This window comes from Puntigrus tetrazona, chromosome 15 (genome assembly GCF_018831695.1).
Source record: "Puntigrus tetrazona isolate hp1 chromosome 15, ASM1883169v1, whole genome shotgun sequence".
Classification (NCBI taxonomy): Eukaryota; Metazoa; Chordata; class Actinopteri; order Cypriniformes; family Cyprinidae; genus Puntigrus; species Puntigrus tetrazona.
The window spans coordinates 6,255,327-6,508,067 of NC_056713.1; the positions used below are offsets into that span (position 1 = coordinate 6,255,327).

At 38.4% G+C, this 252,741-nt stretch overlaps 14 protein-coding genes, 1 long non-coding RNA gene and 3 pseudogenes across 26 annotated transcripts in view; 13 read left to right on the plus strand and 5 right to left on the minus strand.

The window, feature by feature from the left end:
- Positions 1-229, minus strand: part of LOC122359410 (ATP-binding cassette sub-family G member 1-like) — a 12,635-nt gene extending 12,406 nt beyond the window's left edge. Inside the window, exon 1 of the mRNA XM_043259705.1 lies at positions 212-229. Coding sequence (XP_043115640.1) covers positions 212-229 — 18 coding nt within the window. The remainder of the gene's footprint in view (positions 1-211) is intronic.
- A 63-nt stretch (positions 230-292) lies between these two features.
- LOC122359411 lies at positions 293-6,924 on the plus strand (annotated as a pseudogene).
- Positions 6,925-22,111: 15,187 nt separating this feature from the next.
- LOC122359412 (P2Y purinoceptor 14-like) lies at positions 22,112-22,690 on the plus strand. Its single transcript, XM_043259706.1, has one exon. The coding sequence runs from the start codon at positions 22,112-22,114 to the stop codon at positions 22,688-22,690; it is 579 nt and encodes a 192-aa protein (XP_043115641.1).
- Positions 22,691-34,726: 12,036 nt separating this feature from the next.
- Positions 34,727-41,356, plus strand: LOC122358350 (interferon-induced GTP-binding protein Mx-like). 2 transcript variants are annotated; one of them, XM_043258138.1, is made up of 7 exons: positions 34,727-34,856; positions 35,146-35,195; positions 36,226-36,434; positions 36,589-36,723; positions 36,821-36,975; positions 40,037-40,089; positions 40,298-41,356. In XM_043258138.1, the coding sequence occupies exons 2-6, from the start codon at positions 35,149-35,151 to the stop codon at positions 40,046-40,048; spliced, it is 558 nt and encodes a 185-aa protein (XP_043114073.1). In that variant the 5' UTR covers positions 34,727-34,856; positions 35,146-35,148; the 3' UTR covers positions 40,049-40,089; positions 40,298-41,356. The 2 variants fall into 2 exon arrangements, with proteins under 2 accessions (XP_043114073.1, XP_043114072.1); XM_043258137.1 differs by having other exon boundaries at positions 34,728-34,860.
- Positions 41,357-42,181: 825 nt separating this feature from the next.
- On the plus strand, positions 42,182-51,196 carry LOC122358349 (interferon-induced GTP-binding protein Mx-like). The gene is given in 15 exon segments (XM_043258136.1): positions 42,182-42,211; positions 42,497-42,546; positions 43,531-43,739; positions 43,894-43,956; positions 43,959-44,027; positions 44,125-44,279; positions 46,650-46,788; positions 46,918-47,116; positions 47,201-47,279; positions 47,824-47,946; positions 48,030-48,162; positions 48,252-48,410; positions 48,544-48,620; positions 49,772-50,032; positions 50,737-51,196. Coding segments are annotated over 14 exon segments (1,938 nt in total). The 5' UTR covers positions 42,182-42,211; positions 42,497-42,499; the 3' UTR covers positions 50,962-51,196.
- Positions 51,197-52,595: 1,399 nt separating this feature from the next.
- On the plus strand, positions 52,596-57,051 carry LOC122359309 (annotated as a pseudogene).
- A 3,353-nt stretch (positions 57,052-60,404) lies between these two features.
- Positions 60,405-63,563, plus strand: LOC122358539 (P2Y purinoceptor 14-like). Its single transcript, XM_043258380.1, has 3 exons — positions 60,405-60,505; positions 61,356-61,753; positions 62,227-63,563. Exons 1-3 carry the CDS (start codon positions 60,494-60,496, stop codon positions 62,831-62,833), a joined length of 1,017 nt encoding a protein of 338 aa, XP_043114315.1. The 5' UTR covers positions 60,405-60,493; the 3' UTR covers positions 62,834-63,563.
- Positions 63,564-66,949: 3,386 nt separating this feature from the next.
- LOC122358465 (P2Y purinoceptor 14-like) lies at positions 66,950-72,832 on the plus strand. 2 transcript variants are annotated; one of them, XM_043258269.1, is made up of 4 exons: positions 66,950-67,110; positions 68,138-68,222; positions 70,677-71,110; positions 71,888-72,832. In XM_043258269.1, exons 3-4 carry the CDS (start codon positions 70,677-70,679, stop codon positions 72,582-72,584), a joined length of 1,131 nt encoding a protein of 376 aa, XP_043114204.1. In that variant the 5' UTR covers positions 66,950-67,110; positions 68,138-68,222; the 3' UTR covers positions 72,585-72,832. The 2 variants fall into 2 exon arrangements, with proteins under 2 accessions (XP_043114204.1, XP_043114205.1); XM_043258270.1 differs by lacking the exon at positions 68,138-68,222.
- Positions 72,833-73,198: 366 nt separating this feature from the next.
- Positions 73,199-77,355, plus strand: gpr171 (G protein-coupled receptor 171). The gene is given in 3 exon segments (XM_043258198.1): positions 73,199-73,647; positions 75,214-75,694; positions 75,697-77,355. Coding segments are annotated over 2 exon segments (948 nt in total). The 5' UTR covers positions 73,199-73,647; positions 75,214-75,492; the 3' UTR covers positions 76,443-77,355.
- Positions 77,356-77,721: 366 nt separating this feature from the next.
- Positions 77,722-83,460, plus strand: clrn1 (clarin 1). Its single transcript, XM_043258199.1, has 3 exons — positions 77,722-78,160; positions 79,225-79,404; positions 82,242-83,460. The coding sequence occupies exons 1-3, from the start codon at positions 77,908-77,910 to the stop codon at positions 82,505-82,507; spliced, it is 699 nt and encodes a 232-aa protein (XP_043114134.1). The 5' UTR covers positions 77,722-77,907; the 3' UTR covers positions 82,508-83,460.
- Positions 83,461-84,055: 595 nt separating this feature from the next.
- On the plus strand, positions 84,056-94,034 carry mindy4b (MINDY family member 4B). 5 transcript variants are annotated; one of them, XM_043259203.1, is made up of 12 exons: positions 84,056-84,201; positions 85,376-85,470; positions 85,550-85,577; positions 87,858-88,028; positions 88,352-88,474; positions 91,305-91,399; positions 91,643-91,808; positions 91,900-91,965; positions 92,100-92,170; positions 92,428-92,500; positions 92,589-92,765; positions 92,995-94,034. In XM_043259203.1, the coding sequence occupies exons 2-12, from the start codon at positions 85,376-85,378 to the stop codon at positions 93,415-93,417; spliced, it is 1,488 nt and encodes a 495-aa protein (XP_043115138.1). In that variant the 5' UTR covers positions 84,056-84,201; the 3' UTR covers positions 93,418-94,034. The 5 variants fall into 5 exon arrangements, with proteins under 5 accessions (XP_043115138.1, XP_043115140.1, XP_043115137.1 ...); XM_043259204.1 differs by lacking the exon at positions 84,056-84,201 and having other exon boundaries at positions 85,124-85,470; positions 85,550-86,615; positions 92,995-93,175; positions 93,275-94,034; XM_043259206.1 differs by lacking the exon at positions 84,056-84,201 and having other exon boundaries at positions 85,125-85,470; positions 92,995-93,175; positions 93,275-94,034.
- Positions 94,035-94,159: 125 nt separating this feature from the next.
- zmp:0000001236 (mastermind-like protein 2) lies at positions 94,160-138,894 on the minus strand. Of its 3 annotated transcripts, none has more exons than XM_043259200.1 (6): positions 138,627-138,894; positions 137,131-137,559; positions 105,807-107,066; positions 97,119-97,286; positions 96,864-96,972; positions 94,160-95,806 (listed from the first exon to the last, which is right to left on the minus strand). In XM_043259200.1, the coding sequence occupies exons 2-6, from the start codon at positions 137,530-137,532 to the stop codon at positions 94,983-94,985; spliced, it is 2,763 nt and encodes a 920-aa protein (XP_043115135.1). In that variant the 5' UTR covers positions 137,533-137,559; positions 138,627-138,894; the 3' UTR covers positions 94,160-94,982. The 3 variants fall into 3 exon arrangements, with proteins under 3 accessions (XP_043115135.1, XP_043115133.1, XP_043115136.1); XM_043259198.1 differs by having other exon boundaries at positions 138,569-138,894; XM_043259201.1 differs by lacking the exon at positions 138,627-138,894 and adding an exon at positions 138,397-138,553.
- Positions 138,895-142,462: 3,568 nt separating this feature from the next.
- On the minus strand, positions 142,463-157,369 carry LOC122358910 (cyclin-dependent kinase-like 1). 4 transcript variants are annotated; one of them, XM_043258881.1, is made up of 11 exons: positions 157,232-157,338; positions 156,417-156,602; positions 156,131-156,325; positions 155,913-156,034; positions 154,653-154,725; positions 151,427-151,517; positions 150,753-150,953; positions 150,202-150,284; positions 150,042-150,098; positions 145,731-145,883; positions 142,463-143,610 (listed from the first exon to the last, which is right to left on the minus strand). In XM_043258881.1, the coding sequence occupies exons 3-11, from the start codon at positions 156,296-156,298 to the stop codon at positions 143,509-143,511; spliced, it is 1,050 nt and encodes a 349-aa protein (XP_043114816.1). In that variant the 5' UTR covers positions 156,299-156,325; positions 156,417-156,602; positions 157,232-157,338; the 3' UTR covers positions 142,463-143,508. The 4 variants fall into 4 exon arrangements, with proteins under 4 accessions (XP_043114816.1, XP_043114819.1, XP_043114817.1 ...); XM_043258884.1 differs by lacking the exon at positions 156,417-156,602 and having other exon boundaries at positions 155,913-156,031; positions 157,232-157,369; XM_043258882.1 differs by lacking the exon at positions 156,417-156,602 and having other exon boundaries at positions 150,753-150,950; positions 157,232-157,369.
- Positions 157,370-157,443: 74 nt separating this feature from the next.
- Positions 157,444-174,428, plus strand: tgfb1a (transforming growth factor, beta 1a). Its single transcript, XM_043258879.1, has 8 exons — positions 157,444-157,580; positions 159,608-161,489; positions 168,156-168,419; positions 170,465-170,551; positions 170,652-170,799; positions 170,953-171,103; positions 172,630-172,740; positions 172,906-174,428. Exons 2-8 carry the CDS (start codon positions 161,165-161,167, stop codon positions 172,951-172,953), a joined length of 1,134 nt encoding a protein of 377 aa, XP_043114814.1. The 5' UTR covers positions 157,444-157,580; positions 159,608-161,164; the 3' UTR covers positions 172,954-174,428.
- A 30,329-nt stretch (positions 174,429-204,757) lies between these two features.
- Positions 204,758-213,934, plus strand: ppp5c (protein phosphatase 5, catalytic subunit). Its single transcript, XM_043259587.1, has 13 exons — positions 204,758-204,898; positions 206,313-206,554; positions 207,693-207,840; positions 208,308-208,429; positions 209,041-209,115; positions 209,224-209,316; positions 209,438-209,543; positions 209,621-209,763; positions 209,849-209,936; positions 210,537-210,577; positions 210,667-210,845; positions 211,238-211,319; positions 212,621-213,934. The coding sequence occupies exons 1-13, from the start codon at positions 204,808-204,810 to the stop codon at positions 212,681-212,683; spliced, it is 1,473 nt and encodes a 490-aa protein (XP_043115522.1). The 5' UTR covers positions 204,758-204,807; the 3' UTR covers positions 212,684-213,934.
- Positions 213,935-215,595: 1,661 nt separating this feature from the next.
- Positions 215,596-230,348, plus strand: si:ch211-235m3.5 (BICD family-like cargo adapter 1). The gene is given in 10 exon segments (XM_043258417.1): positions 215,596-215,958; positions 217,343-217,558; positions 223,156-223,272; positions 224,796-224,942; positions 225,322-225,501; positions 226,592-226,741; positions 228,113-228,183; positions 228,770-228,890; positions 229,127-229,243; positions 229,780-230,348. Coding segments are annotated over 10 exon segments (1,554 nt in total). The 5' UTR covers positions 215,596-215,706; the 3' UTR covers positions 229,963-230,348.
- Positions 230,349-230,485: 137 nt separating this feature from the next.
- On the minus strand, positions 230,486-231,640 carry LOC122358561. The gene is made up of 3 exons (XR_006252629.1): positions 231,559-231,640; positions 231,269-231,328; positions 230,486-231,150 (listed from the first exon to the last, which is right to left on the minus strand). It is a non-coding gene; the product is annotated as an uncharacterized LOC122358561 (long non-coding RNA).
- An 835-nt stretch (positions 231,641-232,475) lies between these two features.
- LOC122359414 lies at positions 232,476-244,071 on the minus strand (annotated as a pseudogene).
- Between the last annotated feature and the right edge of the window lie 8,670 nt (positions 244,072-252,741).

Here is a 252,741-nt window from a genome sequence, read left to right on the forward strand (position 1 = left end):
ACACTTTATTCATTTCCATTGTAAGGTGTTTTGTTACACATGCTACTATATGACAACCCTAAGCTGTAAGGACGCACAAAGTGAAACTGTGTATACATAATGAAATGTATTTATAGGATAATTAGTTAGAAGAAAATGTATTGCAAAAATTATGCATTTTAGTATTTTTCTCATGCATTCAGAGTTGAATGCTACCGAATGCAGCAATTACCTGAAATGCGATCGCCATAATCATTTATCAGGAAGCAGCGGTCACAACATTTAATATCAAAGCTAAATATATAGTATCCGTATGTGCAGCTTTGTCGCACAGGGAACAGGCATGAAGGGGGAGATCCTGGATCAACGGCAGCCCAGAGATCTGCGATCTTTCAGGAAAGTGTCCTGCTACATCAGCGCAGGATGATATACGCCGCCGACCACCGCACAGGAAGCCATGATGGTGCGCTTCGGCTTGCATTGATGTCACGCAGCAGTTTGCGCAAGCTCTTTCGCTGAAAATGACTGGTAGAATAGCATTAAGAGGCCGCATGTGAACAAACGCTTTTAAAAAATACTTGTTCAATTATTTCCGCAGTCCGAGGAGTTGCAAGTTACCAGTAAACTGCCGGAATGATGCTGGTGGATTCGAGTAGAAGCCTTTTAGAGATTTTATTAAATTTCCATACATTTTAATCAAATGTGTGAATGGTGCTTTACCAGTATAAAGACAGAACATCATTGTGTATATATCTATAGTATATACAGATATATATATATATATATATGTAAGGTATATATATATTTACTGGTATTACTGTGTGAAAGGGCTAATGCAAATGATGTACTTTACAGCCTTTCGTGCATATAGCCTCCATGTAAGCTTTATATTTAGCCGCCAAGAAATAAGCACAGTGTAAATATAACATGCACAATCAGAAAGCATGCAATCATCTCTCACTGCTAGTTTCACAGGAATACATCTCATGTAATTGCATTTGTTGTCGTTGTGCTGTCGAGTTCATGCAAATCCCTCTGTTAGCTTTAGTCGTAGCGCTAATGCTCATCATGATCTAAATCGCTCGCCTCTCCTGCTCAGGTATCAGCTAATCTTAAACTCCAGGAAAAGGATGAAGGCAGACGGAAAATGGTAAGTGAGAGGCGGTGAACTTTTACGACTGGTTTTGTATGAGTGGCCCTAATCTTTGGGACCTTTGGTAAATGTCAGCTATGGGTGCCATAAACATTACTTCACCTGCATGCTAATTATTGAAATTAAAGTAAACGAGTACATTGCCGCTCAAACATTTTGGGGTTAATGCATCATGCATTATGCTGATCTAAAATGACAATAATGGCTAGCAAGGTCTTCTGAACTTATAAATACTGAAAAGATCTAACGAGAAACGAAAGCGCAGATGTGTGATGCATAAAACATTTGTATGCTGCCAATTTCATTGCACCGAATAATCGCACGCCAATAAATGTGGTAGATGAAAACTATCGATTATTTAAATAACATGCCCCTAAAAATGTTTGAATGGTAGTGCACGCTCTGTACTTATTCCACTGCATAATGATACATCTGTGCTAAGTTTCTCGTAGGGTTCACAAATCCTGACCGCTTCCTCGGTTTGTTAGAATGTGCCAAAAACACGCACATCCAACCTATCCGGGGTCAGAGGAACATGCTTGGCCATCTTTCTGAGCTGGTCAACAACCCACCCGCCATGTTCTTCGATGAGCCCACGAGGTGAGCCTCCTCAGGACTTACGGTCGCCGTCAGAAACCGCTAGTCAGTTTTACAATCAGAATCGCTATTCACTAATTTCACAGCGCACGTGGAACACAATGAGATGCATGGCTTTGAGGTGCATTGTAAGTGACATTACTGATCCAAATATATCTTACCCGAGAGGTTTCTCCGTTATGTCCTTGTAATGTGTGCATGCAGTTTAATAGCATATTCACTTACAGGACAGTTGGGATACTGTTGGAGAGTTGAGACCTGGTCTCTACGGGCTCTATTATGCTCTTCATTCCTCTCTGGGATTAGTGGCTAAGAACAAAACGACTCTGGAGAGCGTGCGAACTAAATTCATTTTGGCATAAAACGATACTTTTCGTAAATCGCATTTATAACGATTTACACGCTTATCCAAGGATAAACAGATTCTCCTTTCGTGGAAGTCGAAGCCACGTGGTTTTTGGCCTGGCTTCTTGTAGGTTGCATAAGAGCAGTACCGTTATCGCTAATATGATGTCACAGAGTTAAATAGGACACGTTCATGCCTCAGAGGAGTGCTTTCTACCGAGCCGCCCAATCAGAAGCTTGTGTGCGGTATGCGCAGTGATGACACAGCCCCATCCTGTCCCTTATAGATTTTTTTTGCTTTGGTACCGTTTTCATAAACAGCTGTTACATTCACAGTAATTGCCTTTCATCGAACTTTTCATTCGCATTTCTTATCATTCAGTTTATTTCATTTGTCTGTTGACTGTTGATTACTAATGCCTGAAGAAGGTAACGTAGAGATGCCACGCCCCAATTGTTCAGATGATATGTCGTAATGTGATCGACTGAAAGGGAAGAGAGATGGGACATAATGTGGTGGACTACAGTTGACCACAGCTCCATCATGACCGCCACGGTCTGTGTTTCTCTCTGAAGTGGTCTGGACAGCTCGTCCTGCTTCCAGGTGGTGTCTCTGATGAAGGCTCTAGCTCAGGCGGAGGACAGTCATATGCACAATTCACCAGCCCAGCGCTAAAGTGTTTGAACTCTTCGATAAGGTGATCACAATTTCACGCGTATACTTGACTAGTTTTGTGAAACGCTGTCTCTACACGCCCTTCTCTGTGTCGTTTTTCCAGCTGTATGTCCTCAGTCAAGGCCAGTGTATTTACAGAGGAAGAGTATCGAGCTTAATCCCGTACCTTAGAGAACTGGGACTCAACTGTCCCACCTATCACAACCCCGCAGACTTCAGTAAGAAATAACACTCTCACACATCTTTCAAAGAAAATTCAAAGACTTGTAAATCACTTAAATTATTATTAGTAGTATTATTTGCTGTTTGCTTATATATATATACTGTGATATAGTACTATATATATAGTACTGTGAAATTTGGTGTGATATCCAGGCTGGATTTTCTGTACCATTACTCCAGTCTTCAGTGTCACATGGTCTTTCAGAAATCATTCTAATACGCTGATGTGCTGCTCAAGAAGCATTGCTTATTTATTATCGACATTTCTCACAACTGCAAAACACGATATATACACTATACACAAATAAATAATATAGTGAGAATAATAGAGAGAGTGAAACTAATCCATTCTACATTTTTCAGTGCAGGTGTCTTTTTGAGTGTTTTTATTGATTTCTGCAGTAATGGAGGTGGCCTCTGGTGAATACGGGGACCAGACGGCTCGGCTGGTGAAGGCCGTTCAGGAGTGCAAGTGTGAGAAAGACTACAAAAGCGAATGAACGGTAACGGGATTCATAATCCCTTCCTGTGGCACAGACCTTCCGATGAGGTATGTACTGTATGTAGCCTTTGTATAACGTGAAGTGTACCTTTAGGGGTACAGCAGCTTGTCACTGGGGCAATAACTTCAAAGAGTTATTAATACACATTACTACTGTACTAATATGCACCGCTTAGGCACGAAGATTCAGCGACAAGCCGCTTGTACCCCAGTTTCTTTTTTTTACCATCAATAAATGCAATAATTGCACCTGCTTCTTTAGGACTCCTCATCGTCAGAGGGTTGCCACAGTTTTTCTGCCAGCTGCCTGACGCAGTTTTGCATCCTTTTCAGGAGGACTTTTCTCAGCATCATGAGAGATTCGGTAAGCAGCATTGCCACCCTGTGGGGAAGTTCAGAACACACAAATCAACAATAACAGACATATAGTAATATAACTCTTTTGGTATGAATTGTGATATATATATATATATATATATATATATATATATATATATATATATATATATATATATATATATATATATATATATATATATATATACTATATATGGTATAAAACAAAGTATATATATATATATACTTGCATGTATGTGTGAGTATTTATATTGCATATATTAGTACATATATTATGTAAACAAAGAGTTATAATATGTATCGATAATATATATTAATATATTGATACTAATATATATTATTGTTCCACCATGGTGAGTAAAAAAATATAAATATAAAAATATAAAAACATAAATGGAACACATATTGTTATTGGAAATACCACACATTGTGTGCATGAATATATAAAATAATAATAATAATAATAATAATAATATATTAAACTTGATAATATATTAGAAAATGCACAAATATCCACTCAAATTTTTGTTTGAATGAAAATAAATTCTTCCCGTTAGCTTCCTAAATTCATATTATTTTCACATTCAGTAATTAAAAATGTAAATTAACCCAAAATTTCTCTCACCCCCTGCCGACATAGGTGTATATGACTTTCTTCTTTCAGACAAACACAGTTTGAATTTATTTTATTTTTTTTTATATTTCTGGTTACAAAAACCCATCAATCTGCTTCAGAGGACATGTGTTAACCCCCGAAGTTTTATGATGGATATATATATGATTTATGGAGCTTCAAAATCATGGCCACTATTACCAAGCTTGAACGAGCCAGGATACCTTTTTAAAAAAAACTCAGTGTTTGTCTGAAAGAAGAAAGCCATATAAAACGATGTGGTAATTTTCGTTTTCGGGTGAACTATTCCTTTAAGCTGCAATTTAGAAAGTGAAAACCGAAGAAACAAAGGTTCGAGTTGAACATGATTGTTCTTCTCTTAGGTGTTGACTCATTTGCGCATCATGTCTCATCTCGGATTGGGATTCTGATCGGTCTTTTATACCTGGGCATTGGCAACGAGGCCAAGAAGGTTCTTAGCAATTCGGGTTCCTGTTCTTCTCGATGTTGTTCCTCATGTTCGCGGCTTTGATGCCCACCGTCCTCACATGTGAGCCTGTACAGTTTGTGTAAAATGGTCCATTATATTCTGCACGACTCACGCTAGCGTGTTATTAACATGATATCCTTGCTCCTCCGTTCTGATCGTCATCACAGTTCCTCTTGAGATGGGCGTCTTTCTGAGAGAACATCTAAACTACTGGTACAGCCTAAAGGCTTACTACTTGGCCAAAACCATGGCAGACGTCCCGTTTCAGGTAGGTTTTCCTCCTGAAAAGTCGCATGCTTGGTGGTTGTGCTCAACAAGATTGAGAAGATTTATAGCAGGTTTAAAAATAGAACAAAAAAAAAAACAGAAAAGGGAAACCCTACTAAGGTTATTGCATATGCAAGTTATTTGAGATTTGGTCAAATCACTGTTCGGCCGATTTAGACAAATCCTGCTCTTGGGCGGAAATCACAAATGTCCTCTAATGTCTCTACCTGAAGAATTAAGATAATTTATTAAGTAATGCATTCCAAGGTCCCAACATTGAATGTTGTGGACTGATATCCAGATCTGTCTTCTCTGTGAAACAGGATGAATCTGTGCAATCTTTTCTTCCTCACAGATCGTGTTCCCAGTGGCCTACTGCAGTATAGTGTACTGGATGACCTCTCAACCTTCAGATGCAGTTCGCTTCATACTTTTCCTGGCTTTAGGGACACTCACGTCATTGGTTGCACAGTCACTGGGACTGTTGATAGGAGCGGCATCCACTTCATTACAAGTATACACCTGACTCAGTGGTTCTTTCGTATGCGTGATGTTATGTAGACAATTAGCCTCATTATCAATACACGCATTACAGTGTTTTTGCCTAATGTTGTTGTAATGATGCAATATCGTGTGTCTTTGACAGGTAGCAACTTTTATCGGCCCTGTGACGGCCATCCCGGTGCTGCTGTTTTCAGGTTTCTTTGTCAGTTTTGACACCATTCCAAAATACCTCCAGTGGATATCATATATTTCCTACGTCAGGTAAAGTTAACCTCAGGAAATATTCATTAATAGCTTATACTTGAGCTGTGATAGACACTGCATGCACCAAATAAATAATATTCAATATTACGTGTACAATTATCTAATTCATTATGTCTTTCTGGTAGAGACTACCTCGCTTCACAAACGCCGCTGCAACAATTGTTTTGTAGACTGTAATGGATTATATGATAACTAAAAACTGCTAACTTTTTGTCTTAGATCAATATCCTCGCCATAATTATTTTCAGTGGTTAAATTTTGATGACTGCACCATCTAGCTTGAACGTGCCGCAACCTAGCAACTTTAACCTAATTATTTACGTTTGTGGTAAGAAGCCGTGTAATAGGGGAAGGGCTTTATTCTGCAGTACATTATCCCTTACATGTTATTTTTCAATTGCTTCAGGAAATTCATTCATCTCTATCAAAACTTGCAAACCTTCATTTTTGGCCTACGGTTCCTTTTCAGACTATGCAGCTACACTAATTTGCGCTGCACTTGGTATATGGTGTTGGTCGATATATGAGATGTTGCTTCAGAGTTCTTTAAATTGAGCATTGTTCGTAAATCACGTGCAGAAAGTCTTAGAAATACACTAAATATCTGACAATATAAAACCTGTGCATTTCATCAATCAGAATCAAGGATTCCAGAGACCTGTATGATACAACAAAACTGGATACCAGTATAGCTTAAGCGTTCTTCTTCTAAATCCTTTCAGATACGGCTTTGAAGGAGTCATTCTGTCCATCTACGGGCTTGACCGCGAGGACCTGCACTGCGACAAAGACGAAACATGCCACTTCCAGAAGTCAGAAGCCATTTTGAAGGAGCTGGACGTTGAGGACGCAAAGCTCTACCTGGACTTCATTGTGCTGGGCATCTTCTTTGTGTCTCTCAAGGTCTGATCGCCTACTTCTGCCCCTGCGATACAAGATCAGTGCTGAGAGGTAGACTTGTGAAAGACCCGATGGACCGTCGAGACTTTCCTGCCCCGGGAGGCTAGGCTGAGAAAGCCAAAGCAGAGAGGGCTCTGTTCCCTCCACACCGGACCGTAACCTTTTGCGTGCTTTTATAAGAAAACAAAAGAGCTTAGAACGCCACAGTTTTGGGGCTCAACTAAAATCGTGGTAACGGATAGAGAGAGAAAGACATGGCCACGCTGAAGAAAACTCATAGAAACTGATGAAAGACTTTCACGGGAAAAGTAGTTTGCGCAGTTGTATTGGAGAGCCGGCCCTTGTGAAAAGAAGTGTGTTTCATTATGCACCAGTGTACATTTAAAAAGCCTGTGTTTGCAGATAAAAGGCTATATTATTAATTAAACTAAATACTACTTAAGAGAGCACATTTAAGTACACTTTTAAAAGTGCATTTGTAATAATGTCAAATCGACTCAAACTGTAGTGTGCTATTTGATGTCGCATTCAAAAAAACCTATTTTAAATGTGCTAAACATGACAAGCATAAACATGAAAATGTTGAGTGTATTTTATTTCGCCATAAATGCTTTTGAGTACATTTAGCATTAGACTTTAACCATATTTCATTTACAGCAGAAGTACATAAAATGGTGTACTTAAGCTAGAAAATGAAGAGTCCTTTTTTTCGATCCACGTATTACAAATGTACACAAATGCAGTTTGATTTAACTGCAGTTAAAATGTTTGAAAACGGTGCAGTATATTCTTTTAAATTAAATAATTTTTTCAATGAGTACTGTTTTTTAAAAATAAGCTAAAGCGTGCTTCTTTTCACGAGGGTGCCCAGGTTGAGCACATAAATGTAGATGCATTTGTTCGTATTTATGGTCCGATGTAAAGGACAATAATTAATTGCTGGTCTACCTGACATTCCTTCTACATTACCGCAAAAAGCTCTCATTCTGTTGGTAATGGCTGCTGCTCTTGTAGTGGAATGAGAACCTATGAAAGACCTATGCGTTCGAGATGTAACTGGGTTTCAAGCCCATCAGTGGAACATATAAAACCGTAGTAGCACGACATTAACAGAACACTCCAAAGAGAACTAAAAGTCTGGATGACTGGATCTGATGAATGAAAATGCTTTAAAATCTAATTGTAAATTGCCACGTGTGTAAAAAAGAGTTTCTTGAACCCTTTCTGCCATTGGTTGAGCAAACAGATGTTGTAAAAAGAAAGTGGCTTGCTGGGTGATTTGGCATGCGGTGACATTTAATTCATTCTGACATTTTGGGAGCATACTTAAAAAAACTGAACATTTATTTTAGGATTTAAAAGTACATGCATCAGCACAATATAGCATGTTTGGAAAATTGGTCAATAGAGTTGAATGACTTTTGCCTGTGTTTATGGGGCTACCTTATGCACAATACGTCCAATAAACCATCTTCGTATGCAATAAGAATTCTGCCAGCTTTTGCACAATGCATGGCTTTTATTCGTTCGTTCAAATGTCAGTCGTTGTATTTCATCACCGTAAAATTCCTCCATTCAGAAATGCATTTTTTTTTTTGGTTTACGATTTTGTGTTTACTCTTCTTTATGCCTTTGATTCTCCTGAATTATTGATTCGAAGGTCATGTAAGTAATCATAGAGGATCTCACACACCCCCATGTGGCTTTTTATCAACCAAACAATGTTTTATTCACATTAAAGGGTCGTTGATTATTGCTTTATTTCTTGACATCTATGCACAGATTTCATGCTTTCCGGTTATGGGACAATCGAAGAAAATAACTTTAATTGCAAAGTCAATGCAAAAGTAAAAATGGAGACAAAAATAAAAAAAAAGAATGTTATTTATTATCTGTGTTCTTTGTATTAATGTCCACGTTGCATACGCTTAGTGACCTTCGATCTTTGAAACATTGCAGGCACAATGTGAATGCTGAGCTTTAACTCAAGTGTTATGACCGTCATAATCATACCAAACCTTTGCTGTGGACCTTGATGTGAAAATCCATGCAATCTTGCTAGATATATTACCACTGTTCCGTTGATATTTCTGTGTAGAACGTAGGGCATACTTTTAGTTTATTTTTAAAAATATGTTAATGGTATACTGTTTTTATTATTTAGTTTGCTTCTTTGAATCTTGCACTTACAATATGAAATTTAGAAGTTGCTATAGACGTTTGATGCTTTAAATTTGCCACATTTGAAATGGTCTTCTATGATATGTTTCTGCTACAGAAATTGTTACATTTTAGATATAATAATAAAGAGGTATTGTTTTCAAAATGCTTGTACTTCTTGCCTGCCAAGAACCAGATTTTTTTGTCCTGATATGAAAAACTTCATTTTTTTGCAAATCTGTGATACTAATTCCTTTAGACTTAACCTCGGCTTTTGATATAGTCGACCACAACATTGTTAATTGATTGGGTAATTTGTCTTTGCTGGCTGTTAAAATTCCCTGTGGAGTGCAACAGGGCTCTATTCTCGCACACATTCTTTTTTTCTACGCGTTTACTTCCTTTGGGCTCTATTTTAAGAAAGCATGATATATCATTTCCCTGCTATTCAGATGACTATTCAAATTAATTTACCTCTGAAACAAAATAAACATAATGCTCTGGAATCTCTTTATGCATACCTGGATGAAGTAAAACACAGTTCTCTCGAACATTTTTATATCTGAATGAATCAAAAACCAAGTTGTACTGGAAAATCAGGTAGCAGAAATATCGATCTGGACTGCTCCTTTTACTTCTTCCTGTATTCAGAATCTGTAAGTGTTTTTTTGGGATCAGTCTTAAACAAATATATGGAGTTATTAGTTCCTGTTTCTTTCAGCTACGTCTTCTCTACGAAATATTTTTGTTTCTATGAAAGATTGCTCGCTTGGACTACTGCAACTCGTTTTATTTGGCTTTTCTAAATATTCCATAACTCCAGTAACCAATTAGTACAAAATGCAGATGCTAAATTGCTTAAAGGACGACGTAAATTTGATCATGTTATTTTGAAATATTTGCATCGGTTACCTGTGCATCTTAGAATTGAGTTCTTCTTGTTTTTAAATTCATAAATAATCTGGCACGAAGCCTATCAGGTAAATTTGTCTTGCAGTAAAATGACAGTGACAATATTCAAAACACACAATATTCAAAAAACATAACACAACCGATAAACAAATGTATGACACGCGATACTTTATCTAAGGCCTGTGGAGCCTGCAGTTCTTGAGTTGTCTGCCATTTCTCTGAGCGTTACACTGTCTGATATTGAGGTGAATTTGCTGGGATGTCCATCCCAGGCAGGTTTGGTGTCTGATTTGAATGTCTTTCACTTGTGGATAAATCAAACGTGATATACAGTAGATGCTCAAAACTCCGCCAGCTTATTTAACACAGTTTGAACAGCAGGAACAAAGCTGTATTCATATTGCTTTGTTTGACCTCTGTCTAGTTGAAAGTGGTTGAAAGGTAGTCATCATTGAAACTGTCTGGTATACAATGATGTTGGATCCAACTGTGACTCATCCACCAATCGACCAGATCATTTAACTGGTTTAGGGAATTTCATGGTTTTAAGGATGTTTAACCAAACCATACGACTAAAGGAAAAGACAAAACTGATAAAAGCATGATAAAACATGATCATTAATGTTCGGTCAGTATGAAAGTGTAATAATTTCCTGAAACAATAGAAGCGCTGGTGACATTTTTACACACAGCTGCACAATTAGCTTACATTTTACATTAAGAATAGTTTTAATGCATTTTTAAGACTGCACATACTGGCCTTTGATTAAAGTAGCTTTGTTCATTCGAGTCAATGGAGCATATCTTTAGTCTTTGATATATTAAGCTATGGGTATGATTTTTCACACCAGCGAATGAAGTCATTAACAACTGGGCCATGGTTGAAATTATCCTCTTGAAGCAGACTAACAATAACAATAATCATCTGCATATTTTATGATGGTTTTGTCATAGTTGCTCTGACACATATTTCCGTAAAGAAACAATTTGACTGTGGCATCCTTCACTTCTCTATGAGGCCTGTTGCAAATTGCATGGGATCCAGGGATCGATTAGAACGACTGGCCTAAAATCAATGATAGTTTTAAGATGACTGCATTTTAGTTCCCTTCAAAAGCTACTCTCGATGCTGCACTCGATAATGCTAATGAGAACGCCTTTGTTCGACAGGTTGTTGAAGCATGTGTGTCAAACACGACAAAGTTTGGCTCCTATAACCTCGGTTAGGTGACGTCACTTCATTGCACGCACCTGAAGGCTATAAATAAACATGAAACGGAAACATCCTCAGGTCTGTTGTCTTCAATGACCGCATTGTGTGTGTCGAGAGAGAAAGCAAAAGAAAAAAAGAAAAGAAAAAGCAGCAGAAAGCTAAACGTTCTTTTAAAAAAAAGAAAGAAAAAGAAACGTTATGGTAGATGATAGACGGTGCTTACAGCCTTGTGAGCGACAGCTTACCGATGGTGAACTGAACGCGCTCCGGCGCTTCTTGTGATCAGGCGTAGGAGTCCGCTTCTCTTGCTTCTGCTGAGATGGAGAGTGCCGGCAGAATGCACCTTCGCCACTAAGTTTTTTCTCAGTTCGGTCTGCTCCTGCCACGTTTCAGGATGCCGAACATCAAACATCCCCCCATCTAGTGAAGTGTCAAAACTCATGCCACTTTGCATGGAAGTTACTGCCAAATATATCTCCTTGGGTACTAAGGACTGTTAGTGAGAGGCTACAGAATTAAATTCACGAATCGTTTTCCGCGTTTCAACGCGTTTCAGAGAAACCGGAGCGAGCACATCTGTAGACACAACAATTGCAGACTCTGTTTGACAAAGGGGCCATAGAACGTCTTCCCCTGCCAGACAGAGAGTCAGGCTATTACAGTTGATACTTCTTGGTTCCAAAGAAGGACGGGGGGTTGTGTCCAGTTCTAGATCTACGAGGGTTGAACCGCTATATCAGAACATACAAGTTCAAGATGTTGACAATCAAGATGATTGTTTCTCAAATCCAGCCAGAGGACTGGTTTATGACAATTGATCTGAAGGATGCATATTTTCATATAGAAATATTTAAAGAGAAGCTTACCAGTACCGGTTCTAGCTTTGTCACTCTACATATACGAAATGCATGTATGCAGCTCTGGCTCCACTGCGACTACAGGGCATTCGCATGATTCTCAATTACATGGACGACTGGCTAATTCTAGCTCAGTCTCAAGAGCTAGCGCTTCGAGATCGGGATGTCGTCCTAGCTCATCTCAAATCTCTGGGGCTGAGACTCAATGCCAGAGGACAACTTATCTAGGGGTTGTAGGGCATTTGGTCACGATGCTGCACAACTGTCTCTGGCTGGGGGGGCGGCTGCTACTAGACAAACCTTGTCACACTGGGTGAGGAATGCTATTGTCCTAGCCTACGAGACGCATGGTCAAACTTCGCCTCTAGGAATCAGGGCCCATTCAACCAGGGGGTTGATCTTCAAGGTGCATCTTCAATGGCTTTAGCAAGAGGTGCACCCTCGCAGCAAGTGTGCAATGTGGCAGGATGGTCTTCTCCGCACACATTTGTTAGGTTTTATAGTCTGGATGTCCATGCTACTCCGGGCTCTCATGTCCTTGAGTCAACATCCCAAGGTCATGTCTGAGACCTCTTTGATGTTGGTGCACACACACTACACAACACTTGAGGTCCAGGCACTTCCAGTACAGCGGCGTTGGTATTCTCATTCCTATTAGCACTATTGAGTGCAGAGTCAAGAGTAGCTTTTGATAGGGAACATCTCGGGTTACTTGACTGTAACACTGTTCCCTGAAAAAGCGGAACGAGACGCTGCGCCTTAATGCCGCACTGGATGCATGACCAGACGTCCTTTCAGACAAAAGATTAACCTGAGGATGTTTCCGTTTAATGCTTATTTATAACCTCCAGGTTCGTGGAATGAAGTGACGTTACCTAACCAAGGTTATAGGAGCCAAACTTGGTTGTGTTTGACACACATGCTTCAACAACTGGTCGAACAAAAGACGTTCTTATTAGCACTATTGAGTGCAGCATTTTGTTCCCGCTTTTTACAGGGTTACAACCATTGCATCTTTCCAGAGATTAGGTACATGTTGTTAAAAATGACTTGTTATAAATAGCATTACTTTTGCACATAACTTAAGTAACCAGCAATAAATAATATCATTTCGAGGGGTTTTGTTCACCTTTACTGAATTAAAAGCCTTTTCAACATGTGGAAGATCAATGTTGAATTATCCATAAGGTTAAGGCGCATTTCCTGAATTTCTTTGCTAAAATTATCAAAATGACAATCAAAACTATTTAAAGCACTTGCAAATTCAAAATCGGAGCGAAAATCATTCAATATAACATTAGTACTGCTGTTTAAATTATTATGAAGGCCTACTCTACGTTCATACTAGCCCAGGCAGAACCAAAAGTATTTGCTACCATCTTGTTCTCCAGTTTTACTTTATAATATTGTTTAGTTTTCAGAACTTTCAAACTATGTTGTAACTAAATACATATTAGAGGCTGCTCCTAATTTGTTTTTATTTTGTAAACAGGACTTTATGGATTTAGTAACCCTGGGTTTGTTAGTAGGATATATTTTAAAAGGCAATATATGAACATGTTATATCCACCAGTGAGCCAGATCATTACCACAGGACTAGTTAAAATCTCCCAATCAATCAATACAATTATAACATTCCTGCAAACAGGACATCAAAATGGTACTGGAGGCAGAGACAGAATCCGCTTTTGGATTAATTTACACTGTTGTTATGAAAAGTTAAGAAACACAATTCTTGGTGTACCAGAAATAGTCCCTTTGCCACAGTTAATAATGCATTAATAATGCATGTATTAATCTCAGTGGTCATTGTCTCTAAGCACTAATAATTTTAATTGTTTTTGCTTTTGTATAAGCAGTTGATCACTGCATTTTGTTGACCCTTGCACAACATTTTAATTCAAAAATGTTGTCATTTTTGAATCTGTCAGATTTAATGATAGATGAATGACACTAATGTACAAGCCACACTGTAAAAAATGACTGATTTCAACAGAAAAAAAAATGAAAATGCTACAGTAAAAACCTGTTAAATGGTTAACAGTAAATTCCTATAAATTTTACAGAAATAAAGTTTCCCTGCATTGCATTTTTGGTTCATCACATGACTTTCTCATCACCCCTTGCATTTGGTGGTTATCAGTGTATCTCAAAGGTACAAAGCAGATTTCAGTACTTTAATAGGTTGGTATATTACCATTATATCAGTATCAGTGGTGCCTGCAGGAAAGGTTTAAATACCACCAGTCTAGTTCATCAACATCTTTCCTGTCTGAAGTCTGAATCAGGACTAAGAATCGTCTAATCTTCTTCATCTTGCAGCATCTCTACAAACATTGATATCATGTGGATGATATATGGATATAAAAGGTTTCAGCCTCACAGAAATGATACATACTTGTATATAATATATTATTTTTACTTTTATTATAGTGACCTAGCTAACATTTAGTTATGGCAACAACATGCTATTTAATATTATTAGACATGTTTCTTTGTCTCACTAGTAATAGATTTCAAGGTAACCTTAGCCTTATATTGGTAACAAGTCCTTCCACAGTATATCAAATATTTTCTGTGGTCATAAAGTATAAAACAAGACTAAATGCTTTAATTATACAAAAATGTGTCAGGTAAAATAGTTTTTGGCAGTGAACATATTTTGATTTGACCATGAAAATATTTGATTATGTTTAAGTTTTGAGTTTGAGTTACTTTGAAGGACGTAATTTAGAAAAAATTTGAGCATGAGTTTTTCATAAACCCTCAAAATATTTTGTTTTAAGGACAAGCATGGATTCAACTACCACCGACTCTGTTTATATATTTTGGTCATATTTTGTAATATATATTTTAAATTATTTAAAATATACAAACTGATTTTGCGTAGCAGTTTGAGTTTAAAAAGAGCCCACTTTCTTGATGTAAAGGTTATCTTTAGTCTGAAAATTAATTATTAATGTGACCTGTACGGGCAAAATGAGTCTGAATGTGCACAGGCTAATTAAATGTTGATTTTGGTCTAATTGAGGTTATCTCAAAAAATGATTCCATTAAGACCTCATTAATTAGGCATCTGAAAATATATTTATTTGAATATTTATTACATTTTTGCTGACTGACATCTAAAGCGATTGCGTTTAGCTTTACAGAGGGGAATATAAGCCCTGTAATAATGCATGTTCTGTCAATGCATAACTGAGGTTTTTGCATTGTTGCATTTCCCATGCAAATCAAGCCAGCAAATATTCAAATTTAACTTTCTGTAGCTCCTCAAACATCAACATGCAGTTGATTTCATTTGTTCATTTTGCTTTTATGCACACAACAAAAGCTGGACCAATTGTTGGATCAAAGGCTTACAAGTGGATATAAAGTAAGTTTTATATGAAAAACCAATTAATTGATGCAATACTAAATATTCACAATTATTAAAAAAATAAAAATAGAGTGAAATGTATATAACTGATATAATAGTGATATGCTATTAAAGAACAAACAAAAATTTTTTACAGAAATTTTTACTGGATGACAGATTTTTGGGGAAATAATTTAGTGGGGTGATTTTGTTTGAAAATGTGCATGACTATGACAAATAATATTAACAAATATATTAAAAAGCTAAATAATTCATTTTCACTCTGTTTTTTATTTATCCATTTATTTTAGGGATGAAACAAAACAAAAATCTTCTGGATAATTCATAATTCATTTTTTATGTGACCAATACATCATGAATTAAATTTCAGCATTTACTGATGCATTATTAAAACAGCAAATTGTGTTAACATTAGGAAATGCACTGTGAATGTGAATGAACTAACAATGAATAACTAAATCTATCATGTTTAAAATATATTGTAATAATCAGATAAATTGGAAATTAAAATTAAAAATGGAGTAAAACTAGAACACCAATATTTACATGTGTCTTGATTCTTTAATGCTAAACAGTTTTGACTATTTATGTGCAAAATATGCTTTGCTGGTTGCCTAGTGAAGCTCAACACTATATTTATTTAATCCCATTGTGATTAAAAACAATGTCCTTCCATAAAAAATCTGTTAATTTCTAGACATTAACCACATCTGATGTGTAATGAATGCTCCCTTTCAATTTCAAGGTCACTGTCTTATAACAAGAATAGAATGGCATGAATGAATTGTATTCCAAAGCAAAGTATAAAAAAAAAACATTACAATTGCACACCCACACACCTTTTAAAATATATATTATTACATTTACATTTTTATTGAAAGAAAATAAATTTAGTTTTTAAAGATTTTAATAACTACAAATCTTCTGCAGTTATGCTAATTTAGAAGGAAACATAAAAAGAAAACTATTTTTTTTATTACTGGTCTACAGAACATTTAAAAAAAAAAGTTAAAAAGGGCTCATCAAAAAAACATGGTGGCTAGTAAACACTGAATCAATAGGTGAATTCAACTTGAAGCAGCGCCGCGCAGAATGATCAGTGTGTGACATTAAATTACCACAAGAGCGATAAGAGAGCAGATAGAGCTTTATGCTTTTGAATTGCTCTTGGTGTACATGGATGTACTGTACTGATCATTCTGCGCAGTACTGCTTCAAGTCGAACTGACCTAATTGTTGATTTGTCAATGTTAACTGACAAATCAGAATCACTTTTGCATCAGCAATTAATGTTGAATTTTTTTTTGACAAACCACCATTATTGTGATAAGTGTTTAGTTGGGCTTTTGCTTCTTTTTACTTTACTGTTGTATAGGTTAAAAAGTAAAGGTCCTAGCACTGAGCCTTGAGGAACTCCATATTTCACTTTTGAGCGATATGATACCTCCTCATTTAGAGCTACAAACTGATAGCGCTCAGATAGATATGATTTAAACCATTTTAAAGTGCTTCCTCTAATGCCAACATAGTTTTCTAGTCTATCCAAGAGAATGTTGTGATCGATAGTATCGAATGCTGCGCAAAGATCTAATAGCCCTGATAACGAGATAAAACCACGATCAGATGATAGAAGCAGGTCATTAGTAACTCTAATGAGAGCAGTCTCAGTACTATGGTTTGGTATAAATCCTGATTGGAAATCCTCGCAGACACCAGTTGTGAGGATACTACCTTTTCTAGTATCTTTGATAGAGATTGGTCTGTAATTTACTAAGTCTTTGGGATCAAGATGTGGTTTCTTAATAAGAGGCTTAACTACAGCCAGTTTGAAGGTTTTCAGCAACCAGGCTAAAATTCTGGATGAATCGCCTATAGAAGTTGGCGAACCCCAGGAACCGCTGCAGTACCTTCCGAGAGTCAGGGGTTGGCCACTTGGCTACGGCCCTTACCTTGGCAGGATCAGCTTTAATCCCCTCCGCTGAAATAACATTCCCCAAGAAAGTGCACCTGCAATGAGGGAAAAAAGATGAGGATATCTTCAAGGTATACAAAGACATATCTGTTTACCATGTCTCTCAACACATCATTGATCAGGGCCTGATAGACAGCTGAGGTATTGGTAAGCCCAAAGGGTAAGACCCAGTATTTAAGGAGTGTTAAAGGCTGTCTTACACTCATCCTCCTCTTGGATATGGACCAAATGATAGGCGTCTAGTTTAGTAAAGACCTTGGCACCCTGTAACAACTCAAAGGCAGATGACTTCAGAGTTAGAGGATACCTGTTTCTAATGGTGATGTCATTTAGACCTCAATAATCGATGCAAGGATGCAGGGAGACATTCTTCTTAATGACGAAGAACCCAGCACCAGCAGGAGAGGAAGAGGGTTGAATGAGGCTGGCATTTAAGGACTCCTTTATATACTTGTCCACGGCCTCTGTTTCAGGACCAGACAGGGAGTACATATGCCTCCTAGATGGAGAAGTGCCTGGAAGGAGATTGATGGCACAGTTGGCTCAACACCAGATGACTCGAGCCAGTCGATCTTGCTTCTCTTTGCCAGTAAGACGACGGCGTCCCATCTGCATGGGTTCCGGGTCCACTGTAGGAGGTGAGGAGGTGAGTCCAGGAGGAGCGAGCAGTCCACTGCTGACGGTGGTGTAGACGCCCCTCCAGGCGCAGTGCCAGTTCCACTAAGGAGTCAAGATCACGAGGCTGCTAATGGGTAACAATGTCATATTGGATCTCATCATCCAGCCCCTCCAAAAACCTAGCCCGCAAAGCAGTTTCATTCCAGCTTCAATGGGTGGAATGCTGGCCAAGGAGAATGCCCTGTTGTGTCCTGACTTGGTCTTCTGCTGAATCCATCTTGGTCTGACCGTTTTGTCAGGAATGAAGAAGGATTCAGTTGCAGTTTGAACTCAAGTCTCTAAACAAAAACTTGACTGGGGCAGAAGGCCGAAAGACGTAATTACAGGCAGAAAAAAAAAATGACAGGACCAAGAGAACAGTCAATAAACGAGCCTGCAATCACTCCACTAGGCAGAGAGGGGAATCAGCACTCATAGGGCCTGTATCCAGTGCTGTTGCAACATCACGTTTTTTTCTCCACGTTACTTTCTTAGGATAGAATTTGGTCTGCATAGTATTTTCTTATTGGATGAAGTGAACACTTTTCAACAACAAGGTTCACCAGCCTTTGCGTTTTCCAGTGTTTTTAAGCAGAAGAAAAGGGTTCACTTCGTCCAGAGTATCACCACTCCCTATACAAAGAGTATGCAATCTGTGTAGGGCACCAAATCTCAGGGGGGCACATTCCAAGTTGCTTGAAAACAACTTTTTATCCTACCTATCAGATTTTCCTATCAGAGCTCACAGAGCAAGCATACGCTGATATTGCATAATTTTTGTCATGCTGATCAACACGCCTATATTTTTTTACTACTCATGCTTGGATTTCTACATGTAAAGTAAGTTTTATTATACTTACCACACTCTCACCTCATGTTTGCAGCTGAATACAAATGATCATAATTGATGAACAAACAAGGATATATCAAGAAAAAATACATCAGTGCAATCCAGAAGCTCATGCATCACATTCAGGTTACTAAATTCATAACCCTGTGACGTTAGTAACACGTTTTAACGTTGATAATTTCACCACCAACAACAACGCATCTGATTTAATACATTTTAAGTCATGGAAACTAAAATATTATATAAAAACAACAAGGCAATATATGTGTCACGATACTGTGTGTTCTTCCCCCATGTGTCCTCCTTGTCCTTATTTGGTCTTTCCTGTTCCTGTCCTCATTATGTGTTAGTTAGTTTCCACCCATGTCAGTTCACCTGTTTTAGTTCTTACAGATTGTTTTCTCATGTTTAAAAACCTGTTCTGTTTAGTCCTCATTGTCCTTTCTTAAAGTATGTTATGTGTTCTCCAACGTATATGTACGTCGTGTTCATTAAACCCGATATGTTTTTGTATCCCTATTCGCTTTCTGTTCCTTAAACACATTATTTTACAATACGGTATATGGTTTAAATATGGTTTAATTGAATAACATTGTTAAAATATGTAATGTAATACAAAATTAACAATTTACATTATTACAAATGCCTACAAAGGCTCTTAGAATAGAGACTAGTGCCAGAACTTCACCACAACATTGAAGTGACTAGCTGAAAGAGAAGGTCTTGGCTATGTACAGTAAATCTTGTTCTTTGATACCAAAACTCTGAACTGCCACTGAATGAGTTTAGAGGCTTTCTCGACCTATTTATACATGGATGTCCCGTGCATGACCAGTTATACCACTGGCCATTTTGATGTCAATGATTTTAGAGTTGTCTTGGCTCCTAAGATCTACCCCTAGTGTTGGACATTCAACAAAACAAAACATATTAATTAAATTATGGCCAAATATTTCTGGGCTTTTTATTTGTTTGTATTCTTTAAAATATCATGTTTTTTATGTATTTGTTATTTTTTTTTTAATATATAGATGGCGTCTCCAGTGACTGCAAGCAACTTCACGGCTTTCTCTATTTTCACCATGAAATCAGGCATGAATAACACAGAACAAGCTCTTTGTGAACTCCCAGCGAATAAGGTTTTCATATTTGCATATTCGCTGCTGTTTCTCGTCAGTCTGGTGCTGAACTGCATCATGATGCGGGTGTATTTCTGTTCAAATCAGAACATTCAGTCTAGTGTCACAGTCTACATGAAGAACTTGGTCGCAGCTGACTTCTTCTTATGCATTAGTTTACCTTTGCGCATTGCTGCCTACGCCAATAATTCAAGCATAATGACCAATATTCACTGCAGCTTTGGAGCAACGGCATTCTTTTTAAACACATATGCAAGTGTTCTCTTCATGGACTTTATCGCTGCAAACAGGTATGCAACTCGTGTTTGTCATTAATTAATTTCTCAGCATTTTTCTTTTCCAGAAGCATTATTTGCAGTGGTGAAAACTGTACTAAGACATTGTACTTAAGTAAAAGCATTGCTACTTAACTTAAATTTACAGTTAAATACCATAATTTAATTAATTCTTATAATGTTAATACACCGACCTATTAAAGTATTGAAATCTGTTTTGTAGCTTTGAAATACAAGGCTAACAACATTAGATGTAACACACAACTCTAATAGACATAACTGATAAGAAAAACTAAGAAGAGAAGAGATCAGCTTCAAGCAAAGAGACACATCTCTGATGCAATAAAGCCACTCCTCCAGTTCGTATTGCTAAAAAATTAAAGGACACTAGTATCTTCTAAAAATCTATTTTTTTTTTAATAATAATTATATATCCTTAATTCATTACACAAGCCAGCTTAGTTTAACAGTAATTAAACATTTATTTTAAATGGAAATAAAAAATATAGATAATATCTAAATGTGTTTAAATTTGAGTTTAGATTTGTAAGTGTTTTACCTATAGTAGACTTTCTCTTTCATCTTGCTGTGAACATTTGTTTAAATTGTTCATATTCTTCAGTCTTTTCATCTTTGGTTATGAAATGACTTTGCCTTAGTGATGAACTGCTGTTGTTATTGAGAACAGAGGATAAGATTTTGATGTTTTATTGGTTAAAATGATGCCGTTATCATGGTTTAGTGCTAGCTTTAGTTATCGCAGTAGCAATACATGTTCTGTTGTAAAGCAGAGAGATTGATACTGGAAATTTTTAGCGGTGAGATACTAAACATGAGCTCGTCCTGTTTATATCCAGGCTGGTGATAGCTTTTTTGTAGTAGCTGTTGTTTCGTATGTATGTGTTTACATATAAAAATAACTCTTTAGTGCTTTTAGACACACGCAGACGTCAAGAATATGAATAATGTCAGCATATGAATCTCAACAATGACAATCTACAAAATGCTTCATACTGCAATGCATGACTAACACGGTAGTAAAAACTCCCATCATGCACTGCAGAATAATAAAGAAGTATTGTCACCACTGTTGAGGATCATATGATGAATCATGTCCAACAGCCAAATAGAGAATGTTAATTCTTCATAAAAAACATCTCAAATCAGACTATTTCCATCGAACACTTTTCTCTAGACATGCATAGTGAGAAGAGAACAATCGAATATTGTACAGAACACTGCAGAAATATTTGCATGAACATACTGTAGGAGCATTTAGACAGATCAGAGATTATCCCGTCCCCTTCTTTACAAAAATAATTGTACTCCTCTAGGTCTTCAGGGGCTCAGATGTCAGGAATAAATGGTGATTGTTATATTATAGAAAATAATGGATTAATTAATGAAATGGATTAATTTCCATAATTAAATAATGGAAGAATAACGGGTTGCTTATTCATGTACAAATAAGTACAAAAAAATTACAAATAAAATGTCAAACAGTCATCACCTGATTAAATTGTACCAATATAGAATTGCGACTTCACAAGTGTAGCCTATAATTTAGGAGAAAATTACAAATGGCATGAAATTCGAAAGCTAACAATTGAAATGTCAGTCAATAAAGGTCCCTGCTGATCAGATTTGTATTTTAATAATGAGGTCCGAGTTTAAGAATAGCTATGCTAGATCTCTGTCTCTCTATTCCTCAAAAAAGAATAATTATCAATTGAGAATTTGTTATTGTAATAATAATAATATGAGCTGCAAGATGATGCATTTGTTATTTCTGTATTGTTTTTTCAGGTACCTAAAGATTGTACGGCCAATGGAAACTAACGCTCTGCAGATGGTTCATACTGCCCGCTATATTTCTGCTGCAACTTGGCTGTGCTTGTTATCCTTCTCCTCCATCTACTTGATCCTCTTTCTACAGAACTTTTGGGATCAAATGCCTGATGCGTTTACCTGTGAATCAAGGCAAAATATCCCACTCAGTGTGACCTACAAAAGTTTCCACTGTATGACCTTTGTGAGCTTCATCGCTGTCCTCATATCTCTGATTCTGCTATACTGGAAGACTCATCAAAAGCTCAGAGAAGTTCAGATCTCTTCCCAGGTCAGCTTCGGAAGCCGAACATTCAAGAAGTCTAAGCACAACATGTTAGTGCTGGTGGTCATTTTCTGCGTGTGCTTCGTTCCCTATCAACTGGTGAAACTGCCATACATATTCACCAAACCCTTGGTGCATGACTGTACAGCAGCCCAGCCGTTCTACATCCTGAAGGAGCTCACCATCCTACTCACAGCACTAAACGTCTCCTTGGATCCACTTATTTACTTTTTCTTTTGCAAGACCTTCAGATCCCAGTTTAATTTTAAAGGTCATCTACCTGTCTGTAAATGAGGATTGGATGTTTTTTGTATTATTTGTAATGTGCTTCTTTGTTGTTTTGCAGTTGTCAGAGAATGAATACCTTTGGCAAAAGAAAATAGGTGTAAAACAAGTGAGTTTGCAGTGAATTTTCTGTTTCACAATTAATCAAATAAAAAAAAAAAACCACCTTGGCATATTTATATTGCGGTGCGTCTGACTTATTTGCATAGGTAAAACAACAACAACAAATTAGAATTCTAATATTAATTATTGGCAGATTTACTATACTTACTATACTATTTATATTTTTATTATAAAATATATGTTCTATATATAATATATATAAGAGCAGAGAGATCGGATATGTAACGAAGGGTCAAAGACAGTTGGATCCATATGCGACAAGGTTTATTCGTGGTCAGGCAGGCAGGGTCAAACAGGAGCAATTGGTACAATACAAGGGAGATCCAAAAGATGTAAACGATAACAGGGAAAAGGTCGGTAGGCAGGGAGAGAACAATCAAAGAACAAACACAATCTAAGTCAGCAACAGGCAATCAAACACAGGAATAAACGCTCAGAATTGCAGCCGAAACAAACAAGACTTCGCATTGAATGTCTGTGTGGCAGTCCATTATATAGGGCGTGGTAATGGGCAACACCTGGCAGGGCTAATCAGCCCAAGTCCTTGACGATCAGTACTCGGGTGAGAGCTCCCTCCGGTGGTGGTTGGAGAGAGCCACAGAGGTGCTGTTTGTGACAGAGCCCCCTCCCTGCGAGCGGCTCCGGAAGCGAGGGCGGTTCAACGCCGAGGTATTCCACGGGGTCTGGGGGCAGGTTTGTCAGGATGGTCGTGATGAAAGGTAGCAGTGAGTGCTGGATCGAGAATGTCTCGAGCAGGTATCCAAGACCTCTCCTCAGGTCCATAGCCCTCCCAGTCAATGAGATACTGCAGCTCCCTGCTTCGGCGCCGTGAATCCAGGATTTCCTGAACCTGGTAGGCCTCCTCGCCGTCGATGATTAAGGGAGGGGTGTCGTTCGCAGCGACCTCATCCTGGTCCCTCTCTCCTCCCGGACCACCGGCGGGTTTGAGCAGCGAGACGTGGAAAGTAGAAGCAATGCGGTAATTAGCAGGTAGATCGAGATGGTAAGAAACTAGTGTAACTTCATTAATGATTTTGAAGGGACCCACGTACCTTGGACTTAGTTTCTTGCAGGGCAGCCGGAGGCGGAGGTCCCGGGTTGATAGCCAAACTCAATCGCCAGGTGAGTATTCCGGTCCATCTCGGCGACGACGGTCCGCTTGTTCTTGAAACCTTTGGACGAGTGGGAAGAGTTTTGCTGGCTGCCCATGGCGTTGAGACAAAACAGCGCCAATACCCACATTTCATGCATCAACCTCTACTATAAACTCCAGGTTGGGATCTGGGTGATGAAGTATTGGGGCGGACGTGAACCTTTCCTTAAGCAGATCGAATGCTTGGATGCTGGCGGGTGACCATGATAGGGGATGTGATCTCCTCTTGACCAGAGAGGTGAGTGGAGCGGCTATGATACTGAAATTGCGAATAAACCTCCGATAAAAATTTGAGAAACCCAGAAACCATTGTAATTCCTTGACTGTGGTAGGGCGAGGCCACTCCACGACTGCTTTGACCTTGTGCTTGTCCATCGTTACCCCCTCTGGACTAATGATATACCCCAGGTAAGCCACTTGAGTCTTGTGGAATTCGCATTTCTGAAGTTTAGCGTATAGTTGGTTGTCAATGAGGCATTGCAGAACAGTCCTGACGTGATTGACATGAGCATTGAAGTTATCTGAGTACACAAGAATGTCGTCCATGTAAACGATGAAGAATTGGTTTAACATGTCTCTGAACACCTCATTCACAGACGGACTGTTTGCGAGCCCGAACGGCATAACGAGATATTCATAGTGCTGGGTGTTGTGGAGAAAGCCGTCTTCCATTCATCTCTCTCTCTGATACAGATCAGGTTATAAGCGTTTCAGAGGTCTAACTTCGTGAAAAACTTGGCCCTGCGGAGTTGTTCCAGGGATGCTGGTACGAGTTGCAGCGGGTTGCGGTATTTAACAGTGACCTCATTCAGACTGCGATAATCAATGCAGGGCCGAAGGCTTCCATCCTTCTTCTTAACGAAGAAAAACCCGGCAGATGCTGGTGATGTAGAGGGGCGGATGAATCCCTTGGCCAGTTCCTCCTCGATGTAGGATTTCATAGCCTCCGATTCTGGTTGGGAGAGACACGACCACGTTGAGGAATGCATCCAGGCATGAGATCAATGGCGCAATCATACGGACGATGAGGTGGTAGTTGGGTTGCACCTCTCTCACTGAATGCAATGGCTAAATCTTGATATTCAGCAGGAAGTTCGGGTAAATCGGGGACTTTTTCTTCAGAGGGAGGTGGTTTGGAAGGGGATAGATGCAAGGGGGTGTTTAGGCAGCGCTCGTGGCAGTTTGATGACCAATGTGTTATTTGATGATCGGCCCAGGATATGGTGGGGTTGTGAGTCTCAAGCCAGGGTAATCCAAGGATGATGCAATGTTTGGGAGAGTGAATCACAAAGAAGCGGATTGATTCCGAATGGAGAGGGCTTGCTTGAAGAATTAGGGGTTGAGTGACAATTGACACATTTCCTGGTCCGAGTGGACGCCCATCTAGCGCCGCCACTGCCACATGGGTTTCGCAAGAAACGAGAGAGATTCCGTTAGATTGAGCAAACGTTGTATCAATAAAATTGCCTGCGGCTCCTGAATCAATGAAGGCTAAGGCAGTAATCCATGTCCCCTCCACTTTTAGTTGAACATTGATCTCGAAAGAGTCAGAATGAATTTGGGGTCTCACCGAAGAAGCTTGATGGCGCTGAGGACATGTGGGGCAAGAAATTCGTGTCCGGCTTGACCACAGTAAATAGTTACAAAGAATAGATAAGTATCGTGATGAATTAAATGTGCAGTATGCTGGACAGTAGATTAGCCTAGATAAACTATCCATTTTCGGAAAGCTGATCTTGTCTAGATGTGATTAAACTCACAGTAACACATGTCCCACCTTCCTCTAGTCAAAGTCAAGGACAGTTCCTGAAGTTCCTGAATTTCAGGCCTTGCCCTATTTGCCAAGTCAAGAACCAGGCCATCAGGAATTGTCGCAGCACCTGCTATGCAAGCCTTAGCAAGAATAAAAAGATGGAGGCCAATCTTTTTATGAGACCAAAAGTTTTCTTCCAAATAAATGGTTTACAAAAAAACTAAGAATTTGCACCAATGACAGCCTATTCATATTTTTTTTACTTCAACACTGGGAGGCTGTGTAGAAATATTTATTTTCCAAATGTTATTTTTTCTGACTTTTATCAGATAGGACAGTTAAGAGTGACAGTGAGTGGGAGAGAGGGTTGGGGTGCGATGTGGAAATTACCATTGATCAGGACTCGAACTGGCTTCAGTTAGATCTGCTTATGATACGTTTGATATATATTTCATTAACATGGCTTGTCTAAAATACCCTCAATTGACTTAGAAAAGATCGCTTTGTTTAAGAGAATTAATTTTTTTTGTAAAGTGAATTAATGTAAAAAAAAAGTTAATTCTGAAAGCAGTTGTCTTTTGACAACTTTGTGTTTTTTGAAAAACAAACTAAATATATGGGTGCCCTTCATATGGTGAATTTAGTATAAAGATCATCTTAAATGAAAAACACAATTTCCATTGTTTATTTCTATTATTTTGTTCTCCCTACTAAGTAACAGAAAATAATTACAGAAAATAATATAAGAAAAACATTTAAATGCATTGTATTTTAAATCAGTATGTGTATTTTTATGTAAGTACTTCGGAGTATACTCTGTTTTACAGAAATTTGTCTTGTGCATCACAGTGAAACCACATCTTGTAGATAGTATATGTATTTTTTATTGTAATTCTATTTTTCCCCATTAACAAAATAACCTAATGTGTTGATGTCTTCAAGTTTTTGCTCAACTATCGTTGTTTCTGTTTCAGTCAGATGTCTCGGGATGAGGTTTGCTAGTCACACCACACATCGGTGCCTCAGACTCTAATACTCTTAGTTCTCTTTTTATTTCAACATAAAACATAATGATATTTTTATTAACCCAACAGCCTCCTATTTGGTTGTTAACTGAAACATTAAAGAAATTTCATTTAATTAGTTAATTTAAGTTTATTTAAATTAAATATATATCTTTACACTATTAAGTTTAAACTTATTTTTCTTTATGTCACCTAAAAAGGGGCTTGAGAACTCAAGTGACTTCAACTCGAAAGAAAAATTCACCCGAAAATGGAAATTCTGTCATTAGTTGCTTACCCTCATGTCATTCCACACCTGTATGACCTTTGTTCATCTTCAGAACACAAATTCTGATATTTTAATGAAATCCGAGAGCTTTGACCCTGCCATAGTCAGCAAGGGTCCTACCATAATCAAAGTCCAGAATTGTACAAATGACATCAGTAAAATAGTTATGTAAAAAGTGACATCAGTAGTACAACTGTAATTTTACAAAGCTACAAGAATACTTTTGGTGCACAAAAGAAAACAAAAATTACGACTTAACAATTCAGGTCATTGAGCGGCTGAGCTGACTAGCAATGCATTGATTCTAAGAGAGATTTCACTTTCTTTGGACATGACTTTCACAAATATACATGACTTGTCCTGAATGACAGACACGGGTAATCACTCGCGATCAGTTGATCACTCACTCATTCGCTGTCTGTTCAGGCTTAAGTGCAAATCTAATGAGCATCTGTAAAAAAATCAACATGGTACACATTGTTTTCATTACTAATATTCAGTCAACAGTCTAAGCAGACTTCCCTCTCCCCAGACACTTCCTTCAGCTCTTCCGGGGAACACCGAGGCACTCCCAGGCCAGCCGAGAGACATAGTCCTTCCAGCGTGTCTTAGATCCCCGGGGCCTCCTCCCAGTGGGACATGCCTCCATTAGGAGGCTTCCGGGAGGCATCCGGAACAGATGCCCGAGCCACCTCAGCTGGCCTCTCTCGATGTGGAGGAGCAGCGGGTCTACTCCAAGCTCCTCCCCAACGACTGAGCTCCTCACCCTATCTCTAAGGGAGCGCCCAGTCACCCTATGGAGGAAACTCATTTCAGCCGCTTGTATCCAGGACCCAAAGCTCATGACCATAGGTGGGTCATGGGAGCCAGAGTGCCTGATAAATTTGCAAATTTAAAATTGCTGGCTAATGCTAAATATATGAGATTGTTATTAGTTGGCACTAATGATGTTCGACTTCACCACTCGAAAAGTAAAATGTCAGACAATACATATCAGGACCTACTCATTATCAAAATCATACCCTAGTTTGAATACTGTCACATGGAATTAATGTTAACGGTTTCGCAGCAAATTGGAGATATATCAGAGCATTTTCAAGTCTTGTGTGCACTCCATATAGCTAAAACTCTGCACCTTGTTACAAGTATGGTAGAACCATCACTTCCACCACAAAAGACTGCTTTGTAAGTTATCCTCCTGATTTATCTGAATGTTGCTCAACGTAATCCGGTGACCAAAGTCTTGGCAACTGGAAAAATGAAAGTTGTGTATACTTGTATAATTTTGAGATGTTGCCAGTAGAAACTGCGACGTCATGACCAGTGTTGGGAGTAATGTAATAATATTATACTTACAATCTCAGTAAAGTGCGTTAAAACAACACATTTTAACCCAGATTTACTTGTAAATATTAAGACGAATTTCTAGCCCTAACTGGTTTTAAAATGTAATTTTAGCAGCCCCTGATAAGGGTCACAGACATACCTGAATGGTTGAAGAATACGCTACAGTGCTTATTCAGAAATGTGGACGGAGCACCTGAAACGCATTTATATATTCAGTCGACTGAAAAACTAGGCTACCATCTTCAAATTAATGCTGTTGAACAGAATTTACAGAGCAAACAACTAGCTAAAATAAGCTAACCTCATCAGCAAGGCTAAAATAGAAGCATTGTTCAGTCTGTCAGATGCGTATGAAAAATACTGCATGTATTTTGTTTTTAGAACTATCCCTTGCTGGTAGAAAAATTTATATAATGGTGTGATTATTTAAATTTCCCAGATAGCACACGTACGTCTGCAAGATGTCTGTTAAAGATCTCTTGATCTGGAAAACATCTGTTGTTATTTTGTTATTTTGAGATTACCTTTATCAATTAATTGGCACATAATGTGATTTAGATTGAAAAAAAAAAACACTTAACAGTAAAAAGTAAAAAAAATTACATTATGCTGTAGATTTGAAGACCTACACAGTATACCATACTATACCATGTTAGCTTTCATACTAGATTTATTATAAGTGTCTGACAGAAGAATTTGCTTTTCTGAGGTGATGTATAAAACAAAATTATTGAACTCTGGAGTAAGGTAACTGTTAGTCTATTGATCTACCATGGCACCTGGGAACATCAGCTGCTGCATAGGAGAGGCGATTCTGTAATTACTCTCTGTTTTGGAAAAGTCTTTTAGCTGTGGAACAACTGCAAAATGTAAAGCACATCTTCCTGGTTGGAATTGCTTTCATAAATCTAATAGCCGTACACTTTATAGTTAACAAAAATTGGTTACCCAATTTTGTGTTCGTCAGCAGGCCCACACATAGTCCACAATTATGTGCTAAAAAGCTCTCTGATTACTGATATGGGAGACAGTAGAGCAGGTGGAATTACCTGATTTGGCTTTCCGACTAGTTGGCAATTATAACAAGCATGCCAGTACTTTACCACATCCCTTTTCAGTTTTGACCAGAAGAAATGCCTTAAGATTCTAATGTAAGTTTTTGTAACTCCTAGGTGACCAGTCAGCTGATGATCATGTGCAAGACATAAGATATGTTGAAGATAAGGAGACGGAACAAAAACTTGCTATACAGCATTTCGCACAAAATCATTATCCGTATTTGAACAACATTTTCTCATCAATAAATAATTGACAAACATATGCACAGTTCATGTCCTTAGCCACATCAGATACCAGAATCAAAAGAAGTAAAAAGAGACTTGTTCTCTTGGGCAGTATCAATTCTTTCTTTCACAATTTTAACATATCTGTATCAAACACAATTATTGTGGGACTCGCTGTGTTAACCACTTTTTGCTTTTCTGATGATATAACAGTATCCATGATTTTCTCAACAGCAAGAAGAGGAGAATATGTCAAAGACAGCAAGAAGTGAGACAGCTCAACCACATCACCCAACTTGCACAAATGGGCACAAGTAACAATGCATACCTTTTCTCCTGCCAGGTAATTACCAAAAATAAAATCAATGACAGTTCCCAGGGGTGCCTCTGTGTCTACTGTATAAGCCTCTGGAATGAGTTCATAAGCTCAGAGAATGACAGATTTCATGCACTCGGATTTCAAACTTCCCAAAGACAAAGTTGGACAGGGGTTGGACAATGAAACTGTAAACTCCTGACAATAATTCATTAGTATATTATAGGGCCTCCTTTTGCTGCCAATACAGCATTAGTTCGTCTTGGGAATAACAGATACCAAGTCCTGCACAGTGACCAGAGGGATTCTTCTAGCAGAATAGTGGCCAGGTCACTAAGTGATGCTGGTGGAGGAAAACCTTTCCAGACTCGCTCCTCCAAAACACCCCAAAGTGGCTCAATAATATTTAGATCTGGTGACTGTGCAGGCCATAGGAGATGTTCAATTTCACTTTCATGTTCATCAAACCACTCGTCACCAGTCTTGCTGTGTGCATCGGTGCATTATTATCCTGATATACTGCATAGCCTTCACTTTCCACATCATCCTCCAGAATGGTTTGTTAGTCCTTGGCAGTGACGTGCCCATCTAGCACAAGTATGGGACTAGGGAATGCCATAATACTGTAGCACAAACCATCACTGATCCACCCCCATGCTTCATTCTGGGCACGCAACAGTCTGGGAGGTACGCTTCTTTGGGGCTTCTCCACAATGCTGCTGGCACCATTGAAACCAATGTTTGGCAGCTGTGGTTTTATTTTTTTTGGTTACAATCCAGGTTAGCACCTGGACACCCCTTTCAGACCGCTTCCTCTTGCATCCACAGTTACTCCTGTTGATGTGGTTGGTCCTTCTTGGTGGTATGCTGACCCTGGAAACCGTGGCTCTCGATACATCACAAAGATTTGTTGTCTGGGTCACAGATGTTCCAGCAAGACTTGCACCAACAATCTGTCCTCTTTTGAACTCTAATATGTCCCACATAATGTTGTGTGCATTGCAAACTTTTAAACAAAACTGTGCTATTACTCTGATAATTCACTCTCTTACTGGTGGAATGTGCAATCAATGAAGATTGGCCACTCAAATTTAGCCATTAAACCTCCAACACTAAATTGGCCAGTGTTTCATTTTCACTGTCTAACCCCTGTAGATCAAAGTGCCTTGCCAAACAACTTGCAACGCAGAGGTAATGAGCAAGCTTCCCTAGGCTATGAAGGGAAGCAGCAATTCAGTGCATGAATTCCTTTTCCAACAATGTATTTTACATTTGATCTGATACATCTTTAACTCTGTCATCACTGGTGTACTTGTCTTTGTGGTTTTTTTTTTTTTTGTGGTTTGTTTGTGGTTTTGTGGTCTTTTGAAATCAGTTTATTTTAGTATTTTATATTAATACTATATATTACAGTATGTTTGCATTTACTGAAATACATGATTTGAGCACTTTTTGCACCAAAAGTTTCCTGCCTATCATTGCCTGACTTAGTGTAAAATTGTTGTATATATATTCTTGTAGTGCAAGTTTGTCCTCTTATCAGTTTGTGTTCAACTAACTCCCCAGGAATTTTTTGTTTTCCCTGAAACCAGATAAACTAATGTGTTTTATGTTTTTGCTTGGTTTTTGTTTCAATCACATGTGTCTGATGTGTGGTATGCCTAGCAAACTGAATCCAGTACTCTGGGGTGCTCTTACCAGGGTGCTCTTACTTCTTGTTTTCTTTCTCATGTCTATATAAAACATGTAATAAAATTTTTCTTCAGAACCACAACATCCTCATCTTGGTGGTTAACTGAAATATTAAGGAAACTTAACTTCATGAAAATATTTTCCAATATAATCTTTCCACTATTAAAGGAATAGTTCACCCAGAACTTAAAATTAGCCTATATATTACGCACCCCCAAGCCATCCTAGGTTTACATGACTTTTTTTTTTTTCTTTCAGACAAAACATAAAGATTTCTTTCTTTTTGGCCCCTGTCTGTAAAATTTGATGTACAAATATAAAACCTGTGCAAAAAGGAAAAATAAATAAAATGATCGGTGAAAATAAAAAAAAGATATTTAATGAATACCTGAAATAATAAATGATCAAATAAATTTTTTTCAAAAATTAAGCAAAGAATCACTCAGGCATAAATGAAGAAATATTGTAAATTAATACGGGTCATTTTAGACCTATGTTGTGCATAAGAGGGTTAGTTATGCAAACATTTTATTCAAAAAGTAAAAAAGAAAAACTAAAAATAAGAATTTGTGATGACCAAGTTATTTGACGAATTCCAGGAATTCTGGATTATTAAATTAATTTATTGAAAAGATATAGAAAAAAATAAACTCAGTTGGGACCCATATAGTACATCACAGGGTTAAATACATTTCTGTAGAACTGAACAAAAGTACTTATATTTTCCTGAGTAATATTTTATTACAGTATGTGTGCATTTACTGAAATACATGATTTGAGCACTGTGCCAACTGTGTCAACATATTTCAAAGATATTTTCCTGTCCATCTCACTAAAAAGCAGATCTTGCAGCCATTGCTTGACTTTACATCTTTTATTATTTTCTTTTTGAAGTGAAAAATTGTTTATTAATCTTGTGTCCAAGTAAATACTGCACTGCAAGTCCTCTTATCAGTTTATATTCAACTAACAGTAATTTCTTGATTTCCCAGAAACGGAATAAACTAATGTGCATATTTCCTTTTTATGTTTATGCTTTGTTTCTGTTTCAGTCAGATGTCTGATGTGTGGTATGCTTAGTAAATCCAGTACTCCAAATTCTAAGGTACTCTTAGATCTTGTTTTATTTTCTCGTCAACCTCAGCATCCTCATTTTGGTGGTTAACTGAAATATAAAAGAAACTTAATCTTACATGTGTGTCGTGTTTGTAGATGATCGTTCTCTGCTTTCAAATCATACATTAGATATGAATCGCGAACTATCACAAGGGCTGAGCAAAACCAATTTATAATGTAACTGTTGTTCCTCGAAGGAACGAGATGCCGCGTCAATGACGCTTGGGGAATGCCCTTCAATCTGCAATCGGACCTGTAAGATGGTGAGACGCCAAAGACGGGGGACGTCATGGGGCAGGAAGCATAAGAGCGCATGGAATTCAGCCGACTTCAGCCATGAAGCGGACGCGGGCAGGATGCCGCAAGTGTGGCCTTGAAATGCAGCGTCACTTTCATTCAAGAAACCATGGTTACATTCATAGCCTGGAGATGTTCCTCTCCAGGAACTCAAGCCACGTTGATGACACTTTGGGGAATGAGTCCATGCCCCCAGACTTGCCAGTCCCAGCCCAGAGTGTTTAGTCTAGGGCAGGAAGACAGAGGAGCCAGGAGTGGCCCGTAGAAACGGGTGAGCAGCGCGTGGTGGGGTGGGCCACCTCCTGCATAGAGACGCCCAATAGCAGGGCCTTGGAGGCCGCCATACCAAGGATTGAGTGGGCCCTGACACCTAGCCTCTGCGGGAAACCAGAGCACTCATAGCCTTTTAAAATGGCATCCACTATCCACCTGTTTAACATCTGCTTGGCTGCTGGAAAACCCTTACTAGAGCCAAAGCAGAAGAGCAGCTAGTTGCTCTTCCTCCACAGGATAGCTCTGTGGACATACGCGTCCAGTGTTTCGCACTCGCGACCATTGGGACCTTCAGCCTTCAGCCTTAGAGTTGGCCACAACCCTCAGGTCAGATGTCATCTTTGAAGTCCTCGACTTTCAGAGCCGTGAATCTCGGTCTCACTGCTGGGGAGTGCAAGAAACGATGATTAGTTTTTGCACCTATCTGTATGAGGAGCTAGTATCCGGGCTCCCAAACAGTACTGCCATTTCATGATGACAAAACAATGATGTAAAGTCCTAGAGGTTATGTCACTTGAATGTACCATTATTTTACAAAGGCTACAGGATTGACATGAAATAAAGGGACCCCAGTAAAATTATTTGTGACCCTGAACCACAAAACCAGTCTTACATCACTGGGGTATATTTGTTTTAGTTGTTTAATCAAAAAATAAATGTTATTGGGCAAAATAAATTAACATAATAATATTACTTACTGTTATTATTAACTAATGATCATGTTCCATGAAGATATTTTGTAACTTTCCTACCATAATTATATTAAAACTTAATAACATATAAAAACTATTTATTATGTTTAATTACACATTTGAAAGCATTTTAGTTAAATGCATAGTAATTGATGTGCGACTGGCAAAGAGGTGAAGGAGGAATTTATATAAACATTTGGAACAGTTAAAAAGGAGAAAATGGCTGAATTTTACAAAATTATCAACTTAGATTGCTTGCTCCTTTTATTATCTATTATCTATTATTGTTCTCGTTTTAATGTGTGTGTGTGTGTGTATGTATAAATTTTCTTGGTGTACATACCGTTGATAAAAGTTGTCTGTTGAATTAACAGTAGCGTTAAATATGATTATGCTTTGACTGTGTTTTTCTTACTGCTACACATTCAGTGGTGTTTGTGCTCTTTTAATGTTGTGTCTATTGCAGTTATTTTTAGAGTAATATTATTTTACGTGTAAAGGTCCACAGATTCACTATTAAGATTTCACTACTTCAAACCAAAGGGATGTGTATACTACAATTTTTTTTAACTATATTTGTATTGAATTATATAAAATATGAATTATATGCAACTGGCAAAGGAGAAGGAAGTTATTTGTCGCTGTTAAGGAGGGGAAATAGTGGAAATTTAGCCATGTGATAACTTTTTTTTTTTTTTTGGTAAAAACTGTTAGCTTAGGTTTGCAACCAATCAGTGAACACTACTTAGATTTCCTGTTTTAGGGATATATAATATGCTGTAATGGTTTTTTGGGACATTTAAAAAGGAACTGAGATTTGAAGGATAAGCACCTAACGTAGGTAAAAATCTGACTTGTCCAATTCTTTTATTGTTGTTGTTTTAATTCTAATTTTGGTTTACTACTAAAACTTATCAGTTGAATGAACAGTATATCTAAAAAAAATAATGCAATCAAATGGAGGCATTTATTAGTTTTTTTTTATGATAAAGTATTCATGGCTATTGGTTGCACATTATTTTGCATGATTATGCTGTTTCTTACAGCTAGACATGTAGTGATGTTGTTAACTATTGCAGTTAACCATTTTTAATGTAATCTAATTTCAATGTACTTTTTTTTTTAGACAATGGATGAGGAGAGAAAATTTGACCATGATTTCCAGGGCGACGAGAGGTACATAATTGATATAATTTCAACTTGATTTGTATGTATATATGTACTCTTGTCTCAAATGTCTTTACAACTAAAATCACTATGAGAAATAAAATAAAGATCATACATTTCAATTTTATATATATATATATATATATATATATATATATATATATATATATATATATATATATATATATATATATTACATTAAATCTAAAAATCTTGTTCATTTTAAAATCGCATTTTACACACACAGACTTTTAAAAGTTTAATATTTATATAAAAAAAACAAGAAGAGAAACAATCAAAAGTAGCTGCATATAAAAAGAATGTATAGTTTAAAAATGAAGCATTAAACAATTGTTGGGTATAACTTTTAGGATCAAATTAGATGTTTGGTACATTTTATATTGCATAAAAATATTACAGAAAAACAGTATTCGTTATTATTCAAACAGTATACATTAATTGCTTCTTTACAAACTATTCTGGTATGGCAATACACATAAACTATAACATTAACTCTACTATCATAACATTTATTAGAAGTGTGAAAGAATGAGCATTTGTATGTAAACTCCATTTCTACTAAACCAATTTCTAAAAAAATAAATATGCTCCTAATTTATTCTCTACCACGTTGTTACAAACCTATACAAACTTTGCTCATTTTGCTCAGTGAAGCAGTCATAGACGTGCTGTATTGTGTGTAAAACACAGCTGCTAACCAATAAGAATCAAGGAATGGAACTAACCATTTTTTAATATAAGCACTTTTTTTCTTCCATGAAATCTCAAAATTCTCCTGGACACAAACATTAAATGATGAACTTTACACTTTAAATCTTTTCTTACCTGAGAAAATTGCAGCTTCTCAAAATGGTGTTGTTCGATGTTAACCTGACATGCATGCTCTCTTTCACATCCCAGAGTGCACTTGACTAAACTGTTCCAGTGAAGTACTGTTTTTTGGCACTGTAAAACCTCCAACTGATGATATAAATAATTTTACTGTTTATTTTCTTCTTTTGATGTTTGAATTATAAAGGTCGTTTTTAGATTCACAAATGCATGGAGCATTTCACAGTCATTTCATTGAGTCTGTTCGGCCTTTGATTGAGTTGATCGACTCTCTGAGGTTGATCGGCCTTGATGAAGATATTGGTTTACCATCCATTGCAGTGGTGGGAGATCAGAGTTCTGGAAAGAGCTCTGTTTTGGAGGCACTTTCTGGAGTAGCTCTACCTCGAGGAAGTGGTATGAGGTTTTCTTTACTTTCAGTGCCTATTTGTATATATACTCAACAAAAAAGGGAAACATTTCTTTGTCAATGCATCTAATTTAATTGAGGAAATAAACAAGATTTGAGAACTCCTCCTTGACAATAACTTCTTAATAACTTTTCTTTAAGGTATTGTTACCCGCTGTCCTCTAGAGCTGAAATTGCAGAAGCTCAAAAATGGACCATGGTCAGGGGTCATTTGTTATAATGGTCACAGAGAGACCTTTAATGACCCATTAAAAGTGGATAAGCTTGTTAGAGAAGGTGAGAATCAAAAGAAATCATAAAATGTTTAATTTAAATAAAATAAATTAAATCCAATCACAGTGGAAAAAACTACATTTTATCTACTTTTTAACAGCTCAAAACAAGCTTGCTGGAAATACGGTTGGAATCTGTGATGAACTCATCACTTTAGAGATTTCATCTCCTGATGTTTGTGACCTCACTTTGATTGATCTACCTGGTATAACCCGTGTACCTGTGCAAGATCAACCTGAAGACATTGGAGATCAGGTGAGTGCAAACTGAGACAGTTTTACTTGTTTTTTAATAAGACAATAGCTTGCCCAACTAAAATATGTAAAACAAAATTCAGGATATGGTGCATCCTTGGGAATAATTACTTAAACTGCTTTCAAAATATGAAAAAAAAACAATGCAGGCTGATTTGAGCCTACAGTGACAGTATAATTTGAACAACATGGTTAAACAACACATTCTCACTCCAAGTCATCAGTTATTGCTGCTTGGTCAGGAGCATTTGGTGTCACTTTTTGATGTGAAGGTCATCCGTTGTTTTCATTTGTTTGTCTTAATTTAATGATTTGCATATACAATTAATATTTTCATTGGAGAACCTAACCCCACCTCTACCCACTTCTGAACAATATAAAACACACACAGGCAAATATAAGTGCAGTCACAGGCATTTATTGCAAAACCTGACCATAAGCTGTATAAAAGCAGTACAAACAAGTCATGTTCCATTCGATGGCGACCCCCCCAGAGAGGCAGATCAGTGACTCGAGCTGAGATTGGGCATGTGGCCTATGCTACACAACCCATTTTTATGGCTCATCTGGACAAACTGACTCAGTTATGCAATTTAGTTTGATGTGGCCTTTGGACAATCCTGCACCTGCGTGTTTTGAACAGGGCTCTTCACAAGTTCCTGTTAGAAATGTTTTACCAAATGGGTTTAGCCCCAGGATTGGTTTGCAGCGGTCAACCTAAAGGATGAATACTTCCATGTCTCGATTCTTCCTCGACACAGACTGTTTCTTTGGTTTGCGATCAAGAGTTGAGCTTGGCAGTACAAAGTACCCCCCTCCGGGCTTTCCCTGCGCCCCCATGTTTTCACAAAGGTCACAGAATGCACCCTTGCCCCACTACGGGAGGTGGGCATCAAGATCCTCAACTATCCAGACAACTCGCTCATCATGGCCCGCTATCGAGAACAGTTGTGCAATCACAGGGACCTGGTTCTCTGGCACCTCAGCCAGTTTGGTCTTCAGGTCAACTGTGAAAAGAGCAAGCTCTTCCTTGTGCAGTGAATCTCTTTTCCTGTGTGGAGTTGATGGTGTGTCTTTTAGAGAAGTGCACTCAGTCACTGCTGAACTGCCTGAGTTCCCTCAGAGGCAGGATGGTTGTCCCACTGAAACATTTTCAGAGGTTCCTGGGACATAAGGCATCCGCAGCCACTGTCGCACCACTTGGATTGCTCCATATGAGACCACTTCAACACTGACTTCACTCCCGAGTCTCGAGACGGTTATGGTACCGGTACCGTACCTTCAGCTCATGGTCTATCCACTGAGGTGAAGTCTGTTCGCTGATTGGTGTTCCTTTCGCAGAGAGGATCCCCAAATATTTTTCGACTAGAGTAGTGCTTCTTTCCAGAAAGCACAATCTCGTCATGAGGAGTGCCAGGAGGTGAAATCCCAATAGGTCACCCGTAGTGCCTTCCTGAGACCTCTCTGTTCTTCTGGCTGGCTTTCAAAGGGATTCTTTTGAGCCACCTGAGTCAGTTGAGCTTAGGTTCCTGTCTGCTAAGGCAGTGCTCCTTACCTCACTCACCTCCATCAAGATGATCGGGGAAAATGGGTGCCTTGTGTTGGTTTCAGCCTACTCTCACAGTGTTCTGGGACCCTGGCCTAGATATATGACTAAGCTTCAGAAGCTCTGAGTAGCTCTTTGTCTGTTTCGGAGGTCAGCAGAAAGGAAGGCTGTCTCTAAGCAGAGGATGGCTCAACAGATAGTGGATGCCATCGCCTGGGGATACCATTCTCAAGGTGAGCCACGCCCCCTGGAAGTGAGAGCTCACTCCACTCAGAGTTTTGCTTCTTCTCATGCGTTGGCACACAGAAAGGTGAACCCTGGTCGGGCATTCACCAGTACCCCCAGCAGTAAGACTAAGCGAATCAGTCTGACACCAGGCCCAGTGTTGGTGTTATCTTGCCCAGTTTCCATTCAGCCTCTGCACTTGACTAGGTGTCCATATGGTTGATTCCCTGTGAGTGATACCATGTGTGTATTATGTATTATTACCCATATGTGATGAGTGCAATCAGGTATCAACATAAAAGGGTCCTCTAACCAAGCCGCAATATGTGACAAATGAGAAGTGAGAATGTGTTAAACTCTGCCAGAAAGTTAGTTATCAATCATTCAATAGCCCTCAGGTTGAGTAAAATGGATAATATTTCATTTCATCATCAAATATTTGTGGTCACATCAACAGCTTTGTTTATGGTCCCCAACCCCCACCCTACCCTATTATCTGCAAAATTTCATTTGTTTATAATATTTTAAACATATTACACTTTAAAAATATTTTTAAATAAAACCTGTGCAAAAGGAAAAATAAATAAAATGATCGGTGAAAATAAAAAAAAGATATTTAATGAATACCTGAAATAATAAATGATCAAATAAATTTTTTTCAAAAATTAAGCAAAGAATCACTCAGGCATAAATGAAGAAATATTGTAAATTAATACGGGTCATTTTAGACCTATGTTGTGCATAAGAGGGTTAGTTATGCAAACATTTTATTCAAAAAGTAAAAAAGAAAAACTAAAAATAAGAATTTGTGATGACCAAGTTATTTGACGAATTCCAGGAATTCTGGATTATTAAATTAATTTATTGAAAAGATATAGAAAAAAATAAACTCAGTTGGGACCCATATAGTACATCACAGGGTTAAATACATTTCTGTAGAACTGAACAAAAGTACTTATATTTTCCTGAGTAATATTTTATTACAGTATGTGTGCATTTACTGAAATACATGATTTGAGCACTGTGCCAACTGTGTCAACATATTTCAAAGATATTTTCCTGTCCATCTCACTAAAAAGCAGATCTTGCAGCCATTGCTTGACTTTACATCTTTTATTATTTTCTTTTTGAAGTGAAAAATTGTTTATTAATCTTGTGTCCAAGTAAATACTGCACTGCAAGTCCTCTTATCAGTTTATATTCAACTAACAGTAATTTCTTGATTTCCCAGAAACGGAATAAACTAATGTGCATATTTCCTTTTTATGTTTATGCTTTGTTTCTGTTTCAGTCAGATGTCTGATGTGTGGTATGCTTAGTAAATCCAGTACTCCAAATTCTAAGGTACTCTTAGATCTTGTTTTATTTTCTCGTCAACCTCAGCATCCTCATTTTGGTGGTTAACTGAAATATAAAAGAAACTTAATCTTACATGTGTGTCGTGTTTGTAGATGATCGTTCTCTGCTTTCAAATCATACATTAGATATGAATCGCGAACTATCACAAGGGCTGAGCAAAACCAATTTATAATGTAACTGTTGTTCCTCGAAGGAACGAGATGCCGCGTCAATGACGCTTGGGGAATGCCCTTCAATCTGCAATCGGACCTGTAAGATGGTGAGACGCCAAAGACGGGGGACGTCATGGGGCAGGAAGCATAAGAGCGCATGGAATTCAGCCGACTTCAGCCATGAAGCGGGGACGGGCAGGGATGCCGCAAGTGTGGCCTTGAAATGCAGCGTCACTTTCATTCAAGAAACCATGGTTACATTCATAGCCTGGAGATGTTCCTCTCCAGGAACTCAAGCCACGTTGATGACACTTTGGGGAATGAGTCCATGCCCCCAGACTTGCCAGTCCCAGCCCAGAGTGTTTAGTCTAGGGCAGGAAGACAGAGGAGCCAGGAGTGGCCCGTAGAAACGGGTGAACGCGTGGTGGGGTGGGCCACCTCCTGCATAGAGACGCCCAATAGCAGGGCCTTGGAGGCCGCCATACCAAGGATTGAGTGGGCCCTGACACCTAGCCTCTGCGGGAAACCAGAGCACTCATAGCCTTTTAAAATGGCATCCACTATCCACCTGTTTAACATCTGCTTGGCTGCTGGAAAACCCTTACTAGGGGAGCCAAAGCAGAAGAGCAGCTAGTTGCTCTTCCTCCACAGGATAGCTCTGTGGACATACGCGTCCAGTGTTTCGCACTCGCGACCATTGGGACCTTCAGCCTTCAGCCTTAGAGTTGGCCACAACCCTCAGGTCAGATGTCATCTTTGAAGTCCTCGACTTTCAGAGCCGTGAATCTCGGTCTCACTGCGGGGGAGTGCAAGAAACGATGATTAGTTTTTGCACCTATCTGTATGAGGAGCTAGTATGCGGGCTCCCAAACAGTACTGCCATTTCATGATGACAAAACAATGATGTAAAGTCCTAGAGGTTATGTCACTTGAATGTACCATTATTTTACAAAGGCTACAGGATTGACATGAAATAAAGGGACCCCAGTAAAATTATTTGTGACCCTGAACCACAAAACCAGTCTTACATCACTGGGGTATATTTGTTTTAGTTGTTTAATCAAAAAATAAATGTTATTGGGCAAAATAAATTAACATAATAATATTACTTACTGTTATTATTAACTAATGATCATGTTCCATGAAGATATTTTGTAACTTTCCTACCATAATTATATTAAAACTTAATAACATATAAAAACTATTTATTATGTTTAATTACACATTTGAAAGCATTTTAGTTAAATGCATAGTAATTGATGTGCGACTGGCAAAGAGGTGAAGGAGGAATTTATATAAACATTTGGAACAGTTAAAAAGGAGAAAATGGCTGAATTTTACAAAAATTATCAACTTAGATTGCTTGCTCCTTTTATTATCTATTATCTATTATTGTTCTCGTTTTAATGTGTGTGTGTGTGTGTATGTATAAATTTTCTTGGTGTACATACCGTTGATAAAAGTTGTCTGTTGAATTAACAGTAGCGTTAAATATGATTATGCTTTGACTGTGTTTTTTCTTACTGCTACACATTCAGTGGTGTTTGTGCTCTTTTAATGTTGTGTCTATTGCAGTTATTTTTAGAGTAATATTATTTTACGTGTAAAGGTCCACAGATTCACTATTAAGATTTCACTACTTCAAACCAAAGGGATGTGTATACTACAATTTTTTTTAACTATATTTGTATTGAATTATATAAAATATGAATTATATGCAACTGGCAAAGGAGAAGGAAGTTATTTGTCGCTGTTAAGGAGGGGGAAATAGTGGAAATTTAGCCATGTGATAACTTTTTTTTTTTTTTTTTTTGGTAAAAAACTGTTAGCTTAGGTTTGCAACCAATCAGTGAACACTACTTAGATTTCCTGTTTAGGGATATATAATATGCTGTAATGGTTTTTTGGGACATTTAAAAAGGAACTGAGATTTGAAGGATAAGCACCTAACGTAGGTAAAAATCTGACTTGTCCAATTCTTTTATTGTTGTTGTTTTAATTCTAATTTTGGTTTACTACTAAAACTTATCAGTTGAATGAACAGTATATCTAAAAAAAATAATGCAATCAAATGGAGGCATTTATTAGTTTTTTTTTATGATAAAGTATTCATGGCTATTGGTTGCACATTATTTTGCATGATTATGCTGTTTCTTACAGCTAGACATGTAGTGATGTTGTTAACTATTGCAGTTAACCATTTTTAATGTAATCTAATTTCAATGTACTTTTTTTTTTAGACAATGGATGAGGAGAGAAAATTTGACCATGATTTCCAGGGCGACGAGAGGTACATAATTGATATAATTTCAACTTGATTTGTATGTATATATGTACTCTTGTCTCAAATGTCTTTACAACTAAAATCACTATGAGAAATAAAATAAAGATCATACATTTCAATATTATATATATATATATATATATATATTACATTAAATCTAAAAATCTTGTTCATTTTAAAATCACATTTACACACACAGACTTTTAAAGGTTTAATATTTATATAAAAAAACAAGAAGAGAAACAATCAAAAGTAGCTGCATATAAAAAGAATGTATAGTTTAAAAATGAAGCATTAAACAATTGTTGGGTATAACTTTTAGGATCAAATTAGATGTTTGGTACATTTTATATTGCATAAAAATATTACAGAAAAACAGTATTCGTTATTATTCAAACAGTATACATTAATTGCTTCTTTACAAACTATTCTGGTATGGCAATACACATAAACTACAACATTAACTCTACTATCATAACATTTATTAGAAGTGTGAAAGAATGAGCATTTGTATGTAAACTCCATTTCTACTAAACCAATTTCTAAAAAAATAAATATGCTCCTAATTTATTCTCTACCACGTTGTTACAAACCTATACAAACTTTGCTCATTTTGCTCAGTGAAGCAGTCATAGACGTGCTGTATTGTGTGTAAAACACAGCTGCTAACCAATAAGAATCATGGAATGGAACTAACCATTTTTTAATATAAGCACTTTTTTTCTTCCATGAAATCTCAAAATTCTCCTGGACACAAACATTAAATGATGAACTTTACACTTTAAATCTTTTCTTACCTGAGAAAATTGCAGCTTCTCGAAATGGTGTTGTTCGATGTTAACCTGACATGCATGCTCTTTTTCACATCCCAGAGTGCACTTGACTAAACTGTTCCAGTGAAGTACTGTTTTTTGGCCCTGTAAAACCTCCAACTGCTGATATAAATAATTTCACTGTTTATTTTTTTCTTTTGATGTTTGAATTATAAAGGTCGTTTTTTGATTCACAAATGCATGGAGCATTTCACAGTCATTTCATTGAGTCTGTTCGGCCTTTGATTGAGTTGATCGACTCTCTGAGGTTGATCGGCCTTGATGAAGATATTGGTTTACCATCCATTGCAGTGGTGGGAGATCAGAGTTCTGGAAAGAGCTCTGTTTTGGAGGCACTTTCTGGAGTAGCTCTACCTCGAGGAAGTGGTATGAGGTTTTCTTTACTTTCAGTGCCTATTTGTATATATACTCAACAAAAAAGGGAAACATTTCTTTGTCAATGCATCTAATTTAATTGAGGAAATAAACAAGATTTGAGAACTCCTCCTTGACAATAACTTCTTAATAACTTTTCTTTAAGGTATTGTTACCCGCTGTCCTCTAGAGCTGAAATTGCAGAAGCTCAAAAATGGACCATGGTCAGGGTCATTTGTTATAATGGTCACAGAGAGACCTTTAATGACCCATTAAAAGTGGATAAGCTTGTTAGAGAAGGTGAGAATCAAAAGAAATCATAAAATGTTTAATTTAAATAAAATAAATTAAATCCAATCACAGTGGAAAAAACTACATTTTATCTACTTTTTAACAGCTCAAAACAAGCTTGCTGGAAATACGGTTGGAATCTGTGATGAACTCATCACTTTAGAGATTTCATCTCCTGATGTTTGTGACCTCACTTTGATTGATCTACCTGGTATAACCCGTGTACCTGTGCAAGATCAACCTGAAGACATTGGAGATCAGGTGAGTGTAAACTGAGACAGTTTTACTTGTTTTTTAATAAGACAATAGCTTGCCCAACTAAAATATGTAAAACAAAATTCAGGATATGGTGCATCCTTGGGAATAATTACTTAAACTGCTTTCAAAATATGAAAAAAAACAATGCAGGCTGATTTGAGCCTACAGTGACAGTATAATTTGAACAACATGGTTAAACAACACATTCTCACTCCAAGTCATCAGTTATTGCTGCTTGGTCAGGACCTTTTGGTGTCACTTTTTGATGTGAAGGTCATCCGTTGTTTTCATTTGTTTGTCTTAATTTAATGATTTGCATATACAATTAATATTTTCATTGGAGAACCTAACCCCACCTCTACCCACTTCTGAACAATATAAAACACACACAGGCAAATATAAGTGCAGTCACAGGCATTTATTGCAAAACCTGAAGCTGTATAAAAGCAGTACAAACAAGTCATGTTCCATTCGATGGCTTAACCCCAGAGAGGCAGATCAGTGACTCGAGCTGAGATTGGGCATGTGGCCTATGCTACACAACCCATTTTTATGGCTCATCTGGACAAACTGACTCAGTTATGCAATTTAGTTTGATGTGGCCTTTGGACAATCCTGCACCTGCGTGTTTTGAACAGGGCTCTTCACAAGTTCCTGTTAGAAATGTTTTACCAAATGGGTAGCCCCAGGATTGGTTTGCAGCGGTCAACCTAAAGGATGAATACTTCCATGTCTCGATTCTTCCTCGACACAGACTGTTTCTTTGGTTTGCGATCAAGAGTTGAGCTTGGCAGTACAAAGTACCCCCCTCCGGGCTTTCCCTGCGCCCCCACGTTTTCACAAAGGTCACAGAATGCACCCTTGCCCCACTACGGGAGGTGGGCATCAAGATCCTCAACTATCCAGACAACTCGCTCATCATGGCCCGGTATCGAGAACAGTTGTGCAATCACAGGGACCTGGTTCTCCGGCACCTCAGCCAGTTTGGTCTTCAGGTCAACTGTGAAAAGAGCAAGCTCTTCCTTGTGCAGTGAATCTCTTTTCCTGTGTGGAGTTGATGGCGTGTCTTTTAGAGAACTGCACTCAGTCACTGCTGAACTGCCTGAGTTCCCTCAGAGGCAGGATGGTTGTCCCACTGAAACATTTTCAGAGGTTCCTGGGACATAAGGCATCCGCAGCCACTGTCGCACCACTTGGATTGCTCCATATGAGACCACTTCAACACTGACTTCACTGGTCGGGCGGGTATTCACCTTCAGCTCATGGTCTATCCACTGAGGTGAAGTCTGTTCGCTGATTGGTGTTCCTTTCGCAGAGAGGATCCCCAAATATTTTTCGACTAGAGTAGTGCTTCTTTCCAGAAAGCACAATCTCGTCATGAGGAGTGTTAGTGCCTTCCTGAGACCTCTCTGTTCTTCTGGTTGGCTTTCAAAGGGATTCTTTTGAGCCAGTTGAGCTTAGGTTCCTGTCTGCTAAGCCAGTGCTCCTTACCTCACTCACCTCCATCAAGATGATCGGGGAAAATGGGTGCCTTGCGTTGGTGTCAGCCTACTCTCACAGTGTTCTGGGACCCCGGCCTAGATATATGACTAAGCTTCAGAAGCTCTGAGTAGCTCTTTGTCTGTTTCGGAGGTCAGCAGAAAGGAAGGCTGTCTCTAAGCAGAGGATGGCTCAACAGATAGTGGATGCCATCGCCTGGGGATACCATTCTCAAGGTGAGCCACGCCCCCTGGAAGTGAGAGCTCACTCCACTCAGAGTTTTGCTTCTTCTCATGCGTTGGCACACAGAAAGGTGAACCCTGGTCGGGCATTTACCAGTACCCCCAGCAGTAAGACTAAGCGAATCAGTCTGACACCAGGCCCAGTGTTGGTGTTAGCTTGCCCGGTTTCTGTTCAGCCTCTGCACTTGACTAGGTGTCCATATGGTTGATTCCCTGCGAGTGATACCATGTGTGTATTATGTATTATTACCCATATGTGATGAGTGCAATCAGGTATCAACATAAAAGGGTCCTCTAACCAAGCCGCAATATGTGACAAATGAGAAGTGAGAATGTGTTAAACTCTGCCAGAAAGTTAGTTATCAATCATTCAATAGCCCTCAGGTTGAGTAAAATGGATAATATTTCATCTCATCATCAAATATTTGTGGTCACATCAACAGCTTTGTTTATGGTCCCCAACCCCCACTTCAAATAGCTTCAAATTTGTAAAAATCCTAGATCAGAGTCTGTTTACTATCCAACCATTTTCTGATGGATACAGTCCTGCACAACATATTTTATAGATATCCTTCATCACAAAAGTTAAATGGATTTCATGTTGACTTGATGATTCTGTTCTTCCTAACCATAAGACACTTTATCATTTCAGATCAAATCCTTGATACTGAATTATGTTGCAAAAAGTGAAACCATTATTTTAGTCGTTGTACCCTGCAATATTGACATAGCAACGACAGAAGCACTAAGAATGGCACAAAAAGTAGACCCAGAAGGACTCCGAACTCTAGGTTTGGCAGCACATTTCTTTATATTTATAACATATTTCTTCACACTGTATGCCATGTTGCATTATGATTTTTGCTTTTTTTAACATTTATCTTTCTATCCCTTTTTTGTTATTCAAATATGTGGATTAGCAATTCTCACAAAACCAGATTTAATTGACAGAGGAGCTGAGATTGATGTTTTGAACATTGTCCAGGGCAAAGTCATTCCTCTCAGCAAGGGCTACATTATTGTGCGATGTCGTGGTCAGAGTGACATCAATGACAGAACTCCTTTTGATAAAGCCATGGAGGCTGAACTGACATTCTTTAGGAATCACCATTATTTCAGGTACTTAATTACAATATTTTTATTGTAACCATAACATGCATGAACTATATATATGTATATATAATTTATTTATTGTCTTCATAGTTCACTACTGGATGAGGGTAAAGCTTCTATTCAATGCCTGGCTGCCAAGCTAACCAAAGAACTGGCCGATCACATCAAGGCAAGCAGCAAATGATAACAGGGATCAGTAACACTTTATTTTGATGGTTTCCCTTAGATGATCTGTTGATTAACTACTTTCTATAGTAGTTTGTCTCCCTAGGATGGTCAGTGGCACAGTACTAAAAGAGCATAGGATATAGTTATACTAACCATAAGCAGGTTATGATAAATAAATTAATTATTGGAGAAACAGTCAGTAGGAAGAATCAATTTCATAATTGTACCATCCACCCAGAAAATAATGGGTTTTAGCCAGGGAAAGCCACAAACATTGGGTTAGCAGGTGTGTCAGTGAATAACAGCAGAAACATTTCTTGATGCAGGTCTACTTCAACACAGCAGATGCACAGATCCAATAGAAATTGAAGTTAAATTGCTTGGATGCAGCTACTTTGCATCTCATACCAAAAAAGTATGATAAAAAAGGACCGTAAATACAACTAAAATGTAAATGTCATAAACGCCGAATGCCGTTTTAGTAAATGAAATTGGAGACATTCACATTCTCTTAATCTAAACTATGTATTTTTTTGTGAATACAGAAATCACTTCCATCCTTGACTGAGCAAATTCAGAATAGGCTACTCAGTGTGCAACGAGACCTTAAAAACTTTGAGCAGGGTCCACCTCTGGAAGAAGAGAGGATGGGACCTTTTCTAAGTGAGGTAAGAGCTCTGAAAATTCAACGCAATTAATATTATCTATTCAGAAACCTTTAAAAAAAGTGTTTTGTTTTGTTTTTATACAGATTATATTGGAGTTCAGTGATCAAATAAGTGAACTGAGTAGAACAGGACATTCAAAAGACAAAAACATTTACACAAGCCTACGTCCTGTATTTAAGAAATGGGACAACCACCTAAGAAGCACTGAAGTATCATGTGAGTCATGATGTAAACATGTAAACTCCTTTGTTTTTAATAAGACTATACCTTAAACTCACTTTTTCCTATCATCATTTCAAATTTAGTCAAAGAAAGAGTGACAGAAATGATAGAAAAGTATAATGAGATCCATCGTGGCAGAGAACTGCTGACCCACAGTGAGTACTGTGAATATGAATGTGTCATCCAGAACCATGTGGCAGCCCTTCAGGAGCCAGCTATGGAAACACTGAAAGATGTACGAGGTAAGAAAAATTAGCTAAAGCATACAGCAAAATGATTATTTCTTTCATTTTCATAGAAAACAAAACAAAAACCAATGAAAGTATTGCTTTTTAAACCATTTTCCTGATTGACAAACCAAAATTTTATTTACAGAAATTGTTCAGAATAAGTTCAGGGAGGTATGTCATTTGTCTTTTGACCAGTACCCTCCAATGAGATACGCTATATCTGTGAGTAAAACAAACAATAATGTTTACACTATTACTTTTATTATTATTATTATTAGGGGCCAAGCACCGAAGGTGTGATGGCACCTATTGTATCTATTTGCCTCTTCTTCTTCTTCTTCATTTTCTTTTTCTGTCAATGGCAGCTCAAAGAACTGCTTGTGGGAAAGTTATGAAATGTAAAAGTTTCAAATTTGGAGGAGTGAGAGTTTGAAAATGATAGAGGACAGTCTGAATTGCCAGCATAGCATGGTCTCAACTCAAACTCTCTAGCGCCACCAGTTGTAAAACATTTTACTCATGTTTATGCTAATAACTTTTGAACCATACGGTCTAGAAGCCAAATTAATTTCCATGAATCCTCATGACAAGCAGAAAAACCATTAAGTAACAGATTAAAAATTGGAAAAATTCCCATAGATGTACTTTGACAGACCGCTTACATGACTTTAAGGCTTTTAAAAGCTATTTAAAACTATATCAGACTAAGAAACATATGATTTTTAACTTTTAGAACTTTCTAAACTTTTTAAAGCTTTTAAAACTTTTATTTTTTAATCTTTTTTAACTTCTTTAACTCTTTCAAGTTTTCTGGTCAGGCTTTCTCAAGCCAACCTAATATTTTTTTTTCTAGACAAATTTTGTTTATCTAGTTATTTTTTATTATTATATTAGCCTATTGTATGGTTAAATGGTCTAAAAATATTCTTTGGGTCATGCTGAGAGCATAAATAGCCATTCCGCCCATAATCAAACTTCCTGTCTGCCAATTTGATTCATGTTGAAAACATACTTTTTCAGACTCCTCCTTCACTGTTGGTACAATTTTCCCTAAATCTTCAGACCATGGTGGTAAATAGACTTAGTTTTGTATAGTGACTCCATTGTGGCCTAACATAGAACACACCACATTGATTTGTACATTGCCATCTATTGGTCAAAAGTGATAAGCCATTAAGTTTAAAACTAGTGCTTACCTTTATTCATTTTCATACATTTTCTTTCTTCAATTACTCATTGGTGCAATTGATCAGATTCTTGCTTTTGTAGGGCTTGGACCCTTTATTTCTGCTTGCAGCTATAATATATTTGTTATTATTAATATTATCGTCGTTGTTGTTTTTATATTTCATATATTCACCTGTATTCCTCAGAACATGATCAGTGACATTCAGACAAAACAAGAGGCCAAAGCAGAGAAACGAATTAAAGAGTTCATTGATATGGAGAAACTGGTCTTTACTCAGGACAGAGTGTTTCAACAGAAACTCAATGACTCCGACATCCCTCAGAAGACTGGAATAGAAACGAGTGACAAGATTCACTACGATGAAGACACGATATTTAATTCCAAAGGCTGTGCATTGTTGGATACCAGAAATCTTGTACCCGAGAAACTGGTTCGCTATTACGAAGTAGGTAACCATAAAATTATTTAAAAGGGTCAAGGGTTATTTTGTGTATTTGGTGTAAATGAATGTGTTCGTGTGATTTAAGGTTAATATATATCTATATGGTTAATATATATATAAAAGTAGCTCCCCAGGTCCCCAGGACTGGAATTGAGAACCACTGCTTTATACCAAGGGGCCAGATTACTAATCCACATATCTTGCACCGTTTTACTCGGTATAACTAATGTAATATTTCAAACTTATCTTAATTCAGAAGGAACATTTTCTCAGTGGAAAGAAATATTACCCCAAGAAGCCAATGTAAAGATCTCAAATGCATAGTCTGGACAAAAATGTACAGAGGTCCTTTTTTAGTAGTGGCCAACAGAGCAATTTAAGAGCGCTGTTAAAAGCGCTTATTTGAAAAACAAAGAAAAAAAAGTTATTCCAAATGGTACAATATAGAGTGCCTTCTCCTAGTATTAACATTTTAAACGAAAAATGTATTTAAAAAAATAAAATTGATCATCCAAGTCTAATAATGATCCAATATTAATAAACCCTAGCATTACATACATTTCAAAAGAACACAAGGGACCAATAAGTAACTATGACAACTAACAAGGTGGAGGTGTGGTTACTAGGTTGCTATAAAAACTAACTGAGGTAAACAGACAGATAAATGAGACGGTAAATGTCGTCATTCATGCCCTGTCTCTTTACAGATTGTCTATCAGCGCCTCACAGACTATGTGCCCATGCTGATAACCCTCTTCATGCTGAAGGTTGCCGCTAAGACACTGAGACATCAAATGCTGGAAATGAGGAACGGGGCAGATGTGGTCAAACTGCTGAGTGAGGACTCCGAGCGAGGACGTATGAGAACGGATTTAAAGCAGCGTCTGGAGCGCCTCACACAAGCTCAAGACCTGATAAGCAACAGAATCTGAGACCGCTTTACTTTATAAACAGTCAGGGATAGAAATATAGAATCAGAAAATGATCAGAAAGCTTTTTAATGCGGTGTGGATGTAGCAAAGTGGATAATAAAATGTGTATTTTCACCTAATTAGTAAATAACAATGCAGATTATTAGTCTTATTCTTATTAACTGTAAAAATGTCGAGTATCTTTTTTTTTGTCTTTCTTTCTTAAAAAGTCTATTAAAAGTCTTTTTCTTAAAAAGTCTGTGTAGTTTCTGCACCGGAAGTGTTTGATCCGCCATTTTGCTATTGTGACGTCCACAAAAGTGTTATTTTAATACTTTAATATATAATTGAACATATACAAGGGTTGGACAATGACTGAAACACTGGCCAATTTAGTGTTGGAGGTTTCGTGGCTAAATTTGAGCGACCTGGTGGCCAATCTTCATTGATTACACATTCCACCAGTAAGAGAGTGGGAAGGTTTATTTATCAGAGTAATAGCGAAGTTTTGCTTAAAAGTTTGCAATGCACACAACATTATGGGGGACATATTAGAGTTCAAAAGAGGACAGATTGTTGGTGCATGTCTTGCTGGAACATCTGTGACCCAGACAACAAATCTTTGTGATGTATCGAGAGCCACGGTTTCCAAGGTCAGCATACCACCAAGAAGGACCAACCACATCAACAGGAGTAACTGTGGACGCAAGAGGAAGCGGTCTGAAAGGGGTGTCCGGGTGCTAACCTGGATCGTAACCAAAAAACATTAAACCACTGCTGCTCAACTCACTTCAGAATTAAATGTGCATCTAAACTCTCCTGTTTCCACCAAAACTGTCCATTGGGAGCTCCACAGGGACTTTGCCACTGACCTACTTCCCTCGAACAGATACATCATCATCCTAGTCGATGCAGACCACAGAGGCTCTCTTTCAACATGTATTCATAAACTTTGGACTGCCTGAGAATATAGTGCCCCAGTTCACCTGAGAGTTCTTCCACCTCCTAGGTATCCCTGATCCTTTAAGCTGTGCTTTTGTTGGCTGCCACGGTAACGGTAATAATCTAAGGTTTCTGTGTACCAAAAAACCATGCTGAGTTCTGCATGCACGCTTTTCAGTGCTTACGTTAAATTCTCAATATTAATTAAATGATAAAATAATGTTAAAATGGGTCATTCTGTGATAAACTTTGCCCCGATCAGGAGCTCGTTTTGCAGAGGTGCGCTCATCTGGTTTCAATATATCCACACAGTAAGACTGGCTATATGCATTGCTCATGTCATCTTCAACTAGTAACTTATTCATTTATTTTTTTTATTTATAGGTTTCACAGTATATTGTTGGCTCAGAAAATATGTAGGTGCAAAGTAACTTATTGTCAATAAAATGCTCATAAGAGACCATCAAAATAAAGTGTTACCCAAATCAATACATTTTTGTCTCAATGCATTTGAGTTTTCAAACTGGTCAAATGTATAAAACGTGGTTTATGTGGTACCAGCATTTTGCATGTTCTGTTATTATATAACTGAGGAACTTGTTTGCATTTGTTTGCAAATGAAGCCAGCAAATATTCAAATTAATATGTCTTTCTATAGTTTCTCACACGTCATCCATCAATCCATTAGCTTTTATTTTTCACTTTCAATTTTGTGAGCACACCAAAAGCTGGACGAACTGCAGAATCAAAGGCTTTCAAGTGAGGTAAGTTTAATATGATAAATTATTCAAATAACAGAGTGAAGAGTATACCGATAGTGATAGTGAGGATTTGCTGAAAGATTTATTCTTGCAATCGATTATGAAAAAAACACCAATTTTCACTGCAATATGAAAAATACTGGGATTTTTACCACATGACATAATGAAGGTTTAGTGGGGTGATATTGTTTTGAAATGCGCATGAACTATGAAAATTTAAAATAATACATTTTAAACAAGTAAATAAAAGTAAATATTTTATTATTATTATTATGTTTGTTAAGATATTAATTACATATATTGTTATATTTAATATTCTTTTTCTGTTTTTTTTTTTTTTGTTGTTGTTGCTGCTCGGTTGGAAAATGTTGCACCAGTCCTAAATTTGTAATGGTTGTCATATATCTAGCTGGGAGAAGGGGTGCTTGATTTGTGCTTTGGAAAGATTAAGAATGGATATAAGGGACACTTAAAACCACCATTGAATGCTTTAGACCACATTTGGTTCCTCTTTATAAACCAGCAAGCCTGAGCTGAGAAACATCCAGATATGGAAAGAGGAATCTGTGGACTGCCTTAGAGGATGTCTTGACTATACAGAAGCTCTTATTTAGATTTTTTCCTTTCATTTGAAATCACCATCAAAGAGACCAGGGTTTCCCTTTTTTCCCCCCTGACCCTGGACGTTGCGTGTTTTGAGTGACTGATAATATTCTTTTGAGCTTCTTCGTTTAGTAGTCACTTACCTTATTCGTGGTCACAAGTGACAGAAGCCTTGTAATGTATTTTATTTTTTAATTTTATGATATTATACAATATTTATACAATTTAATGATCTATTTATCCATTAGAAAAAAAAAAAAAAAAAAAAAAAAAAAAAAAAAAAAATATATATATATATATATATATATATATATATATATATATATATATATATATATATATAAAATAACTGTAAATACATTATGACTACAGTCAAACAATCTAGACAATCTTAGGAAAGGGAACCAATAGAAAGGAAACTAATATTGTAATTTGCGTGGAGAGAGAGAGTGTGTGTGTGTGTGTGTGTGTGTGAGAGAGGATGAGATTCTTTTGGATTTTTTGATTTATGATTTATAGGTTTTATTCTTAAAAAATGCTGTCTTACTCAGTACAGTCTTACCAGTTCATTTATGTGTGTGTGTTTGTGTGTGTGAGAGAGAGAGAGAGAGATTCAGTTATTTTTTTTCATTTATAGATTTTATTTCACATACTCTCACAGTGTGCTGTGTTTTAGTCTCACCAGTGCATTTCTATGTTTGTGTGTTTTTTTCAATTTACTGATTGATTTGTAGTTTGCATCACCAAAAGATTAACTGAGATTTTACATTTTTTCAGTTTTCACATATTTTCCATTCATTTCCTATGTCAGTCATTTTTGACTGTGAAGAAGACAAGTGTGAGTGTTTATTTTTTATCTTTTTTTTTGCCCCTTTAACATATCCGACTCATGTCCATGTCATGCCCGAGTCTTGTACTATGCCTGTGACTTCGGATTGCTTCAGATCAAAACTTTTGAATTGTTCAAATTATATGAACCCATATGAAACTATAAATAATACTAAAGCAATACGACATCCAAATAATCAGAAACTCTTTTTTTGCTTGGCTTTGTTGGAGCTAAACATGTGCACGATATTAACTCTTAAATGTCAAGGGTCAAGAGCCCGACAACAGGAAACACCGCTCTACTTGATGGTGATTTCAAACGAAACAATAAAGCACATAAAAAAAGAATCTGTTTGTAGAGTTGTTTAATCAGATCCTAAAAGATTTAATGTCTACTTTCATCTTCATCTGTGGCTGAAGTCAGTCCTAGTTCTTCCGTCTCTCTTTGTGCATGCACATGAATAATGTGATTATTTCCAATAATCGAAGTAAGGACTTAATCGCAATATGATGCTTATATGTTAAGAGCAAAGCTCTTCACTTCTGTTTACATGCAGTTTTCATATTCTTATTATTCGCTAAGAAAATTCATATATCCACTGGAGAGGATCAATTATGAACTCAGAAAAATGAGAGGTGCATTAACAACTGCTGTTTTAATTTTATTTTACATCTAACACAAATCACTTTTGTACTCCATGGTGTTTCGGCGCCATAGAAATATGATGCCAATTTGTTTGCCTATACACTCCTGTTGGGCTATACTCACAGTTTATGGATTCTGGACTCTCAAATGGTAGATGTGAAGCAATATTGCAATTTGCTTAAAAGCAAATGAGTTATTAACAGGGACAGGAGCCTGGCCAAAGCAAACACTGATCTCCATGATGGTGGCATCATTTTAAGCAATAAAACATCAACATCTGATATTCTGTATCTCCCAATAACAGCATGTGTTCATCGCTAATGCACAATCTAATTCATTTAATTTCTGATCCCTGCACTTTACAATGGACGCATTACAATTTAACGCAGCCTAAGAGTGCTTATTTTGTTCAGAAACAGAATCAGTTATTTCTAAATGAAACAGCAGTTGTCCTAATAAGATGTTAAAAATATGTCCATGATGACCACATCTGAAGTGAATTTAAATCATAAAAACTTCCATTCTGGCTCTTTAGGGGATGCTCAGATAGCAGCATTACATTTTAATATATATGATTATATAATTGCAATTTTCATGTAATTGTGATTCTGCAAACATTACTTTCAATTGGCAGTGAAGTATATTCTCTCTAAAGCATTTAAAATTTATGCTAAACTGGACTTTTTCACAAGATTCATATTTTCAGAGTTTCTTCAGAGAAAATCTGATGTAGAAACAGAAGTGCAAGCGCTTTTAATTTCTAAACATGACCAGGAAAGTAAATAATCCAGCAGAAGTTGCAACACTGAATCATATCCTGAATAAGTTATATCATTTTCCGTTTTAGATATGGAATGCATCAATGCTACACAGATGGAAACAGAAAACAGCACGAACGTCAGCAGCGTGTTCACACATCAGGTTCTTCCTGTGCTCTACACCATCATCTGCCTTTGTGCTTTTATCCTCAACGGACTCGCCGCTTGGATCTTCTTCAGGGTTCCCACCTCCTCGGCCTTAGTAGTTTACCTCAAAAACATGGTGGTGGCGGACATCTTGATGTTGTTTAGCTACCCGTGGCGTGTAGTGAGCGATCTCAGTTATGGCGGGTCGAAGTTGAATCTGATAGTTTGCCGCTACACAGCTGTGCTTTTCTACCTCAGCATGTACACAGGAATAACCTTCATGAGCCTCATCAGCTTGGAACGCTACTTCAAAATCGTACGCAGCACGTCCAGCGTGTCTTCTTTTCTGAAGCGTGTTTCGGTTGCGAAGGCTCTCGCTCTGCTAACTTGGGGCGTCATGATGTTCTTCAATCTGCCGAACGCCATATTAACCGACCAGCCAATGCCTAAGGTTTTCTCCTGCTTGGCTCTAAAGAGCAAGCTGGGTCGGAGCTGGCACGAGATGTCAGCTCACTTCAATGTTGGAATCTTCTGGGTGGCGTTCCTGTTGATGGCGTTTTGCTACACCTCCATCGCTTGTCACGTTTACCGCTCTTACAAACGTGTGCAGCAGGACAGCAGCATGGTGAGACGGCGGTCAAATCGAAGCATCTTTAGCTTGCTGGCTGTTTTTATCTTCTGTTTTGTTCCGTACCACGTCTGTCGCGTGCCCTACACGCTTAGCCAAAGGCACAAGGATGACTTTAGCACCTACTGCTTAATTCTCTTTCAGGTCAAAGAAGCTATGCTCTTCCTGTCCGCCCTTAATGTGTGCCTGGATCCTGTCATCTACTTTTTCATGTGCAGGACATACAGAGAGATGCTTTTGCAGAAAATGCCATTTCTAAAATGGAGGAGGCCTTCAGATGCGCACTGGGCTCAGTATCACCAAACTGTAAAGACTGAGCAACAAAGTAAAACGACCATTAGTCATCTGCAATCTGAAAGGACACTTTGATTTGATGCAGATTAGAGAGACGGAGTAGAAGAAGGTCAAAAAAGTGGTGTTTTCAAAAAAAAAACCCTCTCCGCTCACGAAACTGTTCTATTAAAGAAAAAGTCAACCCTTAACCGGAATTTGGAAACTTTCACATCATTTTCTCACCCTCATCTCCGTTTAAATATTTTACTCCTGAAAATAATTGTTGCAGGCAATAAATTGTTTGCAGCAATACCATTAAATAACAATTTTTGGTTCACTGATGAACTTTTGAATGAACACATCATTTTTATTATTTTTTTCTTAGAATGGATAACATTATAAAATAGCATGTCATAACAAATGTCATAGCATAGATTTGTGTTTATTTTCCTTCTGTTGAAAATAGTGACACTTTAAAGACTCAAGACGTTCTTTTCTGTACATTAAAAATGATGGAGAAGTGAGGGCTTGTAATGGAATGTTTGGATCATTTTACAGAGTCTTTGAGTCTTGTTCAGCAAAATGTACAAATCAATTTGTTCATTTTAGCAAAACATTGTTAAAATGTTACGTGTTACTTCCCTAACATATCTACTACTAATGCAACAAACAATACAAAGCTATAACGCTATGAGAAAGAGAAAAGACCAATGCATTGTTTACCTGGGTTTTTAGTCTATGATAAGCTCACTTCACCTCATTTATTAGAACTCTAGAGTCTTTCCAACTAATACATTACCTATAGGATATTTCGCACATATTTCACTTAAATAAAATAAGTATTTAAGATATAAATGTTAATTTCTTTCCTCTGCTACATTTCTATTTATTTCATAAGCTAGCCTATGCATGAATTGCTGAGAAGATTTGAATAACCGTTTTAGATTTTTAGAAGTTATTATAGTCTTTAATAAAATATTAATCATAGTGAAAGTCTCTAATATTTCTTAAAAGTGCTCACGTACCTATTGAACAGATTTGCAGCTCCAAGTGATTTAATATTTGATAATTATGCAGCTAGGTCTACATGGCTTGTATGATCGAGTGTAATTGACTAAAAATATGTTTCGGAAAATTTTACTGGAATTGTTTTTTTCTACTTAAGCGCCATTCATTTATATGGAAAGTGCAGGGTTTATGACCTGTATTGTAGCCAGCCACCAGGGCGCGATCAAAGAACCTATAGCTTCACTTTCCAGGAAATGAGAGACACACCCGGACTGAACTGGAGCTTCCTAAACCTTTAATCACTAAGAATCAGCTATACAGTTGGTTCATTTTTCCCCTAACGAATTTGTTTGGTGCAGCATTTTATATGTGTATAGGTGGGATTAGGCTGTTAAAAAACAAAAAAAACAATATATAGTTTTTTGGGGTGAGCATAAATTAAGCACAATCTGTGTAGACGCCTTAATAGTTTTGCAAAATCAAGGGATTATGGGTCTATCCATATAAACTTTCCTCGCCTACTTCACGAAGCGGAACACACTTCAAGTTGACAGTGGGGATTACTCCAAGGGGAAGTGCTTAGGATAGTTTGTGAGTGCATGTCTAAAAGTGCAGTGGATCGCAGCCCAGCTCCAACTCCAACCGAAGCAAGAAATGAAGGTCTTCAGAATCGCTTGAAAATTAGAAAAGTAGGTGTGTATGATTAGAGTTGGAGTTGAATCATCAGGAGCAGGATTGGGCAGCCTTGGTTTAGCTAAAACCCTGATCAAATTATTTAGGTCTCTAGAGCCGTGTCAAGATTTGTAGGCTACATCCCTCAAAGGATCCATTTGAAGGCTGATTGCATCACCGTGACAAGGCCGTCAAAGGCTGCCGTAATTCAGACGCAATTTCAATGCGCCCTCCTTTTCACAGGCAACTGAAGGACACATCAGATGGACACTTTGCAGCCTACCCTGTACCAGAATCCACAGCACTAATATTCAAACAAATATAAAGGTGATGCTTCTGTGGTGGGCAACAAGTACTGTTTCTCTCTTGTGACGAAGAAAAACTCAGTTCTTCTCATTTGTCAATCACTTATTTATATAGCACTTTTAACAATACAGATTGTGTCAAAGACCTAACCCGTATCAAATAGGATAAGTAACACCTGATGTTATTGAGAATTACAGAGGATCAGACGTTGAATTTTTGTTGGTTAAAATGATGCCACCATCATGGAGATCCATGAAAAGCAGAGTCATCAGTCCTGGACAAACAAACTAATGTTAGTTGTTTTTATATGTTGAGATAATCATCACGATTCGGTCTGGTGACATACAAAACAAGTTTTTGCATTTTTTTAATATGTTTAGGTTTTGCATAATCAACTCTGATACTACTGCACGCAAGGGAAGTGTGTTTCTAATAGTTACAGTGAATTAATTTTAAATACGTGACATAAATATTTGAACTGCAGTATTATTTAGACACACGCAGATATTCTACTATTTGAAGATTTGTTTCAGCATTGCACACATATTTGCTGTAAAACAATAGTCAAATTGCTTAGAAGTGGGTTGTTTTTTTTACTTTAGTAAAAAGAAGCTCAAGAGCTCAACTAAAGCAAACCAGTTTTTCCTTCTTCCAGTTGATTTCCTCCAAGGCTGTGGCTGAAGTCAGTTGTTCTTGCGTTTCTCTTTCTTCAGTGATATTGATTGATAACATCAGGTGTTCATCACTAACGCTCGATCATCATTTATTTGGTTAATTAATTGCATTAAAAGCCCTGCAGATGGATTTGCATGTCTCTTGTCTCGTTATCCCTGGAACAACTCTCATCATGCATTGCATCATGAAAAAATGATGAGCAGAATTGTATGCCATTTTCTTGTATATACTTACTATACTATTACTTACTATTTTCTTTTATTTTTGATGTCGATCTGTTTTATCTGAATGTGCTGTTTGAATCTCATTCACTGAATCTTGATATATGTGTTTGCCCAAAACAATTTTTTTTTTGTCAGTACAGCTTGTGAGAAATGCTTCCAAAAGTTCTAGAAAACACATATAGTCTTTCCCTGTGGAATCACAAGGGTGTTATAATCAATAAAGCAAATGCAACTCGGAGATTAGACTCTAAATGAGTTCAGTGATTCAAATGTCAAACCATATTCATCACCTGGTGATTTGGGTTCTTGGCTTTTCTGACTGTTATAACGGCAAATAAACGATTCTTAATTTTGAAAAGTCAAGGATCAGGGGCCCAACTGAAGGAAACACTGACCAAAATAATGGTGAAGTGCAAACTGTGATCTTTTTTTTTTTGGGTGATTCTGCTTGTCAACATCAGGCGTCTTCAATAATGGTCACTCATCACTCAATTAGTCTCTTAAATATCTTATTAACGCCGCTTCATTGTTTATATGAGTAAATGTTTAATTAACAATGGGAGTTCTGCAATGTGAGAGACGTGAATGAATTAACAAGTAAATATAGAGTAAAGAGTTAACTAGAATAATCAAATGTCGTAATAATAATTACAAACAAACAACCAATTGGCATTTCAATCTAAATTCGAGGACATAGAAAAAAGTGTTTTTTCAGTTGAAAGGACTATAGGCTTAAGCCATGTCTGTGATAATGGTGACTTATGTTTACTTTTAGACAGCAAATAAATTATGTAAATTTTATTATGTAAAAAAATATATTTTTTTAAACTGGTCGTATGTAGAATATGTGATGTGTAGTTGTGCAGAGGACAACGTGAGCTTTGCGCATGCTCTGTCATTACATAACTGAGTAACTGAGAACATGTTTGCATTTTGTTACGCAAATCAAGCCCGCAAATATTCAAATTCATATGTCTTTCTATAGCTCTTCTTCACACATCCAGATGCATTTGCCTTTATTTTTTTAACTTCCACTTTCGGTAACTGAATGCTGGACAAACTGCTGGATCGAAGGCTCACAAATGGAATATGAAGTAAGTTTAACATTATAAACCAACGAACTGATACAGCTAGTTAGTATTTACACTTATTAATAATAGAGTAAACAAAAATAGACAGCAGAATAATCTACTGTAGTCTAAACAGTATGTTGGTATAAAAATAATGATTATGTTACAACATAATCATCACCACCTCTTGACTTTTTGCTTTGGCTGTTTTAATTTAGTTAGAATTACGGAAGCCAAACAAAACGTTCAATTAAAAAAGCCAAGGGTTGAGAGGTCAACTAAAGTAAACACCGACGACTACAACGGTGACATAAATGTGTTTTCTTCTTTGATGAGTCTGCTTGTTTGCTTCTTGGACACTTACAGACCCAGCAGTATTAATTTTACGCAGGGAATTTTAATGTGTATATGCAAGTGCTGGTCATTATATTATTTGGTGATTGGTGATTATAACTGACAACTAATGTAAGTCCCAAATTGAATGTTGTGTTGCATTCAGGCACTCGAACCCCTCCACCACGTTAAGGTGGCGATCCTAGGAGGGGCAAGGTATGGTGACACAATGGTGTGATGTTCACACGCTGTGAGACGTGGTCTCATATGCATTAGTCCCAGCAGCGTGACCATTTTAGCACTTACTGAGAACAGATCTTTAAGAGAGAAAAATTATGCACAGCTAATTTCACTGGCCTTTTCTCAAAGAGGTCAGGGGTATCTGGGCTTCCGAGAACGATCCCTAATGTCATACTACAACAGAAAGGGAACAAGGGTTACCGTAACTCCAAAAAATGTTTCAAAGTTAAAATGAATGAGACCAATGTTTAAAAAAATAAATCAATAAAAATGATTTTTGTTGTTGTTTTTGCTTATATAGATGGCGTCTCCGGTGCCTGAAACCAACTTCACAACTTTCACCAAATTCATCATGAAACCATACACAACTAATACAACACAAACTCTTTGTGACCTTCCAGCTAACGAGGTTTTCATATTTGCATATTCACTACTGTTTCTCGTCAGTCTGGTGCTGAACTGTATCACGATGTGGGTGTATTTCTGTTCGAATTATAATGTTCAGTCCAGTGTCACCGTCTACATGAAGAACCTTGTTGCAGCTGACTTCTTCCTTTGCCTTTGTTTGCCTTTGCGCATTGCTGCCTACGCCAATAATTCTGAGATAATGAGCAATATTTACTGCAGTTTTGGAGCAACAGCATTTTATATAAACATGTATGCAAGCATTCTCTTCATGGACTTTATTGCTGCAAACAGGTATACACCTAATGCTTGTTAATGATTTAACTTTTCAGAAGCACAAAAAATGTGTATTTTTCTTTTCCAGATACATAAAACCCAGGTAGTTTGTTCAAAATAATTAGGCAAAAGCTTACATAGACAATTATATGAGCAAAGATGGCAGATTTTTACTTGGCCATCAGCTGTCGAGCATTGATGCTGTTGACATGAGCCTTACGCAGAGTCTGCTTTTGTGTCCATTGGTTTTTGTTGTTGACTTGGTTTTTACCGGCCTAAGGGTTTGCTTCCCGTTGAACTGTTTTAGGGGGTATCAGGGCACAAGTACATGATTATTAAATACCAATAACCTAAAATACTTCCAATTTTAGGGGAATTATTTTAGTTTTCATTAATTATTAGTTTAATAATTGGTGACCGGCCAGTGTGGTCATCAACAGCATCTATGTTAACAGTTTGTGTACATGATTGCATATCTTTTTTTTTTCCAGGTATCTGAAAATTGTCCATCCAGTGGAGACTCATGCTCTGCAGACAGTCCGTACCGCCTACTACATTTCTGTAGCAACTTGGCTCTCCTTGTTAGCCATGGCTTCCGTCTACCTGACACTCTTTCTACAGAACTTCTTGGGTCAAAAGCCTGATGCATTTACCTGCGAATCCCGGTTCAGTTCCCAGCTCAGTGTGACCTACAAAATCATTCACTGTTTGACCTTTGTGGTCTTCATCGTCATCCTGGTATCTCTGATTCTGCTATACTGGAAGACTCATCAAAAGCTCAGAGAAGTTCAGTCCTCTTCACAGGTCAGCTTCAGAAGCCAAACATTCAAGAGGTCCAAGCACAACATGTTAGTGCTGGTGGTCATTTTCTGCGTGTGCTTCGTTCCCTATCACCTGGTGAAATTACCTTACATATTCGTCAAGCCCCTGCTGCGTGACTGCACAGCAACCCAGCCGTTCTACATCCTGAAGGAGCTCACCATCGTCCTCGCAGCACTAAACGTCTCCTTGGATCCACTTATTTACTTTTTCTTTTGCAAGACCTTCAGAGCACATTTCAACTTAAGTACAAGGAGTTACCAACCTCGACGTGAATGAGGACTAAATCATTTTTGTTAATGTGCTTTGTGCTTATCTATCATTGTGCAATTGCTAGAGGACAAGTTGTTAAAAATTCTTTTTAGAAAATATAAATTTGTAAGTTGCAAACTTAAATTTGTAAGTCTCAGACTTTGCATGCCTATAACTCTAGTACTATTGAAATACTTTTAGGGGATTCTTTGTTCTCATCTTGCTTCCATATCTTCATAAATTTTGAGAGTCCCTATTCAGTCTTTTCTTTTAAGAGTTTTGTGTTCCGAGTTTTACCACAATGCCGTGTCTCTAGAGTCTGTGACGACCTCAAAGCTTCAACCAGCTAACAACTCAGCATTTTCAGGCCAACACCCAACTATTGGCTTCCCAAGACGTCACTTCAACGACTACTGAACTTCCAGCCAATCAGCAACCTTTGGAAACTCCTTTCTGCAAAGACAACAACTGAACACACAATACAAGTACTTCCAGATTCTAGCTAAACAACTGCATTTAATGTACATTTTAGCCTCACTGAGGAACTTATTGTGGGTGAAGCCAGGGAGGGTTTCATTTAAATCATATTTTTTCATTATTATTTTTCAATATTTTATACTTGGTTATGTGTATTGTTTTTCCTAAATATATGTGTAATTGTAATTTGACTGAAAAGGGAAAAAACGTGCGAAGCACTGCAGAGGCTGTTGTTTATTTTCTTTACTCATTGAGCAAAGTGGCAAATTGTTTTGTGTTGAGTTTTACCGTTTTACCGAATTTATTTCGCCATTCTGTGGGTTTGGCGGTAGCGCTTTTAGCTGTAGCTTAGCACAGATCATCGAATTGATTAGAATCACTTTCAAAAATGACTTAAGAGTTTTGATATTTATCCTATTTAAAGCTTGACTCTTCTATAGTTACAACGTTTACTAAGACTGACAATTTTTTTGTAATAATCAAGGAACTTTTCTGAAGTACCATGGTTACAACAGGCGCAATGATATTATGCAGCACCTGAAAATAGTCCCCAGCAATGTCAGGTGCTGCATAATATCTTCAGGTGCTGCGTAATATCATTGCACGTTATGGCAGCAAAGATCCTAAACTACAGTACTGCATATATAACTACAAAGTGCTATGGTACCTTTTTGTCTTCTGCTGGCAGAACCTCTCTGTGAAGGTAAGGGTTGAAGGTTGGTTCAAATGAGCTGTCGATCTAAATGGCAGAGGTCAGCAGCCATTTTGACATTAATAATCTATAGTCTTTTAACTTCTTTCTCTGTTTCTCAGAGCCCGATATTTTTTTCTTGAGTAATACCACTTGTTTTTCTTTATGGAGAATATCCTCTCTATGTAGCCTGTGGATGATGGGATGCTCAGGACAATCGAGACTAAAGTCAGCATGTTTAGAAGATCTGTTGCTTAAAGTATTTTCATTCACAAGTTCACCATTGCATATTAACTGATTGAGCAAATATTAAGCATATTTTTTGGCGTGCTGTTCCGGGGGAGGGCTCCGATGTTAGAATATAGCCCGAACCCGTAGAACTCGCCCTATTACCAAACATGGGATGAGAAATAAATTAAGAGTGGAGGAGGGATGCTCCAGCAGTAAGTAGGCTGTGAATATACATACATAATGAATGGGCCTAAATGACAGATTATCTGATCTTATATATATATTTATTTCTTTTTTTTTTTGTAATGTTCTGCCTGAAATTCCCTGGTTCACCACCGGATGCCTCAGATCACCTTATTGTTAGAGACTTGTAGCACACCTGTTCTCAATCACTCCTAATGGCCAACTTTATTTAAATGACTGATTGCCTTTTGTTCTAGTTCAGTCCTGATTCAGTCCTTACTTTTCTGTTTAAGTATGTTGCTGCCAGTCATTTGTGGTCAGAGCTTTTGGGTTTTTTTTTTTTTTTTTTTTTTGCCACTTTTCCCTTTTATTTTTAAGGGGAACTTTCCTGTTGGGATTACATTCAGATCTTACGACTAAGAAGTGTTTTTTGAGTTCCTCAGTGGCAGTTCTTGTAAGATGACTCTAAGACTGTAGCCTGGTTCTTGGAATTTATTTTTTGTTCACCTTGAGTAGGATTCACCTGCTCCAGTGTTGTAGTAGTAAGCGCCGACGTTTAACACACCCATAGACCAGGGTTCAATTACCACCTGCATCATAACATTTATTATATAAATGAACACGCCCCCAGTGCATTAGCTGCTAGCTCCATACATAGCTGGATTATAAACAAATACAATAATAATCGTAAATTGTTCCACCCTGTGTTAAAATTGAAGGTCTTCTCTGTAAAGTGTCCAGCCATTTACCCTTAACAAGGAAATTATGAATTTGTGCATTCCTGATCTCTCAAAAGTAGGAAATGGTATGCATAAAAAATCTGTAAGAAATGGTGCAGGTCTTAAAGGGTTAATGAGTGAGTCATTGCGATGGAACCGAATCATTTAATGATTCATTTGTGATTCATTCGGGAACAAAACACTCAAAACGGTCTGAGACGCAGACTGTAATTATGTTCGTTGGCAAAATAGAGCGAAAACAGACAATATTTAGTCTAAAACGCAAGTTCCTTAATATTACCATCTTAATTATTAAACTGTATAAAATTTATATCACATTCGTTATAACGTTGTTTTGTGAAAGACAAAAAAATTAACTCTTCGTGTGATTATAGATTCTTTAAAATATACATACCTTGCATCTTAAAAAACTGAATATCACGCAGAAAGAATACTTTGATGTGCACGCGCACCTTCATCATTTAATGTATGCGTGCGCAGCGTAGTTGGATTCTGTTAGATTTTTTGCGATATTCTCATATTGTCAAGCCCCACATCCTTAAAACAGCAATTACGATATATTATTGTGTGTACGGAAGATATTAGGACGGAGTTTTAGTGCCACCTTTAAAAAAAATAAATAAGAAAATGAAAAGATTAAAGTCAGAATATTTCGAGAATAAAGTCGAAATTACGAGAATAAAAGTCGAAATGTTTTGAGAATAAAGTGACGTGGGCTATTTTGTTTCCACTGAAAAAAAGAAGAAGTGATTGCTCTGATGCCTCCATGTCCTGCAGAGCGTGCATTAGCATTAGCTTTAGCTTTAGCTTTAGCTTCCTCGGATGTTTGTAAGATTTTGGATACATTACTGTATGCAATTTTATATATATCTATATTTCATGCTTGACAAGCAGCCACATAGGACACAGAGAAATCTAACTACACAACATATCATTTATCTAAACATAATAATTTAAGAAGCACAGAGGGATCCTGCAACTGAACCTGGAATTAGAAGTTATTGGCAGCCGTTCAAAATCATGCACCTGTGCTTGCTTTTCTGTTTAATTAAAGTGTTTTTATTAACGTATACATAATAACAAAATATTGAAATATAACATTTAAAGTCCCATTAGTTAGTCATTAATTATTTGCACAAACTGAGTAGATTCATCAGATGGCATGGAAAAACACTATTACCTCATTTAAAATGAAAACAATGTCTAATATTGTAATCGGAAAAATGATTGACTAAACTGAAGCGAAAACAGTGATATGCTGATACGTATGCCACATTAAAGTATAGTATTTTGGCGTTGTTATTTTTCCTCATAAGTGGCATTTGTCTACTTTAAGTAAAGTAATATAAGTAAAATGGCAAAATACGAGACTTGTAATGCAATAAACCTATGGGAAATATAACCCATTGGATCTTAAGTGGATGAAAGTACTCTGCTTCTAGCGCTAGCATCTGTAAAGCATATAGCGATTTACAGGCACTTTCTGTAGGCCCTTAATTGCCTGGAATCTGGGCCTAATGACTTCAGGGTCGTCCTGAACCCAAGGCATGGCTACAAACCCAAAGTTCTCTCCAGCACAAGTGGTTACTCTCTCTGCGATACTGAACACAGAGGAGGATTAAGAGTCACATTTTGTATGCCCTTCGACTTTTCACCAGCAATTATGAAACCTATGTGACACTAGCCCTGTGTCTGGTATCGGATCGATAACAAAATGTTGAATATCATCCACCCCTACTCAAAAGAATCCAGTGAATGGCACTGAAGTCATAGGTAGGTCACGTGATAACAACAAGAGGAATGTAGTGCATCCAGTTTCCATTCATACTACACGGAAATATAAAAGAAGTACTATCTCTGAGAGTATCAGACGCAGAAAAAGCTTTTATTTACGTACAGCTGACGCTTATTTGTTGCACCGGTGGTCTCAATGTTCGTACTGATGCCTGCCGGCTAGGATTCACGGTTGACCCTTCAGAGAGGTAATGCATAAATCTCTTGGTTTGCGATGAAAGCAGCCTACGCTGGTTTTCATTTTCACTTCACGTTCAATTCACGGTGAAAATTTTGCATACAGTTGAAATAGCGGGATGATAAAATTGACCTTGAGGTTGGCACGCCTTAAAATCACCATTTTAAAGGAGGTACGTTAATCCTAGCTTAATTTGACTAGTAGTAACTGCAGTTGAACGTCGTCTCATGCAGACTCCACTAGATGGAAGCAAATCTGCAAAACCACATCAGCAGTTATAACCTTGCCGCTTCACTGATACTGATCTCAGAAGGTTGAGACAGATTGCAAACAGCTTGGACGTGACAGGAACTTTGCGGGTTTTTACCATTTTATTGAACCTTACATTCAGTGAAAGGTTCTTTGTTAGACTGAGATATCGACACTAGCTATTTATTCAGGATGAGCCACGGCTACAGCGAGGTATTTGCATGCTGAGAACACGCACCGACTTGACTGATGACTCAGAAAGTAGATCATTGATTGACTCTGGAAATGAAACTCGTAACAGCATGACATAAACCACGATTTTCTCAAAAAGCAATCCCCTGTTTTGCTTTTTAAAATGCTTTTAAAGTATGTTTTGACTGAATTTTGCTTCATGTTTAAGAAAACAAAACAAAATGGGAACCAAACAGTTTTGACTTGCAAATGACAAAAAAAAAAACCTAAAAATAATATTACAGTTCGCAGTGTATTCCTGCAACTCTGCGTGCATTCTATAACATCGGTGTGTATCTTGCCACCACAAAATCACTCTCCCACCTCACCCCTCGACCACCTGTGTTTGCATGTTTTTTCTTATTCTTTGAATTTCTCACACACACACACACACACAGAGAGAGAGAGAGAGAGAGAGAGAGAGAGAGAGAGAGAGAGAGAGAGAGAGAGAGAGAGAGAGAGAGAGAGAGAGAGAGAGAGAGAGAGAGAGAGAGAGAGAGAGAGAGAGAGAGAGAGATGCATACAAAACCGAATTTCCTCTTTGCATGATGTTACAGAAGGAACTTATGAAGGAAGTGAATGAAAAAGACCAACTCTAGATCAAAGCTCAGCGGACAGCTTGTCTACAAGTGAGGATTTCAAGTAAGTTAAATATGATCAGCTGTTTTTTTTTTTTGGTTTGCTTGTTAATAGCTATTAAGGTTCAACTATAACCATTGTTAGGTCAGTTTTTCATTTGTTATGTGCATCTTGTTTATCTCCTAAATTAAATAACAATTTATGAATTTTTTAGATGTCTTTAAACTAATGTAATATGTGTGTGTGTATATATATATATATATATATATAAATACCCGCATTTTAAAGATATTTCTGACAATTACATTTTTAATATTTATCTATTAATCCATTAGTCTGCATTGCTTGCACATATGTTTTGAGAAATAATATTTCAAAAAAAAGAATTCCTGTTTGCCGCGGGAAAAACAAAACTTCCATTCAAATTCTACATTATATTTAGCGCAGCAAATATGCAGATGGCTTTTACTTTCTAATCACCGAAGGGGGCACTTACTTGAGTTCATCACGATCTCACATCGTTCCTTTTTGTAATCAGTGATATTTAAATCCTGTTGCGAGGGGATTCGCAAGCAGGTGGGAAAAATCCCCGCTTTTAGGGGTGAGTGAACGCAGCGGCCAATCACAGGTGTTCAAGAAATCAACAGCTGTGTCCGCGATTGGCTACGTCGCTCAGTTCTGCGAAAACGTGCTGTAAATAGGATCTTTTGGCATATTCCAGATCGCAAACGCTAAGAGAGAGCGAGAAAAGTCCTCAAAAAATGACTTCTTACATTATTATTTTCTAAATGACCAATAAATGGAGCGATAGATTCTTTGTCTCTTTCATATACGTAGATTCACACATAAAGTTGCTAACGAACGATGTTCTTTGAATGCTTGTCATTATATATAAAAATGTTAGTGTCGGAGTCGACGCAGTGACGGCGTGAAATCAGTAACACTTGTGGTGCAGAAAAAAGCACCTTAAAGTGGCCCCTGTGAACAGACCTGACCTTTATTAAAGAGACGCTTTTTATCAGTCGTTGAACTTGCTAAATGTCACGTTATGCAGCTCTCAGCACTGCAACAGAACGACAGAAGTCTTATTTTGCAACAACATGTTACGATATAATGATATAAACCTGCGGTATCGTTTAGTCGTTTCATCACGAAAAACCGCTTTGTACATGTTTTTGGCTTCGCCGCTCTGATTATTTGAAGTGTTTTGCTGATTATGCCCTCATAGGCAGGCGAACGGTGCCTAATCGCCCCTGACTGAAAAGGGAATATCTTTCCTGCGGTTTATTGCCCAGAATGAGGATGTGCGCTGTGGCATTCTGTTGCTTTCTGTGAGAATTTTGCATGTTCATATACGCTAAGAGAAATCACAGCAAGTTAAAGGTGTCGCATTTGGTCCGAAAAATAGATGTGTTTTTCTGTATTGAAATGCAACATGTGAGCAAAGACGGTGGCGAGCGCCGTTTTGTTTTTAGAACACGCTTTCGCTGATCGCATCTGTGCTAAGTTAGACTCGCTTGCACAGGATGCATCTATCGCATGTGATTATTTTAAAAATAGTTGGCTCTGCATGACAAGTGACAGTCTTTAACTGTTCTGTTGCACGGTGATCAAGAGAAAGAATCAAGATGAAAGAGTCCAGTGCACCTCACTTTAATTCTGCAATGTTCTGTTCATCTCTGAAGAACACACCACAGCATTGCCTTTTGATTATTTTTGAGAACCATTCTAGCTTTCTGAGAATTGCTTTATTTTTTGTAACCATAAAGTAATGCCGCAAGAAGGTTTTTGCACAACGAGAACCTAGACGGAATAGCTGCATTTGAAGTCATATACTTCCTATATTACTGTTATACAAGAGATGTGTGTTTTTTGGTTGTTATCGCGTAATAAAGCTTGAAAACCCTATCAGGACACCGACATGAAACTTCAAGCTTCTTGCCACATAATTTAAAAATGAATCATAAATGGTTCATTAAACGCAATTTAATGCAGGTTTCTAGCAAGCAGTTTTGGGCCTAGACGAATGAACAATATAAAAGCATCGCAAATCGATAGCTCCGTTGATGACAATGGTTTTAAGAACAAATTAGGATTATGTTTTAATGCTTTCAGAAGATTAAGCCCTGAAGTGTACATCCAATGGAGCCTTTACTATCCCATGAGGCCATGGGAGAGGATTTATGAGTGACTGTAAAGCAACCGGCAGGCCAAATGACAACGGCTCCATTTCTATGCATATTCATAAACCACTTTATAAAACATATTTAAATAAGTTATTTAAAGTAAGTACTGTATGCGATTTCAGAATCCGTTCTCTCTTTTAATGAGAACACACACAGAACATTGCTTTATATTCGAGCACAAATCTCAAAATATTGCAGTTAAGTGTTTTAGACTTGGTGGAGTTCGAGGGAGGTACAGCATATTTGACTTTTTGGGCTTTGAGGATGAATGAAATCAACCTACACGACACATGGCGACTTTAACTAGCCTGTCTCTCTTGCTCATTAATAGATGGAGTCGGCGGTTTCTCGAATTCTTCGGACGTCAGCGCCTCTGACCGGCTTCACCGCTGCCCTGGAGGACGTGACAGGAACGAACGCGACTCTCGCAGAAACCAATGCTTCCTGTGGATTTTCAAAGATCCCCTCTCACCCTGTTTTCATCTTTGCATACTCGCTAGTGTTTCTCGTCAGTCTGGTGCTCAACTGCGTCACGATGCGGGTGTATTTCTGTTCCAGTCAGCGTGTCCAGTCCAGCGTCACGGTCTACATGAAGAACCTGGCCGCATCTGACTTCTTCCTTTGCCTTTGTTTGCCTTTGCGCATTGCTAACTATGCCAACAGTTCAGATTTAACGCGCAATATTTACTGCAGCTTTGGAGCGTCAGCATTTTATCTGAACATGTACGCGAGCATCCTCTTCATGGATTTCATCGCCGCAAACAGGTATGCAACTCATGCGAGCAGCTACATAAGTTCACCTGCTTTTTTGGTTGTTATGGCATAATAAAGCTTGAAAACCAGGACACCAACATGAAACCTACTTATCGTACGGCTTCTTGCCACATAATTAAAAAATTAGTCATATATGTGGTTCATTAAACACATTAAATCGTAATTATGTCCCGGCTTAATGTAACAGATGCCTGTAATGTGTTTGGTTGTTTTTGTGTCTTAGCGCAGCATCACTTTATGGTAAGGAGGTGTAACGTTTCCACCAGATGCTTGGGGTATTTGGCCAACCACAATGCCCTTGATAGCTAGCTAATCAGAGCACACCTTGCTTTTTTAGATTGATAAGCTTTGTAAAAACGACCCATTTCTGGAAGGCGGGGCTTAGAGGAGAAACAATAATGTACAGTATGTATAAAAAAATAATAATGTTTTTTTTGCACCTTGAACACAATGCATTACCCCGAATGCACAAAATAATGTTCTTTATAGCAACATCATATGATCCCTTTAATCTGTATGATTAATATTAATTCTGCAGAACGTTTGGGGAATAGCAATATGGCGGCATGCGGCATGACATCAGCGGTTATTACGCTTTTTCCCAGGAAAAAAGAAAACACTGAATTGAAAAGAAACCAGTGTATTTTTTTTTTAAACCTATTGTAGGAGACTCCCAAAATCATATTAGGAGTCTTCAAATTTGCCTAACGGGGGCACTTTTTTATTAACGTATCATGGCAGGATACTAATGTGTCACTCTAACCTCAGGTACCTGAAAATCGTCCGGCCTTTGGAGACTCATGCTCTGCAGACGGTTCGTACCGCTCAACACATTTCTATAGGAACCTGGCTTTCCCTGTTAGCCATGTCATCTGTCTACTTGATCCTCTTTCTCCTGACCTCTTGGGGTCACGTTCACAAGCCTGAGAAAAGCGGCTGCGAGGCCTTACACAGTCCCCAGCTCAGTCTGGTCTACAAAATCACTCACAGCGTGTCTATGGTGCTCTTCACGTTCGTGCTGGTGTCTCTGATTGCTTTGTATTGGGGGACTTTGCGAAAGATCAAACAAGCTCAGTTGTCCACCCAGAGCGCATCCAGAAGCCATAAATTCAAGAAATCGAAACGTAACATGTTGGTGCTCGTGGCGGTTTTTTGCGTGTGCTTTGTGCCTTACCATTTGGTTAGGCTGCCTTACGCGTTCATCAAACCTCAGACGAAACTCTGCACGGCACAGGCCTTCTACGTCCTGAAGGAGCTCACTGTCCTGCTATCGGTGCTCAACGCTTGTCTGGATCCACTTATATACTTTATCTTCTGCAAGGCCTTCAGATCCCAGCTGGGCCTCAGGAGGATGTCGGATTCGATGAGAGACAGCGACGATAGAATCCAGCAAAGACGAATGAGCAACATGTTGAGCTACATTGAAACTAAGATAACCACGTTACGACGAGAAAGTGTCATTTAACACAGAAATCCTCTAGTAGGATGACAAACTATGCAACGCAGATGAAAGCCTGTTAAATCCCATTAAAATGATTATGGATGCTGTTTTAGATGTACATGTATAAGCAATCGCAGATCATGTGAAACTGAAAACTGGAGTAACCATGCAGAAAAATCAGCTTTGCATAACAGGAACCATTAACGTAAAAATGTGTATTTTGTATATTTGTATAAATGTACTGTATATTTTATATACCTCTTAATATTACTGTTTACTTATTTAATGACTGAAAAAAAACAATAATAATAAAAAGTGAAATTTAAAATCTAAAATGCTTTTTAGCTTAAAAATATGTTTTATTGGTGTGAAAAAAATATTTTTTGAAAAGGAACTGTTAATTTTGTAAACAATAAAGCTTTGCTGGTAAATTGTGTAACTGTGGAAAAACGCTTTGAAATTACTTCTGTTATTTACATTTTTGCCCTTTTAAATGGAAGTATTGAATTTTGAGATTATGAAATTATTTTGTATACTTTATGGCATGCTGACAATATATCTGCAGGCCAAATGATTTACCCAAGCAATGCTGAGCTAAACTATAGCTGCAAAACACTGTAACAAAATATTATTCCCGGTTGGTATGCATTTTCTTGCTTTTTTTAATGATTTTACTGGGTTTTACAGAAATTTGATGAGTGCCTGAAAGCAGGAAGGCCGTCTAATGACACTAGCGGGGCAACTTATGTTAACACATCGAGTGGAAAGTCAAAACCAAGCTGTTCTCTTTCAAACCAGGAACTTGAGAGCGCATGCAAACGAGAGCCATAGACTAGTGGTTTGTGGTTGTCTATAGACACAGAATCAGGAAAGTTCACGTTTCCGCTACGTCAATTCACTTTACTGTAGGTGTGGTAGACGCTTTCCTCCATTGGCTGACATAAAAAGACCAAAGGCCAAGTAATAAGGAAACTGGATTCGTAATGTAGTTTGAACCAGTGAAGAAAGTCTCTGAGTAGCTCATTCGTCTGGAACGATATACAGCGTCTGATCTGATATCTGCTGGAGAAGCCGTTCTGGTCGTGTGGTAAGTTATCAAAATCTAATTCTGATACGAGACAGCATGCATGCATTTCCTCGTGTGATGTTGTGCATCTGATAATAAGTCTCTAAACTGATTCAGATGTGTATTTACTTCCTAAAGGGAAACGACAAACAGCGTGCATTATATTAATGAACAATGAAAGATAGCTGGCTTCGTTAAAAAGTAAAACAAAACTATTAAAATGAAAAGAAAGTAATATGTTAATATATAGTTATTACTGTAAATGAGTTTCCTTTTTTAATGCATTCAGACCACATTCTGACTCACTTCCCTAAAGCGCATATTTTTTCTCACCACCATTTGCAGAAAATGCTAATCGGCGCCTGTTTTTAGTTAAAACCGTACATAAAGTTGTCTGCCCTTCACGAGTCGAGGATTAAATGATTAGTGTTGAGCTAAAGACCTGAAATCTAGATCTAAACAGATTGCACCGAAGTTGTGGGTTACGCTTTACTTTAATAGTCCACTTCAGACATTCTGCTAATTATAATAATACTAACTTTTCTTAACTAATTCTCATTTGTTCATAACTACAACTCTCAGAGTGGACTGTTTAGGGTTAGTAGAATAAGTTGACATATACTTGCAAAGTTTCTGATAGTCGCCATGTTGTGGATCCATCAAAATGAAGTGTTAGAAGCTATAAAGCAGACAGTGTACTAATACTCTAATGACTGCTAGCTGACTAGCTGCTAGCTCTTAGTTTAAGAGTTATTTACCGCCAGCAGAATGTCTGAAGTGGACCATCAAAATAAAAAGCCACCCTACTTTGAGAAAGATATAAAGTAGTGCTTTTATATAATCATAGTAACTCTAAGAAGAAGACAAACGAAGCACTTTGACAATCATCAATGGGCTTTTCTTTGTTTGAGACATAAATGATTGGCTTTTGAGGGATTTCTTGAAATTTGAAAAATGCAAAGCAAATTCAAATTAACACTAGCTGATATTTATGTCAAATGAAAAGCAAAAAAGTAAGGCTTTATTATCACAAAACCCGCAAAAATATGCACTTTACATAATATCTGCATTTTTAGTGTGGAGGTAGATAATACACAATTTAATTTGCTACTGTTTTATTTCATGCTAAAGCTGATGTATCTTAACAGACCTGCTTGCAACTTTGAATATTCGTAAGATTTTATAATGTGAAGACACGGCTGCAGATAATTTATTTATTCATTCAATCTTTTCTCTTAACATTTAAACACTGCTTTTATGAACGCTGAGAACAAGAGGGTTGCCAGTTCATAGCATTAACCGATATAACTTTAGACTGTAATAAATAGTAATAATAAAATATATTACTTTTGATTTTAAAATAATAATATTAGTAATAAATAGTAATAATAAAAATGGGTCCACAACATCAGAAACTTTATAATTTATGATTTTTTTGATTTTAATAATGTATTTGTAATTATTATTATACTGTTAGTAACATCTAAACCGGTTTCAGCATGCGCATACATTCATATAAGCAGTTCATATATTATTGTAATGCATAACTAAAACACTTTTATATTTCTTCTTCCTCTCTCTTTCCAGGATTGCTACATGACATTTTCTCTTTGATGCTGATACGTGACATCATATCCTTGCGCGATTCAAACAGGAAAATGCTTTCGCGTGCTTAAACAGGGGACTTACCACTTCCCCTACTGATATCTTTTACTTTCTGGTGAAGTGAAAGACAGAACTGTGTTCAGACCCGCTTCGATTATTCTCGGTGGTCTGACTTGAAAGGTAAAGTCACGTGAAGAAAAGGAGAAGTGAAACGCACCTATTCGACGGCCTCGTTTGATCGGAGTTCGCACGGATCCAGAAATGGCGAGCTCGAACGCCAGCACCTGTGTGGTCAACGACAACATGGTGCCCTTCGCCACGTTCTACGTCCTCATCTTCCTGATTGGAATGGCTACCGGTCTGCTGGCGCTGTGGGCCTTCATAACCAGCCGAAGTGCTAAAAAGTGCATTAACGTTTACCTCATCAATCTCCTGACGTCCGACTTCCTCCTCATGCTGGCATTGCGGTCAAGATCGCCAAAGATCTGGGCAACGATTCTCTGAGTTTGACCATCTTTCACTGCCGAGTGAGTGCTCCGCTCATCTACATCAACATGTACGCGTCTATCATCTTTCTAGCGTTCGTCAGCGTGCAGCGCTACCTCCAGATCACCCGCAGCTCCAAACTGCTGCGACTGCAGGAAGTCGGCTTCGCGGTGCTGATGTCTTCGGTGGTCTGGTTCCTGGTGCTCTTCATCAACGTGCCCAACATGGCCATCCCTATCGAAGACAACGTCGAGGACAAAGTTGGCCTAACGTGTTCGGACTTAAAAGGTGATTTGGCCAAGCACTGGCACGCATTGTCCGTGTTCCTGGGCATGGCCATCTTCTTGAACTCATCGGTAGCGGTGCTGTTGTCCAACGGCCTGGTGTTGAAGAGGCTCTGGGTTCGGCGTGGATCTGACCCTGAGGAACAGGCTAGCGCCCAACATGCCTTCAGAAACATCGCATTGGTGACCCTGGCGCACGTGGTCTGCTTCGTACCGTATCACGCTGTGCGAATGCCGTACACATTTACGCAGATAGAGCTCATCACCGAATGCACGTTGAGGAAGAATCTGTTCCTGGCTAAAGAGTCGACTCTGCTTCTCGCCATCCTGCACCTGTGCTTCGATCCAGTGCTGTACTTTGTCATGTGCCGCGCATTCAGGCATCAGATCACGAAGGCCTTCTCGAAGAGAGGCAGCATTCCAACCCCAGAGACGGAGTGAAAGTTCAACCAGAGGGTTGAGGGTTGTGGACCAAGTATTAGCGCAAAATCGATCGATGAATGTAAATGTAGTGTAAAGGAGGAGTTAAGGAACTTTGGATTAGCAAAACAAAGCAGAGCCTGTGGTAAAAGAATTCACAGAGACATAAACGTCCGTTTAAAAAAGTTTGGCAATATTAGTTGATGAGAATTTTGTAAACACATTGTAACTAAATCTACAAAAGCTGTTGTATACCAAAAAGGACCCAGAGGACCTGGACCATCATCCCAAGCGTGCAACTGAATATGTTTTATTTAATTTATTTGTCATTCAGTGAGGAATCGCTTGGGTAAGTCGTACTGCATATCCCCAATTCATAGTCGTCATAGGTAAACTTTGAATGGGACTGTACCACGGATATATTGTTTGCGTTCAGTTTGCTTAAAGAACGAAAGAAACTGTTTTCACAACTTTCAAAAAAAGGAAAAAAGAGAGAGACTGATAATGGCAGTCAGAAGATTTTGTATTCTTTGTATAATTCAATTTACAGTGAATTTATACCTTTGTTGTATTATGTCATGTGTTTTGTAAAATCAATGAATTATCTGCAGGGTAATCATCTGGCAAGGTACAAGACTCTTACAGACACGGGGCATTATGGGTATTCTCTAGCCGTTGAGCATCAGTTGTACACTTGTTTTTTGTGGTGCATTGTGGGATTGTATAGGTGCACTCAAAAACGTCCACTATGATTTTGGACACCACTACAAACGGCCATCTCCTCAAATATATAATGCCCTAGTATTAAAGGGTGTAGGGGTGATACTGTATACAGCCTATGCTTCCCAGATTATAAAGATTGCTTGTTTCACCCAACTATTTTATTTTTAATTGTCATTGTATATTGTCAAAATAATAACTGTCACCTCATTTAGTAATGTATTACTTCTCTCTTATCTCTTTTTGATCGATGACATTTTACATTGAAGGTTACATTTTTTTCCCCAGAAAGACGCGAGTCATGTCTCTGATGAGTCAGAAAACCTATTCATTCAAAACGGGCTTGACTATTATTTACTTGGGATATTATTTCATATATATTTAGCGGTCCCGCTCTTACACCACACACAATAAACTGTAACCTTATTAAATGCAGCCCGAGATGTTGTTCTGATAACCAATCAGATGTAAGGTCACATCGTGCCTGATCACTGGCGCGAGACGTTCAACTCGGTTGCTTGGAGACGGAGGAAGGTGAACGCGCTCGGCGTAACTCTATCCAGAGAAGACATTGGGATCCAACTTTACTCGGCCGACACGCGCTACATAGCACTAGAGATCGCTTCACAGAGCTCGCGTTTTTAGACCTAAAGTTGAATTTAAAGTTGGCAACGGCGCGATGTCCAATGGATTACAGGAAGATCGCGCGTAATCGCGTGGATATCCAGTGATCACTGCGGCTGCGCTCTTCGCCGAGTCAGACACAATGCCTAGCCGTCAAAAGAAAATAATATTCTCTGTGGCTGGCGTGCTTTGCTTCGGCTGTGTCCTGGTCGTGGCCGCCGCGATGGGGACGCGGTTCTGGGTTCGAGCGACGGTTCTGTGTAAGACGGGCGCGCAGATCGTGAACGCGTCCGGAGCAGAGCTGGACAAATTCATCGGAACGACGAACTACGGACTTTTCCACGGCCAGGGCATGAAACAGTGTGGTCTGGGAGACAGACCCTTTTATTTCTCTTGTGAGTAACCGAAAACGTTGTTCGTTCAAACACCCAAACCTCAACGGGTTTCTTTTTTCTGCTATTTGCCAGTAGCCAGTTAGGTCCATGGTATCAATGGCTACCAGCAACTGTTTGTCTAAGGTGTCTTTTAAAAGCACACCAGAAATATAAATAGTTTTATATGTAGACCACACAGAAATGGTTATGCCATATTTCGAGTATTTGCGCACTTGAGCACTTTAATAGTAGGTGGCTTTACGTAAACTAATAGTTAGTTTTTTTTTACTTATAAGCTGCAGAAGATGGATGATAAGATCTCTGTGGTCGAAAATAGTGGAAGCTATTAATGTACTGAGCAGGTGTGAACTTGAAGGGAAGTGACTTCACATCACTTTGAAAGAAGTTAGTTAAAAGGTCACGGCGAAAACCTGCTCGGAAAAGTGAAGTTAGTGATCAGAAAGGTTCTTGCGTCGGCACTTTTCACTTTTTTCGTCGTATTTTTTGCATGCTTTATGAAAAGGTAAACTCTTAGGGTGAGGTCTACTTTTTTAGTCATCGTTAAAATTGAAATCTTTCGTGCACGGCAAGCAAATCCTGCAGATCGAACAGATTTAAAAGAGACGATTTCGGTCGATTTAGTTTTCAGTTGTTATCTCTTGAGGTTTTAGAGGGACTCGTCTCATTGATGGGGGGTTTTGAATGGGACTCGGACGGCTTCGCAGACAATGATTCATTCTTTCCTAATGAGATCTGGAAAAGCCCCAGATTCGAGAGCCCCGACATTTAGCAGAACAAAAGAATACCGTCATCGCGAAATTGTTTTCGCTCTCAGGGAGATGCGCGCAGACTGTAGACAGATACGATTAACTTGAATGATTTTAATCAATTTTCACACATGCTATGGTAATTGCATTCTCAAAACTATAGGGCAGACTCATAATGAAACACAGCGATGACTGATTTACAGCTGATTCCCGGTACGTTTTCCTTACACGTGGATGATGATCATTTGTATCCTCAGCGGTACTAAAATAGGTCTCAGACTCAGGAGGTGATGCTAGAAATGTCTGTACTCTGTGTAGTTTTCCCTGACCTGATGGACGTGGGCCTGGCCGGTCTCCACGTGAGCGTGATCTTCTTCTGCTCGGTGCTCATCGTCTTCTCCTCGGTGTCCTGCGTCTTCTTCTTTTACAATGCTTTCGGAAGTCCGTACGAGACCCTGCACGGACCTCAGGGCCTTTACCTCTGGAACATGATAAGCTGTAAGACTTGCTCGCACACACACACACACACACACACACACACACACAGACACACACACACACACTCTCTCACACACACACAAGTTTGGACAAGGTTGCACCTGCTGTACTAAAACTGTCATGTAATGATTAAAATGTTTTTCTTATTGTTACTTTTGGAAAAAAAAAAAAAAAAAAAAAAAATATATATATATATATATATATATATATATTCTTTTTTTCACATATATAACCACACACACACATATATATGTGTAAATTAAAAAACATAATATATTATATCCAGTGTATCCAGTCTAATCATTCATTAAAAATGAAATAACAATAATTTAGTAAATAACATAACTTGGTAAATATAACACACACACACACCACAATATAACAAGCATTTACATAAATAGAAAGAACCACTGTTATGTCAAAGTAGAGCTTTTACCAGGTCAACAGCAACTTGAATTCTCGAACCTTGAGAGAAAATCCTTGTGAATATTTCACGCATACATCCATTTAGACGGGCTCTTTACTAAAGCCTGGTAAAAAAACGAGCCTCTGCAGTTGTTAATATCTCTCTGTTAGTCCAGTGAGAAAGTGATCTCAGCTGTCCCGAGAAGAGAGAATTGAATGATAAATAAGTAAAGTGATGGAAATGAATGCGCTTGGTAGGACTGGCCAGATTTCCACTGCATCTCTAGTGTCAGGCGTCTCTGTTGTGTGTGTACTGATGGCGCTCTATTAAACTATCTGACCTGTCCACACAACAGAACACCGTTAACTAAGAAATAAAACAGGCTTGCTTGCAGATAAATGACAAGTAACAGTAATACCAGCGGCCAGCACATTATTTATTAATTCGTTTATTTTTGGATAATTTGTGTTAAAATTGTACATAACATTGCAATGCAACTCTATTTGTTTTATCTACGTATTATTTTTTTTTTAAGGAAAAGAACATCTTTTAGTTTTTACAGCGATTAATATACTTACTGCATTGGCACAATTAATTTTACATATTGAATATTTGCCCTTAAAATACATATATTTTGGTTCAGAAGGATTGGGATTGGTAGGATTTCTTTTTTTTTCATGGCTACATTTATATGATCAAAAATAGTCAAAACAATATTTTTCATAAATGCTTTTTTAAAAAAAATTATACAGTTTTTTTTATCATTTAAGAGCACACGATTTTACTGTCACTTTTGATCAATTTAATGCATAAGTGCTCATTTAAATCTTAAAAAAATCTTTTTTTATTGTATAGAACAATAACTATATATAAGGATTAAAAGAAAGGAGTAAAAAACAAGGTGACAAGCTACATTTATACACCTGAAATATCAACTATTTCTATATCTTTCACTATCTAATTATTATATAAGAAAGTTTCTAGTAATAAATTCTGTCCATGACTTAATTGTTCTACTTTCAGCTCAGTTTTTTAGCTCTATAAACCACATTTTGTCAGCCAGGAATGTGGGTTCATATCAAATTTGGCTGCAGTTAGCCTCAAACTTGTGAAGGATATCCATCAAGGATAAGTCCAATAACCTCTTTTAACGGTAGAAAACCCCCCTGATCTTTTTTGCCATCACCTCGTGTTTAGCAAACCTGATTTGCTTACATCCACCAAGCGTAAAAAGAGAAGCTTTTCCACACAATGAAAGTGGATGGTGGTTTCTTGTCAAAGCTCCGAAGCGAGCAGTAACTCACTATAAAGTTAAATCGAACCTCTTTCGGTCCAAGCAGCTTTCTGTCGGTCAGCTCGAAGCCGCTGCGTGGGGAAATCCTTCAGCTTCGTGCAGATAGTTTCAGATTGCTCTTCAAGTTTCAAGAAGTCACACATTAGCTTTTTGTGAGGAACGGGTACTCTCAAATCTTGCGTTCACGTTAAAGCTTTTTATGAACGATCACGGTGACTTGAACAAAATTTGGCAGCTGCGCTAAAGGGCAGGACTTCCAGTGAGCAACGATGACTTCTGGTACTTTTTGGAGATGGACAGTGAACATCACCATCCACTAGCATTGCATAAAAAAGCTCAGACTTTTATTTAGAGCTGCGTTAACGCCTAAAATGGATTTAAAGGGTCACTTATACTTCCCAGAATGAAATGCGCTTTTAAATGGCAAGACAAAAGAAGGGATGTGGTTAACAGCGTAGGTGTCAAGAACACAGCTCAACTCACACAATGGTCTCTCTGAGGCTTTTCTTATTTATGAAATATGTCATACTTAATACAGAGGTAAAAAACAAGCACACTTCCAAATGCTCTATTTTCACACATATACTAAAAATAATTCTTTACTACTTACCACTTGTAGCACACTTGAGTGTACTATTGTATGAAAGACGGTTTCAAGCGTGCTATAAGTGGTAACTAAATACATTTTTAGAAACAAAGGTAGTATGTTAAAAGTGCATTTTAGTTCACATTCACTCAAGAAAGCGCAGTTGAGAACATTTAGATGATCTTGAGTTCATCTTAAGCAATCATTTTTAGTATATTACAAAAATAGTGCTTGAAAATGGAGAACTTTATGGAAATGTAAAAAAAAACCATTTTATTCTAACTTCATACTGTGTTATTAAACAGTTGAATGTGGATGTTTCATAATTTTTTTTTCTAAAAGGTCTATGAATTCGACCAGCGCCCCAAAGCTTGACGGTCATTTTTACCTCTTCGTTGGTCGACATTTTGTTCCATAAAGTTACCAGTTTTGATGCTCTTTAATGTCTGACGATCGTGTTAGATTACATGCGGAAGCACACTAATAGCGCGCTTGAATAAAGCGTGAGTTTTTGCTCTCTTTCATGAGATGCGACCTTCCGTTTCCCTCAGGTTTCTGCTCCTGCATGGTCCTCATCCTGTTCTCTTCAGAGGTCAAGCTGCACCACCTGACCGAGATCATCTTCAACTTCAACGAGGCCAGCTTCGTCTACAAGACGCAAAGCGAGAGGTACGACAGGTCCTTCTGGCTCGTCTTCCTCACCTTCCTCACGCACGGCCTCGGCGTCCTGCTGATCCGCCTGGCCGGGATCCAGTTCCCCTTTCAGGAGGCCAAAGAGTCGGATGCGAGCACAGGAGCGGCGGACCTCATGTACTGAGCGGCCCTTTTGTTCTGCTTCCTCCCCTGCACGCGACATCCTACCGCGGCGACTAGCTCTCCTCAATAGGAGTCTTGCGAACGGCGGCATCCGTTTTGTTCGCGACCGAACGCATCCGAGCCTCTTAAGCCATTGAGAGCATGAACTTGGAGATGCCCGCGTGTCTTATCTCGCAGCGGGGAGGCATTCATTCCGTCAGTCACGCAGACAATTAGCGCTCAGCGTTTCAAGCGGCTGATGAAAACACCCCGTAGTTTCCAGGCTGGCTGGGGACATGACGGTTTCCTTCGGTTGCAGATCTTTTATAATCACAAAGGGACCCCACAAAACTGTTTTGACCCTTAAATATGTATGAATGTCTTCCCGTTACGTAACAAAATGGCAAACCGGGCGCCACTTGTTTTAAAAATAACACAGGTAGACTTTTTAATAGACACTACATCCATTCAATTCACTCACTTCAACTCAACCAGATAAAAATCATAAAAAAAATGTTCTTATTACTTAAAATGAAATCATTAAATAAGATATCTGTTTAGTGCATTACATAAAAAAACTAAAATGAATTAATAATAATATTAATTCATTACAAAAACGCTACAAATTTACTAAAAAAAACAAAAAATCTAATAAAAAATCAGTAATAGTAAAATGACGCTGATTCTGAGTTACAGCCTAGCATTCATCCATTTTAATTTTTTCTTATTAGGGCCGCTGTATAGTTATTTTCAAATTTCCGTTTTTGTATTTAAATGAAACATGTATGGACATACATAAAGAAATATAATAAATGTATCTAATTTCATCATTCAGGCACATGGCTTTAGGATACCAGACACTTATTTGTTTATTAAGGATCTGATGTTATCATGAGCTTTTACTAATGTTGCATCATTTCATTGTAAATGCTCTCTATTTGTCTCCCGTGTGTTAAGACGCTCACGTTGTGCCAATGTGCATTTATTCGCAATATAATGTGATGTTTAATAAATCAGTTTTTTGAAATGGTCTCAAGTGCTATTTTCAAACTGAGAATTCAATAAAAATGGATTAATTCTAATAATTAAAAAACAGATAAAAAAGTTAAAAGTATGAAACATTAAACATTATATATATATATATAATATATATATATATATATATACATATATATATATATATATATATATATATATATTTTTTTTTTTTTTTTTTTTTTTTTTATTATTATTTTATTTTATTTTATTTTTTCATGATTGGTATTGGACTTTCTGGTGACCATGAATTCTGTTTCTTTACTCACTATTTTCGTTTCACGTTCTTTACAATGCATTGCTCTCGTGCACAGAATAAAAGTACAGTATCGTACAAGGTTGGTCGATTTACATTCATAAATGCATTCGGGAGGCTGTGTGCATCCGGGAACAATGCTGTGAAAGAGGAGAAAAGCGGCTCTCATCACTCAAGACATCATGAAAAGAGCACTGCTTTGTCAGCGCAGAATACAGACCAACAGAAAAGAAACAAAGTACTCCACCTGCTGCCAGGAAACTGTAAAATGAAAAGAGGCTCTCTGTCATGCGTCTGTCCGACTCCTGAATAGAAAGTGTCTGCTATATAAGCAATGTCTTGATGACCCGATTCACACTGAGGTTTGAGTTTAAGGATGCTTTCTAGAACCGCAGCCTGATGCTCATCTCTGAAGAAGAGATAAGGTACGGCTCTTTCTTTTAAGGTTATGTGACACAGATTTAGGTTGACTGAGTTAAAGCAGTAAATCTATTCAAAGTTACTTATTCAGTTGAAATAGCCGAATTGGTTGATTTTTGTTCTTTTCTGCAATGAAATGAAGCACTTATAAGCACATCGGTTTTATCCTACAATATTTTTTAAAGTTGTTAGTATCACAACTGCCCTTTTTATCCCCATTTGCTGTGAGAAAGTTCAAACCTGAACTCTCAATCTTTCGCACACATCGCCGCTTTATTTCCGGAGCAAATAGACGTACAGTCATGCTTTCTCGATTTGTTGGTTAACCAGAATGCGCGTTCATCCTATGTCAGCATTTGCGGTTTTTGATTTTGATCATGCATTATTTGGCATGCATTTGTGCTCGTGCTTTTTCTACTGAAATCTGCGAAGCAGCTTACGTCGAAAACCGTAGACGAAGACGAAGCTGTAACCAAAGGGCTTTTATGGAGACTAAGCTTTGTGGATATCTGCATTTTAAACTATCGCTTTGTGCGTACATTTGTTTTTTGTAAAGCAGGAGGAAAAAGAAATCCAAAAATTCTAGTTTTGTTATTGCCGGTAACAATACAGGGGATGCTATTACTTTAAATTTAAATGTTCACAATCAACAGTCTATTAAATATTGAATTATTCATTTCTATAGTACAGTTGTTTACCATATTGTGCTCATTGAGAATAGTGTTGAATGTTTGGGTCATATCTGATGTACAGAACTGAACTTTTTCATAAAAGCAGATTAAACGACAATGCTAATTCATGTTGATTTATCTATTGCGCTATTACTTGAATAACAAACTTTATTATAGGCTATAGCAAGAAAATATGAAACGACCATAAACTTCTCCACCAATGTAGTTTTCTATGGGTTCTAGGGAAAAACGGGATTCCTGCTGCACACCACATCTAAACAGAGCTATCAAAACTTCACTTTAATTCACTTTAATGTTTAAAACCACTAATACTGTATCGCACGCGCTCTGGCGTTCAAGCTGAAACGCGCCCGCGCGCGCCCTGCCCGCGCGCGCTCTTTTGTTTCGCGCTCCTGGGGGAGCTGCTGCGAGACTCTTTCGCCTGAAACGGAACAAAGGGGCAGGAGAGTTTTGACTTGAACTAAGCGATGCGTCCCGTCACCTGCAGATGGACACCGATGCGGAGGCGAGCGGTGAAATAGATGAAATCCTCCAGCAGATCGCGGAACTGGACAAACGGAGAGAGACATTTAACTCCCGCGGGTACGCGCACGCACTTACGCACGCCTCCCAGCCACCGTCCATGTTTTACTCACCTGGTTTTGCCTTTTTTTTTTCTTAGATTGGATTTACCACATGGCTATGTTAAAGTAAGTATTAGTATTTTTATATATTTATTTATACAATGTTTTCTATTTCTAATTGAGACAAATAATCTAATTGTCAAGCGACAAAATTATGACCGTTTTACACCGTTCCTAACGGGTATGATTCAAAACACAAACTGTGTTTTAGTTTGTTCATTTTCTCTTTACTATAATGAATTTTTGCTGATATTCTATTATATTTTATGGTCTATTTAAAAAAGAAACTTTAGTCAGATTATTTCTGAAGTGGGAAAAAACGATGTGGAAGTTTTAAGTTTATTATTCAGAGTAAAAACAGGACCACTCTCTTTTTTATCGGTCGAGGTTTTGAACTTTTATTTGGCGGGAGGCTTCACTCTGAAGGGTTCAGCTCATCCTAAGCCTATAAGCTATTGCCAGATATATTTTATGTGTAATAGTTTGAGTATTACAGTTCGGTGAATACATTTGGAGTGAGCTGAACGGATGATATATCTCGGTGGGCAAGCAGTGATCATGAATAAGGAGGAGCTGGGGATGGAGGAGGCGACCGCGTGATTATGGATGATCTTGTATATCTTATTAGTTGAAGTGGGAGGAGCTACAATCAGCAAAGGTTCGATTCCAAATTTTAGGTTGACATCTCAAAAACGACTTTCCAATTCAAGTGCAAAAAGCACCGATGCCGTTCTTATGTGGTTAAGTCTGATATTAGGATAACTGATACTTCAGACCCTGTGCTCTCAGGTGGCCGTATGTCATTTCTCCCATGACATGCAGTCAGCCAATCGGATGAGAGCATGCGTGTGCGCCCGAGTGGCTGCAGTCCTCTCACAAACTGGAGGAGAGACGTGAGCTTGCCACCACGTTACCTCTGAGGCAGTTCACTAGGAGTAACAACGCAATGCCATGCGTGAAACCGAATGTACGTGCAGTAGTAGAGCGCAGGTAGAGACCATCATGACGGATTATCAGGACCTCCTGCAAACCATCAAGAGTTTGCAGCACTCCAGACTGAGCTACATAGAGCTTCTTCAAGAGGAGGTGAAGAGAAGCCAGAACGTGAGTTATCCGCTAAGGGCTCGTTCATCTCAAACCTGGCATCTTCACGGGATAAGAAAGAGTGCGTTTCTGCTGTTTGAAGAGTAGGAGAAATGGACAACAGGTGTTTGTTTGTGTTATGTTAGTACATGTAAAAAAAATAGTAGATCTAGGAACATTGATCATCAAAAAAAAAATGGATTATCATTGGACAAAAGTGAGATTTTAAGCAATACAAAAAATATATATATAAATCTTATTTCATATCTGTGTAGACCTTCAAATGTGTAAATATACATACTCTACACTTCCAGTCAAAAGTTTGGATTAATTAATAGCAATTCATTTTTTTATTTTTATTATTATTATTATTATTATTATTATTAATTTTTTTATTATTTTCCTAGTCTCTTATGCTGCATTCATTTAATCAAAAATATATTATAAACAATAATTCAAATGAACTAATTCAAAAAAGTAATTAAAATGTAAAATAGTATTTTAAAATACATTTAAATATGTTCTTTTAAAATGTGATAATATTCTACAATTCAAAAGAACCAATTTCTGTCTTTATATATTTGTATATGTTAAAATATATTTTAAAATTAAATGTATCCCGATGCTGGCAACGTTTCATTTTCAATAGTAATCTTTATATACTACTTTGGTGTTTGAGAAACTGTATTATTATTAATAATAATATAAAGTAAGATTTATTGATTGATTTATGGATGATTGGATTTTTTTCTGCATGGACATACAAAGATTTATCAAAAATAGCAGTAATTTATTATGTTTTAAATAGATTAAAATAAAATTTGGTTCTTTTAAATTTAACATTCTTTACCGCTATTAATATTTTCATTATATTGCTGTCAAATAAATGCAGCCTTGGTGAACATAAGAACATAATATATATATATGTATGTATATTTATATATTATTATTATTATTATTATTATTTATTTTAGATATTTTTATTATTTCTTAACTATTCAAAACGTCTGACCAGTTTATGTTATCAAAGACAGAAAGAAAGAAAAATAGACTGAGATCCTACATGCAATGTTTTACGATTGGATAGTTGACAAATAAAATCTGTACTTTGTGCTATGGTTTGACAGCAAAAAGAAAACACACACACAAATAAATTATTAGAGCTACAAATAGCACTAGAGAGTTTTTTTTTTTACATCACACCATAGAACACATTAATACATCAACTGTCCGATTATATAATAAAAGTCATCTCTTGCATAGAGACCTAGTGAGAAGATCAGATCTGAAGAGGACAGTGACGACTCTTCTAGACCTGCCACCTCGACCTCGGCCCATCGCACCGAGCAGTTCACAGCACCCTTCTCCGTTCCTCGAACCCTCACGGTGTCTCCGAGTCTGGGTGGGCAGCCGCTGTCACCAGAGCTGGCGGTGGTGAGTCCGTCGTGGAACATGACCCTGTCACTTGACCCCCCCACGTGTCTCGCGACAGACTTGAGCTGTGTGTGCCCCGGAGACAAAAGACAGGATATGAACTCATCGTTTATTTATTAGAACTTTAAGCAACAGATCTGGTTATCTCGTATAGTCATAACTACTGCTAGTTCCACTCAATGGGTGAAAAAATCCAGCAGAAAACGTTCAACGTTTAACTGGATCTGGGTGTAAAACAAATAAAAATACCCTCCCCCTCCGAGATTTCCCGCATGATGTTTATTGCTATTTTGACGTTGTGTTTTGCTTTGTCGCTCATACAGAGTTTAAGAAATGTTTTATTTGGGAACACGTTTCACATATTCAACTATGAGTGGAAGAAGTCATTCTTCAAGTTTCGGGAGCCTTTCTCTGACATGGCATATGCTCTGGAGACCGAGAGGGTGGTGAGTATAAGAAAACGTCGCTGATTGTTACAGTTCTGGGTATAAACTAGTGCTGTCTTATGATTAATGATCCAAAATAAAAGTGTATATATATATATATGTATATATGTATATATATATATATATATATATATATATATATATATATATATATATATATATATATATATATATATATATGTATATATATATATATATATATATATATATATATATATGTATATATATATATATGTATATATATATATATATATATATATATATATATATATATATATATATATATATATATATATATATATATATATATATATATATATATATGTATATATTTTAAAAATATATACTGAAGGTGTGTATTTATATATGCATAATAAACATACCCAGCACACACATATATATTATATAAACCAAACATTTTATTTTGGATGTGATTAATCATTTGATGGATAATGGATATTGTGACATTTTCTAAAATATCAATCATTAAATTTTATTATTTAAATGAAGTGTATCTCTAAAACAAACAAACAAAAAAATAAATGAAATACGTCATGAAATGAAATGTTCTCGCTACAAATGAATTCATTTGTTAAAATTGATATTTTACATCAAATTGCAATAATGCATTCATATGAGAAAATAAAAATCATATTCGAAATTAGTCACGCAACCGTTATTATCTGCTTTAGCTCCATTGTACAGAGACTATAGTGGTGACCTACTTATTCTTGGAAACGCTAACAAAGAACAGGCCAGGAAAGGTTGACCACAAATGATAGATGCTGTTTTTGCAGACACTTAATTCTTTGAAGGTCAGAATCCGTTTCAGACAATGTATGTCATTATTATGCTTCTGCCGTCTGGAAATGAAGGCATAGCCCACTCAACTGTGAAAATGTTATTATTAATTTCAAAACCACACGTTATTTCCCATGGAGCATAAAACGATAGACTAATCAACATTCTCTTCTAGAATTCAAAACTGCCATGGTTTACTCTTTATTTTGATGGTCCATTTTTTATATATTCTAACTATGAGTAACTACAAGTCAACTAATTGTCATTAATTCACAGTTACATGTCTACTAACTCTCAGAGTAAGCTGCTAGGGCAGGTTTAGGGTTAGTAGAATAAGTTGACATACACTTGCCAAGTTTGTGATTAGTATGTCGTGGACCCATGTCCAAGTGTTTAAGATATGAAGCAGACAGTCTACGAATACTTTGAGGACAGCTAGTTGACATGTAGTTGTTTTTAAAATGCCTAAAGTGGATTATTGAAATTACGTGATTCAATTTGACAGATCGAAAACGCCGGAAAAGTCGGAAAAATACTAGTAAAGCACAAACGTGAGACAGTTAAGTCAATAAAGTTACTTCCCCTTTGTCAGAAGTGAAGGATTGAGTTACAAGCTTTAGTAGATCGCTTCTCCTGCGTCTTTCTCACGGAGAAGCCATGACTTCAGCTCGATTAGCCCGACACCATTGTCTGAACACCGCATCACTACCCGCCACCTCATTATTGCTTCATGAGCTCGAAATGTTGGCCGTTTTCTTAAACACAGATCACTGGTAAGGAAATATGCTTTCCGTTATCCTCGGGCAGCGAAGTGTGGGGCACGTCATTAGAAGATTACACCGGCATTAGGATACCTTGGGAAATCCAGATTTGTAGCGATGGCCAAAAATACACTGCACTGCATTGGTCTCGAACGCAATTCCTGGAGGGCCGCAGCTCTGCAGAGGTTAGCTTCAACCAGCTCCAAATCACACCTGCTTAGTAGTTTGTGGTAATCCTGAAGAGCTTGATTATCCGGATCAGGTGTGTCGGTTGGAGCTGTGGCCCTCTAGAAATTGAGTTTGATGCTGGACCATATGGGTCAAAACTAAAGGTTTTTTATTTATGCCAAGAATCGTTAGGATATTAAGTAAAGATTATGTTCCATAAAGCTATTTATTACATTTCTTACCACCAATATATCAATATTCTTAATTGCATTGCTAAGAACTTCATTTGGGAAACTTCAAAGGCTTTTTTTTTGCACCCTCAGATTCCAGATTTTCAAATAGTTGTATATCTCAGTTAAACATCGTCCTATACTAACAAACCATACATCAACGGAAATCGATTTTATTTGAAATATGAAAAATCTGAATAAAAAAGGACCCTCAGGAAACTGATTCAAGGGTAACTGTCTCTACCAAATGATTATTTTTTACTCTAATATAACAACACGAATGTAAATCTATCTCGCATGGCTTTTGAATTCATAAACTGATTCTATTTGCTTCACCTCTGAGGCCAACAAGAATTGGAAAGTGGAATTTACATGCCATTTCCCTGGATATAGAGCATACAAAGAGATGGCCTGCTCCACTCATTCAAATTTTTTTTCAGAGCTGAAAAAGCATGGACTTCTGCATAAAAACGTGCACCGTTAAATTCATCAGAGAAGCAACTAAAAAAGAGAGATTTCATTTATCCTTATTCGTTATGAGCAACAACCTAAAACATCTTTTTGAATATGTAATGCAGTCAGTGTAACTGTGGTCGTGCCGATTTACTCAAGATGTATTCACAATTCCTTATTATAAACAATAGAAGTTCTTTGTCAGTTCTAGCAAAAAACTATTAAATACACAAAACCTTCTGGCACACGTCGTTTCGATTCTAGCTTTTCGATAAATCACATTCATATTTGTTTCATCATTAACATGGAAGCCCTGCATTTTGAAATGGCAATTACAGTTAAAGGAAACCGTCATGTGGATTTCGAGAGAAATGCATGACCAATCTAAACAGTGCTTCTCTTTCTGTTCCCTTGCAGGGAGGAGCCTGTGCCGTTCAGATGGTGGTTCAGGCTTATATTATTAAATATTTGCTCTTCAACCGGGCAGTGAACTCAGAGTGCACAATGCAAAGGTGGATCATTTTATTCAGTTTATGTATTTGTATGGTAGAATTTCAGATTAGTAACTTTTACAGTTCTGAACATTTACGGTTGGGGTCGGAGTTAAGGGTTGAGGGCACAAAATATTGTTTCTATATATATATATAGAAGAAGAAGAAAATGTATGAATGAATAAGAATGTATAATGATAAATATGCATACAGTGTGTTTTTTGAGAATGTTGCGGTGCGGCTCAGACTTCTTCTGGTTGTCAGTATGGTGACGGTCGGGGAGAAGGAGCAGAGGAAGGCGCTGGCAGCTGCTCTGTCTGACATCTTGTGGACAGCTGGTGAGGAGCAGACAGCCTCCGTCTGCCTGGTCGCGTCAGAGCGCTGCTTCACCCCTCACATGGACTACAAACTGGACAACTTCACAGAGAGGGTACGTGCGGTTTACGAAGACTCGCTAAGACGCACCTAAAATGGTGCAATGGTTTAATTTCTTTCTTTCTTTCTTTCTTTTAATTCCACAGTTGCAGCTTTTCACCTTCAAAAAGAAAGATGATGTTAGATCATTTATTTGCGAGCACATCCAATGTGTAGGTACATTTAAAAACACTTATTATATTAGCTTCATAGAATACTCCAAATAAGATTTACATATAATGTTATATTAAGACTGTGATAATTCTGTTTGAAAATGTTGGATTAACTTTCACCTGAATGTGTGTAGTTTAAGGAAGAAGGAAGCCATGGAATCATACTTTTTCTGTATAGCCTTATCTTCTCCAGGACTATTGACAGGTAGGTCTACTGGATGACTTGAAAGAAAGTAGTCCTTCTATTCTGCATTTAAGCATTAAATTGATCAAAAGTAACAGTGAAGACATTTACACCGGTTCATATCTGTACATATTCTAATTATCAGCTTTAGTTTAAGGCATAAATTTATACATTTACTTTATATAGTCAAATGATAAAATCTATGGATATGCCATACATTTTTGTATTTTAAATGAATGAAATTAGGGACTGAATTACACAAGTCTCTATATTTGTAGGATACGAGCAGACTTTGACTGTACCACCAGTCATCTTTTACATGTGAGCTTGGGCAACTTTGTTTGTCGACAGGTAAGAACCCCTACCCCTACCCCAAGCCTTTTTTTGTGCATGCGACTTGTTGTGTTTAATTGCGTCAGATTATCTCTACATTCATTAGGCTTTATTAAACCTGCTTCTGACGGGCCGTGCGAGCCCTCACGTCTTCAACGGTACGTCACTGAACGAAGAGCGCGATGGAGCTCTCGCCCAGCCTCTCCACGGGGTCCTGACTCGCAGTCACGTCGGATATCTGCTCTGGAACAGAGAACAAGTTCACCACGCGCAGCTCCCACAGGTGCACAACACATTCTGTGTGTTTTCTGGGGATTTGGTCTTTCTCTGAAAATTGTACATTCGGTCAAATATAGGCAACGAATGAGTAAAAGACTTGATCCACCAGTTGTGATTTGTGAGATCGCCATACTGATTTGGAGAAACCCATTCGTCTTCTTAGCTTCTGTCTTACTGCACTGTAGTATTCTATTTTGAACGGGTCCATGTTCATTTGGTCTTTTTTTCCTAAGGTGGGCAGTATGCTGAAAACCCCCAAGTTGCCTGTCTGGGTGTGCAATATCAATGGCACCTACAGTGTTTTGTTCAGCCCAAACCGGTCGCTGCTCTCTGACTGGAAGATGGAGCATCTCTTCCACCTTTACTTCTACAATGGCCAACCATCTCAGCTCAACACAACAGTTCTCACCATAGGTACAGTAGTTAGCTTCTGCCCATGCATGTTAACAGGGTTATACTCGCGTGAACCAGGCATTTCAAATGTATATATTGTATTGCTCTTTTGTATTTCAGATACACACTCCCATCACTGGGAGGCTGAAAATAATGGTATTCAAGAAGACCCAGAAAAAAAGTTTCCATCTGTAGAGATGACCATTAGGACCAAGTGGGAGGGTGCTGTTATTGACTGGAATGGGACGGTGCCTTTTTTCTGAATAGATTTTAAGCAGGTCACCTGATTTTTAGTATACTTCTCCTGGCCTGCAATAAAGAAAATTTCATATGCATATATTGGTTTCGATTTGAGCTTTATTTTTGACATTTTGGCTTGTGTACCTTAATGACAGTACCCTTCGCAACCTGCCCAGTTGACCATCTTAGATTCTGAGCATTTAACAAAAGTGAAAACCTAAAATATTTAACACATGTCTATATCATTTAGCTTAGTTACCGTTTTTCTTCTATTTAGATCCGATATGGGTTCAGCTTGCTAGTATCAAGTCTCAAGACTTAATCGCTTAAGTCTGCTCAAGTCTCACGTCACGAAAAAGCTGATGTCTCAAGTTTCAGGGTTTAATCAATTTAAGTCAAGGTTGTTATTCAAAGCCTTGCAGTCTTTGATTCCTATCAGGTATAAATCATGTATGTGGTATTTTTTTTAATTTTTATTTTTAGATTTTAATTTAATTACTGCATGCCAGTATTTTTTATGAAACAAAAGCAAAACATTACAATAAGGTTCAGAAAGTTAACTCTTTTTTTTTTTACAGCATTTATTAGTCTATATTTATAACAAAAGTGCTATTTTTCATTCTCAATTTGTTAAATCATCGTAATTAATTAACATTTTTAAGTAAATGCATAGATACATAGATTTGTTGCGGACCTAAGACAGAGCCTTGTGGCACTTCACTTCCATTTGACCTAAATATAAAAAAAAAAAACAAATAGTCAAAATGTGCTGCAAAGGTTCTTCTTTTATGTAGTTTATTATCAAAGGCTAAATTGACATAATAGGATATACACATTTATGACAGAATTATAGCACATTATAGAAAAGAAATAGAAAAAATATTATTTTATATATTGAGATACAGGTGTATAAATACAATATTACCAATAAGAACTTATAAATGTAACGTGTCTTTCTAAAGAAGGTCAACCTTAACAGTTATCAATAGCATCTAACATTCTGAACATACATATATTCCCTTTACAGATTTTCTCTTTTGGATGTGTAATAAAATGATACATAAATGGCTCTTTTTTTTTAATACCCGTTGATATGTAATTTCAGAATGGATAGTCAAAACAGATCTTTATGTTATGTAACAGCATTTGAATATTACATTTAAGATGTATAACCTTGAACTATAAGAGCCATAACAAAGAATAATAATAAAAAAAAAACTGCTCCTTAAGTGCCTATGTCATGCTTAGTGGCTCTATCATGGAAGCCGAATCACAGTTTCTTTTACATTAATCTCTGCGCTAACAGATTAGTAACAAAAGCTTTAACAGAAATCACACAGCATTGAAAGATAATTGGTATGTACTTGGGGGTACTGTGGATTTAAAACACTGAAGCCATGAACGTCATATAACTGTACAACATATTGGTAGATGGTATGAACAATCAACCCAACAATAAAATAGAACATATTATACATTTGTTTTCCACACAAATAGAGGGATAATAAAATAATAAAATTAACAAGCCATTCACGTCAGGCTCCTAACACAGTCAGTTCAAACTAAATTCTCATGCTTTGAACCTATTTTACGAATGTCCGCCTAGTATTTCCTCCAGGTTAATGTCTTTCATCCAGTCATCATTGCCTGAACCTGATTTAAGCAGAGAGTCGATGAAATCCGAGTCTGCATTTATCCCTGGTACCGTGTTATCATCCTCTGGTAAGAAATCAAAGGTCAACCGGCCTGCCCGGTTGTTCTGATAAGTTGCTGGGCTTTGGCTCAGCTCTCCAAATGTGGTCGGACAACCCGGCTGTTCGGTGGATGACTGGGTCAGGCAAGTCACCCCAGGGAGAGGGGGTATCCTAGGCTGACTGGCTCTGGGAGCAGAGCTTCTGATGGCAGGGTTTATGGGTAGCAGGCTAGAATGAGGCGCCACCTGGTTAGGTGGACAAATAGACCTCGGAGGAAAATGAATGTCACTTTGGGGCATCACTGTATTAGGGAACCTTTTGACATCTAGTCCTGTCGGAGTTCTGCTCGGTTTGTTGCTGTTTGCCCAGTTCAAAGCAGCGTCCATCCTGCTGGTATTTATCACGTCACCCAATCTTTGCCCCAGCAGGGAGTCTTGACTGACGCTCGTCCTGACATGCTGAGTGCTTGATTGAAAAGTGGCACTCTGGTTGTTGGTCCCATGGAACTGAGGCTTGTTTTGCTGAAGCCCCATTCGGATGAGGCTGCTGGGTTGCGGTCGGTGCTGGTTTGCACAAACCTGAGCACCTGTGGGTCCCGAATTACGGTCTTGTCCAAGTGGAAACCTTCTCTCTCCTGAGGTAGCCACCATCTTGGTACCCTGTCCATTGGGCAGGTGGCATGACAAGGGTTGGATGTCACTTTGGTCTGACCCATTGCCTGTTGCATATGCATAAAAATTAACTGTGACGTAAAATACTGATTTACCAAACAGTAATCAAGTCAAGTTCTAAATTGATGATTAGTGATATTTTGTGTTAATGACATTAATTAGGAGTCGTTTACAAAGCAGAGAAATCACTGAAACCATCCATTTGCGCATATTCAAAAGATGATGAACTTTAGAATGGTTTCATGCGCAACATTTTATAAATGAGACCCGATGTGTTTTTCCAAATATGGTAAGGGGCATACATTTCCAACATGCACTTAAGGCATTTGACCAATCACAGTGCACTGGATAGCTAGCCAATCAGAGCACACCTCGCTTTTCAGAACGATGAGCTTTGTAAAAATTGCAAAGTAATAATAATGTATGGTGTGTGGAAAATAATATTTTTTTAAGCTTAAACCAAATGTAAACACATTACACTGATATACATAAAAAATAAGGTACTTTTTAGCAATGTCATATGACCCCTTTAATCCAAACCTAGGTTCAGTTAATCATACCACATCATCAGGGTGAGTATAATTTATGAACTTAATTGAATGTTGTTCAATCATGACAACTCTGAACATTTTTAGCATGTTGATGGATTTAACATCGTTAAGTATTTCGGGGGTTCTCTAGGTCCACTTTCCTGCTTAGCTCCAGCCTTAATCAAACCCACCTGGAGAAGCTAATCAGGGCCTTCAGGACTACTAGATAGTTACTGGTTCTGATCAATGATGGAGCTAAACACGGCAGGAAAGAGAACGCTGAGGGCCAGAGTTGAGAACCTCTGCTGTATTTTGTCTTAGCGGACAAGATCTACTTAACATGCTGCTGCTAACACAGTGTGTACTTGCTGTAGAGGGTTTTAGAGGAATTCTGGTAGCATTCTGTAGGAAGACCTCATGGTGAATATTGCAACAGCCTACTTAAATGTTGAGCAAGAAATCTCACTGGCTGCAGTAGAATCAGCAGAGGCCAATCAGCATGTATAGTAAGCGATTGAACAGATTGCATGTGAAGGTCCTATCAGTCTGTGAATTCTGAAAATACATTCCACACCTGTATATAAGCTTGGCTGTTGAGATCCAACTCCATTGCGTGGTTGTTTGTAGTCTGGTGGAGGTCGTGTTAGATGACGACTGAACTGATCCTGTGTGTTCAGTTTCTCCTGAAAAAAAAAATACAGCAAAATCCCATTTTTAGTAGTTTAGGAATAAAAGTTCCATAGATTTCAACTAGACAAAACGTGAGTGGTCTATCTAAACATTTATAAAACCATCGTATTTAGGCAAGAAGAAATGCACCAGCACTCACTGTATCAGAGATGTTGAGCTGCGGTTGACCAAGAGGTCTTTGAAGGTTCTGGTCCTGGCCTGGGTTCTTCTGCTGAGAGCTGAGAACCGGAGGCCTCAGCTGTTGGGTCTGGCCTGTTACATCTACAGGACGCCCATTCACCGGTAAACGAGGTCCTGGCGAAATTCCCTGCAAATGGAATGCGTGTTATTATTATACCTTACCAATAAATGTCACAGCAGCCACTGCTATTCATCCAGGTGTGATTGAACGATCGGTCCACTAGAGGGCAAGCTTTGTTTACAGTCAAGCTGATGTTACACAGTCCCTTTTCACATGTGACTTCCTGTGAGTGGTGATAGGGATTTTCCATAGCCTTTCCCACACTGTTCTATCACTTAGAGAAAACACATCCATGGCTATATTCATAATGGGGATGTTAGGGTACCTAAGGGAGAACAAATTAGTCAGAAACTCTCAAAACATCCTGTCGTGACACGCACTGTAAAGAAACGCTTGCTCTAATATTATTCAGAAAGCACTTTCTTACAGGCTGTTGTTGAAGTGCTTACAGTTTTCTGTTTTAAATCACTTTAATTTTACACGCATTTATTAGAAACCCTAGTCAATGAGGCTCGCAGGACTTTTTTTGCTTACAGTAGTGCAGGTTTTACTGTGTGACTGATAGCCCTGCTACGCTCTTATGAGACTGATCCTATGGGGCGCAACCCAATTGCTGCCAGCTAAGGACAGATTTATTCAGCCACAGGGCAGAGACACGCAATAACAGATAATCTCATAGGCCTATTTATCCAGTTTTGTGCATTTTCCTGAAATGCACTCTTATTCAGGCTGTGATATTCCACGTTAGCCGCTCCTTTATAGCACTGATTACATAGCCGTACGCTGCTATTTTAGCTGTAAAAAATGTAACTTGCCTGCCAGCCGAGCACAATTATCATCAATAATGAAGAGACACAGTTATGGGTTTCAAGCTAAAATGCTAAATTAAAAAATCCAGTGCCTACACTGTAAAAAATGACCATGATTTTAACTAAAAAACGGTAAAATTGCTACGGGAAAAACTTAAAATGGTTAATTTCTGTAAAAAAAACGTAAAAATTCCCAGAAGTCCTTTTTTCTTATCGGTTATGTTTATTAGGGTTGTATGTTAAATGTAATGTTGCTAAATTAATGTTAATTGCTTATTTTAGTGCAATAAAACCGTAAAACCTAAAATGTTTTTTTTGTCTTTATGGTTGAATTCCAGCAACAACAGCTGCCGTTTTTTTACTGTAAATTTTACTTTTTTTTCTTTCTTTTTTTTACAGTGTACTAAGTCTATTTTGGTCTATTATAAGGGTAAAATTGTCCATATCTGCTCAAGCGGTTTACTTCAAACAGCTGAGTATTCTACAAAACAAGCAGAGCCAGTAAGGTCCAAACAAAAAGCATGTCAAATTTCCAATTTTCTGTAACCATTCAACAATAGTTCACCTCAGAACTCATTGCTTGTCATGACACAGCTCAAACAGCACGGCACGGAGCTAGTAAAGCCAAGGTCATGGATTTGACTTTCAGGGAATACATTAACTGATCAAATGTAAATGCAAAGCAACTTGCTATGGATGAAATGTAAAATAAATTCAAAACCTGTACTCGGTTCCATGAAAGACAACACAAGATGCTTAATTCAAATCCAATTCCCTCGGAGCCCTGCAAATATGTTATGGAATATAGAGCATCAGTAATATGGACTACATTTACGGTTCTTCTTTGCCGGCCATTATATGTTATGACAGAGACTAGCTGGACATTCAACTTCATATTTCCTTTCATGTTCTATGGAAGAAAGTACTGGAATGAATGATGACAGTATTTCTAAATGTTTCTGTGGTTGAGTCAGATGAGGCCCAAGTCACAAGACATTTCTCTGTTGCTGCATAACATGTCAGAATCATATTCGCTCCAAGTTGCTCCGGTAGAAACACGAGAGTATTACGCAGTGCGATCAATTACAACGAGCATCTAAGAAAAAGTTCTTAACCGAAAGTTAAAGCGTAATAATTCAGCGCCAAACAGCTTCGGTGAAGTGAAGTACATCTAAACAAGCCTGAACCTGAAAAATGTCTTGCGCGCCCAAATCTTGCAAAACAGCAGAGGCTGTAGGCTTCTGTCCTCTGCAAACTTGTCAGCATGGATGGCCAAACACACACTGTGTATACAGTGTCAATCACAGTGTTGACACGAAACATTTCCCAGGGCAGAAAGGATTTGACTGAAACCCCACTGCGTTACGCGAGGCTATTAATTTGAGAACAGATGTCTTTAGGAGAGAACCTCCCTCTAAAGCCCCACTCGAGAGGTCCAGAAAGGAAAACACTCAAAGAACGGCTCTGTCATGGGAGGAATTCCACAGTCGAACCGCAGAGAAGCATGTATCTCTAGAAAGTGGAGCTCTAGATGCCTCATTCCCTGATGGATCAGCTCTGGGACGTCTGATAATTAATGAGAGGGCGATGGAGCTCTGTCCGGTCTGCTGATAAGCTCTTTTCACCATGCTAAGATATATCTCTTCCTGAGACTATTTAAAACGTGACAATAAGAAAATACTCCTGAAGAGGACAGGAATGTGGTTACAGATGACGAGGTGTTGATATTTAGTTGCTTTTTTTAGACTCCTTATAAATAATTGCACATTGAAGAATGGTTACCAGATCATCTAAATAAAGCATCTAAAGTATATGTATGTATCACTGTCTACAGTATAAGTGACAGATAAAAGTGAGCATGATAAAGAAAAACAAACAAACTAGTAGTGATGTACATATATTTTTAAGTATAAATGGCAAAAAACACCTAACAAAAGTACTAAAATTAAAATGAACAATGAAACTGTAAAAATATTCACCAATTCAAAATCTAACTAAAGCTGTTATAGAATGATACTTTTTGAGAATTGAACCATTTTACAGTCTGAACTAACCTTGCTTTTTCATAACATGATATTTTACTAAACTAAGCTCTATGTTATATATGAATTTCCCTTTTTTTCATGTTGGTCACACCACATGACCTTTGGCAGACAAAATTCGTTGAAGAAAGAAATAATGATAGCAAAAACTGCTTAACGTTCTCATTTATCATGTTTTTTTTTTTCAGTTGCACCACCCTGACATTTTTGAAAACGATCGAATTAATGTACGAGTAATAGAAGAAGCTCCTTCAATTTGTTTATGAATTGCACATTTACTTCTTTTTTGATTTATAGATCGGCCCCAAAAAGCATTACATTATTGACCCTTCGAGTATAAGTGGAGCTTGCTAAGGCTCACAAAGAAAAAAATGCCACATATTTGAAAAACGTAAAGCCTCGTCACATTCCGCACATTCTATCGTGGTTACAGTTTGGGTCGTATTGTTGCAAAATTCTCTAGTGGTGACGAAAGTACGGAAAAAAAAAGAAGTTATTCACTTCTGTTCAGGTCTATTCATTACGCCTGAAGTCGCTCCATCAGGCGATACCGTGAGAAATTCAGACCATTCTCATAAGTTGCGACCACAAAGCCAGATTGTGTTCACTTTTGAGTGAAATCGGCTGCCTCAGTCAAACCCTTTGTTATGTGGGGGGGCTAAAGCCTCGTTAGTGTGGCCGTCTCTGTAATCCACTCTTTGTGATCCTGATGTGTCATAAAGCTGTTTTCCATCTCTCTTTCCCTCCTCGTTCTTCATCAGTGCATCGTTAAATGAATACCACATGTGTCCGCCGAGTCCATAAAGGAGAGATGTGATTTAGGCTCCCATTCCACCAGCATTACAAGCAGTTGACAGGACTCCAGGCCCGGGCCCCGCTGCTCTCTCACAGCACTTCCTGCCGACTGGAGGCAGGGCGCCCTCCCCGGGGAGCGGCCCGGCATCTGGACTTGGCCCCAGATCGTTTTCCCAGGAAACATGCGCTCTTCGTAGCGTGGCTACAACAGCCTGGCACTCTCCACCAACCCCCACAAACCAACTCATTCCCAGCACAAACATTTCCTTTCCCAATACCTTAACGACTACAGCGCCGCTAATGCTATTAATAAGCAGCCAATTAAACATTTTTGGAAAGAAATGTCATAGTTAACAGTGAAGAACGGTCCCCTAGTGTTACTAAATATTTCGTGTTTTATTATTTGGTGATAGCATGAGATGTTTAGAAGAAATGTTTGTAGGCCAGTCATTTTTGACCAGGAAAAAACAAGAAATTGGGAGGTTAAAAAAGTGCTTACTAATTACTACGGCTTTTTCCTCAAATGCTTAATTTGCTGCTTATTAATAGTAGTGTGGTAGTCATCGAGTTTAGGTATTAGGTGGGATTAACATGGGCTTAATTACTACTAATAAATGGCTAATATTCTAGTTATATGGATGCTAATAAGCAACTAGTTCAAATAAAGTGTTACCAAAATTTTCGTCGTACCCTGCGTGAGCACAGTCAGTCAGTTTTAGTCCAGTGCTATAACACCTGCATTTTCCAGAAACGGAAAATTCTTTCTGTTTGAAATGACCAGAACAACATCAAAAAGAAATGCACTGTAAAAAAAAAATATATATATAATAATGCAATAAAATAAGCTAGCTTCAAACTTGATTTGTGCAAGTAATTTCAACTCAAATTACGCTGAACCGACTTAAATCAAGCTGAGTTTCATATTTTAAAATGGGTTTTTCCCCTCTTCATTTAAATCGAGTGTGAGTAGTCTCCTGTAGGGCGCGCTCTTTGTGTGATGCACAGCATTGCTGCCTATGTAAGGAGTGTTTTAATTCAGGCACTTAAGGGCTTCCATTACCGTCTAATGCATTTATAGTTGGTTGCTATGTAGGCAGCAAGTATCTAGGCAGTTCACTAGGTTTTGGAGCACAGCTACAGTCTCAGTTCAGAGCCAGAAATACTTGAATCGCTTCTCCAGATACTGACTAGTCAGTGTAACAGCACTTTAATCAGAAAGTATCAGACGCTGCTTGAAGTTTTTGGGGCACGCAGGTCTCTCAATGTGATATATTACACTTGTCTGAGGGGTTTTTTTTAGTCTCAGGTAGTGCGAGCGGTACATTTTTCTCTCCGCGTGCAATAAAATAGATTTCCACTCGACAGTCTGTGATACGGCAGACACGCAGTTTGCCATACTTTAGGCTGACGACTGATCAGCAAGGCTGTGAGAACAAGGAAACAAGAAACAGACTCCACATAATCTGCTCTCTTTACATGCATTTTGTGCATTGCACCCAGTGGGAGAAAATTCCGCTCGAACAAAAGTTCTCGAGGGCTCCGGTGGGATCACGGCACCATTTCGGAACCTTTATTTCCATGGCATTACTAATTCAGTTCACTGTGGGAAGACTGTCCATTGCCTATTTTTCTCCCTGTTGGAACAGACATTCTGGCTTCATTTCCACTAGCGCAGCATATTTAACCCCATCAATGCTGAATTATCTCCACAATGTCAAAACACAAACGATTCATTAAGCTTTTATTTGGATATACTAATTATGAAACCAATGAACTGCGGTCAGTCTGCACTCATAGTTGTACAACTATCCTTTTAGAACTGTTTCCTAGTGTTGTATATTAGGGCTGAAACGATTCTTTGAATGACTCGAATACAAAAAAAAAAAATCATAGATGCAAATTATTGATTCGTTCTGTCCATTTACTAGGGATGCACTCAGAAACGATCTCCGGTTACACTACACAACCTAAAATGCATGTCACGTGACCATTCTTGCACGTACGACCACACATACGTTGTTATTTAAATCACGGAAAAGTCTTGGAATGCTTGGAACGATCGAACGGGGAATCTACCAACACATATCTATGGATTCAATATCGAGCATGGTGTTATTGTTTACAGGGTTGTCAAGGATACACAGAGAAAATGTGGGAAGCCATGCAATCGTTTTCCAAAGTCTCTGTTATGCTCCTTTGCACTGAAAAGCAAACACCAGCGTTTTCAGATTAATACGGGTTTTGCAGCATTTTCAAGTCTCCATTTTCGAGGGTGGAAATGCTGTAAACGATAGGTGTAACAGTAGAAAAAGTTATGCATTTAAAAACTAAAACGCACTAGTGTAAATGCAGACATAAGTTCACAAACACCATCCACCAGAACTGCTCCGAGGGTCCATTTTACCATTTAATTAACTAGCTTCATATCATATACACAGTCATTTGAGTATTCATGTCGACCCGGCAAAATAAAAGTCCAGTTTAATTTGAAGACGCTGCAGCAGAAATATATTACTATTGTTCGGTAGAATGTACATACTACTATGACTAAAATTATAAAAACTAATTTTCGTAAGGAATGATCACGCAACAATTCCTCATGTTTTAAGTTTAATAGTAAATAACCATTGTTTGCCAAAAAATTAAATTTTCTATAAAATTGAAAGAAAAACTAAATTAATGTTTTATGCCTTCATTTGTTAATCAGATATACAACACAGAATTTCCTGAGGAAAAAGAAAACATTTCATAAGGGTATTTTAAAAATAAATAACAATAAAACATTAGGTTAAATTAAAGTTAGTTAAATTAAAAAGCCTTTACTTTATTTTTATTATTTTTTTTTATTATATCTGAATAAAATTATAACATTTTTATTTGCATTTTGAGTCTAATATGACAAATAAATGCACTTAATAGGTTTAGTTTTCACAGTTATTAATATACATAATTTCAGCAATTTAAATTTACATTTTTCTAAAAAAAAAAAAAGTCTTATTTTCTTATATTTACGACTGCTCTTTAAATAATTTTTATTTCCTGATTACTGAATCTTATAACTTGATTAATTGATGTAATTTTCGGTAGAATACTTATTCAATATTATATTATATTATTATATATTATAATTCAATAGCTATCATATAGCATATCATATTCGACAGCCCTAAACAACACTTTAGTGTTAACTGGTCCCTTACCATTAACTAGTTGTTTATTAACATGCCTATTATTAACATATTTGCTGTTAATGTTGAAATAATTGTAAGGCAAACAAGCAATGACTTTTAGACTATTGAAAAAAACCTTCAACAACCTTAACCTATCCATCTACGGCTGCAAAAAGAGCCATATGTTCATGTGATTGAACTACATCTCTGTCAAAATCAAGCGTGTCTTTCCATGCTGGAGAGCCTAAAGTCGACTCCTCTTGTGTGGTGCTTGTTTCTCACAAAGAGAGTCGAGAGATACTGTTTGTATGAAACCCAAAAGGGGGATGTTCTAAAGCTCCCAAATCATAACAAATCAGTGGTTCAACCTCCGGCACTGGGCTAAGCAGATTACTGTCATTTTCCACAACTTGTCCCTTGCAGCTAACAACCTCCAATTAGCAAATCCCGCTGTGCGCATCTATGCCCTGACGGCGAGCGACTGTGACAGGCGGAGAAATTAGAAGTTTGGCATGTTAATCCACCATGCTCTAGCAAGTCGGGGCTACCGTCGAACTGCTTTGAGGGGGAATACAAATTCAAGGCACCTCGCTCCCGTCTAGACACAAACAACAATCGTAAAAAACTAAAGGGAGAAACAGGCCTACAGCAAAGTGTAGCGCCATTGAGATTAAAGCAGTCGGCATACTGCTAACGGCTAACACAACAGGCTGACGGATGGAGAAAGAAAAGCAGGGTGTGTGGTTTTGACACTACGACTCCATTGTGTCAAGAACAACCTGCTCTACGCAGCAGAAATGTGATAGAGTGTTAATGGAAAATGTAGCAAAGCTAATTATTGGACTCAAGACATGACAAGTCGTAGAGTCTAACACAAAAGACAGTTGATGTCACACTGGTGCTCTTTTACTAAGTTATCGCAATTTTCTTCTCGCAGAAATACAACCAGATGCTCGATCGTATGACAAGTTGACAACCATCTGACACTCTTAGCTAACATACAGTATGATGATACTTACAGATGTGCTTTTGCTTGAGAGTCCACTGAGAATGTTTGATTTTATGCAGAAATTCGAGTAGGGGTGTGTATATATGGTTAGATGAATAGATTTGATGCACTTTTACAGCTTTTAGATTTTTTGTCATTTTAGAATGATTCAGTCTTAATCACAATGACATTTGATTTGATTTTGTATTTTTAGCTGCATTTTGTAGATGTAACAGTTTCTCCTGATTTGTCTTAGAAAAAGCAATCAAAAGGGCAAAGAAGAGCATAAAATATTTATTAAAAAAATTAGATATAATTTTTTTTTTTTGTTTACGAAAAAGTATTCTCATTGCTTCATAAAATTCGGTTGAACCACTGATGTCACATAGACAATTTTAACAATATCCTTTCTACGTTTCTATACCTTGAGCGTGGTAGTTTCCTTGGTGTCTATGAAAGGTCAGATATTTGTCAGGTTATTCCAAAAAATAATTTGCAATTAGCAATAGAAAGGTAACCAGCTATAGAAAGGTGACCATTATATTTACATAATGAAACAACCGATTTGCAATTCAAAAATCCATGTTTCAGGAAAAATGCATGCATTAGCAGGATTTGTAAGTCAATGCATCGAGGAAAGTGAATTATTAACATATTTGCTGCAAGTGAATTATTACACCCTTAATGATTAGGGAGTGCAACCCATTGTCTTATGGCTTTTACCCAAGATCACAGTTTGACAAGCAGCAACTGTCAAAAGGACCATAAACGCTTTGTCTTACCTGTCTCTGCTGTGCCATTTTGAAACTGATTCCAGCACCGTGTTGATTTAGTGGAGGCCTTTGACCAAGAGGTTTTGTTTGTAGGCAGGTGGAGGGTTGCATGGGCAGCTGGCAGTTCTGAAAGTGCATGCCCTGGCCTGCTGTAGATGGCTGCTGTTGCATGGTTGTTTTATTTTGTGGAGCGGCCATGATGGGCATTTGTTGGCTCATGGTGGAAGGTGGTGCTTTAGGGCTGAAATGCAGCAGAGGCTTAGTGCTAAGAACCTTTGTGTCCATGTGATGGGATGGGTTGAATTCATTGGGTTTGAGAAAGCAGTTGGGCATGCCTTTGGCCTGAGCAGTACTCTGAGCGTTGAGTCTCTGCTGAGAAAGGGAAGCATTACCTGGAAGAGTCTCCTGACTGAAAGAGCCAGGAGTCTGGTGGACACCTAAGGCAGTAGACCAGTTCCTAACTCCTCCTGCTTGACTCTGCTGGTGGTTGTGAAGCATAGAGTTGGGCTGTTGTTGGTTAGCAGCCATTTGCTTTAGCTGCTCAGCATGTGACATCTCAGGCCATGCTGGAAGTCCTCGAGAAGGACCGCCAGTCGCTACCTGAACATGGTGTCCTGAAGTGATAGGTGAGGTGGATAAACTATTGTTGGCCATAGAGAAAGAAGGTCCGGCAGAGGCTGGTCTTAGTTGTGGAGAGCTTCCAGTAACCTGGTTATAATCTGGTGAGTACTCTGTCTTGATCGGCTTATCCAGGTGAATACAAGGAGGAGCCGCACCAGCTGAATTGGGTCGACCAAGATCAAGGCCAAAGTCATCATCTTGCTTTAGCATCTTCTCCAGCTCTAGATCATTGAGTGATGGCACAGTCTTGGTGAGCTCATCGAACAAATCCTGGAGCTCTGGGTCAATCTGTCCAGTTACTTCATCTTTGAAATCAAACGTCAACGTGGAAGTATCTGTGGACGACTGGCTACAGGTCTGAACTTCAATTGGTTCCTTCTTCATATCCCTTAGAGTGATATTGAACAAATCACTGCTAACTCCGTGAGGCATCATGAAGGTGTCCTTTCTTCGAAGTATGTTACCCTGGGTGGCATCACCAACCAATCGGTGAGTCTGCCCTGAAGCCAAAGCACAGGAGCCGGATCGAAAAGAGCTGGTCTCCATACGAAGGCGCTTGAAGTCGGAACCTGACGCCCCACAGGAGAGGCCATTCTGCTTGGATGTATATCCAGGAGTCTGAGCTTCAATCTTTCTCCTCAGTCCCTGCTGGAAATGCAAAGAATGTAAAGTTAATAAAGCATTTAATCGATCTCAACTTTTTTGTCAGGTGAAAAAAACAGTATGTTTAGACAATTAAAGTGATACTGCTCTACAGATTTGATCAAAAGGATTCTTCAAAAGCCTTATGCTAGTTTTCTACAGCCAAATTGAACTAACGTTCTGCCCAACTGGGAGACAAGGGCACATAATGTAACAAGACCATCTTTAATGAAGTCTTATTAAAATACTCTTTGATGTTTCAAACCAATTAAAACTATGATAGGAGTTCTAAATATTAGTGTGTAAAAATGTGTTCTGTGGGTGAATTATCTCTATGAAAACGGATACGGTTTTGCAATTTACTGCTGAGACTCTTTAGCCTTGTTCAGATGTCCATTTTTAAATTTCAAAAGAGACTTGTTAGATTTAATATAGAAAGTTTATGATTTCCCACATGGCCCTAATAGGGAATGTCTGCAGATATAGGTTAAACTCTTACTTACTAAGAAGGCATGTGCTAGACATTTGGTTTAGTGAGTTCTCATGCATTTTTTGCCGGATTCACAACAGGTGCTAACATGCATAAATTTGTTTATCATTTTAAATTAAGGAGTTCATGCCCACAGTTAGTAATTACCATAATACATACACAAACCATCTCCGGGTGCATTGCTCTCTTAATATGTGCTTTTACCCTGAGAACATGCATAGCAAGATCTTTGAGTCTACACGTGATCAGCTATATTTTTAAGCAGCACCATGTTTTTAATGCTACAACAAGTGATTTCTACATTTGTGCATGTTGGCTAATTCTCTTCTTTAATTTTACAATCTGCAAGCGTATTGCTAAATCAATTTCTGTGTGAAAACTTTCACACTGGTTTTATGCACAAATGTGTGTGCACATCCACTGCTACAGTTAATGAGGCCCCATCTTAATCGTATCGTGAACATCCCTCCATCTTCACTAATCCACCCGTTTTACTAGCAGCAGGCCTGTGCTCTCTAACAACATTTGCTGAAAAAAAATTTTCCAAAAACTATCGTCTGAAAACCTAGTATTAACTGTGTGGATAAATTTAGCCATTAGATTGATGTTGTTAGACAAAAGAAGGCTTTATCTGTGTCCCTCATTTGCATGAATTATATTTCCCACTGTTGGCTTGCTGTAAAGATAGCAACATTTTCCTTGTGTAAAACTGTTCCCTTTGTTCCTCGAGTCTTCATTTATGTAAATTGGGCTTGAACAATGACTCATAAGTAACATTTAAGTAGCTGTACAGAGGCAAATGTAGACCAATACTTACATGTGGAATAACTTTTACTTTAAAGATGCTATAATATTAAAGTAAAATTTTTATCAGGTAAATTAAAAATGAACTTACTTAATTACATGTACAAAAATGACTTAACTTGACTACATTGCGTTACACCAACAAAGTAATTTCAGATCAGGTAGAAACTGCTCCAACATCTGCACATTTTCAGTTTTATGATGAAGCATGATGAATGTAATTTAACAGACAGAATAATCATAAACTAGCTGCTGACCGAAACCACCCTATAACCAACATTATTTCCACCCAGCCGCAATATTGCCAGCACATGGATATGCATAGTTATTCAAACACCATCTGACATTATTGCCTACAGAGAGAGAGAGAGAGAGAGAGAGAGATGTGTGTTCAACCCGGTTTCATTATCAGCACAGGACGGTGGACTGTGGTGCAGTTTTCGCTGTAGCGGCAAATTGGAGGCATTTCCATTTACTGGAAATATTACTGGGCTGGGATGTTTTATGCCTTCAGGACTGGGAGTGATCACAGTTCTCCACACTCCACCCCCATCTCTGCGCCTCAGTAGCCAGTGTGATATTTAAATTAGCTATGAATGGCATGCTGACATCAGTTTCAAATTACTTTTCCACTGTCTGTAACCAGGTTACAGATAACATATGACATAGGTTTGTGTGTGTTCAAACACGTTCACGTGGATGGAGCAAGATTTGAATTAGCGTGTGTGTGGCAATGGTGTTATTATGTGGTTCCTATGTGGTTTTTAGGCTGTTATGTGCAGCCCAAGACCTCTCTAAAACCAGTTACGGTAAATATGGTCTCATCTCCCATCGTTTGAACCATCATCAATTTATACACATGCAAAGTGCTAAAACTGCTAAAAACACAGCTAATTGTTGACATGCTAAAAATATATAGAGTGAAATGTCATTGTGCACAAGAGCATTATCTGTGTAAGTTCACATGTCATAGTCACATGAATATACACTTCCAACCACATATAGTTTAGGTCGCCATCCTGAGATCAATCCCGGGACGTGTTTGTGTCAGTTGGATTTGTTTTAGTGATTGGACAATATTGTGGCCAGGCTGATGGCCATGAATTATTTTTTTGTGGAAATTTTTTTGTGTGCATCTTGATTACTATTCTTAAATTTTAATGATAACATGCATATAAAAAAATATATTCAACTTGAACCTCCCAGCAAGCACTTTTCATCTTTTTATTCTGCACCAGGTGAGCTGCATAGCAAGTTTACAATGCCAATATGTCTTATATATTGAGCTGGTTGTGTGACGCGCTACGGTGTGAGGTCATTAAATAGTGTCGTGCGAGGATCTGTGCAAAAATACAGCATTATCATTAATTCAGTAAAAAACTGCATTGAATTAGAGTTCCGCAAAAAATGTAGGTAGAGGCAGGCTTTTATAGTAATGCGAAATTGGGTTGTCAGCCATTGAATAACCATTGCTGGTGGACCACTAGATTTTTTCCGCGTGTTTTATTTGCTGGCAAGTGCTTAGCAAAGTAATAGCACACTTCTCTGCGCAGCTATCATTCACCATTTGAGCACAGTGAAGGATAGATTACATGCAAATGTAATACTCAACTATAAGTAGGAGCAATACCGATGCTTGCTAAAATGATACAACACAGAACAGCACTTCACAATCAGTCAGGATTTTATGCAACATCAGTGAATCTTTCTATGCTTTTGCAAAATCTTTGCCACCTCCTTCAACGTTTTTTATATTAGCAAATTAAATTGCACTACTCTACAATCTTTCTTCATGTCCCTTTCTTTACGGCGATTATTTCCCAAGCTGACATTTCATAAAGAGTGTTGTACAATTATAATTAAAACACAATTGAACGATAGTCTATGTTTATCTCTCAAACATTAGCCAGTGAAGAACTCTGTCCCACTTTAAGAGAAGACCCCAGTAACAGCTTCTACAGTCCGTCGCTAGATTAAATAAGACGTTTTTATAAAATATTCACATGGTGACACAGATAACTGCCACCGACCAGATGTAGCATATTAAGGCAGAGAGGAACCTGATGTTTCTTGTCAGTATGCCAACCACATTTGAGACGGTCTGATAATACTTGCGTGTTCGTTTTGGCGAGGGGCTGCAAAGAAACAGTGCCCTCTATTCATTGGAAATCCTCCTGACGGAGCTACAAGTGACCTGAAAATAGATTTTCTGATTAAGCTTTAATGAGCTCAGAAGCTCTGGATCACTTTGAAAGTGACTCCTGGAGGGAGGAGAAGAAACGACTCTCAGCAGAAACCGCGCGAAGGCTTAGCGGTATCACACGTGTGACATTGCTCTTGTAGAAAACGAACACAGCGGCAGATTAATATTGTTAAGTAACACCGCTCCACTGGGGCGCGCTAGGAAGTGTGCTGTTAGCCACGCTCATATTAGACAAGGATCTTCTAGCTTAAGAACAAAGGAAATCAGCGACATTAAACCATTTCTCACAAGACAAATAAAAAATCGTGAGCTTACATGCTAAAGCTTTTCGATACACTTCGCATTTGTGTTTACTGAGATGTCCCAAATGCAAAAAAAAAATCCATTTATAATCAGATTATTGTCAGAAATGAACAGAAGAGTCACAACTGAGATGGATAAAATCTTCATTTCAATCCGATTGAATCCTGCTTGTGTTAATTTACATCTTAGTACACTTAGTGTATGCATACAACCAAACACATATATTTTAAAGTATACTTCATTTGATTGAAAAAATTGACTTGTGGGAATTGTGGGAAAAATATTTCTTTGTACTTCCATCGTCCTGAAGCCAGTGAGTTTTTGAATTGGTTAACACGAGCTCTGAATGTTTTCGTGCTTTAATCAATGAAATAAAGTACATCGGTATTACCTCACTTGTGACTTTTACAGAGGACGGGTCTAGGACATGAACGGGCTCATTCACTAGTTGCTTTCACAGACTTGTTTGTATTTATGCTTTTGCAAACTATTCCAACTCAAACTTTCCAGATTTGAAATAAAACTGAAAAAGCCGTTGGATGCTTAAGGATGGTGACGTAGTTTGTTTATATCCTAATTTGAGCAAAGAGCACTAATAGGCCAGCTTCATGATGGTAACATTTGCATAGGAAAGAACCACAAAAAAATCTAGTTACGTTATTTCATTTAATGCAACCGGCAGTATAAGAAACCCACATAGCCACTTGAAAAACACACAATTTTAATCTTAATATAAATTATAGTCGCAGTGATAAAATAAAACGTATAGCACCGAATCCTCTTCAGTAATAGCAACCAGATTCTGTCATTGTAAAGATGTGGGCTTTGGAACGTTATCACAATATATGGCTACAAACTGGAGTCTAAAAACCTGCCATGCAAGGAGCACCATGTGCACGTCTGCTGATAAAGCGTTAGTAACCCAGCGTGACCATTAATTGAAATGTTTTATGACAGCCCTTCAGAGGTTTTGCCCTGTTGCCTCCGTCCTCGCTCAATTATAGTACGCCGCAGAGGTTCTGGTTCGCTTCAGGATTCAGATTTACAATGAGCGTCTGTGCTGACCCAAACACGCCGAAACCGCTCGAATTAAATGCGCTCAAAAATGCAAAGCGTGAAAGTTCACGCGAAAACAGAAAATTCTTCAACCATATATATATATATATATATATATATATATATATATATAAGTAAACGACTTACAGATGTGTCTAAATGATATAATAATGAAAAAGAAAACAGAAAGGACAGAAAAAGAGTAGAGTAAACTACCATTAGGCTTTTTTTGGGTTTAAAGTAAAAAATATAGAAAAACTATAGAGAAGCTTTTATAAGCAGTTAGTAAATAACAACAGTGCTAAAAGGGATAGAATTAGAACATATATATATATATGTGTGTGTGTGTGTGTGTGTGTGTGTGTGATTAAATTGTTAGCTTAATAGCATTCAGCATTGTTTCTCCTTCAGTCTGTGGCCGTAACGGACCTGACCCATTTTTAGGTCATGACCCATCACTTGAGAAGCACTGGTGTAAAGCACATCTGCTATTATCTGCCTCAGAGTGCGGCTGTCACTGCTGACCGAATACAGGAATCTTGTCCTGTGACAGCGCGTGCGTGTGTGTGTGTGTGTGTGTGTGGTCTCCGCCACATGCGCTGCTAGCAAGAGGAGCAGCACACTGATTGCGAGCGCGATTGATAGAGAGCTCAGGGTGATCAAAACGAGAGGATGTGACAGCCCTGGTCTTGGAAGCAGCTGTCAGACCCGTGGCGCATCCTACAGGCCCGGATCTGTGCGTCTCTGTGTCTGCCTGCGTGCGTACACATCAAAAAACACACGTACGAAAGAGTGACTGAACGCACCGCACTGCACCGAGGCTCAGAGCGCTCCGACCTCCTGCAAAGCGGCTAATTATATCGCATCATTTTCATGAATCCATAAATGTAAAGTTTCATTGGTGTTCCGTTTTCTTGCCAACGAAATAAATAAGCAAGCATCACGTCCAGACGTATCAATGTGCTTAAAAGAACAAAAACACTTAAGCTATGACCCAGCATTTTGGACATTTGCAAACTTCAGGTAACTCTAAAACACAACGCAAAGCGGTGTGCAATTTTGCAGTAAACCACTTAGTGATACATCGAAAATCTAAACCTAACCCCTAAACTTAACCCAGCCACACATAACCACCCAAAACACCACAGAAGCGCCATTTAGCAAGCTACAACACATTTTCAATTTGTTCGTAAATAAAAAAAGTGTCTGAAAACATTGCATTTAGTTCAAATGTAACCATTGGTTTACAGTTTTTTTGGCGCAAATTTGCTTACTGTAGTGACATAGAAAAAGCACAGAATGTGAAACATTTCTTTAGTATTTTACATCTGTCTTCACTGTTTATAACTTCCCAGATCTCTTCAATCTGCAGCCACTAGATCGTCTGCTGTATTTAAAGAGACGGCTGCGGCTCGTTTGACAAACAGACTCAATATCTTTGTGTGCAAGAGTTTCTACGCTCTTCTGCTCTTTAATCTATTCTACAGACCCTTCAGGCATATTGTAATCCATTCCTGTGAGAATATGAAACCCGCTCGAATCCAACCTGGCAAAAAACATGCCCAAAATAAAAAAAAAATAAAAAATAAACACTGCTATTGTGTTCCTAGGGAGACATAATATTTATAGGGTTGCATGGGATGCAGCGCGCCGAGATGTGGAATTTCAATCGCAGAGAAGCGAGAAATTGGAGCCTTGTAACTTGTGTTTCATAGACCCAGCTCCCCGCTACCTGCGCATGAGAACTGATTACATTCAGCCTCCGAGTAGAGAGAGGAAATAAAAAAAGAAAAGAGAGGCAGAGAGCACTTATCGCAGAGAGATAAACACGATAAAACCTATTAGACCAGCAGCTTTTGTCCCTGTGTGCTAATCACTCCCTCAGTTAGTGAGCCTACACAAAATGACTCAAGCACAGCGATACTCAAACGCTAGATGATCGTGGCTCGAAACCGATGATTATTTCTCATTTTGATTAGCGTTGGATCACAAAAATATTGATTTAGATGTTGTTTTTCATTTGATTCTATTTCGTTTTTTTTAAGTGCCCCGTTCTCCCCGTTGAAAAAACAGCTGTTCTGAAGCTGAGATGCTGGTCTGAGCCGGTCCTTTGCTGGTATTAGTGTATTTTTTTACACCTTTGTAGTGGAATTATGGTAAACATATCACTGTGGTAATTATGGTGGATCCCGATGATATATTGAGGTCGTGCGAAGCTAAATGATCCTTCTGTGCAAGAAGCTAAACGCTATTCACAAACTGACTTCCCGTAATCCAAAACCTCCGAAAAACAGGCAATTATTCATAATCGACAAGTCATAGTCAATTAAAATTTCCTTAAAACTCAGTTCACACACGCAAATATCAGAGGCCGATCGGTCTAAAGCTGAACTGTTTCCTCAGTGATTGCTGGAGGAACTGGAGCACTAAATGATTCTCATCATGGGAACAGATACACTATTTTGGCCCATTTCATGTCGAAATGGCTGTCAGACATCTGAAAGTGAGTTTTGATTGAGTAACTTGAAGCTCTGCTGATCAGACGTTTCAGGCCGATTCATCTAGTTCAACCAAAAGCTGGATGACTCCTCTGAGAACCGGACATCACTCTTGAGGATCTGGATTACAGGTAATGACGCTGTGAATAACGTTTGGTTTATTACACAGACTAATCGAAAAAAAATGAACAACTTGTATGAGAATAAGTTCTTAACAGAAGCGATTCATACAAATAAAAAAAATAACACAATGCCACAAAAGCAGACATGGAAGATGGATTGCAGTCACAAACACCATGCTGTACATCACGGTGCTAACAATGCTAACGTTAATCATTACATATTCGGCTGAATCTAAAGCAATTCGCATTGCATTTAAAGTATACGCTTTTTCAATTCATCCATTTTCTGTGAATTGAACCCGTAACTGTGACGCTGCTAGCACAGCAGGTTCCAGGCCTAATTAAACTAATGAACTAATTGCATGCGGATTCATAAAACTGCAGATTAATAAAACTTTTTTTATTGCATAAAAACGTTAGTTCCGCTCACATTTCCTACTGGTGTCACCGATGCCACACCACATGAATTAACATAAAAAGAATTAGGCGTGTCCACGAATGCACAGGAAAACGGCTCTCATGAAATCCATAAAAATTAAAGTAATCAGATCAGCGGATGTTTTCGCCTGCATTCTCACCGGACCAGAAGGAAGCAGTTTATAAGCAGCGTCCAATGGGAATTCCTCAAGTGTTTGCACTTTATGTTTTTGATTAATATCTCAACAGATGTCTGTTTTTCATCCTCTATAATATGTTTAAATGACCTTAATGAAACACATCATTCCCTTTATGATACACAGATGACTGACCCTCAATCGTGTTTGACATTAAACTCGAGCGTTAAAATGTGCATGGATAGATTACCATTATCTATTTCGTGTGATGAAACTTTGAGTTTCAGTGAAAAGCAACTTATATTTCTGATCGGTTTCTTGTAAAATGCTTTTGTGTGGCTTCAGAAGATTTGGAATATAGCGCACACGTCTTACAGGTATGTCTTTTTAGCATCACTTTCATTGCTTTTTCCATCTCTACAGTCTCCACAACCCATTTCAAGAGAGAGGTGTGTTTGATAACCGGCTCATTGAATAAAAAAAGTTATCATTCCACTGGGAAAGAGGATGAAGGCGTGATGAAGGGAGAAGAAAAGAGAGCATTTATTCACAGTCTTTGTTGTTATTAAAGTCTGTATGCTGTTTGAGTTGCCATGGTGGAAATGACTAGTGGAGCTCACTGTTCTTGCCATAATTTTATGGCTCTGACAGATTCTCTTGAACCAAACATGGAAACCAAACATGTCCTCCAAACTATGTTGAAACATCATCAATCACTGCTATCCTATTTGCAACCTGCAGAAAAAAAATATTGCTTCTTTAATGTCTCAAACGTTCTCAGTCAGCGTCGTAGAAACTACAAATTCAGATTTCTGATAAAGTCCAGTTTCTCTGGGTTTTCTCTTGAAAAAAAGGTCATGCGTCTTCTTCAGAATTTCTGAAAAGAGGAGTGCTCAGATCTGCCAAAGATACCAAAGTCTGCATTCAAAAGTCAAAGAGTTCAATATGAACTCTAAATCATCTGGGGTTGTACGTCCATTGTTGATTTTTAAAGCTTCCCGCTCTTAAAATCAGCACATTTTTGTTAGAAGAACCATTTTTGTTCCCTACAAACCTGTCTTAGTGTGAAAAATCTTTATCCACTACAATGAGCATTTTGTCTAAAGTAAGGTTCCATGGAACCGTGGCCAGTGTACCTAAAATTCACACCACGTTTGAGGAAGAACTTCTCAAAAGGGACGTTGCTTCTTCTCACGTGAACTCGGAAAAGCATAAGTAATTAGCATTTTGCTCCGTTCCTCACAAAAACAATCAAATATGGCGTACGGGGCATGCATGAAACGACGTTTTACGATATTTTTCAAGGTTCGTTATGATTGCCTGGAGAAAAAAAAGCATGGAAACAAATGTTCCCCTGTGGAGTTCTGTGAATAAAAAAGAACATCAGAGCGGGTTGAGGGTATGTAAAAGCTGACAGAATTTTCCTTTAACAGATCGTCGGATACAGGCACGGTTGATGGAGATCTAGCACCGCTTTGCTTTGTGGGTGTCTGTGTGTGCGTGTACGTGATTTCACGTCTATGATAAACCGATTTGATGTATGTACGTGTGCATACTAAATAAGAGAGATGCCTGCAGCGGCGCACGAAAAGAGCAGAACGCTCTCTCTCAGAGATCGAGGCAGCTCCCTTGAGAGAGAAAGGGAGGAAAAGAATAGAAAGATCAGCAGCATATGAAAAAGGGAGAGGAGGAGAGAGAAGAGAGGCACGCAGCTCCATCACGGAAGCCTCGGAGGAAAAACCGGAGAGCAATAAGAGACAGAAGGAGAGGGACGTTCATACGGCTCTTTGAAGAAGTCAAGCATCCATTATGTTTACTATGGGCCGCGCGTTATTAAACAGTAACTCACAGCACGTCCAGAGCTCAGCTGACCGCGTTCACAAGCCGGCCAAGCAATAAGTGCGTCCTCGGCACATCTTTTCTTTTTTCGCTGGAACTGACAGATTCGTAGCGCGGAGGAAAAAAAAAAAGATAGAAAATGTTAAATAATGTGCGCAGGGCTCACTGGGGTTCCCGCTCTGGGAATACGGCTGTTTTCGGGTTTCAGGGAAATGCAACGTTTTTGCTTTGTTTGTCGACTTGTTTTCGACGTCTGCATTTCCTCTTAATATTTGCTTAATATTTTCATCGTTCACTTGCATCATTCAAAGCAAACGCTTCTTTGAAGAATGACAGAATATCATAAAAAATGTGCTTTTTGTAAGTAAACCTTTTTTAAAGTGTGTTTTAAAGCGTTTAGAATCTACACCTAAGTGGCTTTTTGTTTAATTACTATGCAAGTAATTTAGAGCTTAATCTACAGCAATTACCGAAAGTAAACTCATCATGTAAAACTGTGGGACTCAATGGCAGAGGGTGACCAGAGGTGCTCTCCGAGAGAAGCACACACACACACACACACATTAACACGTCGAGACCCCAAAGCAAGACAATGTCATGGCACCAGCCACCCAAAAGCACACACACACACACACACGCACACACACACTATAGTCACTAAGGAGTCCATCAAACTCGGCCTGACAGGCCGTCACATCCAATGACCGTATCTGTACTGCTTTTTTATTATTTCATTTATTTATTTTTTAGCATGCCCCGGATATGACACTGTTGTCACCCTCAATCTTTACGTCACCTTCAACTCTAAGGACAGTCAACGAAAAACCCCTCCAGCGCTGAACCACATGTCCAACCATCAGGTCTCCATTGTGACTCGATGCAACATGTTCAAAACAACAATCACGTCACGATCGATACGTAAATACTTCTAATATTAACACATAGCATAATATATAAATGTTCTTATTATGTTTTTTTTATGTTTCTTGCATCAAATGTATGCTATAATTCAAAAAGTTTGAATATTGTTTGTGTGTTTTACTGTAGGCTGCTTAAAATGTAAAGAAAAATTTTATTAGATGACAAAACATAAAAAACATAACCTGGGTACTTTAAAAAAAATGTACACATTTTATTTTGAACTTTTAAATGTATATTTACATGCATGCATATTTTGTTGTTTTTTTTTGACTCCTTTTTCATTACATATTAATAATATAATTAATAACATGTCATTGTCCTAAAAAGACTTGTTGACCTTCACACAGTCATGAGGTGTGGTATTTTTTATTTAATTTTTTTGCATCATTTTGCACGCCGCATGACTTTAATTTAGTGGCGGTTGCTAAATACAGTTACTGGTAATTAGTTGCTGTAATTAAATAGTTACTGTAATTTGGCTCGGATATAAACAACTGTATATATACATTTTTTTAAGATTTATTAAGAAGCTTTAAGCATTGAGAGAGAGAGAGAGAGAGAGAGAGAGAGAGAGGGAATCTCCAAAATGCTGGAATGCGATATCTGCTGCAGCTTCGAAATGGAGTATCATCATTATTTCAGCCAGGTTTGCCAAAGCAAGCAAGTGCAAAAGCAATAAACGCTCGAATCTCCTAATGATAGATTTGTGTGTTTGGTTAAAGTGCTGTTAATGCGCTGGAAAACGCTGCCGGGGAGGTGGGGGTGGCACAGGCTGTGCTGAACAAAAGCCCTATGGTATCTCCTTCACAAAGGCTGCTACAAAAGACCTCTGTTCTCCGGGTTCAGTGGGCATTTCCTGGCCTTGTGCGCTAGTTGGGTGTTTAATTTCATTGTTTCTGTAACACACAACAGTCACCGTTTTCCCAGCCCAAACCTGGCCCTGCGAACGGTGGAGAGAAAGACCTCCCACTAGCTCCCGGAGCCCTTCTCCGCCGATGCTCTCGCAGCGATCTGTCAGACAGGCGCTGGATCCTTCCACTCGGGCTGAAAAGGTTTAATTTAGTGGCAGCTCCGACACGACGCTCGTTTGCCTGAATGCACCTCAGCAGGCTTGAGAACAGAGTTTAATCTCGTTTCTGACAAAACCACATCGAACGTGGGCCTGCCTGCTAAAAAGTGCACATACACTAGCGCTGTGTGTGTTTGAAATGATATTAAGGTCCCTAGAGCATTGATATTAAGTTGCTAAGGTGTTCTGGGTGGTTGCTAGGTGGTCAAAAGAGACGTACTGTAATTCTGTGACACGCCGGTTGGTGAACCGATATGAGTTTTTCTTAGCAGCTGATGCAAACACACGTCTAGAGATAAATGCAGACAAAAATATATTCTGCTTTTTATACGCCACATTACACCTTCTTGGGCTCATTCTCCAGCTCCCCCAGAGTTAATAAGTTGACTTTTGCCATTTTTGAATCTATTCAGCCGATATCCGGGTCTGGCGATAGCACTTTTAGCATAGCTTAGCATAGATCATTGAATCCAATTAGACCAGTAGCATTGCACAAAAATGACCATGAAATAATGATTTTCAATATTTTTCCTATTTAAAAATTTTAATTGCTGTATTGGAAACCTTACTAGAATAGGTTAAGCAAAATATTTCTAAAAAGTCACATACATTTCTTTAGTTAATTACTAATTGTTTGATGATTAACTATATAAAAGATCCAAAGAGGTCCATCAATTTTTATGGACCCTAAACCTTTAATTTAAGGTTATACGGTTATATTCAATAGATAAAAATAAAACAATACCACAGGTTTTCTGAATAAATTTAAGCTGCTTGACTGAAGGACTTGACTCAAAGACTAATATTAACTCTCAAAAACTGTGTTGGTATACTTTAGCTACAAAAATATACATTTAAGATACGAATACGCACTCTTTAGAAGTCTAGAAGAACAAAGGTACTTTTAAAAGCACAAAATCCCTATTTCTGCCTTTTTGTTCTTAATTATTCAGGGTCCGTCGAAATTCCCAACTCTGAATATGAGATATGTTAGCGGCGTTGCTTGGTTTAAGAAAGTCTGGTAACCGAGCCGCGTGCAGAAGAGCAGAGACGGGAGACAGGAGGAGAAAGAATCAGCTAGATGAGACGGTCTGAGCGTGCAGGAGGGGAAATGAAAATCATATTTTAAGCTACACCCTGATAGGAAGTATAACAGATTACTCCACTAAAGCTCCCAGCGCCGGCTCATGCCATGCCAGCAGAGGTCAGTCTGTTAAGCTGCAGGAACAGCTGTGTTCAGTCTTTCAATAGTGAGAACTTGATGATAAACCAGATCTGCTGCTGACCAGGCTCTAAGCTGCACCACAGAACTGTAAATTACAAGCACAATAGAGGCGCTGTTACTTAGCCCTGAAACACTGCGGCCTCAAAAAGTGGAAACTTTAGCGCGGTAATTCTAAACTAACACGATAGCAAAATCAATCCGCAAACAAATGATGCAAGACCATAAAAATGCTAACCCACTAGCAGCTTATTTTTTTCCCTTTAGCTTAGTACATATAAAATATAAGTGCAATGACATTTTAAGGCTGGCATAAGCATTACCATACTTTACACACCCCTCCAAGCGTTAAATGTTATATCTTATATTAATAAGTGACTGTTCATCACATTATTCTAGTATCTGTTTTGTATTTGTATTTATGACGCATTGCCTCTTCTGTAGTTAACTCATACGTATGAACACAATTTTACTATCAGCATTACTTAAGTTAATGAAATCTGTCAAATTGATCTGTCAAATTTTGACTGATTGCTTACGAATACGTTCTAACCACTGCTATTTACTGTAAAATTCACATTTCTTTATTTTTAAACAACCGATGGAAAATACGAGTTAAAGCACTACTGCAATGAAGAAAAACAGCTACTTGTTGATAAAAGCTGCCAAGTGGGCAGTCTGGCTTCCTCTTCTACCCATAAATGGTCATTTCCAGTTATGCACCTTCTTAGTAAAATGTCAACCCCCCCCCCAACCCCCTTGCCACAGGAAACGGCCCATAAGCAGGGAACAAGTTGCCTTCCTGTTTTCAAAGACGACTCCTGTGGCATGTCGAGCTGTTTCCTCTCTCTCTCTCTCTCTCAACATCTGGCTCTCTCTCAACAGCGCAGCTGCTTCATATGGCTCAGATAAGCCATGCTATTGACCGCTAAATGATTTCAGGCATATAGCTTGGCCCAGCAGGATTTTTGGGTTTGGAAAATCCTGATTGAGTTTTTTTCTTTTTTCTGTCGCGTTGGTCCAGGACCAACTTTCCCCGTGTGAATATAGTCAGAAACCACTAGGGGAAAAAAAACGCTGCATAGCTGATCTCAAATAAGCCACAAAGGCTGTACAAGGTGCAAAAATGGACTTCACTAAATCTCATTAATCCAATGTGATTTTTAAATATGTAAAATATAAAAAAAAATAAATGCATTATACTATACTATACCATGCTATACTACATAATTGTATTATGTCTCAGAAACGGCTTCTATATGTACTTCTAAAAATATATACTTAAATTGGCATTGAAGTGTACTTGATTTACTTGATTTGGTTTGTTCAAAATGTTGTTTATTTCTTTATTTTCTTTTTATTCAAGGAACTGACCCACATTCAAAAAAAGAATGCATGAAGCTAAAATGTTTTGGTTTACAAACAGATACCCCGTTCTTTCGTTTTGTACGTTCAGATATTTATAAAACGAAATATGTACATGGTATCTAAAAAGTGATATAGTAGATTATTTCAAATATGATGTAAAGTTCACTTAAAGAAAACGTACGAGTATAAAAAAATACTAAACTAGTGGTTGAGACTATGCTAAGTATACAAAATTGTAGGACTGGGCGATAAATTGATTTAGCGATTTATCTTTTTAACATCCTTTGGGCTCCTTGTATGGAAAGAAAATAACATGTTGTAGATTGATTTTAAATTAGGGGGGAAACAATCGATTGAAACCCGTAAAACAGATTTGTTGGTGAAAAAAATCAGGGATTTTTTGGCCATATTGACCAGCCCTAACTATCAGTATTTAATAAGTAAGCATATCTATATGTTCACTTTTACTGTAGTTGCAGTAAATCTAAAAACTAGTAAACTATGTAAACTAGTTGTTTAAGTTTACAATAGTTGTACTTAAAGTATACTTAAAAGTATATACTAGAAAGTGTTTTTGTGTTGTGCACTACTGGGCCACTGTACAATACTCATGTAACTGTGTTGTTTTTATTATTTTAGCATTATACATTTCAACTTTTTAGACAGCCCAAAACGATCTTCCTCAAATTCATAAATAGAGAAATAAATAAATAATGGGCTAATTTAAAAAGTTAATAGTTCCCATTCGAAACTGTTCCAAAAAGCTCGCAGTCAATCTGTGTGACAATATTTGCACTTTGGATTTTTTTTGTATTATGAATGCTCAAAGTGCCTGAAGTTCCCATAATGCATCTCATCAGTATGCAGTTAATCTCCCGTGGGAACATGGGACGCAGGGGTTAATTCTGGGCTCAGACACTATTGTTTATGTCTCTAAATCGAACAAGATCACTTGTTCAACAAAACATCTTTTCACAACCGTCAGGAGAACGACGAACATGTTTGTGCTCTTAATGCAAAAAGCCTGAAAATTGAGAAATAGCGCGAGCTATTTTTGGAATGCACTCCTCTCCTGAGTCACCTCGGTTGCGGATCTCAGCCGTAAAATCCTTCTTGCCTTCACAACTGAAAATGCTTACTGTCACGATGCCGGAGTTTACAGTGGACTCAGCTCACCATACGGTCTGGCTTCGCTCCCAACTATTTTCAACAGCGTTCAAGCGGCGGACTGACACAACAGTTCCTTCAATGCACCACATATGGGCTAAGAACCCCAACAAAGGAGCGCATTATGAGATGATTTCACAATGCGAGGGAGAGGAAACGCAGTAGGAACTGAACTCCGCTCAACTCCCACACACTTTTGACATTCCGACTAAGGCCTGTAGACCAATATTGGCAGCCGCATGCACAAACCCAGGCTGAGGTCCCACAGCCAAGAACATGGGAAAATAGAGGCACGCATACAAAACAACTTCTAACCTCACCATCTATCAACAAGCGGCCATTTACTGAGCAGCGCTCGGAGCGATAGTGTGCTCGGAGTGATTCGGTGGTTGTGACCCGCCATTGTTGTGGCTAGCAAATTATTGGGTTTCTGGTGCTGTCACGCAGCCAAAACCTCTCTCTTTTGACAGCAAGTGTGAGAATTTAGCAGAGGACGGATTGGATGACACCAAAAAATATAGGGCTTTATGAGTCCCAAACTCCATGTGTTTACCATTGAAGCTCATGCGAAAGTATGACACACTGGCGAATCTTCACACGAATCAGGGAGGCTAAATCAACGGCTGAGAAATAAACTTATTAGGTGGCATTCGAGTAGTTGAGTTGCTTTTCAGTTCGTATCCAGATCAGCACTCAGAGATGACGTTCATCTGAGATCAGAAGACCTGGATGAGCCTCGTGGACAGAACGCCGGAACCAGACACACACACACACACACACACACACACACAATCTGACATAGCTGCATTTTAAATTGAACTGTAAATGAAGTGCTGGGCGTCCGGTCAGAGGAGAACTGGCCCCAACTGAGCCGGGTTTCTCCCAAGGTTTTTTTTTTCTCCATTCTGTCACGGATGGGGTTTTGGTTCCTCGCCGCTGTCGCCTCTGGCTTGCTTAGTCAGGGCACTTAATTTCTAGAAATTATCTTTGATTCGATTACAGAGACCGTCTCTGCATTTAATAAAAAGTTAAGGGTTTATTCTTGTCATTATGCATTACTGTCACTTATTGTCCTATTTGAAACTGTTCAGTGCTTTGACCCAATCTGTATAAATAAAAGCCATTGATTGATATGAGAGATTGGTTTACAATTTAAAAATCACGAGACGTAGGATAAATATGATTTAAAATCATGAGAACTGTGCCCTTAACATGCGTCATCTTCAAATGAAATCAAGGATGACTGTTCTCAGTAACTCATTTCTGTCAGCAAATGCAAGAGCAATATTGCCGTGGCTCAAAAATGTCAAGTCGAGTCTGTCAAACTCGGTGGATGTAAGGATACAGCACTTTCTAAAACTTAGCGTAGCCCTGCTAAAGATGTAAAGGAGGCAGTAGATGACAGCCAATCACAGCAATGGGTGCTTTTATTTCTGCAACAAGAACACATGGTTGGGAATTTATAATTTCTTACTAATATTGGCTCTTTTTGGAGCAAACTTAGCTTGAAAAACATTTTTAAAAAATTATGAAAGTTTTCATGACCCTTTTTAATAGCTTTATAGTTGCAAGCTTGTCTTTAATAGGTGGTGCATTCATGCATTTGGCAAACACTTCTGTCCAAAGCCATTTAAACTACGTTCAATGCACACATTTTATTGTTGCTGAACCCATGACCTTGACATCGTGAAGCCTCTTCGTTAATATATTACCTGCAAGATTTTTTTTTCCACATTCGAAATTCTCTACAAATGCACATATAGTACAATTAAGTACACTTCTTTTTTTTTTTTTACAGCTAAAGTTTCCAAACAACTTCCCCGGCGCTGTTAGCATGCGCGCTGAGGGTTATCGCTGCACAGCTGCTGTGTCTTTACCGATAACCGCGCGGAGAGTTCAAGGTTGCAGCAAGTCTCCGTATCAGCGCATGTTTGTACACGCGAGGCCGGTTGCGTGTGAAGCAGCTTTCCGAAGTGGCTTCACGCTGTACAGCTGAAAAAAGGCAGAGAGAGAGAGAGGGCGAGGAAAACAGAGGTGGAGTGACAGGGAGCGGAGAAGAAGTCATGTGATCCTGCTGAAATCAATCTCCGCTGTAACAGTCGCGGCCCGTTTTGTACGCACCCATTAATAAAAACCAAATCAGCTCGAAGGGCGTAAACATATCACCGAGAGGCTTGATCGCCTGAGAAAACGAACAGGAAGTTTTCTTGGAACTGTACAACATAGACCGACAATCGACGTGGACCAGCTTGCGTTTAAAATAATGCCTTTTTGAGCCATAATTCACGAGAGGCGTGTTAACGTAAGCATGCATGACACACTCATCTCTGCATTAGAGGCCTGAGGGAAGACTCGCATGCGTTTTGCAACAGAGACCCAACCGCTTAAGGTACTTCCTATTTAATCACACTGGTTAGAACGTATCCCGCGAGGCCACGACCTTCACAGAAGCATTGGGGAATTGTCACGAACGGCGTGTCAGGCAAAGTTCAGAATGGCTTCCTTGTAGCCTGGAGGGCGATCCTAAAATCGATCGTTCGGTGTGGCACCAGTGTGCAGTTTTTGCAGCGTCGTCATTTTGTGTTAGCTGTCAATACGCAATTAGATTCGGTTATTTGCATCAATCAAGTAGACAGCAGACCTTTGATTTAAAGTTTTATGGGTAATTAATATTCGGTTTGTCGAAAAAATAAAGCTGTGGAATGCAGAAGTGCAGGCATTTAAGGAACTGCGTGTCATAAAATCATATTCGTATTAAGTGGTAAGTAACTCTCTGTAGTTTCACTTCTTCAGCGCACTGAATTATTACCGTCTTGTTATTAAAACCGCTGATTATTCTTAAAATGAATATCTGAGCAGCCGTGTTGTTTCTTTTAATGTAAATATGTATCTATATCGAGTAAAAAGACCTGATTTACAATCTACGTCGTGAGCAACTGCAATATTAAATATTTAGAAATTCTGCTGACAAATTCCACTTCAATAGCAGAAAATTAAATATTGATGAAGCCTAAATGACTTTTGCCTAACCTTAGTGTTTAAATAGTTGCGAACGCTGAAAACCTGCTAATGATCCTTCACATTATTTCCTTTGCTAATCGTCTTCACCACGCTCATCTCATACCATTTTTCTCACATGCTTTTCACACAAATACAGATATGTACGCATGCAGCGTGCGTTTGTGACTCCTCTGAAGACAGAACTGGATTTGGAAGCAAAATCAAACCCACAGCGAGACTCTCGTTTATCAAACTTTGTCCAAGAACCATTTTTGTTCCTTCTTTAGAAATGAAATCCACATGGGACTAATAAAAAAAAGCACTGAACTAAATCAGCATGAAATATAGGTGAAACACCGTGGAAACCATAATGCGTTCGCTAACTAAGTCATAGAAATATGACGGTGTTAAACATATTTATGCAATCACGATTATTAAATAAATAATCGAACTAACCCGTGAATTTCCAAAAACATATCTAATAAAGTTGGACATACATGCATATGTAAAAAAAACAAGAAGACATTTCTTCTGCTCACCGATGTTGCATTTGTGTGCTGCAATATATAGTAAAAATTATTTTTTGCATTATATTTTTGCTCAGTATAATTATTGGTGTTCAGTTTTAAATACAGGTTCTTACTACCAACGTTTAAACAGCTTTTTTTCAGGATTCTTTGATTAAAAAAAAAATATTTTAATACAAACTACTGTTACATTCTAAACGTTTTACTGTTAGTTTAATGCATATATTTGCTGAATGAAATCATCCATTTCTATTAAAACACACACCCGGACATGGCAGTTTATGGTTTCTGAGTAAATATGAAGCAACTCAACTGAATCTGAAATGTTTCCTGAGCGGCAAATCGGAACGATTTCTGAAGGATCACGTGACACTGAAGTAATGATGCTGAAAATCATCACAGCAATAGATTGCATTTGAAAATATATTCACCCGGAAAACAGATTTGAAACGGAAATATATAGCTATAAAATTCTTTTATAGGGAACCGTATTCCCTTCCAGGTTTCTATAAGCATAAATGATCCAATCACATGCAGAGAGAGAGAGAGAGAGACCTACAGACAGACTAAAGAAACCTTCAGCAATTTTAAGAAAATATTTGATCGTGCCCTTGAATGCTTGCCATGCGTGAACATGCTGTTGGTATATGGCACAAGCTTCTCTTTGTTGCCGGATGTGGGAAAAACATCCAATAGATGCTAAAATAAGAACAGGAAGGAAGCAGGGGGTGGAGTGGCAGGGGGAGAGAGAGAGAGAGAGAGAGAGAGAGAGAGGAATGTTCCCTTTTCACTCCATTCTCTCAAACACACACACACACACACACACACACACGAGTCTGCACAATCACTATGAGTGGAATGTAGCATTGCCGTTATTTACAGTACGAGCGACGGATACAGGAGTTCAAACCTTTAACAAGCTTTATGATTCATTTAGCCGCCGCTGAGCCTCACGGACAGACGTTTAAGAGGCCTGACGAATACTAGATAGAACGAGTTCTTCTTTTTGATGAGTCAACAAGTCAAACTGACACAGCGCTCCAGCCGAAGAGGCCCAGGGCAGAACACACTCGTTTATCAGTGCGCACGCACACACACACACACACACACACTCCTGCCGCTGATCTCAGAACGGGCTCGAACACAACGTACCTGGATAGGTTATAAATACAGACTCATTCGTGCTGGATGGGAAAGCGTGGAGCAAGACTACACCCTTAAAACAGTATTTATACGGTACCCCAACAACTACCATACTACGTGTCTAAACTGCTACCATAGCGTTCAGTTGTCGCGACTGTTATTGGTAGAAGCAGTACCATATCTCGAATTATGCTACAGGGCCACTGAATGCTTGAATCTGATTGGCCGATAAATGTTTTAAGGTGTGCGATTGTTTCCAGGGAACGGTTACATGACCATGATCATATTACTTTGCCAAATGATTTCTATCATTGCAAAGGTCTTACAAACAAAAGCCACAATGACAAAAAAACATGGAAATATATTTTCTGGAGACTGAGTATTATATATATATTACAGTACCAAAAATTTAAGCCAGTAAGATTAGTCTTTTATGCTCACCAAGCCGCTTATATGATCAAAAACTATAGTACAAAACAGTAATATTTTTTTTATATAAATATAATTTAATCCTGTAATGCAGAATTTTATAGCACGGTAATTTTTGGTTTTAAAAAATATTTATATATTATATATATCTTTTTCACATTTCTTAGGGTGAACCACCGCTGTTTGATTTTACAAATTCACATTTCTGATTTTAAAACACAAGGACATTTTTATTGGTGATGTTTCAATAAGTGGTTAAATGAATGTGGTTTCAACATCCTCTTAAAAACAGGAAATAGATTGAGCAATTCCAGCGACTTTATCTAGTCACCTGATCCTTTATTTGAAATCAGTCCAAATATCAAACTTTTACACATGGCCAGTGAATCATAAGAAATTACAGTATATGATTATGCACGTTTTAATATGAAACAAAAAATGACGTTAGAGCATCAGTAACATAAGAGGTTCACGGCAGGTTTGTCCAAGCGTGGCGAGTTTGGGAAGTCGAAGCATCGCAGTTTTCTCGTAATGACTTTGAAATGAAATCTCTAATTTATTCCCACGAAGTATCAAGGGGATGTCAGCAGAGACGAGCGCCAAAGCAGTGTCAGAAATGCAAGATGGAGCATTCTTTAGGCAGAACGTCATTCTCAGGAGACGGAGAATATGCCGTCGGCGTCGCATTTCGCGTTTTAGTTTTTCTGTGAATATGAGATACGATGTTGGAGACGCAAAAGCGCTTGGCGCTGCGCACTCCTGCCAAAGCGAAAAGCTGAGTTTAGATAAGGGCAACAAAGTGAAAAAAAGCTAACTAGATGCGGATCAAATAAACGAATCTTGCGAAATCTCAAATGTGTTTGGCAGAGAGTCAACAGATAAGAAGTTGTGCTAAACCAGCGACGTCTTTGTCAAAGGGTTATTCTGAGGTCGCTGTGCGTAGACGACAAACAAACAGACGACCTTCGATTCACCTTTCTGAGCAATCTCCAGTTTGATCTTTTTATGCTCATCCGCTTTCACTGTAAGGAGTAGCTCTGACTTTCTGCTAAACGTCTTCTTACGTGTTCTTCGTGGGGTAATTAACGTTAACATTCATTCCAAGTTCAGGGGGAAAAAAAATGAAGAAAAAGGGATGAACTATACTTTCACATTCGAACAGCAGAAGCTAACAAAGGCCAAAAGGTGAGATTTATTTGATAGGGTTATTAAAGCTAAAGAGATTCTGGGACAGACGGGTCGTGTTTCATGATCAGGGCTGGGAAGGTTACTTTTAAAATCGACTTATTTTAGCACAGAGTATTTTAGCAACTTAAAAACAAAAGATTGCATAAAATCAGCATCGCATTTGCAATCGTGCGAATATCCGGCTAAACGGCACTCTTCTTCCTCGCTGATATTGTTTAATTACGCATCAATATAGAAAACGGAAACCAGTGCAAACATGAGCTCACTTTAAGATGCCTTTTCAAGATGAGATGTTCTTTTGATGCCGAAAACATTAAAGCCTACCGCGACGTGGTTTTATTTCCATAACAATTATTAGTGCATTTTAGCGAGTCTTCGCTGTAGTCTGCCCTCAAAAGTAATCGCTTTGAAATGCTTTTCAGATCTAATTGTAATTTAACTACCACCCATTTGAAATGTAACTCAGTTACTCATATTTCGTATTTTAAATACGTGCTTGACGTTCTGGCGTGTTTCGTTACCCCAGCTCTGTTTCTTGATAGATGCAACATCATACAAAAACCAGAACAAGCAACTAAAGTGTAAGTGCGTGGTGTTGGTTTACTTTTTGTCCAACTTTCATCAAAACAGGAGTAAATCAGCATTTTTGGAAAAACGCTAAGATTTGCTTTCTCAAAAACAAGGTAGAAAACCAATAGTTTTTCACTATATCACCTAGCACTGCTCACAACGTTCTTCTTCTTCTTCTTCTGACTTTGTGGTCACTGTGCTAACTACAATATACTTAATGTAAGGAATAAGGACTTTTCACCTCCCACTCTCTGCTGAAGCTGTACTTTGACTTTGACCCCGGAGGCAGCGAAGGAGAGAGAGAGAGAGAGAGAGAGAGAGAAGAGCACGGAGGGAAAGGAGACATAGAGAGGGCTTGTGCTCCTTCTCAGGGCTGTGAGTGAGGAGCCTGGGAACGTGGGGCAGTTTGGCCGGCCTGATAGAAATATCCTGAGTTGAAATGTAAACAGGCCTGATCTCTGATCTAGCCGGAGAGCCCCTGATCTGACCCGGCATTCCACCCAGGGGTTCAGCGCTGACATCAGGAGCCCACTTTCTCATTTCCTGGGCCGGACGCTGACCCCTCGGGAAAGCGGGTGCGTTTGAAGTTTTTTTTAAAAATCAAATCACGCTCCTATGCCCAAGACACCCCTACTGTCACTTCTAATTTGGCAAAATTCAAATGAGACGTCTCAAATGTACTTATTTTATTTGTTTATTCCAGAACATAATGTTCATCGCGTTTTTGTTTATTTCATGACTGTCCTCGTCGACCCCTGGAATTAAAATATCTATGACATTGGATGAAATTTTGACTTTTTTTATTTCTTTCCCAGCTGACTACCTTCACGGACATTAAGGACTACTTCTGTAAACTTGTCAGCATCTTTCTGTGCATGCTTCAGAAGGTTAAACCGATATATCTTTAAAATGCGTGCAAATAATACGCTTTCTGATGACGACCAACCCAAGACATGAAAATCAAAACCAAACAGATGTTTTTTGGTGTCAGAGGGATGAGCTGTAAAGGAACTGCCTTATTCTCTCAGCAGGAGTTTATTTCCATTTAAAGATACGAAAACAGCATGTCACTGTTTTCAATCAAAACGGGCATTTTCAAAACGGTACACGTATTTTGAGCCGAAACGTTCTGGGGACATATTAGGCTTATATTAGATCTTATAAAAAGGAACGCCTCTTCGCACAGCAATGTAGTGGAGCACATGTTCCGTTCTTCAATAAGAGACAAAACCACTACAAAACAATGAAATGCGCCACATCTGCAGGACTTGCGGAGCAGAAGGTGCTACACGCAGTAAATGTTGACAGTCTTTACCATTCTCGGTTCTCCTGTTGTTTAGGAACAATAGTATCGGGTCAGTGTGTCTTAAAGGTGACGTATCGTGAAAATGGATATTTTCCAGGTTTCGAGTGCTAAAATCAAGTCCTCGGTGCATCTACCAATCGAGGAAACTTAAAAAAAATAAAGTATAACCCAGTCATTTAGCTTTTTCTGAAAGCCTCTGAAAAAAAACGAGCTCATCTGAGCTTGCTCCCCTTGTGACATTGCAAAGGGATCTAATTCTAATATTAGGTTTCCACCACGCATTTTAATTTCACAAGCAACAACGGTGTAGCGGTTCGAATGCCGTGGCCAACGTTTGAGCAAAACAGGATAATAGAGCCCGAGAGGAGCTGTGGATTTATTGATTTATTTACTCTGACTTAAATTAAATATTGTATAGGCATAATATGTCTTCTTTAAATACCCGAAGCACTTCATTATGCCTTGGCAGTAGCCAGATCCTGTATTTGCTTTCAGCAGCAGCGATAATCTCCAACTACTGCAATAACCATCAGCAGCAGCTTAGAAGATCCATTTTGCCAAGACCATTAAAGGAGTAGCTCACCCAAAAATGAAAATTAAACCATAAAATGCTTACCCCCCCAAGCTATTCTAGGTGTATATGAATTTTTTCTTTCAGACAAACACAGTCAGAGTTAAAAAAAAAAAATTATCCTGGCTTTTCCGAGCTTCATAATGCTGGTGGATAGTGGCCATTATTTTGAAGCTCTGTAAATCTGATGTATCTGCGACTACTGCATCGATTTTTTTTCGTTACAAAGACCAACCAATCTGCTTCATGTGATAACCCCCTGAAGGTGTATAAGTTAACTTTACGTTGCAGTACTCGCGGATAAATCCGATTTATTGAGCTTCGAAATAATGGCCACTATCCACCAGCATTACCAAGCTCGGAAAAGCCAGGATCATTTCTTTTTTAAAACTCTTTGACTTCGTCTGAAAGCAAAAAGTCATATACACCTAGCATGGCTTGGCTATGCTGTAACCATTCTTTTAACAATGTCATTTATTACCATGCAAACATTTTCAAAGAGTTTTTATGATAGAATCGCATACCATTTTTGTATTGGTCGTTTATCATTTCACCACAGTGAAATAATTATCATCTTTTTTTGGTATTGGTCAACACATCCCTAAAATTTAAATTTAACTCTATGAACAGCATGCTGTTATTTAATCTTTTTATCTCAAAAATATGAGCTGAAGGTAACATAATGTAATTTGCTTTGTAATTTGTATTGTATTGTAACTATGTACCCCCTCTTTAGGGAGAACAAGCTTTTTTATCCATTTGTTTTTCGTTAAAGGCAGATGCTGATGGTTAGAGAATGACGAAACATTGATATCGTGGCTAATCTAATGCTGTTTACAGTAAAATTATGTAATATTAGAAAGCGAAAGGGTAAATGATAACACGAGGGAGTGCGGATATTTGAGTCATATCACTCATTTGTGCGACTCCCACGTCCTGTGTGTGGAGCCGAACGTTCACAAAGGCATATATTGTGGGTTGGGGGGTTTTGTGGGTTGTTGTTTTTGCAGGAAAGAGTCACAGATTTTTATCATCCACTCAGGGCCCTTGCATACACACCTGAGGATGCAGTTTCCCACAAGGGTTGGGTTTCAGGTGAGTTCAACAGAGCATAGGACTCGTCGAAAGATATGGCGAACCGCCCCCCTCTCTAACGCTTCACCTCCTTATTCTGCTCTGTTCTATTTAGCCGGGCAGGAAAAACCTGACAGACGTCAGAGCGCTCTGTGTGCTTTCTCTGTGTTAGGGAAATCACGCCGAGCCTGAATGCGTCTCACAATTCACGACCACTGGCTGGTTTAAAGAAGAGAAGTCAACGCCGCAGCTCTTCCCCACCCTGCATTCCAGCAGGAATAAGTGTGTAGCAACTGGGGGAAAATAATAATAATAAGATAGACGCAATAGGATATTGATTTATGTACTACATGAACCTTTTACAAATAATGATTCTTAAATATTGCGATAGTATCTGAATCAATGGTGTGATGCTATAATGGTGATACTGTCCTTGATAGTATTTGGTAAAAATATGCCAAAAAATATATATTTTTATATATTTAGCCAAAAAAATCTATCCATCTGTCCATCTCTCTCTCTCTCTCTCTCTCTCTCTCTCTCTCTCTCTCTCTCTCTCTCTCTCTATATATATATATATATATATATAAATACCATGGAAATCAATGGTGAACCCATTGGTGAACCCAATGGTGAACTCGTTTCAAAACATCTTCATTTCAATCGTACGAGTTTGGAACTACTCGAGGGTGAGCAAATGATGGCAGAATTTCATTTTTGGGCGAACTATTCCTTTAAGCTTTGTGACACAGGTGCGCGTTTCAAAACACGTTTTTTTTTAACTTGTACGGAATGGCTTAGAAAGTGCTTTCGGTTTCGTCATTTCCCTTGGTTGACTATAATAAAATACAAAGGCGGAATTCGGGTATCAGAGGCTGATACTAGACGCTGAGGGGGCGATTTCTGCCTGCAGCCATTATGTTGTGCAAATGGAGGTAGGGATGTATATGCCGAATGGTTTCAGCGCTCTTCAAAGCCCCAGCCGTGTCTCAGACTGTGAATAAAACATGAGGTATACACAAGGCGCACCTCACAAAGAAACCGCTAGGAGAGCCAGCGCTGGATGAGGAGGGAATGCTTTTGATTTAAGCAGCATGAGCAATCCTACTTGAGTTTCCTAAAGTTCCCTTCTATTTATGCCTCAACCTTCCTCTTGTGCGTTTTCATCCCGTTTTATAGGTCGCATTTAATGCGCATAATGCATCTGTCGCCGCACATAACTCAGATTAAAATGATCAACAAGCCCGCTATCCTGCAAAATCCTCAGACTTATCTTCAGACGGCGATCGGCCGCAATCTGCCTGCTGCTTGTCGGAGGCATAACGCAAACAAAAATGACGATCCTATCACAACTTCCATAAGACGGAATGCACCGGTCCGTCTTCATCTTTATCAGGTATCCATGTTGAGAACCGGCCCGTTGGCTTGGCTGAAGATTGGCACAAAAATCAACCCAAACAACTGATTTTACAGAAAGCACGTCCTGTCTCGACTTTTTGACCAATCGCTCAAAACTGCGAGGGTTCTGTTCTGTTCTTGTAGGACTAATTCATTTCCATGTCAACGTGAAGATCAAGCACAGGACAAACTGCTCGGGACTCGTTCCTATTCCTCAAGTAAGGGTTTGCTGATTGTTTTTCACATTCAGGTGGATTGAATCGAGGCTGGGCCACCTTCAGCTTCCAGTCCTGAAGCTCTACAGCCAAGAAACACCAGGAAACACTTCGACATTTCCTTCTTCCACCTATTATTTGTAATGCCTGCCTGTCATGCTTAATTATGTCCAATTATGTTGCTACATCTTTAAACACTGGTTTAGATGCTTGATCTTTCCAATGAGGGATTAAGGGACAGTTCATTAAAAATGTCATTCTGTCTTTAATAATCCACCATACGCTCTTCAAAGGTGCTTTAGATGGGTCCATAAAGAACCTTTAACACCTCGAGAACCTTGCAGTTGCACAGTTGATTTTATTTTTATTTGTTCATTTTGTGGTTCTTCAGATTATTAAAAAACATAAGAAAAAATGGTTGTTTAGAGAACTTTTGACTGAACTTTGTGGAACCATAAATGGTTCTTCTATGGCATCGCTGTTCCAAACACAAGATATTTTGAAGAATTTTCAAACAGTCAATGTCAAAAAAAAGAAAGTAAATTTACGTGTTCCAAATTATGACCTAATTTAATTTCTGGGTGAAATGTTGCTTTAAGTTTATCGGGATGAAACAAAAAAAGTACACTTTAGTATACTTTTAAATAAATACTTTTAAACAATAATACTTAATATGGACATAAAACTTTTAATTGAATGTACTTTGGTGCAAATAGATCTTAATATTTTTACATACATTTTTACAAACTATGCTGTTTAAAGTTGAATGTATTATTGTTTAAATTCATATTAATTTCAATTAGCTGAAGTGAGTGTTCACATATAATTTCAATTAGCTGAAGTGAGTGTTTTTTATTAAAGTAAGATTTAAGTAAATGTTTATACATGACAAAAGATTAATAACACAATTATTTATAAACTTTTGATATTATTACACTTAAGCGACATTTTATTTTATTAATATTAATATCTGTAAGTATATATATATATATATATATATATATATATATATATATATATATATATATATATATATGTATAGCTAGTATATATATACTTTTGATTATAGACTATAATACAATGCAGACAAAGGGACTGATGAAACTTAATTGTGAAGTACTGAATGAACAATGGATCATTATTATGACTGAATACTGTTCAATCGACATAAACTGAGCTTAACTGAGTCTGATCTCTTTAGATAAGCAAACAGGGCATCAAACATAATATCCTACTTTCTATTCCAAGAGAGGATATTCCAAAATCCCACTGCGTTCCCAAGTCGGTCATAACTCTGAAATTAGGAAAAAACAAATTCACCCATAACCCCATAACACTTAATTACCGGGCAGTCCTCTGACAATTGTGTTTTCAAGGCCTGTTTGACTTCGAGTAAACAAAACAGGGACATGTATTGAATAGCTCTAAACATTTATACGCTTTATGGGAAAGCCGTCATTCAAGAAGGTGCTTTGAGAGCAATTCATCAAACCTTTGATAATAGAGCGTGACAAAGCATGGTATGGAACAAAACCGAGAGGCCATTCACGCGGTGTTTGCGAGATTTCATCATCCAGCAATTTCATCCTGCTTGTGCCTTTGTTCTGTTGGATAGATATTGGTGTACACTTTCGAAACGGGCAAAGCTGAAAGCAAAATCTGATGCCTTACCTTACGATTTTGCATTTTGCAAGAACATCTCTTTAACAAACTCGACATAAACTGTCTATTTTGCTTCTTTGCTTTTATTCTGTGTCTAATATGCTTTTTACCTATATGCAAAACGTGTTATTTTCAAAGAGTTTCATAAATACAGTGAAGGACCCATCTGCGTCTGTGAACGGAGATGCTAAATAGATGCATGGACCTCAAGTGGTGTCAAAGAGCGAAATCCCAAGAGGAAAACATAAGGGTGGAGAACAAAGAATCACAAACGACCTGTTGACCGCAAGTGTTTCCTCCTGTCACCAAAGCTGAGGCTACAGTACAAAACGCATGTTCTTTATATTAAGAAATCTTTTCGATAATCGTAAACGTATGCAGAAACGGTGCCGTGAAATATTTGGAAGCTTTGGAAGCTTCACCAAATGAAAAAACCCCAAAAAAACGATCTGGCTTCGCAAGAAGGAGATGAGTTTGTTTCTTTATCGGATTTGGAGAAACGTCGCCTTGTATCGGTGTCTCAGCAACAGATACTCTGCAGTGAATGGGTGCCGTCGGAATGAAAGTCCAAGCAGCTGATACAAACCATCACAATAATCCATTAGTTAATGTCTTGAAAAGGTGAAAGCTGCGTGTTTTTGGGTGAGACAAGTTTCTCACTAGAAAGGACTTGAATTTCCATCAGCAATGGAAGTTAAATCTGTCAGATTGATTAGAAACGTGCCAATTTTTCTTCACTAGATGTTATTTCATTGATCGATTTGAGTTTCTTTTTTGTGGTTTTTCTTCGCTGCAGAGCATCTATTGGTGACGTGACGCTATATTTCTCCAAATCTGTTCAAACTTCCAAAATTTGAAACAAAGCGTCATTGTTGGGAGTATGATTCCTTTAAAAGTAAATATGAATATTAATAGATAGCAAAATACCACACTAAGGGACATATGCACGTAATACACGTTTAAAGCCATGCGACTTCTTTTTGTGAAATGATTTGCTTGAAACGTGTGTGTGTTCTATCTTTCTGTAAATTAAACTCATTTTGACTTATGAGTGTAAATGGAGGGACTGTACCGTATAACGGATCTTCATTGTCGACTAGTCACACGTCACTGAATCACCACCTCTTTTAAAGTTATGTTTTGTTTCGCTACATTTCCAAAAGACCTTTAAAGATTCATGCGCCTGCCTGCGGGGCCCTTTTTAATTAAACAGACGCCCCCATCTCTCCCTCACACACCCACAGTAATCACATCATATCAGTGTGTTGATGTCATTCTCTGAGGAATTGGTCTGACGTGTGTCCCCATGTGCATTAGACGGATTATAAGATTTATTATGTGGGCGTAGTTAATACAACCCATCAAACTTACTGCTATTTGCGAAGAGATTTTGGAATCCGCCTCCGATGAACCGTGGGCTTTATGTTCACCGTTCACCCTGCTGTATTCAGGAGGCTGCTGAGAGGCCGCTCTGTTGCCCTTGGTCTTCCTGTTCCCGGGGCCCTGATGGACGATGTTTAAGAGGTGGAGCGTGCTCTCGTGTTCCCGATCCGAACTTTCCGCCTGACCGCGCACGTAGCGGTCCTCGCAGGTGGAGTGATGGCGCCGGCACAGCTCTATTCTGGCACGCAGGCGCTCCACTATGGCGCTGTGGAGCTGAGGAACGGCTGAGCCTCTTGAAGTGGCGATTGGCGTGACTGATCCTCCCATCCCGACGCCCAACATGGGTGCAAAACCACTTGGGGTGGCCTGGGTCGGAGCCGCCTCTCCCATGACCTTCAGTTACCCTCTTCTTTAACCCTTTAATGATCACACCCAGAAAAACACGGGAAAATTATTCACTCATTCAACTCACTCGAGCAATAAAACAAACGACAAATTGGCTCAAAAATGCATCCTGGAAACCGCAAAAACATCGGGGATAACGCGGAATCTGCCATATTCGTGTTTTTCATTTCTGTGAAAATCAGTGATAGTAATTCAGAACTGAAAGCACACTCCTACCAAGCATATATCTCAAATAAAACTGATTATATATTATATTCTAAAGCTTTGTAAGTAGTTGATCTGTGATGTTCAGCTAACCATCTAAAGCAATACTACATGCTTGCCTTGACTAAATCTATATCAAAAGAGATACAGATCCCACATGCTTATGTAAAAAAACGTTAGCAATAACACAAGTCTCTATATAATGCTTGGGTTTGGATCAAGTTGGCACAAGAGAAAGTGCTCCTAGCGGACTGTTATCTGAACATGATCTAAACACCAGATTAAAACAGATCTTAAGTCTTGCCAACAGTGCGTCCTGGTAAACACAGAAAGAACCCGTTTTTAAAAAGTTTAGCCTTGTGCCAGTGTTGAATAGCGCACGTTAATAAAACGATTTTGGGAACCGTGCGCTAAACGTGCTTCTGTTTTACATTACGCAAACACGCCGACGCTCTTACAGCAAAATGGAAACGTTTAACATGCACTTGTTAGCTGAATAGCGCGTGCAAAATTAACGAAAGCACGTGAAATCACTGCTGCTTTCATTCCGAATAGCAAATGGCATCTATCGCGAGATTAAAATGCGCTTTCCGGATCCAGAACTTAATTTCCGAGTCCCAACGTTATTACACCGTGCATTATTACTTTCCAGTGCACCGGGGTGTCTTGCAGCTCGCCGAAATCGCAGCGTACGCTCATTCAACTCCACGCAAGGTGTAACAAATCCCCACAGCGTGCTATCGGAAGGCTGAACGCGCTCCTGCAGCAAGGAACAAACGCAATCTCGCTAACGCACGCGGTTATTAGTCGGTCGTACCCTGAACCAAGGGCTCCCGTCAGCTGACAAGCAATGCGCGCGATTATAATCCATTTACTTGGAGGCAGAAATCCGCAAACTTCCAGCGAGTTGAGGCTGCGCACGAGCGCTTCCCATCCTTGTCATTCGAGAAGCCGATCGCGGATCCTTGCGGCGATTCCCAAACAAAGTGAAAAAACACTAAAGTGTCGCCGCAGCGCGCGCGGACTGCGTTATCCGCGCGGTGGCTCGTCAGCAGTCCGAACGCGTACGGGGTTAGTCCGGAGAGGCTGGCTCACCGCAGGCTGACTACAGACTCTCATTGTGTGAGCAGCTCCCCTCGTCCTGGAAAGCGCTCCTCAATTTGGTGAGCTGTCGTTTTGCAGCATCTAGCGGCGCCAAAGGCCAACTACGTGAGAGTCGAGATTCAAGATTTTATTTGTCTCATACAAGGGCAGCTTGCGGTGAAATTATATCCTGGTACGTCCCACGACTGTGCAAAGAGAAAGAAGAAAATGTATTAAATGTAGAAAGTAAAATAAATACTTACAGCCGAAAATGTGCATAAAAATATAATGACAATAAAATAAAATGTACGAACGTACAATTGAGAGCAGCTAGACTGGATAAGGGTAGAGTCCCAAAATTATTTTCCCCAAATTTATTAAAATTTATTTTCCCAAAATAACTAATAGTCGGCGTCATTTGAGTCCCCGTGACATACTATTATATATTTAGTGTAAAAAAGGGTTAATGCATGTTTTGAATGCTAATCTTACACTATCTCTACAAACAGAATAAATATGTCCTTAAAAATGTATTAAACATAATTACTGCAAGTATGCTAAAATGCCATGTCCTCAAGTAATTGCATAACTTTTAATATAATTGTAATATAATTCTATTTTAAGTTATAAATATCAAACAAATTTCAATTTGTTGATATTGTTGTGTATTCCTATTTATAATATTCCTCGAAATATTAAATATGAAGGCAGCTTTACAATGATAGTCACGCCAACATACGCCCCTGCCTGCTATTATTACGTGGCTACGAATGTTCGAATACGTCCATCCTGTTACAGTGCAAAATAGTAACAGTGTGGACAGTGACATTTTATCCCAAAGTCAGCTATTGCTAGTCATGTGATGAACAACAAGCAAGCACGTAGCGATCACAGAGGAAGATTTTTAATCTGTTTATTAACCGTAATTACAAAAAATAGATCAGTTTTCGTAAGAAATAAGCGTAACAGGGTGGAAAAGTTATGCTTTACCACGTCAACTAATTATTCTAAAACATAAGGTTGAATTAAAGAGAAGCGTGTTTATTAACGTGTGGAGGATTTTGTGAAAAAATATATTAAAGCATCCTGAGCTCACAGCCTCCTAGGGTGGAAAAGTTATGCTTTATTAGAAACGTCAGTGAAAGCGTCAGTGAAGCATTCTAAAACATAAGGTTGAATTAAAGATTGTTAGCTGCTCTGGTTCTTGCGCATTCGAAACACGTGTTAATCGAGAGGAGAATGTCGTGTAACAGGGTGGACCGTTCGTGCGTGTGGAGGATTTTGTGAAAAAAATATTAGAGTCCCGGGCTCAGGGGCGGAATTAACCAATAAGCGGCCGCTTAGGGCCCTGGGGAGTCAGAGAGCTTATTAACAGAAGTGAGTGACAGCTTTTAGTATTAGACGGAGCACTCTTTGCAGGCATTCTAAACTGTATAATACAGTCTCACTGTAACAGAGTGGATATATTAGTCTTGATTTTATTAGGGCACAGGAACCCATTGTTTTCCTTAGGATTATTTGCAATTATTATTATTATTAGGGCCCAAGCCACTAATGCGCAAGGCCCAATTGTTTTCTTTAGGATCATTTGCAATTATTATTTTCTACCTAACGGCTCGGGGCCCAATAGTTTTCATTAGGATTATTAGTTGCCCAAGCCAATAAGGCAAGGGCCCTATTGTTTTTCTAAGGATTATTAGCTCCCAAGCCGCTAAGGCACAGGGCCCTCTTGTTTTCCTAAGAATAATTTTTTGAATTATCATTATTTTTCAACCTTTTGGGGGCCTTAACATGCTCAATGCTCTACGGCGCCCCCTGGAGTACAGTCAGATGACGTACAGCTCACACATACATGCACATATTCATATGAAACTCTGTAAAAGTTGTTCAGCTCATTGAGATTTATATGTGTACACTGTATTTCACAGGCCAACAGGAAGTTGGTTATTCGTGGCTGTTTAAAAAGCGCATGCTCTGGAATTTGATATGCCACTCTGAGGATTTCCAAAGAATCGCCACCAAACTTGGAGAACATGATCTCAAGACAGTAGCGATGCTAAATTGCAATTTGAGATTTTTGATATCTCGAACGGTTTGGCCGCGGTGAGGCGATGAAGTTATGTTAATCAGAAAGTGACTAATAACATCCACATACATGCATACATTGCCGGATTTAAAAAAATTCTACATGAAGGGGGTGGTCTGATGCAGAAAGAGTCTTTTGAAAAGACTGTAGCGTTCTCTGTCATTAGAGATATGTATAAAACAAAACATTTATCAGAGATATATATGTATTTTATATACAATATGTGTCTTGTTTTTGTGTTTAGTAGCCATCCAAGCAAAACAGAATGACTCCCTGTCACAACTTGTGTAATTCAACTAATAATGATGTTAAAAAAGCTATTTTTATTTGGCAGATGCTGTGATGACCAACTTCCTGGCAGCAGTAGAGTTGGACTTGAGGAATGCAGCTGGGAGGCATTTTAAAGTAGACATAAAACCAATGATTAATCATTTCCTTTAAATTCACTGGTGGTTGTTTTATTTGTATGAATGCAATGAAAAAACCTAATTTAATTTCAACGTACAATAAAATAACATTACATGCTTATACTACAGTTATACTACATTGATATTAGCAAAACGTTAACAAAACAAATCAACAGGAGTGTGTGAGCTTAAACAGTTTCTTACAAAAATGAATAATTTTCCAAGCCTGACTAAATAACGTGGTGGAGTTATTTTTAAGTCCATGTAGATTACAAACCACTGATACTGGCTAATACATGTAACGTTACCGTAATTTGATCCAGAAAACTCCAGCTCCCCATTTACCTCCATTTGTTGCAACGTATTAACACTACTTGCATTTTTACCACGATTGGTTTTCTATGGGAGAAAAAAAATGGAGATGTCTGCCAAAAACAGCCAAGAAATGAATAAAACACAAACTTGATGCAATATAGTTGTACTGAAACTGTCTCTGATGAGTTTAGGTCATCAGTGAGAGAAGACAGTGGACCATACTGTACGTCACTCAAGCCGGTAATCTGATAAAAGAGCTGAAGATAATCAGTCAAGCCAAGTGTCAGGAGGGCTACGGATCACTGTCTCATCCGGAATATCAATGACTGGAAACCTGTATGCATACTTGACCCACTCAAAGAGCTGAGACAGCCTTGTTTTGCTCTGCGTTATATGTCTTTAAGGCTAAATTATTTGCATCTGGTAAATTTGAATTTAAATTGTATGTTACTGTAAACTAAGCATTTGAGAATAGTCCTTAAAGCTTCCGAGTTATCTTTTTTAAGTGGTTTTGGAACTTGTTGCGATACCGAAATTGTGTATCGTGAAAAACAAAGATGTATCTCAAATGAATCACTTTAATTAATTAAGACTAAATTTTCAGATAACCACAAACCCATAACCCATATTACATGTATCCTAAGTTCCCAACATATACCCTACTAATGCCTATAGGAGCTTAAGCATAATAGAGGCATTTACATCAAAATATTATGGGATGCAGTAATGATTAACATGACAACAAAAGTGTTTTCCTTTTTTACAGTTTGATTAGTAAATGTTAAATTTTTGAGAAGTAACAGGAAACTGACAAGAAAAATAAACAAACAAAAAACTTTTATTTATCCAAAACAGTAAAACAGTGCAGATATATAATGTTTTTAATGGCACACAGAACTGATACTATCTTACTTACATTAAAGCACACTGGCAATTATTCATTCAGACTGTCAGATTTATCATAACCTTCCGTCTTTGCCTGTATACAGTGACCGCAAAAAGACCTTTAGAGACACTCAAGTCACTGCTTTAGATAACAAACTGCAAACATACTTTTCTGAGACTTTGGTTAGTAGCCTTTAAACAGCTGTTAAACATATGGAGAGATACCACTTCACTCAACTGACAACGTTTTTGTCACTGATTTATAATGCATTTATAACAATGTTTATTGACCATTGAATGCTTGAGTCCGATTGGCTGACGAATGTTCGAAGGTGTGCAATTATTTTCAGGGAATTGTGCAGCGAACCTAGTTCAAGGTGGCTCTTTGACTGCATTACATTTCCATATCACTTTGCCGCATGGTTTCTATTATTTCAAAGGTCTTACAACCACATATATAGACAGCTAATTTCCATATTTTGCCACAAAATTATGTTTTATTATGAATGGAAAGCACATACTCTATCTCTCCTGCTCTCTTTCCCTCAGACTGCTACATCATCTGATTGATTGTTTTGAGTTGTGGCAACTGTATTGTAATAGGAATAATTGACGACGGACCATTGCATTATTAGAAAAATAATCCTCACCCGAGGTGTAATGACCACTTCATTCCGCGTCGTGATTGCATCACCACCTTGGGCTTGCATTATTTTTCTAATAATTTACCGGCCCGTTGTCAATTATTCTTTACGGATATTATACATAACTTTTGTGTGGTTTCAGTGTCAAGATACTTTTTCCGGCCACTGTATATGCAGGAGTTCAGATTCCAGAACAATCTTTCTCAACATTTCAATTAATTAAGTGTTAAAATAGCAATACTTCAGCAATTTTACTAATATTACAGTGTCAGTACTTCTATCTAAAAGCATAGAAAACATGTTTTCTCTTCCAAACGCATTTGCACCAGTTCCAAGGTCAGATGTTGGGTAGATGATGGTCATGTTTGTGTCTGTTTTTATTCTTCATTTCAGGTGCTGGTGAGATGTTGCTATTGGTCAGCTGGGGAAAGTATTGAGGCTGGAAAACAAGATTTTGCTTGGTTAATAAGCTAATTTTAAGTGAGCAACATAAGCAGGGGTGCACATAACGTCCCTATCAAAAGCTACCTTTGATGCTTTGTTTCAGTAATGCTGAAGGGAACTTTCTTTGTTTGACTGGCTGTGAAGCATGTGTGTCAAAACATGCCAAGAATTGGCTTAAGTAACCTCGGTAGATGATGTCATTTGATTACGTGCAGCTGGAGAATATAAATAGATGTGATCCGAGAACATCCTCAGGTTTCTTTGTCTTCAAGGACTGCACTGTGTGCATGCATGTGTGTTTGTGAGACAGAGCTCTCAATGCTGTGCTGCAGTTAAAAAGAAAAAGGAACAAAATATCCAAGAAGAGATGTTTGTCTCCATGTGAGAGAATCATCTCCGAGGATGAGGTTTTGGTTCAAGTGTTTGAGGGAGAAACATGCTGCCACTGAGCTTAAGTGAGAATGCAAGCACTCTGATCTGATCTTATGTCTATCAAATCTATCAAAGTGCTTCACACGTGGCTCACTTTCTTTAAAGGTGGGCAATCCGGAGCTCCTTCATCTATGTCCTGGGGTTTGCGTGTTAATCTTGCTGAAGTACATGCTTCATATGGATCTGTCCCTTTCTCTTACACTCTCACCAGATCAAGAGGTCCACGCATCCCCATCTTAAGCGTGTCTCTGTGCTTCTTCAGATAGGGCAGGGGATGCTTCTTCTGTGGATGCTTCTTCGCGATGATGAGGCATATGAGGAGTTACTTGAGGTGGTAACTCGGACAGTTTATAGACTAAACTGGCTGCAGGAGTAGGAGACCCCCAAACGATCAAAGTTGGATAACAGATTTCTGTCAGGTGCCGGGGGGAAGGACCTCATTGACAGTTTCTCCTCTTCATCAAAGATCTCCATGATGAGATAACTTGTGCATGGAGAAAGCCTTACTCATTCTTTGTCTTTGTGCCATCAATGTTGACTTATTCGACCATCATGGATGCAAAGGCACAGGGATACATGATGATGCCTCAGGTCACAGGGATACATGAGGATGCCTCAAAGCTATTTTGCATCCTCACCCTAATTATCTTCCAAAAGTACCATCCTTGACCCTAAATCCAGTCGTTCTCAAAGCCTTCTGTCCTCCGCCGATCACGACACTGGAGCAGGAAAGACTTCACATACTTTGTCTAATATATGCTCTGCAGATTTACGTCCACTGCACTGGCCAGTGGCATACGTTGGAGCAACTTTTTATATGCCATGGGAGCCATAACCTGGGGGGTGACTGCCACTGGGCAAATCTTGTCACACTGGGTGAGGGATGCTATTGCCCTAGCCTACGAGGAACGTGGTCAAACTTTGCCTCCAGGAGTCATGGCCTTAGCAAGAGGTGCATCCTTGCATCAAGTGTGTGATGTGGCAGGATCGTCCATACATTTGTCAGATTCTTTAATTTGGATGTGCATGCTACTTCAGGCTCACATGTCCTTGAGTCAACATTTCCAGAGTCACGTCTGAGACCTCTTTGTGATGTACACAACACTGGGGGTCCAGACATATTAGTGCTGCATTGAGAGTGCAGCATTGAGAGTAGCTTTTGATAAGGGAATGTCTCGGGTTACTTGACTGTAACCCTGTTCTCTGAAAAAGCAGGAAGGAGATGCTTATGTCTTTTCTCACCTTTACTTTGTAACTGGTAAATTAGCATGAGGCAGAGATCCAATAAAAGCACAACATTATCTGCAAGCCTTTGCAGATAATGTTGTACTTTTTTTTAATTACACCTTTAAATTTTGCTTTTGAACGGGAACATTTTACAAATACATATGCAATAAGGTTAGCTGCAAAAATAACTATCAATGCCTTTTAATGTGCATTTTTACACATTAAAGCAGTTTAGTGTGATCGTGTTGAAGTACTGAAAGGCAAAATTACCACACATTCTCAAAGAAAATCAGTTATATATTAGTTATATATTTTATATTATATCTTTAGTTGCATTGCATTGTTCCTAATTTGTAATACAAGTCAATACTTTAGTGAGTGTCTTAAGAATATCAAGTCTCAGAGCTTTTCCATTTGTTGTTATTAACATTAGTTTTCCTCATTATAGGTTCATACCGCGGGAGCTCTGCGTCTTGTGCCTTTCTCATAGCGTCTTGGGAGACGATCAGTTTCTCTGCTCCATCCTGTCCCACCATCCTCCTGAAAGTATGGCAGCTCTAAAAGCTCTTCACATGACAACCTGCCTGATGGATCCATTACAAGGCAGGACTATAAAGACACACATACAAACACAAAAACATACATTTATATATAATGTATATATATAATGCTATACTATTATAATCAAGGAAGTCTGCTGCGTGATGACACTGCACTTGCTGTGGCAGCAATCTTCCTTGATTATTATGCTGGAATGAGAGTATAGTTCCATGTCATATTAGCTTATAAAATTGCAATGTACTTTCACTGGTCTTACTGTGTATCATTACAGAAGAGTCAAGTTTTAAATAAGAAATATATTGAAACTCTTTGGTCATTTTTGAACGCGATGCTACTGGTCTAATTGGATTTGATGGTCTATGCTAAGCTATGCTAAAAGTGCTATCACCAGACCCAGAGATTGGGGGAGTTGGAGAATGAGCCTATTTCCAAGTGGAGTGTTCCGTTTAAAGGGTTAGTTTACCCCAAAATTCTAAATTAGCCTGTCTTTTACTTACCTTCGAAGCATCCTAGGTGTATGTAACTTTTTTTCTTTCAGATGAATCCAATCAGACTTACATTAAAAGTTTTCAAGGTTCTTTCTAAGCCTTTTCTTTAGAGTAAATGAATTTGTTTTTTTAACACTTCTGAAAATGTGAAATAAGGTGTGCGTGTCCATAATAAAACATCTCTCACACAGATCTGGGCAGTGAATACAGGCCTTTTTTTAAGATAAATCTTTCTGCTGAAAGACATATGGCAAATGATGTAGTGTGTATTTGTCAAGTGCATGACTGTAATTTAGATAGAAGGAAACAAAGTTTCCTAACTTTAACTCCTCTCGGCTATTGACATTGACATTAGGCCATGACACAAACCTGGTGGCAAGTGCAGATGCAAGCAGCCCTGAGATGGGTGACCCAGGGATAGAGGGAACTGCAACAAATGAGTTTCTTCTGTCTCTGGGCCCCCAGAGCGGATGAGGTGTTGTGGACGGGCCAGTCCCGAATCACACCCACTCTCCTTTTTGGACAACAAGCAGCAGTGGGCGGACTGGGAGGAACCAACAGATTACCCACCCCACTTCTGCTGGTACGCAGGTAAGAGTTGCAAACACTCAGGCTCTGTTTGGACCATCTACGAGACACCCAAGACGGGTCCCTGAGCTTCTCGGTGCCCCACAGGGGGCCCATCGGTGGTTTCGTTGGAGCCACTAGTTCGGTCAGCTGGATGCTTGGATAAAGCTCCCCAGTCCATCTCGCTGGCTTCTTAAAACTAAGCTAAGCATGCTGTGATGTTCACAGATCACAGATCACAGAATTCATGCCATTCACATTCCAGGCGTGTGCAACCAGGTAGCCGAAGAGCTGTGGTAAGCTGCACATCCCAGAGAAGGGAGACTTCATCCCCAGTAGGTACAGCTGATTTGTGCGCATTTTGGGGTCACTCTGGTACACCTGTTTGCCTCTCAAGAAACCACTCACTGCCAGTTGTTTTTTATCCCTGGGCGAAGGTACACTTGGCACGGATGCACTGGTACACAGCTGGCTGCAGGGCCTGCAAGTATATGTTCCCCGCAGTAAGCCTTCTCGCACAGACCCTGTGCAAGGTCAAAGAGGATGAAGAGCAAGTCCTGTTAGTGGCGCCCTATTGACCCACCTGGACCTTGTTCCCAGAACTCATGCTCCTTGTGATAGGAAGGATCTTCTGAGTCAGATATGGGGCACCCTTTGGCACCAACATCCAGATCTCTAGAAACTACATGTCTGGTCCCTGGATGGGATGAGGAAGCTCTATGTGACCTGCCCCAAGGGGTAGTTGACACCATCTCTTCAGCAGTGTCGTCCACGAGACATGCCTATGTTTTGAAGTGGAACCATTTTGTTGAGTGGCGTTCTTCTTTTCTTAAGACCCCTGGAACTGCCCGATCAGAGTCGTGCTATCTTTCCTACATCAAGGGTTAGAGCAAAGGCTGTCTTCCTCCACCCTTAAAGTTGCTGCTATCACTACAAACCACGACACCATAGATGGGAGGTCTGTTGGTAAGCATGGCCTGATCAACAGGTTCCTTAGGGGGACCAGGAGGTTGATTCCCCCACGGCTCAAGACTGTACCCTCTTGGGACCTGTCTCTAGTGCTGAAAGCACTGTAGCTGGCCCCATTTGAACTTTTGCCAGCAGTTGAGCTGAAGATTTATCAAAGAAGACACTGCTGCTGCTTGCATTGGATTCCCAGGTATGTTCCCATCACTCCTTTTGAGATCAGGTGGTGAACCTCCATGCGGCCCCTGGAGGATGCAGACCCAGCCATAGCTTTGCTCTGTCCCATCTAAGCACTAAGATTCTACGTTGACCAGACACAAAGTTTCAGGACCCCAGTTCAGCTTTTTTTTCTGACACGGAGGCAAAAGGCCGAGCAGAGGATAGCCCACTAGATAGTGGATGCCATCAGATTGGCCTACCAAGCATAGGGTGTGCCCTGCCCAACAAGAAGGGTGGCATCGTCCTGGCCGTTGGCTAATGTCTCGCTGGCAGTTATCTGTAGAGCTGCGGGCTGGGCGACCCCTAACACGTTTGCAAGGTTCTATAGCCTTTTTTTGGAACCAGGTATCCTCCTGTGTTCTCACCTTAAACAGGTAGATGCACTGAGAGGCCCAGTTTCTACTGTCCATACAGTAGACCCTGCTGAGCTCCTACATCCTCTCGGCAGGCAGATGCTGTGGAGCATCACAATGCTGTTGCGCATCTGGCGCCAGGCCCTCACTTCTTGAGAACTGGTATAGGGCTGGGGTCCATATGTAGTACCTGAAAGGATTCCTTGTGTGTGTTTCAATGGTAGAGCCCGGCATTTTCCCAGCAGAGAGTTCAATCACCTCCAATTTTCCATATACACTGAAATGTTGTCCATGTGAGTATGCGTTCTGAGACCTCCTACGGGAAGTCTGGGACTTCTGTACATCTCTGTTCAGTAGAACGTGGGATGTTCCTCAGTGTTCCAGTCTTACTGAGTGGGTAGTACTTAACAACCATAGCTGGCTCCTTGTGGTTGAGCCCCGTTCTACGCCAAACTGAGGAGGTTCCCGCAGGACACTGGAAAGGGCAGCATCCATGGAGTTTTCGTAGGGATCCCAACCGACATAAAAGGGAATGTCTCGGTTACATATGTAACTCTCATTCCCTTAAGAAGGAAACAGAGACATCACGTTCCGTCGCCACGGTGCTGTACTATTGCTGAACGGCCGGGTCTCTGACTCGGCTCCTCAGCAAAAACCTGAATATATGCTGCACCAGCTGCTCATTTATACTCATACTGTGATAAGCTGCAGCTGAATGCAATCAGCCCATGCCAATGTGCATTTGCCCGTTTTAATACACTCAAAGTGGATTAGTCTCTTGAAGCGAGATCCCAATTCATCTGTCATATCAGACGTGACAAGTCCGTTCCCTTTTTCAGTTAAAAGCGGTTTAAACCTTGTGCCTGTTGTTTACATTAATATTTTCCGTCAGGAAGCATTTATTTGTTTTACTGTTTGTTTATATTTTTCCTGCAGTTGTTTGTTTGTATCGCTTTTTGGCTTTTGGCAACAATAAGCTATTTTAATTATGCATTTATTTGTTGGTTTGTATGTATTGCTTATTACATATTTTGTGCTTAAAGGGATAGTTCACCTAAAAATGTAAATCTGTCATTAACTATGTATCCTAGATAGTTTGTCTGACTGCAACGCAATGTCAGAAATTTGCAAATCTTAGTATACATGTACACAATAAAAATTCTGATGAAACATGCTCCATGTATCAAATACCTGCTGTTGTTACACATACGAGATGCAGGAAAATCTTGTTAATTATTGACCAAACATTTTAATATCCACTTCAATAGAAATTCTACAGTCTCTAGGTTTCTTCGACATTCACAACCTTTACAAATAATAACCTTGGTTTTATCAAAGTAATACTATTTTCATTTGTATGACTTCTTAATGCTTGATACAATAAAATCACACTGTATTAATAAATTCATAGCCATAGCTCTGTAGCTACAATTGTAAATTATACATAAAGCAGTTTATTACAATTGAATTAAAAGTTCTATTTTAACCCCTACAGTAGATTTTTTTATTTCCATAATATGCAAGAATGGGGGCACAACAATACAATTCTGTGAAAGGCACCCATTTGGTCTTTAATGGCCCTGTATATAATACTGTATATATTGACATCTCACCTTCATCACAGTAATAGCATGAGGAGAAACACCATGGAACCTCTTCTCTAGCGGCTCCTACAACAATAAAATCAAATTTATTTACATTGCAGACTGATTTTTTTATTTTATCACAATTTTATTAAAAATATGTGTGTATTTTTGTGAGAATTTGTGCTACCATGGTGTCAGGCTCAGGGATACTGACTCCACTGAAGAAGACATTGGAGCGGAACACCTGCTGATGCCGTGGGATCAAGTCACCTATCAGGGTCAAAGTTCAGAGGTCAAGAGTCAGTGTACTGACTGTACTAACTGTTTATTTCTTTATGTATTTCTTCTAATGATATTTAGACCAAACGTTAGTCATACAACCGAAATGAAATATGCTCTTAACGTGGTGAATCATAAAAGTTCAGTGAATCATAGGTATCTATTTAATTCGATTATAATGAAATCTTTCCAGTAAAATTATCACAGCCAAATGGCTAAGAAACTGTACCTGCTAACTCTGGAAGCTTGTTTCTGCCTTTTTATCTCACAAATGTGAGTCTCCTTTACAAGTCTTTTTTTTTATTAATCAAATTTTTTGTGTCTTCCACTAGTTAGATGAAAACGTGTAAAAAAATGGTTTCTAATTATTAAAATGTAAATTCCACATTTTATGCGGTCTCAGACTTTGCACCCTTTTTTTAAATAACCTTCAAAATTCCTTTCTTTCACTTTTAGTACCCAGTGTTTGTCGAATGAGGTGCAGTTGATCCACGTCAGAACGTCCAGGCCAAAGAGGATTTCCAGAGAGCAGTTCGGCAAAGACGCAACCGAGGGCCCAGATGTCCACTGGGGGACCATACTGAGTGTCTCCAACCAAGAGCTCCGGGGCCCGGTACCATCGTGTTGCCACATAATCAGTATAATCGTCACCTGGACCTGCTGTTTCAAGCACACAAAAACAATGGAATTTTTGTTTTTAATAAATACTATATACTCACCCGCTTACTAACCTGTCTGCATTTGTACAGCTTTGTTTATGTTTGAACTATTTTAAAAATGAGAACACCCTGGATTTCTGGATACAAATGTGTCCCCTAAACACGGATAAGTAGCTATGCAGACATACTGTAGATTAAGAATTACATGTACATCATACAGGAAGGATTACAACATGCTGATGGATGGTCCCTGTGTTAGCCTATAGTAACAATATGCTGAAACCCAAGGATGATGCATGTAAGTAGATCCCGACTGGCTGACTGCACCTGTGAGGCTTCACGCTGCCCTGAAAGTGAGCTCAGGACGCATGACAGATGATATAGGTAGGAAGTATAAATAAGTCATTAATGAAGTGAAGATGCTAAATGCACATAAATGGCTAGAGAGTGAGTGAGCAGGGCAAAGACACTTACTGAGGATGCGAGCAAAGCCGAAATCACATAGTTTGATCACGCCGGTCTTGGTAAGAAGAATGTTCTCTGGTTTGACGTCCCGGTGGATACACTGGTATACACACACACAAAGAGCATCGCCATTAGAGATAAATACACAAACCTCCCACTCCAATAAACCAGAGTTTATTGGACCCTTTCTAAAAATAATCATAACACATAAGCAAAAGAAGTGATGTAGCAGAAATCTAGTACAAATTCACTTTCCCATGAGACAACAGGAGAGGTCTTGCTAATACATGAAAGTGGCACAACTGACAATTCCAAGATGACAGTTGTAGGTTGTTTGGATTGCATTATACTATACAACTGAAAAGGGCCATTTTCCATAGTTTTTCTACGTAAACATGCACTTGATGGATGTGTTTGACCACACATGTGCACCATCTCGCCCATGACACAGCGTTCTATAAATGTTCAAGTTGGTTTGACTTTAAAAAAAGGTCTCTAGTCTTTGCCTTAACTGCCACTATCCACATACACCAGTGTTCAACACTAATGATGAACTCACATGCAGTGTCACTGGCCACTGTTTCAAATACAAAACACATTCTAGGAATCTGTTGAATCAATTATTCTGCGTGAATGAATATCGAAATGTAACAGAAATGCGGCAATGATGGCAATCAAATCAATATCAGTGAATATTAAATGAATATCAGTGAGTATCAAATTATAATCAAAACATTTGAGTTATGCTTCTATGATCACATTCTCTGAAAGAAGATACGGGGCAATGATTGGTGGAGTATTTGATAGAATACAGTGATTCAAGTGGAGAGAAAACTTTAGAATTAGTTTTATATAACTTCTGAAAGTAACGTTTTATGAACTTTTGGCCTTGTCCCAAACTCTCACAGTCTTCTTCTAAATGCACACTTTCGTAATGTAGTGCAGCTTTGACTGCTGGGTAGAAGTCTGAGGAGGATCGAGGGTGCATAACACCTGCAAAGGAGGACCTTGCGAGCACATTTCTGGTCACTAAAATGCCGAATGGGATACTCCATGGTCTCGTGGACTTATTGCACACGTGCACACAGCGGCCATTGTAATTCCTTAATATTTTGTTTTTTTGGGACACTTACTGGAATTCATCTATCAAATTCATAAAGTATTTATTTGAATAAATATTTAACCTCTTAAACTATTTGGGATATTTCTGATTATTAATTTATTAGTAAATTAATAAAAATGGTCTCATTTGACAGTAAATACCCCCCAAATTGTTATTTTTTTTAATTATTTTATAATAAAGACAAATAAAAAACAAATCTTTCTCATTAAAAATCTGTTTGGTTCATGTCCCTGCAGAAAGTTTTCTTGGATTTAATTAGTTGCCAGCTAACAGGGGTAAATATATATAACATACAAAAATCCTCTAGGGTCTCCAATCTGAGAGTTCAGATAGACCTACATTTAAATCAATACCAATACTATATATAAGGGGTTAAATGGATAAAATCAGTCTTATTTTGCACTAAGCTCGCTGCTGGCTTGTTAGGGAGCAGTGCACATTTCACGTTCTGAGTGCCCTCTTTCTGGGTGTTTGGAAAGACAGAACTCTACTACAAACTGGTCTAGGCATTTGATTGATGTCTTTTTGAATAGCTCTGATTGGGGGCTTTCAGATGTATTATGTGATGATATAGTTGGCTGTCAACGTGTTTGGGCCAATCTAGCAGAAAACCACACCATTCAACTCCATTGCAAGCATTGATGATGTTTGTTTGATTACAAAAGAGATTTTGGGAAATTATACCTTTCATTTGATATATGAATCATCGATGTTTGGTAAGTGTGAAAGATATAAATATGAACATGAATATGATTACATCAGTTACTGGGTGGCTTGTTTGTGGGGGCGACTTCAGACCTTATTATCTTACTTTATGTAACATAAATGTAATATTGATGCATGGAATTGAAAGTTTAAGATTAAGATTTTAAGCTTTCAAAAGATACTATATATGTCTATATTTTGGCTCCAATGTATACATATATATATATATATATATATATATATATATATATATATATATATATATATATATATATATATCGACTTTATCCATATAACTAAATACCTTTATTCAATTATTTGGACTACAAAACTTTGGGAGATTATGTTCTTTGAAATTAGCTAAAAAAAAAAAAAAAATCCTTTTTTTTCATTGTTTTTCCACATTATTAGTATCTTAAAATGGATCGTTGCGACTTTTGACTCATTTTTCTAGATCGGGTCACATATATTTATGCACAAAATGAGCTAATAATGTGATTCCTGCTACAGGTCTCAAAATAGTTTGAAAACAGGAGGTATGTTTATGGTGTAAACCATTTTGGTACCATCAAAGTTATACGTTTTTCCTGAGTTTTGGTGTTGGAATTTGGTTCCAACTCTTGCCTGATACAGGTCTTCAGCTGCTGAAGAGTTTGTGGTCGTCTTTGACATATTTTTCATTCAATGATGTCTAGAAGTTCTCTATTGGTGGAAGATTTGGACCGCGTGCAGGAAAAAGAAATCATCTGGAGGGGAGCATAAGTTGCTCTAAAATCTTTATATACCTTACGTCATTTATAGTGCCTTCTAAACCATGCATTGTTTTTAAAGTCCTTCACAGATTGGAGAGCCTCTCTAAGACATCCCTTTTATTTATTTTGTTTCTCCTTTCCCAAATCACAATGGGATCATTTATAAAAGTGTAAAATGTATTGGCTCATCTGATTTGAAGGTCTTAGTTTTATTAAAAAAAAGGTACCAACATTTCTAGACTTTTCTTTGTAAATCTTATAATATTTACACTGATTCATGAAACATTTGTATGCCACCGATTTTGATCAGATGAATAATTGTGCATTGATATAGTTGATCGTTGTTAGCATATCATGCCCTTAAAAACACCCCGGTTTAGAAGATATTGATATAATTTTTTCAGTAATTAAGGCCCATTAAAAGTTATATGTGACTCCTTCATTACTCAGAAAAATATAGTAAAAATCTGCATCACTGGTATGAACTGAGATCCTGCTATATGTCATGAACCTTATTTCAAGACGTTTTTATTGTTAGTCGTCTCCTTCTTATTCCAAAACGGAGTTTCTTCAACGGTGTGACTTTTCGCAGCTGTCTGTAGCATTCATAAGTGACGCACTAGCACACAGGAAAAGACAGGCTGGACATACTGACATTGTGTTTGTGACAGAAGTTCACAGCCTGTAGAGTTTGCCACACAATACTCTTGAGTTGCGCCTCAGGAACCCTAAAGACAAAAAAGGACAAATGTTAATATCAAGCCCAACTACGGATAAGCAGGATCTAACGTTTTACTTTTTTGGCACAGCTGGCAGGATCTAGCAACAGCTCCCATATATCTGCAGTTACCATGGGCTTGTAGTCACTGGCAACCAGTTCCTTTGTTTTGAGAAGCAGCTAAGGTTACGACTGAAAGGCCTTCTGGGAAAGAGAGAGAATGCTGGGCAGCCCACAGCCTTTGTGGACAGACCAGTTTAGGAGCTTGAAAAAAACAACAGCTAGATAGAGTCTATAGACGTCGGTATGAAATAACATTTGAGAATCAAGAAATCCATCGAGGAGGCTGCATTGTGAAAAGTTGGTGTTCCAGGTCACAGGAGAGGAGGGGTGGAAAAGAAAGAGCGATCGGTGAAGCCAGCTGAAAACGTAGTGGTTTCTAGGGTGAAACAAGTTATTACATTTGAAAGGAAGGAGGCAGACATTTCTGCAAGAAGAGTAGAAATCAAATGAATAGGGTTTATATTTGTAGCGATAACAGTATAAACGTGATATAGTCAGGACCGTTGAATGATTAAATATTTTCATTTAATTATTGTATTTACACGATGTCGATTAATCTATTAAATTGCACAAAAATTTTGGCTGAAAAAACATTACTCCTCCAAAAGATATTTTAAAAGCGAAATATTTATATTTTAATTCAATAATGCATAAATACTACAACAGTACAAAATTTCCAATATGCACAACTTGAAGAAATAGTTCACCATCATTCTTCATCATCTACTCTAAATCTGTAGGAATGTCTTTGTTCTGCCAAACACAAAAGAAGATATTTTGGGTCACCATTGACTTCAATAGTATTTTGTTTTCCTACTATGGAAGTCAATGGTGAACAAAACAGCCTGGTTACAAGTCTTTTCCGAAATATCTTCTTTTGTGTCTGGCAAAACAGACATTTTTGTGGTGAACTATTCCTTTAATAGGAAATTTTTTTAAGAAAAATCAAGAAAAGCTTGACATATCTTAAACAAAAACTACTAAATGTATTATTTATGAATTGAAATATTTGAATTGCCTAAACCATAACATTACACCGTGGTTATTGCTAAAGCCTGCGTTTGTGCTATTCGAGTCAAGCGCTATTCTTTATATTTAAAGTTTATATTAGTAAAAAAAGGAAACGTGACTGACCCTCTGGGGTGTTTGTCCAGTTCGTTTAAAACAGTTTGTTCACAGAACTCAAAGACTAGATGAAGACGTCTCTTTCTCCTGAAGACCTCAAGCAAGTTCACCAGATTCACATGCTTCAGCTGCTACATGGACACAAATGAAAATGTTCAGGTATAAGCACGCAAATGTTTGGGGGCATTTGCAAAAATTAGCATGCAGTCTCCACATCTTCCATCTACCTTCAGCATACGGATTTCTCTCAGCGCGATCTTCTTGATGACCGGGTCGTCCTCAGACTCGACAAATTTTTTAATGGCCACGATCTGACCGGTGTCCTTGTGTCTGCATTTGAACACCACCCCGTATGAGCCCTCGCCGATCTTGGCCAGTTTCTCATACTTGTCCATCTCGCAGAGAGCAGGAAGAGTTACATACTGCAAACAAACCAACGCACAAAGTCCTACTGAGCGGTGCAGAACAACTAAAAGGTCAAAAACTGAATTACAGTTTAAGAAGAAACGCTACCGTATATGGCCAAAAGTATAGACGCCTGAACGCCACTTCCACGCGTGCTATTCGTTTCTATTAATAGGAAGTTTGCTACAATAGCATGGAAGCTGGCTGATTTGCTCTCATTCAGACAAACAAGCATCGGTAAGTCAGGTGCCGCTGTTAGACTATTTCTATGTGCACAAGGCATTCGATGTCATGCTGAAACAAAAAAAAAGCATTATTTATTATTATTTATTTTCGCTATTTTAGGTTGGGGTTAGTATAATAACTTGACGTGCACTTGCAAAGTCAGTCAGTAGTCTGTTTGAGAAGAATTAAAATACGCAATAAAGTGTTACCATTTTTAATGGAAAAAAGTTTGATTATTTATTGTATATTTTATATATATATATATATATATATATATATATATATATATATATATATATATATATATATATATGTGTGTGTGTGTGTGTGTGTGTGTGTGTTGCAAATAACATTATTATTACGTTAATATAATCAATTACTATAACAATAACACATTTCCAAAGCTTACAATAGCATATAAAGGATGTTTGCCATTATTAAGACTACTACTAGCTATTCATTTTTATATTCACGGTTGTCATCCGAGTCTTCAAAAAATATTATTATTTTGTATTTAATGAACACCTGATCATTTGATATGTTATTGTTTAATAAAATAAAACTGTTCATTTAAATCTATAATCTAAAAAATTCTCTCACATTATACCAAGAGAAAAAAACGCTTATAGGCGACGTCTAATTGAAAAGCGCAGCGTGAACGTGAAGTAGAAGCCCAACACGTTGCCTGGTCACCTTACCTGAGGAACGGCTCGTGTCAGTTACACTTCCAAAACTTTTATCATCTCCTCGGTGTTACAGAATAACAGTACTTCCTCTTTGGCTGTGAACATTATTTCGCTCTTTATTACAAGCCGCGGATATTACGAGCTCCAAACGCGCGCTTCTTTCAGTTCGGCGCCCGCACTTTCCAGAGGCATTGTCTTCCAGAAAGCTGCGTCCTAGTAACCGTAAGCCGTCATTCCGGTAGAACGGTATATGGAGGCGTCACTGGATATTCGTCGACTTCTTCACTCCAGCGAGTCCTTTTAGAAGCGAGGTTACGCGCGGACGGCTTGAAGGAAGGTCGGGATCCGAGCTGTAGCCGGTGTAAGTGATCTCTGAGTGTGAGACGCGAGCCTTCGCCTCCGTGAGGCTCGTATCTGTGCGCGCTGGAGCTCTGTTCTTACGTTACGATTGTTTGCGTTTCTTGTCTCTTCTGTGTTGGAGTTTTCCAACGACGAGTTTCGAGCCCTGTGAGCCGCCAGGGGATGCTAAATCACGGAAAATATAATGTTAAAAGCTGTGGTGTAATGTTATAGGCAAAATATTGTTTCATTTTTGCCCTATCCCTTTAAAATCTAGTGCTGAGAGCATTTTAAAGGGATAGGTCACTCAAAAATGAAACAATGTTTTATATATATATATATATATATATATATATATATATATATATATATATATATATATATATATATATATATATTTGTGTGTGTATGTATATATAAAAGTATGTGGTTGCAAACAGTTATTTTAGGTACAATTTTAGTTAAAATAAACTGACAGCAGCCACTTATCCTTTAAAAAAGCACATTTAATGATTTTTTTTCATAATAGCTTTTTACTATTAACCGTTTTACTATTAAAGTGAATTAAAATGTAATTAAAGTGCTCTCTACTTGAAGTCTTGTTCACTAAAACGGAGGCATGAAACTGCATGGAACATAGGTTGTTTTTAATAAATTTCTTTGTCTTATCTTTATTAATTTTCCCGTTGCCAAATTTCCGGCATTTCCGAATACAGTTTAAATCTCTTAATTAGTTACTAAGCAATCATATTTAATTCAATATAGAACTGTTACAATTCACGGCGGTTAAATCATAACAACAACAAAAAAGTTAATCATAAGTGAAAGGTCTTAAAAAAAAAACGAGGTCTAGCAGAGTTGAAGAAATTTCCAGTAAGCACTAGCTTTGGCATTTTCATGAATAGCAGGTTTTGAGACCGTTCACACAGAAGCTTGAGTTTGTGGGCTGGTGCAAACACTCTCGGGTTCACAGCTTGGTCTCTTGACTGTAGTTTGTGAGAAAGTTTGCAGGTCATTGTTGGCTTTGCAAACGCACAAATGGTGCTGGACTGAATGTGACCCTGTCCCACAGTAACCTCAGGGAGAGCTGATGTATTGCATCTATATAAAGCTTTAACGACGTATGTATTGTTTAGAAAGTGCATTTTTTAAAATCTGAATTTCTGAAAAGAAGCATATATATTATGCAGTAAATGTAATATTTTCTGAAGAGGTTAAATGCTTAATGTTAAAGACTGTCTCTGTGCTTGTAAATGGTGATGTTATATAGCAATACGATAATAGTAGCATTGGGGAACTCCAAGATTTTGTTGGTCCACAAGAGGGAGTCAGAAACACATGAAAATTGATGCTGTCGAAACATATCGAAGCTTCATCACCTTCGTGTTATGAACAATGTATCAGTTAGACCATATAAAAGACAACACGTTTTATTTATATAGAGATTAGTATAACTCCCGCTTAAAGCAAACCAAGCAATGCGAAGTGAACAGTGCTTTGCATGATGTTTATTGCTTTATGAAAATGCGTGATATCTTCCAGCACGCTGTAGATCCCCTTGCGTTTTCCTGGGGCAGTTAAATCGCATGCAAATAATAGTTGCTATAGTGCGTTGTGCAGAATGATTCATTCAAATGTAATTCTGTCTAGATCTTTCGACGCAGAGATGACATTGCTATTAAAAAAAAAACTCCCAATGCCTGCTCAATGCAGCCAAATGTGTATTTGGACACGCGTGTTTCAGCTTCACATCTATTTAGCCGCTTCGAAACACCTGATACAGACGGCAGAAAACAAACAGCAAAGTGGACACCAGTTCGCCGCATGACATAAATGTGGCCCTGATAACAGTGCTCCGTTGTGCTGCCCGTCAGGTTCGGTTTGGGAGTGTGTTTATGCAACAGAGAGCATTCCGCTGTGTCTCTCATCATCTTACCTTGGCAGTCTTTTAAAAAGGTGTGCGGTTGGTTTGGCCAGACGTTAGTGTCATGCCCGTGCTATTTGCCCGTCTGTCCTTTCACTGTGTCTGTGTGTGTGCGTCTCTTCCAGAAGCTGCTAAGGGCTTCCTGACCAATATAAGAGAAGCGCCGTGCGAGCGACAGATTTCAGAGAGTCTGTTGCAGCCTCATTTCCTGGGCGGAGAGCACCAGTGAAGCAACAGCAACCCTAAAGGAGAGCGAGAGAGTGAGCTCGAGTGGGATAAAGAAGTTACTGGAACGTAAAGCGCTCACAAATCATATTGTCACCAGCAAGCTCCGACAAGCGAGGAGAGGGAGTGTGCTACAAGAGAGAGAGAGCCCATAAAAACAGGGCTGCGTGAGAGAGAAGGAGGGTCTGAGGGACTTTTCTCTTTTTTTTTTTAACTCGAGACTGAGGTCAAAAGGCATAAAAGTGGACAAACTGAAAAGAACAAAGGCGAGACCGGGAAGGGAAAAAGGACATTGGCTGTCACTGCCTGGCTACTCGTGGACGCTCCGGTCGTTTGGCTCTTTTTGTTTACTCCATCTGTCACTCGAGACTCGTGGGTTGGATGTGGTTAGTTAGATTTTTCCTGACACATCACCGGAGCCGAAACGTCAGGGTATTTTCCAAGAGGATCTGTTTTCCTTTCAATTCCTCTCAGTGAAATGTGTGTGTTTCGGGGTGGGGGGCGACAGTGTGATCTTTGGGAGAAGCTTGTTTGAGGAGAAAATGAGGCTGTAGCCCTTAAAAAAACCTCACTGTTCTTTACTTTGACTGATCTCTGGCGGAGCCTGTGCTCTATTCAAACCAGACTGAACTTCTTTCCCGTGTCTAGATGCTCTACAGAGCCCGTTTTCTAACGCATGTTAAATGAAGAACTCTGCAAGTCACAGTTACCGCTATCTGATGTTATCTGAATGCTTCCGGAAAATCCGTCTGTCCAGCAGAGGAAACCTAATGTTGTAAAAGCAAACTTTTGAGGAAATCTGAGCTGGACACGTCCCTTTGTCTTGTTACGATTGCGGGATGCAGCCTGGATGGGGTTGTCTGGTTTAGTCCAATAGTTAGCGGGGCTTCTTTAGTGGTTTTCGCGTGAGATGACAAAACATCGACTGAAGCGTCCGGAGAATCTCAGAGGGGCGGAAAGCTGTGAGTAGTTAGTGAGCAAACACGCTTACAGACGTGTCATTGTATCTGGACCTCTGCGTGTTTTCACAGCGAGACCAGAGGAGAGAAAAAGTCGGTCCAGACGCATGGACTCGAACAAGCATTTCTGTGTGCGACTGCCAGCCGTGTGCCGGCGTTAAACTTGTGCCACGAGGAGAAAATACGTGGGAATTTTTGATGCTCGGGCGCGTATGTAAAGTGCGTGTCATTGCCTGGCCTTTAAGCTTGTTCATGTGGGAGAACTGTTGTTATATTTGGCCAAACTGCACCTGGATGGACCTCTGAAGCAGGTGAGGCATCAGGAATTTCCCTTATTAGATATCAGCTGTTCTGTTGGCTGCATTATTCAAGGTGCTTTCCAGAATCATAATCGGGTAGCATCACCTCCGTTATAACAAGACAACCGGGTCCATTTGATCCAAACGCTCTGCATCAATCACAGACACTCGTTCTCGACCTAAAGACAGATTTGGCACCATGAGGGTGGTTTGCTTGGTACTGACGGCCCTGTGCATGGTGGCCAGAACAGGAGGTATGTCCACGTGCAAAACTCTGGACCTGGAGTTGGTGAAGAAGAAACGGATAGAGGCTATCCGCGGTCAGATCCTCAGTAAACTGCGCATGGCTAAAGAGCCCGAATCGGAGGTGGACGACGACGTGCAGAAGATCCCAGATACCATGATTTCTCTGTACAACAGCACTGTGGAGCTGAGCGAAGAAATGAAGCTGAAGCCCGTTTCTGTGCAGGCAGAAGATGAAGATTACTTCGGCAAGGAGGTGCACAAGTTCGTCATCCGGCAAGGTAAGTGTGTGCCTTAAGATACATAATTTAACATCACGTTCCATTTCTGTCGGCATTTCTGCGGTGAAATATTTCTGTATAATAATCGCTTTAGAACTATTATTGTAATTGACAGCTGTATAATTGATCTGTTTCCCAGCCAGTGATTTTCTGCATGCCTGTGCTAGTCTCATGCTTCTCGTTGCATTTCATAAAATAAGGTGAACTCACACCAAAATTAAACATAGTTTATTAATATGTGTAAATATCGCCCTATATCAATATTATTGTTAAAAAATTATTGAATAAATAAACTAATAAAATAAAAAAGTAAACAGCGTACATATCTGTTTTAATAAATATATATATATATATATATATATATATATATATATATATAGTATATTTCATATATTTCATTATCTGGAATACAGCACACAGTCATCCAGTCATTACAAAAGTAGAATTTATATCTAAATATTTCTTCTTTACCGAAACATTAGTGTCATTCAAGTATCACCAGTCTTGTGTCTTTAGCTCTGTGACAGCATCGCTTCAGATCGTTGATGCCTGGTTCTCTAACGCTGTAGCACCTGGTATGTGATGAATCACGATCTTGTAGTTTTATGTTACATGCGTTCCCCTGAAGCCCCTCGTGCCTTGTCTTCAGATCCCCTCGCACAGCCGCTAGGGGAGCTAGGAAGCATTTCATACAATTTCAACGTTGCCCTCAGACTATCTGTGGTATTTTAATAGCCTACTTGTTTTTGCTGTTGGCTTCACGTGTTAGACTGTTAAACTCGAAACTTTAACAAGTTCTAGCTAGGGGGTGAACATTTTTGTCTCTCGCATTTTTTTTCAGTTTCTGTGAGATCTCTTGTTAGCGCCTTGCTACATCTGTTTTTTAAGGGTGAAAAAACTTTACATTCGATGCTCACCACCCACCTTCTTTCATCCCTCACTCTCTTTACCTCATTTAACCACTTCAAACACTTTAGACATAAACATCAGGCCTGTGATCCGATACGCATGGTGAATAAAGACCTCCGTGGAGATGGGGCTTGCTCGAAGGATGAAAACCGAAGACAAAGAGACAGAGAAATATGGGCGAGAAACCGTTGATAAGGGTGGACGAGTCAGATTTTTCTTTATGTGTATTCCTCTGGGGTCGGGGGGCTTTCCTGTAACCGAGCCGTCTATTTTTTGTCTCTTACTGCTTCTGTCTTTTTGCTCTATTTTTGACAGGCCCATTCGACAGCAAAGAGGATCGCTTGTTTCTGAGGTGTGACTAAGATTTAGAGGAAATAGTCCCAAATAGCGACGCTGAATTCCCCCTTTTGTGGTTTCCCTCATGGGACAAATGTCCTCTTTATTTTTTGGCGTTTGCGTAAGGCTTCTTAGATTTGTTTAAGGTGGAATACATTTTAATAAAAAAGTCCTGATGCAAGCGCAAGGCCTCCCACGCTCGGTATTTACAGTCTGCAGTACTGTAGTAATTGCTTACTTTTTACGTGCAAGATTAATTGATGCACAGTCTGTGGAGCTACAAAAGGAAATGAACAATTCGATTTTTACATTTGATGAAGAAAACCGCGTTTACACTTCGGTAAAGTTCGGTTGATTATTAATAGCACGCATCTAAATGTCAACGAACACTCTTTAGAGTATTAGTGGGCTGTTGGGTTAAACCGAGCAGATGTCACAGTCCCTGCGGTGATAGGGCGTAGTGTGTGTTTTCTGGGCGTTTCATTGACTTTCTAAGATTTGAGAGTAAGTTTTTAGAACATGGCTAAACTGTTATGCGATGTTGCTAGGTGGTTTCAGCTAAATTGCATGACTTGAGGTATAATTCATATCTGTAGTATAAACAGCGTTAAGGCTGGAATACACTACACAACCTCTAAAACCTAAACAGAACACTAGGCATCACACGCAAGCCAACCAAAAATTACTGAGCGAAAAAACTAGGCGCACACTAAAAGGATCACTCGCTAACAGACTTTTCAAACTCGCATAGAAACGTGACAAATGAAAACGATATGTTTTCTAAAATCAGATCAGTCGTGTTTTGATCAGTGTAGGGGGGAATGCATTACAAGGAATGTAATCGGATTACTTTTCCAAGTAAGTAGTAGAATAATGCAATATTTACAACATTTCGTTTTTTCCATTTATTCACTAAAACCTCTCTCGTCTCTGTTTATTAATTTACTTTTGGTACCAAAAATATAACCTTTGGGTTTTCTGATATTAAAAAAACAAAGGACGCAGACCCAGCCCAGGTGACAAAAACATGCAAAAATAACACAGTGCTTGATTTTCCATAAAAGTCACTAAGTATTAGTTATTTTTTTATGGAGTAGCACAATATAGCAATGCATTACTTTCAAAGTAAGTTTCTCCAACACTGGTTTCGATGTGCTCTGACCAGATGGAATCATAGTCTAAAGATAAAGATTAAAAATTATATGAAATCTGTCACTCAAATCTGCAGACTGGTCCTTGCAAACTGAGTCTGAAATTTTTGTATCTTTCCTATCAAAATTCTTGCTACAAAACACTGAAAATCTAAATTGATCCATTATTTTATTTTATTTTATTTTATTTGATTGGCGGAGGTTTCGGAGGCGATGTGTAAATGTTATCGGAACAATGTGAGGTCATGTTTATTTTTAACATACAAAAAAATTCTGATGGAAATTTTGGAGTCGGTCTGCAATGACCTTGACTCTGACTTTTAGCAACTAGCATCAACTTGTCCAGACTGTAAATTGGGGCAAAATATAGGCAAAGCGGTGTAATGTATACCAATCTCTATATAGAAAAATAAGATAAAGTTTCGTTCTTATAGTAAAAATATGCTTGCCTTAAAAAACGGCAACAATTTTTACTGTCGCAATACTTTTAAAAGCATTAAAGAAAGCAGAACAATCCTCTTGACTTAGAAAAATATCATATGCTTAGTGCTGTCCATTTCGAAATAGATAGAACCACTACTTTGAGCAATGAAAGCGTGTTGAAATTGTTTTCATTATGGATTGCTGTCATCATCTAACATGGCGTTTGTTGTTTCCATGATGTTTTCTTTCAGTAGCATAGATGTTTAACTTTTGCCACATTGTATTTGATTCGGAACATTTATTTTTCCTCGTGGCTTGCTAGTATCTGTTAGCTGAAGGTAGATGAAAGAGATATTGTCTCCTAGCTAGCACTGACTGTGCAGTTGTGTATTCATAAATTATGCTGTCAAATCCAGAGTGCTCAATTTACAGGCATGCCCCGCAGCAATGCCCGAGTTTCCATGTCCTTCTTTTTACGCTGATCGGTCCGTTCTACTACATGTGTGCTATTTTTCATTTCATGTTATCACATGTCAAAGATTGTGCTGACTGCACAGCTCATCTGCCGGGAAAGCGTGTCACGTCTCAATGCGATTGGAGCAGCACAGATAGTCGAGGATTTTGTGGATGGCGATAGTAAGAGGAGAGGAGTGTAAAGCGTGCGTTGGGGAGGCAGATTTTTAAGCCTGCTGGAATCTGGTTGCACCCATTACTAATGATAGGCCTGTCTCGGTGCCTGTTAGGACAGCTGTCCTGGGTTTACCTGAGCATCAGCCTGTGTAACACACACACACACACACACACACACACACACACACACACAAATCCCTCCCCGCCCTCATCTAATCCAACATACACCATCAACAAAGAGCGGTGCCTTCAGTCCTCGACACTTTTTATATATGGCCACAGTTCATGATGCATGGAACCCAGTATAGAATAGTTTCCAAATATATATATAGGAGATAATGAGAAAAAAAAACATTATAGCTAATGGATAAATCTTATAAAAGCATGTGGTTGTGTGTGTGTGTGTATATATATATATATATATATATATATATATATATATATATATATATATATATTTCATTTTTAATCAAGATTGTAAATCTTATAAGAGAATATCCAAGTCACAGTTCACTCTAAAAACAAAAGAACATTTTATATTATTTTATTATTATTGTTAGCAGCAGCAGTAGTAGTAATAATATTTAATAATATAGATCATTGAACTATATTCACTATTAACTATATACACTCTCTATTCTAATTCTATTCTTTAAAATAAGTCAATTACAAAAATAAAAAAAATTGCCCCTCGCACTATTCATTTACTAACCGCTTGCTTTCTTAAATAATAAAAATCCTCTTTTCGATCCTTTTTCTGTTTCATCTGTTTATTATGCTTTTAGCAAAAACAAAAGGCCTAGCTTGCTCTGTTCTGTTTCTATTCTATCCGTTTTTCTTTTGTTTATTATTTAGTCGATTCTGATTGCTTTCATTGTCCTCGTGTGTAAGCCACTTTGACTAAAAGCGTTCGCTACATGACTAAATGTAATCTAATGCAATGTGACTGGTTGGTATTGTCCATTTATCAGTACTTATAAAGCACATATTAATGCCTTATTCTTACCATATTCTACATCCTTCAATCCAGCACCATACCTAAATTTAACAACAACAACAATTCAATAAGCAACGAATTAGGAGTTTACTGAAGGACAATATAGTGAGTGTTCCCTGAAGATAGTTGCGTGCGGATGGGTGGTTAGCCGAATTAAGCACAGAGAATATTCCACCCATCCGCCAGAAGTTGTGATGGATCTCTGTCATGTCATCATCTGCTCTCAGACTGTCACGACAGGAAGTCCCCTTTCCGACAAACGCTGCATTTAAATGTCAAGCTTTAAATGTCAAAAATAATCTTCTGTTTTTATATCGTGTTTAAAGTCGGTGTAGTCGCTACGTTATATATAGCAGCAAAATGGCGTGAAATGCTAATTTGAACATTTAGACGCAAGCGCGGTATGCTGGGAATCAGTCGGCTGGGACAATGACCAATCACATTCAAATATAGCAGAGCTAGCACACTTCTACAGGCCTAGTGCTCTGAATGTAACACTGGATGGCGTGACTAACGCTGTATAGATCTCATGTATCAGGGTTTAAACTGATCCTGGTAGCAGCTACATACAGTCAGTGCCAAGCTAATTAAAATGTATCCCCTACAAGCTATCTAAATAAATGATCCGGTTTAAGCACACTGAATACAATGATAGCAATGCTTTAATATACTCCACTAATCTTGGATGAGTGATGATGCGTCCGTCTGATGTTTGTGTAATTAGCAGTCTTTGCTACTAGATTCTAGGATTAGGATTATATTTAATTTAGCCCTAAGTCATAAGCTGCTGGCAAGTCTAGTCAAGTCGCCTATATTTCTATAGTGCTAAACACAATGCAAAATAACCGTATAATTGATGCTAACTTCATCCGATATGAGATATTCAAATGTCATTATTCGGTTCAAGTCAGTAGGTGTAAAGTTCATCCATTATATGAATAATTTTCTGAAGAAAGCTATAATTCATCAGCTTGAGTTAAATACTGTTTCAGTTTAGCTCACAAAAAATTCCCCATCAATTACTAAATAAAGGCAATAAAGCAGCTCAGCAGAACACAATAAATCACCCACGCTCAGTCTCATCCGATCAAATGAACAAACTCAGTGTGATTTAATAAATCTAGGTCATTTACATTTGTGAAATGATGCTATTGGATTGATAGGCTTTCCGTTGTTTTCCATCAATGGGACGAGTAGCAAAGACAGTTTCTAAAAAAGCTAGCGTGACTAGTTAAGCAGCTAGCCAATCAGTGAATTAGTCTTCATTTTCAGATTTAAATGAGACATTTAATGTAACTGAGTTGGACCAAAAGTAGATGACTAAAGTTCACGGCTCCAAATCGTCACACATTAAAATCTATGCACGATCTCGTATCGTGTCATTAACGCTTACATACTTCCTCTGAAACTTTTGTCTGTCATAAAACCAAAAATAAGTTAGATTTTCCGTATATTCACATCCGTAGCAATCTTTATAGGAAAACTACGTACAAAATCTTTGAACTTTCATCGTTATTCTGTAAGCGTTTTTTAAGGATTTATTGTTTTTGGAATCTTTTATCTATTTATTATTTATTTATAAGGACTACACACATTGGTCAACATTTCTATAAACGTGGCACTGTTTTTCAACTACACTAACTACACTACACTACAATATGACAACGTTCAGTCTTAAAAACTTGGCCTGGTTTGTTCAACTGGCCTTTAGCGTCTTTTGCTAGAAGATTGGACTCTGTCACACCAGCATTACGTGCTAGAAGAGTTCAAGTCTATCCAGCAGGTTGAAAAATCAAGGAATGGCTGTCATTTAGTAGATGGCTGGCTCATCAGTGGCCGTAAACATAACGAGACTGAGGTAACTCATCCCACACCACAGGCCTCATGTTAAACATCAGCAAAACCAGCTACAGCAACCCCGAACACGGGTTAATGATAGCTTTCTCTTTAAATTACACAGCTACAGCCTCATTGAGCCGCACAGCACAAATACTGCCTTGCCTTTATTATACAGGCCAAGAACTACCATCTGACTGACATAGAAAGCACTAAATTACAGTCCAATAAATACTGATCAATTCACAAACAAGTCAAAACAGGATGACTAGTTTTAGCGCCTCCAACTAAACTCTAACCATCGTTCAATTTTGGCAAGCTTGGCTCTTCTGTGCCATTCTGTCGTCTGATGTTTAACTTTTTCGACCTTCGCTTCCTCTCCAGCTCAGAACGGCACCAAGCATCAGATGACTTTTAACGTGTCGCAGATGAAGCAGAGCATTCCGGACCACCAGCTGCTGTCTCAAGCCGAGCTGCGGCTTCGGATTAAGAGTCCCACAATGGACCAGGAGCAGAGGCTGGAGCTGTACCGCGGGACGGGCGATCAGGCTCGATACCTGGGCACTCGCTTCGTCTCCAAGGACTTGTCCAATCGCTGGCTCTCGTTCGACGTGAAACAGACGATGATAGAATGGCTGCAGGGTTCGGGTAAGGTCATGGCGGCATTCAACTGGTGATGAGTGTATTTGAGATGTGCTCATTTATTCCACACGGTCTACTTTTTCCGGGATGTCTCTTCAAGCACACAAAACCTCAGTCAGACGATAATGCCTCATTCTGTTATTGGCGCTGAAATGAGAACAAATAAGGACTTGCAGACCACAGCATTTAAAATAATCATGATCGTACACGTTATGCTTAATGAACAAGGAATTTGTTCATTGTTTTGCTTTGCTATATTATGAATATCATCGTAAGCACCATCATTTTGATGAAATGTTAACTTGTACTTAAACAGACAAGTGAGCAAATCTGTTTTATTAGTGGCGTTTGCTAAAGCATTATTAGTACTATTTCTCATACTTATGATTAGGGATTTGAATAAATCTGTAACACTAAGCATGTCGGCATGGGAGTCATTTTACGTTATTTGTGCAACAGACATTAATAATTCTTGAACCTCTGTCGGAATGTGTACTGTTACTTTAGTTATAAGTGTTTGGATCTGGCACATAAACATTATTGAATTGATGATTTGTGGGTGCGCTTTTTCCAGAACGCTTTAATTGTAACAAACCATTTTAACTCAAACAAAGACCACAGAAAATGTTAAACCCGAGCAGTAACTTTGCCAGTTCTGTAAAGTTTATTCAAGGAAATACAAGGTTTCGTTTTAGGTCAACACATTGTTCGTAATAAAGGACAAATCTCATCCCGTGAAAACCATTTTGGGTAACACTTTAGAATATGGTTCCGTCATTAATGAATAACTACACAAGAACACGTGAGTAACGCAATTTTAGCACTCTAGTGACTACTACTAACTAACAAGAAACTGATTAATGAATTAGTGAGTAATAGTACTTAGTCGAACGTGGTAGTTCACTATTAGCTAATCAGTAACTACTATTTTTTCACACCTACCCAAGAATTATACAGGTTCATCATTAATATGATTAATACGTAATGTATAATTAATTCTAAAGTGAAGATTATGATAACCCACTAGTAATGACTGAAATCATTGTAAGCTTTTGCTGGTTTTGTAAAGTACTGAATAGTAGTTATTCAGGTGTTACTACATACTTCTACAGAAATTATTATTTTTTGAAACAGTGTTCTAAAGTGAACATCATGATAACTCTCTAGTCATTACTGAAGTCATTGTAAACTTTTATAAGTTTCTGGTTAGTGATTCACTTTGCTGGATTAGAATCATTACTAGTGGGTTACCATGATCTCCACTTTAGAATAAGGATCCAAATAACTAGTAGTTTCTTTAGAAGGATGTAGTAACACTTGAGTCAGTACTATCCTAAACCTTACATAATTGTGAACTACCAGTTTCAACTGAGTGCTATTACTTACTAAATTGTTAATCAGTTTCTTGTTAGATAATAGTAGTTATTACAATGTTAATAGTGCATTAGTCGTTTGTTCCTTTGTAGTTATTCATTACCGACGGAACAGTATTCTAAAGGGTTACCGGATTTTGCTTTATTATGGGACTTTATTTTAAATGCTTTTAGTGCCATATTTCAACATTTTCTGTAATATTTTATAATAAAACCTTTTTCGAATCATTAAAAAACATATTGCTGGAAAGGTCGGAATCTCTGTGGGTTGTTTTCTTATATATTTTAGTATTATTAATATAGATTGAGTGGAATTTAGGCGTTATCCAGTAGCTATTTTGAGAAAGTGTCTTCAGTTTAGTGTGCATCAGACGGTTAGCTAACAGAGTTTGGGCTTTCTGACGTCTGAGACTAATCATTTCCTGTCTCTTACTGTAATGTCTAATAAAGGTCAACGAGTTCAAAAACATATACGTACATACACATTTACTCGAAACCATTCATAGAATAGCGCAATGGAAAGCTAAACTATGTACCTGTAAGTGAGGACTGATAGATTATTTTCCTAATTTTAAGAAAAACTGTCTGAAACAAGCCAAACCAATTTATTTCGATCGTTGATGTTAGCGCATGTGTCGAATGGCTTATAATAAACTCGTGTGTGTTTGTGTTTAACAGAAGAGGAAGAAAGTTTAGAGCTGAGGTTATACTGTGGCTGTAAAACGAACCAGCAGAGCGCTGATAAGTTCCTCTTCAGTATATCAGGTATGATAATCTCAAAACCTAGAGCTGGAAGTGTATGCCAAAAGAATCCAAACGGATATAATCTTCGATGTAATCTGTGTACTCTATGCTTGTATTTTAGGACTAGACAAGCAAAGAGGTGACACTGCTGGTCTGTCGGAGATGATGGTGAAGCCTTATATTCTGGCTTTATCTTTGCCTTCTAATGGCAACTCCCTTGCATCCACTCGCAGAAAACGAGCCGTAGGCACCGATGAAACGTGTGATGAGTGAGTCTGTTCGCCCGCTTTAAATGAATAATTTACCATCCCACAATCGATTGTTTCCATGTCTAAAACCGAGGTGTAGAAATGTAATGCAAGCCTGCAACGCCGATCACGCTATAAGATAATTACACTCTCTTTCCCAACATTCTCTGGCAGAAAAACCGAGACGTGCTGTATGCGGGAGCTTTACATCGACTTTCGGAGAGATTTGGGTTGGAAGTGGATCCACAAGCCGAAGGGATACTTTGCCAATTACTGCATGGGCTCCTGCACCTACATCTGGAACGCTGAGAACAAATACTCTCAGGTAGGGTGCTGTTTGACCAGCGAAGCTGACGCATAGCTATGTAACAGCGTGTACTTCACCAGCGACGGTGTAACAAAAGCTACAGTATGTCTGAACATGCTCCTTCATCTGAAGAAGTTGAAAGGAATCCTTCAACTCTTCTTTGGTGCTGTCAAAGGCTTGTGCCAATATTAGCCCGTAATCACATAGAGGAACACTTTCCCAGAACAACTTTATGTTTTTAACGTGATTGGGGATGCACTGTTTCTAATCTGTTTACAATTTAGTACATGGTTCGAGTCGCGCGCTTTAGTTGTCACGTGATCATTCTTCAACGCACTGTAGCCTGGCTGCTCTCAAGTGTTTTTAGTTGTTTTGCCAAGTGTATAGTGCGGATATTGTAGCAATTCACAAAGTGGAATTGGTGATCGAGAAGGGAAATTTCCTGCCTGCAATATTTGCTTGCTCTGGTTGGTTCCTGTCATTTCTAGAGCAGGGATACACAACACCGTCTTAAGAAAGTGATGATAGATTTCTTTGAGTTGGAATCTGTGTAATAAGTGTTCAGCCTTGCACCTGTGGCTCTACATTAGTTCATTTTCAATGCACAGAGGTACGGTACTATCCAGAGGGCCATTTGCGAAGGATAGAGAGGAAGTGCAAAAGTTGGCACAAAAAACTAGTTTTGAATGACTAGTTTCCCCAAGGGCTGAAATGCCATACGTTTGATGTCATTACATCTTGAGTTATAACAGTGATGTTCTTTTCAGATTTTCGAGCTTCGAATTTCAACAGTTTTTTTTCCTGCTTTGACTGTACGGACGGAATTACCAAAACATTTCACAAAATATCAGGTTTTTTTGTGCGTGTGTGTTCTACTGAAGAAGAAAAAACTGATACAGGTTTGGAAATGCATGAGGGAAAGTATGTGATGACAGATTTTTCCTTTTTGGGTAAACGTTCTCCTTCACAGCACCATTCATTTACAATGCAGATAGTATCCAGACGGACATGAGATACTTAGAAGGAAATATCAGTGTAACAACTGCGTATAATTGATAGGGTGGCAATATAACGCTGTGAATCAAAGCTGTATCGAATTAATCTGATAACGACTTTTTATAATTGCCTTTTTTGACCTGCTCTACAGGTGAACCGAATTCTTTTATCATAACATGTTGTTTAAAGAGCCATGCTATTCATTTCTAGCTTTTGACAAATGTTGTACAGTATGTTTTTTTTTTTTTTTATTGTAAAAACTATTTGATATAAAGCCTAATCTGAATGATCCAATTAACGGATTGCGTTACATTTCTAATTACTAATTTTAGTTGTGTTTCATGGTGCAGTTTTACACCTTTTGCTAATATCCTACCAAGTGCGCATCTAAACTCATGATTAAAATATGGCGTAATGTAACTTTCAGCCATCTGTTATCATGTGCTCTATATGCTCTATATTTGATCAAGGGTGAGTGAATGCATTTGTCAGTTCACATATCAGTTATCCATATCCGGTATCAAATGGTATATGTATTTGTCTCACAGATATTAGCCTTGTACAAACACCACAACCCCGGGGCATCTGCTCAGCCGTGCTGCGCGCCTGCAGTCCTCGACCCTCTGCCCATTCTGTACTATGTGGGAAGACAACACAAGGTAAATGCCTCTCCCCCACTACTTGAATTACTTCTTAACTTCATGCATATCGGCTAATAATGTGCTCCTTGGAGTGAGACTGTATTTCCGCAGTCTCTCAAAATGGTCATTTTCTCTTGAAGGAATTAAAGCGAATGAGTCATTTTGCCTTGGCTCTGTTTCTAGGTGGAGCAGTTGTCCAACATGGTGGTGAGGAGCTGCAAGTGCAGTTAGAGTTCGTCACCTTACGTTTCCTTCAGAAGTGCTCCGTGGCTTTATCTCTCTCCGGACGATACGCAAGCAAACGCAAAGAGAGATAAACGTAAAGTCTCAGTCGGAAGGAAAATCGGGAGCTGAGACAACCGACATGACAGGAGCAAGGAGAAAGGACAGTCGGAAAAGCGAAAGAAAAAGAGGGCAATCAGACTTTTTTAGCAATGCCCCTCTACAAAGGCATTTCGTTAAAGCATTTCATACAACAAGCTGAATATTAAACCAAGTATATGCTTCGTTATCTTTTTTTAAATGTTATTTACATTATTAATTCTCGTTAATTTATTGCGCCTTCTAAGTTCATCGTTTGATACCGTGAAGGCAGCCGCGTAGCAATGCATGCCAAATGTACAATGAAGATTTCTAATGGTGCTGATAAAGGAAATCGTGTCAGAGAAACTTTTCAAATTTCAATCCAAAGTAAACACATGAAAAGGACGTGTTTGCACTAAACGATGCAAGTGAAGGCTCAAGACGTAGAGTATGAGGATTACAAGAAAGCTGATTGGAGTTTTTATTTTATTTTAATGTGCACAGCAGGTTTCATCGTCGTGCTCGGAAGCCTGTTTCTGAGTGGAACACTAGAGGGATAGAACCGAATGGTGAACGTTTCGTATTGCACACTACCGAGGTCTGCCTCTTCGGGTCGTCCTGCAGTCGGGGTTTGTTAGTTCTCAAACGCATCTACAGCTTCGCTAAAGAAATGCATCGGTCAGTTTCAGCAGAGCATGTCTGGGACACATTTCACACATTTTACGAAATAAAATCATTTCACACGAAGAAGGTGAATCTTATTTTTAGGACCATTAAGATTGTTTGCATTGCGCGATTTGTAATGCGTCTATCTGTTCTGTTCATTCATTATTGTTTTACAGCAAAGCGAAAAGCGGTACAACATGTAAATACTTACGTTAAATTATTAAATTGAGGAATAACAGGAACGTGCTCAAACAAAGGATGTGCTTCTAAAAACAGGCTTGATTTTCTGCTGGTTTTGAGGTGAAATTTCAGCCATGTTTGTGTAAGTGATGTGAGTCCGTGTGTTTGTGTGTTTGTGTGGTGTTCAGCTGTGTTGGCCTCGTACTGACATCTGTATGAGGAACATTGGTGTGTATATTTATATATGCTCTGTTTGACGTCGGCGGTGTTGAGTGATGAGATATGTGTGTTACTTCAAAACAGCACGGCTGAAAATACTCTGCAGTGTCTTCACTGAAATATACTGGCTGGTCACTGTACTAGTTACTAGTTACGGTACTTTGCTTTTAGTCATACTTTAACTTTTTTAAACCGCAAGCGTTTCGCATTTCTGCAGAATTCCTTCGACATTTTACATTCGCGCTGTGTTTTATTGTATAACTACATTTCCTTTTTTTGCACTTATTTTATGCCATTGTGACACATGAATTGTTTCAATAAACATCATTTACAATTCAGCCCGCAACATCCAACGAAGACAGGTTGTTTCCATTTCTGTAAATTAAAAAAATATTCGGTCGTGTGGAACCGCTGCCCATAATTACATAATTAAGTGAAGGCTGCGTTTACACGGGCAGCAAAAAAAATCTGATTTTTATTCATTATAATAGCACGGCTATTCAGAACTCAAGGGTCTATCATGTGCGTAACAGAGCCATCACTGGCGATCATTTTGGGAAAGGCGGCCAAAAAAGTCAAAATATCGTATCTGTGCATTAAGACTTAAAGACGGTTTAAATGCAGCCCAAGACTTGACGCCAATACATGCATGACATGCTGCTGCAAATGTAACATACATGAATAACCCCCATATTTCGAATATGAATCACCCTGTAGATCTATGCAGGTGCAGCTGGGGTAGGTGGAGGGTTTCTGAGGCATGCTGTAAACTCTTACAGCAAACACTAGTCGTATATTTGAACAGTGAGCAGCAAGCTCATTAGCTATAGAGGAGTGAACCAATCAGCTGTGACATTTGATAATGGTATCATTAGGTCAGATTGAGTTAGACCTATTAGATAGCGCCATCTAGAGTTTCATACCAGAACGCTGTATTTCATAATTCAATATTCTGTGGAATGACGCATTGATAAACATTGATGTGTCTTGGCGCGCTTGTTGGGTGAACTTATAGCCTAACACTCCTGGTGCGAAAATTCAAGCAGCTCGGCTTTGTTTGACAGTCTGTGACATCTATCTAACAGAGGTTTAAAGATGACAGGGTCTTGACCTGGTGGTCCTCCATCCACACTTCGATTGATTGCCTGATTCAAGTCTCGCTGAAGCACCCCAGATCATCACTGTGTGTGAGGCACTATGGCTTGTAGGCCTCTCCAGGTCTCTGCCTAACCTTTAAACCACCAAGTGTTGGGCAAAGCTAAAAATTGGTCCAATCCTTTAAAACTCAACTCTTCTTTGCTTCTCACCGATGACGTGTTTTTTCATCCTGCCCCTATAATAGCCTGTTTCAAACCATCGTTGCCACGCGCTTCACCCCAGCTGCTGTTTGCCATTCTTTTTGTAGGTCACTTGATGTCATCTTACGGTTGTTAAGTGACATCTGAATGAGTTGGCGGTCATCCCAGTCAGTGGAAAGTTGTTTTCACCCTCTGCCGGTCTCTAGCTTTGTTGTCGCTAACGTCTGCAGTCTGACCTCGTCCTCACTGCGGTCTTTGATATTTTAAGGGTGGAAGCAGCCTTAATTTTTAGTGTTTCCCATTCAACCAATCGTCAGTTCACTGCAGCTGTCAGCATTCTGAGGCGCATTGGATCATCTAGCCTGAAAAATAGGTTTAATAATGCTATTTGAGCATAAGAAACAACATTCAGTTGTAAGGAGAATTGGAGAATTTAATGTTTGTTTCAAAGAGTGTAGAGCTGTATTTCTATGACTGGCAGAGAGGCATTTCAAAGATGGCCGCCGAGTGAAATGACTTGCCTTTAAAGGACAATTTAGTTTCATAGACGAACTCCAATAAAAATAATATATATGTATATATATATATATATATATAGATGATATGTGTGTGTGTGTGTGTGTGTGTGTGTGTGTGTATGTTCACAAGAAAAAAAAAAGCGTAACACATTATAATTAACATTATACTTGAGCCTAAAGAAACATATTAAAAGTAATAAAGAAAAATCCATGTCATGACTTCTTTAATGCTAACTCTGCGGTCCTTCTTTGTTTTCTTTTGTTGTCGTTTCCTTTTAACTTTGTCCTTTCTCCACTTCCCTCTGGGAAATACTGTCATGTGGTTGCTCAGGCTTTGGAAACGACTGATGCGTGTCCAGACCCGCTCTTAAACCTTGTAGTGATGACTCTATGGAAAGTTCACAAATACACACGCTGGCGAGCCTCGCGCCACAGAATCCACGCAAGCCTTTATAAGTCGCATGCAGACTGCAACGGCTGAAATCTTCGATCAACTACTACACCGTTTTGTTCATAAACGCTTGAACTTTTTGCAAACCCTTGTCGTCAAACCCTCACACGAATGCTTCTTTCCAAACGCCATCAGTATTATTTCATTACCACCCCTTGAGGTTTTTAACAAGCACACATTCACCAAACCATTAGTTTCCGTCTTTGCCAAGGCACAGAATGTGCTGGCAGAGCCCGACGGAGCTTTGAACAACTTTCGAGTCAACATGAAATCAAAATTGACCCTATTGCAACACTTTCATATGGGAGCATTACTCTTTTATAAGATGTACATAAAAGATATGCTCCAGTATTGCTTCAAATAAGCCAATATGTGTGAGAAATACACCAAAAAAACGGTTAAAAAGTATATCTCAATCAAGTTGTTAAGTTTAGGCTAAATATTTATACTATTTTTGTGTATACCGTACTATACTATAGTATATGTGTATATAAGTATAAACCACATTTAGGTAAGTTTAATTGGTAATTACATAAAAAATACACTGAAAATATATTCTCTTATTTTTAGTTTATAGGAAGTATACTTAAACGTTTAACACAAAGCAATCGATTCTATCTCAGTTGTAACTGAAATCTTTAGAATGGAATATTACGGTTCTTGTACTCATTCAGAAAGTGTTACAACACAGGTTTGACGTCAGTAATGTCAAGTACCACTGGCTCTTGTGTGTTTTGGGACCAATTGCGACATGCGTTTATGTTTTTGTAATTTGCTACCCATTTGAGAATATCACGTTCTATTTGATTTATCAATACATGTCCCTATTCTTTCAATGAATCACACATAAGTCCACAAAGAAATCTGACCTTCCATTTTCTGTCAATTACACCGTAACCCTTAGAAGTGAGTCACATTATGGAAGCGCATGTGCTCTCCTCCGCAGCCCCGCTCATGATGAACTAAAGTGGCGTGGTTGTTAAGTGTCATGTAAATCTTTCAGGGTGCTAATATAAGAGCCCCGGCGGGCCGATAAAGCTGCAACGTTCTCAAACGAGCTTCATTCAACAGCTGCACTGGAGTCGACAGCTTCAGGGGAGTTTACATACACTGCGAGTTCTCCTCAAGGTCTAAGCCATTGTTCCTACGCCGACATGCGAAGCGGTTACGCTCCATGTTTCTGCTTGTATAACAAACACGAGGTCTGTCATCTGAAACACTCACACATCCACAGATGGCGTGTTCCAGCAGCCTTTATAGCTCTTTGATGAGGTCAGACCGAAGCCAGTGCAGGTGTTTTATCTACCATGTAACGACTTTCTCAAAGGGGTCATGTTTTTTTTCATAAGGTTCAATTATATAGAATAGGCTTCTTTAAAGCAATAGTTACCTTTTAAGAATCGTCAATGTTATGATTGAGATTCATCGCATAGAAAACATTCAATGTCTTCTTGCTACTGTATACAAGAAATTATTCGACAAAATGTTGTTATTACAAATTATTTAATTACATTTTGCATTGGAGCTGTTGTCAGATCCAGAGCGGCTTCATTTCTAACAAAGTTCTTTGGAAAAGTCTTTATTATGACGTGCCTTGCTCTGCAGTCAAATGCTCATCCATTTGTTCCTGGCACTGAAATCCATCTAAAGATTTGTACAGAGATGCAAAGGAGGTTTACTATAAGAGTATCTTTTCCGTACACACTAAAACCGAATTTAGCTAAAATACAGAGCTTTCTTCCAAGTTTAATAAACGGAGAATGCCGTTTTCAGTGGCAATTTTTTGGATGAAAATCGTGACAAACCACACCACACACTATAGGAGCAAAACTGTGACATCTAGGATGTTATTGGTCTCAGGTTTCTGGTCTCGCACATTTCGAAAATCCTTGAAGATTAAAAAATCTTTAGTTTGTACCCAGCCTTAGTTGGTTGAGTCCAACAAGCACTATTGTAAAGTAGTGATGCAAAGTCTGATTCATTTCTGCAAACTGGTTCTTTTAGGACAGTTCGGCTCGATTCGAAATCCTGATTCATCGGTTCCTGACATTGATTCATTGAGTCAATGATGTCATTTTGCATTTCTTTTCTTACAACTCAATGCCATGTTGCAATAAACATTCGAATAAAGTAATTTGTGTCAACGCATATTGAAACTTGCAATGTCTTGCAACGCACATTGCAGATTATTGTCTTCAATGTTGTTTGCGGTAAATTTAATTCACAGATCCTTTATGACAGATACAACTGACTAATATTGTTTATCCTACATCTTGGATAACATTCCTAAAAGTTTCGGACATACATCACAGTTGACAGACTGACGCACAAACGCAGATATGTTCTACATAGAATAAACCAGCCTTATAAACTTATATTTAGACTCAATGAATAATTGTTAATCTCTTGACAGAAAGGTTTTAATGAAATCTTTAATAACAGTGGTCATAATAAGCATATTTCCATTATGTTCAGGTATCTTCAACAAGAATCTTTGGGCATATTTGGCAAACGTCGACAGTTGGTTAATCCGACCCATTCGTCTCTTTTTGAGTTGGACGTGCTACTTGGGCTGTACGTCCTCTGTCATCAGTCCGAAACTAAAGTTTGATTCAGTTCGGACCAGTTACTTCCTAAGAACCGTTTTAAAAGAAGGACCTAACATGACTATTGTAAAGCTATTTGTATTGGGTTCACTCGTACACCCTCGTAAATGCAGCGATCTGTTTTAAGCGTTCACATCAAAAAGGAACAGTTAAAAATAAGCAAGCTTTCATGCGTCCTTCAATCCACCCTCCTGCTTAACTAATCAGGCTCTTGTAAAAACTAACCCAAAAGACGAAAAAATTATGTTTTACTGCTAAACACATTTGCACTGTTTCGGTTTTACAAGAAAGCACAAAGCGAACATGTGCTTGTCATGCTAAGAAGTGATTGTTTGGCTTTCTTTGTTTTTAATCATAAAAAAATGTGACACCCACAGTTCCATCATTCTAAATCACAGGCCACAGAGGATAATGAAAAGCACAGTGGTGAGGACACTTCACTGGAACGGAAAGGGAGTATGTCCTCATTTCAAACCGACCACAGAAGGACTGATATACTGCATCAACACTGCTGCCATGCGAAAACAAACACATTTCTGGTGGGAAATGTTTTTCACGTAGGCAAACAGTTTAACGGTAAGCTTTTACATGCCCACTTTGACTTTTGTTCATTATTATTAAACTAAGTGATATTATGCTGAAACTCCTTTTGTGATCAGTTGTGAGATAAGCTTCTTAAGTACTCCAAACTAATTTTGGATATGGTCAAGGTCCTGCGACTCACCATTTTAATCTTAAAAATGTACATTTTGATTCATAAACCAACTTTCAAACCAAATTTACAACCTGTCTAAATGAACTTGTCTTGGTTCCTCCTGAAGTATTTTCTCATCCACATAATATTCTATAGGGAGTTTTATTTTGTCACCTTTGACTCACTCTCCTGATGGATCCATTAAGCAAGCATATGTCCCACGTAGGGTTGCAGATGCTGGACTCTATCCCAGTTTCTCAGGTCAATAGGCCTATTTTTCTTTCCCGAGACTTTTCTTCTGACATGCTATTGTTATACTGTTTTTACTGCTGCTTCGAAACAATATGCATTTTACATATAGCTCAAGGAATAATCAAAAAAGAAAAGGAAAGTCATCATATTTTGGGAATAAATTTGAAATTACAAGAATAAAATCCAATGTTTTAATATTTTGAGAATACATGCTAGTTTGAAATATTTGTTTATATATATATATATATATATATATATATATATATATATATATATATATATATATATATATATATATATAAAAAAATATATATATATATATATATATATATATATATATATATATATATATATTTAAAAATAACTTAACAATAATAATATATATAAAGTAAAAATATAAAAAAATAAATGTGTATGTGTATATAGATTTTTTTTTTTTTTTTTTTTTTTACTATATTTTTTTATTATATATTTTATATTTTCTGATGGAAATAATATTAAAAGAAAACTGTCTGGGCATTGATGTGAAACTGATGTGTAATTTGTAGGGGTGGAGGTCCAAGACCAGAAACTTGATAGAGATTGTAAACACAAACTTACAGTGTTATATTATCATTGAGGGAGCACTTTAGTATCAAACCACTAGGCACCACCCAATATGCCACAAGAACCAATTACACAATTAAAAAGGGGAAGACATGCAATTACTGTTTTTATAATTAATCGCTGTTGTCACTTCTGAGTTCGGACGTACTCTTGCCCATCCCAACGTCCCAGAATATGTCAAAGACAACAAAGACCAAATTTCAGAACAAAACGCTAATGTATCTAAATTAAAGTATGTTCAGTTAAACTCAAAATTAAAGAGCTTTATTTTTTCTTTCCTAAAAGTTTGATGTGCCTTAACATTTCTTGAAGTGCGATCAACCTAAACTTGTTTGCTGGCTTTAAATGGAACCCGCTTTTTACAAGATAATGTAATGTAATATAGGTCTCAGGTGTCCCTAAAATGCATAAAGTAAAGTGTAAAGTATCAGCTCAAAATATCTTGTTTATTATATAATTTTGCAAATGCCTATTAAGCAGAAACATGCTGTTTTTGTGCTTGTCTCTTTAAATGCAAATTAGCTGGCAGAATGGAGCTGTGTCTTTACAATTCCTGTCTCAGATCTTTGCCAAAACAAAACATATTTTACATCAACAAATATGTCTCTTTATTTCTGATGCGTATACTGTCAAAAACACGTAAGTTTACAAAAACACAGTTATGTCTATAAAGGTTAACAGCTAGGTCCTCTTTTTACAGATTCTATGAACTTCTTTTTCTGAGATACTGCTTATGATTCATGGGGATTTAAAAAAAAAATATTTTGCATAATAGGTGCCCTTTAACTAATCCCAAAGTCTGGTAAGACTGGACTAGTTTGCTGGTTTTTGAGGGGACTTGGGCATTTTTTAGCTGGGAGTCAAACATTATTATGATATATAAGTACAGCGTATGATGAAATTTCTATGCAGAACTACTGCAAGCTACATTCATTTGTACAGTGGTAGAAACATGACAACATTAGCAAAATATACAATTTAATAACTATGATAAAGATAAACATCATGTCTACTTAGACTTACAAACCTGCTTTCTTCTGGAGGGATCTTCTTCCCTTTTCTCCTTCCTTTCACACCTGGAAGATAACTATCACAAACCTATTCAGCAGAGCAAAGCATGTCTTTTTTTATTACCTTTATCTATCTATGTGCTTGTCTTTTTCTCTTTTCAAATCATAACGGCACTTTGAAGATGCTCCCTAACCCTTTGTCACCTCTACATAACTCCGTATGATAGGGGAAGAACAAAGAAGAGGAATAGAGAAAGCCATATAAAATGAGAAGAAGAAGAAAAAAAAAAAACAAGACCACACACACACACACTTGTTAACTGCATGACCATAAAAACCCCCCAAAAACAAAGTATTTATGCCATTATTGTCTATTAAAGAATTAGCTCGCTTACACAACTATACTGTTTTGGTCAAAGAAGATCTTAAGGATTTATATATTGAGGTTCAAAGTGATATATCTTCTGATCTTTGAGAGAGGAAACCACAATTTTCACATCAAAGGAGCGAATCAAGAGGGAGGAATGTGTTTGAGAGTAATACGTACTTCACACACACACACACACACACCCAAACACACACTGCCATTACTGTAATGTGTATGTTTTTTTTTTTTTTTTTTTTGTTAAAATGAATGACTTTATATTACTGTTTTAAGTTTAAAATGTGACCTAGACATGTATTCATTTTTTTTTTTAACAAAGGAGGCTTGATGACACACCGGAAGCTATTTTTAGTCTGTAGACATTTGACTAAATTAGTATATTGTGGCAATGTGTGTTTGGGTCAGTCTGTGTGTATGGTATGGATGAGAGTGTTTGAGACTGGAGTTGGCGTGAGTCAGCGTGTGCGTGTCTGGCTTGTGTTTGAAGGCATGGTCAAGGCTTACTCATCGTCACAAACTCAATGAGGGATTTTCTAAAAAGAAAAAGACTAATTTGATTTTTGGAAAGCTACACACTACCCTCCCTTTTTGCCCAGGACTCTTATAATGTCTCTTGAGCTCATCTAGCTTTCAAGCTGCTTGAGACTTTAGTCTTTAGTCCTTGTGTCTAGATTGATATTGGGAAAATTATGTCAGCCAATCATCCAAATTATGTCAGCCAATCAAGGAGCAGTTTTTATAATTTATATTTTTATATCCATAAATTCTTGCATAAACATATACTTTGTCTTTGTTATGATGCCATGCGCAGTTTTGGGTGCAAACAGACAATGGCGTTGTTTGCCATCAAACAGTTGACCACTGCCGTGTATGTATCCTGTCGCAAAATGCAGCAAAAAGTCTTACACAATGTTAATAATATGGTTAAGGTGTGTACATGGTTATTCTGTGCTTCAACAACGCAACTAAAATAGGAATATGCCGCATGTCTGAATTCAGTTTGTGCTCATTGAGTATGTGTACATGGACTACAATATTAATTTCAACACAATTAAGACAATACTCTAATTAGGTGTATACCATGTAAACAGAGATTCCCTTTCTAGGGAGGTCAGTGTTGCGTCCCCTAGTGGGCACTGTGTGTATGCAGTCTGCATGACCGGTGTCTGAAGTGCCCAATCTATTGGTCCACACGGCCTATGAATACGTCATTCTCTTTGCCGTCTGTTTGAAGTATGTGTAAAGATCAAGGCAGGTGAGCGCCTTGGAAAATGTATGCCTCCGTTCCAGAGGTTTCTGGCTCTTGAGGACACACACAATCTATCTGTCATGTGTATTAGTCAGGAGCTCTGAACGTACTTCGTTGTGGGTGTTATCCAATGAGAGGCTCTATTCACCTTTTTGCCTCTTTTCGAGAGATGAATGACAAGCATCTGAGTCTCGTATTCGGGTCTCACTGGTGCTGAAAAACTCAGATCGTGGGATATCTATTGGATTGTTAAGATGATTAAGTGTCATTTCAGCCCTGATCCTACAAGATTGTGGTCAACGTGTTATTTCGTGAAGGGTAGAGGTCTTCAAGGGTCCACTTGGATCTGAAAACCCAAACATTAATGTATGGTTGTGATTGACAAGAATTGAAAAGACATGCGCTGTCTGACTACCCTCCTAGCTGAATTCGTTTTACTCTCTTTTCCCACCAGGCTGTCAAATTTTAAAGGCGTTTATTTTTAATATAAAGGAACTAATAAAGTGCCTCATGGTTATTTGACATGTTCTTATTAGGTTTAAGGGGAAGGTGAGAGTTTTGTTCCAATAATTCCAATTTAATGATTTTAATAAATATATGATATACAGTGCCTTGTGAAAGTATTCATACCCCTTCAGTTTGTTGACATTTTGTTATGTTGCTGCTTTGGTTTGGAGGTGACCAAGAACCCGATGGTCCTTCTAGTAGAGCTTCATGATCATATGTGGAGATAGAAGAAATCTACAGTAGGACAAACATCACTGCAATTCATGTATTTGAGCTTTATGGCAGCATGGTAAGAATCAATCCTCTCCTCAACTAAGACTGGAAAACACACTTGGAATTTGCAAAAAGTACCTAAAGGAGACTCAGGCTCTAAAGAACCTCTATTTTAATCATCATGTTTGAAGGAAACCAGCTCTGCTCATGGACCATCCCAAACGTAAAGTGTGCTGGTAGCAGCCTCATGCTGTGGGGCTGTTTTTCAGCATCAGATACTGAGGGTAGAAGAAACGCTCAGTGCAGCAAAATATAGCAGATAGCTTTAAAGGAAACCCAGTCCAAAGCATTCAGAAACTCAGACTGGGCCAAAGGTTCACCTTCCAAAAGGACAATGACCCGAAACTCACAGCAAAAGTGGCTTATAGACAACTCTGTGAATGTCCTTGAGTGGCCCAGACGCAGCCTGGGATTTAAGTCAATCAAATAATTTCTGGAGAAACCTGAACATGTGCTTCTGCCCCAATCCATTCTGACAGAGCTTGAGAGGTGAAGAGGAGAGAAGAAGAAGAGTGGCAGATAATTGACTTGACACTCGAAGAAGATGCAGGCTCAACAACTATCTTGCGATTATCACAGAGCTTGCATTGTCATATGGAGGCTCTCCATAGGTAAAAAACGCCTCATTATGAATATTTTTTCCTGCATAACTAACCATTCCCGAGTAACAGCCTCATTCCACTCTAAAAATTTTCTCTACATTATCATGACGTTGACCAAGCAATTATCAAAGACGCATGGTCACGGCGCTTGGATGGCCAAAGTTGATATAACCTCCGCCTTAATGGTAATGCCCATTCACCCAGATTTTTGCCACTTATTTTGCATTTGCTGGCTGAAAAAGTTTACTTCGCAGTCCATCTCAGGTTCAGCTGCAGAAGCAGCGCAAATAATTTTCGACGTGTTGTCAGAAGCGATCTGCTGTATCCTCTTCAACAACTATGGCATACCCTACCTAGTCCATTTTTTAGATGCTTTTTTAATTCTCTCACCCCCGACTCGGCTGTGCACCTTCTATCTACGCAAAAAGTATTCGCAGAACTCGGGGTTCCCCTTGCTCAAGATAAAACCTCTGGTCCAAGTACTTCTATTGAATTTCTATTGTAGATCCGTTTATGCAAGCACTCCTGATCCGACCTGAAAACTTTCCGTGCCATCCTCCAGGGCACTTTCTTTGTGTTTCATTCTCTTGTAGTTCAGTTCCTGTACTTTCTTATTTGTGTCACGTGCTTGGACTGTTTTGTTGGGGTTTGTTGATTGCCTCATTGGTTTCAGATGTGTCTTGTTAATGAAGTAACTTCTTGTATCCTATATAAGTTCCTGTTTGTTCTGTGTCTGAACGTCCGGTCTCGTCTTTGTATGCGTGTGATATCTGTTTGCCTGCTTTCTTTCCATTGTGGATCATTAAAGACCGTTAAAAGTGAGATTCCTCGTCGAGTGCTCCTTCCCGCTCCCACACGGCTGACAATTTGGTTGTTCCTATACTAATTGGCCATTATTAGTTAATTAGTTCCCACTTGAGTCTGGTTACCTGTTTTAGTTTTCCCTGATTGTTTCCATGTCTTTATATGCGTTCAGTTCGAGGATTGATTTTATTGAATGGAATGTGTGTTGAAGCAGTGTGTATTTTGGAATTAAAGGATCTTCATGTTTACTCCTTCGTCGAATACTTACTACAACATTACTGCTGGAAAGAATTCAAGTATGCAGAAGATGCTGTAAAACCATGTGTGGGAGCTATAGGATTTTTGTGAAAGTATTCATACGCCTTCATTTTCTTTTCATGTTTTGTTATGTTGTAGGCTAATGATAGGCTTATGTTTTTTTTTTTTTTACATCAGTCTACACTCCATACTGGGATGGCGTTTTAGTCGAAATATTACCAGAATAAAGTATTTTGAGAATAAAGTAAAATACTATGAAAAAAGTTTAAATATTACAAGAATAAATTCAAAATATTACATCTGTAAAGGTGTTTCAACTAAGTACCGAATAAAGAGTATGGATACTTATGTAATATACTTAAGTGTTTGTACACCAATCAGAAATGCAACACAATTAAAGAAACCAATGAAAAGATCACAAGATAGCATCATGACATTTTAAAGATATCTTAATATGAGTTTCTTTGGATGCTTCATTTTTAATGCTGTATGTAAATAAAATGTTGTGTTTATTAGACTAAAAGCACATTCCCACAGTTGCATGAAACTTCTTTGAGGAAGCTCGAAGGAAGGGGCAGAGAGAGTGTCATGACACAGGTCAGGAAATTCCCCCGAGCCGCCGAATGTCTTTTCTGAACTGTATTAACCCAGCCCTTCAGATTTAACCCTGAACTCCATCACCCCATTACTCACCGCTGCCTCCAGCACTCGCCAGCTACCAGCAGCGCAAGTAGCAAACCGCACTAACAAACCAACACTTAGAAATCTCAAAACTATGCGTTTTATGAGACCTAGACCACATTCACACAGCAGCAGAACGCCGTTGCTGGTCCAGTATTCGGGTCCTTACTGATTTTAACGAGTTCGACGTATTTTGTTGAGCCTGGAACAATATATTTTAACCTTAACCATGAGTAATCCCTAAAATCAAAGGGAAAGATAGATGAATGACACAGATGTACAATGTATATAAATAGCTTGTTTATAACTTTCAGAGAAGCACATAAGAGCTGTGTGTCATTTGAAGACCTTCTCCCACCAGTATTCTCATTCAGGATTAGCTTAGTTCTTGCCTCAGCTTAGCTTTTATTGTCTCAAATGTGATATGCTTTTACAGTTTTATGTCAGTTTTATGTGTGAACAGGACATTTCGAGATTCACAGACACCGATCTCGTGAATGTAGCCCTAATGCTCGAGTCATTCAGAAAGTGAGAGCAGTGTGTGATTGTACTCTTCGTAGTAGTTTTGTTTATTAACCCCACTAGTATTTTAATGGTGTGAGTAATCAAGCTTCCAGCAGGGACGGACAATTTGTAATTGCGTTAGTAACAATGTGAAAATCCCATTTTTCTGTCACACTGGTTTTAAAACGTAATGAACATATTTTGTCATAATTACTCTAATAGCATAATGACTATTTACAACACGATTTCCTGGTACTGTGTATCTACTTCTATTCTGTGTGCTTGTTATACACAAAATTCCATTTACCATTCATTTTTCAATTAAAGCAGTGTCTAATATTAAAATAAATGTTTTTAAATGATTTTGCACTCTTAGATGTTTTAGAGTTTCACCAATTCATTGCAGTAAAAAAAATCTGCATCTTGGGGGGTGTATAGATTGTACACACAAATGTTCCCGTTTCTTGTCCGTTCTTGGTCCTCTCAGAATCCCCCCGTTCTCACTAGACACCACATTCCTTTCTATTCCCAGTCCGGTATTGCCAAGCTGTCCTTTGAACTGTCCACACAAACATTCGTGTCAGTGTATGTATGCTCGTGTCATTTTGCTAACATGTCCTTATTTGAACATGTCAAGTATTTGTGTGTGTCTCGGAATGCGTTCTAGAATGATTTGTTTGTGGATTTAATCATTTAATGTTACGGTCATTTGTTCCATTATAACATTTTTCTGACAATTAAGCACATTTTCCTTTACGTCATTAACGCAATGCATATAATTAGGCTAGTTTGACTGCATGTTGCATCCTTTTTACTGATAAGAAATAGAGAGGTGCTCAAAAATATCTGTATAACAATGTTACAAAAATCACTGTGACTATAAATGTACAAATATGTATATGACCTCACTCGTATGATTTGTCTAAACCGCAGTATTGGGGGTTTAGGAGCAAGGTTTGGTGTAGGTCATTTATTCATAAGAATTGTGCAACTTTTAAAATATGTACAATTTGATATGGCCATACGAAGCCTTACTAATTAGCCACCTTATAAAATGTATTAAAAAATGTATTATCGTTTTTTTTTAATACACACAAAGTTTACATTTTCCAATAAGTCATTTTGCAACTACATTCAAACTAACTTTCATTAGAGTATAAAGTTGGTAGAATAAGTACTTCAAATAGTCTCAAAAAAATGTTAGCAGATATTAAGTGATTAATTCACACAAATATTTAAATTGTGTCAACATACACTAAGCCTCAGAATGTTATGTTGGTAACCAAACAGTTGATGTTAGCCACTGCCTTAGGTTTTATACATACAGTCATGGCCAAAAATATTGGCACCCTTGCAATTCTCACAGAAAAGGGTTTCCGTTGCGAATGTTTTGGTACTTAAATGCTTTTTTAATTTATTTTTGTTTGATGGTTTGCATTGGAAAAACACACACACACACAAAAGTGAGCTTCTTACACCTCTCTGCTTTTTAGACCACTCTTCTTTCGCAAACTGCCGCGGGTCAAGGAAGCTTTCTCCCAACTGCTGTTTTGAGATCTCTCTGCTTTTTTTGTAGCCATTTCTGAATGCTATTTGAAGTGTGTTTCGGGTCATTGTCCTGACGGAAGACCCATGGCCTCTGGTGGAGACACAGCTTTCTGACACTGACCACTATGTTGCGCCCCAAAATTCCTTGGCAATCAGCAGATTTCGTGATATCGTCCACACAGTCGAGATATCCAGTGCCAGGAGCAGCAAAGCAATCCTAAAAACATCTTTGAACCTCCACCATGTTTGACAGCAGGGACTGTTTTCTTTTCTTTAATGTGTCCACTGCTTAATCAGTTCTTCATCCATCATTCGAACAATTCTTCGTTGTAACTCTTCATTCATTTTGATTTTCTGTCCATGAAAGGAGGTTATCTGCAGTGCCATGGGCTGTAAACCTCTTGATGATATTTTGCACAGTAGACACAGGAACATTTCTGGACATGGACTTGTAGCCCTGAGATTGTCCACGATGACAACTCTTTACACTTATTTTATTTTTTTCCCTCCATGCTCAGTGTGAGACGTAACACAAAGATTGAATCAAGTTTTCTCCATTTTAACTGGTTGAAAGTATTATATCCCACACCTGTTACTTGCCAAATGTGTGTCTAAATAACAATTACAGGAGCATTACAATTATTTTTTACAGTTTTACAAAGTGCCAATCATTTTGTCCAGTCCATTTTTGAGTTCTGTGTAAAATTTGATCAAGTTTGACTTTTCTTATCTGTTTTTGTGTGTGTGTCTGTGTGTTGTTGCAGTGCAAACAAAAACAAAAAGCATGTTAATATTTGCAATTTTCTGAGAGAAGTGTTGCATTTTCTGACAGAATTGCAAGGGTGCCAATATTTTTGATATTTTTTGTATATATGTGTGTGTTTGGTTACCGACAGTCTTCAAAATATCTTATTTTGTATTCAATAAAAGAAAGAAACTCCAAATTGGTTTGGAACAACTTGAAGGTAATGAAGTGGTGACAGAATTTGCGTTTCATTTCATTTGAAAGTGAATGGGTTTTCACCCAGACACCCACTTCCTCCCACAAGGCTGCAGAAACCCAGAGATACGTGAATGAACGAGCACACACAGGGTCAGACAAACAAAAATACCCCGAGCAAACACACACGTCCCTCGTAAAGGGATGTGGAGTCAAGCTGAGAGATGTTTATTTATTGTTGGTCAAGAAATTCATTCTCAGATACATCTGAATACCAACATGTACATAATAGAAGTGATATATGTACACGCATGCTGACTCAAGGACAGAAAATGAGACAGAGTGGAGTAGCTAAATGGACCCAGACGTGAAAGCACAACCCTAATTTAAGACAGTTAGTCATTTCCTCAGAAAAGGCTGCAGCTGTCCTGAAACTGCAGTCCACTGTGCTCTGCTGGGCCAGCGCACGGCTCTGGAATGATTCCTAACACCCCAGGAAAACATCTATAAACGCAGACTTTCCTCGCAAACATAACAACAATCTGCCATCCATGTGCTAACCTGGTGTTAGTCACTTCTTGCGCTAAGGTCTAAGACTAATAAACAATCTTCGGCTATAGATTGCATACAGTGTGTTGACAGACAAAATACTTATTTAATACTTATAGGAAAATCCTGAATAGGGATTGAATACTTGAACAATATTTTTGTGAAGTTTGGGTTTACAATCAGTGTTTGTTGCTTGAACATTAGTGCCATACATCTATCATTTCCTCTGATTTTAAGGATTTCTCATGGGTAAGGTTAGGTTTAGGTGTAGAGATATGGTCAAGACTGCATTTTTGGATTATAATGTTGTTCAGGGTCAACAAAGTATGTTGACACAATCTGTAATAAAGGTTACTTGACTATGAGTGTATAGTAACTTGCATATAGATATGTTTTACAAACAGGGTGATGGTCATGTTTCAGTTATGATGTGTTTAAATCTCTTTGGACACAGGGCCTTAGAGTTTTAGGGGATTTCACTGTGTCTCCTTAGGGTAAATAGTCTTTTCTTTGTCTTAAACATTTCCACGAACAATGTAAACAGAAGCTCCAGAGAATATAAACACACTCTCTCGCTTTCTCTATGATTCCAGTTAGGCCTGAAGACAGACTCGGTTTTCAAGCAGGTATGTGTTCAGTAGCTTTTTCCACATAACATTACATAATCATTTCCATTCCATTACCATTCCCAAACACATAAACAACACCAGTGACCTTATATACAATGATGTACCATTTGAGAGAACGTATGTAGTGTCTGAAGATATCATTTTTGATACACCACATTAACTACAACACATTCAGGCACTATGGTTTATTCTAGTAATAGGTCAGGTGAAAATGTAATTTTTGATGCAGGTGAATGGTGGCCCAGTTGCACAAGACGATGGAAACGAACCACAACACAATAAAATGAACATAACAACATAAAGACATAAACGCAACGCAGCCACAACACCCCTGCTGAAAAAAACAGCATACGCTGGTTAGATATGTTTTGAAGCTGGGTTGCTTGTGGTTCTTTAAACTGGTGGTTCTTTGCTTGTTTATTATGTGCTGGCAAAGGATCATCTTAAACCAGCTTAGACCAGCATCCAGCTTCAAAACATACCTAACCAGCATATGTTGGGTTTTTTTCAACACGGACAGCAGAAGCAAAACACAACGCAACACAACAGAAACAAGCCCCACTACAATAGAAACGAGCCAAAACACAAAGCGGAAACAAGACACAACACAGCAGAAACAAACACAACACCACAGAAAATGAAACGACACAACAAAAACAATCCACAACACAACCGAAACGAGCCCCACTACAAAGGAAACAAGACAAAACACAAAACAGAAAAAAGACACAACACAGCAGAAACAAACACAACACCACAGAAAATAAAACGACACAACATAAACAATCCACAACGCAACCGAAACAAAACACAAAACAAAAATAATCCACAACGCAACCGAAACGAGCCCCACTACAAAGGAAACAAAACGGAACAGTAACAAAAACAACACATCAAACACAATCCACAACACAACAGAAACAAACACAAAACCCAACGTAAACAAGTCGCAACCCAACAGAAACGAGCTACGACACAACAAAGAAGTTTTAACTATGAATTGTGTTGTGGAGATTTTGTTGTGTTGTGCACTGCTGGGCCTCTGTAGGTATGTATCCACGTAATTATTATGAGCATAACATGTACTTAAAAAGCCTATTATTCAAATAATGATTAATTACATTTAAAATTCATTATAGTTAAATACAGACAATGACGTGACGAGTTCACTCTGTGAGCCGTCATCTAAAACTGCAGTGATACTTTTCCGGATCTTTTTCTTCTTATCTCACCCGCTCAAAACAGTAAACAGTGTGAAAGGACAAATAAAGATAGAGAAGAAAGTCCCGTGAATCCATAAAATCTGGAACATCTTACATGTACTTTACTTAAACTTTGGCTTATCTTCAGTTTCTGTTTTAATTGTGACCGAGGTCCGCCCACTCCCTCCGAAAAGCACATGTGGTTGCAATAAATGCCCCTGAAAGACCTCCAGTGGACCTCCTGCAGATAACCCTCCATCCATCCCGCAGCCTCTAATTAATTCCAGAGAGAGGGAAGCATAGCGGAACAGAACGAAAGGAATTTATTGAAGGCTGGTGATTCTCGAGGTGTGCAGAAATGACTTATTTTCTGAACATTATGTAAGTTGTGCTTTCACGGTTGTAGCTTTCTTACACAATGCGCGTCTACTCTTCACCTCATTAATATACAAACACCAACAACAGAAATCTAATTGGTTTCCCAACTGACCTGAGATCTGTTAGAAGAATGTAAAAATCACCCTTTTCTATTTTTCCGTTGTTATATACTTGTTTGTTTGAGACCCTGACTTTATTTTTCCAAAGAACCAAAAAGGAGAACTTTTAGTTACTCTTTACTTTGATAGTCCAGTTTAGACTTTCTACTAACTCCTAACTAAGTAACTAACTAACTACTAACTAAGTAACAACGTCAACTAATGTCCAATAATTTGAAACTACATGTCTGCAAATTCTCAGAGTAGACTTTTAGCGTATGTTTAGAGTTAGTAGTAACACCTCAACATATACTTACAAAATTTGTTGTAGGTTCTGGACCCATCAAAATAAAGTGTTATCACACAGAGAGTCTAATAATTATACTCTAATGACTGCTAGTTGACATATAGTTACTTACTGTTAATAGAATGTAAATAATATGGATTAAATGGAATAAAGTGTTAAAAAGTGTTTTTATGGGTTTTATGAACTTTGAAAAAGCAACATGAACATTCTGCTAAACATCTGTTTTTGTATTCCACCGATAGAGACGTGTAGGTTTGAAATGGTGACACAAAACATGGCCAAATTTGTTTATGCTGTTTTTGAGCCGTTCCTTTAAGCCGTTCCGACATTTGTGCTTCATTAATTGTGTGCGCTCTCTAACAACACCCCACTGCTCATGTTCCAGAATGTCTGGCATTCATTTTTCCATTTCTTTCCCTCTCTCTCTCTCTCTCTCTCTCTCTCTCTCTCTCTCTCTCTCGCTCCTGCTCTCTCAGTAGCTGTGGATTTACAATTCCCTCCATGAGTTTGTTTAAACTTTCTCAGGACTTTAAAATCCCCATACCAGTCATCAGTCCACCCATGAGGCTGCTCCTCTGTCCCTCCTACAGCCCTTCTATTCCCCGTCTGTCCACCCACTCATTCTCTCCCACTTCATCACTTCAGTAGGGGTAGATGGCCTGTATATTAAAAATAATACTGTAATTGGCACTTTTATCTCACAATTCAGACTTTTTTAAATCACAATTCGGATTCCCCTATATTCTTATAATATAAAACATACATTATAAAGACAAAACAATTATGTCTTTATAACAAACAGTTACAAATCTATATCCTACAATTCTGTAGAGTTTATACAATACTTCACAACTATATGAAAAAAAGTATGATTTGTAAGATGGGAAGTCAATTAACTTTGTTGTTCTTTCATACATATTTCCTTTTTATTTCTTAAAAAAATAACGCCTAAAATGCCAAAATTATTACCATTTTCAAGATAGCATGCAGCTGTGTTACTCAATCGACCGATCATTGTGCGCTAAAAAAGTGTGATACGTGGTTGAAACAATACATACAATGTGTACATAATGTATGAGGACTGCAGAGAGCTTGTAAAAAGGAAAACAAATGCAAACCCCAGACATTTTAGGCAATTCCCAGGTAGGTGAGTTTTTTCAGGGCTGGAGCTAAACTCTGAGATTTGAGGAACTCTGATTTAAAGTATCACACCCCTGGATGGTTGTGTGTGTGTGTTTTCATTGTTTCACCCCTGAACAGTTGTGTGTGTGTGTGTGTGTGTTTTCATTGTTCCACCCCTGAACAGTTGTGTGTGTGTGTGTTTTCATTATTCCACCCCTGAACAGTTGTGTGTGTGTTTTTTCATTGTTTCACCCCTGAACGGTTGTGTGTGTTTTCATTGTTTCACCCTTGAACGGTTGTGTGTGTTTTCATTGTTTCACCCCTGAACGGTTGTGTGTGTTTTCATTGTTTCACCCCTGAACGGTTGTGTGTGTGTTTTCATTGTTTCACCCCTAGACAGTTGTGTGTGTGTTTTCATTGTTTCACCCCTGAACGGTTGTGTGTGTGTGTTTTCACTGTTTCACCCCTGAACGGTTGTGTGTGTGTGTTTTCATTGTTTCACCCCTGAACGGTTGTGTGTGTGTGTTTTCATTGTTCCACCCCTGAACGGTTGTGTGTGTGTTTTCATTGTTTCACCCCTGAACGGTTGTGTGTGTGTTTTCATTGTTTCACCCATGGACGGTTGTGTGTGTGTTTTCATTGTTTCACCCCTGAACGGTTGTGTGTGTGTTTTCATTGTTTCACCCATGGATGGTTGTGTGTGTTTTCATTGTTTCACCCCTGAACGGTTGTGTGTGTGTTTTCACTGTTTCACCCCTGAACGGTTGTGTGTGTGTGTTTTCATTGTTTCACCCCTGAACAGTTGTGTGTGTGTGTTTTCATTGTTCCACCCCTGAACGGTTGTGTGTGTGTTTTTTCATTGTTTCACCCCTGAACGGTTGTGTGTGTTTTCATTGTTTCACCCCTGGACGGTGTGTGTGTGTTTTCATTGTTTCACCCTGACGGTTGTGTGTGTGTTTTCATTGTTTCACCCTGAACGGTTGTGTGTGTGTGTGTGTGTGTGTATTTATTGTTTCACCCCTAGACGGTTGTGTGTGTGTTTTTATTGTTTCACCCCTAGACAGTTGTGTGTGTGTTTTCATTGTTTCACCCTGAACGGTTGTGTGTGTGTGTTTTCATTGTTTCACCCCTGGACGGTTGTGTGTGTGTTTCATTGTTTCACCCTGAAGCGGTTGTGTGTGTGTTTTCATTGTTTCACCCCTGAACGGTTGTGTGTGTTTTCATTGTTTCACCCCTGCATGGTTGTGTGTGTTTTCATTGTTTCACCCTGAACGGTTGTGTGTGTGTTTTCATTGTTTCACCCCTGGACGGCTGTGTGTGTTTTCATTGTTTCACCCCTGAACGGTTGTGTGTGTGTTTTCATTGTTTCACCCCTGGACGGTTGTGTGTGTGTTTTCATTGTTTCACCCCTGAACGGTTGTGTGTGTGTTTTCATTGTTTCACCCTGAACGGTTGTTTGTTGTGTGTGTGTTTTCATTGTTTCACCCCTGAACGGTTGTGTGTGTTTTTTCATTGTTTCCCCTGAACGGTTGTGTGTGTGTTTCATTGTTTCATTGTTTCCACCCTGAACGTTGTGTGTGTGTGTTTTCATTGTTTCACCCCTGAACGGTTGTGTGTGTGTTTTCATTGTTCCACCCCTGAACGGTTGTGTGTGTGTTTTTTCATTGTTTCACCCCTGAACGGTTGTGTGTGTGTTTTCATTGTTTCACCTCTGGACAGTTGTGTGTGTGTTTTCATTGTTTCACCCTGGACGGTTGTGTGTGTGTTTTCATTGTTTCACCCTGAACGGTTGTGTGTGTGTGTGTGTGTGTATTTATTGTTTCACCCCTAGACGGTTGTGTGTGTGTTTTTATTGTTTCACCCCTAGACAGTTGTGTGTGTGTTTTCATTGTTTCACCCTGAACGGTTGTGTGTGTGTGTTTTCATTGTTTCACCCCTGGACGGTTGTGTGTGTGTTTTCATTGTTTCACCCCTGAACGGTTGTGTGTGTGTTTTCATAGTTTCTCCCCTGAACGGTTGTGTGTGTGTTTTCATTGTTTCACCCCTGGACGGCTGTGTGTGTTTTCATTGTTTCACCCCTGAACGGTTGTGTGTGTGTTTTTCATAGTTTCACCCCTGGGCGTTGTGTGTGTGTTTTCATTGTTTCACCCCTGAACGGTTGTGTGTGTGTTTTCATTGTTTCACCCCTGAACGGTTGTGTGTGTGTTTTCATTGTTTCACCCCTGAACGGTTGTGTGTGTGTGTTTTCATTGTTTCACCCCTGAACGGTTGTGTGTGTTTTCATTGTTTCACCCTGGACAGTTGTGTGTGTGTTTTCATAGTTTCACCCATGAACAGTTGTGTGTGTGTTTTCATTGTTTCACCCCTGAACAGTTGTGTGTGTTTTCATTGTTTCACCCCTTGACGGTTGTGTGTGTGTGTGTGTGTTTTCATAGTTTCACCCCTGGACGGTTGTGTGTGTGTTTTCATTGTTTCACCCCTGAACGGTTATGTGTGTTTTCATTAATTCACCCCTGAACGGTTGTGTGTGTGTGTTTTCATTGTTTCACCCCTGAACGGTTGTGTGTGTGTTTTCACTGTTTCACCCCTGAACGGTTGTGTGTGTGTGTTTTCATTGTTTCACCCCTGAACGGTTGTGTGTGTGTGTTTTCATTGTTTCCCCCCTGAACGGTTGTGTGTGTGTGTTTTTATTGTTTCACCCTGAACGGTTTGTGTGTGTTTTCATTGTTTCACCCCTGGACGGTTGTGTGTGTTTTCATTGTTTCACCCCTGGACGGTTGTGTGTGTGTTTTCATTGTTTCACCCTGAATGGTTGTGTGTGTGTGTGTATTTATTGTTTCACCCCTAGACAGTTGTGTGTGTGTGTTTTTATTGTTTCACCCCTAGACGGTTGTGTGTGTGTTTTCATTGTTTCACCCCTGAACAGTTGTGTGTGGGTGTTTTCATTGTTTCACCCCTGGACGGTTGTGTGTGTGTGTTTTCATAGTTTCACCCCTGGACGATTGTGTGTGTGTTTTCATTGTTTCACCCCTGAACGGTGTGTGTGTGTGTTTTCATTGTTTCACCCTGAACGGTTGTGTGTGTGTTTTCATTGTTTCACCCCTGAACAGTTGTGTGTGTGTTTTCATTGTTTCACCCTGAACAGTTTGTGTGTGTGTTTTCATTGTTTCACCCCTGAACGGTTGTCTGTGTGTTTTCATTTTTTCACCCCTGAACGGTTGTCTGTGTGTTTTCATTGTTTCACCCCTGAACGGTTGTGTGTGTGTTTTCATAGTTTCTCCCCTGAACGGTTGTGTGTGTTTTCATTGTTTCACCCTGAACGGTTGTGTGTGTTTTCATTGTTTCACCCTGAGCGGTTTGTGTGTGTGTTTTCATTGTTTCACCCCTGACGGTTGTGTGTGTGTGTTTCACCCCTGGACGGTTGTGTGTGTGTTTTCATTGTTTCACCCCTGAACGGTTGTGTGTGTGTTTTCATTGTTTCACCCCTGAACGGTTGTGTGTGTGTTTTCATTGTTTCACCCTGGGACGGTTGTGTGTGTGTGTTTTCATTGTTTCACCCTGACGGTTGTGTGTGTGTTTTCATTGTTTCACCCCTGAACGGTTGTGTGTGTGTTTTCATTGTTTCACCCCTGGACGGTTGTGTGTGTGTTTTCATTGTTTCACCCCTGGACGGTTGTGTGTGTGTTTTCATTGTTTCACCCCTGAACGGTTTGTGTGTGTGTTTTCATTGTTTCACCCCTGAACGGTTTGTGTGTGTGTTTTTCATAGTTTCACCCCTGGACGGTTGTGTGTGTGTTTTCATTGTTTCCCCTGAACGGTTGTGTGTGTGTTTTCATTGTTTCACCCCTGGACGGTTGTGTGTGTGTGTTTTCATTGTTTCACCCCTGGACGGTTTGTGTGTGTTTTCATTGTTTCACCCCTGGACGGTTGTGTGTGTGTTTTCATTGTTTCACCCCTGGACGGTTGTGTGTGTGTTTTCATAGTTTCACCCCTGGACGGTTGTGTGTGTGTTTTCATTGTTTCACCCCTGAACAGTTGTGTGTGTGTGTTTTCATAGTTTCACCCCTGGACGATTGTGTGTGTGTTTTCATTGTTTCACCCCCTGGACATTGTTTTGTGTGTGTGTTTTCATTGTTTCACCCTGAATGGTTGTGTGTGTGTGTGTATTTATTGTTTCACCCCTAGACGGTTGTGTGTGTGTGTTTATTTTTTCACCCCTAGACGGTTGTGTGTGTGTTTTCCTTGTTTCACCCTGAACGGTTGTGTGTGTGTGTTTTCATTGTTTCACCCTGAACGGTTGTGTGTGTGTTTTCATTGTTTCACCCCTGAACAGGTTGTGTGTGTGTTTTCATTGTTTCACCCCCTGTTGTTTGTGTGTGTTTTCATTGTTTCACCCCTGAACGGTTGTGTGTGTGTGTGTTTTCATTGTTTCACCCCTGAACGGTTGTGTGTGTGTTTTCATTGTTTTCCCCTAAACGGTTGTGTGTGTGTGTTTTCATTGTTTCACCCCTGAACGGTTGTGTGTGTGTTTTCATTGTTTCACCCCTGAACGGTTGTGTGTGTGTTTTCATTGTTTCACCCCTGGACAGTTGTGTGTGTGTTTTCATTGTTTCACCCTGACGGTTTGTGTGTGTGTTTTCATTGTTTCACCCCTGAACGGTTTGTGTGTGTTTTCATTGTTTCACCCTGGGCGGTGTGTGTGTGTGTGTTTTCATTGTTTCACCTGGGCGGTTGTGTGTGTGTGTTTTCAGTGTTTCACCCTGAACGTTGTGTGTGTGTGTGTGTTTTCATTGTTTCACCCCTGGACGGTTGTGTGTGTGTGTTTTCATTGTTTCACCCTGAACGGTTGTGTGTGTGTGTTTTCATTGTTTCACCCCTGAACGGTTGTGTGTGTGTTTTCATTGTTTCACCCCTGGACGGTTGTGTGTGTGTGTGTGTTTTCATTGTTTCACCCTGGACGGTTGTGTGTGTGTTTTCATTGTTTCACCCTGAACGGTTGTGTGTGTGTTTTCATTGTTTCACCCTGAACGGTTGTGTGTGTGTGTGTTTTCATTGTTTCACCCCTGGACGGTTGTGTGTGTGTTTTCATTGTTTCACCCCTGGACGGTTGTGTGTGTGTTTTCATTGTTTCACCCTGGACGGGTTGTGTGTGTGTTTTCATTGTTTCACCCCTGGACGGTTGTGTGTGTGTTTTCATTGTTTCACCCCCTGAACGTTTTGTGTGTGTGTTTTCATTGTTTCACCCTGAACGGTTGTGTGTGTGTTTTCATTGTTTCACCCCTGGACGTTGTGTGTGTGTGTTTTCATTGTTTCACCCCTGGACGGTTGTGTGTGTGTTTTCATTGTTTCACCCTGAATGGTTGTGTGTGTGTGTGTATTTATTGTTTCACCCCTAGACGGTTGTGTGTGTGTGTTTTTTATTTTTCACCCTAGACGGTTGTGTGTGTGTTTTCCTTGTTTCACCCTGAACGGTTGTGTGTGTGTGTTTTCATTGTTTCACCCTGAACGGTTGTGTGTGTGTTTTCATTGTTTCACCCTGGACGGTTTGTGTGTGTGTTTTCATTGTTTCATTGTTTCCCCTGGACGGTGTGTGTGTGTTTTTTCATTGTTTCACCCCTGAACGGTTGTGTGTGTGTTTTCATTGTTTCACGGTTGTGTGTGTGTTTTCCCCTGAACGGTTTGTGTGTGTGTTTTCATTGTTTCACCCCTGAACGGTTGTGTGTGTGTTTTCATTGTTTCACCCCTGATTGTTTCACCCTGGTTTGTGTGTGTGTTTTCATTGTTTCACCCCTGAACGGTTGTGTGTGTTTTCATTGTTTCACCTCTGGACAGTTGTGTGTGTGTTTTCATAGTTTCACCCCTGGACAGTTGTGTGTGTGTTTTCATTGTTTCACCCCTGAACAGTTGTGTGTGTGTGTTTTCATAGTTTCACCCCTGGATTGTGATTGTGTGTGTGTGTTTTCATTGTTTCACCCTGGATGGTTGTGTGTGTGTTTTCATTGTTTCACCCTGACGGTTGTGTGTGTGTTTTCATTGTTTCACCCTGGACGGTTGTGTGTGTTTTCATTGTTTCACCCTGAACGGTTGTGTGTGTGTTTTCATTGTTTCCCCTGAACGGTTGTGTGTGTGTTTTCATTGTTTCACCCCTGAACGGTTGTGTGTGTTTTCATTGTTTCACCCCTGAACGGTTGTCTGTGTGTTTTCATTGTTTCACCCCTGAACGGTTGTGTGTGTTTTCATTGTTTCACCCCTGAACGGTTTGTGTGTGTTTTCATTGTTTCCCTGAACGGTTGTGTGTGTGTTTTCATTGTTTCACCCTGAATGGTTGTGTGTGTGTGTTTCATTGTTTCACCCCTAGACGGTTGTGTGTGTGTTTTCATTGTTTCACCCCTGAGACAGTTGTGTGTGTGTTTTCATTGTTTCACCCTGAACGGTTGTGTGTGTGTGTTTTCATTGTTTCACCCTGAACGTTTGTGTGTGTGTTTTCATTGTTTCACCCTGAACGGTTGTGTGTGTGTGTTTTCATTGTTTCACCCCTGGACGGTTGTGTGTGTGTTTTCATTGTTTCACCTGACGGTTGTGTGTGTGTTTTCATTGTTTCACCCTGAACGGCAGTTGTGTGTGTGTTTTCATTGTTTCACCCCTGAACGGTGTGTGTGTGTTTTCATTGTTTTGTTTCACCCTGAATGGTTGTGTGTGTGTTTTCATTGTTTCACCCTGAACGGTTGTGTGTGTGTGTTTTCATTGTTTCACCCCTGAACGGTTGTGTGTGTTTCATTGTTTCACCCTGGACGGTTGTGTGTGTGTGTTTCACCCCTGAACAGTTGTGTGTGTGTTTTCATTGTTTCACCCCTGAACGGTGTGTGTGTTTTCATTGTTTCACCCTGGACGATTGTGTGTGTTTTCATTGTTTCACCCCTGGATGGTTGTGTGTGTTTTCATTGTTTCACCCCTGAACAGGTTGTGTGTGTGTTTTCATTGTTTCACCCCTGAACGGTTGTGTGTGTGTTTTCATTGTTTCACCCCTGAACGGTTGTGTGTGTGTTTTCATTGTTTCACCCCTGAACGGTTGTGTGTGTTTTCATTGTTTCACCCCTGAACGGTTGTGTGTGTGTTTTCATTGTTTCACCCCTGAACGGTTGTGTGTGTGTGTTTTCATTGTTTCACCCCTGGACGGTTGTGTGTGTGTTTTCATTGTTTCACCCCTGAACGGTTGTGTGTGTTTTCATTGTTTCACCCCTGAACGGTTGTGTGTGTTTTCATTGTTTCACCCCTGGACGGTTGTGTGTGTGTTTTCATAGTTTCACCCTGGACGGTTGTGTGTGTGTTTTCATTGTTTCACCCCTGAACGGTTGTGTGTGTTTTCATTGTTTCACCCCTGAACGGTTGTGTGTGTGTTTTCATTGTTTCACCCCTGAACTGTTGTGTGTGTGTGTTTTCATTGTTTCACCCCTGGACGGTTGTGTGTGTGTTTTCATTGTTTCACCCCTGGACGGTTGTGTGTGTGTGTGTTTTCATTGTTTCACCCCTGGACGGTTGTGTGACTAGTTTCAGTCCTATGTTAATCAGTTCATTATGTCCAGGTGTGCCTCGTCAGTTAATATAATTACGTCCCCTTTATAAGTTTAATTGCATTCAGTGTGAGTTTGTCCGGTCTCTTTGATCTATACATGTGGTTGCTACCCTTCTGTCTGGAATTGCCTTACAGTGGATTTATTAAAAGACCATTACTTGTTCTCCATCATCTTCGTGCGCACCACACTGCGACAATCACTAAAGACTGCTGTTTTTTTAAATAAATGGACGATTGTGATTCAGCCTCTGGTTTTTAATTTCCTCTAGTGAGATAAAACCACACACTAATGTTTGGCGGAATTAGTTTGTTCCTTCCTGTCTGATAAAATTGCAAAAAAAAGCTAACCCTGTCATTGAGCAATGATTAACTTTTTTTTTTTTTTTAGATCTATTTTTTTTATTCCTGGAAGTAATAAGCATATATTTCAAAAGTGCCTGAATGTGACAACATTATATTTATGAAGTAATTAAATTTTTCTAGATATATGTCTTTAAGTTAGTGTTCGAAATAGTTCTACATTACAGGAACGCCTCCATCCCACACACGGAGTGAAAGTAGAGATCTGAGAGGATGACACACATTCACCCCTTGAAGACGGGGAGTGAAAGTTCACACACACTAGTACCTTCACTACTCCTGGAGCCGCTTCACAGCACTGCTGATTCATCCCGGAGCCTGTGTTTCCTCACGGCGTGGATTCCTTTGTGAGTCAGGCTGCCAGATGTTTTAGGGAAACGTTCGTGTAATCAACTTCCCTCGTCTGCACGAACGGCCATCTCCGAGATATGCTTGTGACTTTCACACATAACTGACCGAGACTTTTGGCACTGAATCACGATATTATTCAGGTCCAGGAACGATGGGCCGTCTGTGTCACAAAGAGGCTGACTATTATCAGGAAAAAAAAGACGTGCTTGTAAGACTCAGCCGTCATGAATCAGTCTGGGAACGAGCCACAGGTTTATGAATCCCGAGATGTCATTCGTATGCAGACAGAAAACTCATAAAGGTCTGTCCACCCAGTCTCATAAAATGCTGTAGGAGGTGCTGAAATCAGGGATAAGCAAACATTCAGAGGTGATGATGTGTGTGTCAGATGTCCAGTCTGTGATTTAAGATGAAAGATACCCCACGTGAACCCCACAAGATCGTTCCTCGCTGTCAGTAAACTCCATCCAGAACATCGTATCTTTGATTCCAACCACCTGAATCATTTCCACCCACTTGGTCTGAGTTTATTGTGACTGTTTTCCATCATATTCTGTCAGTGTCTAGCTTTACTCTCACTGACCCATTTTCCGGTGGTGACCCGTGGTAATTATAAAACTAGCTCATCTTCCTGTAAGTTAGTTCAGGCGATTCTTATCTGTAGTCTCCTCTCCCACTGCTAAACTGCTTTACTTCCTCCAGGTCCCTCTCTAGAAACTGCTGCGATCACTCCTGTTTTAATGAACCTACGTCTAATCCTTCTATTGTTTCTAAACTGCCGGAAAAACTCGTCTCTCCGCTGCATTCTGTTGTCTATCCTTATCATTGAGTTTTTTTGCTCAGACCACAGGACATCTTCTCTCATCTTGGGTACTGCTCTTTTCTATGAATAAAAAACACTTCACTGGTGTCCCACAGGGCTATGAGCTCGGTCCTGTTCTTTTCTACATTCCCTGCTATCATGGTCTCAGCTACCATTGCCTTTAAATCTATCATATATCTGCCTGTTCTGCCTTAGCTCTTCATCGCTAAACAGAAAGCTGGGTCAAAGCCAGCACCAGTCCTCACTACACTTGTTGTGAACCACCAGAGGGCCCCGTTGCTCTCAATGTTGTTACTTTGGTTTCCAGCACTTATGTTCGATATTAAATAAATTAAAAAAATATGTATTAAATAATAGCTAGATTTGGAGCTTCTCAACCTACTGGAACCAAAGCCCCGAAAAGTCTCTCCGATCAAAAAACTTTTAAAGACGATGGACAGCGGACAGCTGTCTCTATTTGACAAACTGTTCGTCCAATTAGTTTGATAGTCTTTTTTTTCTGAGGAACCGAAGGAGCAAATCCAAGTAAATGATCTAATCTTTTGTAAAACAGTCAAATTGTTGTTTCGGTCCATCATCACGGTAAAGAACCGTGTTAATCAAAGGAGATGTTTATCCCAGACTTTAGCACACAGTCAGCTGGGAAACATTTGAACATTTTATTCATCGGCAGATCATGCCAAATATTCACCGAATGCCTCGTAAAGCGATTCGGTTAATAGAGATAATAAAAGTAGGCAGGTGCAGGTCACGATATTTAAAAGGAAGCGTTTTAAGTCTGTTGTGGTTTGTTCCTCGTTTGTTTTTTTCAAGCAAGATCTGGCAACACTAATGAGTCAATATGAACCACGTTCATTTCTAGAGCTGTGTGTAAAGAAGAGAGACTCTGATACGCATGTGAACATGTCATTAGGAACTAGATGTTCATTTTTGTAAAATCTGGTTTCTCGCTATTAACCTTTTTTGTTAATTAAGTTATTATTCTTATTGAATTGTGTGTGTACAGAACAGGATTAAGCAACTGAACTGGCAACTGAATTGAGCCTGTATGTCCCGATAGGCTATGACTTTCTCTAAAGCTGCTTTGAAATGATGTGTATTGTGAAAAGTTCTATGCCGATAAATCGCGCTTGATGTCGTACCGTACTGTTCACTCTTAAAGTGAATTCTGTCGGTGCATCTCATTCACCTGTAATCACTGTAACATGTGAGGGAAGTTAGCTGGTTGTCTGTAACCTGATGGTTTGGTAAGAAAGAATATGCAATTAGCTCATTGTTCAAGATCCAGGTCAGCCTGTAATTTCTGTTAGAGTTGCGCTGTTATTTATTCTTGCCCTGTTCCCTCCCAAAGTCTGCTAGGTTGCTCCCAATTAAAAGTTATTTGTTTGTTTTGTTGATAAATGAATTCCTTATGTTATGAAAGTGGTTGTGTGCTTAAATTCTGGGAAGTGAGAGTGTTATGCAAGGTAAAAAAAAAATGGATCACATAAGTACCATGTAAATCAAAACTTTTTAACATTATTAAAGACGCAAATCTTTTGCATTAAAATGGCATGAAAAATTCAAAACAACAAAAACACCAAGTAACAAACAATACATGCACATACCATAAAACTCATAACACAATGGCTGCCTAACATCCTCATTATCTCTAGGCCATACATACACATGTCACAAATTACATGGCGACATTATTTATAAATATTTTTTGTTAAAATTAAAAAAGAATCTGTAAAATAGCGCTGCTGCGCCCCCTTCAGGCTAATAGAAGACATTACGCATTGACATACACGGCTAACTAAACTCACCTTTTGATTATTAGATGAGATCAGACTGGTTTTCGTTTCTGTGTATACAGTTTTACTTCATTAATTTTGCCACATCTTCTTTCTATGCATAGTTATAAATGAATTAAAATTAATTAAAGTCGACAGCGTAAATAAAGTAATTCCCGGCATTCTGGCAATAACCTGCACGCGTTTATATTATATACAAATGTGTAACTGGTTATGATCCTTGTAATGAGAATCTGTGTTTTGATGCTCTGGAGTCCGGACTGTTCTGGAGATTCGGAAAAACGGCGCTCGACGACCCTCTTTTGCAGGTGTTTGCGACAGCTCTCCGTGTACGCACGGCAGCATGACGGAATACGGCAGTGAGAAGATGGCGGAAGAAGAGCGGAATGCCAGTGCAGAGAAACTCAAGGAGAAGGCGAATAACTACTTTAAAGGTAAAAGCTTCTCAGATATCTGGCGTGGGTAAGCGAGTGGATCGATATCGACGGGATAGGGCAGCGCGGGACGGGTTTGTTGCGTCGTGAGGACTGATGAGCGTTATGAGAGGGAAATGTGTGTGAGATGAGCACGAGCAACACATGATGAATCAGACGTACTCGTGAAGCGCTCACTCATCGGACTTTCTTCTTATGTAATCGCCGCGATCCGTTTACTCGACATAAATCGATGACGAAGAGCAGAGGCGCCATAATAGCCGGTTTCCGTCCGTGAGCTGTCAGTCTAGACGTGATGCTGTGATAATAATGCTGTTTCACTGTCACCATCCTGAAGAGCCTCGAGAAGAGCTCACGTGCGATTATAAGGCCGTCATCTGATCCCTGTTAGTCAACGGCGTCAGATCTGTCTCCTTTCATTACATTTCTGGACTCTTCGTGTAGTTTCGTCTCGAAAAACCGTTTTCCCTCACTATCTTCTGCAGATTTCCAAAGACCGCTGAACATTAGTTTAACCGCGAAATGTTTCTAGCGTCTAAAATAAATCATCAGATAAATGTATTACCAAGTGCGGTAAAAGTTGTTTTTTTTTTCCACGCAGTTCATTCTTAAATATTAAAAAAAGATTTTTTGTACCCGTTTATTTTTTCTGAAATTATTTAGCACCTCTCTTTACATTTTTCAGACATTAAGTTAAATTCATTATTTTTATATATATATATATATATATATATATATATATATATATATATATATATATATATTTTATATTTTTGTTTTTATATTTATTTGTTTTTTATGTTTGAACCCATATGCACTGAAATTAGAGAATGAGATATTATCATTATTGCAGTTATATATGTATATATGTGTGTATGTTTCTCTGAAGGCAGAAATCCCATTTCTCCTTTGTTCATGGAGCACTCTTTACAATACATGCATCTAAATGCACTTAACACATATAATACTGAATTGCGTTTCGGGGCTGCAGCAGAATGTTTTGTTCTTTCCTCTTTTACTTTCTGCTTGAATTGTGTGCTGTAGCGCGCCGTCAACATTAGCCCTATTGTTCAGCGCTGCCAACGCTAGGATAACTGTTATTTCATGCTCTAGGTTTTTGTTTAACGGTGTTCGCCGCACGGACCGTGTTTCTAATGAAGGAACAGCTCGTTTCAATAAAGAAACTCAGAAAAATCACAAAAGCTGCCTTGACGTGTGTGCATAAAGTATCTCAATGATATGAAAATAATACTTTTATATTGCATGCTTGCATGCAATCAACCTTCAATTAATATTTTTTTTAATTACATAAAATTACATAAAAAGGCACTCGGCTGTTTCTTCAAGTATGGCGTAGATGCAGTGTTTTGTGATGTATTGCCATTCATATTCATTAACTGTCTCTTGATTTCAGATAAAGACTATGAGAACGCCATCAAGTTTTACACGGAAGCAGTGGAGCTGAACCCGAGCAATGCCATCTACTTCAGTAACAGGAGTCTGGCGTACCTGCGCACCGAGTGCTACGGCTATGCGCTGGCGGACGCCACACGAGCCCTGGAGCTGGACAAGAACTACATTAAGGGCTACTATCGGCGAGCCACCTCCAACATGGCCCTGGGCAAGTTTAAAGCCGCGCTTAAAGACTACGAAACGGTGAGACTGCATCTGAAAGTATTCAGCTGAAACAGCAGTTTCTGGTTTTCTGTTGATAGTTACAATTTTTTTTTAAATATGCAAATAATCATTGTAATAAAAAGTATAGGGTTGTAGGGGAATAAATTCAAAGTCTAAATGGCACGGTCTGACTCGGCGTGTTATTTTGAAAGTATTAAAGGAGTATTACATATATTTCATTATGTTAGCAGTGTGGCTCGTTCTTTAAGGTTTGCCTGAATGATGATTGCTGGGTTTAATCTGAAGACGCACACACAGATTGACACGTTCGGTGTGTGAAAATGAACGTAAAATAACGTTTTGAATGCGTTTCTGATTAAATAAGCAGTTATTGATGTCATAAAACCATGAGTGTTTTGTTTTAAAGGTGAGAAGCTATATATATTCATTGTTTTTGAAGCTTTAGTGTACTGTTGTAACAGAATTCTAACAAATCACTTCTTTTTTTAAAAACTGCTCAAAGCAGTAAAGTCTTATATTTTCCACACAGCATGGGCTTGGTGTTGTTTCCAAACAAAAGGACATCTATAGTTATGGGTATCAATATCGGCATAAGAATCAGCCAAAATTAGTTTAAGAATATTGGCTAAATTCAGTATCATGCATGCCTAATAGGGTTGTGACGGGAAGGATATTTCCTGGTTAATCGATGTGTGACACCACCATTAATACCCGTAATCCTCGTATAAGTGAAATCTGATCTGTGCGCGGCTGTCGTTCGTTCGATGACTTGCATCGAGCAGCCATGTTCAGTTTTAATTGTCTGTTCTCTTACCAAACTAAATGGTTTTTATTTTAATAAAAATATCAAAACGACGGTGTGGGACGGTGTCATGATGGGAAACAGGCGATCCCTAGAATCTGTTATTCTTGTTTTTGCCTCCACCTTCCCCAGCTCCACCTGTGTAGATCTGCTATGAGGTTTTCGTGTATGCTTTGGGGGTCATTCATATACGTTATATCTGCTGCAGCAGCATTTCTTACATGCTCAGAGCAGCATGCTGTGGATGTATTGGCTGTAGCAAGACTTTACTTCACCACACAAACTTGATTTTTAAAATTAACTAAATGTATTTTTTTAAATGTTTTTCTGCTGTTGTCTTTTCGTTTCTAACAGGTAGTTAGAGTTCGTCCGAATGACAAAGATGCCAAGATGAAGTACCAGGAGTGCAATAAGATTGTCAAACAGAAGGCCTTTGAACGGGCCATTGCCAGCGACGAGCTCAAGCGATCGGTCGTAGACTCCTTAGACATCGAGAACATGAGTAAGTGCTTTGAGAGCGTTTCATTTGTTAGGTGCAAATTATGTCAATCAAGCAATCATTTTTATTTATATAGCGATTTTAACAACACGGGTTGTATCAAAGCACTGAACAGTATAAAGCAGAAGAAGACAATGACAGGGATGTATAATGAAGAGAGTGAACAATCGACCCTAAACATAAACCTACATGTTATTATAAGCAATCATCTCAATATTTATTTTTGTATTTACTCTTTAACAAAGATACGTTGCAATGAAGTGCAAATATTTTTTTTGCTCTCGTCTCTCACCGCAAAAGAAAAATGCTGATGTTATTTTCATGTAAAAATGATTTAATTGTAAGAATAAGGCGACCTAAAAAAATACTAATAATTGATAGCTATTATGAATCTCTGTGTGTGTTTTTTGTTTCAGAAATTAAGAAATTAATCTATGATTTTTAAAAAAAAAATTATTCTCTTCCACCAGCAATCGAGGATGACTATGCTGGACCTAAACTTGAAGATGGAAAAGTTACACTGACGTTCATGAAAGACTTGATGGACTGGTTCAAAGACCAGAAGAAACTGCACAGAAAGTGTGCTTACCAGGTGAATGCTCTTCAAATGCCTGCTCACAGATCTTGAAACACAACCGTGATCATTTAATATTTATTCACTGAAGGCTGGATGATGTATCGATCATATCTAATAAACTTGTAGGATTGTATAGCGGTTACTCTTGCGTGTTATTGCAGCCTTCGAGCGCTAAAAGGTTTGAAAGAGCTCACACACACACTACACATGAAGCCACGCAGTGTCTGGTTACTGAATAGATTTCTTCCTGGCTTATTGTGTGTAATATGGCCAAATGTTCAAAAAATAGAATGCGCCTAAATACGTTAGCTCTTAAAGCGACAGCAGCGAGGTATACCTTCGGTCAGTACCCGGATGGGGTCCTCCTGGCCAGCAGGGGGCACTAACCCTGCGCTCTGTGTGGGTCTTCATAGCTATATGCTATACCGTCCTTCCAATGAGTCGTGTGGCCATTTAAAGTCTTAAGGCACTTCTCGTAAAGAATAGTAATCTCAGTGTCGTGAGCAAATTGTCTCCAACACTCAATGAAGTCTCATTCAATCACTCGTTCATTTTTTTGAGATCCACCAAAACAGTTTTGCCATTGACTGGAGCTCATAATCGATGTTTCTGATTTCTATTTTCAGATGCTGGTTCAAGTTAAAGAGGTTTTATCCAAACTTCCAAGTCTTGTTGAAATCACATTAAAAGAGGTAGAACGAGTGTTCAGTTTCCAGAGACTTCTATTTTATTTCTGGCTTTCCTTTGTTCCTGTGATGATGAGCTGATATTCCCGTTCTCACTGTTGATGCGTCTTGTTCTTTAGACAGAAAATAACTATTTGTGGAGACACACATGGCCAGTACTACGATCTTCTAAATATCTTCGATTTGAACGGTTTACCATCTATAACTAATCCTTATGTATCCTTTTCCTTCTGGGCTGGAGATGTCTTGTGTTTGTAATCGCATATACATTGTCTAATAAGAAATATTTAAACCGTCGCCTTAGTCCTAGGTGAATTATTCTTGACTTCAGTCTCAGCTGTTCAATGGTGACTTTGTGGACCGCGGCTCTTTCTCAGTAGAAGTCATCCTCACGCTGTTTGGCTTCAAGCTGCTGTATCCGGAACACTTCCACCTTCTTAGAGGTGAGGACACGCTTACAAATCCCCAAACATATCGGGAGTGCTGGATAAATGTGCTGATCTGAAATGTCTTACTGAAGGTAACCACGAGACGGATAACATGAACCAGATGTACGGTTTCGAGGGTGAGGTGAAGGCCAAGTACACCGCCCAGATGTTCCAGCTCTTCAGTGAAGTTTTCCAGTGGCTTCCTCTCGCTCAGTGCATCAATAGCAAAGTGCTGGTACGAGACGGGGCCGGCCAGTCCGCGTTTACACCAACTTGTATTTTTATCTTTGGATCTGAGTAGGAGCTGTGTTGTGTTTCAGGTGATGCATGGAGGACTGTTCAGCGAGGACGGGGTGACTTTAGATGACATTAGAAAGATAGACAGGAACAGACAGCCTCCAGACTCTGGTAAGACACGTCTCATAACCCAAGACACTTTTCTTCATGTCTGAGCTTACGTGCTTATCCATAAGGCTGTGTAATATGGCTAAAGTAAAATAAAGCACCTGAAAAACAAATACAGCTTAAAGTAAGGTTTCTATATGGTGAGTTGAGGAGTGTTTTCTTCTATGTAATCGTAGAATTTAACGGTCGTCTTCAATGTACTCGCTTTTTTAATGTTTCATGTGGTCTGAAAGCACGGCGCCCGAGTTAAAACGAGTTTAACCTGTTCCACTGTCTGTAAATAACCACAAAATTATACTAATGATATGTTCTGCGTAACGATTCTTAGAACACGTCAGGCGTGAGCAATTCATTAGATGCGCAGTCACGAGGTTCATTAGTGTTTTCCTTAACTGTTACCGTTGTTGTATTTTCAGTGTGATTGTAGCATTTTCACGATTCCTTGATTTCCTCCATAAATTAAATTGTGGCAAACTATAACGTTCAGGGTTTCACTCATCGACGTTTCTAAGCCCAGAAAGCCCTGCCTGTGTTATGAACAGCTGCAACCACTTTTATTGCACGATGTAGAACTCTAGCTCTAATCGGTTCTTTCTTGCTCAGGTCCGATGTGTGATCTCCTGTGGTCAGATCCTCAGCCGCAGGTCAGTTACGTTCTCCTCCTCCTCCTCCTCCAGCTTGAGCGAAGGTTTCTGGTCTCAGCTGCGTTTGACCCATGCGTGTTCTCCTCCAGAACGGACGGTCCATCAGCAAGAGGGGCGTGAGCTGTCAGTTTGGGCCTGACGTGACGGAGCGCTTCCTGGAGCAGAACAAGCTGCAGTACATAGTGCGCAGTCATGAGGTGAAAGGCGAGGGTTACGAGGTCACTCACTCAGGGAAGTGCATCACCGTGTTCTCAGCGCCAAACTACTGGTACGAAAACCTCCCGCTTCCGGTTAACCAAGAGACATAAAACCATGTCATATTGCAGATATTTCGCATTAAGAAAATGAAGCCTGATTACCAATGCCTGAGCCCGGGTCCAGCTTCAGCAAACCATTATGAAAACGATTGTCTAATGGAGATCGGTTTAATTTTGCTCCGCTAAAAACTAACGTGTGCCTGAAATTTCAGAAACGAAGGATATGGCCCAAAAAGCAGCTGATGTAATGTCACTTTTAGCCAATTTTAAACCAAAGACATTAAATCATCAGTGATGAATGATGGGAAATGTATGATTTTAAAGTATGTTAGACCACGTTTGGAGTGAAATTCGAATTGAGTTTGATTGAGTTGTATTCATGGCTCTTTCTTTTCTGTGGTAGTGACCAGATGGGAAACAAAGGAGCTTACATTCATCTCAGGGGATCAGACCTCAAGCCAGAGTTCCACCAGTTTACTGCTGTGGTCAGTGCACTTCATTTTATGCTCGTTTTCATCCACAAATCTTTTGGGATTTCTATATTTGCCATTTTTTTTCAACCACATTGGTTAAGTTTTTCCTGTTTGGACGGTTTGTCTAAAGCTCGACTTGTATTTTGATGCGTCATTAAGTTACTGTCAGTTTTAATGGTTCTAGTTATTAATTAGAGAGTAAACAAAGAAAGTATGATAGAGATTGTTTTTTCTAGAAAGCCAAATGAGATTTTTTTTTTTTCAATTAACCTCAGTGTTTAGCAAATGCTCATCATTTAAATATCATTTAAACAAGTCTTTGAATATCTAATAAATGGTAAATTTCACAAACCTTGCAAACCTAGCTGTAATACCCTCTAAAGAGTGTGCACTTGTAGACTGCATGAAAACAAGTGTATGAGAATTTTTTTATATTTTTTTAATAGCACAATAGGATTACAGGATCAAGATGTTGTCATATAAATCATGTCATTTTCAAGTTCCGTTTTTGTCAAAATCTGATTTATTTTCATGGGTTTTGTTATTTAAAATAATTTCTTTAAATTATAAATTAATTAGTAGTACTATTATAAAATAAAACAAAGATCCGCAATTACAGTGCTCTGCAACAACAATTGATGTATTATTATTATTTAAAAAAAATACATATTTCAACAATTGTTTAACATTTGTTTACGTCATAGTGTGATGTTGCGTTTATCCGCGTTGAAAAATATCAAAACTGGTCATTTTTAAACGAGATGCTAATGGTCCAATTAGATTCAATGATCTTTGCTAAGCTATGCTAAAGGTGCTATCGCCAGACCCGGAGATCGGCCGAATAGATTCAACTTATTAACTCTGTGTAGTTGGAGAACGAGCCCATTTCTAACATGAGCGTTCCTTTTAAAATTGTGGAATTAAAAATGAATATCTTCCTCAGTGTTTTTGTCTCGTTTTTCCAAACGAATATGTAAACATCCTTTAATGCACAATGCATTGAGATGCAAAACATGCTTTCTTAAAAATGACAAATAAATTGAGCTTAAAGCAAGAACAAATGCCTGTAAATGTGTTACGAAGAAGTCCATCGGTGGAGATTCGTTCCGTTAATTCATAAACGCTTCATTTGAATGAATTCCACGGAAGTCCCGCCATCACTTTTTGCATTGTGATAACTTGAATAAGGTCTCTAAAAAAGTATTTTAATTACAATTTAAAACTTTTTAATGTCATTTATGTAGTAATAGTAAACAATTAGGCGTGCGTTTGTGTGATGAATGCGGTCTGATCTGTTTTTTCCGTGTCCTCAGCCTCATCCAAATGTCAAACCGATGGCGTACGCCAACTCTCTGATGCAGCTGGGTATGATGTAGAGCTGAAGCCCACGGTCCACACCAGTCCCTCCAGATCCACTCGCATCCGGCTCATCCCCGCGTCCCACACACCCTCTTCCTCGCGTACACGCGCACACTTTACAGAACTCAAACCTGTAGATACACGGGGGGGAGAAGCGCTCGCGCTGGCAATGCCTTGACGTAAAAAAAGGAACTAGGAATGTTATTAAATGATGTATTGACCCCGCCCCCACCCCACGCTCTCGTCATTAAGGTATCGTTCATGTAGAGCTGCGTGGTTTGAATCGGATGATTAAATGAGCTGAATCGTACCAAAGAACGGGCGAGTGTATACGGCTCACCCCCAAGTAAGGGTGTCGATGTAGAATTAGTCCAGAGGCTAAAACCTGGTCAGCACTTTTACCCACCGGCGTGTTTCTACACTGGGCCTTTATTTAGAGATTTTACCCCTTCGCAATCCTTCATCTGAGGTACTGTTGGGAGAATTGTCATTTCAATACCGTAGCAGTGTGCGCCGTCTATCAGAAAATACATAATAAAAGTCACCTTTGATAACAGGAAGCCAGAGTTTCTGTGATTTAAACGGATTTAGCTCCACTTTTTTTTGGCTTCTCTTCTCCTTGTTTAAGAATAGGGAACATCGCAGTATTGTGAAGCTCAACGAGTGTTCGGTGTTTCCGCTCTGTAGACAGCTCCCGCACATTCTTCTTTCTCCCAACACGCTCGACTGAAATGCACTGGAGATGCTCCGTGACCCTCGTGTAACCTTCCAACCTTCGTGTGGACTCCGAATAATACAGCAGAAACCTACCTTCCTCTCTTTAAGCGCACAGCAGCCATGTCCCATCCCCTTGACTTTTTAGAGAATATCATATACACCAACGTGTGTGTGCGCGCGTGTGTGTGTGTTATATATATATATATATATCTCGCAGACATGCATGCATACACACAGCATACACACTGTATATTGAAATTTCTGTGTACATGTTTGGAAAAAAAGATATTGAATAAAAAAAGCGCCAGTCCAATAATGTTGAATGTGTTCATACCTCTTTGTGTTCTGTTAGTTTGACATGAGTGACAGCAGGATGGCGAGGTCGCTTTTATCAGCACTGGCTGCAGCTGATACGAAAGAATGTTTCGTTCAATCGACGAGGACTGAATGGAAAAAACGTGTCATTTTTTTTAAAGAAAATGTCTCCGTACTGCACAATAGGCATCTTGTCTGGCGAAATATGTTTTAAATAAAAATTTCAATGAAACTGGTTTTGTGACTTTTTTTTTTTTTTGACTCGGAGAGGTTTCGATCGAGTGTTTTAGTGAGTTTAATGCTGTCGTGTTTGACTTTTAACAGGGTTTCTGTTAGGTTGTGGTTAGCATTGTGCTAAAGAGTATTGCTGTGGTTAGCTTGTGGGTGGCTGCCAGTAATAAACAAAGTTCTATGTTAAAAGTTCAATGTTAATGTCTATGGTAATGGTTTTACTAAATTAATTTTGTCCCTGGAGCACAAAAGCAGTCATAATTAACATGGGTAGCAATAGCCAACAATACACTGTATGGGTCAAAATTAGACATTTTTCTTTAAAGGCATTAATTAAAGATCATGTTCCATGTAGATATATATTTATATTTCCTGTACTGGAAATATATATTTATATACTGTAAATACATCAATACCTATTTTTTGTAATATGCATAGCTAAGAGCTTTTCTTGGAGAACTTTAAAAGGGAATTTGTAATATTTTTAGTTTTTTGCAACCATAGATTCCAGTTATATCTTTGCCAAATATTGTCCTATCCTAACAAGCTCCTAACAAATCTCTATCTTTTTTTTTTTTTTTTTTTTACTATTGACTTTTAATTGAATTTTGGCCCAGGGTCACAAATGATTGGAGTTACAACACACACAAAAATGAATGCATTTTATTTAAATGTTATTTATTTATTTTAGTAATAAACATATACCAACTATTAAGTTTTACAGTAATTCAGTGCAGTTTGTTGGTTGAGCATTTTCACAAAAAAATTTACTCAAGAAGCTTAGATAACTTTATCTGAACAGAATTGTGCTTAAAAAATAAGCTGAAAAATAAAAATGTAGCCTGTGGACTTCTTTCAAACGCTCTGATGAGCCACATGAGATTACACCTCTGCTGTGGACTGTAATATTACTTATCCATTTATCTTATCTCTAGTTGGCACCACAAATTTGATTGGACAAGCATTGTTCCAAAGACTAATGATAATTCACCATATTAATCATTCACAGTGTCACTAAACACGTAATGCATATCTGTTGACTGAAGAAAAAACGGTTTAGATGCAGTTTTCACTTTTTCTCATTGTCGTTGTTTTTTTATATATATAATTAATATTTATAAATATTAGAATTTAATATTCTTACTGTAGTCCGCACGACAAACATTCTAGACTCGAATGGAGGAGGAGTCCACCTGTTTGAAACATTTCTAGGAAGGACACGCAGGCAGAAAAGGGCGGGGACTGAAAAAGTGAGCTGGAACTTTGAGTGGAAGCCCTGCCCCTTGTGGAGTTCCCCCAACCGCTTTGTTTCAAGAGTGGAATGGCTTTTTGTGCAATAAACGCTGCCAATGTTATCTATTTATTTGTGAATCCATTTTTGTGTGAAACGTATTACTCATTTTAGATGTTTGTGAAACTTTCTATTTATGACCCTCGGTTTGCGTTTTTTATATATATATATATATATATATATATATATATATATATATATATATATATATATATATATATTTTTTTTTTTTTTTTTGTAACGAAGGCAGACAAAAAATACCATGATTTTCAGCTAATTCAATACGTTTGCTAAAACAAAAAAAAAAAAAAGTTCAAAGCGACGAGTCACCTGAAACTTCACAAGCCCCGCCCACACGAGTTCCTTTCCATCACCCGTCTGCAAACAAACCCGTGAGTGTCAACCAGAGGCTTCTCACCCACTCTCTGTCTCCGTCTCTCATGGAGACCTGAGGTGCTCATTATTTCCCCTCGTGACACGAGCGCTATGAGTCTGGGAGAAGAGCTGTATTACAAAGCGCAGAAGATGGACGTGGAGGAAGACTTCTACTCGTATGAGTTCAGTAACGACGAAGGTCTGCCGGGGTTTAAGGACAGCGAGGAGCTGTTCGCGGCGCTTCGGCGGAAGGAGGACGAGGTTCTTCTGGCAGCTCAGGTCGGAAACGCTCTGCTGCTGGAGAACAGACAGCTGAAGGAGGAGAGAGACGGGCTCCACGAGAAATACACGCAGCAGCTCGAGGTGAGCTTCTCTGCAGCTTCATCACCACAGCCTTCTGTTTCCGTTCTGCCTTCCTCTAAACGCAGTGTATCATAGTATGCACAGCAGTCCTAAAATGATTTATTTTGGGACACTGAAGGCTTTTAAATAATAATAATAATAATAATAATAATAATAATAATAATAATAATAATAATAAAATCATATGTTATTAAATATTAAAAGGTAAATATGTTATATGACTTTTCTGTATACTTTACAATATTTTAATTTGTTAAATCAGTTAACTAACAATGAACTACATTTATTACACTCTTATTTAATCTTCGTTAATGTAATAAAAATGCATCCGTTTGTTCATGTTAGCTCACGGTGCATTAACTAATGTTAACAAACACTTATCATAAGTTTATTCTTAATTCATTCGTAATGTAGGTAACTAATTAACCTTATTATATTCTTAAAAACTAACTTTGCTTTTGTTAGAGATGTCTTGATCTTTTTTAGTGGCTCTATATCTGTTAATTTATAACAAAAAATAAATAAATAAAACAGAACTTTCTTGAAAGTAAAGGGCGCTTGCTTTGATACTTTCTCTAATAGGTTATAATCAGCTTTTACGTTTCTGATACTTTTTATGCCGCTCCACCGTGTAAACATTTAAAGGCATTTTTAGGCAGATATTGAAAATAATTTTCGAAGCAGAGAAAAGCTGTCCTTTTAGCATTTTCGAATAAGATCTGAATGTGAGCATGGGCCGTTTCGGATTTCATGTTGGCGTTTTCTCAATTAATGATTGCAAATCTGATTCAGTTTTCAAAAGTTTTTATGGCTTTGAATATCAAATGAGTTACCGTAAAGAAATAGGTCTCCCGGAAATGGAAATAAAAATTCTGTTATTATTTACTTGCACGTCAGTTTCTTGGTACACTGTGCTTTTCTAATACCTGTGAAAATCATGGGTCAGTCGCATAAAAATAAACTAGTGCTGTCTTAAGTATTAGTGATTAGATGACTAGATTAGTGATTTATTAGCAGTTAACAAGTCTTAATTTTGCAAAAAATAAATATATATAAATATATATAAATAATATATATTATATATATATATATATATATATATATATATATATATATATATATATATATATATATATATATATTTTATTTTTTTTTCTTTTTCTAATTCTAATTCTAAAAATATGCTAAAATAAATGCTAATCCTAAAATAAATTAAATGCCACACATTCTACTGACTAACTTTGCTAAAATAACTACATGGAACTTATTGTACTAATCATGGAACGTCAGTCTGCTAATACTCTTATGACTGCTGGTTGATATGAAGTCGTCTCCAGTGTGAGGATCTGGTCATGTGTGTGTGTGTGTGTGTGTGTGTCCTCAGGAGCTGGAGCAGGGCAGGTACGACCTGCGGGTCAAGCTGGAGGACTGCCAGGCGCAGTGGGAGAGTCAGGTGTCCGAGCTGGAGCGGGACGTGCAGGAGCTGCAGGCGAGGGTCCAGACGCTGAACCAGAGTCTGAGCGAGGCCGAGAGAGACAACGGCAGACTGAAGCATGAGCACAGCGAGCAGAGCCACAGACTCCGAGACCAGCTGCAGAGGGTCAGTCACACACACAACGACCAGGACTATCACTCACTCAAAGAAAAATAGTCTTCATGATGCCAGACTTCAAGAGTTTATTCATAAATCCGTAGTATATTTATTTATACCAGTTGTACTTTAGAGCTCTATATTCTAAGTTAACGACTCTAAGCAAGCCTCTTTATTTTGATAGTCCACTTTAGATTAAGTAACTTTGTAACTACATGTTAACTAGCAGTCATTAGAGACTGCTTAATATCTTAAACACTTTATTTTGACGGCCCCAAAACATACCGATGAGAATTAGTTGACTCGTAGTTACCAAGTTACTTATAGTTAGTAGAATGTCTGGACTATCGAGATAAAGCGTAACCCTGTTACTTTAATTATTGGCTGAGACTGAATCTGCAAAGTGCAATAATCACGATGATGTGTTTTTAGCAAAATAATCACGATACATCGTTATCGTGCCACCATTATATAAAAAAAAATCATTGTAAGCTTTTTTCTCGCTCGTGTACGTAGTGAAGCCGGTTGATGTGATCGTTTAAGGGCAGGTCTCTTTACACATCAGTCGCTTTTATTGTGTAATGAATGTGTCCTTTATTAGCTAGACGGCAAAACCCAACCACACACTTTACTGGAGCGCATACACAGGGCTCATAAAAGACTTTAAGGGCTATAAAGGCCAGTGATGCAACTGATACTGACTCTTGTTCAGATAAAGATGAAGTCATGCTGTTCCTGGGATCAGTGTGTATCAGATATGATACGGAAAAATGAGCTGGCGTCCAAATATTGTGAATACAGAGTCGAAGCAAGTCCATACAGTTAATACAGTTTTAGTAGACATCAATGCACTTTTAAATAAAAAACAAGTTATGTTAAAATGAGTTAATGCACAAACACTTACTGACATTAACGGAGATCATAGATGCTGGAAAAAAGTACATTGGCCATTGTTTGTTAACGTTCGCTAAAGCACTATTATTGTTAACGAATAGGAAGTTATCGTAAAGTTTCACCGATTTATGAAATGGGACAGTGTTTGTCTCGGGGTTTATGGTAGTGTTGTTCTGTGACATTCCTGTTTACTTTCCTCATCCTTCCCGGTGAAGGCCATATGAGCGAAACCACAGCAACATCTGATTCCAGAGATAACAGTATTTCATTCATAAAAACATATCGCATGTCAGCCCGGAATCAAAAGGAGAAAAACAGGAAATGATATTTTGCGAAAAGAAAATGAAAAGATTTTTTGCCAACACTTTTGACTCACTAGTAACAATTTTGCAGCAGTGAACTCCTAATTTTCTGCTTATTGCTAGTAAGGTAATCGTTATTAGAAGTACTGATAAACACCCGATATGCTAGTAGCATGCTAATAAGCAACTAGTTTTAATGTTTGCAAAATTATTCACATTATTCATAATATTTATTCATATAATGTTTTTTACATCATTACAGTGACAAAATACTGCAATATATGTATAAAAAAAAAAAAAAAAAAAAATATATATATATATATATATATATATATATATATATATATATATATATATATATATATATATACATATTTATTTATTTATTTATTTATTTATTTATTTTTTTCAGGAATAAAGTAAAGCCAGTGCAGTAAAAAACATAAAAATTTAAACTAAAAATAAATAAGTGTTATTTTATTTAAAAGTTTTGCTATTAACAAACCATTAACTAGTTGGGTAGTTGTTAAGTTTAGATATTGGCTGTGATTAGTGGAGTAGAATATGCTGATGCAGAACATCTAAACAATTGGTAAAACCTATCATTAAAAGTATTATTTTTATTTATTTATTTATTTCAGGCAAAACATAACCAACTCACTGCATTAATATTAATATTTGATTATAATAGAATACTTAGAACAGTGTTTAAGAGCAGTTTTACTGATTTGTTTTTAATTGTTTTATATCTGATTTAATTTATCTGTAGAAAAACAAATAAATAAATAATGCAACAAAATTACTCATTGTAAAGAAAGTCATAATTCAGGGACATTTCTATGGTGGAAACAAGCTTCTTTAATGCGAAGCTAAATTTAGATCCACCTGCTGTCGACTCATTCAGAGTGAAAACCACTTTCACACACCTTCCTCGTATCTAATCTCACAGACTTGCTCAAGGTTGCCAGGACTCCCACTTCAAGCTCACGAGCTCACTTTAAAAAGCTGTTAATGAGTTTGAATCACAGCACGGTATGACAGACACGCCGTAGTCATGTGTTGTCGTGAGATTAGAGTAATGGCTAACTCGTACTCTTCCGCTCCTTCTCATCGACGCGCGGCGCGCTGCACTGCACTGAAGCAGCCGCAGAGACTGTGAGCGTTTTTTCCAAGGAATCCCAGATCAGGAAACACTGCTGTTTATGTATCCCATCCTGCTCTGAAGGAAGAGGAAGTATATCTTGCTCATTACACCACGGCTTCCACCGTGTGTATGTTTTTATTAGAACCGCTCTCAAACGGGGTCTACAGTGGAGGTACAGACAAGCGCCTTTATGCTTCGATTTCAGATGCGCTTTTGTCTTATATTGTGAACGGCTCTTTTTGGGGTGTTTGAAGCCTTGAACGGTGAGTATTTGTGTCTGAATATACTTGAATATGTTTTGGGGACAAATGTAAACACGTGTGGACCTGTGTTTCCACAAAGAGCTTAATCAACTTAATAAATACTGAACGTTTTCATAAAAAGCGCATAGCTTTGCGCGCGGTTCTACGATTAGTTTAGTGTGTTTGTTAATATTTCTTTTTATCAGCCTGGTGTTACTGTTCGTATTCGTAGTAACTAACTGTCTGTACAGAACATAGTGTCTATCGGGAGAATTCAGGCGTTTAGAGGAGATCATCCTCCCATGTTGTTTACAGTGAAGTTTGTTATTACAGGAAAGCTTCGCCTTCCTGTTTCAGGGTGTAAACCTCTCGGGATGCTACGGACGCGCTTCTGTTGGCTTGCTTTTGTTATCAGGAATGAACTTATAGTAGGGTCTGACAAAAAAACGCGAGAAACAAGAACTGTACTGTTGTAGTACATTAGTTGTTATTATTCTACAACATCTTTTCTTTATTTCACAGAGCGTAGATGTTAGTTCTTGTCCGTACATCTAAAGGAGATGAAAGGTGGGGATGTGAAGTCTTATGTGAAAACATTTCCAAAAGTATCTCTTTGAATAGTTTTCTTTTAAAGAAGTATCCTGGAAGTGCGGAGCTGCTGAGGTCATGCGAGTCTGATTCAGCAAATCAGTCACAGTTTAATCGCTCGGCTTCGTAAATCATTCACACTTGCCTCATTCACCTGCTGTGAGGTGGACCAGTCTTATATAATGCCACACCTGTCCACGAACAAACCACACGGTCTGAGGCATCATCCAAGCCAGTTTAATAGCTGTATGAGCAACAGCAATGAAGCTTCATAGCATGCAGACGAATTCCACAAGTGGAATGACGATACTTGTTGAATAGCTTTCGTTTTTTGCACTTTCTGTGTTGTGTATCGGTGTGGTGTAAGTTGTGATTGCCAGATGTCCAAAAAGGACGATTGGGAGTCTATAACCTTCACGGCCTGGTGGCTTGGAGCAACATTCTTTGCTATAATGAATGCATGCACAAAGCATGACAAGATTTCTTCAGGAGTGGGTGAAGCAACGGGCAAAATCTGAAAGTGAATGATAGGGACCTTGAAAGAGTGCAGAAACTACTGCAGAAACATCACACCCAACCTCGATGTTCCTCACGTTACCCTCGAAGCCAACATTGACGGAAAACTTTAAATTGTGGACACCAGTGTTAAAACGCATGGTCATGGTCAAAAAAACAAAACAAATCACCTGACTTCCTTATTATCAAACTATTGTGGACAGTTTTGGAGAGTGTCGCTAAAGCAACTCGTATGCTCTGAGGACAATCAACTGATCACATTCAACTGAAGACAATTTAAAAGTTGTATGAATCTGGCAAATGGTGGTTAAAAGATTTTGATGGTCCCTTTAATACATTCTGTTAACATATTTGTTAACATTCTGCAACTAGCGTTGCACCTACATATATACCAACTTTCAGTAGAGTGTTAGTAGAGTGTTAGAAGACTGGTAGGGTAAGGGATAGAATAATTTGATATGAATCTGTAAAGTTATTTATAGTCAGTAGAGTATCTGTTGGGAGATTATCACAATAAAGAGTAAGCAGATATTAATCAGAAAGTCTACTAATACTCTACTAAGTGCAAAGTTTCTTAAGAGAATGTTCAGAAAGGACCATCAAAATAAAGTGTTACCAAAAATAATATTTTGTATATTTTCTGGGTATTTTTTCTAATGCATCTACAAACTATGCACACAATTTAACAATACTTATTTACTTTTGTACAATACAATTGTTTCCATAGAGTTGTGTACAATGTTTATTTGTTCGATGTACATTTCCTTTCTTTCTTGAGTAAATTCACTATTTTGAAAGCTTTTCTGTCATCTAACAATCTACTTCTAATAATGCAGTCCCATCAGTGATGCAATCCAATTGATTTGTACTATTTATGTTTGGAGAGTCCAAATTAATATGCTTCCTCGAGAATTACATATGCCTTGGGGCATCAGCTCAGGAATTATAACATTTGATCATAAAAGAACAATATAGATTCTGAACAATGTATTTTAATAATAATAGTTTTGCTGTTTTATTAGATTTGAAGTCAATTCTGTCGTTTTTTGTGATACGTACATGCTCCTGTTGACTCTTTTCTCACACTTTCTCACACATTTCTCTCACATTAGACTGGTATCTAATCTAATATCTAATCAGACAGGTTTAAACATTTTTTCACTTGCAACAACTCCCAGTTCTGACTCCCAAGCTCACTTTATACTTCCTCTGCGGTTTTTCTTCTGAATTTTGAGGGAATTTGCTATCTTTGACAGCTGTGTGTGATTTTTAGCTAGTACTGCTGCTAATTCAGTTAACCTTGTGATACGAACTGAGGAGATTTGCTCAGAAACAAGAGGCTGATTATTTTAGAGACGCTGCTTGGCTTAGGGTATCAGCTGGCAGGAGCGTTACTGAATGTTAACTGTAGGCCAATCCTGAATAGCCCTTGCCTCATGGGACCACTAACCCCGTGGTGGTTGGTAGTTGAATCTAACTGAACCAGGACCTCTCGCCACCCCTCCCCTGCTGTTGAGCGTGGGGTCATTCCCACCCCCAGCCCCATAAACGCTCACATCTGGCACGAGGATGCCACTGGCAAGACCAAGATGCCAAGCTGCATCTGTCACGCTGCTCTTTGATCAGGTTCTGAACGCGTGTGATGCACGCTGACGTCCGTCCAGTTATGTGCTGATTCAGTTTCATCACCAGAGGCCCCCGTTCGGCCGAAGCGCGCCTTTGTCCCGCTCTCATCAAGCGAACTTAACTCCTTTTCATTGTGAAAATGGGATGCATTCCTTAGTGGAAAAACACGTCTTTTTGTTGTTGTTACTTTCTTTTTTCTGTGTTGCTGCTTCTGGATGTGACCCGTTTGATTTATGAACATATTTAAAAGCTGTAAAAGCGTTTTGATTAGTGAGCTGCGTCGTGTGTGTTTAGGGAATGGAAGTGGAGCGAGCCATGACCAGCGAGCTTCAAAGACTGAAACAGGAAATGAGAGAAAGAGGGCAATCCAGACCCCAGGACGAAGAAATCATCAACGCTCTCAGAGAACAGGTGAGAAGCCGTTCACACTGCATTGTATTTTATACTACAAAATTGTATATAAGTAAAAACGCGCTAAAAATAGCCCTCTACTGAATCTGAAGATTTCGATGCATGCTTATTAAATGTTATGCAACAGAAAGTTGCAGGTCGCACATTTGATTGGCTGAGTCACTTTAAAAAATGCTTTCATTGTTGTATCGTTACGTTTGTCTTTGTTTGTGCCATTCTGGATTAGACAATAGCTAATAATGCGCCAATTCAGAGGCTGCATCCTCGGAAGGACACAGACTTCAAAGGCCTCACCTTCTCCTTAAAGCTTGATCCGAGCGAAAGCAGAACAGGGCTCACAAACTGCCTGATGTGTTCACCTTGGTCCAAGTATACATTTATGAAATAGCATCTTAGTTAAGACATGCATCTCTTGAAAGTTGTTTTGTAATTTTTTAAACACTTAAAAGGATAGTTCATAACTTCTGTTATCATTTACTTACCCTCGAGTTATTAGAAATCTAGTTGAGTTTATATATCCCGCTTAAAGGAATAGTTCACCCAAAAATGAAAGATATTTTGATAAAAGTGGGTACCAGGCTGTTTTGGAATAAAATGGGAAAAAATACTATGGGAGTCAATGGTGACCGAAAACAGCCTGGCGACAAATCTTCCTTTGTGTCCAGCGGAACAAAGAAATTCATGCAGGTGTTTAACTATCCAAGGTTGAGTAGATGATGACAGGCCAATTGTTCCTTTCACACAAAATGAGATATTTTGAAGAATGTTGGTAGTAACCAAACAGTTTCAGATCTCACTGGCGTGGGCGCCCATGAATGAGAAGAAGATGATGTTTTCCTTACTATGAAGTCAATGGGTACCAGCAACAGTTTTCAAATTCTTTTTCTATTACAAAAAAACTGTACAAATAAAGGTTTGAAAAGATATGAGGGTGAACTATCCCTTTAGATTATATAAAAAATGTGTGTCAGGTAGAAGAACATTTCTGTCTAAATGGTTCCATAAAGATCTTAAACATCTGAAAACCTTTCTGTTCGACATAATGTTCTTTGTGGCAAAAGAAGGTACATTATAAAAGGGAGTCGGTTCTTTTTGACTGAAGGGTTCTTTTGGAAGCAAAAATGGTTCTTCTGTGGCATCTTTATTTTAAAGAGTGCAGCCTGTGAAGGATCCGTCTGTAGTAGCCTTCATGGCCTGGGAAATAATGTCACATTTCAAGGAGTTTTGGGACAGTGATTCAGTTGCTCTTTAATTGCTGCCTTCAAAGGATGCAGCTCCTGAATTGGTACGCAGCTACAGATTGTGGCTCTTCGAAGGAGCTCACCATGCTCAAGCTCTTCATCATGGACAGCAAGCTAAATCTGTTCACCTTCTCTTCCATTCAAGGATTATAATAGCATACGAATAACTGTTTTACTGAACTAGAACCACACGGTAGCATGAACGATGGATTGTATAATGTGCCGACGTCCAGAAAGCGTGGGGTAAAAGCTGTGATAATGTGTGTGTTTGTGTGTTTTCAGGTAGCACGGCTTACGCAGCGGGAGCAAACACTGGAGCAGCGCTTGAAGATGACTTGTCACGAGAATGAGGAACTAAAAGACACTATGTCCACACTACACGCTCGCCTGGATCTACAAGAACAACAGAGTCACACACACATACAACAGGTTGGGTCGCTCACACACACACACACACACACACACACACTAAATAAGAAGCCAGGAAACCGTGGTCTGTAGTTTAAGTGAAACTGGAATCTGGCAGTTCAGGATTTGTCTCAACACAGTCCTTAACAGTAAAAATGCAGTCATATGATGCAGAGATTAATGACACACATGTCATGTTCAGCCAATATGTAATTATAAGAAGTCTGTGTTTACAATAGGGGTGTTATTTTTAGTCACTCTGATGTCATCCTTTTTTCTTAGTAACAAGCTGACCGACTTTCAACTTCAAACCTTTTATATTAAACAACAATTGCATGCGAAGAAGTATAACCAAACTAATGTATAAATCAATCAAGAGATTTCTTCTCCTGTGTCCCAGCTGGCCGAGGCCTGGCGGGAGGTGGACGGGGTTCGTTCCCGGGCTCAGGAGCTGCAGTCTCAGGTCGAGGAGCTGCAGGAGGAGGCGGCTCTGCAGGACAAGAGTCACAACGACTCGTCTTTACTGTCTGAGCTGGAAAACAATCTGGACACTGCAGATTGGAGCCTGGACAAAGAACAGGTGATACGCCGTAACCCGATAATGCCAGACCGGACCGCGTTCTGCTTGAAATGAATGCGTTACAGAAGATAAGCACCGTGTTCAGGGTATTTAATCTCAGTTTGATTATTTTTTCAGCGGCACAAATCCAGAGTCCTACAATGGAATGGTACATACAGGGTTTCAGTTTTTTAGCGTCATCCATTAGACGCCCTTAAGATCATCTTTCGCAATGCAGTGTACTAGAAGATATATGAAAGTGAAATCCCAGAATGTATAAAATATAGCCAGCGAGTCCAGAGATATTTCATTTATGCTGGAAAATGATACATTTACGCATTTTTAATAAAATATGCAATGTTAGTAGTACTATCAGTCGATTAAGGCGTTAACTGATTTTTCACACATTGTTCTTTAATGAATCGTGATTAATCACACACCTAAAATGAAAATGATGCAATCATAAGTAACAGACTGAATCGCACAAATGATTTTTGAAGCAACATACATATAGTATATTTGAAATAAATTTGTAATCATTTTTAAAATCAATTTCTGGAAATAAATAGATTAATATAGCAATTTAACATTACAGTAAAAAAGTGCCCTTTTAGCTCATTAAAAGCTATTTTTAGTTTAATTTAAATAATCTTGCAACAATTTTGACATAAATAATAATAATAATAATAATTCAAAATATATTATATAATTAGATTATATTATATAATTTTGCTGTGCCTTTATGTGCTGCATTGTATATAATAATATTTTAAATATTAGTAAAACATTCAGTATCAATATTTAATGTGATCAGTGAGTTGCAATGCTAGTCAAAGCATTAATAAAACCTATACCTGAAAGAGAAAAATGCTGATACTGTGTAAAATGCTGTAATGCATTTAGCAATATTAATATTAATCAGCAAATATTAATCATAAATCAACACATTAAGGCTTACATTAATCAAATAGTTACTCAGATTGAGTTTAGTCTATTACGGGAACACGCGGTGTGTGTTGCTGCTTATGCTTATGCTTATTAATCACGAGATTACGTTAATCCTGTTAATGTGATATTAAGGCACAACTAGAAGATGCGTCTCGTCCGGCAGGTCTGTCGGGAGCTGAACTACATCCTGGAGCTGCTGCAGCCCGTGGCCTACAGATCAGAGGCTGAGCAGGACTCGGATGACAGCCTGCAGGGCATGCTGGGACAACTCAAACACGCAGCACAGTGGATAGCACACAGTGACACACTACAGGTACGGCTGCTTTCAGACGTAACAGAAGATGACCTATAATGATGTATTTTGACATCTCCTACCGTCTCACATTTCAGCAACAATTACTCCTATTCATCACAAACATCTTCATACTGTATGCCTTCATGCAGAACATATCAGTTTATGCCACTGGGTAAATCTCACATAACCTTTCTGGATCGTATTCCAAACTGGCATCAGGGGAAATATTATGATGTGATTGAAAACAATGGATGATATATATATATATATATATATATATATATATATATATATATATATATATATATGAATTAATTCATAAATTACTTAATATAGTACTCCTTTTGTGTATTTCTTGTACAATTTGGTATAGAGAATACTTTTAATACTAATATTATACATATTGCAAATTCGTTATAGAATTAGTTAGTTTTTTTACTCAAAATTGGCATTTTATATTAGCATAAGCACAAAAGAGAATAAAGAGACAAAACTAAATCTCAAACTCATATTTTAGTGAATTACATTAAATAGACTGATTTCTGAAATATTGCTGAAAATTATGATAATATAAAAAAGGCTCCATAAATGCAGCGTTTATTTGTTTTTCTTTGTTTATTTGTCGTTAAAACACAAAGTGGAAGAGCCTAATCATATCAGATATATATATATATATATATATATATGTATATGTGTGTGTGTGTGTGTGTATGTTTATTAGATATATATATACACACACACATACCCAGTATATATTTAAAAATATTTACATGTCTGTGCATTTATATATTTATATTCTTATATTGTATATAAATATATTTCACATATAAACATAACATTTGTATATTATACATTTTTGTATACTATATACTCATAATAAATATGCACAGTATGCATACATATATTGTGTAAACAAAACATTTTAGATGCGATTACTGCACACACACACACACACACACACACACACACACACACATTATATAAATATATATATATATATATATATATATATATATATATATATATATATATATGTGTGTGTGTGTGTGTGTATGTGTATATAAACTGTATTTACTGAAATAGCATTTATGTGAGCTCAGTACATAACATAAACTTATAATTGAAGTAATGTGAAGTATGTTTAACACACATAAGGCTTGGATATTCCCACTATTGACCTAGTTTTAGTTGTGTTGCATGAGAGGTTTTGTTCAGGCTGGGGTGTGTTCAGTGAGGATCAATGAAGCCACAAATCTAGCCAGAGGTGGAGACCGAACAGAGGGTCATTCATACCCGTTACATGATCCTGATACTCGCTGCCGTCACAATCTAACAAAGAGCACGCTTGACAAACCAGCATGCACTGCACTGTATCACTTGTGTCTGCAGGAGAAGAGGAAGTCCATTGTGGGATCTGGGAGCGATCCGTGTGAGAATGCCGTCCGGATACAGGAGCTGCGGATCAGGTAACGCTCCTTCATGCTTTAAAAGCTAACAGCAGCCCAATACCACTGACCCGGGATCGGTTTCTGACCAGTGCCTCCATTGTTTGGAGGACCTGGCAACGCCTGAGGAATTTTTGTACAAAGATTGACTGCTTTTCTGACTGGGGTTCACATCTGTATAGAGTCAATTTATTGCTTTCAGGAAGGAAAGAACACTTAGTCATGGACATGGTTTATTAAAAGTCTTCATTTGTGCTTCCACAAGTACTCAAGTCTAAACAGAAAGCCTTACAAAAAGTGTCTTTCGCAGTATTTTTGTCTTGTTTTTCAACGCAGGAAATGAAATCAAGATATATGATATGCAAAATAAAGTCTTGACAGCTAGGTTAAATGAATTAGCTAAAATTCCAATCTGAGTTTTAAGGTTTGAATTAAGTAGATTTTTCCAAAACCCCGTTTGCTTGTTTTCTTCTAACAAGACTTTGTATCTAATGGAATTTTGCGTATCTTTAGTTTAGAATTTGTAAAAAATTTCACTATAAAACGAGACAAAAATACAGAGGAACAACTTTCTTCATATATATTCATATATAAAACAATCTTTTCAGAACGAGCGCCTCGTAGCGGAAAACGGCGAGCTGAAGCTGCGAGCTGAGAGACTCGTGGAGCAGGAAGTAGTTCAGCAGGCCATAAAGGACCGCGATGATGCCATCACTAAGTAAATATTGAACATCTACTCGCTGTTATGATTCCATAAATGTTTATGAGAAATAAATTCATGGTCGGTTATGAGTTTTTCTTTGGAACGGATGCTTGAATGCTTTTGTCTGGCAGAAAAGTGTATTTGTGATAATGTTATTTTACTGTATTGTGTTGAAATGATACCGTGTTGCTGTAAACGTCAGCTGTCTAATAGAAAAGAGGCCCTTTTAACGCCGGTGTTGGTTCCGCAGGAGACGCGGCGATGGAAGCGGAGCTGCTGAGGACTAAACACGATATGATGTGTTTGAACAACCAACTCCTGGAAGCCATTCAGCGCAAGCTACAGCTGTCACAGGAACTGGAGGCCTGGCAGGTAACCGTCTAAACTCTCGCTTCTTCATTTCCTGCAACCCTCGAGGCGTTAGGGATCCCCTGTCGCCCCTGCTGCTCGCAGAGGAAGTTTGCGCCCTCTCGTGTGCTGCGTAACTGCTTTTAAGAGCATTCAATCAAAGAAGATAACGCTCAAATAATAACGCATGATGATTGACGTTCTCAAACTTATTGTTCGGTAGCCAAAAGTCCTTTTGAAATCAACACCTTATCTGTGATATTTTAGCATCATTGAGATACTATTACATATTTAATATTTGAAATCAAAGTTTTAGATTTTCAGCATTCAGTAGCACTTTTGTTGTGTTTTTTTTTATGTTTTTAGTATTTTATTTCATCACGCCAGTTTGAGTTATTTTAGTAATAAACTAAATAATTTTACAAATGTCTTTTTCCGCTTTGCTATCAACTAGCACTTACACATATAAACATAATGTGTAGAAGAATGCATTTATGCTGATTTATCGCACCGAATACTCTGCATTAGATAAAAGTTGTAATTTACGCCTGTCTCCGCAGGACGATATCCAGGTTATCATCAACCAGCAGCTGAGGAGCCAGCAGCAGACAGAACAGCTCCAGAAGAGACCAGCGGGGCGTCTTTCCTTCCTGCGTAGGTCCAGACGGCCGTCCGCGATATCAGAGATCAGCCCCGAGCAGAACCAGACGCCCTGGAGAGACTGGCTCAAACGCAGCAAATAAGGACAAGAACAAACTGATTCAATTAGAAATGAAAGCTGTAATTACGATATCTCCTGTTGCCTCTGGAGCGAAATATGTTCTGGATAGGTTTCTTGAGATTCGGTCGCGTCATGTGACTGTAAATAATCGAAAGCTGGAATCATGCTGGTCATGATCTCGTCGATTTTAATGCCGTTTAACATGATAACGTTATGTAATAACTTTAATAGAACAAAACATTTAGCTGGAATGAGCATGAAGGGACGTCTCCGGATGGTGCTTAAGAGTTGATAACTGATTCGGTTCATATGAAGGGCTCACACTAATGCAGGTTTATTCTGCAAGTTTTGTATGTAATTTATATCTCTGTCAATGTGACATTTGTACAATTAAATATTTTATGTAAAGCAGAGTCTTCGGGGGTTTATTAACGCGTTTGCACATCAAGCTTCAGTAAACTTTATTAAACATTATAACACCAGCAGAACAACTGATGTCGAAAATACAACAAATTGACTTTAAATGTCGGTCAAAGAAACCCTGGAGCGCAGGAGCAGTCATGAGCAGAACAGGTATATTTGTAGAAATAGTCCAAAATGCAGTTTCCTTTATGCCCAGATCTTTAGGATATTAAGGAACGATCAAGCTCCATGAAGTTATTTTGTAAATTTCCTGCTGCAAATATCTCCAAACATAATTTTTAATTAGTAATATCAACTGCTAGGAACTTCATTTGGACAAGTTTAAAGGTGATTTTCTCTATATTTACATTATTTTGCACTTTAAGTATTTTTGAGAGCATCTGAGTAAAAGACACAAACACAAACACAGCTATAACTAAATTACAGTCACAGCCTTAACAGAAATATAACATTAAATATCTCAATATAGCACAAAATAGACTTAGCTAAACATATATTGTGTTGTTTTTCTTTCTCACTTTTTTTTTTTTGCATGATCAACAAAATATGTTCAAATGGACATAACACACACACAATAAATGATCACCCTTTTACTGTATAAACCAATATGCAATACTAAATCATTATAATATATTTTTTCTATCACATGCTAAATATTTATATACATATATATAATAAAAATTCAATTGTAGATGATAGATCATCCACCAAATTTTGTAACCAGAAGGTTTCTCCTCTTGATATTTTTAATCCACCTCAACATACGTCACATCACTAGATCCAGCACCTGAAAATACATAAATTCAAAATGCAATTTATATAGATGATTTCGTTTTAATTCTCCAGTTCTCGATTGTCTTTATAGATGCAGTTTGTAGAACCGTGATGATTTTATGGTGACTTACCTTGATCTGTTTTCAGTGTGAGTTTAGAGTAAAAGCATTCAGAACTCTCACTTTTATTCTCTATAAAGATGACAACAGTATATCATTAGTCCCCACTCTTTGTGAAATATATATAATATCTATAAATAAATATATATATAAAATATATAGCCAAGGCATGTTATTCATCTGCCTATTTTAATACTACACACACTATATATATATATACATATATAACATGATAACTACAAACAGATATTTGTAAAAATACTTATCATCATAAATTAGAACAAGCTTTTGTTTTAAATGACCTTTGTTTTCCTTATTTTTCTTCTGTTCATTTGTAGATTTCAGCTCGATCTCAGCATACATGTGTTCTGAAGACTCACTGTCTGCAACCAGGACAAAGACACTTGGTTTAGCTTCATTTATTCACAGACATCACGTGATAAAAAAGATGGTTCTTACCATTATTATCAGCTGCATCGACAGAGGCATAAATATGAGCGGTTCCTGTAACAAATGTACATGTTTTGAATGTATAATATTAATAAATATTTGTGTATAATATGATGTTTTTTTTAGAAACATTGTTAATTATAATGAATAATTATTATCTTCAATTTCAGGTTGTAAAGATTTGAGGGTATCTATTGATGGTTAATGGGTGAAGACTGACCAGTCAGCAGTGTCTTGTATCCGCGCCACTCTGGTTCTGGTCTGATGTTTGACTCACAGTAGAAGGAGACCGAGTTTTAACACCTGTTCAAATAAAACTTCAAATTCAAATAAAGCATCTATGGATCCAGGAATAACTAACTTTAACTAACATTGAATATTTTCAATCCACAAAAAGCTCTTCAAAGCAGAAAGATGTTTTTAGATGTCAGTGTAAAATGTTGATCTGCCTGCCCATCCAGTCTTTATGGTTAATGATAAATAAACTCGGCTTGCTGTCTTTACAGGAGGTTTAAACCAGAGGCTCGGCTTGAGCTCCGGGTTCAACCCCACTATTGCAGTATTATCTAGACGGAGAACAAGACAAAAAGAGCAGGAGATCTGCGGTGCAATGAGAGCTGCTTATATAATCTAGTAATGATGATTGGTTGCTGTGAAAACCTTTTGAAGAAACCTTCTAAACTCAGTTGACATAACAGGTTTAGGAGACAAGGTTAAAAGAAGAAAACCATTTTAGCTGTTGTGGAGTAGAAGCTGTTTAGGAACAGAGTCAGCGTCTGCAAATGTATGATGTAAAATTAAAAAGACCTTTGTTGTTTCTGTAGCTCCAGAGCAGAACCAAGAAGACAACGATGAAGACTGCAGTCAGTCCTGCTGTTACTCCAATTATCATGGGTTTGAGATCCTCAGATACTGAGCTTGTAGAAGCAGAGACTTAGTTTAACATTTAGATTAGTGCTGTAAAGTGTCCAGAAATATTTCAATAGTTTATATTTCTTATATCTCACGTCTGACTGAGATCCAGCTCTTGGGTGACTCTCCTCTCTCTGGGTGTTTGCAGGAGTAGAAACCCTCGTGTGACTTTGAGACAGGAGAGATGATCATCTCTGTAGTTTGATTCTGGATGAGTGATCCATCTTTATAGAAATCAGCTCTGAGGTTTGATGGAGTGTATCGATATAAACAGTGTAGAGTCAGACTATCTCCTTCAGTCACAGGATGAACAGGACTCTCCAGAATCACTTCAGCTACAGAAACACAGCAGACATACACTGACTGTATAACTGTTGTTTATTTATTTATTGTTTTGTTTTTGTCCACTGATGATTAATGCACTTGTCTAATCATCCTGCTTCATGCAATAATTGTAAACACACCAGTGAAATGAATAAAACAGAAACACAGACTCACAGTGTACAGTGATATTAACAGGATGATGTTTCTCTCCAGATTCAGACTCACACCAGTACACTCCAGTGTGATGTATAGACGTAACTGATTGTACATGTAGATCCTGTGTGTGATCTCTCGAGATATTGATGAACAATCTTCCAGATCACTGTCTGTGTATCTTTTCACTCTCCATACAGTAGAGTTACTCTGGTCTTCACAGCTCAGAGAGAGAGAGTCAGATCTGAAGTGTTGAGTTCTGCTGGGACTGACCCTCAGAGAGACTGGAGCAGAAACACCTGAGAACACAGTTACAGCTTTATACAAACTCTCTTTATTCAGTATGAACCAGTAGTTTAAGTTGTGCTTGACCTCACCGGTGACCCACAGCAGCTGTTTGTTGCTGTACTGTGTTTTATAAGATGATTTCTCTCTCTCTGCTCTGCACACATAAACTCCTGTGTGATCTACAGCAGCAGAACTGATCCTGTATCTTCCTCCTGCTCCTCTGCTGCTGTCTGAGAGCAGATGATAACCACCTGTAAAACCAGACAATATATTAAATGATATTCTGGACTGAATCTCTAATTCAGATGTTACCACATGAAGCACATCATAACTTACCTGGTGATTCAGTTAAAGTGAACCAGCTGAACGTCCAGCCTGTAGAGAAGTTGTGAACCTCACAGATCAGAGTCACTGGATCTCCTTCAGTCAACCACTTCTGTGGAGAAACACTTAAAACTGATTTGGGATCTGAAATAGAGAAATCTCTCATTAATAACATGTTAAACATGTGTTTGTGTGTTTATGAAGAGATGAATCTCACCTGATACTTTCAGAGTAACTTTATCACTCGTGTGTGACCGGCGTGATCCTCTGATCTCTGATCCTTCACAGGAGTATTCACCTGAGTCAGACTCAGTAACAGAACTGAATGTGTGTTCCTGTCCATCACTGAAAACTCTTCTTGAATTATCTTTATACCAGCTGTATCTCCAGCTAGTGACTCCTTCATCATATATGTCACATCTGAGAGTGACTGTTTCTCCTCTGAACACATGTTGATCAGGTTTAATGGTCACTTTGGGTTTTGGTCTTTCTGTACAATGACAACAAATAACAATGAATACAATGAATAGTTTTAATGCATGAATATCATCCAGTCACATTGCTGCCTGCATCACTCCACAAGCTCTTAACCAAATTTACTATTTTTTTTAAATCAGTGGATGACGTGGATGCACTCATGTCAAGTAAATGGATTTTCTGCAAGGAGAAATAATGTTCCAAGATATTTCTCAGAGCGCCCCATCAGTGTCAATGATGTTTCCAGAGAGTTTTCCCACATGATCACGATAAGCAGCTCTTTAAATGGTTGGCGACCATTTCTCTCTTGAGGCCCTGTATTTGCTGTATTAACACATCATTTGATACTGAAAGATGGAGATGTCCCAGCTATAAAAGATCCGCGTCATGATTCATGACGATAAGTGACAGTGAGAAAATCGTAAATCGATGTATCTTTCTGAAATAAATATGATAAAACTAAAAAGACTTTTGTAGGTGTGAAGGCTTTATACTGAGTTCTTAAATATAAGATAAATATGAATATTAAATATAAGTTAATTTGAAGTTTTGCTTTCACACTTGAAATGGTTAACCCTGGGTTATACTAAACCCTGGATAAACAGAGTCCATTTACCTGTAATCACGTTTCACACTGCCCATACTAAACCAAGGGTTAAATGTTAATCCTGGGTATTTACAAACAAACACTGTACATTCCTAAACCCCGGGTTAACGTTCTTATTTTATATATATATATATATATATATATATATATATATATATATATATATATATATATATATATATAAAAAGCAGTGTGTAAAACTCTTCTGTGTGTTATGTACCCTTAACTTGACACGTGTATTAAAATATAACACAGGTTCTTTTGTTTTTAACACATCTGTTATTGCACTTACTGAGTGTCTCATTAAATTATATGTTCATTATGTAAAAATACTTGCCGTGTATACTGTTACTGTTACAGCTTTACTGTAATCTGTGTAACATCTTCCTCTTCTTCGAGCTCTGCAGCTGTACTTTCCTCCATCAGAGACTTTCTCAGGTTTGATTGTTTTAGTTTGATCTTCAGTAGATTCAGGGTTTGAGTCTTTTCTCCAGAGAAACTCCCATCCATTCTGTGACTGAATCCCTCACATCTCAGAGTAACTGAGTCTCTCGGTGAACACTGGACTCTGAGGATCAGCTGTCAGAGTCAGTTTAGGAAGACCTGTCAATATAAAGTTAGTGGGATTATGAGTTATTAAAGTTTTACAGCAGATCTCTGTAAGGTATTTGTCATATGATTGTCAGTCATCACTCAATGAATGTCTTTAACCTCATTAACGTTACCACTGCTTCAGTATTCATTGATGAAACAACTGATCAAACATAACTTATGATCCATTATATTTTTTCGATAAGAATATTATGATGATAATAATAAAAATATTTTGATTATCATGATTTTAGTTTTAAAAATGCTGTACAAAGTTTTATTAACACTATGTTAAATATCTGTATGAAGAGATGAATCTCACCTGATAGTTTCAGAGTAACTTTATCACTCGTGTGTGACCGGGCGTGATCCTCTGATCTCTGATCCTTCACAGGAGTATTCACCTGAGTCAGACTCAGTAACAGAACTGAATGTGTGTTCCTGTCCATCACTGAAAACACTTCTTGAATTATCTTTATACCAGCTGTATCTCCATCTAGTGACTCCTTCATCATATATGTCACATCTGAGAGTGACTGTTTCTCCTCTGAACACATGTTGATCAGGTTTAATGATCACTTTGGGTTTTGGTCTTTCTGTACAATGACAACAAATAACAATTATTTTTGTCCCCAAACATTTGTATTAAGAGTGTACAGCTGTTAATGCACTTACTGAATGTCTCATTAAATTATACAGTGGGTAATGGAAAGTATTCAAACCTCATTTAATTTTTTCACTCTTTGTTATATTGTAGCCATTTGCTAAAATCATTTAAGCTAATTTTTTCCTCATTAATGTACACACAGCACCCCATATTGTCAGAAAAAAACACAGAATTATTGAAATTTTTGCAGATTTATTAAAAAGAAAAACAGAAATATCTAATGGTCTTTTGCTGTGACACTCATATTTAACTCAGGTGCTGTCCCTTTCTTCTGATCATTCTTGAGATGGTTCTGCATCTTCATTTGAGTCCAGCTGTGTTTGATTATACTCATTGGACCTGATTAAAAAAAAGCCACACAGCTGTCTATATAAGACCTTACAGCTCACAATGCGTGTCAGAGCATAAGAGAATCATGAGATCAAAGGAACTGCCTGAAGAACTCAGAGACAGAACTGCTTATTGAGCAGCTGACTAGTAACACTATCAGTGCAGATTTGAACTTTGACCCTGGCTAGTGCAGATGCGCTGTAAGCTTGTGCAGCACTGTTTGAAAGGGCTACACGCAAACTGTAGTAGAAAATGGTCTGCAGTCTATGCTTATAATGATTGTAATATTTACCTTCATCACTCCTCACTAATATACAACTATCATTTAATTAGCCATCATCTGTAAGTCTTTAACCCTGAATCTCAACAATGGTGACAATACACAAAAAGCATCATGTTGTAGTGCATTCTGGGTGCACAGAAACTCATCAATGACTCCCAGAATGCAATGCAACATAAATAAATTATGCACCTGAATTTTCTAAATGTTTTATTCTTATTACTTGATTTAATTATTGCTATTTTTGTGACTTTATAGTAGCTTCCGTTGTGATGGTCAAAGAGGTTTATCTGAATATTTTGTTAATTGCCACAATTGTTGAGATTTGTGAGCTGAAACAATGTTACAATTCAACCTGTAAAAAATAAACAGCTTCTGCATTCAACTGTGTCGAATCTAATAATTTTATTTATTAGGCAAGTGCAAATGAGACACAAATGTTCAAATACCAGCCTTCAGGTGCTACCTGCAATGCTCCAGGAATAACAGGAAAAATAATCCACAAACAATCCCAGACAGAAAAAAACATCCCAGTTTATAGAAAATAGGCATCACGTGATTCTCATGTTGATGGCCCAGATAGATTTTACAACCATGATACTGAACAGCACGTTTCATGGCCCAGTTTATAACTGGCCACACCGTGATGGGATCAGCCTATCACAGCAAGGAAATGTAGAAGCACCAGATTGCCACCTCCTCATCGTAAAGAAATACGGGTACCCTTCCTCTGTTCTGAGTCTGTGCCCACATGGGTGAGACAACAGCAGATCAATAGTTCTGAGTCTCAGAAAACAGAAACACCTCCATTCTCAGTCTGAGTACTGCAGTGAAAAAAAAGACATCTCCGGCCTGCCTAGTGAGACACTAACAGAGCATCCAGCTAATCTAGATTAAAGACACATCTTTTTAACCTAACCTACAGATAACACACTAATACACTTTTATTATTCAAATCCGTTAAAGGATTGCTAGGCTGCATTAATTAAATCGGCTGGAACCGGAAAACACACAAGGTATTCATGACATCGTAAAAAGAATGCCATCCATGCTAAAATTAGTCTTGTTTCTTTCTTTTTCTGTTTCTCAGTTTGTATCCAGATTAGATGGTGGATCAGGACTCAGAGATTATGTTCATCAGAGACCAGAACACCTAGATGCGCCCCTTGGACAGATCACCAGATCCTGATACTGATTTCTAAGGGGGGCAGTAAAGTGGGGGTGATTCACGTTGTTGTTCTCTTTGCAACCCTTTCATAATATCCCAGGAGACGGGAGCAAGAATGACAGACGGAGGAAGTATGGGTTCTGCAGTGAAATGTTCTATGTGACGGTAATAACGCTTTCAGAGGGCATCGGCATTACTGTTCTTACTGCCTGGACTATAGGTTACTGTGTACTGTAAGCATGTAAAGAACAAGGACCAGCGGGCTTGACGTGGGGTTCAGTCATTTCTTGTGGTTCTTGTGGTTCTTGTGATTGGTAATGACTTGGAATGGGTGCACTGCACCTCCTAACCAGTGCTGCCATTCTTCAATGGCTGCCTTCATTGACAACCCACCTTATTCCCCACATTTTAATTGCAGTGGTTAGTTTCCTGGAAAAGAACATGGATGAAGATTGATAGGTTGACCGGATCTTTGTGATAGGACTGCTCCTATTGCGCAGTCTGAGGTATCGACTTCCACTACAAAAGGTAATTTGGGATCAGGGTGCTTAAGAACAGGGGGCAGACGTGAATTTCTCTTTCACGGCAAGGAACGCTTGGTTGGCCTCATTAGTCCATTTTAATTTGTCCGGTCTTCCTTTTTAAAAGAGATGTTGGAGGATGCCACTGAGCTGTAATTGTGGATGAGCTGGCGGTGGAATTTAGCGAAGCCCAAGAATCTTTGGAACTGTTTGACTGTCGTGGGTTGAGGCCATTCGGTTCCAGCCTGAACGTTTTGTTGATCCATCCTGCCTCCATGGTGACTGATAAGGTATCCCAGGAAAGAGGTTTGACTCGCATAAAGTTTTTCAGCCTTGGAATGCAGTCTTCCATTCATCGCCTCCTAATCCTAATTAAATTGTAGCCGCTTTCTTAAATCTAGTTTTGTGTAAATGGTGACTTCTTGCAGTTGTTCAAGTGCTGAGCGTACTAAGGGAAGCAAGTCACAAAACTTGATGGTAAAGTTATTCAAACCTCTGTAGTCTATGCAAGGTCTCAGTCCTCCAGCTTTCTTCTCGACAAAGAAGAATCCTGCGGCTGGTGATGTGAAGGGATGGATGAAACCCGAGTCGAGTGCCTTCTCAATGTATTCGTCCATGGCTTGACTTTCAGTTCTTGAGAGTGGGTAAACCTTTCTCTTAGGAGGCATGACATTGGGGAGTAAGTCGATGGCACAGTCCTAGGGTCTGTGTGGGGGTAATTGTGCTGCTTTCGTCTTGCTGAATACTTCAGACAGATCATGGTAACAGGAAGGGATGTCTATTAGTTTGTGGGTTTCAGGGCTTTCGATACTGGTAGTGAGACATGGTTTGGGATTCACAGAGAATCAGTGTTGCTGACAAAATACAGACCGGTGGGTAAGTTCACTGTGATGCCAAGAGAAGTGGTGGTCATGAACGAAAAGCCATGGAAATGACAGGATTATCTCATGCTTGGGTGAATCAACAATTTATAAGGTAATGGTTTCTTGATGGAATAGACCAACCTGGAGTGTAAGGGGTTTTGTCTTTGATTTTGATAGGTGGGGTGCATGGTTGAGTAGGGATGTTGAGCTTTGCAACAATGTGTTTACTAATGAGATTCAAGTTTGCTAGTACTCAGGCGATGGCTCCCTCTGCTGGCTGGGTGTTACAACTTGTTAAATGTCTTTGCAGAAAAGATGCCTGACAAACTTTGTCATGGGTGTAATATGTTTTATTTTCAGAAATAACAGGCTACAATGAAAATGCTTAAATACTATATTTATATCCAAAATTACGATTCCTTGGTGTAAAAAAAAAAAGTCACAAAATATTAAATTTGAATTAACTGATAAAATCTGAAGAATTGCCCAGCTCTATCATCACTACATCCACATACAGCCCCCCCCAAAACACACATAACATACAATATACAATATAGATACAAATAACCATAACAAAAATATATTCAGTCATCATCACAAAATTGTAAATATTTGAAATTATTTCAATTTCTGAAATAACCCCTCTTCCTCTATTTTGTGGCTGTGTCACAGTACCATGAGCGCACAGACTGACCTGATACTTGCCCTGCTGGCATTTCAGCTGTGAATTATAGGCACATGCATACCATATTTTTGTTTACTGAACCAGACATGCCATATGAATTTAGCATTTAGTTTTTTGCATGCCAAAATCAATAAAATATGCCAAATAGAAATTGTGCTGTGCATACTTTCATTAGAGGTTTGCACTATAACAAAAAAATTGTTTAATTTGTTTAATTAATTTAGCACTGTAAAAAAACCCTCTTTGCCTTTATCGTTATAGTTGGGGTGTGGCCTCTCCATTTTTATTATACTTTAATATTTAGAACGATTTTAGAACTATCTTTACCTTTTACATATATTGTAACAATGAGTTATGAAGGCTCCTTCCGTGGCCATTGGAGAGAGCCACAGAGACGTGATATATATATATATATATATATATATATATATATATATATATATATATATATATATATATATATATATATATATATATATATACACATATACATATATATATATATATATATATATATATATAACATGCACTACATCGTAGATAAAGTCCAGTAAGTCATCGTGCTGCAGGCTGCAGCGAGGACAGACCTAAATACAAAAATGAGGCAAAGCCTTAAAAGGCCTGATTATATTTAGCATTTTATTTAAGCTATAATAGTAAGACCAAGATAAATTAAAATAGAACACTAATTATAATGGCATATGTAAAACTTTGTCCAATAATTGTATAGCTACGCATATTGTCTGATTTTATATTGCTTTGTTCCATACCTGAAATGTAAAATAATTGCTGCAATGCAATTTTGTCTGATGTGTGAATTGTTTACTGGCCTATTTTCTAATCATACAGTAAATGCTTTAAAAATGACTTAACTCCATTCAGGTGCTTTTATGGTATAGCCGTACATCTGCAGACCCTACTACAAGAAAATTATGTAGTTTGTGTGAGATGCCTGAGATGAAATCATAGCATTCAAAGATGCTCACAGTAGTGCATTTACATTAAAATACTATGAAAGTACAGCAGTTAAATGAAAAATTAGTTTTGATATTTTCTATTATATATATATATAGTATTGTTGATTCATCACAACCATCCACTTTCTTTGAACTATCCACAGTCCTGTCTTCATGATTTTGGGTATAACTCATGTGTTGCTGGCTCTGGCAGTGTTTTTTGCTGCTGTGGTTCACTGCTGTTTAGCTGTTGGTGATCTGTCACACTGTGGCCTTGTGGTCATCATGAACAAAGCTCGACAGTTTCCATTCGCCCCTGGCCTCATTAAGCAGCAGAACCACGGGTGTTTTTTCATACATACATTATCACTATAGCAGCATGTGAACAACCCACAATATTTAGAAGTGGCGTGTCCTTACAGTTTGTCTTTGTTTTAAATACTGTATGATAAATAGTTTTTTTATTTCCATTCTGACACTGAACAGGTGATATAAATACTTCTCTGTGATCTCTGCTCATTGCTCTAGACTAGAGTTGCTTAAATGTAATGACTCATGTGCAAGAAACACATTTTATTATATATTTATGTGTGTGTGCATGAGTAAAATATATTTCAGTACCATCTTTGTGCACCTACAATATAGTCATGGCCAGAATTGTTGGAACCACTGAAATCTTTCCAGAAAATCAAGTATTTCTCACAGAAAAATATTGCATTAACACATGTTTTGCTACACACATTTATTCTCTTTGTGTATATTGACAATGTCACACAAAACTTCAAAAATGGGCCGGACAAAATTATTGGCACCCTTGACTTAATATTTGATTGCACACCCTTTGTAAAAAATAAACGAAATCAGTTGCTTCCTATAACCATCAATAAGGTTCTTACAAATCTCTCCTGGAATTTTGGACCACTCTTCCTTTGCAAACTGCTCTTGGTCTCTCATACTGGAAGGGCACCTTTTTCCCACCAGCAATGTTAAGATCTCTCCACAGGTGTTCAATGGGATTTAGATCTGAACTTATTGCTTGCCACTTTCTCCAATGTTTTGTTGCTATCCAATTTCTGGCTGCTTTTTGAGGTATGGTTGGAGTCATTGTGTTGCTGGAAGATCTCGGACTCAAAACCAGCTTTCTGACACTGGACCCTACATTGTGACCCAAAATCCTTTGGTAATCCTCAGATTTCATGATGCCCTGCACACAGTCAAGTCACCCAGTGCCAGAGGCAACAAAACCACCCCAAAACATCTTTAAACCCCGCCATATTTGACTCTAGGTACTGTGTTCTTGTCTTTGTAGGCCTCATTCCGTTTCGGTAAACAGTAGAATGATGTGCTTTTACCAATAAGCCCTATCTTGGTCTTATCTGTCCACAAGATGTTTTCCCAGAGGATTTTGGCTTACAATGCAAAGACTAAGTCAACTCTCTTTTTATCTGCTTTCAGGTGTGATTTTTATATTGCCCACACCTTTACTTACTCCAGGTGAGTTTAGTCTCATTTATCCACAATTTTAAAAAAGGGTGCCAATAATTTTTTCCAACCCATTTTTGAAGATTTGTGTGACATTATGTCATATTAGCTTATGTTCCAATATGTTAAAATGTTGTGTATAGTACAACATGTTAATGCAATACTTTTCTGTGAGAAATACTTGATTTTCTGGAAAAAATGTAGAGGTGCCAACAATTTTGGCCATGACTGTATTTTATAAAGTGTGTTACTGAATATGAAAACATATATTATGATATTTAAGTAAACACACTGTCACTAATTTGTCAGTATATGAATAGCAGCAAATTCTTATGTACTATTAAATATGTTGTAGTCCATTAGCACAATATAGTATTCTGGAGATTTTCAATAAATCATTTCGTATATTGATAATTCAGATCTATAAGGAACTATATTTTCTTTGCATAGGGGAACATTCAGGTGCAAAACCACCCTAGATTGGTTTCAAACCCACCACATTTAAGTTCACAGAAAAGAGCTTGACCTTCATCAACAGACGCTTACAACAGAATCCAAAATGGCAAAGAGGTCACCAATGTAATATTATAAATAGAAACAAAAGCTGTTGATAATATATTGTACAGTGTCTGATAATCAAGTCTTCAGAAACTTCATCAACATCTTCATTTCGAGATCAATACAAAGGGCAACACAAGTGTGTACACACAAGTTTGTTTTTTTACCCACTAAAGAAACACTTAAGAAAACTTCTCTAGAAGCTGAAATTGAGAAATCACTTATTAATAACATATGAAATGTGTGTTTGTGTGTCTGAACAGATGATCAGACTCACCTGATACTGTCAGAGTAACTTCATCACTGCGGGAGACGGTTTTGATCCATTAAATCTATCACAGGAGTATTCACCTGAGTCAGACTCAGTAACAGAACTGAATGTGTGTTCCTGTCCATCACTGAAAACTCTGCCTAAACCTTTCTTTATACCAGAAGTATCTCCAGCTAGTGACTCCTTCATCATATATGTCACATCTGAGAGTGACTGTTTCTCCTCTGAACACATGTTGATCAGGTTTAATGATCACTTTGGGTTTCAGTCTTTCTGCACAATGATAATTCACAAAGAAAATAATAGGTTAGACTGTATTTTCTTTAGTTGTTATACTCCATTATTAATTGTCCTATGAAACATGTTCACTATAAGAAAAGAAAAAGAAAAAGAGTGCAAATGCATGGTGGCACCGGGAGCCAAACATTTAAATCTAGTAGTATTTCAACTTTAATCTTTAATCGACTTTTTTAAGACTTTAAGACTTTTTCTCTTAATGTTTTGAGTTTATTCTCAAAATATTACTTTCATCTTGTAATGTTTTATTATTTTTTAAGGTGGCAGAAAACACTTATACAAAAGAGCATAAGCATACAAAAATTAAAAATATGTTTTAGATAAGTTTTGATTCGCACTATTTTTTCTTTCATATTTTTAAATAATTTTTTAATTGATTTATTTTTGCAGAGTTTTTTTTACAGCTAGTTTGTAACAGTGAAGAATAAAATTCATTCACCTTCAGTTTGTCCAGAGTAGATATTTGAAATCAGCACTAAAAACATAAAAGAAAAGCATTGAGCTCATACTGTGTACATTACATTAGACAGTATCATCCACTGCAATACATGCACAGAAAGCAATACTCACAGAACACAAGAGGAAGTTGACTGAGCTCCATACTGACTGAATGATGACAGACGGTTAAACACAGACTGTGTTAAAGTCTCAAGACTTCTGAAACATACAGTCAGATCCAACATAGTGACACATTAAACACAATGTCTGATGCAAGTTAGAAGTGTAAGAAGTGAAATTATATTCATATAAAATAAATCTTTAAGCAATTTATGTGATGTATTTAATTGTGAAAATTGGTATGATATAACTTTACCTACCCAACAATAAATCGTTGTATTTGGAGTGATGTTATGTCTAAATGAATAGGCAATCGTTATCTGTGATCAGTTCTAATTACGGATTTTGCCTAAAAGTAACAACCACTCTGAAATTGGAAACGAGATCAAAATTGAAACTAAATGCTGATAAATCCAAATGTGCATTAAACCTTTGACCAGGCTTCTAGATTCTGTTCTTTGGCAAGGGGTGGACCTTACAATAGCATGCATGCATGTGCTGTAGAACTAAAATAAAGATTACTGCTGCTTTCAAACAACCGCACAGTTGGTACTTTTAATATAGCAGCAGAACATCAGTGTCTGTGGTTCATTAGGCACAAAACTACATTCAACTAACACAACTCTTGTGCAAAACACATTAATACAGTTCAGTTAAATATTTACTCTCCTTATCAGTTCATGACTTTGCATAACTGTTTTTTTTTGTGGCGCCTACTAATATTACAGTAAAATTACTTTTTGTTTGGTTACGCTTTCTTTACAGTAAATTGCTTTTTTCATTGAATTAATAGGAATTTACTGTCAGCAGGGTTTACGCTAAGTAACTGTTTTTCTACAGGTTGTTAATTAAAATTTATTGCTGTCAGATAAAATTTTATGCTGTTTTTTTATCTATATCCCTTTAAACCTCAGTTATGTGTATAATACAGAGTGTTAAAGTAACACTGAATCAGTGAAGTCAATATAAGATAATTCTGTGAATGAATGAGCGTTAATGAAGTGACGATTGAGCATTTTAAAAAAACAGAACAAAATTACAACTCAAATAAAGAAGACATTAAATTGATCAAGAATTCCTAAATCGCCATTACCAACTTCAAACATTGCTAACCAGACCAATGCTGTTTCGTCAGACATGAGTTTAGCTCCAATTCTAATTAAACACACCTAAAGCAGCAGCGAATCAAGCTCTCACTGAGGCCTGTTAGAAACGTCTGTGCTGTTGTTGAGGCAAGTTGGAGCTAAAACTCTGCAGGACCGAGTTTGGACAGCCCTCATTTAGATGTAGCTTGCAGTGCTACAAATATAGTTGTCAGCAAACCTTTATCCTGTGACAAAAATGAGACGAGAAGCAACGTAAATGCTGTTCATGTGATGATGACAGTAGTTAAATGTATAATGGAATATTGTTGATGAATGAAAATGAGACTAAATGTGGTTTACTGAAACAAAAACTAGCTAAAATGTCTCTTCGCTTTTGCTGACCAAAGAAAGACAAAATAAAATCTTCTAACGCTAATTAGTTATTTCCTGTTTAGTCGTGATTTGTATTATTATTTACAGTATTTCTGTTTCCTGTGTCTCAGTTTAGAGCTGCATCAGATGAGCAGACACTTCCTCAAGACTCACTCATGCATTATTTAGAAGATGACAACAAAGTCTGACACAGAGATAGGGACCCTTTGGGAGAGCTGAGGTTCGTCTTTGGGAGAAAAGAAAAAACAACATTTGGAAGTTGAACTTTCAACTTTCATGAATGTGTTGAGGAAAAGATGGGAGACATGCAGCCAGGAAAACACACCACAAACCTTAAGAAACATCTCAAGGCATTCCATGATGAAACTGAGGCATTAACTCAAGGCATTAACGTAACATTTCTTTCTATTTTAGAAAGCTCGTTCCAACTCATCAAGCTGTGGTTAATGTGTCTCATTTTAATGTAGCTTTAAATGTTAACCACTGGAGCTGAAAGCGACTGAGAAAAACCGCGCATAACTAGCGTGTGTGTGTGTGTGTTTGTATGGGTTCTTAGTTCCTACCTGACTGACTGGCCCCATGTGCACTAAGCATCCCTTGTTGGCCAAATATCGTAGCTAGTATTGTTATCCATATAGCAATCACACTGAACTGAATTTGACATCAACAACATGACTTTGAATACTTTATTCTAGAGCAATACATGCATTTACACAAAATTGTATTGGCATTTTAACATACCTGCTTAGACCATTTCTGTTTTGGTTATATAGATTTTTTTAACGGACAGTCAAGTCAATTTTTACTATGGTAAAATCTTAGTAAAATTTTGCACAATTCATGTGCATGAATATTACATTTTAGCATTTTATATTTTACTTTACATTTAACATTTTATCTGGCTTTCATAGCATAGTGTTTGTTTGTTTAGAATTTTTTCATGCTATTTTTCTCATTTTTAATGGGAAACTGTATTTTATTTGATTAATAATACTTCATTATAATTTGTTGAATTGCTTGTAATATTTAGAAAACAATTAAGTAAATTGACCAAATTCAGTCCAGAAGATGTGTACTAGCGCCCCTATCATATAACAATGAAAACACAGATTCTAGGAGCACAAAAATGCACTCTTTAACATACTATATAAAAATGTATGTCTTTCTTCAGGTTCTATAAGTCACAGATGGAATGAGGAGGTCAGCTTTCCAGCAAAAGAGGAACAAATACACGAATGAGGCAATGGAGTCAGATAACTCCGAGGGGGTGTGAACTGAAGAGAGATGATGATAAATATTGAGAACTGCTGGAGGCGAGCACACTTTTCTGTGTGAATGAACTCAGCAGCTGATGTTTGTATTATATGCATCTGTCAAATAAATAATTTGAAATATAGATTTATGTCTCCTCTTTCGATAAAAGAATATGCATGGAGCTCAGAAAATAATTAGTCCAACAAATTGGTGACCCTGATGTGATCGCTTGAGGAGATTAGAAGGAATTGGAAGTTTCATTATCCAGACACGGAACTCAGATTACCACGCTTGGGTTGAGTCACCCAGTGAGAGTCCGTAAATTATCACGCTTAGTTGAAGTCCTCCACTGAGAGTCCGTAAATTACTATGGTAATTTAGTGCACCCTCTAGTCGTCGAGCTAGTAAATTTTTGAGTGAAAGGTTCAACAAATTGAAACGAATTGTGGAATATAATACGATCGTTGTAAGATATTTCCCTGCTTGTGTATGTCAATGCATTAAATCCAGTTGTTAATGCTTATTTTAAGTCATATGAAGCTTATTATTGTTGATACATTGTTTTATTAAAAAAGTGGAAGTGTTTAATGTTGCATTATTGTGCTTACAACTGTATAAGAGATAATCGCTAAATAGAAGAACTGTGTAGAATATTTAATTAAGCAAAGAAAGATTGTAGAGAGGAAGATTGTAAAATGGTAGAGTTTGAGAAAGAATGTGATGAGTATGGATGTCCTCTGTATCGACGCAATGGCTGAATGTAGTAGATATGGAAATAGCACAGACACCACCAAAAGATAAAGAGGGTAGAGAGAAGGAATTAGATGAACAATGGGAAACTATGGTAGTAGCATTTGGACCAGATATTGATATAGAAAACGGTCCCTTTAGGACCGAAAATCAGAGAATTACTCTTGTGAGGGACAATCTGCAGTTGAGAGAAGTGAGGACTACAGGCAAAAAGACTTTCAGGTAGCAGGTAGGAAGATAAGGGACTACTGAGAGATGCTTATGAGGTAAAACATTATAGGGACTATGGACATCATAGAAGGTAAGAAACGCCTCGGTTACGTGATAACCCCTGCGTTCTCTGAAGAAGGGAACGGAGACGCTACGCCGGATAATCGGACGATTTGGGATCTCGCCCGAGAGACCAATCTACTTCGAGTGTATCTAAACGAGCCAATTGAAGATTGGCATGCGCTAATCGCATCCAGCTGCCGCTGATCACAGCGCGGGTATAAATACAGCGGGTGCAGCGATATTCAGCGCTTCGCTGAGGAGCCGAGCTAGTGACCCGCCCTTCAGCAGAGGTGCAGCATCGCGTGGCGGCGGACGTGACGCCTCCGCTCCTCTTCAGGGAACGAGGTTGGTTACACGCGAATCGAGACGTCGCCCCTTTCAGTCGGTCACTCCAGTCACGCCGGATGACGGACTTAATTGGGACCCTACCAAAACGCCATGGACGCTGCGCTCTTCCAGTGTCCTGCGGGAGCCTAATGCCCCTCAGTCTATCGGCGAGGCCGGGCTCAAACTTCCACAAGAAGCCAGCTACTTTTGTAAACCCTACCCATTCGTAAGACTGAACATTGGGAGACGCCCCACGCTCTAGTGAACAGGGCGGGCGGAAGTCCAGCCTTCCCGTGAGGAGGTCTCGGAACGAATACGCATATGGACAGTATTTCAGTTTGTATATGGAAATTGGAGGTGATTGAACCTCTTAGACGGCAGATGGTCTGCCAGGGAAACACAGGGCTCTAAGGCTATGCCGTGGGAAATACACATAAAGTCCTCTTGGGGTACTTTACATGGCTCTCAGCCCTCACCGGGTTCTCACGGATTCATCGAGAGGGCCTGGCGCCGGATGCCCGCAACATCTGGCTGCCGAGGAATGGAGGAGCTTGACAGAGTCTACTGCATGGACGCCTGGAGCGGTTAATAAGCCGACCTGAACCGGGACTCTCAAAGTGCTTCACCCGTGAGGTGAGAACACAGGAGGATATCGGGTTCCACACGAGGGCCATAAAATCTAGTGATCGTGTTAGGGTCGCCAGCCTCGCAGCTCTACATATCTGTCCGCTGAGGGCGCCACGAGCCACTGCCCAGGACGATGCAACACTTGCTGAGTGTGCCCGCAACCTGATGGGGGCAGGGCATACCCTGTGCTTGGTAGGCCAGGGTAATGGCGCCCACTATCCAGTGAGCCATCCTCTGCTTGGAGAAGGCACTCCCTTCTACCGGCCTCCGTGATAAACAAGAGCTGGACTGAGGTCCTGAAGCTTTGTGTCCGGTCAACGTAGCATCTTAGTGCTCGGACGGGACAAGCAACGCCAGGGCTGGGTCTGCCTCCTCCAGGGGCAGCGCCAAAGGTTCACCACCTGGTCTCTGAAGGGGGTAGTGGAAACCTTGGGCACGTGGCCTCAGTGTTACCTGGGAATCGCGAGCCCAAACTGTAGGCACGAATCGTTGGATCGAGAAAAGCCTGCAGGGCCCCTACCTCTTGATGGAAAGGCCAACGCAGAGCAGGAGCAACGTCTTCATAGATAAAGAACTTTAGCCCAACTGCTGGCAAAGGTTCAAACGGAGCTTCACTGCAGTGCTGTTTTCAGCACTACAGACAGGTCCCAAGAGGGGATTCAACCTCCTGGCTTCTCAGAACCTGATAATCAGGCCATGCTTACCCACAGACCTCCCATCTATGGGGTCAGTGATTTGCAGCGATTGCAGCCACGTAGACTTTAAGGGTGTAGGGGAGACAGCCTTCGCCTCCAACCCTTGCTGCAAGAAGATAAGCACTACAGATAGGGTAATTCCGGGTCTTCACCTGAGAAGAATAATTACTGATGAACAGGCTCTACTTCAAGGCATAGGCCTGTCTCGTGACTTGCGCCTAGCCAAGAAATGAGCCAACTATCCCTGAGGTAGGTCACCTAGAGCCTCCGTGTCCCATCCAGTGGGAAGAGACATGGAGTTTCCAGAGGTCTGGACGCTGGTGCTGGTTGGGTGCCCCATCTCTGAGTCAGAAGATCCTTACTCAGAGTGAAACGGCCAAGGAGGGGGCTGTCGTCGTGAGGAGCACAAGTTCTGGGAACCAAGTCTCACCAGTAGGGTGCTACTAGCAAGACCTGCTCCTTGTCCTCCTGACCTTGCAACATTGTCTGTGCAAGAAGGCTCACTGGGGAAATATATACTTGTAAGGGCCCATGCCGGCCAGCTGTGCCAGTGGCAATGGGAAGTCTCTGGAGAGGCAAACAGGTCTACCTGAGCGCTTGGAAACATTCCTGCAACCAGCTGAACCGCCTGAGGATGGAGTCTCCATTGTTATGACTGCCCAGGCCATAACAAGGAGGGGAGACAAGAACGGGTAAAGGTGCAACAAAGATTTATTGACAGAAATGAATATTGGTTAAACACAAAAGAAGTTGTGGAGTGTGAGTGTCTGTAAATCAGTGGTGTGGGTGGTGTGTGTGGGTGTAGGATAGGTGAATGGTGCGTCATGAGGTGGTGTGGAAAACAAAAGACAAACTCAAATGTGCATGATGAATCGAGAGAGGCAGGCGAGGACGGGCGCGGTAAAGGAGCAAACCAAAGCGGGGAGAGAGAGAGCGAGAGGAGGTTTTCCACTCCCACTTATATACAGAGTGATGTAGGTGGAGCAGTAGATTGGTGCAGTGCCAGCAGGTGCAGGACAATTAGCCTGATGAGCCTGCACAAACAAACAGAGGGCGGCAGACAAATAATCCCTACTCCCTGGGCCCTGGGTCACGTAACACTCCCCTACAAAGAAGGACTTCATGGGGACCTGGAAAGTAACTACCCCTATAAAGCAGGTAGACCCAATCAATTGATTAGATATAGCTTACATACTCCTCAATCCAGTTTTACTTTTTTTTTCTTTCTGATTTTAAATTAAAACAAAAACTACTTTAACAGGTGGATGGTCCTGGACAGAGGAAACCACCGCGCCGTCCCGGTTCAGCTCAAGACGGTGGGGTGAAGCTAAACGCTTCCCAGTAGGCTAGAGAGTCGAGAGAGAGCATCAGCCACAACGCCTATCACGGCCTCTGATGTGTCTTATGTCCAGTGTATAACCCTGGGAGATTGGAGAGCCCAGCTTTGACGGTCTAAATAAGACAAAGACTTCTCCAAATTCCTGCAGTGACTCCTGGCTTCTTAGATGACCAGTCGTTACAGCCTCCTCAGGATCTGGCTGGTTCACCCCTAGCTCTGCTACAACTGAGGAAGAGACAGACAGACCCTGAGGCTGAACACTCAGGCACCTGAATTTTCTTTCTCTCCAGAGTCAAAAGGTTTTAGCAAATTCTACATGGCATAATTGAGTTTTAGATCTACGTTTCTGGAGTGGAAATTAAATAATTTAGATCTGGAAAGCTTTTTTACCACTGAATATGGACCTGGAAAATTTAGCTTGGAAATGGTGACGTTATTAGTGGCAACAGGGCTAACACTGATCACCAGGGAAAAACTCTCTGCAAACAGTGCGCTCTGTCTATCATAAAGCTTTTTCATTTTTCCTGGGTAATAGCCTAACTTCTCTTTAGCTAATTCCTGAGCAACATACAACTTGTACCTAAAAACCATTTACAAAGTCAATAAGGTTATTTGGCGGATCTGACTCTGTTCAGCCGTCCTTCACACAGTGCTAGGGGCTCCCAACCTTATGACCAAAAACAAGGTCATTTGGGCTAAAGTCTGTACTCCTCCTGGACCACCCTCAAGGAGCAGACAACAGCATCCAGGGGCAGTGCTTCCTCCCTAGTCCCCTTGCATCTGGACACAAAAAGATCGCAACATTGATTTAAGAGTCTGATGGAACCTTTCCAAAGCACCCTGACTCTGTGCATGATAAGCAGATTAAAGATTATGCTTTTATCAACAGTTGTTTCAAAACTTGTGCAAACAGCTTTGACAAAATCTGAGCCCTGATCAGTCTGAACATACGTGGAAGACCAAAAATTGAGATGAATTGACTCAAAGCCACGAACCATGTTTTTAGTTGTAATACTCGCAGTGGAAATGCCACTTGGATACCGAAAGTGTTCTGGCACATTACTGTTAATGAAGTACATAACACAGATTTAGCTGGTGGGCAACGGGCCCACACAATCTACAATTACAGTCTCAAAAGGCTGTCCAATAGCAGGTATGGGACTCCAATTGCACAGGGTGTAGTACTTGGATTAGGTTTACTAGTTAATTGACATGTGTGACAAGACACATCCTTTTCAAACGAGGCCAAAAGAAAAATACTCCTTTACTACTCGATCATAGGTTTTCCATGATACCAAGATGCCCACACTGGTTGTGAGAAATCTGTAATACAGTGTCACTTGAGCTTTAAAGGCACAACAACCTGATAAATAGGATGCCGTATGAAATTTTCAAACTGGGGAGGTCATTTTCTGATCAACACATTTATCTTTAAACAAAATAACACTGATGATCATCTCTAACCTCAGTATTAGGACAAACCATATCAAAAAACTCCTTTAATGTGTTGTCTGCCTCTGTTCCTGAACCAGCTCACTATGTACAAACAGACCAAGGAAGAAACAGGTGTGTTGAAAAAATCCATCCTAGTGGAGAAATAATTTCCTCACTTTTAGCTTTCACTCAGGGGTAGACCTTATTACTACACTGACACTAAATACATCAGGAAAATCATACTTCTCTTTTGTCTGGAACACTGCTTTATGACATGCTCTAATGTCACCTGAGCAGGAGGAGGAACATCCAGCCCAAACTCTACTACCTGCAATGTCATTTCCCAGGATCATAGAGACACCATCCACTGGCAAAGCAGGACGCACACCTACCCAAACTTCACACACAGAAAAAATTACAATGGAGCATCATCTTTTATGTTGTGGAATATTTTACTACGTGAAGGCCCATTCTACAATAGGAATGGTGGAGCCAGTAAATAGTTTTTTCTGAAAAATGAAGTGCTGAGGCAACTATGAATGAATT

Bases quoted from the DNA above. Each gene is read 5' to 3' on its own strand.
- LOC122359412 (XM_043259706.1), top strand. From the start codon at position 22,112: ATGGAAACTAACGCTCTGCAGATGGTTCATACTGCCCGCTATATTTCT.
- LOC122358350 (XM_043258138.1), top strand. From the start codon at position 35,149: ATGGATGAGGAGAGAAAATTTGACCATGATTTCCAGGGCGACGAGAG. The intron at 35,196-36,225 runs GTACATAATTGA...TGAATTATAAAG, and splicing joins GATTTCCAGGGCGACGAGAG to GTCGTTTTTAGATTCACAAA. The intron at 36,724-36,820 runs GTGAGAATCAAA...ACTTTTTAACAG, and splicing joins GGATAAGCTTGTTAGAGAAG to CTCAAAACAAGCTTGCTGGA.
- LOC122358539 (XM_043258380.1), top strand. The intron at 61,754-62,226 runs GTATACACCTAA...TTTTTTTTCCAG, and splicing joins GACTTTATTGCTGCAAACAG to GTATCTGAAAATTGTCCATC.
- LOC122358465 (XM_043258269.1), top strand. From the start codon at position 70,677: ATGGAGTCGGCGGTTTCTCGAATTCTTCGGACGTCAGCGCCTCTGACC. The intron at 71,111-71,887 runs GTATGCAACTCA...CTCTAACCTCAG, and splicing joins GATTTCATCGCCGCAAACAG to GTACCTGAAAATCGTCCGGC.
- clrn1 (XM_043258199.1), top strand. From the start codon at position 77,908: ATGCCTAGCCGTCAAAAGAAAATAATATTCTCTGTGGCTGGCGTGCTT. The intron at 78,161-79,224 runs GTGAGTAACCGA...TACTCTGTGTAG, and splicing joins CAGACCCTTTTATTTCTCTT to TTTTCCCTGACCTGATGGAC. The intron at 79,405-82,241 runs GTAAGACTTGCT...CGTTTCCCTCAG, and splicing joins CCTCTGGAACATGATAAGCT to GTTTCTGCTCCTGCATGGTC.
- mindy4b (XM_043259202.1), top strand. From the start codon at position 86,463: ATGCGTGAAACCGAATGTACGTGCAGTAGTAGAGCGCAGGTAGAGACC. The intron at 91,966-92,099 runs GTAGGTACATTT...GAATGTGTGTAG, and splicing joins TTTGCGAGCACATCCAATGT to TTTAAGGAAGAAGGAAGCCA. The intron at 92,501-92,588 runs GTAAGAACCCCT...TACATTCATTAG, and splicing joins GCAACTTTGTTTGTCGACAG to GCTTTATTAAACCTGCTTCT.
- zmp:0000001236 (XM_043259200.1), bottom strand. From the start codon at position 137,532: ATGGGAGAGGCGGCTCCGACCCAGGCCACCCCAAGTGGTTTTGCACCC. The intron at 97,287-105,806 runs GTAAGACAAAGC...TTCCATTTGCAG, and splicing joins AAATGGCACAGCAGAGACAG to GGAATTTCGCCAGGACCTCG. The intron at 96,973-97,118 runs GTGAGTGCTGGT...TTTTTTTTTCAG, and splicing joins AGCTCAACATCTCTGATACA to GAGAAACTGAACACACAGGA.
- LOC122358910 (XM_043258880.1), bottom strand. From the start codon at position 156,298: ATGGACAAGTATGAGAAACTGGCCAAGATCGGCGAGGGCTCATACGGG. The intron at 150,285-150,752 runs GTACTAAAAGTG...TGACCCTGATAG, and splicing joins CCTCATTCGACAAACACTGG to GTGACTTGATCCCACGGCAT. The intron at 150,099-150,201 runs GTAGCACAAATT...TTATTGTTGTAG, and splicing joins TCCCTGAGCCTGACACCATG to GAGCCGCTAGAGAAGAGGTT.
- tgfb1a (XM_043258879.1), top strand. From the start codon at position 161,165: ATGAGGGTGGTTTGCTTGGTACTGACGGCCCTGTGCATGGTGGCCAGA. The intron at 168,420-170,464 runs GTAAGGTCATGG...TGTGTTTAACAG, and splicing joins AGAATGGCTGCAGGGTTCGG to AAGAGGAAGAAAGTTTAGAG. The intron at 171,104-172,629 runs GTAGGGTGCTGT...TTTGTCTCACAG, and splicing joins CTGAGAACAAATACTCTCAG to ATATTAGCCTTGTACAAACA.
- ppp5c (XM_043259587.1), top strand. From the start codon at position 204,808: ATGACGGAATACGGCAGTGAGAAGATGGCGGAAGAAGAGCGGAATGCC. The intron at 209,544-209,620 runs GTGAGGACACGC...GTCTTACTGAAG, and splicing joins ACACTTCCACCTTCTTAGAG to GTAACCACGAGACGGATAAC. The intron at 210,846-211,237 runs GTACGAAAACCT...TTTCTGTGGTAG, and splicing joins TTCTCAGCGCCAAACTACTG to TGACCAGATGGGAAACAAAG.